General features: G+C 35.0%; 11 protein-coding genes across 19 annotated transcripts; 8 read left to right on the top strand and 3 right to left on the bottom strand.

Moving 5' to 3' along the window:
- The first annotated feature begins 12,651 nt into the window (after positions 1-12,651).
- LOC106655914 lies at positions 12,652-17,283 on the top strand. Its single transcript, XM_014376515.2, has 2 exons — positions 12,652-12,760; positions 15,861-17,283. Exons 1-2 carry the CDS (start codon positions 12,731-12,733, stop codon positions 17,271-17,273), a joined length of 1,443 nt encoding a protein of 480 aa, XP_014232001.1. The 5' UTR covers positions 12,652-12,730; the 3' UTR covers positions 17,274-17,283.
- A 2,592-nt stretch (positions 17,284-19,875) lies between these two features.
- On the top strand, positions 19,876-24,409 carry LOC111694627 (putative uncharacterized protein DDB_G0282133). The gene is made up of 4 exons (XM_023463466.1): positions 19,876-19,902; positions 20,543-23,095; positions 23,198-24,209; positions 24,270-24,409. Exons 1-4 carry the CDS (start codon positions 19,876-19,878, stop codon positions 24,407-24,409), a joined length of 3,732 nt encoding a protein of 1,243 aa, XP_023319234.1.
- An 899-nt stretch (positions 24,410-25,308) lies between these two features.
- On the top strand, positions 25,309-28,609 carry LOC106655892 (homeobox protein 12-like). Its single transcript, XM_023463465.1, has 6 exons — positions 25,309-25,314; positions 25,373-25,504; positions 26,408-26,522; positions 27,045-27,638; positions 27,744-28,006; positions 28,040-28,609. Exons 1-6 carry the CDS (start codon positions 25,309-25,311, stop codon positions 28,607-28,609), a joined length of 1,680 nt encoding a protein of 559 aa, XP_023319233.1.
- A 961-nt stretch (positions 28,610-29,570) lies between these two features.
- LOC106655891 lies at positions 29,571-30,865 on the top strand. The gene is made up of 5 exons (XM_014376489.1): positions 29,571-29,588; positions 29,789-30,013; positions 30,126-30,313; positions 30,387-30,624; positions 30,755-30,865. The coding sequence occupies exons 1-5, from the start codon at positions 29,571-29,573 to the stop codon at positions 30,863-30,865; spliced, it is 780 nt and encodes a 259-aa protein (XP_014231975.1).
- Positions 30,866-31,616: 751 nt separating this feature from the next.
- On the top strand, positions 31,617-32,590 carry LOC106655890 (non-classical arabinogalactan protein 31-like). The gene is made up of 4 exons (XM_014376487.1): positions 31,617-31,628; positions 31,917-31,926; positions 32,009-32,167; positions 32,256-32,590. The coding sequence occupies exons 1-4, from the start codon at positions 31,617-31,619 to the stop codon at positions 32,588-32,590; spliced, it is 516 nt and encodes a 171-aa protein (XP_014231973.1).
- Positions 32,591-33,044: 454 nt separating this feature from the next.
- LOC106655889 (MAGE-like protein 2) lies at positions 33,045-34,751 on the top strand. Its single transcript, XM_014376486.1, has 4 exons — positions 33,045-33,090; positions 33,496-33,533; positions 34,163-34,238; positions 34,456-34,751. The coding sequence occupies exons 1-4, from the start codon at positions 33,045-33,047 to the stop codon at positions 34,749-34,751; spliced, it is 456 nt and encodes a 151-aa protein (XP_014231972.1).
- A 14,121-nt stretch (positions 34,752-48,872) lies between these two features.
- LOC106655887 lies at positions 48,873-50,568 on the top strand. The gene is made up of 5 exons (XM_014376484.1): positions 48,873-49,083; positions 49,704-49,947; positions 50,165-50,245; positions 50,365-50,421; positions 50,489-50,568. Exons 1-5 carry the CDS (start codon positions 49,072-49,074, stop codon positions 50,566-50,568), a joined length of 474 nt encoding a protein of 157 aa, XP_014231970.1. The 5' UTR covers positions 48,873-49,071.
- A 245-nt stretch (positions 50,569-50,813) lies between these two features.
- Positions 50,814-68,756, bottom strand: LOC106655917 (1-phosphatidylinositol 4,5-bisphosphate phosphodiesterase-like). 7 transcript variants are annotated; one of them, XM_014376519.2, is made up of 19 exons: positions 68,340-68,756; positions 59,304-59,511; positions 58,218-58,277; positions 57,797-57,934; positions 57,640-57,719; positions 56,115-56,250; positions 55,943-56,043; positions 55,691-55,857; positions 55,396-55,606; positions 55,066-55,324; positions 54,797-54,997; positions 54,502-54,691; positions 54,264-54,421; positions 53,983-54,189; positions 53,480-53,852; positions 53,257-53,409; positions 52,984-53,161; positions 52,435-52,900; positions 50,814-52,347 (listed from the first exon to the last, which is right to left on the bottom strand). In XM_014376519.2, the coding sequence occupies exons 2-19, from the start codon at positions 59,472-59,474 to the stop codon at positions 52,279-52,281; spliced, it is 3,318 nt and encodes a 1,105-aa protein (XP_014232005.1). In that variant the 5' UTR covers positions 59,475-59,511; positions 68,340-68,756; the 3' UTR covers positions 50,814-52,278. The 7 variants fall into 7 exon arrangements, with proteins under 7 accessions (XP_014232005.1, XP_014232009.1, XP_014232008.1 ...); XM_014376523.2 differs by having other exon boundaries at positions 52,435-52,885; positions 68,340-68,755; XM_014376522.2 differs by having other exon boundaries at positions 54,803-54,997; positions 68,340-68,755.
- LOC106655886 (mucin-16-like) lies at positions 62,063-86,519 on the top strand. The gene is made up of 11 exons (XM_014376483.2): positions 62,063-62,168; positions 81,365-81,710; positions 82,325-82,516; positions 83,774-84,156; positions 84,696-84,853; positions 84,933-85,294; positions 85,368-85,448; positions 85,534-85,617; positions 85,684-85,752; positions 85,903-86,054; positions 86,237-86,519. The coding sequence occupies exons 2-11, from the start codon at positions 81,386-81,388 to the stop codon at positions 86,261-86,263; spliced, it is 1,833 nt and encodes a 610-aa protein (XP_014231969.1). The 5' UTR covers positions 62,063-62,168; positions 81,365-81,385; the 3' UTR covers positions 86,264-86,519.
- Positions 86,520-90,237: 3,718 nt separating this feature from the next.
- LOC106655885 (dopamine D2-like receptor) lies at positions 90,238-168,914 on the bottom strand. 2 transcript variants are annotated; one of them, XM_023463477.1, is made up of 9 exons: positions 167,368-168,914; positions 162,814-163,912; positions 97,835-97,944; positions 96,882-97,134; positions 96,282-96,385; positions 95,313-95,507; positions 92,815-93,135; positions 91,844-92,109; positions 90,238-91,192 (listed from the first exon to the last, which is right to left on the bottom strand). In XM_023463477.1, the coding sequence occupies exons 2-9, from the start codon at positions 163,462-163,464 to the stop codon at positions 90,984-90,986; spliced, it is 2,109 nt and encodes a 702-aa protein (XP_023319245.1). In that variant the 5' UTR covers positions 163,465-163,912; positions 167,368-168,914; the 3' UTR covers positions 90,238-90,983. The 2 variants fall into 2 exon arrangements, with proteins under 2 accessions (XP_023319245.1, XP_023319246.1); XM_023463478.1 differs by lacking the exon at positions 90,238-91,192 and adding an exon at positions 91,391-91,434.
- Positions 168,915-184,554: 15,640 nt separating this feature from the next.
- Positions 184,555-250,702, bottom strand: LOC106655915 (neural cell adhesion molecule 2-like). Of its 2 annotated transcripts, XM_014376516.2 has the most exons (6): positions 250,414-250,702; positions 203,882-203,988; positions 199,209-199,372; positions 187,296-187,451; positions 186,620-186,953; positions 184,555-185,810 (listed from the first exon to the last, which is right to left on the bottom strand). In XM_014376516.2, the coding sequence occupies exons 2-6, from the start codon at positions 203,937-203,939 to the stop codon at positions 185,671-185,673; spliced, it is 852 nt and encodes a 283-aa protein (XP_014232002.1). In that variant the 5' UTR covers positions 203,940-203,988; positions 250,414-250,702; the 3' UTR covers positions 184,555-185,670. The 2 variants fall into 2 exon arrangements, with proteins under 2 accessions (XP_014232002.1, XP_023319229.1); XM_023463461.1 differs by lacking the exons at positions 199,209-199,372; positions 203,882-203,988; positions 250,414-250,702 and adding an exon at positions 189,894-189,966.
- Between the last annotated feature and the right edge of the window lie 36,196 nt (positions 250,703-286,898).

Genomic DNA, 286,898 nt, shown 5'->3' with positions numbered 1-286,898 from the left:
TTTTTCGGAAGACAAGCGGGCAAGTTTATAAGCACTATTCAAATTTTATGGTTTTCCGCTTTCATCGTTTCTGCCACGCTCGTGCTCTCTATCCACGACGCCATCACCTTGGCCATTGCTTACCGACTCTTGAGCACTCCGCTGGGAGGGAGTAAAACCGTTCATCTTCCGGGGTAAATAGATATATAGTTACACGCGGAGAATGAAAGTCATCCGAGTCTCGAGCATCCATGCTTCATTTCAATCTCCCTCTTTAAAATGTATTATCCACGTGTTCGTACTCGCAGCTCCCTTTTTTTTTCTGCATGTACTTTATTCAGCGGAGATTCGAGTGACACGGCGGCTCGCGATTACCAAGCGAGATGACGTTAACGACCCGTGTTTCTGTTCAGTCAAATTTGCAAAGCATTTTATGGGGTTTCGAGCATTTCCGGACTGAGGCACGAATGAAATTTAGTGATGCAAACCATTTACGTAAGGAAAGACAAGCCATGCTCAAAGTGCGCGAATATTCAAAGCTAAGGCAGATGATACTCTTTGAGCTAATTGATATTAAGCATGCAAATGATTGACGTTTAAAAGATACTGCTTCTTCATTTTCGTGACATTGATGCTCCGAGATTTTCGATCAATTTATTATGAGCTCGGAATTTTAGGGGAACCTTTCTAAAGTATTCGCTTTGCGCTGGCAAGAGTGAGAAAAAAGTCTGCACATCTCTTAATAGCTTCTTCGATAGTTCAGAACGAAGCTTTATGAGCGATAACGAAATTAATTAATAATATAATAACACTTCAGAGCAAGTGAAACTATTTAATTATCGTCTAATCTCGTGATCGTAAACATTTATTCCCATACTTATATGGAAATTTTCTTAAGCATTATAAAATTCTGCAAGAAGCGGTCGATGTTGAACAGGATTTATCGTTTTAACCTAAAAACAATCGAAACATTTTTTCTATCAGTTTCCAGTAATCGCCCGGATAAGAAGAAAATAGCGCGTAACTATCACTTTTTATTTTTCGAGCATTGGCTTTGGCAAGCGAATCTTTGAAGGCAAGCGCAGCATTAAACACATATATTCACAGAACGAGTAAAGCAGAATATCGGCAAAAAGTGTTGACCATAAAGTGCAAATAAGATTACTAATCGAAGTTGTTAAACAGCTCATTAGCATGCTAATGAAGCAAGTAATAGTTTCGCACGTGGCAGACATGGATGATCGTTTTAGATTTTAAGCCCCTTATGTTTGGTTTATACGGCTCGATAATATGGCTCATGATAGACGAGTACGTTCAAGTGTAGATGTAATAAGATCTTCAGGTTCATTTATTTTAGCAGTTCATATTTATTTATATGGGGGCGTTGCCTTTTTATGGTTTGATCTCATACATAATTCTTGAGGAAGTTTCAACTGCTGGAGCAAGCGTAAAAATGAGCATTTTCAAAAGTGTTTTCCAAGATTTCTACAGAATATATTTCTTAAAATGCATGAAGGCTCGAAATGGATAATAGATTTTCATTAATAATTTCTTTACTTTCGAAGCACTGCACCAATCATTTTCAGAACTGCATTAATATTATCAACTAAAAATTTTTATACGTAAATATACAAACTACTTGAAAAAATTTATTGTAACAAAAAATTCCATCAAAAATTTTTCGATTGCTTCGATCATGGTCTGTATTCATCGTATCAAGACAAACTTTTTTGATTTCTTGGAAATTGTGTCCTCTTTAAATCCATATATATTATGTATGGGTTCAAGTCAATATCGAGTTACCAGTGGTGTTTCACACAACACTAAAAATTACTGAAAAAAAAATGATTGTTTAAACTTGTCCATGGACTACAGTAATTTGTTTAACAAAATGTAACATACACCATCGCAAAGGGCAAGGTATCATTTGTACACATAAAACTTGTACGCGGGCATTTCTGTTCACAAGTAAAATGTGTACAATATTAGTACACATAATCGAACTTGTTTTTAAATTCAAAAAATTACGATTACGATAATTTTTTTCAATTTTTTGAATTCAAAAAAAAGTTCGATTATGTGTACTAATATTGGACACATTTTACTTGTGGACAGAAATGCCCGTATACAACTTTCATGAGTACGAATGATACCTTGCCGTGTATATCATTTTTGAATTTATTCGTTCACTATTGCTGAAAGTTACTACAATTGGAATGAACAATGAAAATTCCTTTATCGAAAATCAATCTTAATACATAAATATCTAGTATAGTTTATGGAATATTTTAAGTATTTATAATAAGAGAAGAAGCGATTTAAAATCTGACATAAATCGATAATGTCTTTTTGAATCTTCCTATGCAGTAAAGTTCTCGAGTTTTCAAAAACCAAACATGTAAAACGTTTATATATAATTCCTGTAGATTCGCGCTCACTGAGAGCATTTTTTCTTCTACATAATCAAATGCCTACCAAAGCTCAAAGGAAATGCCACTTCAAGCGTAATAAATTGTGACTGAGAAAATCTTACTTTCAGCGCTAGCAAATTTGGATAATCGCGTACACGGTACCCATTAATACACGGCACGCGTGACTGTAAAGGCATACACTGACCAGCTGCGCATTCCCAATCCAGAGATTTAATTGAATTCGAAAAATTTTATAAATGCAAAAGAATTGTCTATGCGATCGTGTTCACGTGCAAGCGTGGATTCGCTTCTCGCATACCACTACAAATTATTTCGCAGGAAAGTAAAAGTAAAAGTGTTTTTCTTTAGAGTGTTTGAACTCGTCTGTGATTGATTTATCACGTTTCTGTGATTTATTTATAAAAATTAATTAGCCAAGGACCTCCACAAACATAGCCCATAACTGACTACAATTTTCGGGACCATTTACCAAAGTTATTTTTCACTTCAGGCATCGGAACAACGATTAGTTAAATCAGGAACTGTCGTGTTAAGAAGTGTGTCAGACAAGGTACGGATAGAACTTCTATTGGATTTCAGTTTGATTGATCGATAGTAACATAAGATGATTATCGCAAGGAGTTTATATCGTACAATGCAAAGTTCATCGTAATGACAAAGCTTTTTAATATCATTAGTGCATTAAACCCTTTATCGTTGATGCAAATAGATTGGCTAATTGGTTTATAGTTATAAAAAATGTTAATTCGGTTCCCATGGTCACGTATCATATAGCAATAAGACCATTACCCACGAAAGTACACAATTTATCTAAACAGTTTGGTAATTTTGTTGTTTCGTCATTAATTTTTGTTGAAGATTTTATTAAAATAATTATATACTACGTGAATGAAATTTAGTTTATATGACTGTTTGTAAAATCATAGTGAACATCGCTTGCAAGTACAGTAAACAAGCATAAATAAAAATAAAATTGGAAAGTATACCCTCAGCGAATCCAACAACTTAATCGTCCATTTAAAAAACATACCTATATACGACTTAATAAAGATAAATCGGAGGAAGCGGCAATATTTTTTCAGTGTAACGCTTTGCAGTTTATAAATCGAAGCTTCGTTTCTTTCAAGTGGTATACATTAGTATGTAAAGCGTTATGCATCTGGAAAAATGCCTCGTGCACGCACGGGGACGTTATCTGACAGTTTTGTAAACAAGGATCTTTCTTTGCATACAGCAGGATATCGGTAATCAGCATATTTTTCTTCGCAGTCGCTTTCTCCGCACTGATACTTAAATATCGATGTTGAGCGTCATACTCACACTCCGAAAGACGAATCCACACCCACTTAAGCGAGCAGTAAAAAAAAAAAAGAAAAAAAGGAAGAAAAGAGAATAAAGGAGCAGCAAACGAATACGCGCAAGAGTTCAACGTTGCAAGTAAAGTATACGTTAGCCGACCTTGTGCAAAGCGCAATGTAGGGCTTGATACGTCTGTTAGGCGCGAGTGAATGCGGCTGAGGCATTTGCGGACGCGGAGAGTGCATAAGAGGCAGCGGCAAAAGCGGCGCTAGCAGCCACCCGTAACGGGGATCATCTGAGTCAATGTGTTATGTCTGTATATGTGGATATTTGTACGCGTGCACGTAACACGCGCGGTGAGCGTACATAGAGCGGCTATATCGTGGAGTACGTACGGGCTCCATAATGGCATGCAGGGATGTAGCAGTGGCATTCTAAGAAGGGGTAAAGGCTATATAAGACTGCGGAAGAAAGACTTTCCGCTTAATAGTGTCGAAATATCGCCGAAGGTCGCTGTATGTGTCCCGCGGTGTAGCGCATAGACTGCACCAAGAGCGGCAGTCACGCCGCAATTTCTCAAATAAACGTTTTCGTCTATGCATGTGTACGCGTAAAACGACGAATCGAGACCAGTGTAGAATTTGGCTATACTGACTCAGCTATTAGTTCAAGTTAACTTTTTCGGTCGTTTATCAGCATGGTATGTTTTAGCAATTAGATTAATTCAATGTTATTTACACGGTTGAAAATCCAATTATGATCATATTGTCTTATCATTATGTCGATTCATTCATACGATTCGCGATTCATTAGGTATAACTTTCTGCAATAATCTCCGTTTTATAATAAATATTATCAACAATTACTTATGGGCATGAATATTTTTTCAATAAATATCTCAAATTTTTAAAATACCTTCATTTAATACTTGATTCGATATCTATTATTGGAAAATAATATTTCATTAAAATTTGATGACTGTAATCAGCTGAAAAATAGCTCAAGTGTAGCCGAAAATCCAAATAATTCAGTAATTTCATCATCAATGCATAAAACCAATAATTACAATTCAAATAAGGTGCACGCGTGATTGCGCCAAATCAAACCGGTTCTATGAAATTATTTTGTAAATAAAGAGCTTTATCAACAACGAAAAAGTATATTAATTTTTATATGAGCAATTCTTTAAATAAAACGCATTTTTGGAGGTAAAATCACGGCAAATTTTTTTTTCAACCAACGCGGACACGGCCCCCCGGGAAATGTTTTTGGGGGTCCTAGGAACGTGTAACAACGTAGGAAGCATTGAAATTTCAAAAGTGTTTATTTATATACCTACTTTTGTGATTTAGAGGGCGAAAAATCATGTTTCCTCGTAAAAACGGCTAATTACTCAACTTTTGAGTCGCTAAAAAAGTATCAAAACTCATTTCAAAAAAAATACTGACTACTGTGTTCGTTAGAAAATTTTCTCAGCTTTCTAATGGTGGTATCAGATTTTCCGATACGTCGCACATTCTCCGAGAAGATCGCCATGAAACACGAAGAGCTAAATATGATCGGTACGGAAAAAGGGATCTTTGAGTTTTATTTTTGATTTTTCCTTTCGAAAATGAAATTTATCGGAAAATTTGACTGCACCATGTAAAAGCTGAGAAAATTTCCTATCGAAATGATATAAGTCAGATTTTCCGAAAAATCTCATTTTCGAAAGGAAGAATAAAGAATAAGCCATAAAGTTCACTTTTTCCGTACCGAGATATTTAGCTGTCCGTGTTTGATGGCGATTTTCTTGGAGAATGTGCGATGTATCGGAAAATCTAATACCACCATTAGAAAGCTGAGAAAATTTTCTATCGAACACAGTAGTCAGTTATTTTTTTGAAATGAGTTTTGATACTTTTTTAGTGACTCAAAAGTTGAGTAATTAGCCGTTTTTACGAGAAAACATGATTTTTCGACCTCTAAATCACAAAAGTAGGTATAAAAATAAACACTATTGAAATTTCAATGCTTCCTATGTTGTTACACGTTCCTAGGACCCCCAAAAACATTTCCCGGGGGGGGGGGGCCGTGTCCACGTAGGTTGAAAAAAAAATTTACCGTGATTCTACCTCCAAAAATGCGTTTTTTTTAAAGAATTGCTCATATATTCTCGATTCGTAAGTATATAAATTGATGGTAGATATCGTTCAAAACTTTTAACCAAGTAATAATTGTTGTTATAATATTTTAATTAAAATGTTAGTATAAGTGATTTAAATTACAAAAAGTTTAAAAAGTAAAAAGAGATATTTTCACAAATATATGAACTTATTTTTTATAGTACTTTCAAAATTTTTTGAAACAACCAAATCATAAATGTACCTTGTGTAGTTAATGTTCTACGTGCCAAAGATGAAAGTTGATAACATGTACTATGCACATGTAAATTTAAGCGCTTGGTTTATCTCATTATATGTGAGAGTTGATTAAATCCTGGTGTGAAATTTGATACATTTTGGTATTATTTTTAAGCAGTTTTCAAAATTTAAAATTTTACCTTTAGTGTTTATTTGTAAAAATGCAAACTATAATAATGCATATAAAAGAATTTTTTTATGTAAATAATTTTTCGAATAGCAAAAGTTTCTTTTTTAGATTTAAGCAAATTTTTTTTCTATATTATCGTACACAGCCGTCATAACAGAAAAAAAAATTTTACATGCAAAAATTTTATAAAGGCAATCACAAAATCAATGTTAAAATCTAAATTTCTAGTGTTATCTTAGCTACCTTACCCCTATAATAAACAAAATGTATATATATTTATACGATTTAGCTCAAGATGCAAGTACAATTATTCTAATTTAAAAAATCAAAAGAAAGTACGATAAGAAAAATCCTTTTTACTTTTACAGAATATACTGTGTCTTATAACGTTGTTATTCGCTTCGATCGCCTATTGTGAAAAAAAAGTACAATTCGTAGACACGCACCATGATCGAACAATCAACTTGAACTCTCGTATTAGCAAAAAAGAAACCACAGCTACTCGTGAGATTCTGCAGACTGATGAGTCAAAATATTCGGCAAATACGGAAGTTGACCAGTTACAACATCAGCAGCAGTCATACTACGGTACAACGGCTTCGCCCCAGGAGCTCGACAATCAAGTTGGGGATTATGCGGAACTTAAGCCTTATGAAAGTTTCAAATTCGTGGTAATTACTCATAAGTTTTCACGCCACGTATACATTGCTAATTTATGGCATACAATGCTCTGGCTGATGACTGCTATTGCTGCTGGCCTACCATTGCAAGTCTTACCGTGCTATATGTGCACCTTTAGCGGTTGTTCGAATAATTGAATTGTAAATTGACTTGATAAACGTAGAAACTTAAGTGTTAATGAAACTTTTACGACATTTTAAATTCCTATTGAATTTTCTCTGATAACATGAAAGTTTGTTTCACGAACTTCGCGTACATCCACCTTTTCATTTTTAGCAACTCAGAATAGTATAGCTGCTACATAGCACGCGCGATATAATAATAAATATTTACCAACCTGCATCTGTTAACGTATGATAACTAACTGCCGAGATGAATTTCAGAATCAACAAGACGCTACACGAGCAGACTTCAATCAAGAAACTTATTTGGCTAATGACGCTACGCTGCCTTATGCAAAGCAAAACAATCAGCTGAAGAATACACTGTATCAACAAGATCAGTATTACATGCAAAATGAGCTTCCTTATTCCCAAAATGAATACGATTTACTGGAGCAGCAGCGATATCGTCAACAGCAAGCGGTGCTGGTGGGAAATCAATTGCAAAGTGATTTGCAAAAGGCAGCGCAACAAAAATATGTCAATGGGAATGAAGAAAAAGGTTGGTGTAATATTATCTCATCACAAATATAGTTTATTCAGCCTTGATCGAAGTAAATCATTTCCGGAGGATTTATAACCATTATAATTATGAAATGCCATTTTAATTTTTTTATATGATTAACATTCACTTCGAGTTCATCAACACAAAATGAAAATACGTGATTATTCAAAATGCAATTGTTGAATGGTCTAAAATTATCTGTTTTATTCTTTCACAGGCAATTATTATACACACGATTCAAATGGCCAATTATTAAAGTACTTAAAAACTTATCAAGTAAATCCGACCGAGGATCAAAACGAAGAGCATCAAAATACGGGACGCAAATATCTACCAGAATTGGGTTCGAAACAAGTCCATACAGCCATGAGTTCTACATATTTACTTGAACCGCAGCATTACATGAATTATCCAAAGCAAAAGGAAGGGCCCAATCAACCGGTAAGTATCGTTTCATCGATCATATGATTGAAAAGTTCATAATATAGTATACTCTGCACCTATAGGGAGTGAAAAACTGGAAAGTCTCAGAGCACGTGTAATTTATCAACCGAGGCGAAGCCGAGGCTGATAATCATGTGCTCTAAGACTTTTTTTTTCGCTACATAGGTGTAAATACAATTTCTTTTGTGCTACCCCAACCTAAAGTAACATTTTACTCCCGCTGAGCAAAACCAAAATGTTACTTTAGGCTGGGGGATTCACAAAAAATTGTATTTGCACCTATGTAGCGAAAAAAGAAAGTCTCAGAGCACATGATTATCAGCCTCGGTTTCGCCTCGGTTGATAAATTACACGTGCTCTGAGACTTTCTAGTTTTTCGCTCCCTAGGTGCCAAATATACTATGTATCGATTCCAATCTTTGACATTAAAAATGTTTCTTTCTCGTTTTCATTCCATTCCGGCAAATATTTCATTTTTATAGATGCATAATGGGGCACCAATGACAGCAACAGTAGTTCCTCCATTAAATTATGCTTATCGGCAACAACATTATGTGCCAGCATCTATGGAAATTGACGATTATCCGATTTATGAAACTTCTCATGGGTCGCAAAAAAACTCGCCTGCGGTGCCGCAATCGTCCCAGTATATTGATCTTCGACACCAGCAGCAAGAGCAGCAGCAGCAACAGCAGTTTGTTATTCGGAATTCACAGTCGAGTAATGCCGATTCTTACAACACACAGGCGGCAACTTATGCTCAAGATAATACACTAGATAAGCAACAACAACAGCATTACCAAATGCAACAACAATATTATGTTCCCATTGCCCTAGTTGAACAAATAATGACACAACTACTTGAGCAAGCCGGAATTAAGAGTGCTACTGGCGAGGGCGTACAAGTACGCGTTGAGGTAAAACCTTTGAATTTACAATCAAGCTTATTGTCTCTGATAATTTTGTGAAGAATTTCATGCATTAGTTTTGCTTCGCATAAACAAACTATTCAAGAATTATTTATAAGTATGGATAAAGGGATGTAGAAGGGATTCATGGTAAAAATGAACATTTTCGAGAGCTCATTTTGAGATTCGATGGAAAATTTGTCTAAAAAATTATGTTTAAATAAACAAAACAATTAAACGAAAGTATTTACATAAACTGAAAAAGAACTTCGATGAGGAAAACAAAGTTAAACATTTTAATTTTTCTTTGGATTCAAAATATCAGATAGTTTAGAGCTGACATTATATGAATGTTATAAAGGATATACCATTTTTTTAAAGTTCTCGGGTATACATTTAAATATTACTTTTATGACGAGTTTTTCATATTAAAACAAAGTGAGCATTACTGATTCTAATTCGTTTGCACCAACAGTCAAGTCGATCTGAAGAGCCATTGCATCACTTCACCCCTCCATATAACGAGGCGCAAAAGTTTCGCGATAGTCATGCTGGTAAAGATTTGGTTCCGGTTTCTGACAAATATGAAGGTTTCCCACAAAAGTCGGCTTATTCATCCATGTCACTATCGTCACGACCTAGAACTCTGCTTGATTCTTACGTACCAAGCCGTGTAATAGCTGCACAAGATGCTTATAGGTACGTCAAATATCAGTTGTATAAAACTTCTTTTATTATAATTTCCATTGCATTGCATATTAAGAAAAATACATTTATTAACTGCTGTTTTCATTTCAAGATTATTAATATCTTACTTTTTATTCCATTTTTCTCATAATACGATCAATGTGAATGTAGAACGTTTTTCATTTCAGATATAAAGAAAGACCAATAAAACTTGAAGGTGGTTTCTTGCCTTCCAATATGGATTTTAGATATTTTAAGAAACGAACAACCGAAGAGGCTACAAATAGCACTAATGGTTAAACCATTTTTTAAGCTTAATTAGACAAAATAATATCGTGATGATGGCGAACAATTTCAAAATATTTTAAAATATAAATTAAAAATCACTTTGTTATTGATCAATGAAAAAGTGCAAAAAGCTTGTATTTTGAATAAAGTCAAATGAGAATTGCACGAAGAAAGCTCGATTTAACAGAAATACCTTACTGTAAATTGAGAATCTAGTCGTTTTTATTTTTAAATGATACTCGAGAATCAGATTCATTTATATTTAATTTCATTAAAGAGTCACACCTGTTTTTTTTACTATATATGAACACAATGCTTATTCGATTATCATTTTTCAATATTTACTATTTAAAATAAAATCTTGTTTGTTATTTTACCTTAAAAAATATGTTCTAAATACTTCTAAATACTTCAATTATTTCATAGCTTTGCAATACTAGCTTACAATGCCTAGAAGGCATTGCCACTTGTTTTTGGCTATAATTAATGACCAGTGTTAATTGGGAATTTTAAAAATTTTGTAATTCAATCCTCATCCACTTGTAGCAATTTTTTTTCAAATTCCATTGTCTAAATTTGTGTTAAAAAAAGTCTACGATGCCATTTTTTTATTGCAGTAAAATTTGAGACATTGTTTTAGAAAGTTGCTGATTTTATTTGGAAAAAGATAATATTAAAAAGTATTTAAAACTTTTAACATCAATATTGGTCGAAAAATTGCCTAATACCTCGGACTAATTTAGGCATTCAGAGGTATTTGAGGCAAATTTTCTAAGGTAAAAATGCTAGATTAACATAATTGTATACTACATGGTAAAAATTGAAAACTACAATTTATTGGGCATTATTTTTAATTTTTTTCTTAAAAAAATACAGGTGTGGCCTTTCGAAAAAAATGTTATATCTTATGTAATTATAAAGCAAAACTATCTGAGTTTAGCTGCAAATAATAAAGTTTTTAAAATTATGATTCATATCGTATATAAGTATTATTTGTATTATTACGACTCCTTTGTGTAAAAATCAATACATGAAATAAGTCTCACTTTCAGCATTAGCAGACATTGTATACACAGGCTGTATTTGATATAAGAAATAAATATTTAAATTTTTTTATGAATTTTATTTATCAAATCTGTATTTAGATGATTACTGAATCTTTCCATCCCATCAATTTTCTGTAGTAATTTACTTAGTAATGAAAATTTAAATTTTTACTATGGTAAATAAATGGTTATATTTTAATTATTCTTGGCTAAAAATTAATGATAATTTTTTTATCCAATTAACTTCACTAAAATTATTTTTAGTTCTGTTTTAATCTAGAAATTAAAAGTTTTATGATGCATTTTGGGTTTTTTATAATAAATCGGTCAATATTATGTATCATCACAATGAATTAAAGTTTTTTAATGTGTGAATTCTGTAAATTTTAAAATATTTGGTTACAAAATCCTTGACCTTATTTTCCACTTATCCATCCATTCATATTTTCCACATTTTTTAAGTAATGTGCATAATCGCTATCACTTTCTCGTTTACACTATTAGTGATGCGTCGAAAATTCGAGTGTATAATTAATACGTGCCAAAAAATATTTATACTTTACGAGAAAAGTAAGAGTGCAGGAAAGTTTGAATCCGTTTCCATACGCATACGTACATAGAATAGAAAATCTTTATTAAATTTACTACTCCTTTAGCAAGCATATGAATGAAAGGTAATGTGTATCAATGTAGTAAAGAGTGCATTGCTAATGTAATAATGACTTCACGCTCCAAGCACTTGCTGTTTTTATAATGTATATTGAATTTTTTCTCACACAAAATCAGAAATCCGTAAAATCTATTTTTAACCAAGACAGTTGAGTAGCCATTACAATCCTATTACGTGAAATTCCTAAATATAAATTTTCAAGCAAAAGTAAACAACTTAACTAATAGCTATAGTATAATTCAGTTAATATGGACTTAAATATTAAACGATATCCATTTAAGAACTTGAATATTCCGGTAGTCTTATCTTTTAAGTTTAATATCATTTTATGTATTCAGTACATGGTAGAATGTATGAGTTTTTAGTTGAATAATATTATTTATATTTTCAGTATCAAATACTTATAATTAATAGAATTTCAATGTTGTAAATGATTAAAAAGTGAAATCGTCTCCTTTTAAAATTTCTGAATCAAAAATTTTGATAAATATATTTTAATCACCTTCTTCTATTTAATAAATTTTATTAATTGTAAATTATTAAAATTCTAAGTTCAGTCGCAAATTTGAGTCTTTTCTTATAACCTTTATCTCTTTTGATTACCCTATTGCGTGACTTCTAAAGATAGGTTTATTGTGTTAGCAAATCTATGGCTTTTTTATATACTTATAAACATGAAAAAATTGATCTAAAATGTCCATCCTCGCTATAAGTAACTTTCAAATCCTGTTGAGAAATTCGAAGATGCATAATGATTTACTTATTCTATCAAAGCATACAAGAACCATCCCACTTATTTGAGCGACGCATTAAAAAAGATGGTGAGTTGTTGTGACGTTAAACCTAACAAAACTTCATAACGCGCTTATACCCATTACAAGTACAGAGAAGAGTAAACAAAAAGTTCCAATGACAGAATAATTTGCGAAAGGTATATAAGGTGGGATGCTGCTTTTCCCATCTCATCATCGCCATCCCGGACGTATGATCAGACGGCACAACAAACGCAACTTGTCCTTCGAACCGGTAACATCATACGCGCTCACGCGTGTATAGGAAACGCTACCGACAAGCTGCTGTCAGCCGTGATCCACCAACATGAAGTTTCATCAAATAGTTGCCGTGCAGGTGAGTTGTTTATCTAGATACGCAAGTATATATGTAGACGTTACATTGCTTTAATTTAAAATAATAAACTTAATTTCCTGATCAGTTGGATTCTTTATATGGTTGGGCCTCTGGGTGATCTAACTTGATTTTTATACTAAAGTTTTCGGTGGGACTGATTTTTGATGATATGTAGAGATTGTAAATCAATCAGTCATTTAAATAAATTTTTTTATTTTTAAAAAAGTTTCCGTTTATGTTTAGTTACTTGAAAGTTTGAATTTTTCAAACGCGTTCTGGAAGTACGAAATTATTTGTGTTTGACTAGATATTTTGTTCAATGATGCAAAATATGATACAACGTAGATAATATTGGTTGTCATTAACGTAAACCAAAAATATACCAGCCGAATTCATTGAATTAAATAAGCATTTTTCTTCAAGAGAAAATTTTTATTTATGAGACATTTTATAATTTTGTCTCATGAACATAGTTTCAATGATCATTGCTATTATTTTGACGAAGAATCCGAGCAATTAAAGAATGAAAATACGAATTTAAAATGAACGGTCACGATTAATTTCACTATAATATCATGGGCTATATAAAAAAAGAGTTTTAAATTCAAACAATATAATTCAATCAATTATGTTACTCTTAAAAAACACGAAAATTAAAATTCGAAAATAAAAAAAACACATATATGAAACTAACAGTAAAAAATGTTTTGTTTCGGATGCCTAGACCAGACAGAAAAATAATTTTTATACCAAAAAATAATCCCTGGAAAATGTGAACCTGGAAAAGGTAAAAACCTTTGCTACTGGTTGAAAGTTACTGTAATCATTTTTTTCAAAAATTCTTTGAAAACTTCTGGATAAATTCAGACGTATTTTTACATTTACTTTCCAACTTTTTTTAGCATATTTTATAAAAGTTGTTCGTTTTATAAATGAAAATATGGGAAGAATTGATAATGTCTTTTTTAAGGCTATAATTTTTCTAGAAGTGGTTTTCATTATTTTTTGAATTTTTTGAATTTTTCTTTTCTAAAAAAAACGATTTTAGCGACAAAATGCGAAGAACGAAAACTTCGTAGAATCGAGGATAGAAAACGTGTGACTTTTTTTTCAAAGTATTTTTAGAAAAATGAGAATAAACATTTTTGCCAGCGGCACAAATCTCTTTCATTTTCAAGGGTTCAAATTTTATATTGTTTTTTTGTGTATAATTTTGTAGTTCAATATCTTTGAAATGACGGTTTAATATGCATATATCTGCAAAGTAATGCATCTTTTGCGGTGCAATGCACCTCAGTCAAGCACCTTTCACACATGGATCTCTCTATCTGCACGATTAATTATGCATTCATCGAGATCACTTCAGGTGCACTGGCTCTGCAGCTATTATTACGTAGAAACCGCTGCGATGTTTTGGTAGCTTATTGGATTACAAGCGCGCTCGATATTTGTGATGGCTTTAGATAAACGGTAAACCAGCTGTAATTGTGGACCAAATTTATATTAAAAAAGTTGTAATGATTTGAGTTATTTGAATCTTGATTCTTCCTTATCACGATCTTTGTGTAGTCTTTTCATGAAAAAATAAGGGATTTCATATGCTCAACACGGATATGTTTTCCAAATTATCGTACATATGATCCCCGTAACGACTGATTGCTTAAATTCTCTAATTACGATTGTTTTCTTTTAAAAGAATTTAATTTACATTTTACGTTATCAACGATGCTGCAAAATCATAAAATATCCGTATGCTGGGTTGTGATCGGGGACGCAATGATCCCATTAAAAATGCACAAAATGCTTTGATTATGGTCTCTCGATGCGTTTAATTAAGGCGAACCCAAAGTGTATATAAGCGTCCGAAACGTTTATGAAGGCACAATATATTTTATACTTCCTTAAATAAAGCTACGCGAGTAATTGTGTTTCTTTTTGTGCTCGAGAGAAAGTTCAGATAGCTCGCACACATTATACGTGTGTACTGTATACGTATTATACGGTAAATGCGTTTACTTATGCCTATATGAAAGTATATGTGTTGAGATATGTGTATAAAACAAATGGACATTTGCTTTGATTAAACGTGTGACAATAAGAACTTCTTCTGAGCACAAGTGAAAGTATTTTTATGTACTATCTTACTGCGGATGTAAAATAATATTTCAATAATTGGTATGAGTTTAAATATTGATAGCTTAAAGCTTTCGATGATTTCGATTGTTTTTGATAAAATTCATAATTCAGACTATTGAATAATTTTACGTATACTAGGCCATGTGGTCTGAACGTGTAGTTTTTTGTAAAATGTTATAAAAAGACTATAAAATGAGTTGTTAATTTTTATTGAAAAAATATTTCAAGCCTCACTCTGAAATTTAACGGTTCTTTTCATAAATTATAACTTAAACTTTTGGAAAGCGCAGCATTTTGGAGCTTATTTTATTGACGAACTTTCATGATACGGTTTCATTACAATCAAAACGATTATGAAATGTTACTTTTCTTCTAAAACTATATCGATTAATTGAACTTTTACGTTTGATCAAAATTATTTGAATTTTATTACTTCTTGCATCATAGTTTAAATTATAAATTAAATGATGCTGTTATTAATTGAGATTAAAAGATCAATTGTTAAATCGAACCCATGAATCATATTGTTTAAAAACGTAATATTTATTTGAAATAAATATGGGGTAAACTTGATGTTATCAAAATATTAAATTTGAATATTGACACAAAAGTAAAATGTTTGCATTGAAAATTTATAGAAAAAAATTTAATTTAAATGACCACAAAATTATTTTATCGTTGACAATGAGTTATAAAGCAAAATGAGAATAGTACAACGATCTTGAAAGTGGAGTGAAAGTCAGAATTCAATTAAACAGGCAGTCCAATCGACTCTAGATTGCTATATTCTTGAAGATTACAATGTGCATAAAGATCATTGAATTCTCAAGTATGCGGAAGTCACACCATTGCACTTACAAAAAATTGCACATTAAAATCAAAGTCTTTTGCTATAATTTTCATTTTCTTTGAGATTTTAATGCCTAATTTTTAATTGCAATAACGAAGACGTTTTACTTTACAGATTTTGATTGGTATCCTAATTTGCTGTTCAATAGCTGCACCGAATCGTGAATATAAAGAAGATACAACATTAAAAAAGAAAAATTCAGCTGCTGCAATATTTACTGATTTAAATCAAAAAAATGCACCAGATAAAATAGAAACGAATCTTGATTTTCCTCGGTTATCATTTAATATTTTCTCAGATTTTGTTAATGACCATGTTCCTTATACAACTGATGATAAAGTAAAAAGAGCTGTTGTAAATAATCTTGGTTACGGCTCTCAAAGTAACAACTTTTTTCCTCATAAAAAATATTATTTTTTACCTCCTGCGAAGATCAGTACTTCCACGCACTTTTCACCAACAATAACTAAGCTTGCATCTTTATCAGACCATTATCAAATAAATGATGTTGACGAATTACTCAAAGAGGTGGATAAGTTATATGATGTTTCTCAAAAATCAGGATATTTCTCATCAAATGTATCTTCACAAAACTACACACAAATTAAATTTCAATCTATTGAAACTCCCAAATCTAACACAGAGACACTGAGTACTTATAAGAGCCCAATAAGTAGTCAATACTTCTTTTCTATACATCCGATTGCAACAAATTTCAACCTAAAATCAACAGAGTTTTATGAAAAGGATCATAATGAAAACAATCAACAATATTATGCAAGGACTAAGAATGTTGGTTCTAGTTTAAAAAATCAAAGGGACTTGAATATTGAAAAGTATCCAAACACTAAATTTGAAAATGAAATTAGGTCAATTCAAAAGATGATACAGAAGTATAACGACGAAAAGTCAACGAGTATCCAACCAATATCTTATGTCCATTCTTATGCTGAATTTGTTGAATTTCCAAAAGTTAAACCATCTTTAAATAATATTCCTACAAAACAACATAATAAGCAAACAACTTTTTCCGAAGAAGATTTCTATAGCACACAAGAAAAATTATTATCAGTAAAGCCAGTTCAGTTCCCAATAGCTGAAGATAATGATTTTAATAAAAATGCGCGAGTCCAACTAGATATAGTTTCCCCAAAAATATTGATAAATTCCAGTAGAAATAAAATAATCGCATCAGATCTAATTAGAGATTCAAAAGAAAAAAAAATTAATGACAGCAATTTGATTAATATAGTGCGATCTTTTTTGAATCATCGTTATAATACTGATCAGTGGCTTAATTTAAAATCGTCTGCAACTCAATCTGTTCTTGACTATATAGGTAGCAAATCATTCACACAAAAAGAAAAAACATCATCTAAATTAACTCCAGAGTTGAATTATCAAATTTCTGAGGCTGACAATAATCCCCACACATTACTAATCTATAATAAGAATCCCTCATTAATTCCTGAAATTGAACCTATGTATGAAAGAATTACCAATGAAAATGTAAACATGCAACGATAAATTAGATATTGCCGTAATTTTTCTTGTTTATATTTTTTTTAATAAAAATAAATATTAATAACATGTGTGAATTTCTCGTATCCTAAAGAAATCTTCGAATTCCAAATCTCTTTTTTTCATAATACTGCATTACTATATTTAACTATATGATTTTACTTACTCATCAGTATGTTTTTGCTTCATTTTACAAATTTTTTTTAAAATCTTATCTGAAAACTATGAAGATGTATAAATACTTTCAGTTGATCCTTAGTAAACGCTGAATTTATAAAAATTATCTCATGTTCATTCTCCATAAAGTTATTTTACGGTCTGTTGAGCATTAATCTGTAAGCAATAAGAAAGTTGCAATTATGATTATAGGGTTTTTTGTGAACTAACAATATATTAAAAATCTTTCGAAAAGAAAAATGAACTTTAAATTTCATTATTAAATGAAGATCTTAACTCAATCGAAAATGAAAAAAGAACTGCATCGCTTGGTGAATTTGACGAGCAACTTCTAAACGATAGCAACTACAAACTGTACTCCAATTAGTGAGTGAAGGTGATATAAAGATAAGATGTCCATTATAAAATTGTTAATGCATGATAATACATCACGAAACCTATTACACTAAACTTTTACATTTTCTTTTGATAGTTAAAAGAAACCATGAGTTATTGAAGAAGATCTCGCGATTCAAGTCTTTTATATTTTAATATAAAACTTAAAATGAATAAAATAAATATTAATTGATACAATGTAAGATATAAATGATTGTCTCAAATTAGATAAAAGATTAAAATACAATTATTATACTGAGTTTTTATAATATTTTTTATAATACCTTCATTTGTCAACTAGGACTGGATCAGAATTAAAAGAGATTTTTGAAAGAAATTCTTTTCATGTTCTTGTACATCAGTAGACGAAGCTCATGAACATTGAGCATAATGTGTGTGTGTGTGTGTGTGTGTGTGTGTGTGTGTGTGTTTCAGAGCGCATAGAAACGGCAATCTCAAAAGCAATTTCTAGTTCTATGTTTGAACGGACGTGAATATCCTATGTACTTTATTAGTAGTGTACGTATTTGTTATGAATTCAATGGATATGAATAGAATTTATATTCGTTGTTTAAATTTTACAACATTTTTGGACGTTTTCAAATTATTATAATTCATAATTTATGCGAGCTCTTAAAGTCATTGACTTATTCTTACATTCAAGAATTCATTGAACTTGTATAACAAATTGATACTGTGCGAAATTATTGATTAGGTACCTGATTAACGACAAAAATGTATCTTTTTCTCAAAGAGAAATTAGATTATATATGAACATGTTTATACTTATGGCAACAAGAGCAATCAAAATGACTCATTGGTAGAAAAACTTTGAACTGAAGTCCAACAAATCGTCTATTTCCTTCAAGTAATTATTTTCCGTTTTTTCCAATAAATTTTTTCCAAGCAATTTACTTTTTCACTTTTACTCTGAGATTGCTTCGTAGCTTCTAGATAGAGAAACAAGAAAATCATAAAGTAGGTAATACAAATGAGAGCATTGGCTATAGGAAGGTGTATGTTTATCGTTTCTGGGTTGATAATGAGTAAGTAATATTCACATATGTGCTGATACACGACAAATGAAAATGGAAAGTCAAAATTGTCTATTTTCGATACATGCGAATATATGTATGTGTGTGCGTGTATGTGGACATAGGTGCATACACATACGGCGAAGGAAAATCAAACATCAACACTGGCTCCGCCGGTGGTAATCAAGTCTTCAGCGCGTGACATGAAAAGTAGGTGAATCAATGCAGCACCTGCTTCATAAATATATGTGCTGCTCGCGAACGAGCAAGGATCTTTATTTTTTCCCTTTTGTCTTTTCCTTTTTCTCCTTCTCCTACTCCGGAATTCCATACAAGCAGTTTTCATTTCGCTAGAAGCGTGCGTATGTGTGCGCCCGAGTGAGATATCTTATATACGCTATTGCTAATATGAATATACGTATATGTGCGCTTGCATCCTTTAACGGACAATAATTTTGCCACTAACCATTGCACTCGAGCCCGTACTCATAGCATGGCATGCGCCGTGCATCGTGAATGAAAGTATCCTGCATGCACGTATGTATATAGATATACGTACGTACGTGCGTCTATAATAAGCGTACACGCGTATGCACATGTGCATGTATACATGTAGTAGCGAGCTCTTTTCTTCGAGACTAGCAGGATAATATTTAGAACGATATTTTTCACTTGGTTACCAGAGTGTATAAAGAAAATCGTGCATCTACTATGTGGCTCAGTTATCGCGTAGAGCCTCGCCACGGAGCAAGCAAAGACTCCTCCTTGCCGAGCAAAGTGTGTTAGCTGCAGTTTTGTACCGCGACGCAAAGCGAACGAGCACGAGAGCATCCTCGCTTGTACGTATCGAGTGATTTAGTTGTTGCTGCAGTACGATACAGTGTGCCTTCGCCGTTACGCTTCGATTCTCTAAATTCAGCTAGAGTGACCAATGTCTCGTTTTATTGGCCTTCAGAGATAACTCTGAAAATCGGCGCAAAAATAAATCATTACCTGCAACACGAAGAGATTGTGTAATAAGGATGAGGGCCATAATGGGCCTCTATCCGGTGAGTGTGAAGTGATTTTTACAGCTGTAGTTATGTGATCAGTGACAGTTTTGATGCAATTAGCTTGATTTCTTGGTAAAAACAATTTAGAAAAAACGGGCTTTTAAATTGTTTCATATACATTATGTGAATCTAAACGAAAATTTATCTCTCGAGCTGAACTTTTTCAAGTGTGATCGTTACAATCAAATTTAAATTTCGTCTTAAAAAGCTTTAAATTACATTAAAAATTAAATATTTTCTAATTTATGCAGAGTTTTATAACATAATCAAGATAGTTTTATCCGGATATAGTTTTCAATTCCAATACAAAGTTTTTCAAGAATTTCCGTGATAATTTGTAACTGCATTTACTTAAAATGATCATGGGCAGTGAGAAAGTCTATAAAGTTTTGGTCTCATGCACATTCAGTGCTGATTTGTATAATGTGCGTGTTTGCTAACATTTTACTTTTCCAGTCTGCGCATGATTTTTAGGTCATCCTTCAACTTTCAATTGACCTACTATTAAAGAATTTTAAATATACATGATTTTTTTTTAATTGAAAACTGGAACTTTTGTATCATATTTAAAAATTACAAAATAACTATGAAACAAAACTTTGAAAGTAAAATCGCTAAATTGAGCTTTATTTTTTAGGTATTACTTATCATATTACTCTGGCATAATGCGAAAACTGAAGATATCGAAGATTTTTCTATTGAGTCAATATTAGATCAAGTAGCAGTCCCAAGTCAAATAATTAATGAATTCGTTAAAAAGACCGAAAAACAACCAACTATTGAAAAATATTCAAACGATGAGTTCGAAGATTCCACTGTTCATTATGAAAATTCAAATGGTTTCGTACCGTTAATAATATCAAATCAAAACAAACAGACTCAAAATAATAAAGATACGAGTCAGCTGGTGAATAATATTAAAAGAAAACGTAAATTTAATAACGTAGATCAAAATGTTTTTCGTAAAGTTGACCAAAATCATTCCCAGTCAGTGCACGATAAAGATAATCGTCGATCATTTCGCATCGATGAAAATCGCGATGATTTTGAGTTGCTCAAAGTTAGTAATGGAACTCCATCAATAGCGAATTATGATTCATTTTATGATCATTTGAAGGCAACATCTACTAATTCGGACAATCCACAAGCTAAGAAGAAAAATTCTCACAATAAAAATAGAGAAAGAGGTAAAAGAATTCAAAATTTTCACGGAAATTATGAAATAAATAGTGGAAATACTGATCATAATTCTAATAAAAATGATGAAAAAAAAATAACTCAACCAAAAAGAGCTCAAAATTATTATAAAACTGACATCTCAGATAATAATCGTGTGCAAAATGTGTCGATAGTCAAAGCTAATTCAGTTCCATCGACCACAACTGTGGTATCAATTGTAGAAGCTCAAGTGATAAAGAATGATAAAACTGACGTTATCAATGCATACAAACCAGCAAGCCCGGTTCAGCCTAATATTTATAAAAATGAATTTAAAGCTAATGAGCAAAAAGTAGCGCCCGTTTCTTTAAAATTGAAAAATAGTCCCAAGCATGCAGTCGTTACGGAGCAGTCATTCGACGCAAAAGGAAATAGTAGACATTATGAATCTGCTGACTCCGGTGATTTTTCTAATGAAAATACAGATTACGTGGATGTTACTGATAAACCTCGTCGCACTCATAAATTAAATAGAAAACGCCCGCAAAATTTTGAATCAACTAAAAAATTGCCCAAGGAGCATAGGCAAACTTACGAAGATTCTTACGATGATCAAGATAGAAGAAGGCCTTCGACGAAAACAAAATCAAGGTATCGTCAAAAACCCAAGCAAATAGTGAATGAGGAGTATGATAATTACGATAATTACGATGAAAATTCAAGCCGTTACTCAAATGCTAATAAATTTAATGAAGGTAATGGATGGAGTCAAATTACTCCCAATGTTGAAGTTTCGCAATCTAACGGATTTCAGCTGAACCAAATCGAAAAACCCAAACTCCATATCATTCCAATAAATATAATGACAAATTTTGATCATGCTACTGCTCTCGACAATAGCCAAGGCTTTGATATAAGTAACGCCATGATAACGGGCTATTCTGGAGAAAAATCGTCTGGAAGTACATCAAATCCGGTATACAGTTCTTCGTCATATGACGACGATGAGTTCGTAGCATCTTCAACGACGTCTAGACCGCAAATTAGTATGTCAACGTCGGTGCCTGATATTATTGTTGGACATAGCTCCGCTCATAATCCCGTTCGAGCGGTATTTTTCCCAAGTGACATGCAGAAGAACTTGCAAAATCAAGGAGGCGTTCAAAGTACAGTATCACCGGTTATTCTCGCAGTAACACCACAAACTAATTTTGAGGTATCATCTACTCTGTCTCCAAATATTCATCATATGCTGAACCAGGCCCAGTCATCCTACTTGAACAGTAGACCTCATTCAAATAAAAAACCGCACAAATATAAAGCTTCCGGTGAAAAACCGTATTCTAGCTATTTTCCGTATCCACACCCGACGAGCAGATCAAGCACCCCTTATAAAAAAAGATACAATAATGGCAATGATGCTGAATACATAGCTTCAGCAAGTCTAGCCGTAAGTCAAGGAAAGTATAGACAATCGCATAAGAATACTCGTAATTATAGAACAAAAAATAAAAATTTGAATGATCAAAATATAAAGTCATCGAGCAATCAAGGATCAATGGGATCAAGTTTCAATAGTCCTATTACCCAATCTACTGTAGTTCCAGCAATTTTACATACGGGTATAGGTTTTATTAATAATCAACCGATAGTGCCTAGCACATTATTATTCACAAATCCGCAACAAAATGCCCAAATGTTACAAGCAACAAAGGAAGCTTTGGAAAAGTCCATTCAACAATTGCAATTAAATCTCCAAAATAACCAGTACCAAATAAATAGTTTGAGCAATGCAGATAGCATCGGTGGAGCAAGTAATAATATTAATTCAGTAAACAGCTTGATCAATCCAGTACAAAAAGCTCAATTGCCAATTTTAGGTGCGAAAAATGTTGAAATAATAAATCCAAATCTGCATTCCAATACTTTTGCGATTCAGCAAATACCAACTGCATTGGTAACAACGCCCATCCCAATATTTACTACCACGGGCTTCATCTCAACAAAGCAACCTACGTCTCAAGATAGCGGGGTAAGCATACAAAATGTAATAAACTCATTAACAGAGTATGGTTCAAAAAATCCAAGAAAAAATAATACAAAACTCAATTTTAATTCTCTGATTAATCTTCAGGGCCCAGATAGACAGCAATACAATCCTATTCAATTCATTCCAAATTACGACCTTGTGAAGACTCAATCGATTTTGAATAATAATGTGCCACAAGATTCGCTTACTCAACAAAACCTGAATTTGGTATCCATAGTGCCTGGAGGTAACTTTTATAAACAATCTCCAGGAACTCAAGTTAATTTATCAAATAAGCCAAAGTTGAGCTCAGATCTGGAAAAATATGCCGAAGAAATGTTTAAGGAGTCTTTAAGAACTATTTATAATTCGCACAAGTGGAACAACGATATACGAACATCTATACCTAATACAAGTTCAGTTGACAATTTGGAATTAGCAAGATTAAGGAATGAGTTGCTACGAATTCAAAATAAATTGAAGAATTCCAAAGGAAATAAAGAAGAGTTAGAGGCCCATCATTCAGAGCATAAAATAAAAACATCTAAACCTGGTAAGCATTCGAAGCGACCAGATCTGTCAAATAATGGATCGCATAAAAAGCCCATTGGAATAGCTTCTAGTCCAAATCACCAATCGCATCATAACAAGCAGAAATCTGAAATTAATGACTATTTAACTCCTCCAAAAGTCAATTCATTTGTGTCTCACAGTCAATTCCAGAATACTAAGCCATCTAAAAAGAGGCCTAATAATGGAGTGAGGCCGCATTCAAATCACGATAGCAACAGACTTCGACCAAGGCAAGGAATTGTCATGAGTAAACCAAAAGGATCCGATTCTCAAGCGAGCTCATTGGTGCACTTCAGATATCCCATTCGAGTTCCTGAAAAAAATTATTTTAGTCATTCTGATCATTTTTATCCTCAAGTCAACAACTATCCTTCCTTCACAACACACTCACCTTCACCAAAAAATAATAACAATTTTAAAGCTTCAGTAGAATTAAAATCGGCAGAAGGTGATTATTATGATATGAATAATCAAAGAATGCACAATTTGATGGGTCTGCTAATGAAAAATAAAGCTTTACCAGCTGGCATTCAACAATTTAGTAGTAATAATAATAATAATAATAATAATAATAATAATAATAATGTTGGAGGATTTACAACAGGGCAAATTCAAAATGATGGACATAATCAATTTCAATTTTATCCCTACGTAGATATGAGAGGTTTCAAGAAGAAAGTAGATACGCAACAGCAACCAATTTTATTAAATGGAAATTTAAAAAATAATCGTACCAACGTTTGAAATGTAAAACTATTTAATTGAAGCAATAATTATTTTCAGTCACTAGTTTTTAAACTGAAAATATTGATGATGAATAATGACCAAATAATTTTGATATTACCCTACAATATGAGTGTACTCTTTTTAAATGAATGTTGTTGTATTTAATTATTTTTAATTACTTTTAAGATTAAGTAGCTTAATTGTTGATTATTGATGTTGTATTTTATGGATATGTAAAAAAAATTTTTATTTTTTAAGATATATTTAATACATATTATATTTACGTTTATCTCACTGTAAAGTCTGTACTTGACACATATTGCAAATATGAATAGCTTAAAGCATATTTTATATTATAAAAATATAAAAATAAACATAAACCTTAATTTAGTTGAGTCAGGAGGTGTATCTTAATTTCATCAAAAATGTTCCTCAATACTTGGATAAGTAAAAGTTAAAGATGGTAAGAAAACATTGTATTACCCCTTTATCTCGTTTTGACCCTAGAAATATATCAAATCGTTGCGTGAATGCTTAAACTTTATAATATGGCATTGATTTCATACCAAGTTGTTTTGACGTCAAGTTAATAGAAAAATGTTCGGAGTACAAATATTTTTTATCCTTTATTGAGTTTTTCTAGGAAATTTCAACAATGGGTAACAATTAATTATTCTTTGTTCGATAATTTGAAATATTTTATATATTCAGACTTAAAAAAAACAAAATTGAGTAATTAAAAACTTAAATAATCAACTATCATTTTCAGTCATTTTTTAAAATTCACAATTATTTCGTTAACAATATTAAAATATTTTGAGCATATAACTAAGACATTGTAATTGAAATATTGCAGTACTTTCATACTCACCAATAATGAGAAAGAAATAATCGTACTTTTCGTAAGCTCATTCACTATGACTGTATAGCTGCAGATATCAAGAGAATTGGCTACTCTTTAGTAGTTTTTGTTGCCTTTAGAAAAGAGGGAACCATTCTATGGTTTTGCATCACTTAACACAAGAATATAAAAGAAACAAATTCACCTGCTTGGCGACAGTTCAGCTAGAAATCTGGCCTTTGCCAGATGCAAGTCAGATGGACAACATGTTGGTACTGTATATTTCTTTAAAAGTTATTATAAAACTGATACAATCAGTGCATGTACTAGTGGAAAGTGAATCAGTGAAAATTAATATTAAATTATTAAATCATGAGTGCAGTTTGAGAAAATCCTTTTAAATTTATTAATTTGACTTGATTAGAATCGTGGTTATAAAAATGATATATATTTTTTTTAAATTGTGAAAGTTCATCGTTTTTATCACTTCAATTTACAAAATGAATATCATTACTAGAATGAATATATTTTTTACAAATCTTTGTTTTATCATGATCAAAGTTCAGATTAATTGCGTATTAAATAATAACCGTAATTTTGATAGATCTAAATTGAAGTTCCCTGGAAAAATTTCATTTTAATAAAATTTGATTTAATCCATTCGCCGAAGCAGATCTGCTGGATCATTCGAGAAAAAAGTTAATGTTGGTAGTTTTTAACAATCGTATCGAAACTTTATGAAATAAAATGTAAAATTGACTGTTTTTATAATGCTAATGTTTATTTTAAGGCAACAAGTCCTTCTAAGGGGGGAAAAGATGGTTATATTAAAAAAATTGTGAAAATATGATTTTTTTCTTGAGTGTCCCACATCAGCATCGGCGTTAATGAGTTCAATTATGTTTTGAGTTTTATTTATTATATAATATTCAAATGTGAAAAACATTAGTTTTTTTTAATCTCTTATCTTACAGTAATTTAATGACTTAGTGATTAATTTCGAGGATATTTTATTTACCCGAATGTTCGATTTGCAAATTTATTTTTTTTAGTATCATCATCCGAATCACACTTGTAGATTCTAATATTTTCTGTAACTGCCTAAACATTTTTATAAATTATTTTTGGAAAGTTACTTTGAAAATCTCTAATTTTTTACTCCCTTAATTTTTCAGATATTTTGGATTACCTTTTTCTGTGCTGGTAATCTAGGTCAGTCCGCCGTCTTTAGCGAAAATGTGTGGCCGCAAAACGATCAAATGTTTAATGCTCACATAAAAACATTTTCAAGTAATGGTGCTCGAGGAAATCTCGCAAATTTAAAACATAGCAGAGATATAGCAGATACGAATTTTGGAATTTCAAAATTTCATTTTAATATTAACGAACGCTACGGAGATACTAGTAATGGCCTAAATTTTCAAGACCATAAGAATATTTTCGATTCTGCAAGCTCTACCATTGAAAATCAAGCTATAAATCCAAATTATGATAGCTTTGTAGGGCAGCAAAATTACTTTGTCTCTCAATCTGATGCTGCACAAAATCGTAATAACTTTAGAGCTGCAGTAAAACCCTTATTCAATCCTTATTCCAAAACATCACGTAGTTCACCGTCAGTACCAGTGCATAAACCATTACAATATTATACTCATCAAACTTTACCTTCTAATAACCAACAAAATATTGCAAAACCATCGTATCGAAATTTACCGTATGCAAATTATTATGCCTCAAATTTAGATAACGTGAGAACTAACCCTAAATTTCATGGGTCGTTAAACAACTATAATAAACATTTTCGAAATTTAGATCACAACTCATATGATAATATACACATAACAACCAATTCTCCATTGGAATTGCCAAAAACTAAAGTGGCACCTGCAGTAACCAACTTATTGGGAACTGAAAATTTTCAGAACAATATGCAGTCCCTTGAAGTAAACCCATCAATTTTGAGTGCTGAATCAGGTCTTCAATACAGAACTGAACCTGGATTTAATAAAGCTCATGACTTTAGATATCATAAGCCAAATAATAATAATCAAAAAGTAAAATTTTCTTCGTATAATGATCCTCCGTACACAAATCCTATAAACGTCCTACCTCTGCAAACAAATAATGCTCCCCAGTTGCCAAAGTATAAAGGAGCTGTCGTTCAACCTTATGCAAATCGAGCATTTGCAAAGTTTCCAAATGACTATGAAGAATTCAAATCGCAGCCTCTGCTTCATTTCAATAATAAAGGGAATAATAGCCCTATTCCATTTAATGATCCACCAAAAAAAAATAAGTATAAAACAGGGAAGATAAAACCAGGTATAGAAATTGTTACACACTCGAGCCCTACTTCAACAATCAAAGAAGAAGATGATGAAAATTCTTATGAAGAAAGTAATAATGGTAAGATTTGAGTGCTGTTAAATTTAGAAATATAATATATAATGCATAAATTTAGATTATTTTATCTGCAATAAATAATGTTTACTTAATAATTTTTTGTCGTAGAAAATAAAAATATTGATAGCTATCTACCTAGAGATGAAGATGATACTGTAGATGAACCTGAAAAATATTTTGGTGAACCAGGGTTTGAAAGTAATTTTGAGCCATCTAAAACACATATTTTTAAACATTATGAAGAAGACTTTCAAAATAATAACAAGCCTCTAAGTGAAGCCTATCATGAGGACAATACCAAAGATGACAATTATCAAGTCAATTTAGCAGCTAAATATCGTTACAATATTTCAGAAAATGAAAATGATTATGATAATGAAGATGTAAATAAAAAATCTAAAAAGATAACTACAATCAAGCCAGAATCACAAGATGACTTTTCTGGTCCGTACAGTGAAGAGGAAGAAGATAACACGGAGGAAAGGAAAAAAGAAGAAAATAATTCCAATTCCAGTCTTGAAACAATTTCTCACGAAACTGAAAATAGTTCTAAATTCCCTGTGAAAACATATGCTGATAGTTTTTATAAAAATTATAAAGCAAAGACTAAACAAAATCAAGCTTTAAAAATTCCCAAATCCGGTGAAAGCAGATCATACAGTAGTTTCCACCGAGTAAATTCATCACCTAAAACTACAAGAAAAAATAGTAGGCCCAATAACCGAGAAAAATTAAGTGTTGCAACATCATCGTTTTCGTTAGAGTCACCATTCCAGTCAGCCGATTTTGATTTTCCGATTTTAAAAGACAATTCTTTCAATTCTCACAAAAACACATCGTACTCGCGTAAAACAAAATGGAATAATGAAGGTAACAAACGCCACAAAAATTCAAGACATACATCTGAAGATGTAGCCCGTGAAAAATCTGCTGAAAAATCAGTTTTAGAAAATCTTGAAACGTTCGATTATTGATACTTGAAGTTAAGAATGCTTTAATCTTCTTTTATGCATTACAATAATTTATATATATTTTTTTAATCACTTAAAGTAACTCAAGCTAAATGATTCACTTCACTTAATTTTTACTCAAAATATTACTGAATAATTGTAATATATTCATGAGACCGTAGTAGAAAGATATTAATTATTAAAAGTAACAATTTAAAATTAAATTATGAATGAGACGAGAAAAATAGTTCGAAGTATAGATTTGTCTTTGACAGGATTTCTTTTTTCCATGATAGTAAGTACTCACTAACAATAAGAACTTACGTAGAAACTGCATCTAATGATATTTTAAATTTTTATTGAAATCGTTAAAGACAGAACTGGAAAACAAATAAGTTTCAGTAAAAATATAAAATCTTGACCATCTGTAAAAAATTAGATCGCATTAACGTTAAAATATTTTGTAAATATGTAGTAGCTCATTTAATAGAGAGTAATCAAGTAATTTTATCTCCTAAACATGTATTAGGGTAAGAAAACATCATTTTTATAAATTGTATTTTGTAATTACATTATTTGTATAAAAAATAAAAACGTATCAACGTGCATTGGTAAGATTACTAAAAAATGAATATCGGGTAAAAGGATTTTTGACTCGCCAATAATCGACTGTAATGATAACAAAATATTACACCATACTTTTCTTATATGTTACATTACTACTTCCGTGATATTAATTTTGTTACGGCAGATAGAGTAGAAATAACGGAGTTGATCTGTAATAATAAGTTGCGTGAACATTTGATAGTTTTCTTTTATGAAGTAATCTAACGAAATCTCAAAGTTAAAAATCTTTATTACTTCAAACGAAGGGCTTGGCAATTATGTACACAGATATCCCTCCTTTTCATTCTTTAAAATAAATATATAAAATACAGTTATCGTATAGAGTCAGTTCAATAGATCGTGAAAAGTCTTAGTAACTATGAAGCTCTTTCTGCTTGTAAGTGTAAATACTTTGAACCATATAACAAAAAATATTTCCACTCTGCTGCGCATATTCAAAACCACGAAATTACATTCCTTGAATAAATACGATAAAAACAAATTTCTAAATATAATATTTGTATATAAAACCACTTTCACTATTATTAAAATGTATATTTTTCATCAATTCCTACATAAAAATCATCGTGCGTTAAGATTATTTCTGCGGTAACCGCCTTAACGGTTGACGGAGCAAAAGAAAAGAGAGGTATCGCAGTTTACGGACAATACGGCCTGAATCCATATCCTGTGAATAACTTGCCAGAGCTCGGCAGCACTCAGTTTTGGAATCAGGGACTATTGGCTTCTTCTACGTGGGATTCTTCATTTTCCACGCTTTTAGGTCAAGCACCAATTCCAGCTCACAATTTGGCACATCAGGTAAATAATTATATGCTTAATGGTAATAATAATGAGTAATAAATAGGTAATTATTTGAAAAAAATTGCTTTTTAAATTGACGTACAAAAATCCATGGATTATTATATTCTAGGGGCATTATTTCAATGCACCACCGACTAGTGCTTCGCAGGATGTTTGGAATGCTATTCAACAGGCTAAAGAAGCCAATCAATTTGTTCGATTAGCGCAACAAAGAGTCGATGAAGCAAAGCAAGCAGCCATTCTCCAACAAAAAATCACTTTAACTAAAGAATCTGCTGCTCAAGAAGCTTCACGTAGGTATGCTTGTTTCTTTTACATTATCATTCATTCTACTTTGAGAAATGTAAATAAACATCATATTTACATGTAGATTGCAAGAACTAACAGCTCAAGCTGATGCTGATGCCAGGACTTCAGCTAAACAATTAGTGGCGGCACAGCAGAAACTTGCAGCTTTAAAGGATGCGGTCGCCGCAGCTCAAAGACTCGCAGCTGCCCGAGAAAGTGCTGCTGCTGCGGCCATACAACGTAATGCCGCTATTACGGCGGCTGAAATACGAAAACAGGACGTGGACAAGCAAATAACGCTAACTGAACGAGAAGCGCAGGTAAAATTTTTTAACTTTTTTCATTTTGATTACGTTAAATAAAAAATTAGCTTTGAACGAATAAAAAATTTAATTTTTCATTAATCTTAAGCGCATTAAAAAAAAAATACTTATACTATTTACATTTCAGGCAAGAAATGTAGGAGCATCAAAAGAAAATTTACTAATTCCTCTAACAATTTATAATGGTAGGGAACAGAAGACTTTTCCTATTTCAACATCGCACAATCCATGGGGTTAAGTCTTTTTACTAGTGAACCTTTATTAAAGATTTTTCTAATATTTTCTTAAATAATTTTGCTGTTTAATATATAACCTTCATCGAGAATAGTAATGTATACTGCCTTTGTTTGTATTATGACATACTAAGACCACTTTGTGAAATAAATTTTTTTTACTAGTTAATAAAATCGACATTTAACGTGTATTGTAAAACAAATTCTTATTCATTTTAATGTAACTCTACGACTTCATTTTTTATACATATACATTTTTAAACATACTTTTACTTTTATCTTGGAATTTATCACTAGTTATTCACCTGTTTACTTCTTAAAATGCGAAAATTTTATTATGATTCATTATTATTAATAATCATATATAACTAGATTCAATTCACCCCTTAGATTTTTGTATACGTACTCTGTCGCAATAGCTTTATGTGACCAGAAACGAATGTACTTGAAAGATTTATTCTTTTGAGTGTTATATCTTTACTTTGCTATTTTTATGAAACTGATAATTAACAGTGACAAGCTTGTCTTTTGGTTCTTGTCGAACTAGTTCGACGCGTTATGGTCTTCCGGCTTTGTACGTTGCATCTATATCCATCTTAAAACGAACAAATCTCCTTTTGAGAAGGGGTAAAGAGAAAAAGTGGTTACATGCATATCCATTATCTCTGTATAAAACGTATATTGATCCACGACAAGGCTTAGTTTATACTTTATCGTTGATTCGAAATAATAGCGTAGGTTATTGACGGCAAAATTATGTTATCAAGGGTAAGTGAAAAGTTACATTGAAATGTATGAATTAATAATTAGAATAAACGATGCGATCATTGTATCAGATTTTTCAAAACTAGTTTGAGGGCTCAGCTCTTAAGCTTCGTATTAAATAGCTTACACCACAAACTTTTAAGCTAAATTGAGCTTCATTAAATTGATTACAAAAATGATTATTTTGATCTCATCTTCTAAAAAATTGAAATAAATAAATTTTTTAGAACACGATTTTGTTTCTGCTGCTGCAATTTTTTTCTTTCAATTACGTATTGAGCTCGGACTCAGAAAGTTGGAAGTAAGTTTTGAACGGCAATTCATACTTTGAATAGTTTTAAAGGAAAAAGTATGATTACTTATAAAATGAAAAAGTTCTATAGAGTCTTTTGGTAACATTGGTCTTGATCACGATGGCTGGCATGGTCAAAATCATCATCGGGGATGGCATGCACATCATCACTATCATGCTCATGCCATACCTATAGGGACTCATATTCAAATTTCTAGACCTATTGTAATTCCTGTAATCAAAAATATAGGTAAGTTTTCCACACTTTCTTTTCATTAACAAAAAATGACTTGGATTATTTTATATAATTTCATCAAAACATTTTTATTTATCTTCAGGAGTTCCGGTGCACCAACCTGTCGCAATTCCAGTTCAGCATATAACCGCTGTAGGTGTACCTCAACCTTATCCGGTACACATACCCATAGCACAACCAGTGGCAGTTCCAGTGATAAAAACAATTGCAACAATTGTTGAGAAAAAAATACCTGTGCCAATTGAAAAAATAGTCCCGGTGCCAATTGAAAAACACATACCAGTTCCTATCGAAAAACATGTGCCCGAAGTTATTAAAAAACATTATCCTGTACATGTGCCTGTTTACAAACACTCTTTTCACTATCACAAAAGTCTAGGTTGGGATGAACCTTCAGTATGGGATGATCGTCGTTAAAATTTGTGAATGTAACAGATTGAGAAATTGAACAAGGTTCAAACGATTATTGTCAAATATGATAATTTTAATCAAAATAACTGAAAAAATTTGTTTAGCTATAGTATTTAGCATGTTGTACAAATTTAGTTATTTTTTAGCGAATAATAAATGGAGCTAGTTCAACTAATTATTTGTACAATTTTAATGAAATAAAATTTTTTTTAAAAACAACGAGAATCGCTTCTGAAATCTTTACATTAATTCCTTTAAATAACAAAGTAAAGGTTAACTCCCTCTTTTGGAAGGAAAAAAACTCTTTACAACAGTAAAAAACCTAAGAACGAATTCAAAATTGACTTGATTTAAAATTTTCATATTTTTATATTATACATGGGCGTGAGATAATAAAAACATGACTTTCAGACTATCTATGTACACTTAAAGAGTACATTAAAAAATGAGAATCCTAAAAATGGCAACCCCGTCGGTCCATCCCTCATGGATGGACAGGGGATCAAGTTGAATTTTTATTTTCTTATGTTATTCTGCTTTTCTGAGGTAAATATAAAAAATTGTTAAATCATGTTTTGTTTGTAAAATTTTGGTTTTTTCATATAGTCCATGAAAGAAGGTTAAATATTTTAAAACTTTTTCAGGATTAATAACTATTAATATGTCAACTATATTTACAATCAATTTTTATAATAAAGTGGGAAGTAACATTTTTCGTAACTAGATTCATAGTAATATTTTCAAGCCAATTTTCTATCTGCAATTTCAATAGAAGTTTGACCTCAGCAGAGAAGACGAAAGAATGAAATTCTGTACCTTTAAACTTTAAAAATAAAAAAAACTTTCAGTCATTTCATTACCTGTTAGTCTTTAGCGAAAAATCCTCGTATAACATTAAATCGTTTATATAGTGAAAGGGGGCGTAAGTCTAGTAGTGGGATATCACTCAATTACTTTAACAACAGTTTATAACTAGTAACTCTTTGAAAAGTAGATAGGATAGTCAGAAGGTCTATGCAGTTTCACTCACTTTATTTTAAAGCTAGCTCTTTCACGGTCATGGGTACAAATGTAAGTTGTTGACATAGTTCAAGTTACCCTTAAAAACATTTTTCGTTTGAATTCATAAAATATTGCAAAAATTATTTTTTCAAACAGATGTGCTCTTTGGCTTGGTTAATTTTAATAACAACAAACCATATAATCGTGTCGCTGGCTCAAGAACAAACGTTTTTTTCAAGTTTTGACAATCTATTAACAAAAGGACAAACCCATTATTCATTTCAACCAAAAATAGATCGATCCGATCACGAAAGTCAAGCTCAGAATTACGTTTCTCACTACAGCTCGGACAACATTTATACTAGCTTCGATCAATTGAATGATAGCAATAATGATAACGGTAATGTCGGAGATTTTGGCCCAGAGAAAGAGGACCAAGACGACGATGCACAAACGTCAAACCATGATTTGAGCGATCAACAGCAGGTGTCTGACTACCCAAGCTTTGGAGAAACTGACTATAGGACAAGGGGTGTTAGGAATTACCCTGATTTCTACGATCACCAACGAGCGAACTACGTACAAAGCGTTCCGCTAACCGAACACGTCGAAGTGACAAGACCAGCCGCAGTTCCCGTTTACAAGGAGATCGGTAATACAAAGAGCATGTGTACATATTTAGTTCGTATTCACAATCGTAATATCAAATCAATGTAGGGCATGTTCGTATGAAGGAATTGTATAATAGAAAGGGGTATATTTTAATTTGATGTATGTGTACTATGAAATTTATTTGTTTAGCTTAAATTTTACTTTAATGATCATCATTTTTCTTCTTTTAATCAGTTATCATAAATGTCATGTTTTAGGAATTCCAGTAGTTCAACCTTTCAAAATTAGTTTACCTCATCCTGTCGCAGTGGGGATACCACAGCCGTATCCAATTCCAGTACCAGTTCCCCATGCTGTACCGGTACAAGTTGTACGAACTGTACCTGTACCAGTGGAAAGAAAAGTGCCATTTCCAATTGAAAAACATATTCCAGTACCCGTGGATAAGTATGTACCGTATGCAATTGAAAAGCATATACCGGTGCCTGTGTACGAACCTTATCCTATCAAAGTACCATTTTACAAAACTATTTATCACTACAGGAGGGGATGAATAACAATAGACTGTACTAGTGAAATGTATACAATATTATAAAAATGCCCCCATTATTTATTCAAATAAATTTAGTGTAAACGCTAATAAATGTATAATTTTATTTATTATTTGCTGAAATATTTATATCAAAAATAAAAATGAGACGTCTGATATGGAACCAATTTTTTGACTATTCGAATAATCCATCTAGTATATCAGAACAAAGAGGACTTTTAAAACTTATTTTTTGTTCTTATAACCTTTGAAGTGTTTCAAAATTCGTAGAAAATTTTCTTTTTTGATTACAAATTTATCTATTGTTCATTTAAGGGGACCTCCCTCCTCCAAATTGAAAAAAATGTTTTTTCAACGATTTTTTTTAATATAATAAAACGACGTATCTTAATGAAACTTTTTATACATACTTTATTGACCTTATACTACATAAAAAAAAATTTTACAATTTTTTGCCAGTCAGTGTCGTCTGCTAAAATAATTTCAAAAAAACACGAAAAAACCGCGGCGGGAACGATTAAGAAAAAACCATTAATTCTTTCATCCTGAAATTTTAACACAACAATCTGTCCATATTACTGTTCAGAATGAATAAGAATGAAATTAATGGTGAAAAAATAAAGAAATGGCAGCGTTTTTTCGAAAATTGTTTATATCTCTAAGAATATTATGCCGATTTTTCCATTCTAGTTCTTTCTGAGCAGTAATATGGGTAGATTATTGTGTTAAAATTTCAGGGTTATAAAATGAATGGTTTTTTCTTATTCGTTCACCCCCTCGGTTTTTTTTTGTATTCCTTTAAAGCAATTGTATCAGACGACACTGGATGGCAAAAAATTACAAAAAATTTTTTTTATGTAGTATGAGGTCAATAAAGTATGTATAACAAGTTTCATTAAGATATGTCGTTTTGTTCTATTCCAATTAAATCTTTGAAAAAACATTTTTTCATTTTAATTTGGAGGAGGGAGGTCCACTTAAAGCACATTTTTACATTTTTTTAAAGTTTGCAATGGTATCTTTCAGATATGAGAAAAGTAGAGAAAACATGGGTGCAACGTTTAAGTCACTTTTCTGCTCTCGTTAACAGTGAAAGTGTATGTATTTCTCATGTTATGCTAGAAATAATTTGTTTTAAATAAGTTGCATTACTATTTTTCCATTATTTATATATTTATTACTTACACGGTTAAAATGGATATAACTGACCTAGTAACAGTGTTAAACGAATGAAACTGAACCCGTACGTAAAAAAATTTCGTAATGAATCATTTTGATCTCTAACAGGTTAATTGATTCTTTGCAAGATAAACTATTATTTTATAATGAAACAGCAACTACAATACTCAAAAATACCACTCAATTTTTATATTGAAGTGACATTTTTAATCTTTTTTCTGAATTCATGACGCTAAATGAAATTGTTAAAAATTTTGTGAATAATTAATCATCTTTTTTCATAAATAGAGCAGAATTATTGATTTTGAAAAAATATGCGTTGAAATTTCATCAGAAATCCTACACAGCACTTCTTACTTTCTCTATTTTACAGTTGCAAAGAGATTTTGATGGTATCTTAAGCAATATAGTTATAAAGAAAGCTCTGTATGGTGTAAGTAGTTATCAGTTTTACTTTTTATAAAACTTCAATTGAATGGTTCTTTCATATGAAGAAGGCTTGGATTGATTTTCTTATTTATTGCGCTTCAATCAATTTTTTTTATATGTATGCTTTTGAGAAATGGCTTCCTATAACATAGCCATCTCATTGAAGTATCAAGTAATTCTAGTTTTTTCTTTTGGGAGCACAGGCTTCAAGTGAGAACATTTCCGTGATTATCTAATACAACCTTTAATCGAAGGAGGGGTTTCAAGCAGATTAGAGAAAGGAGGTACACTTGTGATAAGTATATAAAGAAACGTCGTTGAGAACACATGACACTATTTTAACCCTTTACAAGCCGTGACGCACTCCATCATGTCTAAAATTGTAAGAAAAAGTAAAAAAACGTTGAAAAGAGACCCCATGATATGCTTTTATCATTATTTTTAGAAATTTGTAAATTTATCAAAGATGTATTACTGTGTATGTTTTGTAGCTTTTGCTGTTAATTTTAAATATATTTGCAACTATTACATTCGCAAGTGATAATTTGGATCATACATACGAAGAAAAAACGCATCCTGTTCCTGTGCCAGTTTACAGAAAGTTTGGTAAATATCAATTTGAAAAAGATTTTTAACTTTCAATTTATGTATGTTTCAACATAAATTTAATTTTATAGAAATACCAATACCGTTGCCAGTACCTGTAAAAATAGATAAAGAAATTAAAATTCCAATACCTCAGCCTTATCATGTAGCACTTAAGGTACCGCATCCTCACCCAGTGGAAATCATTAAGCACATTGCAATACCAATTGAGAAGCTAGATCCGTACATTGTAGAAAAAAAGGTAATCAATAATATTTACTTCATTTGTTTTATATGTCTGAATATTTTATTGATATTGTAAAAGGTTTCACAGTTGTGGTTAAATTAAAAAATTGTAAATCTACATATATGATTGATTGAGATGAAAATTATATCTGAAATGTCTATGCAATTTTTCAGACAAATTATTTAGAGATAACATAACGTAATAATCAGTGATAATAATAGCTTTTTATACACTATTCAATATTCACTATAATTTAATTGAAATCGATGAAACGTTCCATTGGTATTTGAAAAAAAATTGTGAATAAAATATTTTCTGAAAGCCTCCAGTATGTAAATAAGCTTGCAGTGTTAATAATTTCTACGTGAGAGAGATGTTGAGGGAGAAAGAGAAACAAAGAGAAAGAAAGAAAAGAGAATAATAAAGAAAACTAACGCTCGTTCAATCCTTCAAATGAAAGTTCGCCTACACCGAAGGCAACCCGTTCCGCACTGGAGGCTGCTCTGACATTCGCACGAAAGCTTCGGAATCAGTGCAATTGCATACATGTATATATATACACTGTACAGACGGTTACACGCACATAGCTGTACATATGTATTTACGAACTAGGCCAATCGGGAAAAACAAAAAGTTTCGCGCGTGCAAGCAACGGCTGCGCAAAAGCAATCGGCATATTGTGTAAGTTTACTAATGTTTTATCCTTTTTTTTTCACTTTTTTCTGCCGTATGTCTGCAGGTACCCTTTTTTGTGGAAAAACCTTATCCCGTTTACATTGAGAAAAATTCCGGTTACCATCGCAAAGCCGTATCCGGTTCACGTACCAGTCTACAAACATGTCATCGTGCATACGAAAAAGATAAAGGGTTGGTGGTGAGACTTTCATCTGCCTTTAAGTTACTTGTTTGACATAGTTTTCTTTTTACTATCAATGTATCTATCATTATTTTAAAATGATTTTGTATTTATATTAGTCAATTTTAGAATATCAACTGTATAAATATACGTAAATTAAAATTTCATAGTGATTATAAATACCTGGTCTTTTAACCCGTACCTTAATTTATTAGATTCTGTTTCGAGATTATTTACTTTACTTCCAACGACTAAATAGTAATCAATTGCATTAAGTAAAAATGATTATTCACAATTGATTAAATATGTGAACCGTCGTTATTGACAAAATTAAAGTCATAAAATAAGAAAACAATTATAAGACATTATAATCCTTCATAGGGTACGGGTACTTATTTTAGTCGAATTTCGATATGTATTATTATTATTATTGTATGTAGCTTTTGTAATATTTTAAGAAATTGCATATAAAAATGCTGTATTCTTGACCAACACACGTAGTACTTCGAAATCCTGGAAAAATCATAATTTAATAAAATATTCTTAAAAAAAAAAAGAATAAATGTGCATCATACCGTGTTCTACCGAAAATATGTAATTATGTCTTATGTTATTTTTTCGAAAAATAACTAAATGCTTCATTTATGGAAAAAGGTTTACATTTTTATTTTTAACGTATAGTGAAATCATCAAGACATATTGGCTGTATCAGAAAATCGGACTGTAACTAGAAAATCGGATGTACGGTTCATTATATTTTCCAATAGAGGGTAACCACACCAGTGAATGACTGAGTTGTTGTTTATTAAGTTTTGAAGAACTGCAAAAATTTAATAATTGTGATTAAAAAAAAAACTAAATATATCATCGCATCAATTAAGTTTTCAATCAATTAAAAATATTGAAAAATCATTTTAGCATCATGAATATTATTAAAAATTGTGATTTAATGTGTCCCCTCGAAAACGCGAGTTTATGACCACTTGCAGAAAACATCTCCATTGAATAACCGGTCGACATCCAGTAAATGACCGATACAATATCGTACGACGTTTTTCCAAAATTAAACATTACAGTTCGTTTAGATAATCAATACTATTCGTAAATAATTGTTACTAGTTCAGTAGTGGTCGAATCAGTACTGATTGAAATGGTTTTATTTAAAAATTAATACAAATAGATTAATAACAAACTTAACCTGTATACTATTGTATTCTTAAAGAATCGGTCACTTATTGGTCGTATGCAAATCGACGCTTCGTACCAGTGAATGACCACAAAAAATTTTCAATATTTTTTTATGCGTAATTAATACAACTTATTTGTTGTATTTAACAACTATTATAAATTAGATTAACCCATTAACGCGCAAAAGTGCAATTTTGTGCATGAATTTTCCGTTGTAAAAAAATTATAGATAAACTTAAAATATTTTCTTGAAAATCCATACCCAGGGGTTTTTCAGTATGCTCTTTCAGTATCCGGTGTTATTTTTGCGATAAATAAACATTATCATCGTTTATTTTGCCATTAAAAACAAAAAACGTGATTTTTTGACTCAAAATTTTTTTTCAAAGTCGATTTTCTACCTTGCCTTGCCTTCGGAGGGTTCCCATAACACCAGAAATCGTGCACTTTTTCTCTGAACCTTCAAAAAATGCGCTGCCGCGATTTTCATCTTGCCCCTATATTTCTAAAATGGCGAATTTATACCGAGCAGCGGTATAAAAATTCACTCATTTTTTACTCAGAACCTATTTTACATGCGCTAAATATGAACTCAAAAGTACAATTTGGAGTGTAAAAACTTATTTGAATTTAGAGAATACGTGTGAATTTTTTCAGAATTTTTCAGACCACTTTGAAAATTTTGCAAAATACGACCATTTCCCGGACTGTCGAAAAAATCCAAAATGTTCCAAAAAAAATCTGAAAAATTTTGAAAAAATTATTAAAAAATTCACATGTATTCTTTAAACAAATTTGAACACTTTTCATTGAATGGCTTTCTTTTATAAAGTCAATAATTTACAAATAAAAAATAAGGCAATTTTCATATCGCTGCTCGGTATAAATTCGCCATTTTACAAATTATAGGGGCTAGATAAAAATCGTGGAAGCGCATTTTTTGAAGGTTCAGAGAAAAAGTGCACGATTTCTGGTGTTATGGGAACCCTCCGAAGGCAAGGCAAGGTAGAAAATCGACTTTGAAAAAAAATTTTGAGTCAAAAAATCACGTTTTTCGTTTTTAATAGCAAAATAAACGATGATAATGTTTATTTATCGTAAAAATAACACCGGATACTGAAAGAGCATAGTCAAAAACCCCTGGGTATGGATTTTCAAGAAAATATTTTAACTTTATCTATAATTTTTTTACAACGGAAAATTCATGCACAAAATTGCACTTTTGCGCGTTAATGGGTTAACATTCGTACATTCAATTTATAAGTGATAATTGATCATGTGGTCATTCACTGGTACCCGGTCATTGATTGGTCCGACTACCCAACCATATACACCAGCGGACTTCGATACTCGGACCTTAAAAATTTGCGATCTATCAGTCAGTTCCTTCACGTTTTTTAAACAACAGCGCGTGACTACAGTTTCACGACGTGCATTGCGCAGTGAAGAAAGACAATAAAATACGTATCAAATGATTTTTAAAAATCTTTATGTAGAAATGCGTATCTGCATCTTTTTATGATCACATATCGACACTTTTTAGGAACATAATATAGCTCCGCAGAGCAGCGCAATAAAGTGCTACTTCCAGCTTATAGCAGCAAGATGCCAATTCGGAGCTCAATTCTGCATAGTGCTGCTATAGCACCCGGTATAATAATAACCAATTAAGATACCGGTACAAATATCAAAGCACGACTAAATATCCCATCTTGCGAAAAAAATTTTTAACTGTACACTCTCATATCGAAGTCAGTGCATAAATCAAAATTTCAATCCAGTTTTCTGAATCCTCTACAAAACATTTATCTAAAAAGATTCTTATGGCAACCTTAAAAATATCAAAATAAAGGTCGTCATAGAGCCTTTTAGAGAAATATTTAGTAGAAGAAGAGTTGAATTCCTCATCAAATTTTACATAAAAAATCATGTTTCAACAATTTTTTCATATCCATCCCAAAAAAGCAGAAAACATTTTGAAAAATGAAAATCCAGCTTTCAGCCTTTATAGATCCCTGAGGGATGGACTTAAAGGGCTAAAATTTTCAGGATTTTCATTTTTCAATGTACTCTTCAAAAGTACATTCTGTTACATCTTATAAAATATCAACTCTTTTATGATATGACCCATATAAACTTTCAAAATACTTTAAATGTATGCTAATTTTAAAATAAATCTCAAGAATACATTATTAGTGAATTTGCTGCAGTAGATGAAGTTAACCAAAATAGTATATTTAAATGCCTCAAAAACTTTTTCTCGAAAAAAGCTATTTTATAATTAGTTTTAAAAAAAATGTTATCTTCGTCTTAAATTATTTCTTGATTACTTTGGGGACCTATTCATTATTCTGTAACGAATGTCAAATAATTTTGTACTCAAAAATCTTACCATTTAAGATATATTTTAAAAAAATGTGAATTTTCATTCCATTGGATTTTTTAATCTATATTAATAATGATTATAAATGATCATCGTAAATTCGTTTCACTTACATGGCCTTGAATAAATTTCAAAAAGAAAGAGCTATTTAACTAACCATGACTTTTTGCCAAGAGATGGAGAAAGTATACTCAGGTATAAAAAGGCTTGACCAACATTAGTGAACGTGATGACAAGTTCAACAAATTCTTAATGACGGAACAATAGTTCTATTCTTAAAATTCGCTGTTTTGTTTTTTCAATTAAAAGTCATGCAAACATTAGTGAGTACTTCTTTCATTAAAAAATAGCAAAGTGTTATATTAATTCTGAATGGTTGTTCTAAATTTTTAATAATTTTCCACAGATTTTGATACTTTTTGCAGTTTCAATTATGGCGCGTGATGAAATTGATGATAATCAAGTTGTCGAATCAAATCGTGAAATACATAAATCTGTTCAAATGCTAAATTATAATAAGTATGCTATTCCAGTACCTCAACCAATACCCGTATCAGATGATCATAAAATAAATGTACCAATACCTCAACCTTATCACATTGAAGTTCCTGTACCAATTCCAGTAACTGTAGAAATATTAAAACAAGTTGAAGTACCAGTGGATATACCTCAACCTTACTTCGTAGAAAGAAGGGTAAATATTAAGAAAAATTATATATTGACATTTTAGTATATATTTATATTATTTTAAAAGTATATTTGTACTGATTCTAAATGGTTTATTTGTATTTTAGATACCTTACATCGTAGAAAAGCCTTATCCAGTGACAGTGGAAAAATTTTTTCCCGTGCCTATCCCACAGCCATATCCAGTTCACTTTCCTGTTTATAAACATGTATTTCAAAATATATAAGCTTTTTAATCATAATGAACAAATGAGTTTATGTAATAAACAAAAATTATTATTCACAAAAAATAATAAACAATTGATTGTTTTTATTTAAAAGTAAATGATCGAAAACAAAACAAGTATAGCAAATATTTTTACAATTTACAGAGATTGCTTATTTAAAAAATCAAGGAGACAAAAATTATTAAATTACCAATTGCGTTTGAACGTAAAAAATGTATGATGGATCCATTAATCTATCGTGAATGGTATGCGCATTTTTTATAGAACATTTCATGGCAATTTCAAGTAACTAAAAATATTCTGTCAATATATTGATGATTAAATGAGATACTTCAAATAAAGCATACCATCAGAATGATCTAAGTTTTTATATCAGTATCATAATTTTCAACTATAAGGAACCCATCTTGTAAGGTGTAGTGACGACCTACCTATCCATTGTAATTAAGAAATTGCTTCAGCCTTTTGACATTTCAAAATCCTTTACTTTAAATTGCTCTAAATATTTTTTCTAATATGTTTGTTATAGTTAAATTAGTAGAGAACGCTATTATTGACAAAAATGTTGACACAATTCCGTAATCCGGTGGCATATCTATTCTAGCTGATCCTATACTTGGTTCATCTTACTATGGCATTGCTGTTAGGATAGGATGAGGTTAAATTTAATGTACTGTATGTTTTTAAAAATCACGACCTTGACAACATAAATGTTTTTAAATCTTGGAAAATTAAAATGATCACTGTGTCAAGTAATTTTTTTAGACCAATTATGACCAGGTTTCATTGATTCGACTGTATTATACACTGAAAAAAATAACCATACTGCGTCATGAAAAAGGCTTTACTTGTCCCAGCGGAAATTTTTTTTCAAATGAAGTGCATAATAATGTTGTGAACTGTAATAAAAAGTAAAAAAGTGTAAAAAAATATAAGATTACTAACGATTTCGGACATATGATACGTTTTCCTACACCTCTTTACTTTTTATTACAGCTTATTACATTTGTTTACCTACAATTAGAAAGATGCAAACCCTATGAATTCAAGATCTTTAAAGTTTCACGGAAAAAGTAACAAAGTGAAAAAAAAACATAAAATTCTGTAATAATAATTTTAAATGTTACAATTTTTACTTATGTGTTTAAAATTCTAATCAAGCCGAAAAATGCTCTTTCTTCCTTCACCGTTCGAGAAAATCAAAAATACCCACTTTTTTTAAGACTAATTCCGAAGTAAAATCGCTTCTTCTAAAATTTCGATCTAGCTACTCTAAAAGTTGATTGGAGTTGTACTTTAGAAGTTACAGCATAATTTACCTTTTTACCTGGAAAAAAGTAAATTTGCGATTTTAATCTTTACAAAAAGTAAATTCACCTGTTTCTCCTTTTAAAAGGAAGGATCTGACGAGATTCTCCTTTTAGGTTGTGTATAACCTGCAACCCAAGAGGAGAATTTCGTGCGATCCTACTTTTGAAAAGGAGAAACAAGTGACTTTACCTTTTGTAAAAATTGAAATCGCAAGTTTATTCTTTTCGATCATCGGCCCGCAACTTAAACGGAGAATCTTACTAATTTTTACTTTTGAAAAGAGTAAACTGATCTTTTTACTCTTTTTTGGGTCGAATATTACTCTTTAGTGCTGAGCGTGTTGCACTCCTAAATTTGTGACCACCGACGTTTTGCAATAATGGTTTTTCCCCGAGACGACCCCGATAACGAACTTCAACGCATTCGTGCTGACAATGAACGACTCTTGGCGCAAATCGTACTACTCGAAGTTGCTCACCAGGACGTTCAGCACAACCCTGCTGCTCCTGCTGCTCCTATAACCTATAGTAAACCAAATACTTAGCTTTAAATATAACCACAATAGGTCGGTTAGGTGTGAAAGATACGTAAATGATCCATTATAATGATACCATGTAAAAGCTCAAGCCTTAAAGATTATAACGAAGCGCATAAAAATCTGAGGAAATTCGCAATCTAATGTAAACCCTTTCTAAGTTGTAAAAATGAAAAAAATGAGAGCATGAGAAAAAAACAAATTTTATATTAAAAAAGCAGCAAACTGATCGAGAAAATTACAACTTCATGTGACCGTCGTGCTCTACCATGCGTGACACATGTGCACTACAAAGAGCTTATTTCATTTTCTTATTTATTTAATTGCAAATAACATGAAGACATTAAAAAAAATAATAATTTGATATTTTAGGCTGACGCTTTCACATGAATATATTAAAATCGATACAGCTTCCGTACCTTTTACTCGTAGCCGGGCAATTATAAATATTGATTGTGTGCTCATCAAAATTTAATTATTTGATCATTACATTTCTATTCAACTCATTCACTCATTTATCAAAAAACCTACTAGCTACTATATATTTAGTGTTCCCTTCTCCACTACTTTAGGTACGCCATTCCTCGTTCATGTGCAGAGACTAAAAGTTGAATTTTCATTTTTGGACTACGGAAAAGTATTTTAATAGAGATTTTTCACACAAATTTTTTTTTTTTGATAAACTTTTTATGTTGTTAAATTTCTTCGTATTAGTGGACGGATAAAGCCATTCGATAAAAATTGTATTTTGGTCTTCCAAATAAGGTATAATATTGTCTAATTCTAAGGATATGAACAATTTCATTTTGGACTTTTATATTTTTATACTTTTAAGAGTTTTTGAGGTTACAATATGATTTTTGAAAAAAAATTGAATTCCTTATCGAATTTCACCTAAAAAGTCATCATTTAATAGTATATTTTGCCCCAGAACGCAGAATAAAAGTTAAAAAATTAAAATTCAACTTCTAGCCGTTATTAGTCAATGAAGAGTGAATCATGGGTGACGACCACATTATCACTAAATTATCGTAATGAAATAGTATATTTTGTAACAAGTTGTTTTCACCCGAGCGTAGCGAGGATGCAAAGACTCCTGGATGAGTCAACTGCTTCGCGCACTTGTTACAAAATATACTAAAATTTTAGAAAATGAAATTAACAAATTATAACACATAAATCAATTGCAGCGGCACACGAAAAAAGTCAAATTAATCGATGATTTATTAAAAGAAACCTAAATTTGAAAGTTATGGGTAATATTAGTTTAATGCAAAATAATGTTGTTATAATTATGATTTTAAAACTCTGCCTTGAGTGGCATCGAGTGATCTTTAATTGCTGTAATTAGGTCAAATGAGTAATATATGGTTTTCGTCCAGAATCCGTTGAAAAGAGCGACTGAACGAGCGCATGCCCTTTCTATTTTTATGATATACTAACAAATTCTCCTTTTTCATACCCTCGAGGGTTTTTAAGACGAATAAATTTTTAAAATATAGTAGTGCGTGCGTTCACGAAATAGCAGAAAATTGCGACAGCATTTATGAGGCGCACCGTGCAATACTAATGATTACCGTATTGTGCACCGCTTACGGGAATCTAATATGTTCAGGCGTACGCCTTTGGAGTTTTTTCTTAATCTCCGATTAAGAAAAATTCGATCGTTAGAGCTGCGAAAGTTTATAAAAGCCTTCGATATATTTGTTTTCATGTCAGTTTCTATTTGCGCTGTTAAGACTGGTAATGAAACTATTGAATTGAAAAATTATCAGAAAGATGGCTAAAAATATTTTAATTGTAAATATATACTTTTTTATTGTTAGATTTTTAAGATTTTGAATTTTTAAAACTATAATGTTTTATTATAGGTGGTAAAATTACTTTGCTTCTTGTGCGTTTGCACCGATGCCATAAAAATTGATCACACAATAGAAAATAAAATTGGTGATATATCGAGGCACGAGACAGTTGTAGGAAAGTCAGTGAAACCTCCATGGTCTATTATAACAACACCAATTTTTCCATATGATCATCGTTATAGTTGGGAATCATTGGATCATAGTTCAAAGTCCATTCATGAACCGAAATATACATTAAGAAGAACGTGGATCAAACCAGAAGCTGTGCAACATCAATTTGTAAGCAATAAAACCTTTTTATGAATAATTTTTATGTTTTAAAATGGCTTTATATAAAACTAATAATACAAGCACACATAAAAGTGATCTTTCCTTGTGACGAAAGCAGGATATAATAGGTTTTTCAGAAACTGCAAGTTGAGGGTAAAACTAGTGTTTTTCGCGATTTTAAGGCCATCTTTCAGTCATGTATGTAAATAGAGAAAATGGGTATTTGTTAGACCTGAATTGAGGTGAGACTTGATTGGTTGAAGTTTTACATGAATTTTATTGTAAAAAAGTGTATAATTAAATGTAGTATAAAAAAACAGAGTAAATTAGGATTTCTAAAAGAAGTCCGTCAATCCCGATTGTTTACCACGTCTGCTGAAGTCTTTATACAATTCTCGGTGTGAAGCCATTGCTTGTCCACAGTCATATCGAAATCGTAAACTTCGCATGAAGATCGGTTTTTCGTTGAGAGCTTCATCGATGGCCGATTGCACGAAACCAAAAATACGTGCTATATTTTTTAATGTAAAAACATCTTCACTCACTTTCCTCCTCAACTTTTTAATCAAGCGAATAATAAATTCATTTACTTCCAAACGTTGTGACCCTTCTGCTACTTCAAGTCCACTTTTCAGACGATTTAAAATTTGTATTTTATCAGCGATAGAACTAACATTTTTATCTCTTTTTTATATATTTTTACGATTTGGGGAAACCATTTTTTCAAAATTAATAGCAAAATTTCCTTAAAAATTCGCGAGATGCGTAAAATGCTTAAAATAACCTATGGTTTGATAATGAACAATAAAAATAAACAAATAAACAAACAAAACAAATACATCGATTTTAAACGAAATTAAAATTGAAACCGTGAGTAAAAAATCGCGAACGGGTGAAACTACATACGCGATTACGGAGGGATAGCCGCATTTACATAATCGCAAATAAGCGAAATTCGCTAATACGGAAACCGCGAATACAGAGGGATGCCTGTAACCCTGAATTTGTCAGAATTTTGAAATCTTTTTCTGTTTTTGTTCTATGATCTGAAACAGAAATTTTCTAAACTTTTTTATGATTACAAATAATTAATTGATCAATTAAACCCAAAAAAAATCCTTGAAAAATGAATGCTAAAGACTATATTTTTCTATATTAAGCCTTGTTCATCATGTATTTAATCAAAATAATTATTTTTAATTTGTTTAAAAAAAAGTCTTCAATTTTTTCTCTTTTCCTATGCAGTATTCTTTTGTAAATAATATTCGGATAAGTATAGGAAAATGCCGTGTAGAAAAACGTTTATCATAGAATTTCTATCGTTCTTACCCGAATCTACAATGTTTCCAACCTTTTTTAATGCGGTTATTAAAACGGAAAAACACGATTATCGACAAATTTTTCAAAAAATAATATTATTTTTCAAAACAATTTTTGGTTCTCATCACGCTAAGACTTCAAAGCTGTTTGTCAGTATATGTTTATACTAAAAAGTCCCTTACTTAGTTCATTCAATTATAGTATCTTTGGTATGATTACAACATTTATTGTCATTTCTGAGACATAAAACTAAATATTCCATACATTATCTAAGATAAAATTTACTCACTACTACTCACGTAATTGAAAGACGGCCTCAAAATCGAAAAATAATGAGCCAAAGACTCGTAATCAGGGACCCAAGAAACATACGAACGGTGGTTCCCAGGACAGAATAATATTTTGTGTACCTGCGCGATTATATAGTTAAAAATTTTATTTAATAATTATAGGAATGGCATGATTCCTGGAAACACTATGTAGGCTTGAAAAAAAATACTTGGCCTGATATTTCTTGGTCTAAACCAATACATTGGAGTGTTTCAAAATGGAAGCCTATTGGGTGGCATCAGTCTGGATGGAGAGCTAACAATGGTTGGCAACCTAACTCATGGAAAAGTAAAAATTGGCAACCTTTGAGCTGGCAACATCAACAAATGTGGAAATCTGATATACCCCAGTTAGCTTGGCCAAAACTATCAAAATGGAAACCTCTGATTTGGTAAAAATTTTCAAAAAATAATCTCAAAAAATCATTAATTGTTAATGATGCAATTAAAGTGCATAATAATATTGTAAATTTATTATACAATTGTAGGATAATATTAGATTCAGTAGAAAATTAAATTTTTCAAAATAAAACTATTTATTGTACTATAATATGAATAAAATTCATTTGACGACTAATCACTCCATATTTATTGATATGTAATTATGAGTAGTAAAAACTAGCAGAATCAAGAGTGCACATTTTCTCACCCAAGTTCTGATATTACTTATTTAGTCTGCACTCTATTTTAATAAGGAAAACTAATGCAGGCAACACATTTGAGACGCGCGTAATACATGATTGTTGATGTTGGCTTTCATTTTTTTGTTGTGGTTCTCATAAGATGGTGAAACAAATATGAAAATTAGTGTATACATGCAACACCTCCTCGAAGCTATATATGCAGCTCATTATACGAGTTGAAACTCAGTCGAGTAATACATTTTCATGAGCGAATTTCGTCTACTTTAGTGTCATGAAACGACTAGTGAGTATTTTCGGTTAAATTACTGAAAATAGTGATCTGTACTTCATTTATAAGTGGATAAAATGTTTATACGTATTGGTGAAGAGACCTTTATATTTTTTTCTGGTCAATTAATTTATTATTAATTACGTACCCTCATTAATTTTAAGGCTGTCTTCTAAAGTGAAAAGAGATTTTATAATCAATATTTCATTTGAGTGTAATTTGCTGCTAAACTTGAAAAGACTATGTTTAAATTTTAATTGTACACCAAATTCAAGTAAACAGAATCTTACAGCTAAATTTTAATGTGGTAAACAGTCTTGCAGGAATTACTTTACTTTCAGTTAGATTCCATTGAAAATATGTCACTACAATTATTTTTCAAAATAGCGTATATAATAATTAAGTAATTCTTTGGCGAATTATGTAAAATAAAGGAAGAGTAAAAGTTGTTAATAACATGTATTCAGAGTCAATAAGATTCTCAAATCAGCTTCTCACGCATTGCTGCACAAGCATACTTACTAACTCTCTTTCTACGCTCACACGTGATTGACTTACATGCTAGTTCACAGCTAGTGTTACACAAAAGATTTAATAAAGCACATTCTCATTGCTCATTTTTACGATTGTTGAAGTTATATCTTACGATGATCTTAACGATTGGCCAAGCCGCGAGGCTACCAAGAGGTGTGTCTAATTCCTTTCCGAATTTTCACGCGATTCATCATGGACACGGAGCTACCAGTTACCAAAATGTGCAGATAGAAAGTTATGAGCCTGTGCCAGTTCCCACACTGGTTCATCAACGTGATTACCTTCATCATACTAAACAAGAGGAGGTGCTCTTGCTTGAGAAACCACAATATTTACTTCATGGAGGTATGATTAGCCAAACAAGACAGATTTCCATATTTTGAAAATTCTATTATTGTGATTGTTCCCTCACGATATAATTCCTAGAGACTTCAGTTTGATTAGAATTTTTCAAATAATCATTTGAATTTTCGTGTAAATTTTATGTACTTCAGATTTACTTTCTTATTTTCATAATAATACTTCTAATTCGAGTATTGTGCAATCATGTTATGCATTTTAGATCATGAAGCAGCAATCAACCCAGTTTTTAAGAACCATGGGCAATACAACCAATACCAACAGTCCGTTATTTTACAACCAAGTAAGTTTAGAAAATAAATCATGAAAAATTATTTATCAATTAAAAATAAACATAAAGTAATCTATATAAGTATTAAAATTAAGCTTGATCACTATCTTTACCATATCAATTTTCAATAGGCGATCAAAATGTTTTCCTCGAAGATGATCAGAAATTATACTACATTTTAGAAACAGGTAAAGTAGAACTATATTTATAAAACTATCGATAAGAAATGTTATTGTTTCATTTAAAATTTTATAGTTCCTGAAGATTACAACGAAATAGAACAAAACAATTATAACAGCGATTCACCATATCATTACTATGTGGTCCAAAATTGAGTATGAAGAAAAAATATTCCTTACAATTTTTAGGATTTTTATAAATGAAACTAAAAAAATCTAAATAAATTTTAATGTTGAAATTGATCTGAAAATAAGGTGTCAATAAATTTTTCTAGAAGAAATTTGTACTAATCAATTATACTGTAGTTTACAATTTTACATAATTGTACGATTTGGATAAAATTATTACATTTTCCCATTGATATTAAAATGAACTCTTTGAATAAAATAAAACAAAGATATTGTTTTTCATTTTTTTTATTTGATTACATCCAGGAAAAAGATTTGTACTGAAAATATCGTCATTTAACAATAATTTTTATAAGTCTATTCTTGTATTCGCGATGATTTGCTCAAGAATGAAGTTTTTAAGTTAGCTAAGCTATTTGTGTCAGACATTTGACATAAAAACTTAACGCCATTTTTAGAAATGATTTTCAAAATGTATATGAGTAATATTAAACAAATTTTTCAGACACAGTTTTTTCAGAGTACATTACGAATCTCATAATCACTATAACAAACTTTATTAACAACAGTTTCAGATTTATTCTAATGGAAATCATAAACTATCATTTTATAAAATATCATTCCTCAGATTACTCTATAACATTTAAATAAATTTTACATAGGTCAATGATTTTCCAATAATTTTTTCATTGTTCTACATAACAAATATTTGATAATTTATGACAATAAAAAAAGAATGTTTACAGCATAAAATGCTTCATAACAATAAACACAAACTTTCCACAAACATTGAAAGCATTTCGATTTTAATATAACTATCTCACAACCCTACAATAAAATATTGATAATATAGCCAAATTATGGAAACATTTTTTACATTAAAATTTAGCAAGTAATTCAATCCAGTGTCACACTATTATATGGAAGATAGTTATTAATAAATAAGTTTTTTCAGAATTTTTTCACGTCTATGATTTAATTTATCATCATGAATAAAATATTAGACTAAAAGACAAGGTTTCTCGTAATGCAATGAAGTTAAAGAACTTTTTCCTTTAAATTTGAGAAATTATTATGATACACGATGAGAAATATTACAGGCAATTCAAGTAATTCATTAAGACAACGTTTATTTATTTTGTAATTAAATTTTGAAAGTAGCCCAATAAAATATGAATTTAAACTTCAACTAATTTTCGATAAAATTATGTCATCTTAATATGTCACTTTAATCGACAGTAATTAAATCTTTGCACTTGGAATTATGTTTTTATTTTTGTTCATATATGACAGTTCACTTTGAAACACAGTTTCTCTAAATAGTATCTACATTTTTTTTCTACTTGAGACTACAATGTAGTTTGACTAGATCACTTTTTATAGCTATTCTTAGCTTCTCTCATTCGGCTTGCAAGTTTAGGTAAAATATTTAAGTTAATTTTTTTGTTTGATTTGTTTCAAGTCATCGACATACAGAATTGACGAAAAAATATTCGTTTATAAAAATAGTATACGACAAAATAAAAGTTGGATTATGTAGCTAATTTTGGTACTAGCACACAAATTCACATAGCGCATCTTAAGAAAGAGTGCACCACTACTTTTTTGTATATTTCTCTCATGAGATGACAATCTTGATCCCATTACAATATTATACAGAGTTTATTGAACAAAGCATAATAATCTACGTGAGGATTTACACTGATCCAGATGGTTTATTACAACACGATTATAATATTATGCGTAGGTTACTTTCTTTGGTCCTAATTGGTACTCCATTTCTTCATTTTTATACATGTCCATGATCTAAAAATTGATGAAAAAATATAACTTAATTTGGAAAAAAAAACTCAAGATTTTTCACTTGTGAATCATCAATTTGAATAATCTTACCCCATTCATTTCTTTTTGTACTTCCTCCATTTGCTTATCATGAGTAAGTTTTAATTTGTCCTTTTCTCGGTTCTGCACCATCTGAGCAACTTTTCTTTCCTCCATGAATTTTTTTGTATTGTTCTGCTGCTTTTCTCTCAACCGACCCTCTTTGATGCCTCTTGACTTGAGGGTCTTATCGTTCATAACTTCACGCATGCTTTCGACAGACAATTTTGCTTGGCGGGCGTTCAAGTCTTTGATTTCCTTCTCGTGTCTCGCGGCCAATTGTTTCTGCTGGGCAACCTGAGCGAGCGTGCACAGTTTGCGTAGTTGTGTTTTACGCTCCTCTAAATGCGATTGAATCAAGTCTCTTTCCTCCTTCCGCTGTCGTTCAGCTAATTGAGACCACTGAACTGTTTGCTCGGTCACAGCTTGCCGAATTATCGGATCTCGCGATAGTTCAGTTTGACTGTAATGACGAACACTTGATATATGTTATTTGTCAGTGATTAAACACAAATTCAAAAAGTTTTTTAAAGTAAAAAAAAATCAATTTGGTTAACTTACTTCTTACCCTTGATGAGTTTTTCAATCGAAGCACATTGTTGCTTTTGCACAGAAAATCTTTCTTTTTGGTGTTTTTTTTTCAAAGATTCCAGCTCTTTTTGTTGCTTTCGAATGATTTTTACATACCCTTTTTCATGTTGGAGAGTTTCCACAGTAATCGGTTCAAAATTTAATTCTTCTACAAATAGAGTCATATTAATTTTTTTTGAAACAACTTAGCCGTGATCAGCACATAAAAGAAATAAAAAGTGTACTATGAGTATTTTTACAAACCTCTAGGCTTTGCAGCCTCTGGAAATCTTGATGGCAGCGACTCTGAATTAGATTTAAGATCGCTCTCCTCGATACCTAAGCCTCGCATCTTTGTTTGCTGAGGTGGCTCGGCTTTCCTGGAAGCTCTGGGTGCTGACAGAGCATCCATAAGTTCTGCAATCAAGTTTTAAAGTAAGAAGATACAATTGGGAAAGAATACTCTTCCACCGGTATTGATCATCACCTTCAAAACCATCAGGCACATAAATTTTTATTTCGATGTTGCAAAAGAGCATAGGCAGCGACATGGGAAAATTGGCCTCAGTTCTCAGTGATATGTGTCGATAACCAGATTGCAAGCCATCCAGCGGAACGATCCTCTGCCCTAGTAGTCTGCCGTTGGACTCGTCGTAAACGGCAAAACGCAGAGCAGCTAGATCTGGTAAGACAACTTTACGGAACAAGAAGGGCTCCTCGTTGTACACTGGATTTAGACCATTGGCTGGTATTGTTCTCGTACGAAATTCTTTACGAATCGTGTCGGTGGGAAGTCCGTACATTTCGACCTCTACGTATGTGCCGACTTTTTTATCCGATAAAAACTGACCAGCTATAACCTGAAACCATTTTTATTTAAATAATATTTCATGTTTTCACTTTAAAAAAAGTTTGTACAATTATATTATTTATTAAAATTAAATCATTACCAGATTAGCTTATAGCTATTTAAATAATTAATTAACTTACTTGAACACTGCACTGAATTGCAATAACACCATCTACTGGACTTTCAGCAAAAGGATCAAAACTACGATCAGACCTTCTCATGAAGTCAGGCTTTAACAAATAACCTGAAGATCCATTATATTCAAATTTCCCTTGATTTAGTTGCATTGGTAAATCAGACGTTTGAAAGTTCAGAGAAACCATTTGACAACCAGCATTCCAGAAAACCTGTGGGAAGTACAGATGGAATGAGAATTATGCAACGTTAAAGTGGATAATTAAAAAATACTTCAATTAAAAACCTGTGGCATATAGTTCGATGAATCAGCTCGAGTACCTTTAGGATATATGCGGCTCATTTGGCGTTTGTTATAATTGACGAATTCGATTGCCGAAGTTTTAAGATGATTTAATCCCGTTGCTTCCGAAAATGAAGACATATTGTGATGAATATTTTTTTCTGCGAAAAAAGCATATATTAGTATATATTTGTTCAAAAAGTTCAATAACATTCAGTTAATTCTCATCAATTGAACTCACGTTCGGCAACATCAAAACCTTGAAATTTAATTGGTTGGGCATAATTCACCATGGACGAAAGCCAAGGATGCACATTCGTTGTACTTCCAGTGTAAGGTTGATTAGTTGTTAACTCTAAGCTTTCGCCTTGTTGCGATAGCTTGAGTTGTCCTGTCGCTACAGCTGCTACAGGATCATTAACTACATCATCCTGTCATAAAATATAATTCGTTACTTATAATTTATTAGTCTGGCTACGACTAAAGTCTACCAAAAATGTGAAGGGGTCATCATGCTAGGATGATACAAATGTTACCTTTACCGATTGTTGTTCGACGATTGGTGTTACAGTCGGCGGTGCACTAGCGTCTTCTTTGAAATCATCTTCGATCACAAATTGCCCTTGTTTGAATAACTCAAGCTCTTGTTTCTCGACCTCAAGTTTCAATCTTTTATTTTTAATAAGAATTTTCCGTTTTAAAGCACTCGGTGGAGGAAGAGGTGCACCAGGCTCGAGCTGTAAAATAATTATTTTATTCACAAATCAGCCTAAAAAATCATAGTAAATATATTGAAAGAACGTACTGGATATTCTTTCAATGGTTCTCTTAGTAATAAATCACCCAACACTTCATCGCAATATTTTGCCAATTTATATTGCTGTGCTTTGCTGCAATGATTTTCGAAACTTAGTATCAATGGGAATTCTGTGGTCACAAATGCCGTGTCCCTAATTGCATATATAACGTCTTTAAAAAGAATAACTGTACACATGGCTTTGCCGTGAGTTATTATAGGTTCTTCGTCTTCTCCTTTTCCATCCCAACAGTCGAGTTCTATGCATCTGAATATAAATACGCAACAAACTGAGTAAGGTATAACTAAAGATAAAAATGAATAGACAAATATGTTTACCTGCATCCGGCTAATAAAACTTGTCTATACATTTCTACGCTGCTTTTACCTCCAAATTGTCGTCCACTCAAATAAGTATTGTGACTGGAGTTAATATAATAATGTGCCAAAGGTTGATCCATGTCCATATAAACATCTAAACGGTCTAAAAATACTGGAGCATTCTCGTCTGACATCAAGTACCTTATGAAGCCATCTTTAGTCATGCGTTCTATAATATTAAAATACGTATAGTAATAGTTTTGAAAATTAAAATAAAAAAGTGAAAATTGATAATTTCATAGTAAAAACTTACTTTGCAATCTTACACCATCATTTTTTTCATAGTCATTAATAATTTCTGTAGTTCTTTTTTCATCATATAATGGATACAGAATTTCATTTAATGTAGGATCGCGTTGTTTTTCGTTCAGAAACGTGATCAGTTGATCCATATTAATAGTATCGGCTTTGCCTTGAGTGCTGCAAAATAAAAACAATGTTCATATTAATTAACTACAATTCATTCTCAGAGCGTAAATCATTCAAAATAATTAAAATATCTTACATCGATTGAAAAAGTTCTTCAATGTCATTTCTTGGACAGATTTTATGATAAAGTGCATAAAATGCATCAAAAGTAAAATCATCTGGTTCTATAACATCATTCTGAAAACGATCATGTTTGAAATAATAAGTAGACAGAATTTATTTGAAATTTTTATTTGTGGAAAACTTACCTTGCCACTTGGTAGGCCTAAATCAGAAAGGCACTGATAAACTAATTTTTCTGTTTTTCCAGAAGCAAATGTCCTTGCCACAACTTTTACAGGGACTTTGCCGTTTGGATCAACTAACATTCGTAATCTCATCCAACTTGAAAAAAAATTAGTTATTAGAATCGAAATGGCTATCCGGGGAAAATTCTTGCACGAAATTTTCCCTGAATAGCCAGACCCATTAAAAGACCCATAAAAAATTAGAATTGAAATTGACACTTTAAAATAGTAATTAATTCTTAATTAAAAGTTATCATTCATTGAATAAATGAACTAGTTGAATGCACATGAAACCTTATTTCGATTCTTTGATTTTATTATCATTCAAAATAAATCAGCTTTAATTATTTGGGTAACGTCCAGAATTACGAGATTTAGCTTCGCTCGAAAATGTGATTTTTTCCATGTTTTGGGACTTGAAAAGACTTTGCTTGTACATATTTTGACGTAAAATTTATTGGCTTTTCCGAATACGGGATTAGATTTAATATTTGATGCCTAGTTTAAAAGTTATGGTAGTTTAAACGAAAAAAGGAAAAATTTGTAAAGAAACATCGGCTTAGAGAGTTTTTTCAAAGTGTTGCGTAGAAAAATTCAAGATTTGAATATGATCAGAAGTGATCATGGGTGTATAAGTAGCTTAGGGAATTTTCACAGATTTTTTGAAACCCGTTTTATAACAAAATAGCGACCACGAAGTAAATTTTTTCAAAAAACCAAACTAATTTTTTTATATATAAATTAATATTATTCTCTGTGATTCTCAAAAATAGGCCCAAAATGCCTAAAATCAAAAACGGCCATTTTCAGACCTTTTTTGCACGTTGTTCGACACACATTGTTGTCTACATTGCGTTAAAATTGAAGACCCATTACAAAACTTTATCAGGCTATAGTTGACATCTATAGGAAGCTTTTTACATAGTTTAGGAAATGAAAGTCCGGTTCGAACTCGATTAGATTTCTTGTTTTATGTTTTTTTCAAGTCTTTTCCACTCTATACGTCTTTAGGTGGCTCCAATCACTTTTGAATGATTTTTTTCTGAAAATTTGGACAATTCCCAACGAAAAAGCTCATGGGCACTTTTCCTTTTGAGTCATTCTACTTTAATCTAGGAATTATTTGAATATTTGTGATTTTTCATGAATTTCAAAAAAACCCTAAAATGGCCAACTTTGGGCCTCTGAAAAAGTGTCATAGAAGGCCCCAATTTTTCTAAAAAATTTTTTAGACAAATCTGACATCAAATAAAACAAGATTTTCACATTTGCAGAAAAAAAATTTTTTTGGCCATTCGACTTCACAGAGAATCGGCCATATAGAAAACCATTGAGTTTATAAAAAAATCTTATGGAACAAAAAGGTCTTGGAACTAATCAAAGAACATTTTAGACGTTAATGGGCTAATGAAAACTAAATTCTAAATAACTATATAATTTGACACAAAAATTCAGATAATCGATTAATATTATATAATAAACTTACTGTTTCTTTAGGCACGTCAGCGGACAAACATTATTGGCTTTCACATTATGGGTAATTTTTCGTATACCATCGAGCCAAATCTAAAATTAACAATTTTTTAAAATAAATGATTGCATAAGTGGACTTTTCTCTTATAATTATTTTACTTTAAACCTACTTTTGCAATGGCAGCATCGGGACAAACTACATGTTGATAATTGATATTTGTGTAGTCAACTCCAGAACAAATTGTTAAACTTTTGTCCTCAAGCTGTTCTCCATGCTTTGCAGTTAATCTATCGTACAGTTTTGGATCCTGAAAGTATAATTAAACATTTTTACTAAACTTTTATCAATTATTTCATTTTAATTAAAAAATATAGTTTTTGGTTTGGTAAATTAGCTCATAAACATGGTCTATTTCGATTAATTCTGTCCCTGAAATAGGACTTAGAACATGACATATAAGTATACAGAATTCAATATTTTAGAGGAAAGAATTAATCACCAGTCTAGAGAATGGAACATAACAGAAAACCACAATTTATGATACTTTTTCATATTTTGATAAATAACAATATTGTTTAGATTATAATTACTTTGGGCACACCGCCGGCACGGATATCGCTCACTTGGCATAATTCAATGACATCGCCATCCTGTAAAAAAAAGTTTTTGGAAATTATTTTGTCGAAAATATGTAAGTATCTTATTGAATGATCTTTTATTTTATTGCATTATTATATTTTAATACGCTGCATGGAAAAAATTGTATTTATTCAAACAGTTTTATTTTTAATTGGATCATATAGCCTGTTAAATTCAAAATAGGTTACTAGGTCAGCTGAACTGAGGATGAATTCGTAAGAGGAATAAGAACTCCGAAGTTCATGATTACGCAATAAATATCAAATCGATTTTCTACAAACGTATAATTTCATTAATTAATTGGTTCAGTAGACTCCAGTGCAAAACACAATGCAAAAATGAATTAAAATAAATACAACTATTAAATTGGGATGAAAAAACCCCTGGCACACTCGAAAAAGTTATCGGTGTACTTAGGAAAATATTTTTTTGTCCTTCTATAAACTGCCCAAGTGTATCTATTAAAAATGAGTAGTTATGGAATAGTACGAATCAATCGAGCCTGCATGGAACAAGTTAAGCTTTTCAAAATTTTAAACACAAGACACAAAATAATAGTTTTTTAAATGAGAAGTAAATGATTTCAGAAATGAGGCACAAAAAAGTGTCCCGATATTTTAGAAAACTTTTAAAAACTGCGCATTTAATCAAAAAATCAGTCAAGTAGAGGTATTTAGAGTAGCTTATAATTTGAAAAATAAACTAGAGTTTCAGTTGTATAGAGAGCTTTGTATTTGTTTATCAAATACCGGTATTTGATTTTATTCATGCATTTAGCTCATAAAATCATTTTTTCGTATAAAATATTGAATTAATTTCAACTCCTTATCAGTATCAACCGGAAGGAACAATTGAACCATTTTTAAAAGCTTTGAATGCGATTATAGAACAAAATGAGTCACGAGCTCTGAACAATTAAGAAGCAGTATATTACATTTCAAAATACGAAAGCAAACTTGGTATCATCTATCGCGACCAAAGATCTACTCAATAACGAATTATAAAGCTCGAATTTATGTCGTACAACAATTAATTACCTTTCCCTCGCTCTGCCAATAGATGAAAAAACCATATTCGTCGACCTTGAACATACAGTTCAGCTCGATTTCTGTGTTGTCTTTCTCCTCGGTCCATCGATCGAAAAAGCATCCGACTCTAAGCGCCTCAGGCACTTCGATCTGCCAGTTGAACTCAAATCTCTTCGTCATCTTTTGCGTCGTCTGCCAGGGTCAACAGAAACACTGGCTGAAAATGAGATAGTAGTGATATAAGTAGATGCAGTTTTGATAATAAAATATCAAGTCTTAAATTATACATTAATAATTTTTTTAATTTATAATTTATAAATATAGAAAAGCGATAAACTGATCGAAATCTTCATTTCTATTTAGGAAGATATGGTATAGTGTGTTAACGAAATTATAGTTACGTAGCAAGAAAATTTACGCAGAATGAAAAGTAGATATCAGGAAATCATATTTTCTTGAAATAAATTTTCTGATATTTGTACAATTAGTAAAAGAGCAACAATTTTTCAATCAAATAATACATAACTATCAAATGAAATTATTGAGAACATTATAATTTCAAATAACTATTATGACTATAAAATATTGGAATTGATCATAATCACGAACTACAGCAATAAGCAAAATTTCACATTCTTCTGGTATAAACAACGTCGTACAAAATCCATCAACCTCGCAAACTTTATAAACAAGCTCGCACGTGAATGATTATTTAGATTTAAGAGTAAACATAGCATTACGATGCTACTCCGCAAGCTTTAAGTTTCATATGTTTTTATAGTTAGAAATAATTGCGAAAATAGTTTAATAGACAGTGCTCGTGTAACGGGAAAATGTCAATTCCTTCAGTTACATATATCAAAAGCTGAATCATTCAATTGGAGGCTAGGTTATCAAAGTTCGACAAAATTTTTGTACGCTTAAATTATTTTAATATCTTTTTTTGAACTCCAATAACTTCTTGTTCTAACTGAAGTTTAAAGTGTTAACGATAACCTACTTCTAAAAATGTTTATAACTCATTATTAATTCAGTTTCACACCATTTTTAATCACTTTTAGAGAGAGCTGTCAGTAGAATACAGTTTCAAAACAAAAATAACATGCCATTTTCACCAATGAACGAGAAGCGAGCTCAAGGCACACGTCATTTAGTTATCGTATGTTGTGTTTCCAAAAGTGAAGCAAAAATTCGAAGCAATAATTACTAATCATCCCACATGTAGATGCAATAAATTCGAGTAGGGTATATTAATGAAAATACAGCAAATAAGCAAACCGACAGGTGCTGACATAGTTCATTCTCGGGCGCAATCTTGAAGCCACAACCGCGATCGTGACCGTGATCTGCTTTCCTCAAACTGCATCGTTCAGATTGTCGTTCCCCAAACGACAGGTTGAAAGATCAAGCTACTGTGTATATTTATATGAACATCAAAGCACAAGATGAAGGCAAGTGCTATGACGCTTTCAAGACGTGGTAACATTCAAGTTAACCCAATACACAGTTCTTACATTGATCAAAAAATATTTAATACTCTATGCTAAGTAAAAATTTGAAGGTTTGCTTGAAATGCTTTGTGCAAAATGAAGGTTTACAAATAATTAATCTATTTTGTACTATGAACCGAATCATAGCGTCAAATTTTGAAGAAAAAATTAGGAGTGCCCCGTGTTTATATTACTAAAATAGCAACATTACATTCCCTATAGAAAAAGATTTTGCAATGTCGACTGTACCTTTACATCATTAAATTTAAATTGCTTATTTTCGTTTCACAAAAAGAGATGGGATTTTGTAGTTTCTTGAAAATAACACAAGTCTATTTTAAGTTTGAAAATAACTGCTGTATTTTGAAGTATGTATCCAATATCGTCTAACATCTCTTGCAGCTCAAACAATACGATTCGTGTGTAGAATATATAACCGTACCTATACAGAATGTCGAGCGAAAAATGTATATAAAATGGAGAAAGAGCCCGAAGATAGATCCTTACCTAGTTGTCCCGATGAAAAATGTATACGGTTATATAAGAGGGTGGCTTATCCGTGTATATGCGAGGGATGACTCGGAGTCGATCGGCCTAGATAACAAACGCATTCCCCTGGACATCAATAGGGCTCGATGCTGCTCGGAGTAGACTTTGATAGGCTTCTTTCGCTCGTCTAATCGGACGTCAACCTCGTATATAGGTGCGCACATATACGTATATAATATAACTGCTGGGTACCTTAGAAAGATGAGAAAGCGCGCATCGCGCCACAGCCCCTTTAGGCGCTGTCATTCCGTTTATAGAGCGTGAAATACCAACTGCGGGGGATTACGGCCGTCTATCGCTAATATGATAGAAAAAGTTCTGCACATCATGAATATATGCAATACACCCAGCATAAGGCATCTTTGCGTGTATATCTTCACTTTGCATTTACTTATGCGGTTAATACCTGCATAGAAGTGCACACACATGATGCATTTTCGCTTTCTATTTCTCTCTCTCTCTCTCTCTCTCTCTCTCTTTTTCTTTTTCTTTCTAAATGGGCGTGACACTAATTGACAGATTATATTACATTTTCTAGGCTTGCGTCATTGAGGATATTTTTTTTATCGAGCATTTATACGTTGATGACGGTGATGCGATCGCGGCATTGTTTTTGTTTACGTATGTCAAACACATCGTCGAGGATATACGACGTGCATGAATCTATAGCGTTACTACCACGAAAGGACGAAGTTGTTATTTGAATTTGAATCGTGCTGAAATCACGTCTAAGTGAAAATTATAGTAAGATTCAAGACTTAAACTTCTCTATGTTATTGATATTTTTATTTTTTAGAGGTCTCACTGTATTGAGAAAACGTATATAAAGAACAAGGTGAGTCACAAATCAAGTAAAATTTCATTCAGTTTTCCGTAATTATGCTTATGATATTTATCCACCTATTTACTACACGACAATAAATATCCTTTTATCGAATTATATTTTCATAAACCAATTCCATAGATGCGGGAAAAGTTTTCCTTTGTTTGTCTCACCATCGAATACGGTAAAAGCTTTTGAACTTTTTGTAAAGAAGGGAAACTTTTGTACTTGCTGAGACGATAAACATTCTTATTCGAGACAAATTAATAGCGAATTACTGAGATGTTCTATGGTTTACTGCTTTACTAAATTATGTATCACTTTTCAATGTTTTTAAATATAAAAAATATTAGTATACAAATATTCTCATTATATTCTTTAAAAACATTATATATTTCTAATGAATCATTCGTGAATCAAGTTTTACTGACCCAGATTTGATCAAAATGGATGTAATCAGTTTACTCGATTATTGATCTTTTCACACGTTCTAATTTATTTTAACCATAAACTTAGTTTAAAAAAGCTATTATATATTATTATTATTCGGGATTGAAAAATATATTATTTCTTAAGTAAGCATTTGTAAACGATAATGGTTTCAATTATTTCAAATCGATTTTTTTCAATTTTAAGTAAAAGATATTTTATTAAATTATTAAATTACTAAATAACATTTATTACATTACTAAATTTTAAACTTTATTATGTTTATTTATCAAAAAAAAGCGTATGAAATTAAATATACAATTCAATGGTTTATGTAAAAAATAGAGCTAATCAAACAAAAATCATTAATCATTAATCTAAAGTGGTAAGAGAAACAACGAAACTTCGATAGAGCAGCAATTTTAAATGAATAAAGAGCAAAAAATATTTTTATAGCCTCGACATTGCAGTCTGGCCAAGTATAATGGGAAAATAAGCCATTACTTGGTCATTCGATGTATCGGAAAGGAAAAAAAGTAAATTAACGCTTATTGCACTCGCACTTGCATCACACAGATGGCAGAGGTCTGCTACGACAGAGCTTACAAATTAAGGTGAAGCAAAGTCAAGGTCTCATGTAAGTGCGTGGCAATAACATGACGCGATTCAAAGTACACGCACATACTCAGCGATATAATTCATTTGAGTAAGTAGCTCTTTCATGTGCTAACTCGGCGACGTCGCGTGTGATTGAGATAGAAGATTTTCCCAACCCTTTTTGTTTTTAAATGAGCCATTTTCTGTATTAGCAATGTATAGGCATGCTTTCACATTAAGTCAGCTCTTACACGGAATGAATGGATCTAGTTCATCTTTTATTATCTCCTTTTTTCTACTCTTCAAACACCTTGATCAAAAAAGTTTCGAAATGCTTTTTTCTCCGTTTGAGCTTCAAAGGCTCCAGAATCATTTCAGAACTTACGACAGTGTGATTGTGAATTTTAGCTATTTTTCTATTTTTTGGATCATAAGAATGACAGCCAAAAATGTATCTAGAAAATGTATCGAACGAATCGAATGTTTGAAGTTGGAAAATATTCTTATGAAAAGCTTTTCTCTATCAGCTTCATAATCTAAAGACTAATTAAGTGTATTTTATAAAGAATATTCTATCTGATTAAGCATAGGATAATAAATATAAATGCATTGAAAACAAAGTCATTAGAACAATGAATATTAATTAGATCAAGTCTATTGACCAAATCACGTTGTTATGTTCCCAAATCAATTTGTATAGCACGTTATTTGAGTCTGCATTAAGTATACGAATAACAAGCAGCATTCAAAGTATGAAAAATACTATTATAAGACTAAAAATGCAGCATAAAATATTGCATCATAATCATTTCCGAAATATCCAGCTTTCATAGCCAAGAATTTACCGTATACAGAAAAAAACGCGAAAAAAATTATCAACTTCAAGCCAAGATATCATATCGAGGCTGGTCTGGCAATGCAAGCTTTCATAAATTCAAATATAAAGTGCAACGTTTACGCGTGAGCATTGTTAATTCTGTGGTTGCTTTAAAAATAAATACAATACATTACGCTCTGCTGGACCGATTGAAATTCGCAACTCAACTTTATACCATTTTGTTATACATGTCATTATTTTTAGTTTCAAGCGTGGGTATAATATTATAAGAGCAAATCTACTTGCTTTGTAATAACTTACAACCACTTTGCGATTCATTATAAACTATGTATTTTATATTGAATTCTTTTTGTAGTTTCCACAGCATAATATGGCAGAACGTATTGTTAGTTTCTTCTTCAGCAATTACTAAAGCCCGATTGAACAGTTTAAATAAACAAGAAGTTTTCATTAATGGATTTTACGCCTTGGCTGATGTAAATACTACTACAACTATTGCAAAAAATCATTATCTGCGAGATACTTCTATGATTTATACATAGTATCCCACGTAAAATAGCCACGTGACTAATTGAGATAAAATGCACATATATCGTTTAAATTTTTGAACTTAATGCACTAAAAGATTGTTTTAATAGTTAGATGAAAATAATTTCAAAGCTCATCAGAAACCTGTAAAAATTCTGCCCGTTTATTTTATACTTAGGATGCGAAGAAAAGTTTCATTCGTTGAAAGTAAGATATCGATTTTGTACGAGATAAAAATATAGAAATTGATTGAAATAATTTTTTTTATTTGATAATTGATTTATCATCAGTCATAAATCATTAGACTAAGCAAAATAAAAAAATTGTCTTTATCGTGGCGAAAAAGGGACGATATATAAATTGGTTTTTATTACTTTCTAGTTTAAATTGTTTTTTTATCAATACGAAACGTCACTTGAATCGTGACTCATGATTATCTAAACCATAAAACGGGGCATATGTCGTTTTTTTGTGTCACGAATGAGTGACAGATTTAAAACTGCTCTTTAATTGATATTCCATTTAAATCGATATTATTCGACAAAATAAACCGATTGAAATCGATTCGATATCATAATATTAAAGAAAAAATTAGTCAAGAAGGAAAGAAAGTATTTAATTATAAAAAAAAGGATCTTTGTACATGCATTTAAATCAATTTACTCCAAGAAAAGTTTGAAATTCTGAACAAATTATTTTTGAGGCAGAAAAGACATAATGCATATTATATGAAAAACTAAGTTCAAAAAAAGTTTTTTATGCAATTTATTTTTGTTGAAGTACGCAGAGCTTGATAGAATAAAGTGAAAAAATTTTTCAAGCTGCACCTGTATCGATAAATATTTTCACTCTCAACCCCTTTCCACGAAACCTTCTATGATTCACCGTGTACGTATATATAGATTTTGCCATCAGCCAAACCTATTTCAAAGAGTAAAGTCCACACTCGGACGATATGTGTACAAGTAAACATGTATACGATGAGCCAACGTACCGCCTTAATATGGACGTTCGTTGAAACTGTATACACCCACGCACACTCGGACAGAAGCACACACACAGAGCACAGAAGATAAAGCATTGTCGCGTGTTTTGATATTCTGATCGACCACCGTACAATATACGCCACTCTATATGTGCGATATGTCCAAGAGCGAGCGTGCGCAATCGACAGAATAAAATAAGCAAAGAATGAGAAAAGCCAAACGTGGTTTAAGAGCGAATTCGAGTTAAGTTTATTTTTTTCGTGTTATCATCTGAGTGTGGTATTTTTTAAAGTAGAATTTCTCAAATGCAATTTATATATAACGATTCTAATTTTCTGTAAATTAACTGGACAAATGCAGCGGTCGGGTAACTGATTATTACGGCAGAGTCAATTAACAACTCGAACAGTCCCGAATGTATGTGAGACTCAAAAGTAAAACTCATTGCAGTAGAATTTCAACAATAATACAGACGAAACGATCCTGTCCTTACAAATTTTTGCTTCTGGTTACACTTTAATTTTATTTCTAATAAATATAATGCTTAGTTTTGTCTAGTTATTTGATAGCGTATTTGTTTTTAATATATTTTTATATTTGTATTTAAATTTGTTTATGAAGTAATAATATGACAACAGAGTTAGCTTTAGTCAACAGACAGAAATACTTTTATAGAAATATAAATTTTTACGTCGATTGAAAAATATGTGCATTATGAAAACTGATAGTGAAAAATAGGCTGATTAACTATCATGCTTTTTTTATTTCCTGAAAAATATACCTTATCATTTTTATCTCATTAAAATTTTTCGTCTTTGTGTACTCACATCCTGAAAGATAATTAAATCAGTGAACCCAAACATGTTGATAAAATTATGAAAGGATGCAATAGCATTATTTACTTTATAATATAAAATATCGTTTACTACTATACATCATATCATAATGATAGAGTATCTTCCATAAACGTTTAATAATTAAATTTAGTGCTATGTGAATGCTAATTTAGCTTTTAGTGAAATTCACCGGAAATTTAATATGTCATTCTGTATTTTCATAAAATATATAATTTAAACAATAGCTTTTATCGGTTTTTTATCAGCTGAGAAACGAAAACAGCTACTTTTCAATTGTTATCATTTTATTAGAATAGACCGTCAATAATAATCTTATCATAGAAATATTTAAACAAGATGATACACTTTTTCATTGTTAAAATTTAATAATACGATGAGAAAGAAAATTTGTGAATCGAAACTTTTTTCATGACCTGATTTTTATACGAATACTCACCTTTTTTTAACTACTCTCTCGAAAGAAACCGAGTACATCTTTCATACTAGGGGGAAATACGATGTGACGATAGAAACCTAAAAATAAACTCCACTGAATTCAATGATAAGAAACACATTTAGAACCATCAATGGCTAGACGAGAAGTTTTCAAAAACGAAGAAGTTCATGAAAATGAGGAAGGTGCTTAGAGTGACGATCGTCTTATTATCTCGAAAGTTATTCATGTCTCGAGTGTTTGAAATCATCAAGCTTTTCAATTGAATAAAATTACACACTTGTTTCAATTAAAAGCTCGATCATATTCTTCAATCAGAATGACGACTGTTTTTTAGTCTTTTGCTTGTCGCAAATTAAAGATTAAACGTTATTCGAGCATAAATGTATTTAATTTGAGTATTTTATAAATCGTTCAAATGATTTACCCTTCAGTAACTGAGTGTTATGTTTATATGAAAAAAGAAAACAAATAAGCAAACAAAAATAATGAACGGTGACAAGCTCGTAGTAATCACGAAAATGAAAGGAAAAAAAATCATTGTCTGGAAACTCATAAAAAAAGTTACGCTGCAGAAATACACAGCAACAATTTAACGACTCAGTCTCGAAGCTTTTTTGTTTTGTTGATATTCACACACACGCTGAGCTACTGTATGCGTGTTCAAATAGCCACACAGTGCATGCGACACTCATGCAAAATATTCATTTATCAATATGCATACATAATCGACTGTTCACAAAGCTCAGATCTGCTGTTACGTTCGCTCGTGTGGCTATTCAACAATAGTAGCTCCGCGCGAGAATAATGCGAGCACGTGTTCGCGTCGACGAATGACATTTGGAAAAAAGCGTCGAAATAAAAAAGTACACGAGTGCGTTAAAAATGTTTCATTCTGTCTTGTTCGTGTCAAACAGTAGACGTGCAGCGAGAGAAGATAATTACTTATTGACGCGTCGCTCCGAAACACATATCGCGCTGCAAACGTTATAACTGCCCCTATATGCGCTTATTGTCCATTGAACTCGGCTGGTCTCGCTCTAGCCTAGGCGCTTCTGTGTGTACATTTATTCCTAATAGAAAAAAAGCACATCGACGGTATATGTGCAGCAGCTATCACGTCTCGCAGGCGCGCACGTTCCTGTGTATCTCTATACTCGTTGCAATTGCGCTCGAGTGCACGCACATATACCAATAAGCGTGCATGCACGGACACACGCACTCGTGCAAGAGACCCACGTATAATGCGCAACCTGCTGCGAATGTCTGCTTCCAAGTGTTTTTGTGTATGTATTTGTGTGCGCGTGTGTGTGTCTCTCTCTCTCTCTCCTTCATCCACAACGTGACATGCATCCTGTGTAACATCAAACGTTTGACCAATACTCGGATTGCCAAGGTTTTCGCTTAATTGACGTATTGATTTATCTCGCAGCAGAAAAAGACATACGACGTCGAGTGAGAGAGGGAGAGAGAGAGAGATAGAGAGACAAATAGATAATTAAAACAATAGCTTACCGGCCAGGCCGCGGTCTCTCGTTATCATTCCATTTCACGTTATCCTGTAAGGAATGGCGTTCTTCCTTGTTTGCTTTGCCTTGACTCGATACCTCGAACTTAACCTCCTGAATTACTCAATAACACTGTGCGAGCGAAAAAGGCCTGGAAAAATGACCAGACGCAGACTCTTTGCTTTGTTTTGCCTTTTGGTGCGTGTATATATGTATATAGGGAACGCAAGGCGAGAGCAAAAATTCAAGTTATCAGCTGAGAGACGACGGAGCGTGCGTGCGCGGCCAGGCGTGCAGCAGAGCGCTGTGTGCTATCGGCGAACCAGCGCTCGTTGGACTGATCCGCTCGTCGAACGACGCTCGACTAACGCGTGACGTCAGAGCAAAAACAGACGCAGCCGCGTGAGCCGTGTGTAATGCTGCGGCCGCCTCTCAACTCGCCTGTACTCTGCTCTCGACCAGCTGGCGTATTATATCCAAAGCTTCTCTCTCGTCGTCTTCTACTTTTCTCGCTCTCATCATGTTCATCTGGCTCGATAACCGCGCGCGCCTCGGCCAGTCGCTAAAAATTGCGCGAGCGCATGCGCTCCCACGCACGTACAGCACGCGCGCACACCACGAAGCCTCGGCGGGCTTGGAGAGGTCGCGGGGGAGGGAACCCAACGCGAGCAAAATAACAACATAACGCATACGAGAGTGGAGCGACGGGGGAGCTTAGGAAGCTCGCCGAGCGCACTCCCCCATCGATGCCGTCGAGGTAAGGCAGCATTTAGCGATCGCGACGAGACGCGATGTATTTTTCAGCAGTCGATGGGAGAGCTTGCGCTCGCGGATCTGTTTTATCAGCCGTCGCCGCGCGTGCCGAAAAGACTCGACCGCCGGTGAGTCGCGTTTTTGCCGTTCCCCAGTGCGAGAGAGCCGCGCGAATCGATTGGCCACTGCACGGGATGCGCCCTCGACAAATGCATCGCTATCTGTACTGACTGCACTGAGCAGTCCAGTGCTTCGTCCTTTCGGCACGTGTGCACGCGAGCGCGATATCCCGGAATGTAATTACGAAACTGGGACGAATAACCGCTTGTGGTGCACGAGTCTATACATGTACTCGAATCCTGCGACTCAATGTATATACAATGCGAGGCTATGTTCGAGCTCGTACGCACGCACGCATTCATTAACACGTTGTTATATTGCTATTGTTTTTATTATCGACGGCGAGTAGTTTTAAAGACGAAAACACGCGCGTGAACGAGAGCGCGTGGGCATTTTTCGGTCAGCGGTTCAGCGGGATTCGGGTAGTATGCGCGCTCACGCCCAGCATCCGACCGAGAAGCGAGGCAAAAAAGCGATGATGCAGCGTATAAATATATTCGCACGTGTTTTTAATCAGCGAGAAGAGCTTTGGGCCGGAGGAAAAACGAGAAATCCCTTACGTGATACGTGCCTCGACGTGAGCGACGATATATTTTTTCGGCTTTTTCGCAGCTGGCATTTTCAAACGAAATTTTATATGCGCGAGAGCGAGACGAGAGCGAGTGTCGGCCAATATCATTCGCTCGCTTGTGCGACGCATGTTTTAACATATTTTTTGCTCGTGTAATGCGTTAGCTAGCGCGTGCATATTTGCGTATATATAAGCATCAACTTGACAATGGTCAGGTTACAACAACGACAACAACAAAAAGGCTTTCTCTCTCTCTTTGCAAGCTCAAGCTGCTGAGATGTAAATTCGAAGCGCGTTGCAAAATTTGATTACGCACATCGACTGCGTGTAGGATTTAGTCAGATGTATGAACATCGTGGAATATTATTTACCCGAAGTTGAGGGTATGAAAAAGAGATGAGCTTCGAGTGCTTTGCATCGGAGCTAGCTTGCGCTTACAAGCTTATGGAAATTTCCGCGTATAACAACTAAATCTTTCCACTTTCAATAAAGTTTCGAGTGGGGGTAATAATAAAACTTGGTCAGTATACCAGATCTGATTGGAATAACTGAAATCTTAAAGGAGTTACATAAAGTAAAAAATTCTTTGCTCGAATGACTAATAACAGAAGTTTATAATAAAATAATAAAACCGTAGGGCGAAACAAGCGAGCGAACCCCTTCGGTCATATCCATCATCGGAAAATTATCAGGCTGGGTTATCTTTCGGTGAATGAATTGGGTTTGATGGCGCGAAAAATGCGAATGTCGTTATAGTTCCGAGCTCAAACGGGTAAATTTCATTGTACCAAATGGAAAATCAATTAATTGAATTAATAAGCGTTATCATAATAGCTTACGCACATCATAACGCATTAACGTGATTTCCAGGGCATAAAACCACAATAAAATCGATATTGTCGGAATTGATCGAAGCTTGAGCACGCGGGGGCGGGCGCGCGATAGCCCCCCATTCTCGAGTCGATATAGCGTCAAGATGTAGCTGTACATGCACATAACGCGAGCGCAGCGGTTGCCAACGCGAAATAAAAACTTTTCTGAAACTTAAATGTGATAGGAAAGGAAAAGTCTAGGAAAAAAAAAAAAGAAAAAATCCGTCCTTTAAAAAGTACATTGAAACGATTTCGCTCGACACAGGTATACATAGAAGGTATACACACGTATAGGACTTCTCGCCGCTGCAGATCGAGGCGATTCTGGCAAAGGTTGCTACGTTCCTATCGCTTGGTCAAGAGTGTCCAAGCTATCTACGTCTTGCAGAGCTCGCACGCGGCAGTGGCATGTATAGCAGTAGCAGCAACGACGATCTCTTACACCTTGACGCTTTTTCGTTGCTGGCTCTCGCTCGAGCTTTTCAAGCGTATCCGACAAAAGCTAATGCTATTTTCCCGGCTGCATGAGCGTCGTTCACCTCTGCAGCAGACGCAGTCGAGGCATTGGCTCCGAGCTCCTTTTTTATTCATTCTGTAATTTATATACAAGTCGGAGTTTCACAGGCGTTTTTCAGTCCTAATGTTTCGGCGATGTTTGAACAATTTTACACAAACGCGCGTTCATCAGTGTTCGACGTTTCAGTGCATCTTTTGCAGCTGGGCCAATAAATCTAATGATCCATTTTGAATGAATACTTTGTAAGCTTCGGGAGAATACAGTAATTTAACAAAGTTTCCTTCTACTTTTTTGTCGAAGAAAGAAAGGAAGGATGAGCAGTCGTGTAAACGCGCGTCTCGAGCCACAGAAATTCTTTAGTGTACTCGACCCTGACGAATGAGTGACTAATGATCTTCGGACTCGCAGGGACATCAGGGCGTAAAAGGGCAAACTATTGGCACTCGCAAGCGCTTGCCTATACGCATAAAGCGAGCAACTATAATCCTGAATATATTACTTGATGAATTTAAAGGCCATCGTTTTTGAATTCGCACCGGTTGGAACGAGCCAGCTAGCGAGTGAGCGAGAGCAAAGGCAGACGCTTGGCGCGCGTATGTGCCTAGGAATATTCTTTGGCGTATGAATTAATCTTGCAGCAGGAGCAGCAGTAGCATCAGCCTCCTTTAGCCGATCCTTTTGATCTCCCTTAAGCCAGAACCGCTGCCCCCGGCCTCTGCCCGCGCTTCGCCCATCAAGGCTTTTCCACTGAACTGATGGCTTTGCGTTCTTGCGCGCACACATGCATGCATACCACTGCTCTCTCTCTCTCTTTCTCTCAATCTCTCGCTATCTAGATGCCTCTTGTTGGTTAGTTCGCCCACAGTATATAGCATACTCGAGTGTATATTCTATTTTGATCGCGTCGAGAAGCGGCACCGGAGCACTAGCGTGTACAAATACCCACTGCAGATATAGAGATGCACGTATTCAGGTGAAATTTATATTCCCGTCGCATTGCCTTATGCCTCTCTCTCTCTCTCTCTCTTTGCAAGATTTCGATCCTGACGCACTTGTATCTCATGGATCGTTATCAATCTCCTTCGCTTACCCGTCGCGAGCGGCGATTCCAACGAAACTCGGATACGTGCGACATGCGTGCTTGGGCGTCTTTATATAATACGTTGTGCAGGCGTACGCGTGTGCACGAGCTACATGTACTATACGTACACGGTACGGCAGTCGCGCGACGAGCAGCAAGTTGCACGGATGCGTAGTCAAAGTATACCATAAGCTAATTTGGAGACGGATGACCAGAGCGCGAGCTAGATGCTATATATTGCCGCACTGAACTCGGAAAGCAGCGGCAGCGGTGACTAGCGCGCCTGCTCCCAACAGTAGTGGCTCATAACAAGATTATTGTTGAGCGTCAGCTATTTCCAGCCTTTCTCACTTCTGCACGGCCTGCTGCATCCATCCCCCCAGCCCCTCTTCTCGTACGGCACACATGCGTGTAGCGAGAACACGGCGCTCGCTGTGCCACGAGTGCAACGCGCACCGAGTGGCTGCGTATAAATTTCTTTCTCTGAGTAATTTCGACATTTTTTGCCCTTTTCCACTCCGTGTGCCCGTGGCCTCGGATACGTGTACGCGCCCGCTTGACTTGCCTTTTTTATTATTCATCCGAGCTTGCGAGCGCACCCAGCTACCTGTGTCGATGTATACGTAGTCGTGCCCTTGCTGCGCCGCCAACCAGAGCCAGATTCTTTTTTACTAGAAACAAATTATACGTGGACGATGCTCGAGCGAGCGACCTGGCTCAGAAATTGAAACATCCCTCTCTCACTGGCCGGCATAACGTTCGTTTTCGTGCAACTCTGCGCGTGCATCACGCGCTAGCGATAAAAATTTCCCTTTACATCCGCTTCAACCTGAATTTAACAAATTACGCCGACGAGTATCCGTTTTTATACTTGTAATATTATAACGCTGCGATTGTTCGGCTTGTTGAGTTGGAAATTATTATACTTATAATTACTTTCGATATTTTCGTCGATGCAAAATCATGTTTAAGATGCAGCTTGCAGATTGGACAATATTTATATGCTGTCTCTGTACTTCAATTCATATAACCCGTAGAAAACGAAAGTTTTGCGAATGTTATCTGCATAAGTGACTGACGAATTGCTTTAAATTCATCTTCAACTATCAAAACATCATTATAAGTACTTTTGCGCGCTTGAAATTATTTCTCTAAATGTCCTAGAGATTCACATTCATGAGTTCACGGAAATGGAAATCTCAAGAAATAAATCTTAACAACAACGCACAAATCAACGCAAACGTTTAAAAGAACTTTTGATCATATTCGCGATAAAAATTTTAATAAGAGTCGGTAAAATTTGCATACTTATTAATTTGCAAACCTTCATAATTCAAATGCTTGAGCTCCATGGTCCACCAATGGAAAAGAAATTATAAAAGCGTAAACGAAGAGTAGAAATTCAATTTACACTGAATTTTTTAAAATAAATATAAATAAATTGAGTTTTTTCTTGGTAAAAAAATTTAAAAAAATTCAATGATTCTATAAAACAAAATGAAATATTGGCGTGTAAAATTACATCGATAAAAAACTGATGCGTTACAGTAAACATTTCAATTACAATCACAACGATAAATTACATAAAATTCAAGATTTAATCGTACGATCAAAATAGGAATACCGAAAGCTTGTCAAATCTTTATCGAGACTACAATATCGTTCGAAAATTCTGTTTCGTTTTGCCGACCGTTGAGGTTGAAAAAAAAGAAACAGATATTTATGGTCGTGACAATTCACTTGCACAGCTTCCTCAAATGCTACTTGGGACGTTACGATTCGCCATGTACCACGCATATATATACGTATATACAGAAACACTCGAGCTTGACAAGGCGTATTTTTACCTCGCTACGCAATCGTATTTCAACTGCATAACTGCCGAGCTTAAAAAAAGTGATATACCCGACACGCCTTTAAAAGAGCATCGCCATAGAATATAATGTTCTTTAGGAACGCATCACAGCGATACTAATCGCATAAGCAACGCACGTACTACAACGTGTTCACTTCCTCTCGGCGCCGCTCTGTTATGTACGCGCCGAGTGATACATGTGTGCGCCTGTGCAAGTGCTGTGTATGTCGCGGAGATCGATCATCGCTCCCCCATCTCGCGCGTTACAGGTATATGCAACGGTGCCGCGCGACGCACCAGCCAAGTTTCATTTGCGAAAGTAACGCACCTATAGCACGCTCTGCTGATTCCGTGCGCTATATACACACACCTATTCGAGCGAGCCAGAACTATGTGTATGCCTTGTATAGCTCGTTAGCTTGATCTTGAACTTGTCGCCTTCACAGGAGAGGCGAGCGTGAAAAGTCGCCCGATACCCATACACTGCAGCGACGCCGCGAGCGCGTGCAGAAAAAATTTAACAGCCAGTCGGCAACTATACAGCTGTTTATTAGTCATATCGTACATGTATATCTTTATAACAAGAGAAAACGTTGCGTGCGCGAGAAAATACAAAAAAGTCACTCGCTCGCTATTTACGCAGCACTGGACTCATTGATGCCCGCGATATTGCGCTGCACTTGTTATTCTCGCAAAAACTGATCGCTCGCCTGGAACGTTTGAAAATTGTTTCGACTCGATTATATACGAAAATCGTAAGATATCTCCTCCTTGTTGTCGCTACTATTGCGAGCTTTGCACGTATCAATGCCAGTTTTTTGACTCGTTTTTCTTTTGTACGCGCGTACTTGTACGATATTCGTGCGTTTGTCAATGTTTAACGTGGAAAAAGATTTTATGATCAAATGTTTGAGTTTGCAAAAGAATTGATCGAGATTCTTGACGCGTCGAAATACTTCACATCGCGTAGTTTTATGAAGCTCAGAAATAAATATTTATCATTTTTGACTGGACTTATAATCCAAGTTTTACACTGGTGATACTCTACGAGCAAGCGACAAATCGATGTAGCAAAACAGTTTTAAAAAGAAAAATTCGCAAGTAAAAGACAATTATAAATCGTATACGAGGTTGCTGCGCGTGAAAACGTAAAATCAAGATAAAATCCGATAGCCAGCCACATACGGAAGAGTAGCCACCGGTGTGTAGCTGTTTATATATAGTGAGCTGGAAATTCAGCCAACTCCAATTCGTTAAACAAAAGGATTGAACGTCAATGCAGTGTAGTAACGTAGCGTAACAAGAGAGATCAGATTAGGATGCAGAGAAGGAAGAGAGAAATAGAGCGATTACCAAAAAAGCTCCAGCTCTGTCATGATTACCTCGAATATGTGAATTTTCTATGAAAATGAAAGCTCTGATATTATATACGTTCAACCATGATACACGTGATATTGTTACGAACATCCGAGGTTGATATTATCCATATATTCGTTCTTTTAAATAGTCGTGTACTACTTCATGCGTTTGTTCCACGGTAAAATAGAGTGAAAAAAAATGAAATTGAAATACCTAAAACTTAAGAAAATTCAAATATTTTTTGGCACTCTTGGATAAAACATTTTTTCACTAACATTCCAGGAGATGAAGAAACCACTGACTTTTTTCTAATAATATATGTATGAAAGGAATAGCGAGTACCAAAATGGTGAAGTCTACCTTCACTCGTTGAATCGTAAACAAATGAGCAAAATTTGGACTTGATTTAATATTTTTCATAATAAAGAAAATGAATAATAAAACGGAATTTCATTTTGCCCTCTTCTTTTTGCCCAAAAAGTTAGGCGAAAGTGTACGTTGAATTTATTTAAAAAAATGTAATTTCTTGCTGATACATCAATGTAAATATTCTTGACAATGTGGCGCATTTACTTTATTCTTTTTTGCAATCTGGTGAATAATATTAGAAAATAGTCATTAAAGTACATTGAAGATAATTTATTCGTAAATGGTTAGATGCAATTATAACAATTAAATCTATTTGGATTATTTCACAAATTTAGATAAATTGAATTAAAAATTGAATTAATTATATTTGATGCGGTTAAAGCTTAATCAAATATGATTTTAAATGAGCTTACTTAACATAATATAATTCATATTTTGGAGCAAATTCAGTCCATTACTTTGAAAAAGTGGAATTTTGGTTAACCTTGTACGTTATTAAATATCATTGAAGGAGCCTCTCGTAACTGTTCCTCGAGCTTGAATACTACTATTTTTAATGTCTACAATGTAAGAGAGAGATGGAGAGTGCATTAGAAATCTCCAGAATATTCATCTTTTCCATAGATGTACATACGTGCAATGTGCATACACGTATATAATCTGCGGTAAAAGCAGTTTCCGTGTGGTTCGCGTATATTTCATCGCCCTTTTTAGAGTACCTCAAGCGTGTAGTTTGCGCAATAAAAATAATTGTGTTGAACTCATCTTTCTCTTCCCCCTGTGCACTCTCTCTCTCTCTCTCTCTCTCTCTCTCTCTCTCGCTCTCTCTCGTTCTTTCTCTGTCTTCAAAGGCATCGTTTGTGTTGAAAGAAAAATATTTTCTAGTTGTGTGGTAAATGAATAAAAAATATAGGGTCTGTTTCTTATTACTCCGATGGAAATGAGAATACGAAGGATGAAATGGCCAAATGACGTACAAAAAAATTTCTTCATTAACTCAAATGGCTTGATGATTTTGTGATGGGAGCGCAATTTTATAATTGCAAAATAATTTTCTAGTTTGTGTGTAATTGTTCGTTTGAACAGGGAATGAAAAAAACTGGACATTGTTTCTTAGCTAAAGTCACGAGTCCAATGCGTTCCCACTTTACAAATGAAAAAAGCAAGAAATCGATACTGAAAAGCTAAAGACATTTAAAGGAAATAGCATAGGGAAGGGTAAAAATAAGAATACTTCAAATATTTGAGAATATATATAAGAATATATTATTCACATGTAATCCTCTTTTTACGTGTACGTTATGCGATTTCAAAGAAGAGAATACACAAGCTGGCTTTGTCTAAAACAGCCTGGAGGAAAGAGTGCAATGGAAAACGGTTCAAGGTAGACGTAGAAAGACATATCCCTGCAAGATATTCAGGAGTCCTTCAGGTATATACTACTGGTACGCAAGTATATAGAAAAATTTGCATGAAAGTTTGAATTCTTTCTCTCTCTGTCTCTCTGGCAACCGAACATACTCCCTGAAACGTATTTTTAAAACTTTATGTCTCTTATCAAGTCGCTGTCAATAACAGGGATTCTCACTCACTTGCTCCTTTCTCTAAGCTAAACTTTTAAAAGAATAAGCTATTATGCTTGGGCAAATACTTAATCTAGTATACATTAGAGATAACAGTAAAAAATACAAAAGTATTCGTAGTAAAGTATAAATTACATCTGTATGAAATTGAAATGGTTTCAGCTAATGGTACTTGCAAAAAGATAATTTGAAAATTTTTGTTCGTTTTTCTGAAAGTTCTAGCATAACATTAGATCTATATAGTTCAACTTCAAGTGATGAGAAGACTGCAAAGCATATTTAAAAAATGAAAGGCACTTCGTCAGATCTTAAAAATAACCAATGTTGTTATAATCAAAACTGGTTCATTAGCGCGTGATGAAACATTCAAGGCCGATTATGTATCATGATTTTCCATTTATAAGTCAGAGTTACTTCGATATATCGGGTACTGTCAGTCTCGAGTAAAATTTTTCTCGAGCAACACGTCTGCCTCGACCGCATCATGCAAATCATTTATTTTGTTGTTTTGATACTGTTAGTTTCTTCTAGTTGTGCTCGCAGTAAGTAATAACATAAAACATGTGTACGCAATCAGTTATACAATTTTTTAAAATAAATTACGTTGTAATTTTATAGGACAATGTAGCACACCAGTTGACTGTTTTCCACTATGTGGCGATAAAGATGCGTCGTGTGTAAACAATCGTTGCCAGTGTTCCAAACCACTTGGTTAGTAAAAGTTTATTATCAATTGTAAAACTTGAGTTTAAAAATTTATTTGTGTATGATTAATTTTTTAGCGATATGTTTCTCGGGTACCGACTGTTTTTCTTATTGCGAAGTGAATCCAGATCCGTCGGTGCATCGCGACAAGGAAGTTTTTTGTTCAGAGGATGGTTTCTGTGAATGTGTTACAATATAAATCATTGAAAAAGACCGATAGACAATACAAATACACGGTAATTTTGACTGGAGCAATCGAGTTTTTTTTATCTCTTGTATTAAAATTCGTTGAGAACACAATTTAATCATAAATGCATTTAACGAAAATAGATCATAATATATCTGGAAGTATTTTAAAATGGATTATAAATTCGAGTTCATATATCATTAAATAACGCGTTTATTAACAAGCCGATGAATCGTTAATTAATAAACAATGAAATTTTCGCAAAATGCTTGCTACGGATGTAACAAAGGATTTTGCTAAATGAGATACGAAAATCAATGCATCTCAAAAAGCCAGTCGAAATCAAACTCTACGCTATTTATTCAAGTAAGCATTGGAATTGGACCATAACTCTCCATAAATTTACAATATAAAAGTCTGTAAGCCCTTTTAGCATATAGAAAGGTTCGATTTTTCATTGATTTATCGCTTTAACCCGAAACTTTTAGCATATAGGCGGATAATTTAACGAAAACTTATAGATTATATTTATATCCAAGGGTGCATAACGTGTTATAGTTAAACTTCCGGCTTTGATACCGAGTTAGATTGAGTTTCTGCTACACCGCGATGTATATATATATATAATATACGTATACACATCCGAGGTTTTTGAATCCTTTAATAAAACTGCACCCAGGCACTGTGAGATGCTTACACGAAAACATGCTTCACACGGTATTATTATTATGCTAACATCAACAAAGAAACAAGAGAAGCTTATTAAAGCGAGCATGGCCTAATGAAATATGCCAATCTATGTAACTGGATTGTAATACACGTATACGTACTTACTAAATGAACTGAATCCGTACGAGTGGTCATTTAAAAATGACCGCGCAGAATTGTTAGCGAGCACAAACGAAGCAGAGGTATAAACTAAGTCTATTACGATAAATTGTTGAAAGTTGGAAAAATAAAATGAGAAATTTAGAATTAAAAGTGCAAATAAGTATTGGAAATAGCTTGGAGAGTACTCGAGAACGTGAAGATCAAGCAGGTTCATTTGTAATTCATTTATTGTAATCTACGTATTTTGAGACCGATTTGTACATCTATCTGTAATTTGATTAAAACCGTAAAATATTTCCTCAAAACAGTAAATTTAGCATAGTGTAAATCAGAAACTCGAAATTTGATTAAAAAATGTTTTCATATTTTACATTCGTGTCTAGCTCTATTTTATATGCAGTTGAGTGTGCTATTCGAACGGCTCGAGTTGCTTATACACGAGGTGGAATGTTATGCATTAGAAATAGACTTGCAAAGTACACTTGATTTTTAAGTTACCTCAGAGAATTAAATACAACTTGTACTGATGCTCTTTCGTGTTTGGAATACATAATCAGCGCATATAAAATATTACCTGTGCACACTGTAAGTGGTAAATGTAACTTTCGTCAATTAAAAATGAAATTAAAATACATTGTTTCGAGTGCACTTCTGAAAAGCGAGGTAATGTATATAGCATTTTGAAAAGAAAAAAAATGAAATGGTTTGTTAGAAAATAAATTTAAATCAAAATTATTGATATATTTTTGAAAATTAAAAAACATAAACACGTATAGGCACTGAAAACGAGTCTTGAAGCTTCCTAAATCAATAATTGCGTGTAAGTGTGTACAAGCAGTTTCATTTATTCCCATAATCTTGATGTAAGTTATTGTAAGTGCCATAAGAGAGACCTCACCTAACCTGAGAAACGCGAGATATCGACACTTCCTTGGGGAGTAGGAAGCTCCTTAATACTTGACTACATGTCAAACATGTTGTCTGTTGCTCGAATATGGTAAGCATTCAAGGACTTGTTTTTAATTTAGCGACAAAGCAATGACCGTCTAGTGTTGCGCGCCATTCGTTTGGTAGTGGATATGAAAACTTGTTCTTTCTATAATACAAAGTTGGCTAATTTAATAAGGAATAACTTAAATTTATAAATTATAAAGAGTAATGATTACATTTTTAAGTTTTTATAGATAAAATTGATAAAGTTTAAAAAGCTATTATCTTACGCTATATTCACAAAAAGAGTTAGCGGAAGCCATTGAAAATATTTAATTGAATATTATTTAAATAACTGCAAAGCAATAAATATTATTATACTAAAAAATCAATGAGGCATAATTTTTTCAAACGTTTACTCTTCGTTTGAAGCAATGATAAAATACCTAATGTCTTGATAGAAAAAAAGAGATGTGTAGGAATCAGTAAAGCAAAAAATAAAATCCAGTTAATAATAACCAAGTTTTTACACTCAACAATGCGAACAGCTTCCAAAAGATTTAGTTTCAGGTAAAGTTTGATTGAATTTTTTTTTCAACTTGTTACACTGGTAGCTTGTAGGAAGGTATAGCTTTGATGGGAGAAAGGCCCGCATGCTCCTTCCAATGCGCAATTAAATGTACAGTGGCGTAGTTCTAAAAGAGTGGAGGTAAATAAACCTCGATCAAAACCTCCGTCTATAAAACTAGGCGTTGCTGGTCTATCGAGTGACATTGCAGTGCAGGGTGATGCAGCCTCGAGATTCGAGGTCATTTTATCGAGCGATCAAGTGTCAGAAAATTAAAAATATCGAGGGAAAAAATTCATCAAAAAATGAAGATCCTGGTGAGTCAGGAGAGCAACAATATTTTTTTCTAAATTTCGTGTGACCAAGAAAATGTGCTTATAGTGATCGCAATGCTTTCAAATGTTCTCGTGACCAGTTATTTAAATAAGTGTGCATATTTAATTGTCATATATTCTGACCTATGCATTGTTTTATTAATTTAAAACTATAAATGCTTTTCAAAATTTTCATAATTTCTTGTGCTTACTGCATAATATTATGGCGTATAATTCATTCACGTAACTCAATTTGTAGACTTGCAAAAATAATTGATTTTTATCGTCAAAAAAATTTTCATAATATTAAGAAGGTATTAAAATAGTTAAATAAGTCTTTTACCTTGAACTTTTTTAACCACGTCTCTTGTTTTCTTGGACTATTTTTTGAAAGAGAATTGATTTTTTATTTTACAGACGATTTTCATTGCATTCGCAATGACTGTTGATGCTTTACGGCCACCACGACATTTCAACTATCGTGACTCGTCACCGCCACCCTTGTTCGACTCATCTCCCGGATCCTCTTCTCGACTGTCTTCCTATTTGAACTCCTACTCCAGGCACGAGTCTTTCAGTGACGGTGAGACGCCATTCTTTAACGAAGAGGCTCCTTCAAACTATCATCGTGGTGCTAGTCATTATTACGACTCGCCCTCATCCTCTTACTTTCCCTCCCATAAAAGTTCATATCGCTCATCGTCCTATCACAAACTGCCATTGAATTTTGGTGCGGTCAAGTCTTACTTTGAAGAGTACAGAGGTCAGTAAAAAAAATTTATTCTCGACTACTTATATTGTGCTCGTTAACTTACATTTTAGAGAATTGTATACATAAATAATTGAGCAATCGTGCGAACACTTTCATCTTTTAAAATTGCGCATTTTTCAATGGTAAAAGTTTGCACTTGCACTTGCACTTGCCGCCGCACAAACGTGTTTTTCAGGCTGCGCAATTTATATATGTTACCACGTGACAATTTGTGTCATGTATCATTTGATGGCATACTGCATTTCCATGAAACGGGTTATTCAAGGTGTTTTTAATTTGATGACGCATTGACGGGGCTTTACTCGAACATTTTTTATTAACTAAAGTTCATTTTGTTCCCTAGCTACCAGCATTTCCGTGCTGCTAAATACACAGAGCCTTTGTTTAAATGCACTTCAAATGCAGTCATTGAATTTCATTAACATCAAAAATATATGTTTATCACCCACGGCGAGAAATTTAAAAAAAGGAATTGAGTGCAAAAATAAAAATCTTATAAAATGACTAGGATACTAAAGTGAATTCCAAAATTTTTGGTTTAAATAGCTGGTTAATATTTGCGGTATTAATACTAACGCTAAAATCACGTAAATGAATTTTCCAAGGTCCACCACCGCCTGCATCGAGCGAGAATTCCAAGCATCAACTGGCCTTATCAGTAAGAGATGAACGACCGAATAATTTGGCAGGATTACGTTTGAGCTTACTTCAGGAGGAAAAAAATCACCCCGAACTGAACGTGGTGCAGCAAAAACAGTCGCTGTCCTACGGTGAACACGGGAATCATTTGAATTTTGGTAAGAAATAAACTTGTTAGTTCGATCTCTATGACGTGTTTTACTTTCATCGAGTAAAGCTTCTACGATAATACAGGGAGGAAATCATTCGAAAGCAAAAGGTCTTTAAATTAAATTTTCACGTGACATCAACTTTATAAAAACATATTAGATGTATGCACGAACTAATGAGTACTGTGCTTGCAAGGGAAGTTTCTCACCGAGCAAACGTCTATTCCAACTACTGTACTAATCACATTATATATTTTACACCCGAGCAATTCATTATTACTTAACAAAAATAGCAACTAGAGTAGCGTATGAAACAATCGGCTTCAGAGCTTGACGCGTATGCACACATCGCAACTTAGTATAGAATGCGTGTGATACGTCAGACGATGCGGTTAAACTTCAGCGGATATCTATAGTATTCAGAGCGTAGAAAGTAAGCTAATTAGCTAGATTCAATCACTATTGCACGAAGGACGCACCTCTCGAGGCAATAGGTGCTTTCCTGCGGTTTCAATGCAATGCTGTATCACATACACACTCGTATTATATATGTACGTGCGCGAGCAGCAGAGGCACGCTCGCACGCAGGGGTGACGTTTCCGCGCCGAGTGATATATAAGCGTTTGAATCATGACTTTACAGGGCTACAAACGCAGAGGCATATATGAGCGCCCCGCACAATCTATTACTAGGCATTTCTGGATGAATGTGCATGTGCAGCATCCGAGATGTCTAATCGTGATTAACGAAAACAACACTCCACGCGGGATTTGCAGTGTGGGATTAATAAGCAATCTATTCTGTACGAGCTAGTGCGAAGCGTGCGCTGCATGTTAATTAACAAACTTCTGAATGATCACTACGTTTGATTTTGTTTTCGCCTCAATGATTCAAATAAGTACATGCATTTAAAATGAATCTTACGCATATGTATGTAATTAAAAGTGTGGAACAAATCCATCAAATTTTATCATAATGAACTTTTTGATGTTCCGTACTTTGCTTCGTATGATGTTCTTCATCATAATTATCCTGCAGAAAGGACTCACTTAATTATTATTTTCTTGCATCAATCAATTAGGCAACTCAAGATTGATTACCCATCATATTTTTACCCCCCTTTTAAGATATTTTATTACCCCATTCATTTCCTTTATCAGGATTTCGCATTGTTTTCCTTCGCCGGAATTTCAGTATAATATTCGCGAGCTATAATCGATGCTATAACAATTGAGTAAAAAAAAGAGGGTTGATTGTTGATTACAGGTGAGCAGGGCCTCAGTTTTGCCTCGGAAAACGCCGTGACACCTTCGGATATTAACCCAGTTGGTGCAGCTGAGATAACGTCGACAACGAAATCGGCCACAACCGCAACGGCGACGCCGCCAATATCAGTACACTCGTCCTCGGCGTCTACGTCGACAAGCAACGCTGCCAGAGAAACCAGCCCTAGTGGCAATAGTGAAATTCAAATCTCGCTGCAGCAACAGCGACCAGCTACAAATTTTCCGAATACGGAAACGCCGACGTCAGCGTCAGCTGTAGCAGCAACGCCCGTGCCGAAAATCGCCTCTATTGCACCTATGCAGCTCAGTGAGTCCCCCTCGGCAAATACGGCGCCGGCCACTGCCAGCAATACTGGCACTGAGGTAAAGAAAATGTATAAGCTCGCACCCCCTTCGCACTCGCATTCGGACGTGATCGAATTACGCGTTGGAAAGTACAATCGTCTCATTACCGGTGTATTTTCGAGGATCTTCGTGGTAAGCAGCGAAAAACTGGGTCAAGAGGCCAATGGGGTGAACATTGAAACTTCCGTGAATCTTTTCCATTCACTGACGAACAAAATGGCTAGAATTCAACTAATTTCTTTTCGATATCGTCAATAAATGTTCGCGAGAATATAGATTTGAATCTTTTTCAACTTTTATAATTACTATACAAAATTCTATTTCTATCGATCCGAGCCTTCTTCGATCTATTGGTAGAAAGAAATTTGCAAAAACTTATGTTGCCAGATTTTAATTTCAGATAACATTTCACTCGAGTATCTAGAAACGTTTAAAACGAAAATTCAAATTTATGCGCGGAGCTTTTGATGTGAACGAAAATCCAGTTAAAACTGTAGAAACTTTTTGGTCGCTCGATAAGTGAGTAATATTCGTTTAAAACTTTGTAATTGTTTCAGATGGTCGATCAAGAATACTCCACTCCTTCAACAACTACAAATATAATGTCTGTCACGCCTAAATCCAATTTTAACGCAGCTCAGAATAATGTAAATAATAAAGCACCGATTGTTTCCATGATGTTTTACGAAACACCAAAAATGTCTTATGAATTTAGGTGATGTCAATTTATTCATTCATTATCGAATTTCCATTTTAATATCAATTTATTATTTTATAATTTTTTAAAAATGTAGGACAGTTAGTCAAGATGATTCGCCTAATTTACATAGACCCTTGTCGATGGATCAATCTAGGCTACAAGTTCAACCATTACAGCAAATGCAACAATTGCAATCAATGCATCAAATGAGTCCTAACTTAAAGCAAAACTTTGTCGTTTATGAAACGAAAAACCAGCTTGAGCCGTACTTTCAGTATAATCAAGTCCAGGCTCAAGTCCAGCATCAGCAAAATAGTAATAAAGACATTGCACCTTTGAGATTCAGTATACCAACGGAACCGCACGCAGCAACTTTGAGCTCAGCCACAAGTGCTCCAGTAAAGCTTGCATTTCCAAGTTTTGATTTTGCACGAACACCATTAATGGTCACTACTGGTAATAATTAAGCATTCTATGAATTTGAAAAGCTCATTTTACATTGATGTAATACCATCGTTTTAAATCTTAGTTCCTTTCACGAATAATTTAGGACAAAATCAAATATCCCTGGGAAACTTTGGGAATTTGCAAAAACCTGTCGTGCAAGCAGGTATAATGTGATAATGATTGATGCTTAGAGTTCATCTGTATGTTAAAATTAAAATACTTCATTTTTTTTCATGCAATCAAACTAGCGCCGACTATGCCAATAATATATTTGTTGGGAAATAATGAACAAACAAAACCTCTAGCGCAAATTAATTCGGGTATTCCTTTAGGTAAATTTTGAATTATGACACATTCAAGTCTCGGCTCCAGAGTCTAACCAGTATTTCTACTTTTAGGTTCATTTGTTATGTTAAATAATAATGCTGGAGTAAAGCAGACGTTTCCAGCACAATCCCTTAACTCTGGTAAGTCTTATTAGTAATATAAAATTAATTTTTCACCTATATTATAAATATCTAAGTTTAGAATGTATGCGTCACATGGAACGTAAATTAAAGTAAAAAATAAAGGAAGGATATTTTAACGCAGTTTTTCAAGTCTTATATAAATTTTAGGATTGCAGCTGCAACTCGGAGGGCTAGGTGGAATAGATTACCTCACGTCAACCAGTAATTCAGAGCCGATGAAGCCGGCGCTTTTGGAAACTGGAAAAGTTAGTTTAAGTCTTCAAGAACCGTTCCGATCACCTGAGCCCAATTACCAAAAAGTGAGATAGCTTTGTTTGTGATAGCGGATCTTATAGCTCTTGATACTAATCCTGAAATAATAGCCGTAAATATTAACAAAGTAGAAGCGATTACCGAGACGAAAATATGTAAATTCAATATCGATCAAAAACTAAAGGCGGTGCGATTAAATATTAAAAAATAACGCACTCTTTTATTTCAGCTTGGCTTTGGTCAGGGTATTTGGTAAGCTTCAAATGGAGAAATTGTCGCTTGATCTGCATAGTAAAACGACAATGAAAAGACCAGTTATTCATGGTTATCGATGAAGCTGAATTCATTTGCTACAACGGAGTCTTCTGCGTGTTGAATATAAAATTAAAAATTTTGTCGACACTTCTGTTGCTTATTTTTATGATGAATTCTGCGATGTATTTTGATGACCGAGCAAAAAGCTGTTAAAATGCTGATGCCAATAACAGTTTAGATTATTATGTATATGTTTAGGTCCGAATTTTTATATTATTAAAGTTCTATACTTTCAAGTTTACATTTTGTTTTACCTTATAGTTGTAGATACTTGATTTTTCAAATATTCATCGCTTTATAAATTTTTTTTACAACAGTGAAAAAATGCGTCCATGAATTTTTTTATAGGGCAATATTAAAACAATAAATAGAGGTCATCTTCTGCTAACACAAAAAATTTGCGCCTAGCAACTTTTGATATTTTACGACACTACCATAATGCAGTTGCAGCTTTGAACGATCGTATACAAAGTCGACATAAGAGAAATTCCTAGATAATGAATAAATTATGTATCATGAATTCAAGACTTCGTTGTTCGTTTTAGGTTTTATATATTTATTATGATGAAATGAGCCTAAAAGAAAAATAGTTCTAAATGAATTTGATGCTAGATTCATTTGTTTATAAATCAGGGATATAAAATAATTTCAAACAAATATTAACTTTTACTATGATATATTTCTTCTCTGATAATTTTATCATGATTTACGATATTCCTGATTTTGACACACTAATAACGACGTATCATTAAACGCTGCTTTTTTATATATTTTTCATACATTTTGTTTTAAATTCAGCAACATTCAATTATATTTTACATTATCACCGACTGCGTATACCAATGATACCTTTTCTATTTTTATAATAACTCTTGACTCCGTCCATGATTTCTTACTACTATACACATTGTTTACATTATATGACTCTTTTTTATTTTATTTATATATTATATTCCGAGTTTCTTATAAACTATGCCCTGTATAGACCACGATCACAATAATCAAAGGATCGAAAATTTTTTTCAAAAAAGCATATGTTTTATAAAGATCAGACTATTAATGAAATTCATATGATTTTCGAAACCTACAGTTATAAAGATGGCTGTTTTGGACAAATTAAACATTAAACAACTTTATATACATTTATTGAGATATAGCAATGACCAGCATGTGACATTTGAATATCGATACCCATATGAAACGCACGTAGAAAAAATTGTGCACATGGTTTTATTCTATTCATCAATTTCTTAATGCACATAAGAACGAATTATTTTTTATGTATAAGCTAAACATTTTTCATCTGTACAGTCTGAGACAAAATCTTGAGCAAAATTTTTTAATATATTTGTCGACTTTGCCTTACAATTTTTCTAAATAGCTTGAAGCTTTGAAGTTTAATTTTAGTTTATTTTTACAATGCACTCTATCTTCCAGTTATTCTGGACTCAGCTGGCAATTTCTGGAATAATGACTTTGAGTTAGAAGCATTTTTACATTAATACATTTTTTGATATTACAATATCTATGTACAAGAGTGAGAATCTGTTAATTGCTACAGAACATTCATAACTTATGTAGTACTCCTCGCACTGCGAAATATTGTTCATGTACCTTTAGATTGCACTTGAATATTTTATGTACACCATTGGATAGAAAAATACAATAGTTTTTATTCAGAGACACAGTAAGAAAATTCACATTTTCCTTTCTTAATAGTTAACTGATCATGTAGCAGTCAGATTTACATTTTAAATACGATTTTTCGAATTTCATACTCATAATCTTCTAACACGTCTTCCGTTACGGCAGTCAAGATATTTCTTTGAATAAATAAAATGCCGAAACTAAAATTAGATTGAAAATTTAAAACATACCTTCTCAATTTTTTCAGAATATTTTCGTACACAGCTGCTCATGAGTTAAAACGAGAAAATAAAATGACTTTGACATGGCTTTTTTGAATTTTTGCTAGAAATAACAAAAATCATCTTTCATAGTTCTTTTTTAGTCACAATTACTTCACAGCAATTCTATAAACATATTAGTAACTTTTAGAAATTACATAGTTTTTGTTGAAAGTATAGAAAAGTTATTTGAAAACTATCTAGGATTAACGAATCTAGTAAAAATATATTTACAAGACTTTGTACTGAAAGAAATGTGTTTATTGCTTAAAGAAAACTGTGTTTTATCTATCATAAAAACTGGTAATTTATGTTACGTGTAAACAGATTTCTTACCACACAAATTTTATTTGTGACCTGAATTTTTAATTTTTATTTTACATGAAACTCATAAGGAGACCATATGAACTTCGAGTCACGAATTTGCTCAAAATTGTTTTGAGGTCTCCTTGTATCTAATAACAAAGCTCCCAACACAAAAAAAATAAAAAAATGCAAACCTAAAAGATCAAATCCATGATCCGGAGTTCAGTGGGGTCTACTTATTATCAGTACTTTCCATGCAGTGAACGAATTTTTCTTAGTGTTCAAGTTACCAATGAAATTACTCAACAGCCAGATTTATTTATTTTCAAATAAATTAACAACATCTACGGCTATCACTAATCCCAAAAGTATTTAATTAGTTCTTAAAATCTATGGGGATATAATTGTAGACTCTAAAAGCTAAATACGAATTGGCAACAACAATTGGATGAAATATTTTTAGGTTACGTACAAAATCATAAGTTTAACGAGAATTATTCACTGCAGAATTTAAAACTATTTTAAAAATTTTTATAAGAATTTCTAACATAAAGTTGGCTCTTTCAAAGCTCAATCATTAAACATTAGAATACATAGATCTTTGATTTAGCCAAAGGTATGGAATTGAAATTTTTTCTGATACTATAATCTAAAAATTTTGTCCTCGCCCATTCAAGTTTGTTGTTTGATACAAAATTTAATATCCTTTTAGAATCTAAAATTAAAATACGATCGGATGCGTAAAAGATATCTAGATGATTAAGGAATGAAAAATTGAGCAAAAATGGATTTTTATAATTTCTTTTACTTTCCCCGTAAAAATGTATAATATAAATATAATCAGGGATAATCAAGATAAAAAAATATTTCGGGGAATTCCCGATCAATTTTTTTTATAAAAATGATTGAAAAAACTTGAAAAGTTCATCAACCAAACTAATTGCTTTTCTCGGAAACTGTTTATCTTAGAGAAAAAGTTGATGAAACAAAAAAGTCTCATGGATCAATCGAAATCACTACAATTTAAAACATTTGTTTTTGTGGAAGATTAACAATGAAAAGATTATTTTTTAATTGATAAAAACAAATTATTTTTTTCAATACTGTGCATACTTCTGGTTAAATAAACTTGGCTTACCTGCACTTATGATAAATAAAAGATTTAATAGCACCTGATTGTTCTGAAGGACGGACCTCTGGTATGAGAAATAAACATAGACAGACTCTCCACCAGGGGGAAAAAATTAATAAGATGACATATAAAAATTCAGTCAGTAACTGACTCACCTAACTTTTCAGTAACATCTAATCATGTATTATAGAAAAAAGAAAGTAATTATTCGAAAAAAAAACAATCATTTTTAGACTCATCACGAATTTTTCGTATGAATAAATAAGCTCGTCTAAGAACTCCATAAGTTTCAGGCAGTGTAAAATTTTTTTCATTTTGTATGATAAAGTACATCATTTTCTTTAAGGTATAAGTAATTCACTTTGATATGTTTGAAAATTCGGTGACCCTAATTTCAACATTTATAGTTGATTTTTATAATGCAGTTATAATTTTTACAATGATAACAAAATAATATGGATGAAATGAACACGATTTTCCTTTTTGATTATAAGTTGGATATTTTCGTTATAACTGTTTTTTAAATCTTAATTCAAGCTTTATTCTAAAAATAAAAGTATCTAGGACGGTTCAATAATTTTTTATTATGAGTTACACAGTAACGTAAATAAATGGTAAGCATCAATATCAATGATGAGGACTTATTTTTTCTGTGTACTTTGGCGCTTAATTCAATTCTGTAGTCTAACGTGGGAATCAAATTTTTTTAATAATACTTGTAATCTTTTTATCCGAAAAAACACCGAATGTAAAAAAAGTTATTCGGACTCTAAATTTAGACAATGTAGCTTAAAAAATACAAAAAAAAATTACACGTCACATTGGTTGAAATCATACTCTTTATAAGAATTAGGAATTTTTGAGTTCTAGAATAGAAATGTAAAACTTATTCGTCTAACTGATCGTTGCCAGAATTCATTGGCTCGTAGCTATATTATCACTCTCAATGTTAACTGAGTTCTGGATATTTATTTATAACAATATAGTTAACAGATAGTTAACAGATAATAGCTAAAGTAATTTCTAATGAGCACCTTTCCTAAATTATTCGTATCTGATATCATTGTCTATTAAAAAATCAGGAAATTCACAACCAAAACATACTTTGCTGTCCGGTCGTGCGCTGCTTAAAATTGTATAATTAGCAAGTTTTGAACGATTTAACGTGTTCAGAGGGTAAGCGATCAAAATTATCAGAATAATTTTATCTACTTACCCTATTGCAGTAGGCATTAAAGTTATTACTTAATTTCTAATAGACTTTAGTTTCAATTGTTTATCACACAAAAAAGTCATTGCAGTCAACAAATACTCATCTAAAAATTGATGATTTTACGAAAGGCCTTACGAAATTCCGGATTAAAAAGAGTATAGATGACAGGGTTGACAAAGCTGTTTATGTAGCCAAGCCAAGAGGTTGCGATGAAAGCTGCAACACCAGGCTGACAATCTTTTTTCATCTTGGAGCATAAGGCATCCATGGTGTTGCAAGTAAAGAACGGCACCCAGCATACCAGAAATACACCTGTACACAACAAATTTTATTTTTCAAGTTTGAATAAAGATTGCATTAAAAAAAATGACAGCACTTTTCCTTGTATTCCAAAATTTTTCCTCTAAGAATTGAAAATAATATTATAATATTCGTGAAGAGTTAATATACCAAGCGCCTCGTATTATGCTTCACTTTTATGTTTATTTTCATTGCTCGCGTTGGTTGGCTTATTAAAAATTACGAAGCTGATTCAAGTGGTCTCTCTCGGAAGTCTGTAAAAGAAAAGTCGTGCACACAATAGTAATCCTATGCAGAAGCATTTTTTACTTCTTCCTGCTGTTGCTGCTGCTACGCTTAATGTCATAGAGAGGCAGGAACGCAAAGGAGGAAAGAGAGGTTTGAACAACCAATTCTACACACATTATTTTACTGTACAAGTTCCTACTTAGATGTATAAAAAAGAAGAAAAGTATCCCTAAGTATCTGCAGGAAACTGACTAAACAAAAACAATAAAACGCACATGAAAAATTTAGACAGTGGGAGGGAAGTTTTATATTGGATAGGCTTCTAATAACAAAATACATACGCTTGCTGTTAACGCTATTTCTGATATTAAAAAAATTCTATGCCACTAAAAAAATAGTATAAAAATAAACGCTTTAGTGCTAAGCATAACTTACCTAAGACAATGGCGAGAGTTTTGGTAGCCTTGCGCTCTTTCTTGGCAGACATTTTGTCACCCTTTTTCTTGCTTGCTTTTGTAGTTTTACGAATATTAAATCTTGAGCCAGGTGTGGACGACGTTGATTCGGCTTTTCGCAGCTCCTTTTTGCCGACGCCAACAGCACCCATACTTGTATCGTATATACCTCCGCCAGTTGCTCCACCGCCACCGCTGACGTCTCCTCCACTGCTTCTTGGCTTCACTGCTGCCCTGTTACTCGACCTGCCGTGCAATTTCAATTGCTTTGCATTAGAGACAAGTGGGATAAATGTTTGTCGTTCGAGAGTAGCCCCCTACTTTGCATGTCAATAATGCGAATATGTTGTCCTGGTATACCAGCGAAAATCGATAATGTAGTCTCCCGTGAAATGAAAAATTATATCTATCTTTGAATTAAGTGCATCCTCTTTTCCGGAATTTAAAGTAATATGAAAAAATTCTTATGATGACATTCAATTACTTAAAATATATACGTAAAATTTATAAAAAAAAACTGGAATGAATCTACGAGAATATTTTTTATCTATTTGATTTTTTAAATTTTAACGACATGTATACTCATTAAGGCTTTTGGAATGTAGCGCAGTGTCATGTCGCAGTCTTACGAGTTTGTTGCAGAAGCAAAAATTTAACTAAAAAATTCGAGTTTTTAGCGTGAAAAACTTTTTAACAGTGATACTGACCATGATAAGAAGTTCTTTTGGCTCTAAGTTTGGTTAAAAGTTTGTAATACAAAGTAAAAGTTATTCATAAAGTAGCTCGGTACCAGCGCTAATCTTACGGCCCATGTACTTTTGAAAAACAAATTAAGTGTGAAACTATAATTTATCATCCCTCTAGCAATTACGAATTATTAAAGAAAAATAATCATAATATAAGTTGGTCAGCAATATGTACATGAAAATAAATAATTTCAATGATATGTACCTGCCAAACGGTAAGGGCAATAAAGAACCGAATCCTCTTATTTGCTGGAGCTCGTGTTTGTTACTAGGTCCACTGCCATTTTTCTTAGTTTTTGTCGTCGATGTGTGCGACGATGGTCCGCCCGACGGTGGTGGCGGAGACGAGGAGGTCGACGACGATGGCCCCGAAGCTGCTCTTAAGTACGGACTTTGACAAGACGTCTCGACGGTCAATTCAACCGCTTCTGCTAACACCATGCTACTTGCACCGGCTTCGTAACCCGAGTCCTTTCGGGTTTTTTCTTTGGTGTTAGCTTGTGCTTGGGAAGCAGCGAATCTTTTGCTGGAATACATGTTTTCATCATCAAATCATAAGCACTAAAGCTTTAGATATTTTTTATCTCTCTACTCAACTTTTATAAAGTCTTTGAGAGAAAATTTTAAAGGAAAAATGAACAAATTTAAATAAAATCATGTTATTCAAGAAAATCCACGAAAAGCATGATATAATAAAAGTATTATAACCGTCAGAAAAAAATGTTTTCTATTCAATTCGAGGAACAATAAAACGTCAATGAGGAAAAATTAAAAGATAGAACGACTCGCGGTTATTCGTACTTGACCCTAGATTAATCCCATTGTCGTAAAAAATTACTGCGAAATATTTGTCTTTTATATTATGAAAAACTATTTGTATTCCATTTTGTACGGATGATAAAGTTCTTTTTGCGTCAAAAAGCTCAACTTGTTAATCTTTTGTTTTTTAGGAATGAAAAGTTTTTCATCAATAGCTTTCAATAGCGAAGAAGCTCCTAACCGTAATTGGTGCACAAATCAATACTCTCGCCAGATATCATTAAGATCAGACAAGTTTCATCAATAGCCTTTGTAACGTTTGTAATTGTTCAGAAATGTTTTCAAAGTAAACCTAACTAAGATCATTAACAAATTCTATTTCTTGCTAAGAGCAACACTGAACGCTCTTCTTGCAAAAATTTCGACAAATTGTTTAATTAAATAACACTTTGGTGCCGATACTCTATGAAAATTTGAGTCAGATTGTTTAATTTGTTCGAGCCACGAGACGTTCGTAGTTTATTTCTTCGTTAAAATGGTCAATAGAAACTGCTGCTGTTCAGTGTTTTCCGTTAAGGAGTGTCGCGTCTGCTGTTGCAAGAGTGAACTTCAACAGAAAACTTTTAAAATTGCACGACTTTTAATTTCCGTCCACTGACAAAGAGCGAAATAAAAAAAAACTAGAAGAAAAGTCCTTGTAGTATGTTTTTCTAGATATTGTAGTATTATAGGGATAAAAAAGTATTGCTGCAGATTTCAAATAAAAAAACTTGAAGAAGCCCCCATGTACAAAAGAGTGTATGGATAACGATACAAGATTTTCGAATCTCTCTCTCCCTCTCTCTCTCTCTCTCTCTCTCTCGTTGTAATTATATCCTTATTTATTTTGAGGTCAAAAGAAACAAATTATCGCAGCAAAAAATTGTTTCAAAACACAATGAAGCTTATAATTTTCATTGTAAAAAAAGTCCTATGAAATTAGTTTTACCGAGATGAATTCCTCAACGGTGCCCTTAAAAAGTAAAAAAGGGTTAAAAAAAAATTAGATATTACCCCGTTGCAAAATACGAACTTTGCCTTATTATATATCTGTATACGGTACAAATTTATTTTCAAGTAGAGAAAGAAAAGTTAATTTCCTGCAGAGTGTGGTAGCATCGTTGGCTACGTATATCTATAAATAAACGAGGTCGGAAACGAGTTTATACATGTGTATATAGAACATAACATAGTACGCGGAAAGACTTTTTAGGCTAAAGAGAAAACAATAGCTACGACAGAAGCAATAATTCTTTATTTAGAAAATTTAGCTGATTAGGGCACATGGACCTCATTAGCTGCAAGAGTGTAAAACAAAAATAGTGTGTATAAAAATGCTAAACCCAGCCTTTTGTGCCATCAAGGGAACAATGGATCGTCAAGTTACTGATCAACGTTGGCAGCTGCTTTTTGATGCGCCCGAGTTACAATATAATTGTTTCAATGGATGCGGCACGTATGCAACCATCTATCAATTATCGGCACTAGATCTCTTTTCGAACCATTTTCATTTGGCCAAACTTTTGCAATTAATCCATAGGAAGTTTGTAATCATGAGGATAACGGTTGATTGAGGAAAGTTTGATTCTCTCATTATCTAGAGAAAGAGCGAGAGAGAAGAGGAGAAAATTTTCTACCGGAACTTTTTGTCTTGTTCTAATGTGATTCGCCCAGCTACAGTATAGATCTGTGTCTAATCTAGCGTCATTAGTAAGGTGTACTTTTTCTATGAACGTAACGTTATAATCGAGTTATTCGTTGAGACTTAATTTGTCAGATCTCTATTGAGGATTTATTAAATACCTAAAGATTACAAACGATCTTGTCCCTTCTTATACTTTGATATTTCGAAGGACTTCATTAAATTATTCCAAGATGAGAAATATATTTATGAAAAAAACTTACGCTGTCTCTTCATCGACGGTAGTAAGAAAAAACTCTTGGCTTTTGTCGTTGGAAATGACGACGACGGGATCCAGGGGCGTCTCGTCCTCATCTTCGTTGCTTCCCGAGGCCGTGTTCGTTGGCTCTTCGATACCCGGTGCCACCAAAGCTGCAGCTCCCAGCGCCGTTTCCGCAAACCTTGCCACAGAATACCCACTACGTGTGACCTTAGTTAAATGTCACTCTAAAAAGCACCTACTGCTTACGACATACGCTACCAGTTACAGATGAACTCGAATTTACCAAGCATTATCATAGCAGCAAAAACGACTCATTACAATGAACAACTACTTTGATTTTTAGTAAATTATTTATCAAAGATATGAAATTTAATTAGTTTTAAGTGTAAGCTTGTGTCTTACTTTTGCCAAGGTCCTCAAAAGCCGAGGCCGGCATTCTGATGAGCTACTTTTTTTATGATACTTGAAAAGGTTTTTCAACCTTCAAAATACTATTTAAAAATTTTTATTTTTATTCAAACTAAGTTTTAAATAATGAAAGATTTTAACATGCTTACAGAATATTTGTTTGAAGATAGAAAACAATCTCGTGTTGATTAGAAAATAAACACGATACCATTTTATTGTTTATTTGAATATTTAAGACTAGATATTATACGGAATAGTTACTGTTCTAACTAACTAGTCCATTAATAATAAAAAATTCGAATTTTATATCTTTCTAAGAAAATTTTTAGTTCATAATTTCAGATTATCTCATTAATATTAATTTTATAATTCAAGAAAAACTGATTTTAGAGCTTGCGAATCACAAATACGAAAAAGTTTAAAAGATAGAGTATAGTACATGAGAAAATAGTTATACAAGAAAAAGATAGTCAATAAATATTTTTGGTAAGTATTTAAATTCTAAGCTGTAATAAACTATGAAATATTCAAAATACAATACCTTTAGTATCATTTAACTTACCTACGTGTATGAGCTATATTTTCTATTATACATCCTTGTTTTACTTCAGCGGTTGTATTAGTTTTCCGATTTGCTCGTTTTTTTTTCTCCCTATCTCGCAATGCCTAAAAAAATAAATGAATATTATCTTAAAAATTGTTTCTTACAAGTGTTTATGAAATTAAAACGACTCAAAATAAATAATATTTTTTATACTGTGTATTTGTGGTAATTGATAACTTTGACTTTAATCATCATAATACATTATTAGTCTTATAATACTTTACATGATTCTTGTACTTTTTTAGGTAAGTTGGAAACACGTTTCGATTTTCAAATGTTATATTTGTTTGACTGAGGATGTGTTATATGGTGCAAAATGAAATATGTAAAGTTGTTCATACCATAAACTTGTTTATTCACTTACCTATACTTTGAAAGCTAAAAACTTGGTTTATTCATCGTAAGGGATATATAGTGTATGAGTACAGTGTATTAGATAAAAGCATTGAAATGATTGGTCTGCATCATCGGGCAGATGACTGCAATTCCAACAACAACGACAAATGAAGCCCGTGATTAAAATTAGCGACGGAGACAGAGAAAATCTGCGAGACTTACACTGAATATTCTGTAGTATAGAAAAACCATCGTAAGGCAGGGTATGTAAAAGCTGGATAGACTGGAGTAGATGATGAAATCTGTATGATAAAAAAGACAAAGATCCGGCACACGGTCGGGAGTATTGTTAAGGCCAAGAACAATCGGACTGCCAATCGCCACTGACACCGCCCAAACTAGCAGTATTGTAACCCACACTCTTCTTTTATTTTTGTGTTTTGCGTACTCTATTGGCCGCGTTACAGCGATGTACCTGAAACAGTTGACTCATCTATATTACTATTGCTTGAAATAAATTGAAACTAGGACTGCACTACACCTTCGGTCTTTTACTCATCGAACTTTGTGTTTACAACGTGTTTATAATTATGGCAGGAATAGAACATTATTATATAATTGATTTGACAGGAATTCCATACTAAACACCCGCATCTATTATCAACAGCGGTTCGTCACACCTGATAAATACTAAATTACTTAATTATATTATTAATATAATTATTCATTTCATATGCTATCACATTTTAGTTGTGAAAATGACTGATACGAATAATTGACCTAGCATAATAGCTTAAAATGAATATCAACCCAAAATGAAATTTGAACATCCGGAATATTTATTTAACATGTAATGTCTGAGCCACCGGGCACATAAATAAGTACATAAGTAAAAAATCCATTACAGTATGAATTGTTTACAAATGCACTTCAAAATATAGATTTTCTCGATTCACAATCGAAGCTTCTTCAATTTCCCACATTCTAATTTGCAAATCGAACGATTTCATCGAAAAGGAAAGATTTATTTAAGAGCTCATTTGTGAAATAGTTACAATTTATGAAATTACATATTAGCTTTAGCATAACCTTCAAGTGAGAGTACTCATCGCAGTAGCATCTATTCTAAAATTAATTTATTGTAAATTTTATATTTTTGATCCAAGCACCCTTACCTATCTATTGATATTGCTACCAAGTTTAAAATTGAGCTGGTGCTGCATGTTACATCCATTGCTATGTAAAAATCGCAAATAAATGCTGGTAAGGTCCATGAACCAAAAACCTGTAACAAAAAATGTACAATTTTTTATTTATAAAACAAATTCTTTTAATAAAAATTCATTTTTTATGGTAAGTACAATTAATGTTCAATGAATAAAACTATTTTTTTGGGAAAAATCTCTTTCAAGATTGATTTGAAATAAATAAAGCAGGTGCATTGACCTCAATCAGTTTCACGAATGCTTTCTCTTTATTGCTAAAACGAGTATAAGGGCGAACTTGACAAGGTAAAGCAATATAGACTTGACGCCGGGGTTCATGAATCAAACTATATGGTAGGACGTAGTGAGCCAGTGTATATACCAGTGTTCACTTTTACCGCTTCAGTCAGCAGTAGTGACTTCTTTTCAAAAAGATAATAGAAGAAATCTCAGATTTATTGCCGTAGAGCTGATTTATCTACATATTTTCTTACACAAATACTTATTTTTCAAAAATATGGTTTTGCGCTACTAAATATACTTTTGATAAATACGTTTCATGATGTATAGAGTTGAATTTCGAGGGGAAGCGATAAAGATGTAATTGTAACGAATACTTTTATTCAACTGTATAATTGTATAGAAAATGATGTACAATACGTAAATAATATATCATTTATTTGTAGAATATTAGTCACAAAGTAAGAATAAATGTCGTTAGATTTTTTTAAAACTTTGTTTTAGACTTTCATCTCCACTTTTAACATCTTACAAGTTATATATTTCTGTTTCACTTATACATTTTTTTTGTCTCTGTTTCTGAACTTGTATCATTGAAAAAGGAACTTTTCCAACTCGTGTGTTAACTCTAATACAAATTGGTTTTGTTTTCAAAAAAAATGTTGTATACGAACAGTTCTCACATCTTGCACTAAGAATAAATTCAGGAAAACTCTCTTCAAAAAAAAAGCTTCTGGTAAATAACAATCTGTTACACCATCTACATAATACTTTAGAACACATGGTACCTTGAGAGACGAGTTTGTATATACATAGAACTGCTTATCTACTTTTTTCGGAAAAGTTCGTATTTTCGCAGATTTCTCGTTCAGTTTGAATTTGCATCAGGAGCTTGACAGCACATTAGCAAATTTTCTCAGTTTGGCCCTTTTAGCAGCTCTTCTTCTGTCTACATACTTATGAAGTAGTAAAAATTGATAACGAGATGAAAACTTTTTTTTAACTTGAAATTGAAAAAGCAAGTGGACGACGAAAGGCCAGCAGTCATAGTTTCAAAAACATCATACACGCGCAAGCACGGTGCGAAGGCGAGAAAAAACTTCCGTAAGTCCAATGTAACTCATGTAACTTTTATATAAAATTCGGATTTGCACCTATTGTATAAAATATGCTCAGTCGAATGCATGTGAGATATGGTTGGCGAATAATGTTCTCCGTGTAATCCAGTCAGGAAACTTACGATGTTTGCAATACTTTTCATGCGAGTTGCAGCTCTTGCAGAATGTTCAAACATAGTACAAACTACCCATCAACTATGTCGAAGTATCCTACAGTAGCTTCGGTCTTGCTCGCAGGCTATATCGATGAAATATTCCCAAATATCGAGCCTCGGCCCTGTTTCCTCGCAAAGAAATTGTAAATATTTTGGATCTTTTCATTTCTAATACCGCAACGTTATCCACATTTTATTTCGTAAGTTCACGAGTATTTTGCTTCTTTTGACGATGACAAACTTCCAAGAGCTGCTGTTTTGACGATGAAAGAAATTTTGCCCGCGGGTCATTTCTTATATCATCGATGCCTTGTAGCCTTCACGAATCGTGTACGCAATCTCCGATGATATGATATCGCGCCGACGACGCTCTAGGTATTGCTCCCAAATCTGCAGCTAGTTTCAATAAACGTCAGCTGTACATAGGAATTTCGCCCGGGTTTGTGGGATTTTGATCAAAGCTTACCCGCACACACACACACACACACACACACACACACCCACACACGAGGCAGTAAACATGTAAAATCGAATACAAGTTTCGAACAATTATCAACAATTATTAAAGCTCTACTGTGTATAATCGGAGCAGCTAATAGTTGACCCCCGAAGCTATTCTCGTTGAGAGTCTCGGCATTTCTAGGTTTATAATCGCCGAACAAATCCTTCCTGCGGAAGTTGTAGTGATACATACCAGCTGACGTGTATATGTGTCTATATTTGTATACATAGGTAATATAGGTATACGCATTTACAATATCTCCATTCATATATATCTATGAGCAAACAGTTAGATTTGTTGGTAGCTCGGACCACATTAACGTTGAACTCCCTCCGGCTGTCTGATAGCTGGCCCGTTGTTGTCGCCATTGCATCAAGTCCAACGGTATATACGCATTGCTCTCGTGTGTGCATATATCGACACAGCCACACAAGGGAGACAAATACAACTGCTGCTCTGGTACTCGCATATGAGCGCTTCCATCATAAGCGAGCCACCTCGCGCAAATATGGCTCAAAAAGTTCCATGTTCAACTCACTCACAATCGCTCACCAGATACCAGCAAATAATCTAAATACATAAATCAATACCTTTTTTCTTCTTTTTTCTAGTGATGTTTCTAAAGAAATTCTCAAAAAAAAATTTTTTTCAGTCAAAATTTGACTTGAAAACTTGAGTAAGTTCTTCTCCAAGTACAATATATTCAATTTAGAATAATGAACATTACCAATGAAAATATGAGAAAAAAATCGATCTATTTATGCGCTTGAATCTTTTCCAGTGTTTTATTAGTAAGTTGAAAAGGCAATGATCCGCTGTCATACCGGATTTATAGCTCATCGCGCCCTGACTCGTACTCACTCATCTCGATATTTTCAATACTCTAACCACCTCTTCATCCAACAGGACTTGATTCTCTGTAGATTTTTTGCATCTTCTTTCGATAAGTAAGGTGTATTTTGAAATCGGAAGATGTACGATCGATACAACTACAAGAACAAGTAGAATTTTGCAATCAAAAACTCGAAACAGATGTTTTTCTTGGCATTGAGGAATTTTTGTGAGCAAGTTGAACACAGGATACTTTGAAGCGAAAAAATTGTATTTGCGTAGAATGATCCGCTTACGATGGATGCGCTCATATATGACTCAAATATCAACATCTCGAATTTTAACTTGCTGGGTCGACCGGTACTTTGCATAAACCGGATGGATAGTACAATCCACATAATATAGCATGGCTACGCAGTAAGCGCGCTTGTGTGTATGAAACGCCTATGGTACATAAAGTTACTTCGGTTTACAATGTTTTAGTTATGCACGCGCGTAGTAAAACAAAGAATAATCCATTTTAATTATATCCTGCAGTGATGCGCACACGCGTAGACGCCGCTAGGTCGCCAAGCGGCCATCAGGATGCACCCGATAAAACCATAACAAAACAGGGGTATTCATCGCTTGTTTATCGCCAATCGATTCCGTTCGTGCATTTGCTCGAACTCTTTTTTCTTTTTTTTCTTGTATTTTTATTTTTTCATTTTCAATCAAATGCGCGAACGAAATCGGACCGATTCGAGAGTGAGAGAGAGAGAGAGAGAGAGAGAGAGAGAGAGACAGAGAGACGATAATCCGTAGTGGTACGTATAAGAATCATTGAATAACGTTTTCTCTAATAGAGGGTTGTTTTACGCGCATGGGAGACGAGCGTTGAGCAAAGCTCGCTCGCGAGCTTTGCGCAGCTTACAGCAGGAATAACGAGTTAATCTCAAGGGTTTCGCACATGGGATGACATGTCGTTAATTACGCCGGCTATTCCACCCAAGTAAGTATTAAACGCGCGAGTTTGAAATGGGTACACATTTACACACTCGCGCATACACACGTACATGCATATATACTCACGCAACTGCATTCATACTCTACACGTTGCATACGCACACGAGCAAACGTGTATATAGATAGATATGCACGAACACAGCAGCGAGCAAACGCTGGGACATTTGCGAAATGATGCAGACTTGCTTTTGCTGCGACTTATGAGTGCCACAAGTGTAGTTATATATTTATTCTGGGTAAATAATCCATCCCTATGTCACTATAAGTAAATTTGATTCCAAGAAAAACTTTATGATTGCTTAAACTCACGCGCGCGGGCAGATGTTGAAATTATCTTTAGCATTGCTGCTGCTGCTCGTTGCTCTTGTGAAGCTTCTACGAGAGTCAGGCGAGCCATATATACATAGACGTATTATAATAATTTTGCGCTAGTCGCACCAGCTGTGCATGAAAAATGTTACGCGACAAATGAGATCTGGACAAACGTAAAAAAGTAATTCTAATAAATCAGTCTGGTGCGAGCTGCAAGAAATTACTCTAAGCAAAGCATCGAGCAAGAGTGTGATAAGGTTAAAATAAAAAGTATTAACTGCGTTGTCACTTTTATAATATTTCTTTGAAAAATTTATTATCTATGCAAACAACATTTCTCGTGCTAAATATATTTGATGGCAATTTTTTCCCTCTTTTTTCCAGGTGATCTTCATTATTTCCGGAGACTCGTTCCGTGAAAGTACGCAAATACCGATATTGTACAGTACCGAAGTATTATGAATATGGAAAAAAGTCGGATAAATGTTTATTAAAATCAGTCAGGAGCAGAAACATTGTTATGAACAACGAATACAAGTACATGTACGACGCGAATACCGAATTTACGAGTACCTGTATTTCTAAGAGACAGTGAATCAAAAAGTTTAGCCGATTCAAGGGTAGTTTCCTGAGGCCAATAAAGATGTCTCGATTACATCTTAACGAGCTGGCGCATATAATTGCATACGTAATTATCATCGCTTCAACAAGAATGTATAACGCAGTATATGGAACGAAGCTCTGCAATTCGCCTTGTTTACGGTGGGACATTCATAATACTCGCACTGAGCGCGCTGTGTTAATGCGCGCAGCTCATTGCTTTTAGCTTCTCGTTCATTCATATACATATTTACGAATATAATTCCGCAGGCTGCAAACTCATCGGTTTTTTATGTAAACACATGCTCTGCGTAACACGTGGTTCCTTTCGTACATAAAATAAGACTGCCGGATGCTCCACAGCAAAAGCAGTTCAATAAGTGGAAAATTATGGAACGAGTAAGAAATTAAATACGTTCTAAGTGAGCGTATAGTAGATCATATATCGTGCAACTGGAGAAAAAGAGTAGCGAAGCTGGATCTTGACGATCGTAAATAGGATCGCAGAGGGAGCGAGTCGTTGACTCATTCACGCACATGCACACACAGACGCGCGTATACTTGGCTGCGTATTTCACATTTGTGCTGTGAGGAATTCTCCTCTCAGTCTCTCTCTCTCTCTCTCTCTCCCTCGTCTCGGGGTATTCTTCTCTAAATACGCATTTAACCCAAGTAGCTATAGTGTAATAGTGGATGGTAGAGCTCGCAAAACCTGCAACTAATGACGAAAGCACCGAGCTATATGCATTTACACAGGCGTAAAGTGTTTGCTCGCGTGTGCGTCTGCCTGACTGTACGTGTGCATAATGCACATAGCCACGCCGTGAAAATCTGCCGTTCACAAAGATGAACTATTCCCAAGTAGGAGCATCTTATAAAGCTCTCTCTTTGTGCTCAGGTTATATGCACACGCGTATGCACGCACGTCTATATGCTTATATATACACACACTCACACCCACCCATGTAAGCTCGAACTATGCCGGCTTAGATGCTGTGTGGAAGCCTTTAAAGAAGAGATTTGTGTGTGCGTGCGCATGGAGCCGAGATTCACGCCCACGGAACTGTAAATTCAAGATAAAATTTCTATTGCCTTTACGAACGGAATGTAATTTTTATCCAAACGAGCCAAATTGCGCAGGTATGTGCGGTGGCATTTTATGGTCGGACACAGCAGATGAAAAGCTATGAACGCCATTCATTTCTCCTTTAAGCTCGATGAATAAGATTGGCCTCGTCGCATATTTACCTTTCGCGAGCGCATTCTTAAAGGGTCAGATAATTTTTGATTTATCTTTCATTTATTCCTGTACAGCTACGGTGTACACCGTATGCTGGAAAATTTATGATCTTTAATTTGTCAGCGCTGCATTCAACTTTTTTATAATGCATCCTAAATGAGAAAATTGCAAATTCATGTTTATTGTCAATCAAAAAACGTCAGTATGAAAGTCAAAATATTTTACTTAAATTTTTATCGAATATTTGAATGAAAATTGATAGGAAAATGATCTGAACGAGTTAAAAAATGTTGTAGTTGTTGCCGATCATAATTAGTATTTTAGTGAAAAATAATAAGATTCATCGTGCTTGGTTCCAGTAGAATAAATGAACAAAAATTTGACGTTGACACATAAATTTAAGTTCATCGATGCCAATTTTTAAAAGGCGTTCAACACATACCGAATAAAATAACAAATGAAATAAAATTTAAAAGTCCTATTTTGATGATAACAACATACTGGAACACCAAATGTGCGATCAAGATCTATTTAAATAAACTGATATTCAGTAGAAACGAGCAATTTAAGTCAGACATTGATTGCTATGGAATGCATCAAATGCTTTGCGTGCATAGCGAATTTGCCTCATAGATAATTCGTACATTGTTCTGTCACGGTAGAAAATATCAAATTTCACTAGAGCTAATTAAACTTTTGCGTCATAATATATATTTAATTGATGATATCGTTGAAACCGGATGGTCCCAAACACGACTCTACGTAATACGATGCATCTAATTTATGCAGAAAACCTCAAATGCGCTCGAGTCTCCAGTTACTATTCTGTTAATTACGTGGCAGTGCCATGTGCGAAATATCATAATAGTTATCCGAATTGCAATCCGCGCGACATAAAACAGTTTTCATCCTACAAATAATATACTACGGTAATGATCCTTTACACGATATTGTCAATCTTGCAGATTGAAGGGTCAGTTTTCGGTTAGAATATAGTGCTTTTAAACCGTATTCAAAGTAAAACCGATAGCAGTGAATAATATTTCAACAAATCAATATAGTGTCTGTGCGTACTCAAATATTAAAATTTTTTTATCTAATACTAACAGGAGTTCTCACAAATTTATATCAATGAAAAATAGCTATGCTATCGATGTATTATTTGTTAGCAATTCAGCTATCATTGCGATCATCGAGTTAATGAATATTCGCCAAATGGTGCATCTATTTCAGCTAAATTCAATTTTCATCATTATTGTACGTCATACCCCGAATCTCAATATGGATTTGGCAATAAAATTATGTTTTAGATGCGCGTGCGAGATTATTTCAGTTTATATAGCTATATACAAACAACACATCAGCATAGGTGAGCGATTACTCAGAAGCTTATACACGATTCGACTCGAATAATATGGTTGTAATGCAGTTGGAAGAGTCTCGGTTACTCACTTGATTTACTGCTGCAACATTAAATAACCCTAGCACATTGCATCGAAAGATTAATAGATTAATACATTAATAAATTTACATTTACTTACGTATTTGCACCCCTTCCCATTGAAATTTTCGGCTCTCGCGGCATTTGCATTTTTAAGTTCTAAACGTTTTGTGCTAATGAGAAAGTTTCGTTCGTTTATTCATTCGTTGATGCAAATTTACTTGAAAAATAGGCTCTGTTACTCGTAAAATGCGACTTTAAACGTATCTCAAATACACAGGGTCAATGCGGTGACTTCAGGGGCGATACCAAAATACAAATGATCGTTTTCCCGTCGACCGATAGATTGGATGAAAAATTTATACGCGCCATGCATGAATAAACACTGTGCACGAAAGAACTACACGTATGGATTTGAATAAGAAAAACCGAACATTAAACGGAGAGACGCGAGCAGAGTCGTTAGCTAGTTCCAGGACTCGGAGAAACGACAAAACAAAAGCAAGAGTGAGCTGACAGCCACAGTTCCCATTTGGTCGGAAGAGCAGATGCATGCGTACGCCTACGATATCGTCATCGAAGTCCACGGGCTTATCACGTTTGAAACAGATGATCCCAAAGCGCGCAAACGAGTAATTCTCCACACGGCTGGGCCTATATACGTGTGCGCGTCTCTCTTGGTCAGCCAGCGAGTTACTCCCTCGTTCGCTTTGGCCAATGATAAGCCGGCACACTCGCACACACACACACACAAACACATATACGTGCCAATCTGGTCGTGTGTCTTGAATTACGGCGTCAACGCGAGGCTAAATGGAGGGAGTCGCTACCACGCACCTACATATACATATTGCGAATGTAGTTTAGTCGCTCAGCCTTTATTGCTGATAGGCAAACCCCGATGCGAAGTAAACTGTTGGTTATCAATAGGAATAATATACGTTTTGGCTCCTGATGCAGAGTTCGCCATGATCTTTTTACTGCTAACTGTTAGACCAATGCAACGACAATTTCATTTTTCTCATCGATCCTTTTATACTTCCGAGGCTATTTGAACGGATACTCCCGTTTAAATTATAAGAATTAGATTGACAATAATACGTAAAACGATAGAACTAGATGTCAAATGAAACTGAGATAAGTATGTACTTATTTCAATTGGATTGGGGCAAAATTACGTTGCATATTCATGTTTATGTAAGGGTATGAAAAGGTGAACTTTTTTACAATTTCAGTTATTTTTTGATCCGATGAGCTACGTAAACATCAATTTCAAATTTATCTACAGCTCAATACTTTTTATCCTTTTTTTATAATTATTTAAGGGGGCACACCTGTGTTTATACCTATAAATGAAAAACATGAAAATTAAGGATTACTATTACAATTTTTTATTTCTGATGTAAAAATATGTTTTTATAGCTCCTTATACAACAAAAAATATTTCTGTAGTTTCTCGTATTATTAAAAATCATCCGTCAAACATGTATATTGACTTGTGATTTCTAAGTCATTGACCGCATGATTTTGAATGCAATTTTTCACCAATCCGGATCCTTGCTGTCTCAAAAGTTTTTTAATAAAATTCTTTTCCACTTAAGTGTAACAGAATTTAAATAAAAGGCTTGAAAAATTTTTTTCATTCTAAAGTACAAAAAAAATGACAAAAATAGCTATTTTAATAACGTTTATTGCTATATTTGGAGATTAGTAAATTTAAAAAATAACTAAATAAAAAATCTGCTACACTTAAGTGGAAAAGAATTTTATTACAAAACTTTTGAGACTGCAAGGATCCTGATTGGTGAAAAATTGCATTCAAAATCATGCGGTCAATGACTTAGAAATCACAAGTCAATATAAGTGTTTGATGGATGATTTTTAATAATAAGAGGAACTACAGATATATTTTTTGTTGTAAAAGGACCTATAAAAACATATTTTTACAACAGAAACAAAAAATTGTAATAGTAATCCTTAATTTTCACGTTTTTCATTTATAGGCATAAACACAGGTGTGTCCCCTTAAAATTTTCAATTAATTTCATCATATTCTTGAAATATTATCCGAATATACTGTACTATAAAAATTAAACTGCGTTATTTCCTTTTTTTGAGGCGAAAAAAGTGTTTATTTCAACCTGGTAATGTAATAAAAAGGTGATAAACAGCAAGTTCTACTGATCTTCGAAGACCAACTTTACTCCGGATAATAACTTTGCTAATATCTTCTCATAATTTTATATTTTAGCTATTGGGACTTTTTATTTTACCAATTTAAAAAATGAGGTTTTTATAACTAAAAAAAGGGCATAGTAAAACGCAGTTTATCCTCAACAAATTGTGACAGTTTGCATAGGGAAACCCAACAATACTATGATATAAGGTAGTATACATTATAGCCTTCAAATTCTTATTACCGTGCCGTCGTAAAGAAAAGTATCAATTTTAGTATCAAATGATGCAAGTTTAATCATTATCAACACTGATGCAATGTTTTCAAAGGAAAAAAAATTGAAAATTGAAAGATATAACTGTTTATTTTAAAATCCAGCGCTACTTTTTATTAGCAATAATAATAGACAATCGTAATTACAATTAAACAATCATCGAAACATTTTATGTATATAAATCCTAGTGAAAAGTTTTTTATTACACATATGATTGAAAAAAATTTCCACAACTCAACTTATTGCGTCATTACTTGTGTAAAGTTTAATTATCCACAATTGCACTAGAAACTCGAAGTTTAGAGCCAAGTTTAGTAGCCTAGTATTAATTGCAAATTGCTTTAAACTTTTGGTTTATAGAGAAACATTATACCATAAAAGTGTTCACATAAATACACGTGACCTACTATAAATGACCATCCTCCCGTAATTCTTAATACTCAATTGTTTCGGTATTTGACACTTGAACAATTATTGCCCGCACTGCCTAAAATTTATTTTATGCCTCAACATTTTTACTCTCAAAAAATAAAAGTGCTCGAAAAAAAAACATTCAAATGCCCCGTGACAATTTCTTCTTTATTCAGTCATTTACAAACAGTATTATTAATTTAAGTGTTAAACGTACATTTTTCCGGGTGCTTTTTCCAAACAAAACCCCTGATTTCAAATTCTGGCATGGCTCGACAGTTTTACATCTCGTACTTTTTTTAGGTAAAAAAACCCGCAAATGTTTTATATTTCTGTGAGGCTGCGCTCGCAGTTGCTTTTTGATTTTTGTATAACTCGTCTAGTAGGTCTGACATACGTATGTTCCATCACGTCATAACGAAATTATTATTCCTGACATTTTTAATGGGAAATTAAATTAAATCTTCGCCAAGAGAAAGAGAGAGAGAGAGAGAGAGAGAGAGAGGGAGAGAGAGAGAAACAGAGCGATAACGAAAAAACGCTGTTGAACCCTCGGCCATCCAAAAAATTATCTTAATTTCTTTTTAGCGAAGCGATCGATGCATATTTACATTTCAGCGCATGGAAAAGAATAAATAAATTGCACTGATTGAATAAAGAATGGTAATTTATGCAGTGTAAATTGCGCCCAGCCGAAAATTAAATCAGATTCATTTTTACACGTTTCGGATCGAAGATTATACTTGCATAAACTTTTTATTGCACAACATTATCGATTTGAAATAAAGCGTGTCATTTTAATTCTAGCATTGTCGCCGTCAGTTATATTTCAATATTCGCAACTTGTTGTACATTTTGCGGCGAATTATTTTTACATTCTCGAACGGTTCCATTCACACAGCTAACAATTCTTTTAAACTTTTCGATCGGGTACCACGAGTTGAAATGCATCTATTTGCTGGAAAAAAATATCACAATTCAATGTGTTTCGCAGAGCTAGAAAATCTTAAAAAAGCTCCATGGAGTCAGGAGCGATTGTAAGAACAGAGAAAGAGAGGCATGAAGCTTGAGAAGAAAAGAAATAAAATAGACCATATTGAAAAGAGATAGTGTGTACCAACGTGCAGGCGGGTCTTCTATCACAAATATTATGTTAAATCTATTCGCTGAATACATACAATAGCCCGCCTGCTTTTCTATTATCAAAGCATTAAATACGAATATAAGTACATTATATTAAAGTTGCATTGCTCACGTCGTTGCTGATGGGGAAGTGGAGAGAAGAAGAAGAGGGGTTGGGGATGAGGAGGACTGGGGGGAGGGTTGCAGCATAGTGGAATGGGACATTGTTGAAAGCACTAGTGCTGGCACAAGCTCACTCTGCGCGTGTGTGTATGCACGCCTCTCGAGGGAAATACCGCTCATATGCCGCCGCAGCAGCAGCTGCCATATAGCATCCTTCTGTCTCTTTATGCGCGAGCAGCGTATATAAGGATAAAGGATGTATACGTACATATATGTACTGTACTCGTCTTAGAAAAGCTCATGATGCTAACAGTCTTGAACGGTGTACCTGTATAAGCGATTATCATGAATATTCAAACTTCTCAGTTTTCCAGCACTCAAAAATTGTAGGGTTTCTGCTGGCTCTCTTTTACTTACGCTCACTGTTGCTTTTACTTTTTTCAATGCAATAGTTGACTTGAAACGCATTTTTGCTGTGCATTTTTGCTGTGCACAATACGCACTGCAATTACACTACTTATACACGCAATTAAATTGTATTTTTGCATTTTTTTCAGTCTCTCCTTACAAAGACGTGTTTGATGTTTAACGGTGTTTCGTTTTGTGAACACAAGCTCAAAACTTTTTCCGAGATTTACCTTTCTTTTTAGCGTATATCCTACATCGTAACGACCCTCATTCATTTTTCAGACAAGCTTAAAATTCGTGTCCCACGCACTACGCCTGGTACTTTTACGGGTGTAATTATACAATTTACATGTACACCTATATGGATAACACCTATGCATATTTTTTCGTGACTTATTGTTCGCTTGTTTTTTATTTAAAAAAAGCTAAAAATAGCCTTGTCCACACTTTTACATACTCTAGATTTTTTCATATATTATTAAACAAAGCTATTAATTAAATAATATACGTAAGAAAATTCGAAGAACTTTCAATGTAACATAGTACATATTTGAAGATAATTTCGTTTCATAAGATTAGACTGCACAAAAAGTTGGCTCACTGATAAGAATAAGAGAAATCGCTAACTTGGTGATTTGAGATCGAAGATTTATGAAACACTTTAAAAATTAATTTTATAAGATACCTCATATCGCATGAAGACCATTGGCTTTCAAGCTAACAGCAACGTGACGCGCATACTTTAAAGAGTCGAGTGAGATATTTTGCACGATCGTGAAATGGAGAGAACGACGAGAAAGAGAGAAAAGAAAAAAAAGGTGACTTGAATAATCGAAAATCTTGGTAAAGCCTCTCTGGGAAGATATCGCGCGAGCACCATTTCTTACTCGGGTGTTAGTTCCGATAAAATGTATGGTTTAAAAAAATCTCTCGTACATTGAGCGTGCACAGTGCAGCAAACTCTAAGCTTACCTCCTCCTGGCGGAGCTTCTCTCTCTTTCTCTCTCTCTCTCGTGTGCTTCATTTCTTTTTCGCCTCTCGACTTTTCTAAAACTTAGTACGTGCTAAGCGCAAATAGTTCTTCATAAATAATAAAATTTGAGGATTCGCGCAGATGTCGTTATAGAGCCATGCGCGGCTGCATACATATATCTATGTATATTCCTTATACAGCTCGTAAAATATTCCAGACGCGGAATGCCACTAGTGCGCCCGCGCGCTTGCCTTGCTTGCTTGCGCTGCGAGGGGGCGGAATTTTCCTTGGCCGTGATGAGAAAGGTGGAGAGGAAGAGCTATAGTCGCTAGACGAAGATGAAAAAGAAAATATAGAGCTAGTCAACATGCGCGGTGCTCCAGAAAGAAAGGGAAAGAGACCGACTGCACAGCACCGGCTTGAAACATGAATAAGAGAAACCGTAAAAAAAATAAATTAATCAAAGTAAACAACAGCATTCCAGGCAAATTTGTCAGCTATATTGTGTTTTCATTTCCGAATTGCTAATACGTCCGCGCATGAAAAGTCGCATTGTCTCTTTCGGCGCACAATTCAAGTTGTTTGCCATTATCATTTGCTCGAGGAGTTTCATGATTATATTCGACAAAATCACTCTTTGACTTGTCGATAGTCATACATCGTCAGGTGTACGTCCATCGACACTGCGTTTACGAAGAGTATCACGTTTAATTAGCTACAAAGAGAATAGGAAGGTGCTACTCTTCGTGAAGAGCGGCGCCATATAACTGAATTCAATTCATCGAAAAACTATAATATCTCATGGACTCGACAATCAATACAGAACATGATATATTATTGTTGAGACAAGCTATTCACAAGTCTTTCTACAAAGCAATAAACGGAAATATGCAATGTATACAGCCACACACTTCACTCAGTTATGCCTGGCATTCGATATGACATGGTTAAAGCGCGAAGATAAAAAAAGCAAAAAATAAAAAAGTAAAAAATGAAAGAAAGAAAGAAAGAAAGAAAGAAAGAAAGAAAGAAAGAAAGAGAGAGAGAGAGAGAGAGGAAGAGAAAGAGAAGAATCAGAAAAGACAAAAAAGGTAGCTGCGAGGATCCTTGCAATATTGTTAGACGTACACCCAGGCACATATACATATTGGCTTATTGCTCGTAGTTGCTGCTGCTGTATGAGAGGAAGCTCACCCATGTCGCATAGCAGTATACCCATGCTCGTAGCCGAGCAACGTTAGCGTCATCGTCGTCGTGGAAGCGCGTCGAGTGATTTACGTTGCCACGCGTCACACGTCGCCTCGCATGCGACTACATATAGCATAGGTATACATAAAGTAGGTATAGGTTCGTGTACGCACGACGGCTTCAAGACACCGATGACGTATTACTATATGCATAAATAAATATAAATACATATAAATACGAAAGTACGTGCGATTGTCTGGGCAAGACGAATACGTTGAAAGCTGACATTTTTTCTCTCGTGCGAAAGAAAAAGAATCGAGATTTCAGACCGTCTTTCAGCGCATTTTAAATGCAATTAATCGTAGAATTTTTTCTTGGCAGCTGAATATTCATGGGCGAATATGTGCTTGCAGGCCGAAGGAATTATGGGAATATTATAATATTCGATCAGAAGCCTCAAGTTTGGTCTGCGTGCAGTCTTTGAAGTGCACATATATACATATCCATAGAGAGATTCCAGAGTTCATAAACGTAGCGCTGTCACTTGTCTGTGCGCAGCTCGCGTTGGTGTATATCGTGTGCGCGTATTGCAGGCGCTTACGGTGTTACATGTGTGCGAGCGCGCGCGAGTAAACTAATTCGCTTATGGCATATACGCGCATTGTTGTCACCGTCGTCGCCGCCCCGTCGACTTGACATAAGCACGCGGCAGCTCGAAATTTCAAAAGACTATAATATAGAGAAATGAGATTCTCATCACGCGTTCGCGCATGCTGCATCGCCTTCTAAGATGTGACTTTGACTAACTTCATAAACATTAACTTTGCCCAAGCACAGCGCCAAAAGACTATATATTTTTAATTGAATACCTTGATACTTGCGATGAAAAGTTAATTCTTTTAGCTGCGAGCTCAACGTACCCTCGAATATATATTTGACGGATCATATAGCGAGCATGCCCGTCACTGCTGTTGCTTCTGCAATCCGTGTCTTTTGTTTGTGCCTATGTTTAAGCTCGTATCAGCCACAGTCTATTGATTTTGGGGAAAAAAAGGTTTTATCGAGTGCTCTTCGATAGTCGAGTGGGCAAAGAGAGAATGAATCGGGAGCTCCCAAAAAGTCGAGTAGATTATAACATTGCGTCTCTAAATATAAAAGCTTCCATCAAAGGCTTTCGTTGCTTATTACTCCACTATTAGCCCGGTATATAAATTGTTTAGCCGTTAATGCACTGCGTAGAATAAACTACGATACGGTCAATTTCCATTGATAAACTTGCTTCGTATAAATCAGCTATATTTTGCTCGGGTACGTGGCTATGCAAAAATTTTAATAATGCTTGCAAAATAATCGATCTCTGATGGATGTAGCACGTGTACCGAGTTCGACAGCTGCAAGCTTGCCACACGAGCCTTTTACAGACGTACACTATATTTACTACTGGTCAAATCACATCTCGTGACTACATGTATGCGTTTTTTTGTCAAATGCTTGAGCTTCGATGTTCGAAAAAAAATTGGCTCATAGAAAAATAGTACTTTTTTTTGTCAAAGTTCACACAGAGATGTTCCTTTACTTAGTTCAGAAAAGCCGATACTTTGGCCTTGTAGGGAAAAAATATCAATTTTCTGATACGTACATTGTACTCGGTGACGTCTACGGCTTGTCGAAACAGAAAAATCAATACTTGTTTTCAAAAAGTATATGGATTTCTGAAGAAACGATATTTACATTTTTGGCGTTTTACAGCGATGAGAATATTTTTTATTACTAAAGTTTTCATTGGAATCAATAACCCGCAATGCGAAGAGTCAAAGTCCAACAACGTCGCCTTCATTAAAAGATACAGTAAAATTGTCATTAATGCTTACAGGATATTGCGTAGCACCAGTAAAAAACTCGTTCTACCCGCGTTAAAGCTTAACAACGGGAGCGAAATGAAAGATCAAAATCGAGTGAAGTGGCCGTCGTGGCGAGTGGTCAGCGCTATATATGTACAATATACATATATAGTATTGAAATATTGATGCACGCTGATAAGGCTGGCTCATGTAATGCGATTATATACGCTACAAAGTTCATGGCCCTTTTTACGTGGTGCGAGCTAGGCTTTGTGCGCGAGTTTCCTTATTATGATATTCAACGTAAATCCTATTACAACTAGTCATCGTAAGGTTTACATTTAGCTGGACAGATGAAAAAAAAATTTTTAACTCAACACTCACGTATGCGATACGGATTATAAATAATCAAATTAAATAGCAAATCAGTGAGAAATAGTCCTTGTTAACATCGAGTGAATTCCGTGAAATCAAAATACAATTGAAGATCCAACAGCCTATTAATATTAAGAGGATTTATTCTCAAATTTCCGGCCAAAGCCACAAGCTATAATTTCCGTCATGACAGTAAACGCTGTGTAATACCACTTGGGCAAATATGTGTTTGCCTTAACGGCCACTTGATTGTCTTGGATTTTAACCGATTATAGATATCGTATAAATTATAATAATTGCTTCATATAAATTGTAAAAGTAAAATTGCAAGCTCAATGTGTAATTTAGAACTTCATTAAAGGCAACTTAATTACGAACGCGCGCAAGTAAATCAAAGTGTGCAGCTACATATAAAATCTAACTTCATTTGTTCACTGACTGTTTTTTGTAAGCTTGCATAGAAAATATAACAATTGCAGCACTTCCTGTGTCTTCGCCTTTTAATTAAAACACTTCGGCGGAATTCTTGAGCTATATATATTAAACCGGCTATATTACGTCACGCTCTTCCTGTTCTATTGCGTTCAATACCTAGTGAAAATGTAAGAGGGAAGAGCAATGAAATACATGAAAAAAAACTTACTGATTTGATGTAAAAGCAATTAGAAACGAAGTCTTTGACAGACAACGAATAAATGAAGTAGAAATGAAAGTGGTGAATAAACAATTTGATATACGTTGTATGAATAAGTAATAGAGCACTTTTTCCCTTAATGTTTATAAATGAGCATCGTAAATTTTATTAACCCCCCTTTGATTTCTTTTTTTTAGCTTCGATGAATTTTAATTATCGGAGCATTTCATTATTTCGTCGTTCAATGGCTCGCTTTGTGCGTTGCGCAATTTTTACCCGATCATTTAGAAAGTAATTACCTGACGAATATTAATTCTTTTTTTGTTTTTTGTTTGTTTTTGCTCATAGTAACACCTATGAATAAAGTAAGCGTACGTAGATGTCTATCAAGCAAGCGAGGACTGCAGCTTGGAAATATTAAATTATTTAGATGCATTAATGCGTGGAGCACGTCTTATGTTTTCCACGGATATTTACGTTCAATCCTCCTGCGTATTCTATTACTGTAAAATATGACTACCTTACCCAATGGACAGTTTAAGAACCCGTTGTGTCCTCGAAAAGCTTCCACTATGTTTTTACTACGGGCACGTGTTCTGTTTACCGAATGACCTGTACGTACGCGTTTATCGGACGATGAACAGTTAATCTAATGAAAAATACAGTATTTCCAAAAAACGAGAACCCTTCAAAATACATAAAAAATGGACATATACGATCGCATGTTATATTTTTCAAATCCATCGCACTTACTTTATCTCTGAAAATTTAATTAAGAAATTTCATTCTTTTCCACTCACACAAATAATCAATTGGGAATAAAGTAAACAACTTTTTCACAGTAATAGTTGCTAGGTGTGCTTCTTCAAAAAAGTTGAATTGCATTTAAACGAAAATAACTGGAGTATTAAATAAATACTTGAAATAGCTTAGTAATAGGTACCTTTCGAGCAAGTCTGTGTAATAAATTTTTATTAAAAAAATCTCCCTCGTGTAATAGGTACTCGAGATGATGACGACGTGCAGTACTCATTATTAAAATTATTCTCACGATATTGCGGTCTTTATCAAGTAAGTTTTTTGCAGGGTTGATGCAGAGTCCACCGTCTATGTTCAAGTGGCTTGTCGAAACATAAATTCAATACTAACAGTGATATCTCCAAGAGTTAATGAAAATAGAGTAAGATAAAATCGATACGAAGTAAGCACGTCGAAAGACCATCCTCGAGAAGTAGCTGCACAAAGCTTGACGTGATATTTTTTCGTCGAGCTTACGTAAAGAGCGCAAAAAAGCTCATGCTCTGCAAGCGCTACACATCTTGAGCGGGTTTATTTCATCAATTTCAAGCCCCAGGAGCGATCTCGTTGCCACGACGCGCTTGATACGTTTAGGGATGCTATTGCAAATGGCGTGAATAATTTAAAGCCGTTCGTGAAAAATGTAGCACTCTCGAAGCTGTTTGATCGTTGAATTTTATTCAAAATACTTTATGAATTCAGCCACGAACGTGTATGGTTATGTGTGTATAACATATGCGCTCAGCTCATACATTATATATGAAATCAGGATCTCGAAGCAGATAAGCTATCTGTACTGGAGCGCCAAGATTTCTTCGCGTGACGCGTGTGTACATAAGTGCGTGCGGTTAGAGTAGATAAGGCCGTGCAGAAGGTGTACCTTTGTCGTGGACTTGGTCGTACAATCGTCGTCTGGCGTTGGAGCATCAAACGAAAGCAAGAAAAAACAGGTAAAAAAAGAAGGGAAGGAAGAAGGAGAAGAAGAAGAAGAAGAGGAGGAGAAGAGTAAATTCTTGAACGCTGCGCAGCAAGCACTGACACACATATTGCATGTCACCGGGAGCTCATCCAACGTTTCTGGGGAGATTTTACGTCTTTACATACATTTTTGCTATGCAGCGCGCGCAGTGCTATACGTCCTCTATGTGGAGCAAAATCTCAGCTTGCACGTTACTTTTGGCCCGTGAGATTGTAGCGACGGAGAGAGAGAGAGAGAGAGAGAGAGAGAGAGAGAGAGAGAGGGTCGCTTAGGCTGAGAGCTTAGCGCCGAGTGCGCTCGCTTGGCCTGGGTCTTAGAGTTCGCTTCAAGCTCTCGGCTAGGACGCATAGTCTCGAGAAAGCATGCGTTCATATATACGGGTGAGGATTTTTCCACGTGAAAAAATCGTCGTACTGCACGACTGACCGTAAAGATATTTCCGGAGGAGTGGCCGATAGTCGTTCTGTCGTTTCTCTCTCTCTCTCTCTTTTTTTCCTCATCGAGCGGCGTTTCTTTGTCCGACGACCCTACCCCCAATTCAACTTTTTCTTTTACTTGTGTCTCTCCTTCTCTCTCTCTCGTTCTTTTAAGCATCGGTGCATTTTGTTCTGTTCACTCTTGTCGCAACCTTTACTCTAACTCGACTGACATGCCATGCGCGTATACCATCCGCCTTTTTCATTCTATGGTTTTATGAGCATGATTTGGTTTCGTCGCACTGGAATGCACTCGAGAAAGTAATGGAAAATGCGAAATTAACTGTATCTATTGCTGAGTTTCGATGCTGTAATTTTGGTAGTGTAAGGCAATATTTTAATCTGAGTATTTGTATACACTATCGTTAAACAGGAAAAAATTCTATCTTGGATAAACATTTGTATAAAATATAGTTCGTCGTAAAATCGAAGGGTTATTTTCTGGCGTAAATTTTGGTAAAATTTTTCTCATAATTTACGATCAATTTTTGAAGCTGATCATGCCCAAGGCTATTAGCGAAGGATTTTAAAAATTTTTAATAACGTTGTACCATTTATTATAATTACCAAAACAACTTCCATATTTCGTTCAATTAAGTAAAAACAATTTTCTTAATGCGCATCATAACTATGAAAATTTCAGTATTCCAAAGTTTGCATTTTAAAAAATGGCATCCTAGCTCTTCGCCTCGGAGTCAAAAGAAAAATTGCTTCTTTTTCATCCGCAAAAACAATCACCACTCTAATTTCTATTCCGAGCACATTCAAATTCATACGTATTTTGATGGAATATGCTAGTAGGTAATACGCAAGTCTTTTTTCAGATTTGAAAAAAAAGTTATCCACAATCTGACCGTAGCGTTAAAGTGCACTCACTTTAACTCCATGGCTTAGAGTTTCTCTGACGGGCGAGGCGCGCGCACACTGCACGGCCACGATCGCGAGTTTTAAAAAAAGTCACGATACCTCGTAAAACTTCATACTTTGGACCCTACAAACTTGCGACTGGGCGGCGTGATAAATGAAAGTGATAAATATTGCGATTAATATAAGACCGATATCGATGCGCAGAGCGTGACATTGTTCGATCGTAAATTGCGCAAAAGCTCGCTGAATGCGCTGCCTCGAACAACATTTCACGCTAGGTGGCTCAGCCTCTTTATATACATATATTGCATACGAGGCAGCGTACGCCGAGGCGCGGGCATCAGCTCTCTTCTTTCATTGGTTTATGAAAGTTTTTTAGCGGACGAAGAATTACCAAACTGTTACCATGATTTTACGAGCTTTGCTTCTTTATTATTTGCCATCCGAATACGGGCGCATTATACGGCGCGGCTTCGAAACGAAAATTTTGGAGCAACGGCAATTTTTCGCTTGGTCATATATTTCACACCATTTATAGCATTGACACCCGCGTCAAAAAGCTTCGCACGAAAAGTTCGATTTTTCACCATAAAAATCGCAATCGAGGAAAATATACATTGAAATTAAGAAAAAAAAGTAAAAAAAAAAAAGAAATCTAAACCACAGAATAATTTTTCAGCCCAACAAATCTCGGGCTGTGTATCTGTTCTTACCGTGAAATTTATTGCGGTCACTGCCGAGTGAGAGCGAAATGTTTCTTCTCGTCGCAAAGAAAAGTATCATGCGCAGGAGAATGTAGAATCATGCAATTCTTATTTCTTGAAAAAAGTTTCTGCCTCCGAGTATACACTCTACTATCTAACTCTGAATAAATGTCGAACTTTCGATTACTTCCAATGCATCTCAAAGAAGATTCTGCAAGCGTTTCGAGACTATTCTATGATCGTGACTTGCAGATCCTATTTGAATACAGTTCGATTCTGGAACACAGTTCTTTATGTTGCATAATATAATTTAGGCCATGGAATATTATTAACCTGCACTGATCTCTTTACACTCTGGATTAATTGAAAAATTGTTTAAAATACCCGTTTTTAATATCGATTTTTTTCCAAATTGAGGCAATCATTGAATGCTTATTAAAAAACAACTTACTTAAGTAACCTAACGAAAGATGTAATTATTCCGAACAAAGGCTCAGCTGTTTTTACTTTGATACACAGAAAGTGTATTATAGAATATTTAAAAGACCATAAAGAACTTTGCTACCTAACTAAAATGTGGCATTCTTGCGATAAGTAAAAAAATAATTCACTACGTACGTTGTTCCAAACCAAGAGAAAAACGTCCTAACATTTGAAACATTTATTGCAACTATGAACATAATGTTTGAATTATTTTCTTGTGTACTTATACTGCTTAACATAGGCTATACCGATAAAATGTTGTAAAAGAAACTATGTAAAAAAGTATGTTTTATTAGCAAAATAATCACTGTACTAATAGTAGAATATTTGGCTGTTATAATGATTTTTTAATGCAATAATTATGCAATTATCCATGATGAACAATGATGCACGAAGAGGGCTCATTAAAATTACTTTAATAAAAAGCGTAAAAAGGCTTTACATTTCTGCAGAGCTAGAGCAAAAAATTAATCTCGCATGACTTCGTATTCTTCCCAAGTACAATATGACAAGCAATTCAATTAAGCTTGCAGCTCAAGCAACAGTCAAAGGCCAGCACACCAAGAAAGTGTAAAAATGACATTGTCTGGTGAAAAAGGCAAAAAAAAACCAGTTGGAAATGAAATAAGAAAACGAAATTAATTTTTTTTCGTGGTTCTCGTGATTGCATTCTCAGTCAAATAATAACTCACCAGCGCGTCGCTGTAGGTGAACGTGTGATAATTATTTCAAATTTATATTATTTCTTTCTGATTTTACGCTTTTTACTTCAAAAAAGTATATGATACAAAAGATTCATTTTCAAAGCGCGAGCCGCGTACATACTAGCTGATTGCAAAGCAGCGATTGACGTGACGCATATGGCAAAAAACGCATCCCATTCGCCTTTATATAGAGAAAAGTTATTCATACTGCCTAAAAAAGAGGTAAAAATAAAACCGGTACCTTTTCGCGCACAATCTATTCTAATTGTAATTGCTCAATTTCTCAGAACTCTACGAGCGTATGTACGTCAAAGCTGGCCAACGCAAAAAATAAAAAATCGGTCCGTCTGGGTTTATGTATACGGAAAAATAATACAGAATATTTTCACCGACTCGAACGAGTTGGCCAAAAACTCGCCGCTGCCCCACGATTTTTTTCTTTTTTCATAAAAAAAACTCTCGTGGGTCTGAAAGACGCGTGATTTTTATCCTATAAATGGGTTACGCAAAAATGTTTACGATGGATTGGTATGTTACAATTCAATTTTGAAATTTTGATCGAATATTTAGCGTATTCGATTTCAATACGTTGTGATAGGTCAAGCAAACTGAAATATCAATTCTTGTAACGGGTTTCATAAATAATATCATATCGCTCTCATTTGATGTATCTGGATGAGTTGCAATAAATTAATTTTGCCGGCAAGGAGCTTTTACAAATTTTCCATCGAAACTTTTAATTTTACTTTACAAGCATAAAATTACTTACAGTAAGACTTAGATCAATTAACAAAAACACTTGTTATGTAGGTACAAAGGAGGACTTTGCTAAAAAAAGCATTAGACTTTAGTCATGGAATGAATTAAGATTTAAAGACCCACTAATCTTTTCACATAAAGTACATCGTTGTAATTTACTCGGAAGACATCAGAATGTTATCTACCGTGTTTCATAGGGCCATTGAGACAAATAAAGGGTGAATTTGGCAAATCTCACGAGATTTTCAAAAGTTTGAATTTGCTTTTTCAAATAGGAAATTCGGGCATTTTCACAAGGTTGATCTTGTTGAGCTATCACGAAGAAACTAGGAGTGAGCCAGGCGTTATAGCCTTGATCCAGCTCTCGAGGGCGGAAACTATCTATATGGAACTTTTTGGAAATATTTCACTGAGCTTGCGCGCGTGTGCGAGAAGAAAATTCTCGGCGAAAAATAATAAGCTGCTTTATGGATGATTAACGTCGTGGAAGTTGTAAGATTTATCGAATTAAAATTTCAGTCAAAGAATGTATTACGAGCAGCTTTCGTACTGATAAGCTACGTATCAGGAAGATAACGGTATGATAAATCAGGAGTGCAGCAATAAACGTTCTACAGTCAATGTTCTATTTTGAACAAAAATCAAAGTCTCACATTTCTTGCTCAAATTAAAAAGTTAGTATTTCAATTTTTTTTCTTCGCTCTTCATTGGAGCTTATTCATACTCACCCCTGTCGGTATACGCGGATCTTCCGTTCGACTCTCTCCGTTCTCTCTTGACTATTCTCCGAAAACTTTAAAGCTAAGCCAGAGTCCGCAGAAAGTTTTGGCAACGTCTCATTGAACGCGTGCGTGCTATTTTCGCTTCTCGCTGTCTCTCTCTCCCTCTCTCTCTTTCTGTAGTGTGCAGCATAGCTGTATGTACTATAAGGAGCTCTCTGGTTACAGTGGGTGGCAACGCTTTTACGTGTATACACTCACTCACTCGCACTCGCGCACACTCACACACATAAGGTACCCGCGTCGCGCGCGAGAAACTCCTTCGTCGTTAAGTTCTTGTTATCTTCGCTTTACAGAGCAAGAGAGAGAGAGAGAGAGAAAAGGGCTTTGCGTGAGAGAGACCTTAGCCTGCGCACGTGTGGGTGTGTGTGCTCGACATTGAAGCCCTTTCCTTGCGTTTGCTCACTCTCTTCTTGCTTTCTATGCAGGAGTACACGCGTGTGTGCGTGTGCCGATCATCCATTATGTAAAATTAATTACGTTTTCGAGCCCAAACGATATAAAGTTCAACGTGTAGGCGTTTAACACTCAAAGTGAAGTTACAACGCAGCCTCTTCAGTGTGCAGGTCTCTTATATATTACCCGTTTCATTGCGCAACTCCTCTGCATACTTGCACTCTACGTGTGTATGAGCCACTATGGGTATTAATGTCTGAGCAACCACAATATTTTACATTCTCGGATCTTTTTTCGCTCTTAATAGCTTTTATACGTATACGTCGAATGATATCTTTGTTTGAATATCTTTTTAAATAATTCTCGGATGAGCGATTGAATCACTATTGCTGCTTTCGTACATGCAGGACAGGTTAAAATTGACAAAGTTGAAAAGTTCATTTGCTTTATGATACAATGATCATATTTTGCCTAATGCATTATGAAAAGCTCTGTGTGTGGTCCGCCACAGTTTTGGAAGTTTTTACGGGTTATAAATCTATGATGTCTGCGCGAAATAGCATCATTATGAGATATAACGTCACTTTGCATCGTTAGAGGAGTCTAAAACTATTTTGTTAGACCGCGCCGCCCTGTTGCCCCTCATCTCACTCCTCGAGCATGTTCGCCTCGCTGTGTACATGGCTTTTCTGCGGCTATCCATTAATTTAACTATATTACACGAAAATCCTCAGGGACACATTTGGACGCGTGATGCAGGCAAGTTTTGAAAAAAAATTAGGAGTACTTATAGAGAGCTGAATTATGAAGAAATCGAGTGATAATTTAGTAAGCCGAAACTTTGCTCGTAATTTTGAGGAAATTTCATCGAGCAAAGCAGAGCTCTCGGATAGTCGTAAAATTGTTCGTGGCATTCCGTGCGTCTTGTTGACGGAAGGATACCGAGATTTCAACTAGAAAATTGACATACGAAACCCCGCTGCGAGGCCGGAGCTGCGAGCGTGGCGCGCATCGTTACCGCTAAGAAGAAGAGAAATTGAGTCGCATAGCTGTGTGAGGCGAGGATCGCTGGCACAAGTTGCCGCCGTCGAGCGTGCCTCTATCTCTGGCACACGCTCACTCGCACGCACGTCGGAAATAAGGCGGCTGGCCGACTACTGCAGCGAGTCGTTATACGCACCTTCGTGATTCTCTCGCACACGTAGACGCGCCTACCTATATATGTATAAACACATACGCACGTACTCGCAGACGACTGGAAAATGTGAGCGCGCGTAATTTCCTCGGAAACTTTATTACTTAGCCAGTTCGCTATATATAAGTACGCTTCGGCAGCAAGTGCGAACATACCTAAAATGAACTTTATTGCCATGAGTCGCACATAAAATTATGAGCTTCGTAAAACGCCTGCTGAATTATCCTGCTCATATATACAATATATTGCCGAGCGAGTAGACGAGCAGAAGAGGCTAGTTGCAGCAATACACCGAGCGCATATAAGCCACCGTATACTCACTGGCTTCGTATAAGAACTTGCGCTGCAGCCTCGACTCTTGGCCCACATTTCCTTCTCGAACTGCGCAATTTCGCAATTTTCATTCTAAATTGTACATACGAATGTTCACGGCTTATCCAAAAGAAAAACTAAGCCCGGCTGCAGACTGCGCACTCGCACGCTCCAGGAACTGCAACCAATTGCCTTGGCGCTGCCAAAAGCGATGTCCATGAAATAAATCCAGAAAAAACTTGCTTAATCGACAAGATGCTCAGCGCTTGATAAAAAAAATAATCTCTGGCCTGGGGCTGCAGTCGGAGCCTGCGGGTCGGCATCGTGTAAGTAAGTGCTTGCATTTGACAATGAGCCCGAGTCTCTTAACAATGCTGAGAATTATAAGACTTTTCAACGAGTTGCTGATTACGAATTTGCGAGCTTAGAGCCTTCCGCGCGCTATATAGACCTGGAAGCGAGCGCGCGCGACATAAAGAGATAAAGAGACGTCTGAAAAGAGTAATTGACAAAGAAAAGGTGTACGAATGATAATCATACCGCACGGGAGGTTTCAAGAGAATGAGATTCGCATTTTGAATGGGCAAGTTTCTCTTTGGGCTTTTTTTTGGTGCACGTTTTACCCAAGAGAGTCGAGATTTATTTTCTGAAATTTCACGAAATCCTTTCGGAAATGCAGAACTTGCATACGCAAAGTTTTACTTTGGTAATAAAATTTTGATCTCTAATAAAGTCTTTGTAGTGGCCGCTCGCTGGCGCAATACGAAACAATACCTTGAACAGTACTCGATTCTCCACAAAGCGTAAACGCGTTCCTTACTTGGCTTTTCAATGCTCTTCCTTCGCGAGTATCATTGTTTTTTCGTGCAAAGAAATCTATACGGATATATTATATATATATATATCGTATGCAAAGAGTTGCTCGCTTTTCTGAACGAATCTTTGCATTATGATGTGTGCAGACTGATCAAGTATGCAGGGGGTTTGCATGTTGCGTGTGTAGACTGTATATAAAAAATACGCATCGAAAAGATTCAGTTATAGTACATTGGGCGCGATCTACAATAAGTACACGTATACACATGTACGTGTGCACTCACATACACACAAAGTAGCGTACGGTACAATATAGCAGTACAACTATTACGCTCGGCTAAATCGCTCACGTGGAAAATCAAAACCCCGCGAAATTCACTTCCTCTTTTTTCTTTGGGTACTTGGCATCGGCGAAGCGGCGTGTACGAATTTCTCCTGTGATTCCGCACAGAACTCGGAAGAAATGTATTCTCCAGCAGTAAAAGTCAGACAGAGTGGAGTGTGTGTATGGATGTGAAGCTACACGCCAAAGCTAACTTGTGTATACATAATTGTGAGCAGCGAAGCGACGCGGATATTTTATTCATGCGAAAACTTTGCCTAATCGAGAGAAAACAAGAAAATGGCATCGAATTTGGTGCAAGCAGCATATTTGTCCCAAGAGAGGATTGTAATCTTGACGCTCCTCAAGACCGAACTGACGCGCAATTCGAGCCCAAATGTCTATATAATCATCGAAAATAGTCAAGACAGCAGTGTCAGGAGGCTGCATCGCAATACACACGATGCTCATTGTTTTGATTTGCCTCGAATTCAGTGCTCATCGACGTCAAATATTATTAAATGTGTATTCACATTGCTATGTCTGCGTGCTCATCTGAGAATTTCTTGACGTATACTCGAGCGCTCTCAACTTGGCGTGAACAGCTCAGCGACTAACATTACCCCCAAAGAAAGTCACTTTTTCAAAAAGCCCAGCTAAACTTTTTCCATCTTTCTTATTAGCTCTCTCTCTCTCTCTCTCTCTCTCTTTCTTTCTTTTTACCGTATATCCGTATATTCCCATACAACGAAGCCATAGCAAGTGATTGCAGCTGTATATATGCCTTTACTTGAGAGTCACTAAAAAGCTTGTTAAAAAGAAAGCGCGCGTGCTCGGGTCACCGCTTGAAACATCCAGTTACGCTGGAGAAACGGCCTCTTTTATAAGAGAGAAAAAGTGTCCTTCGAGATTTAAGATAATGTTGGACTACGAGTTTTCTCTCGGCCAGTATAGTTATATACAGGCCGCTATCAAGATATCAAGATATCAAGCCTCCAGCGGTGATAATTTACGCCGGAGAAAAAGATAGATTTCCACGTGCATCGCGCGCGTACCGCACAATGCTTGCGAGCTTTCGCAATGCGACGACGCTGCGAGATGTTGCTACTACTACCGCATCACGAAGAAATCGCAGCTGAACGAGCTAGAAATCTTTGCAGCATTCAAGCTCAGTCATGGTAAAAGAAAACGGCTAACGCGAGAAAACCTTCGGGAAGCGAACTTTTTTATAACGCTTTGCCGCCGTCGTGATCGTCGCCGAGTGCGATTGATCTCACGAATGCAGCCCCTGACGACTATTTTCGTTCGCTACGAAAGCTCAAGCTTTCTAGTTTGACCGAGTAAACATTTAAGTTGCGATGAATGGAAGCTTCATTCGTTTGCAAATCGCTTTTTCATAATGCTACAAACTTTGAATGTCGACATGAAAATTCATCGCAATATGCTAAAATACATTAATTGAGTCGAAAAAAAATTCAAAGATAAATTGGATTACTCAAAAACCGTTTGTACTACTTGTTTTTGGCATAGCTTCCTTACGATGAATTTCAAATGTAAATACGAAGCTTGTCTGAGAGAAAAATTCGATCTTAAAAGTTAATTTTCTTAAGCTTAGCTAGTTGCAGTCATTCTAAAAAAGTCACTCTCAAAATCTTCAATGACTTGGTTATAGGAACGAAGAATTATTTACCATGTATGTAAGGGTGAAACAACTTCGGAAATGGTTCATATAGTTTGTGGTTTCAATAATACGCTCCGCCACACGTACAGGCCGGTGAGTGAAGCCCGTGAGAAGAAGGGGTGTGAGGCAAGTGGTGGCTCGTATATATAATACGAGCGCCCAGAGAGTTAACGTCACTACCTATAAAGGCAGCAGCGGTAGCAGTAGCACCTATGCCGCTTGGCTATCTGCCTCTGACGCCTGATTGATTGAGAATGTGTCAACTTTACATTACAGCCCCCAAAGCGCGATGGTATACGTTGTCGTCTATATCCGTGTGCATATATACGTATAAATTTCTATATGTGTGAATATACACGTGTGCGTGTGTACCCACCACTCAAGTATGTATACATCTGTGCTGCAAGCGCAACAGCAGTGGTCAGAGAGAAAGAGAGTGAGAGAGAGAGAGAGAGAGAGAGAGGGATCGCTCACACATCCTATAAACGTGTAGGGTGACCACGCGCGAATGTACGCGTTCAATATCGTGCCAAACCATCATCTCAGCTAAGTTTACCTGCGGTGTCTGATTGCTGATAAGCCATGCCAATACCCACAGCTCCGTATACTTGCCGACTTGGCCTTGGCTTTCGCTTGTTTAGCCGGATAGCCAGTTATTTCGTCGACTAATAACGTATCCGACAACACCTCTATTTTTATGAATATGCATAGCTAAACATAGACCGATGCAACGAGTTTCGATTTGGCAAATGAGACAAAAACTGAATCTAATACGTCGTGTTTTATTAAATTAATCACTAATCAAAGGCTCTTAATTGAAATCAATGGACTTCAAAGCCAACAACTTTAGCTTGGACTAAGCGGAGATTATGGAGGTAAGAAAAAACTCGATATCATATCGAATATTTTTATTATTGCTCTTTTTCCGGGCTTTCCAGTCTAAGTAGCGCTAATTAATCAGGCTCTAATCTGAATGAGTATCTGCGTCAGAAAATACAATTTCCCGGAGTACAACATTAAAGCTCAGTTATCGATTTTGCGCGTAATCTTCAGCTTTTCAAGTAGATTTCGCAAAGCAGAGAGAAAGAGAGAGAGAGAGAGAGAGAGAGAGAGAGAGAGAGACAGAGAGCAGCCGCCGCCGCTGTGCAGTGCCTTTGATTTAGCAGAAGCGATTACTAGTTGCGGTCGCAGTGCTATGCTCGGGGGTTATATATGCATGATCATTTGAGAGCCGCGCAAGTAGTCGTCGCACTTTTGCACGCACCCGCTATAACGTACAGCACGTACAGATATACGTACATACATGCTCGGCTCGTGCGTGTGTACGTACATGTGTAATATGCGTCCACAAACCGCAGTATGCGCAATTTGCACTGCCACTATTACCCTTTTAGTCACCCGTAGTGGTAGTCGTAGCAGCTTCTGCATATGTGGCAGTGAAGCACCTTGATATACGACTATTACGATTATATGCGCGCAGGAGTTCATTACGGCCGAGTTTCATTGTTAAGTATACGTCGTAATAGTGCGAGCTCCCGAGGCCTCCCGATCGCTGCGCGCAGCCAACTGCACGATAAGGCGCGCAGCTCTGCAGCTCCCCGTGCTCGATGCTGAGTTATTTACCAGAGAAGAGGAGGAGGAGGAGGGGAAAAAAGCTTGTCCCGAGAATTCGGGACGTAAGTTATGCGCGGCATTTGTGGCCATCAGATATGTTGGAAATGGCCGTAAAGAAGAATAACTCATCACGCATTCGGTGAATGGAACGAATTTATGCAACTCGAGCTTCAGAAATTGAAGAGTAAGCACGCATTGATGCACCAGATGTGAAACATCGATGCTTGTGTTGGGATTTTCTGACTTTTCTTTTTCTTGATTTTCTCGTTTTTTTGATTCATGTTTTTTGTTTTTTTGTTTTCTTACTTTTTACTTTTTTGATTTTAGATTTTTGTATTAAATTGATTTTTTCTTGATTTTTCGAGTTTTAATTCGTTTTTAATTTTTTACTTTTTTTGTTTCGACTTTTACTTGTTCGATTACTTTTAAATTCTCCAATTTTCTTTAATTAATTGATAAAGATGTTTCCCATCTTGCAGCTGTTCATGAACAGCTGATTTTTTTTAATTTTTTCAATTTTCAATTTGTTTTATTAATCAAATTAGTGCATTGAGCTATTATCGTTCGTTGTATCTTAATATAACATGATAAAAATTTCGACTTCCCTTAAGAAGACACACACTCATAGACACGTATACATACATGCAGTAATAAGTATCAGATTTGACAACGTGCATGATAGTGCATAGTCTCGCGACGTACATGCATAGCCAACACATACGTATTATATGTATTAGCGATACGCATAAGCAAGAGAGAGAAAGATATCTCAACGCAGTCAATCCCGTGAGCTGAGCCGACTGCTGTTGCTTATGCTGTTACGTTGCCTCGTGCGTATACGTAAACACCGGCATACGCGCGTCGAGTCTCGGCAGCGGGCAGCAGCAGAAAGCAGTTCTGTAGCTGGCGCGGCAGCCAATCACAGCGCGTAGCGCAAACCGACGCTGTATAGGCAGTTCTACTACCAAAGTTGCGCTCGCTCGGACGGACGGACGGACGGACGCTCGGTTTTTACGGGTTTACCCCTGACACCAAACGCGAATATAGATGTTTCACATCAAAAAATGAGCGGGAACAGAGCTAACGCTGAAATTGAGCGAAAACACGAGACGATCTAAATTACATTAATGGTCTTCAGTTCTGGTTATAACGAAAAAAAAAGAGAGGTCGCCCAGAATAAAGTATTAAAGAGACAGCTTGGGAAGAGGATAAGAGCGAGGGCAGCATATACCTGATTTCAATAATGCGCGCGGGAGCTGATATTCTCTCCCTTCTTGTGCACTCGAGTCAATTCATTGAGTCAGTACAGAGCTTCGGCCCCGCCACAGTTTGATTATCGATGCATACACTACCACCCAGAGCCAGTAGCCGGTCTGTAATCGACGTACTATTACTATTCTGTACCACTCACGTGCAGTTTAGGATAGTCCGTGGTATTCGCTTTTGGCTCAATCACTCGCAGAGACCCAGAGGCCGAGGAGTAGTGAGAAATACACAGAGAGAAAGTACGTACTTGATAATTTCACAAGATGGCTTGCTCCAGACAGCCATCTAATGGGTCATACATATAGATATTATAAGTGCTTTTACATGCGAAAATAGAGAAAATTCAATAACAGCTGAATTAACGGAAGATAAAAGCATATTGATTGCCCGAGAGGATTGATAAAAACGTGAAAATATTCGAATTGGAACATTACAATTGATCGTTGAAAAAATGCCCTTATCCAAAGCGTGTACCTAAAAGCTTACAGTAAGGAGTTCAAATTTTGAATTTTTTTCTTCTTTACGAATATTAAATTGATTTAATACATTTCTTTATTAACAATGTTAATGGATACGAGATATCGCTTCGGATGAATAAGGAGTGAGAACAATTTTTCAAGCAGTTCAGTGAAATGTCTTAAATCGCATCAGAAAGTTTAATATAGAAATTTCGCTTTAATGCACACATACTTATAGTTGAAGTGGAAAATCGAAAGCTCACGACAGTGTACTTTAATACAACGTCTGATCCGTTTACACTTCTCCTGAAGAAATGATCCTCTAGCTCTCGCTCAAGCTTTTGACACCTCTCCTCCTGCGTGCGCGTCCGTCCAAAGTCTCTCTGTCTCGCTGCATTTTATATAACTCCGTTATAGAATTGTGTCGAATCGTCAAACTCGCATAGAACAAACTTCCTCAAAATGACAAGGACTCCCGCGAGCTCTCTATAGCCCGGCTCTATAGGTATATAAATACGTGTGTGTGTGCGCAGTTGAACAAACAGAAAGTCAACCGCGTGTCTGTGCGGTGGTGGCGCGGCCAGTTTCGTGTCTCCTTCCATCGACGAGATAAAGATCAGCCGAGCGACAGACTGTGCGAGTGCGAGAATATGCAGCTCGAATAACACAGTGTTGAGAAACTAAATATACATATGCATGCCGGTGCGCAGCCCGACTCGCTGACGCAGTAAATCACAATTAGCTTAATGTGCCTAGTGGTATATTTCAGCACGCGTGCGCGAGCACGAATGAAAGGGTAAGCGAGCGTCTCTCCTCTATTATGTATAATACACGTATACACAACGCCGGAAGAAAAAGAGAAATATTGCCATGTCCGAACTACGGGCTAATTTATTTTTTACGATTATTTGCGACGTGCAAGCGCTTGATTTTAGATTCTATTTGCCGATGTGTTTGTAGCAAGTGATTCTAGTATGTGAGCTGTTCGACCAGTACGTAAATTTCGCCGAATTCGAGCTTCGTCGCTTCCACGCTTTTCCCTCTAGTAAAAAATCGTTTATCTGTTTCAATGGCCAACTTCTCCTCTTGCCTCATACTTATTTTTCACATAAATTATATTTCACACTAAAAAGCGAATTTTATTTCATAAGCCTCTCAGCTCATCATACCTTCGCGATCTTCTTGACTTGGCAAGAAAAATTAATTAGGATTGAAAATATTAACTCTTCGAGGGAAAGGAATGCATCAAATGTAGTCCATCAATTAGTCTCTAGAACCTACTTCCGCTTAACAGCTCTTTTCTGAGCGAACAATAGGAAAGGAGCGCACGAAGAAAAAGATGAAAATGAAAGGAAAAGTCAATATAGAAAAAGTTTCTCTCCATTGTGAGAGCAACCAATCTGAATTGTTTAATTATCGTTTTTTTTTAATAATTTTTTTTTAAATAAAATCTTTCATATGATGAAAATCAATAGTAAAATAAATCAAAAAAAATTAAAAAAGGACAATTTTATTATTTCAAATTATTATGATTTAAAAGTTTTACGACAAATCTTTTTTTATTTACAATTTTTTAGTTATACTAAAAGAAGAACAGTATCAAAACGATCAATGTGTTTACTACAGTTCGTCATAAATTTTTTAAATACCTTGATCGAATTCAATTTATTATCACGTAAATGAAAACGCTATGTACCTCATTTCGATTGTAATAATACTAGAAGTTCAGATGATCTAATGCTCTTGTTGTTCTATGAATGTTGGCTGGAGGTTGTATCAATATTAGCAATGAGAAATAGCCGAACAATACAAATATTATCAGCTGCATGAGACAAATCGATGATAACTGCCCAAAAGAGTCGCATTCAATGTAACAGCTAAAGAGAGCTCAAATCGATACAATGACTGATAGGAGCTTTGGGAATATTTACATGTGCAAGAACTTCGTTACTATGTACAATGAATGTGTTAACCGCAGAATAAGTCCGTACGTAATTGCAAAAGCGGATGAAAATTTTATACTTATTCTTTAAATTTTTTAATTTTAATAATGTAGAATGTTAATGAGGTGTTATTTTATATTGTTATTTATTAAAATAATAAATTATGGCAATGGAAACGATTATAAGTATGTACGTAATGACAAATTTTAATAGGTAACATGAAAAACATTATTTATCACTCGACATTATAACCATAGCTAAAATATTTGTGCCTTTTGATATAATAAACATATTTTAGTTAAAAAATGTGTCTCAGTTTCTAAATCACGAGAAAAAGCAACAACAAAAGAATTTAAAAAGTTCATCTGTCGAGACACGTATTTTTTCAGCGCTCAAGCAGTAGCATTTGATCCAACTGCAGATTCGCGCACTACACTATTCGTTGTATTTTCATTGCTGTTAAAATGGATTTTCGATCATACAAGTTCAGACTAAAACTCGTTAGTTAGAAAGTAAATAAAAGCGATTCTATGTCAGCATCATTACGATAATTAACTTCGTTATAGAGTATATTTCACGTTGTCATACTTGGTCGATACATCGCCTGCGAGGTCTCGTTCTTTTTTTTTTCAAACGTCCACTGCAGCGAGAGATACGGAAAGAACGCTTCACTGCGGACATAAATGTGAATCAAAAGCAGTCGATGTCGTTACAGCATATCGATAATAAAAAGGCAGCCCGCTCGCACATAAGCCAGTATCTCGGCTATATGATGCACTGCTCTCGCGCGACGCCGCCTCGTGCGTGTAGCTATATTATACATTTCATACGAGGGCGTGTGCTGTTGCCGTTGCTGCTGCTGTGGTACTCTTATAACCGAGTTGCGCCGCGCACACGTATATCATATATTGCGCAAGTACATTTGAAGACATAGTCGTGTCACGTTTTTTTCTTAAAATTTACCGTTCAATATCGATGTGTCGGTGCTGCTGGGCGGCTCCGCGGCGAACAGCCAGGCTCATAATCGCAATATTGCTACACCCTCGTATATATACGAGCGCTCGTTCGCGCCGATCGCGCGCCGCTCGACTGCTCGATCGACCTTTCCTCTCTGCGACGATAGCTGCTGTTGCTGTTACCGCATGGGCTCGCGCGTTTGACAAAAATCGAACAAAAGCTTTTAAAATAAACTCTCCAAGCCAACAATCGGAAAAAAGTTTTCTGCTCGTGTGACTCAAACTAAATGCGAGTTGGGGATTTCGCCTACTGAAATAACAATTCGATAACAACTATGTGCAATAATTCATATGCTTTCGAAGCTTTCTTCTTTTTATTTTTTTATTTTTCTTATCACCGATATGCCGATGTATGCGCGCATCCGCATTATGATGCCTACTGGCATAGAAAACAATGAAAAAAAGGTTTAATGATCGTGAAATTTCAGGATGCACGGCCGAGCGTTCGCATAACGCGTGAAGCTTGCGAGTATAAATTTGTTGTCTTGATAATTAATCTGATCTCCTCCGTTGATGATAATTTGGTCGGCAAATCAATTTTACCAACGCTGATTATAGACAGTCACAACAGCTCTGCCGAGCTGTGACATATACCAAACAATAATTTTCATTGTTTTCCTATAATATGTCCATTGAAAAGCCATCGAACGAATCGGACGCTGCCGTCAGTGTGTCAGGTGCTATTGCATAGAGCTCGGCGTAGACGCGATGCATAATTCAACAGCTTCAAAACAATAACGATTCTTTTAAAATAAATTCGAGCTCAGCTGCGCGGGGCTTTTCATCACTTGCGGAGCATTGCACGCGCGCGTGACATTATCAAGCGACGTTTTTTTAACCCTTTTTTATTGTCAATATTCGTACGGGACGAAGCAGGCAGAATGTATGACAATCGTTGGGTGACTTTTTACGATGCCTCGCGCTGGCGGGGCAGGCATAATATACACTCGCTTTATACATTCAATGCTCGGGAACAGTCAACCCCTGTATATATAATGTTGCCGAAGGAAAGAAGCAAGCTAGATGCAGCGCGAGTGTCATCTCGAGAAGAAGAAAAGGCGGCTCAGAGAAGCTGCAGCGGTGCAGGCGCTGGCATTTTATGCTATGTCAGGCAATTCTGCACACTGCGCGCGGGAATCGTCTAATGGCCCGTGATGCAGGCCATTCGCCAGACCTATGCGCGGCGAACCTATATTCCAATAGAGCGTATTACCTCGGCTGCTGCGCCGCTACCGCCGCGCGACGATGACGACCGACTACGATCCCAGATAGGATAGCCTTTGACGCCTGCACATCTTCCTTTTATACGTGTATATGCACGTATATGCGGCTCGTCGTCTGCCTATGTAGCCGAGCTCTGTGCTGCGTTGCTCTGCCCCGGCTTAGTTTCGCACGAATAACATCGATACGACAGTCAGTCCAGCGTGTAGCGCGTTTATATATACAACAATACTTACTTACGCGGACGTACGTACATGTATAGCTCTGTGGTACGTTTTTTTTTTTTTTTTTACCTGTGACCGTACCAGACGCTTCAAGTATGCTTCTCTGACTTTGCCCTTTGGTTGATTTTTATTCTCGAAGCTTTTACGCTTCGTGGGGGTTATTTTTCACGCAATCGCTCGAGAATCTAGCCCAAGCAGCGCTTTTTTTTCACCAAAGTTTACATGCGAGACGAGAAACGAAAGATCTGAAATATTTTTTTTTGTTCCATTTTTTAAATATTTATAACTCTATTTCATGCATAAATCGCGATGAAAAGTATTTTTCGCAACACAACACGTGTTACGAATAGTATCTTCCATTTTATCCAAAAACCATTCGAATTTTTTTTGCACTAAAAATTTGTTATGTAAACGTTTGGTTGAAATTTTAAATAAAAGTCGATATAGGTGTATCGGTGCGGCCCCTAATAAAAATTTTGCATTTACGATATGAATATTTATTGGGCCATAAAAAGTTGACTAAAATTACTTTCTAAAAACTTTTATTTCTTATCAATAAGTTTTTCCAAGTGAAAACAGAAATTATTTCATTGGCATTGAAGTAAATACCTCGGGTAATCAATTTTTCACGGAACATCCAGATTCATTGCCAGCTCTACAACAATTAATCATGGTAAAAAGCAAAAGTCACTTTATTTGAAAACTTAATCGCATGAGAGAAATCTCTTGATGCCAAAGATTTACGCCACTCAAGACACAAGCAATTATTTTCCCTCTTAATTATTTACTCACTATTAATCATTGCAATTTCAAAGTCTAGTAAGAAATAACATTATGAATGCAATCCAATATTATGCACGTTCATTTATCAGAGGACATTTTTGAAACACATAAAATCTAACACGAAATTACAAAATTTCGTTGACTACGAGAAAATTATAAATACTCATGAGCAAGATTTTTCATAAAAGGTAATACGAAGCCGAAGGTTTCATTTCGATGATGTTGTACAAATTTCGCTAAGCGCGTCGGTTTAACAATGTTCTTCTCTTAGATAAAATAAGAGCACTTGAAATCTTTGAAGGAAGAAGTTACATTAGAAGGAGACGAAGGAAAGGACCGGTGCATCTTAAAGTGTTCCACTGAATACATAAAGTAAGTAGCCAAGTAGGACAATAAGTTCGAGGTGAAGTATCTTATGTAATTTTGTCGAGTTTACTAACGGTATCTCTGAAGAGAAATAACAAAGTGCCTTCATTTATATGACAAACCTTTTTTCATTCATGAGACATGATATTTCAAGTTATCTGAATTGGTATCTTCTTCTTATATATTACGCAGTGAAGCTGAAAAAAGTGCTTGGATCCTCAAAATTTCTGATTTTGATTCCTAAAAGAAAGTACTATAATAGTTCTATAACAGAACTATAGTATAAATAATATATAGAACTATTACAGTACTTTTTTTTCTTTTAACTCGAAATCGGAAATTTCTCAAAAAAATTCTAAAATACCAAACAAGCGTAGCGAGTGCGGTTAAACCGCTAGTTTAAAACTAAATTTGGATTTATGTAAATTTTAAAACTTACTGAATCAGGCATATTCAAAAGCAAAACGTCGATAACGACTCACCTGCAAAACGAACAATTCAAATATGTTAGTAAATTAAAATTCATTGCTATATCATAGTATTTATACATAGAAAAAAAAGAGCTCGGAAAAAATTACTTGTTAACATCGAAATTTCTCAGTCTGAAAGGATCGAAAAATACTCAATAACCTTTGGGGTAATAAATTTGACGCCAAGAAAAATCCGTCGAGTTACGTACAACCGTACACCATCGCCCTCGTGATATTCGAAGGTAGTAAAAAAAGTGAATTTTATGTAAGAGATTTGAAAAAAAATGTTGTTTACCAATGTCAATTTTTTGATCGTTTAATGAGCTGAATTCTTATAGGGTCTCGGAAAGATGGAACCAAATTCATCAATTTTACTTAAATTTTTATGTAGGTTTAATTTATTTTCCATCTTTTTAATTGAAGTTTGGCTTTGGTTGATAGGAATATTGATTTTCAATGAAATTGAGAACTAATTGTTATTCTACGGATGGAAATGACTATGATTTGCCGTCTGCATACCTAATTCAATAATTACCGCACATCTCGTTACATGATATGGCTCAAACCGCACACATTCAGAAACGTCATAACGCGCTTACCCACGAGCGAAAAACTGTTGCGGCTGTATCGTATACGCGTGTAATCGCATACACATACGCACTAAAATCATCACAGATATCCAGAATGACATAACGTCCCTGTGCAGCTGCATTTAAATTATGCGCGTCAATTTTATACATCATAGGTGCTTTTAAAAGTAACTGAAGCAAGCTCCTTTTGATTCTAACGCTTGATTGAAATATTGGCCCTATCAATCGAAAGCTTTGAACTCACTGAAAGTCGTCCGATGGCGAAGCTCTTATGGACATTCTAAAATCGATTTGATATTAAAAATCGCACTACGCGCTCATTTTAATTCGATTGATTTCAACGTATAAATCTCCAGGGTGCTGCTGCATTCGGAACTAAAAATTCACGCGAGTATACCGACGATTGGCAAAAAAAGTGTACATATATAACCTAGGCAATGCATACATAGTATACACTTCCGCCTATAGGTGACTGTGAAAGAAAAATAGTTGAATGAAATAGAACCCGCAGCAGCAGCGGTCGAAGCGGCGTACAGCAGTAGTGGAATTTATAACCCAAGATAAAAGAATGTGAGAAAAATGAAAATGTAATTTTACGCGGCCTGATGGTTCGCTTTGATAACGCTTTTTTTCCGGTCATCTTAAACGAGATTGCGTTTTTTGTGTAAATATTCACTTTCATTCAATACGCACTGCCTCGTGTATGCGAACCTTCGTAAAAAAACTATAGGCGAATGTTTTAATTTTATTGCCAATAAGCTTGACTTCATCAGAGCGAGCTTCTCTGTTGTATGAACGTTAATGACGGTGTGCTCGTATGATTAAAGGAAAATAATTGGATAAATTGTTATAATCTAAAAGATTAATTATTTTTCCTTCGTTCCTTTAGTGAGGCTTACGCCGAGCTATCGTTACATAAACACAGGATTTTATATAACAAGTAAGGCTCGTATAATAAAAAATCGTTACACAAGGTAGCCTCGCTAAAAGCTATAGTCAAGAAAAGGGACGTAAAAATTAGCTCATCGGAACAGGTAATGCGTTGGCAATCGAAAAATAAGTTTTATGCAGCTGGGTTATAATTGAGCGATCGAAAGATCGATTGGCCTACCGTATAGAATATTCATTACTCATAGACGTGTAGGAGATCGAGAATGTATCGTCCAATCTATCAAAAATTCGCATCCAAGCTCGGAAGCGCTCGGGCGGGAGCTTTGCTCGCTCGGTTGCACCATGCACGGGCTCGCTCCATTCTCAAGTACAGTGGAAATAAATGATTGGAAAATTCTATTGTCTGACGTACGTACTGAACTAGTGAAAGGCGAGAACACGTGTGTACGTAGATGGAAAAGTGAAGGAGCCGAAGAATGGATCGACCAGTGGCTCGTCCGCTCAGCGCCAGAGTGAAAATGCGAGAGAGCCAGTGTCTCTCCATGCTCTTTCTCTCTCTCTTTGAATTTTCTTCCTTTCTCGAGGTAGCTGCTGCGTGCGCGCGAACGTGATACAACGAGCGGAGCGTGTCTTCGATACGTCGAAGCGTGTATCTCGCATCGGGGCTCGCGATCAGCCAGCAGCCGAGAATCGTGAGAGCCACAGGAACGAAAGGTTTTTGTGTGTCGAGCACGGGGCGCGGGACACGAACAGGACTGAAACTCGCGAGGCAGGGCTACGTGTAACTGCAGCGCGCAACAGTATGACCAAAGAGACAACGCGACGATATATATACATTAACGAGCCCGGAGATTGCCCTAGTCTTTCCCTCGCGCTCTCGCTCATTGTTCCGAAGTGCAAACTTCTAAAGAGGAAAGTTGGCGGGCGAGCAAGCACGCGTCTTCTCTCGCTCTCCGCGTACAAGATCCTTTGCTACACAGTCGTCGAAGTGAATGTCTAGCGCCAGGCGAAAGCTTCACGTACTGTATCACCGAGTCGCAGCAAGAGTGAGAGAGAAAGACAACCTTACGGGATGTAACAGGCCGGCGACACACGAGCTTCGAAGCAAGCGATCTTTCCGCTTCTGCTGCGCGACTAAAATAAATAAAGAGAGCACGAAAAGTTAACGCGCGACCACAAGCGAATATCGAACTTCTCTTTACTCTCCCGGATCGCTTGCTCTCCTGCCCTTACCCTTGCCGTCCCCGTCCCCGTCCCTCACCCAGCTCGACCCCTCACTCTGCACGCTTTCTCTCTTTGTGGCTTTTCAGAGTTGTTTGCGGCTGATGGGAACTTCCCTTTGCCTTTAAAGTATACACACTCCCTCACACGTACCTATGTGAACACATACGGGAATACATTTGCTTGCTCTTATACTCGCTGCGGATATATATTGCGCTCTATCTGTGATCCAAAGACTATTACATGTATCGTTGAACATAGCGCCGAGTGCTGCCCATCGAACTTGTACACATTTATCGTATTATCCAACTTGCTTAGCTTCCTCCAGCATATACTATGGAATTCAAGTTTCATTTGTTCAATCCTTTCGGAATTTGATCCAAAAGATACCACTTTCGAGGATATTTTTTAATAAAAATGTCAAGCTACCAAGTCATGTCGATTTAGAAATTGAAAATTCGCACTGTGTTATCGACTTTCCTTGCTTGTACTTTTTTCCTACATCTGGTATAAATAACGAAAAATCCAATACTGCAAAGGACTCGCCGAGACAAATCTACTTTGCTAATGAAAATATCAAAATATCCATGTCAAATGCTTTCTTAAATAAATGACCAAAATATCTTTAGAAACTAGCTAATTTAATTTCCACGTTCTGAGACTATATATATTATTTTCTAATTAATTGAGCAAATTAATCAAATGATATGAATTTCTCGTTGATAAAGCGAAAATTCCGAGTTCCAAATGAATTGTCTTTATCTCTGTAGCAAAATAACAAGATTGCAACGATTTCAACCGTTGTTGTGCGTATTTTTCATTTTGATTTATTATAGAACACGTCGGTAGCTTACCTAAATTTCTTCGAAACTTGAAATATCCTGGGCATCAATGAATTTATCGGTATTTTCGGAAGAGTATTAAATAAATAGGATTACTTTTTCGAAAAGTTATTTCAATCGAATTTCACGTATTTGTGGTTGTTTTATTTTTCGAACAAACAAAAATGCGCTTTACACCGAAAATATCCCATTTCCTTTAGGTCGGGCCTCGTGGGTGAAAGTCGAGAAAACTTTCGTTCGTCATTGTGCGAGGAGTGCGAATTTTCTCATTGATCCACGAGCTACGTTTATATTTTTCTCCATGCACTTCTTTTGGTAAATTTTTTACCAGCACCTGCAAAAAGCAGCGACTAAGCGACTACTTTATTTAGCTTTGCCTTTTATTCAACACTTTGAGCTCAGTTTTTTGTGCTTTTTTGCTTTTGATTACTGTTTTTATAGAGCTACTTACTAAAATTTATCTCAACAGAAGGATTATTCATTGCTTTTTTCGAGCTCACTTAGAGAATTCAATAATTCATTATTAAACTCTTCAAAGACTTAAAGTAATAAATCTTAATAGAAAAAGGATGAAAAAATGTATCAAAAAGTGGTGCGGAATATATATTAGCTACGAATTATTTCTTTGAAGATATATAACATACCCATTTTACAAACGACTTGAATGCTCAAATAAAAATTGAAAATAAAAAGTATTCAATAAAAAAGTATGATTGTAAAATTTGGTTGATTCAGTCGATAAATAAAAAATACTCTTTATTCACTGTATAATGTTTTTATGTTCGCATGGCAATTAGTAAATATTAAGTGGTACAACTCGAAAATGATCAGGCATGTTTTCAGTAAATTTTTGATACATCTTTCTCGTTTAATTAATCTCTTTAATCAATGAACTAAAATCTAAATGTAGAGAGAAATTTTTAAAAGCTTATATAGGCAAAATAATAAGCAACTCAATTAGAAAATAGCGATGAATCAGTGAAAATTATACCGTACTGTATTACATCGTGCCAATCACAATTAATGAGGCAGCAATTGCAAACATTCACTTGCCTATGAAACATAACTATCATTCCAACATTTACGAAGGCTTCGTCAGCGCATGAAAATTAATTGTAATAAAAGTAATAAGCTTAGCATTTCAAAGTAATAAGTAATTTTGGCTGGCATGGATGCGCCAAAGGCGCAAATACATTTCGAAGGCAATAATTCCGACCGAATAATTTTATATGCTAACTAATTTGATTTGAGGATAATTAGAAATCTGTCTGCGTCGTCGGTGCATTAGTAACGCGCGCTGCGTCCTTTATGATTATATCCTTGTGCAGTAGCAGGCGCACCACGGCTCAGCTCTCGACTCCCGTGGCCCCCTGCTGCCTGATATAGCAAAATGACATACACCCAAATAAGAGAACTTATCGACATAGCGTCGACGTTGGGTCGCTGTTACTCCTCCGCTAGGCGGTTTACCTTGCCGAGAGTAGCATTCATAATACATGTTAGACTGAAAGTAAAGGGAATACCAGTGAAATATTGAGTGATTCTGTACGTTTTGACAGCTGTTATGTGCTCAGTTACATGTACGCTTGTACGCGCGCACGATTAAGCTCGCTCGCAATCGCTCATTTATTATAGATGCCCTGTACCTAGGTATTACATGACAAGTTACAAATGATGGAATTAAACATTATTTCAGCGATATAATTGACGATAATTCTACATTTTGAGCTCGCAAGAGTGAAAATAATTTCGTACTCGCAGCAGCGCACGACTACTTTGCACCGAGCACGCTTACTATGCTGGCACGATCGAGGCGTGTTGAACTTTCGCTTCTTTTACGTGGCAAATAGACGCTTAATTTAGATTTAATCCTTATAAAAGCTTCGGCGTAACTTTCTCGGGCTCTTCAATGATAAATGTGACTTTTAGTTTGACTTTTACTTTTACCACGCGCTGGTGTGGTATTGACACTCATGGTAGCGATGCGCAACGCTGCCAAGTTTGGCATCGCGCTAAACCGCTGTTTACAACTTCTTTTATACAGTACGAGAGTAGCATTTATACACATAAACACACGGACGCACACGAGCGAACTCGCGCACACATGCAACTTACATTAACTTTCGGTAATAGCTATGCATTTGGCACGCACTGGTAAAACGTGTAAGCGCGCATTTAAAGCTTTAGAGGAGGGCAGTTCGACGATTCAAAGTATGAAATAATGTATAAAATGCAAAAAGCACGAGTGCCAATCTTGTTGTTTCCTCTTGAATGCCTGGCACCAGAGTACGAAATTAAGTATTTAAATTTAATCATTTAATTGTTCCCCTATTTAAAAAGATGACAGAGTAAAGGTTGAAAATACTATTTAATTCGATTTCAAGTACTGTTGGGCAAATTGCGTTTGTGAATTTATGAAAGAAAATCTCTTGAGTCAATGAGGTGGAATCCTGTTACTGACGCGCTCTTTGCTTTTAGATTCTCTTAATTCCCTTTTTAGCCGGTATTTTTACACCCCGTATAACAGTCATGTTTCCATTTTTCACTATCTTTTTATTTTACTTTCGATTGTGTTGGCGGCAACCACACTTTTCCTACGCAGCAGTTCGACTTTTTTTTCGCACTAGACTACTACCAACACCACGACTAGTACCACTTCACTGTTTCAATGAAAGCACCGAGAAATAATACAGGAAGAAAAAAGGAATAGTGCATTACATGAATGCTTTGTACGAGGGGTAAGGACATAGTTAGGTCGGTATGGAATGAGCTGAATTTAATATCGATTATTAGTTTCATAAAAATTTAAAAAAGATTTGCTGAAAAAATTTTTTTTTCAAGTTCTTAATAATCTGGATGAGACTCTGTAGTAATTCAAGTATAATTTTAAAAAAGAATCAATAAAGTTTTTGTATATTGTAATTGTTTACCATCTACATTGTTTACCATCTTCATTGATCATTAAATGAACAAAAGCTCGAGTTCGTTACAGAAAATGCGAAAATCTAGTTATACTTCGGTATACTTTATATTAGTCGAAACAGTAAGTTGCACGTGACTTGGTAAGCAGGATCGTGACTAAACTCTTTAAGTATTAACTTCTAGTAATTTATCAAAAATTTACAGAAACACAATCATTAAAAGTCTTTTTCAAAATTAATTTACTTCTTGTGATGCATAAATGCTAATAAAACACGACTTCATCCTATTTATAATGATGAATTTTAATACAAAAATTACCCTTTTTCATTTCTAACATCAAAAAGTATAAGTTGAATCAAAAGAAAAATTGCTCATTAAATCAAAAAAATAATATTTAATCGGAGATAAATATCGGTGCGCTTGACCATGAAAGTGTATAAAATATGAAACTCCTTATTTATTTAAAAAATTCTCTATAATAAAAATATAACCATAAATCAAAAATACTCTCTAATATGAAGTAATCAGTGATAGTTCTAAATCACGTTACTGCAATTTATTAAATTTAAAAATTAAAAATCGCGTATAGTTTGTGTCTTTCATGGGTTATGAATAGTAAAAAAATGCAAAAAAAAAAGAATATTATTTTAATCTAAATGAGGAGAGGTATACATCATGAATGAGAAAACGATGGTAAATTGCTCATCGTTTTTCTCTAATTATTAAATTTATAAAACAATTGGCGTTAGTCTTCTCGCAACCATAGGACACCTACTGGGTAGCGATGTGGGAAGCTATAATTTATCACGCAATTCTCACTAGCAGAGCACCGAACTGCATGTACGCGAACATCATATGTATACATAGGAGCTTATTTGAACAAATGAAAAAGTAATTTTTTGATTACGAAGTTATCTTGGCAATTTTCTGGAATGCGAATTTGATTTAATCAAATTCGAATGTAAACTTTAATGGCATGTTTCGAATGCAAGTCAAATGAAGGTTAAAAAATAATTGCCCTGATAGCTTGAAACGGGAGACGTAATAATAATAAAAAAAAGATTCAGTACTCAAAAAAACCTGAAGCCTGAAACTCTGTAGAGGAACACTGCAACGGCAAACAAGTGTCGTTGAGAGTAGGAGCTAATGAGTGGTAAAAAAAATCATATTAATAAAGCTCGAGCTCTTTTTCAACTACAAATTGACTCGATAACCACTCTTGCAGACGAGCGGTCTTATCCCTGCAGTTTTTGTGGCGTGTTGGAAGGAGCCGTATTTCCCAGTTTTATTATCCGAAACTGTAGAAGTAAAGCAGTGCAAGTCTCTGTCTGTACTTTCACCTGCTTTAGGAAAATGTAGAAGCAGGTTGGATAGCGCTATAAAGCTCTTTGCGATCATAAGAGCCCTGTAGGCAGGTCTGAGCTCATATTTATGAAAAAGCATATGATAAAACTTTTTTTATCAAAACAATGAAGAAAAAAGGTTTCAGGAAGTCATTAGATTTGCGACAATTTGATGCAACTTCCGCGCCAAATGAAAACTACTTTATGTTCGCACAGTAATTGTCTTTTTCAATTGAATAATTTTATTTTATCCTTAATGTTATTTACCAGAATCTTATACTAATGTTTCAAAAAATACACCGTGAACGATGCAACTTTGCATAAGTTAAATAGGCTTTGCAAATTCAGTTTTGTATAAATGTAAATAAATTCAATCTACACAATTCATTTTATTATTACTTTGCAACTTGCATTAAATTTAAGAAGATTTCGAAATATTGTGCATGAGTGCGCAACTTCCATTGAAGGATAAAATAGTTTTAGAAATTATTAAAGTCATTATGTAAATGTTTTGATTTTTGTACGGGTGAAAACTTTTTGTTGTGTAAAATAACTTAAGAAAAGCCTTTTCAATATTTAGCTTTTAATGGTAGAGTTCTAGAACCACGTCTATTTGTTAATAGCAGATCAAAATTTTACAGTGAATCGGGACCTACACATGCATGCAGACTCACAAACTGAAGCAATAACGAAAATCCAAATGAAAAACGAGCCAGTTTTATAAATTTGCCAGCGACACGTGCTGTGCGTGTGTCTGTATAGTAAGCTCTCGATGGAAATTCAATACAAAACACGACTTTCAACGCTCTCTGCCCATCCACTCTTTTTCAAATTTTCTACGTGTATAAATATGCGTATCAGCATATACGCGCGTTTGCTCTCCGAGAGCGATTTTTAGCTTTTCAGTTGCGCGCTCGCTCTCCCACCGCGCGTTAGAAGTGCATAGCAGAGGTGTGCAATCAAAGTATCGCGAGTGCGCACAACCACTCATCAGCCATACATCCAAGAGTTAGATTGGCGCGTGTGAACTTTGCTACACGAGTCAGAAACTGTGTTTTCTATTTCTCTTCTCTCTCACTGGCTGATCCATTCCAATGTAGTACGTGCATTGCTGCTCGATTTTGAGGCGAGCCTTTTTTCCTTTTATATAATATGTATGTGTGTATGTGTTTGTGTACCTAACAAAAAGCGTATCAAAGCTACTTTTTTCTCCCTCTCACCTTCTTGTTAACCCTCTCTCTTCCTCTTCGACGTGCAAGCTGATGACGATGTCGTAACCGTACTTGTTATTGTATACCTGTACCTGTTATTATAAATTCTGGAATGATCCGTTCGTGAAGCATTTTCGAATATAATTACGAGGATTTCACGACGTTTTTGACATATATCCAAATTAATATTTCTCTCTCTTTGTCTGCGAGATGCATTTTTTACATCTACATATACGTGTCCATATAATTTTTATCAACCATGTAGCTGTTTAATCATATACAAACACACATTTATTCATTTCTTTGCATTGTACCGTTAAATATAAAATTTACAATTATCGTAATTAAATGCATATCATAAAACTCAATGGTATACAATCAAAATTCAATTGATGTTAGTTCCTTCATAACTGCTGTGGGCGTATGTGCATGAATTATCCGCAAATATTTGATTTGAATTCCGTACCGATTTACGCGAATATGAAAAACTCCTTGACAAAATATACATATACGCGCTTTGCCTTTCAATATGTATTTGGCTAGTAACATTTTCAGATGGAAAGAGAAAGTTGCCGACTTGTAGATTTCAGGAAAATTATCAAACGGAGAAATATACGATAAAAGTTTAGATATTTGCCCGAGATAAAGTTGAGTCAATCTCATGAAGGTGCAGATGGTTGGTGACGAAAACATTTTCTCTTCCACAATTTTGTGCACGTGTCATATCATATAAAATGTTTTGCCAAATACATGAATAGAATATACGGAGAATATATTATTTAGAAAATGTTGTAATCCTTACATATACACAGAATATTAAAAATGCATTTTATGCATTTTATTTAATTTATCTTTTCTTTTATTTTAATCAAAATTTAATTTATTCATTTTATAGTTTACTCGGTATTGAAATAATGCCGAGTAAAATAAATATGATACTAAAAATATATGTATTGAAGCGTTATGATAAGCAACTCTTAGCAGCGAATCAATGAAATCATTCAAAATTATTAAATACCGACTATTTATAACAATAACAACAATAATTTTAGAAAGGCGTCAATGCGTATTAATAGGTTAATCAAACGCTGCACAAAACGGTATTTATTTGTTTTCTCCAGGTCAGATTTGGGATACTTAATTAAGCAATTTTTGAAACCGCTTTGAATAATAGATAATCGTGTCGCTACTTTTTCACGAATAAACGTTATAGCATTTGAGCTTGTTTTAATATTATACCTACAAAGACACATTGCTGCGAGTACGTCTAACATGAGAGGGGGGCCATGAGCCTATTGTTTCGCTCACATATCAAACATTGTTTGCTCTGTTATACTGTGTTGTACAAGTGTTTGGAAAATAATTCCAATGACAAAGGCAGATACTTTACCACATATAAATTATTGTCCGTGTTTAATGGTTTCAAACGTAGAGCACATTTGGTCGCAAACAAATCCACAAATTTTCCTAGTGATTAATCACCAAAAGGTTGTTTATTTTTAGAATGAAATTATCCTCGCCTACGAGTAACATCGAACCCATAATTCTTGAATAGATCAATATTTCTATTTGCCCATTATTATAACATCAGGCGCTTATCACAGGGATAATTGTTCATAATGAGCAAAATGTAAAAAATCGCTCACCGGTTATAATTCAGAATTTGAAGTAAAACACGCTTGAAAACCATAGACAGATACAAAGCTGCGTTTACAGGCTTTTGCAAATTGATTTTCATGCGTACAGTAACATCAGCAGAAGCGACAGTTGTTTTGCTTCGTTACGAACGCTTTTACGTCGAGTATTGCGCACTAGCTCGAGCTGCTCCCATATATGGGAAATTCTCTAGAAATGGGCAAATTTTTTGAGTTTTGAAAAATATATTAATTTGCAAATATAGTTATTAATAATTGGAAAAATCACTTTTATTAATGCAATATCGCAAAACTACAGAAATTTTTTTACAACTATTAACATTCTAAATGCTTATAAAATACGTGAAGTTAGACAGGGAGCTTATAAAGCTATTATATCGAAACACAATATTTGCAGAAAGAATTTTAATATTTTATTTCCTTTGCTCTGATTTTGAAAATTGAAAAATTTGATGAATTATTTAGAGGTGTTCATTCGAGGTCAATTGTGAGGCAATCGAGCCAAACTGTTTACTTAAAAAAATAATACCCATTATGAATCAAATTATAACTTTGCTTAAGATTGCTGTAAAAGATTGTAAAAATATCTTTTTGTAAACATTCAAGTGGTAATACATTCCTATAACAAATCAAATTTATGGGACTGCGTTATGAATCAAACTTTAAAGTCAATGAATTAATGTGAGAGAACTTTTGAATTATTGTACCAAAAGAAAAAGATGCTATGTTTAAATATTTTTAATGTCTTTAAAATTAAATACATTTATGAATTTAAAATTCTTTAATTCTTGTAAATCTCTTTAATTTTGTGGGATAAACAAGAAGTTTACAATATCAATTTAAAACCTAAGATATTATAGATTTTAGTATATTGATGTAAAAATTCGAGCTCTACTTTGTGTGACCTAGCCATTAAAATGAAAAGTTTTTCTTACAAGACGTGAATTATCCTTTATTCAAAGAATGACCCATATAGATTTGCCAGCCCTAGGCTCCATGTATGTGGCGAGGCGAGCGTGTGTATGTGTGAGTGTGCGAGGAAGAGACCGGAGAAGAGGCAGAAGCCAGCTGGGGTCGCGAAGCGTAATACGAATTAAGCGAAAAGCTTTCGCGCACTGCAGCAACAGCCTCCGCAGCAGCAGTTTAACTCGCCATCCATTTCTCCGATAATGTCCAGACGGAGCAAGAGCGTTGCATGCAATAAGTGTTGTGTGTGAATCCCGTTGTGTACGTATATGCACACGTATATATAAATATGTGTTGACTATGCGCCTGTACTCGCATGTGTACATAGTACAGTTCACGCATGGCAGCCACGCTACTCCATGTAACTGCAAGCTCGCTTGCTTATATTCTTACCATTGCAGTAATTTTGTGCAAATTAAATGCACCTTATACGTTCCAAGTATACTTTTGTAAATGAAAACGCTTTGTCTGAATCGCGCGAAAAACTGCAAGTGTGAATCGCGTATTTATTATTTTGAATCATAATCCAACCATGCTTATGTTGCTAATAAATGTACAGTTCATTTGCCACGAGAAATAATAAGTTCTGCATTTGTCGTTGTCAAAAGATGGTTGAATTATCTCTAAACTTAGCTAAGTTTCGAAATATATTAATAAGCTGTATCAAAAATGTAGCTCTAACAAAAGTGAGATGATATTTTAGTGTAACAAATAATTTAGAAAGCATTTTTTACACTGTTCCTAGTCAATGTATTTCGGTCAGTAACATGTACAGTGTATACGATTAAATTATTTTCAAAATTTACTGAGTAACTCTATTTTTATGAATTACATTTTCGCACAAGAGTACTTGTTCGTATGAAGTGTATAAAGTACAACGATTTTTAATTAAGAAAGAGTAGAAAACTCGCGACTTATTACGTTGAACGGAAATTCCACATGCCAATTTGAATTTCATTTACATAAATCAGGCTCGTACGGTAGAGACCAATATGCATGTATGATGTTAATTGGTATTACACATCAACGTTTAGGAAAGTATTCAAGGAAATATGCAGAGTGAATGCGAGAAACTTTTAAAATTGGAGAGGGTATTTAACAACAATGTAAGTGATGAACTATTTCGTAAAATCTTTTTAAAATATAGATCATCGACTGTTAATTTTCTGGATTTCTTTAAAATAACACATAACTTGTCACATTACATTTTTCTCGTTGATCGACGTTCTTTTTACACGAATATAAAGCTATTTGGCATTTCATTCAGATGTGTGAGCATTTAAGATACTAAAAGACATTCTTTTGTTGAATTCTAGTGTAGCCACCTCGGCTATGCATAGCGTGACGAATTCCACGGGTGTAATATAGCAGGAAAGATAAAAACTTTCAAAAATGTCTTTGAGTTAAAAATTATTTTGGCACGACGCAGGGCAATTCTTAAAATTTTTCATAGCGATTCAGTAACGATAAAAAATATCCTTTACTCTTTATATTTTAATTGTTAAGTTTGTAAAATTTATACTTTTAGAGAGTAATTGAAATCGAAGCAAGTTGTACCAAGTTTGAAACTTAAAAATATTAAAGTACTAGCTGGGTAAATTTTTTAATTAAGAAAACATAGATCATCTCATTATTTGGAGTGGCGATTTCTAAGGATAAAAATTGTTCCTAGTATAAATTTACGAGCTGATAATAGATCTCGGCTCAAAGTATATATCGATAAGTATAAGAGCTAAACTTTTTTCTTTTATACAAAATCCGAGTAACTGAAACTTACCTGTACTTTAATGGAAAATATATTGGTTACGAGTACAAGCATTATTGACTCGTCTTTGAAACTTTAGCAAAGTTGAAGTTTTCTTAGCTCCGAATTTATTTTCAACACATTAGAGTTTTTTAATGTATAATGGTTACCTGGATACGATTTTCATATTCAATTTCATTAATATAAAACTTGAAGGAAAGTGACCCTGGCGTGCGATCACCACGAATTTTACACGTAAAATTCGAGTTACAAATATAAATCTACTGCAACTTTTAATTCATAAAATAAAAAAACTTAATGCATTTTTTAAATTTTAGTCTCGTCGAAAATCATTGCAACAATTTACATACTCTGCATACCGATTACCAATAATTTAAGCTTTCAGCTTATAGTGAATCATAAACAGAGAAATAAAAAAAGCTTGGTTGCCGTTCAAATTACTCGGTATCCGGATATATAAGTATAGTTGCCGCAAGACATAAGAAAGTCAAGTAATAAAAAGTTCTATTCAAGCGTCTGCGTAGTCGTCGTCGTCGTCGATCGTTGCTCCTACTAAAGTCAGCTCGCGCTCGTGCTAAACTTTTCCTTTTCTTCACCTTTTATCATGCCGATAAAAAAAAACCCAATTTTGAGCTTCCATCGCGACTGCGAGAAAAGCTAGCCTTGCTCGCGCGCGTACATGTATAGATATATTATCGAGCGTGGCCTACGAGGTATGGATACTGCCGCCGAGTCGCTGAACTCAACTCTCTCTCTCTCGCTTACTTTACGACAAGACGCACTGTTACAGCGATAAATGCAAGATATTGTCTTTGTTCACCAAATTTATATGTTATACATCCCTATAGGAGAAATAATATTCCAAAGTTAGAAATCATGCTTGGCTAGAATTTTTTTATTGCCGTTAGTCTTGTATATCATTATGACGTAGAGCATTCAAGTGAAATAAGTGTTTGTAGGGGTTTTAAGAGACACTTGTTAGTTCTTGTGAAGGGGTCATACATATTGCAGAAATACATTTTGGTGCTCCGACAAAGAGCATTTCAAGAAGAAACGTAAGCTTTCGACATTGTAGCTCAAGCTGCACGATACATTAACCATTATATTATACCGGAGCTATTTCGGCTTTCCAAACAACATTGTTAAAGCAACACAGTTAGTTGGGCAGAATAAACCAGTAGGTCTTGGTCTTTTATCTTTTTTCTGTTCCCTTCTGCTTTCTTCCCCTTTTACCCTTTGCCGAGTTTGCATCGTGCAAGTTGCACTCAAATTTTGTAATATTACACGCAAACATGTATGCCTGTACAGGAGGCAAAAATCGAAGCTCGGTTCGCTGCTGATTCGGAGTAGGCTAATAAAAATAGTTAAAGTAAACACTCGGACTCATCGAGAAAGCAAACAGAGAAAGTGTGGAGGCCGCGCTGTAACGGAAGCGTATCGTACAAAGAGGTTATAAAGGAAGGAAGGAAGAAATAGCAAGTGAGCGAGCAAGCGAAACAGGAGTATTCAAATCAAGAGAATTAGGCAACGTTTGAAGCAGCTGCTGCTCTGATAGAATAGACGCTTAGAACTGCTTCTACTGCTGCTGCTGGAAGGCTATAGTCCGGGCCGACGTACCCGCGTTACCATACTGCCGCATGGTTACGAGCATATAGTATGTATATAGTTTTACCCAGTTGTACAGGGAAAACAGAATTTTCCCTTCAGTCTTTAGCCTTTCATATCACGTCTCGTTGCTACTACTGCACCATGTGCGGGAGTGCACACACGCACGCACATACACACATGTAACTTGTCTTTTTGCGCTAGTCTATTGGTTTTTTTTACCCCACTATTAAGTTACAATGCAGTCGATGCTTCAACCTTTTACGTCAAATACGTCAAATTTTTTTCTATAAATTTTCAACAAAAAGATCTTTGTCGTTTTCAGTATTTTTTTTGTGCATTTAGTGGATCGAGTCAACGTTTTAATACCCGTCGTTACAAAGTGTTTTCATATATAAAAGGTGCAGAGTCCAAGAGGGATAATTATAGATTAATTAATAATTTGCCAGTACAGTACGTGCTATTTGTATCTATATTGACGAGTTCGACAAAGCATGCAAATTATGTTTTGATTCCAAGTTCATCGGCATTCATCATATCTCCGACCAATAAGATGTCAAGAAAAGGTCGAGCCCGGAAAAAGATCATTGAGCCAGTGGTTTCAAAATTTTCTCTTTACTCTGAGCCAGACTTCCGTTAAGTCAAATATCAACCTCACTCGACTAGTTCAGATGGGTATTATCAAAGCGTACCTATGTGTGAGAGACAATCGACTGAGCCTTGATGTTAACCATCGTGAAGCAGGACCTAAAGTTGCTACCTAAAGTACGTTAGTTGGATAGCGCTTTTGCATCATCGTCAGTCCGATCTCTGTATTGCTACTCTATAGAGGATAGTAAGTCAACCGCGCTCTGTACACCTACCGCAACGATATCAGATCTGTCTTTATCTTGAACTCTCTCTTGTGATCTGAATCTTTGCCTGAATCTTGACTGTGTGGGTGAGTTAGTCATATTTATTAATAATTTTAATTAGCCAATAATATCATTATTGATTATTTTTTTGAAGGATTTCAACTTATGTTTATTTATATTTTTAGTACGATCTTGGTGTCTGTATCCAAACGAAGTCTTACTATTATTTATTAATTATTTGCTGACCGAAGCTATTTTTTTGCACTTCATTACATCAAGTGACTAACGATTATATTTTATTCAACGTATTGCAACTTCCCTGAAGCAATATTATTATACGATCCACGTGCTACGAGATTGCAAGAAATAATGTAAAAAAACTCAATTTTGTAAATTAGTAAGCCAAAATTTTCGATTTAGATCGATGGCAATTTATTTGGCCAAGGCAATTTTCTGTTAAAGCAAACAATGATCGCGATGACAATCATAATCCCTTGTGCTCGAATGAATACCCATCACGACCTAATACTATCATTTTCTAAATTATTTTGATTGATACCTACCTTTTGTATTCACGAAGTTGATTTATTTCAATTAATTTTTCTCGTTCACTCGGTTCATAATACACCACGAGATGCAATGCTTCCATCGGTTAACGAAAAGCTCCCTAGAAATAATGGGAACGGTTGCTTTTGTTCACTCGGTACAAAGGAGAAACGTTTCACAATATTTGATGGATCTATTGAGTGATCAATCTTAACCTTAATACATTTTATTTAATACGTTAGTATGTTTACATGAGTATGCAAAAGTTGGGAAATTAACAGCGATTTGTAATATCGTGTTCACACAGACAGGCTAAACTGACGTGATCAAATTGTTGTAAGAGATGTTATACCTTTCAAGTGAATCAAATTTTTCCTAGTTAATCAATCGTAACTCTTCGGTAACCAGCGTAAATATACACAAAGCTGCTCTTTATGTGCGTGTATGTGTATAAATAAATGCTCCCCTACGAGCTTAAGCACTCGAAACATAGAAGCTTTTGTGTATGCGTGTGTGCGTAAGCACACACGTGTTCACATACTACAGTCTAGTGTGCCGCATCAGCCACAGAAGTGTGCACTTGTGGCTCTGTACATATTACATACGCATTACAGCTTGCTGCTTGTTGATGCTTGTATGGCAAAGCCTATGCGCTTCTATGGTAATTAGAACAGATTTGGAATTTTTTTTACATTACCCCTTATACCCGTGAGAGATTATTTGATTCAATTATTGTTGGGAATATTATGACTGACTGATTCTTAAGTACTTAAAATTGTGTTGATTATAAATCGTAAGTGATCTGGATCGATACAGACTGTGTTGACACAAAATGATGTGATTCAAAAGTTCGACATTAATTTGAGGTTACTGCATAAATTTTATCAACGCTTATTTACGCAATTTTTTCATTGACTACCATATTTCTTTATGAGAATATTTCTTTTGAGAAAGAAATTTGGGCTGAAATTGGTGAATTTTATTTAGAAACTAACTTGTCGAGCCAATCTTATTTTCTACAAGATCGTCAAGCTAAATTGACAAAATCTAATTTAAGATTGTGAAAAGCATACTCTTGATTTTTATCGGATGCCCTTGAGAAAAGGTATTAATCATTTTAAAGCGTTTAATACTGGGGGTTTTGCTCAAAAAATCGTTAATATTCAGTTATCAGAGCAACCTTTGCGAGTAATTAGCTTTAGAGCTTCTTGGTTGATAACCCGATACGTACGGATTGGGAATTATAGAATTTGAATCTATGTTCCGACAATAATGGGATAGAAATTTCCTTGAAAACAATTTAATCAAGATTCGATTGCTTTCTGCTTTTACAAGAATTTTTCATATTTTTTCAAATTACTGAAAAGGATTCCTCACTTGCAAATAAAGAATTTAAAAAGGAAAAATTGAAAGTAGAGAATATTGTAAAATTTTTTCAAAATTTTTCTATGAAAGTCAGCATTAACATCGAGTCATCGTTCCTAAAAATATTGCCAATGCAACTTTTATAATCAGAAAATTGAAGCGAAATTAATTTTTATGTAGCTGAACGAATCGTACATTTTTTATTACTTTTTATGTCATAAATATTCCATTTTTAATGTTTATTCTCTATTCTTTTTTGTTTCGTTCGCAAACTAGTTATATCAAGCGCTGTATATTTTTATACTAAATGTTGTCAGTACCATATAGAGTATGGAATTCTTAGAATATCTAATGGACTTTCACGCGAAACTGCACTTAGCAACAACTTTGAAAATGTTAAAATTCAACCGCTACAACGCCACAGATGTTCGCTCGTGGAATAAAAAGCGCCGTTCAATTTATGTATAACCGAAACAAGCTTTTCAAATGAAAAAGTAAGACTGAAAAGTAGAATGTGTTAACGCTGAGTTTTATTTTGTTGTTGCATAAAAACGGATTACGCACGTTCTGAAATGGAAATTTGAATTAGAATGTCGAGAATTGACTGGCTGAAAATGCATCGACTTTGCTGAACAGATAATCTTGAAAAATTTTCAAGTTGCTTTTGTCGAGGGTCGTGCAGCAGCTGGACCAGCATGATGTATCATCATGCAGTGACGATTTCTAGTCTCGATAAGCTAAATTCACAAATCGCGCGTTTTGCATAGAGAGCAGTCCCGCATTGAGCTGCCCTGCAATTCGAATGCGGCGTAATGACGCGAAATCGATCACTCGACAGCAGCATGAGTGGCAGCCGCGAGCAACGGCGCTAGCAGCAACCCCCGCCGCCTCCGCCGCCGCTGCCACGCCGTGTCCATAGTCGAAACGATACTTGCTATGCATAATTCGCAAAGTTCTCTAGTACTGCTTGAATAATACGTGTTCGCATATAAAGCACACATATTCCGACATGGTTAATGAAATTTCATCCTGGTCAATACTTAATTTGCCAACATTACAGCGTGTACCGAGTATGGCGTGCAAATGTGCCAAGTTGTTAAAGAAAGCCCGAGTATCTAGAATGTCGAAAGTTCTGTCTAAAGTAAAGTGTAAAAAAAAGGATTTAATTGCAGTCACAATCGAACGCTCATATAAATTTTGAGCGAAGCATTGAAGTCTCATAAAAATTTCAACGTATACTGACGTGCTCGTTTTCGTCGAGCGATAAAAATATCATAACAGACTTCGTCAACATTGGATGAACATAACATCGATAATATTTCATGAGTTCGCGCGAGGCACATTATACACACGCTTTGAAAGTTGAAAAAGCGCTTGCCACGTGGGCTCGCGCTCCTGGAGCGTAGAAAGATGAGTATGAGCTACAGCACTTTGAACATTGAATTTTAGCGCAGCTGCCTCCCACGCGCATACGTATATATACGCGTACAAAGTGACTCGGCCGTATTATCTACTACTCTCATAAAAGGATATATACTTGACCCATCCGATGAAATTGATATAAAGTCTTAGCTGAACCCGGAGCTTCCGTACAGGAATTATGTAAATCATTTTTCGAATTGGCCCTTTTTCTTTGATTAGATACGATTTCGTAAACGAGCTTTTAATTGAATTGAAAGCTCGATTTTTCATGGCTAATATTTCGATAACAATTATTTTGAAACTAAATCGGTACGTGCCTTTGTTATGACTGGATCGGAAATGCAAGATCTAAAAAATTGAATAAAAAAAAACGCGTATGTATATACAAAATCTTGAAAAATGTATCGCTCGTATGGGATGATACATATTTTTTAAATTAATGATTTATATGGTGAAATTGATGCACTGCAGCAACCTTATAGTAGTTTAAAGGCAAAGCTAGTTCTAGCGACTGACTAGTTGATAGTGGCACAGCAGTCGAGTGCAGTGTTGCTGGGAGACGTGAATTTAATTTGCCTGCAGCGGTTTCGTGTCCGATAAAATGATTTTCATAAATCTCACTATAGGATACGTTTATTTTCGAGAGACATATGCGTTCGTGATAACGAGAAACGAGCAAAATACACAGGTTTTTGAAAAAGATGCTGCACTGTTAAGTTGAAAAAAAATTTTGTATACAAATATAAATAATTAAGAAAAATAAATTACTTGATTCGAGATGCTGTAAAAACGTTGCTAGATAGTTCATTTTAATTATGTTGAAGACTATACTGATTCAATGTCCGTGTTTAAATACGATATAGTCATGTCGGTAGATCATAGAAAAGCATGGTAACCGGCACATTTAACATCATAAGTCTTATGCCTTTATACTTATTAAAAAATGTAATGACTTTTACGAAAAATACTTAAAAATCGTCATTGGAGGCAATTTTTTTAAGTGAAAAAAAAGGTATAAAAAGTCCAAGTGGCATTTTGAAATCCTTTAAGATTCCCTATACCGTTCGTAACATTGAAAAGTAATGATATTTCGATTCTACCCTTCACGATTTTTGCTTTTGATCCTTATGAAGACGAAAACTATACAGCAATAAAGCCTTTTTAGAAACAGCAATTCCTGTTTTTTTGTTCAAGATAAAGAGGCCATTTCTAGAAAAGAGAAAGAGAGATTTCAACAGCAGCAGTAAAGAAAATAAGGGAAAGAGAGAGAACTGAAAAAAGTCAATAGTCGATAGAGACCTGAAACTGGCGCATCCTCGTGTACCCACACTCTTGCACAGTCATTCATATATATTCACACAAATGCAACGAATAGAAAGGTTTGACGCGATAGGAAATAATGTAATTTAGCGTAAAAGAATATTGAGAGAGTTATTTCAATTATTTCTAAATTCTGTTTACCGAAAAAGTAGTTTCACGCTTCTTGTTTTTTTTCTTCCCACGTATTTTGATAAATGTGACAAACGGAAGAAAATATTTCAGCGGAATTGCTAGCCAGGCGCAATCGTTTGTCCAAAATAATTTATTGCACCTAATCGAGTGAGTGTAAAGAAAACAAGTAATTCAGATGCATTAGGAAAATTGTTGAAAAATACAACATCGTCACAATTCAATAAGAGGATTGAGCATGTTGGAGCGAAATTATTGAAGGCAAGGACCTCGTGAGTATAGTGGACAGGAGTAACCGCATTTTCATCAACAACAACAGCATCACTACCATGCACTTAAATACGTCGATGAAAAAATCCTACAACTAGTTGTCAGCTATGATTCTCTTGCATGACGCTTCGTGGCTCGACGCCAAAACTTGATGTACGTGTCACATGTAATATACACACATTTTGGGGTTTCGGTAGCCATTCCTGCGTATTTATATCCTCGCATAGCCGTGCGATCATAAAGCGTAACGTACCGGACTGCAAATTTCGATATTTGGTTAAAGAAAAATCGATAAACGGGTCACATACGAGTGTCGAGTTGATCAAATTAAAATTTCACGGTGCTATGATTAAAAATGTTGAAGATGTGTTGTAAGTTTTCTTCAGGTTAAATAATAACTGGACTGTAAAGAAAATCAATACTATTTTTACAAAGAAAAGCTTTAATAAAAGACTATTTTTTAGCTCATGTTTTTCTTTGTCCATTACAAATGTAACTTCGACAAACAGACAACGTAAATGATTTCACATCCAAAAAATGATATGAAATTCAACACATGCATAGCACAGTTATAGCGAAGAAAAGAAGTATCTAATTTTGTGAAAAAATATAAGCTTATAAGATTTTATAAAGAACTTCACTTTACCAGGAAAAATCTTCCAAAAATATTTGTCTAAAATCTATTCGTGCTTTTGATGATGCTAGTTCAAGAGAACAAAAAAATATATTTGCTGTTTCTCATTCTCTCAAAAAATATATTTTTTTACACTCGGTATCCTCATTACATAAACATGTTCCAAATATCTTATCAGTATTTTATTTTTGGTAACTTTTATAATTTATCCTGCTTTTAATTACGATCAAAATTTGATTAATAATTGGAATTTCGTTGTGTATTTTTGATTAAACATTTTGGTAGACACTTTTTTCAGAAAACTTTATCTATTATTGAACGTTTGTTCTTACGCGTGTTGAGTTGGCACAATCAACTCTTGATGGTCTGTTTTTTCACAGCACTTGTTAAAACATTAACCACCTTGCCGTTAAAAATATACTTTCAAACAAATTGTTTTTGAAAATTCTAATTCGAATGTTTTTTTTATGTACGTAGGTGTAACCGTATTTCTTTACAAGCAATTAAGTACATAAAATAGTCATATTTCCAAGGTCAATATTCAGCAATTTTACTGTAATTTTCGCCGATACAGTGCGTTGGAAGTATCAAAACAGCATCGAATGTGTTTTTCATTCACTAGCATTGGTAACATGGCCACGGGCAACTATTTCAGGACTGCGTGTTTTGTAATACATGGTCAAAGCTAGCGATTCGTAATAGATGCGTGGCTTTTTGATTCAACGATTATTTACACATGGAAATAAGGGTAAATATATTATGAATGCTGCTAATAATTCGATGGTAACGAAGGTCAGTAATCAATCATTAAGAAAGTAAAAGCGTAAACAGGTAAATTTGAAAGCGAAAGATATTTTTTCCAATTGAATTTGTTCGTTCAATTTTAATATACAACGCATGCTGGGAGCGCATGGAACTAAGCAAGAGCTATGCGCAGGAGGAAAAAAAAGCACGAGGTAACTATAATAGCTCACTCATACGCTAGCTCGCGGCAGAGAAACGAAGGGAGGAGGAGTATAGAGAGAAAGAGAAGGGAGAGAGGGCGAAAGAGTAGATGTAAAAGTAAGCAGGCCATGAGTTATACACACGCAGTACATATAGCGGTGGCGGCGTCGAGGGCGCGAGGACGCTTACTGCGAGCTATGGAGCGGGCGCTGCGCTACTATTGCGAGAGCGAACGAGCGAGGAAGGCTCCATCAGGCCGAGATATTGAATTGCGCTAGCGTGAGCGAGTACACATAGTCGGGGCGCAATTTAAGGCTCGGATAAAGTTACGCGAGCGCGCGTAAACTCGAATACGGGATTGCGACGCGCTGATGTGCACTCTGCGAGCGAGCGAGCGAGCGAACGAGCGCCAGGGCTAATACTGCCTTTACCCTATGTACTGCCACTGTATAGCTGCGTTCGAGCAGCGCGACAATTGTTACGTACGCGCGCCAAGCCATACTTTGCAATTGAAGGCAGCTACGATGCGCACTGCCGGATGCTAGCTTTACGAGGACGCGTGCGCCTATAATTCGAATTATACCAGCCAGATAACGATGCCAATTTCCGATCTTTCGTGAAAAAACGAGCCAAGGCGTGTCGACGGGAAAAATGTTTTTGTGTGTAACAAGCGAGCAGCTCGAGTCGGGCAGAAGGCCGTTTATTGGCTTGCCTTTACATCCAAGCCTTCGACCGAGCAGCTCTGACACCTACGTCCATCCTTCTCTCTTTTGCTCACGATCCAGTATCCTCTTTGGTCCAATAGATATATTAAATAAGCTGTTAAAGCATGCCACCATTATTTGCAGTTTTATGTATAAGTATCAACGTGTACGTGCGTCTCTCTTTGCAGGTGTTTTTAAATCCCATCGCATGTATTTAACTATACTTTATGCTCAACCGATTAACGCTTACACCCTTTCTAGACCTTGCTATTTTTACGAGGCCGCTCGCGGCTTCTTTTTTTCCGTATACATGTGCTGCTCTGCTGCTGCTGCTGCTGCCCTACACTGACACGAGTTGCACCGCGTAAATTCAAACATGCACTCGAAAACCGGTGTGCGCGTGGCAAGTACCTGTGCGACTGACTTACACGTGTGTGTGTCTGTGTGCGTCGAACAATCTCAAAGACAAGATCGCAATTGCCAGGAGTCACGCCAACCCGCTAATGCCACTTGAGAGAGAGAGAAAGAGAGAGAGAGAGAGAGAAAGAGAGAAAACTCACCTCTTTGAACCACATAAGGGCTTCTTTATACAACGTAATCGCTGTATTATAGAGCCTATATATGGCTATCGTACGGCTACTAACAATTTCTGATTTTAGCATTTGATAAGGAAGAATGAGAAGCCCTCAAATATCATATCTTCGAGTGAGCGGCTATATACTCATTATTTTCGTCAATTTTATATGTTAACTTTGAACGCCCTTAGCACAATTGTTTCGATATGAGTGATGTTGATTAGCGAGTAGTCAAAAAATTTTCTACCTGCGTTTAAAGGGTTGAGTCCAATTTTCATCATTTGGCGGCTATATATCGGCGGAAAAAAATAGACATTCGATCGAATTCGGCTTGGAACGAATATCGGCAAAAAACATGAATAGAGCCCCATTTCAAAGCTGAAAAGCAAGCATAAAAGCGAAGTTGGTGAAATTGGGAAATTTCGAGTCTAAATACCCGAAACAATGGTCATGAGCAAAAATCTCGAATTCGTTGTTTACTTTTCGATATTCTTTTGAAGTGAACAATTTTTTTCATTTTACATCCAACTGTTACTAACACTACGAAAGTTTATAATTTATTTGAGTTGGTAAATTTTTACTTGTCTACTGTCACTATGGTCATAAGACTATATATAGCCTTTTTTAATTCGCAAATGTTATAGATTCATTAATAAACGGTGGAAATTCGGCTAGTGCACTCAGGAGCCGCTTCAAACGCATAAAGTAGCATTTAATGTACAAATACACAACGAGTCAGAATTAGTGTAAACAAGGCGCACGGCAAAAGTGTCTTATCTTGACTTGATTGGTTGATCATAATGCGTGCATTTCTCGTGTGCAGACATATATTAAGTACCTGCGGCAGCGCGTATTTCTCCTCGCTTTGTGTTATTCATCCTCGCGCACACGAAAGTAACAAAGTCTCTTTATCATGTTTCTCTCGGCACGTCTATCTCTCTTTCTAGTCCTGACATACATCCCACATGCGCATGCCCCTACAGCGGCGCGTTTTCCTAGTTGAATAGTAAATTAGATTTGTGGCGAATACGCACACATCTTCGCTTTCTCTCTCTATCTCTCCCTCTCTCTCCTTTTATATATGTGCACTTGAAACATACGATACGATATAAAGCTTAAGTGAGCTCTTTGACGTGAATAAATACAGGTATATGATCAGAGGCCAGCAACGCGGCACTGGACTTTATAAGCGGCCTAACAAAAGTTGCAATTAAGCAATTCAAATGCGTTACAGTGAGTGCAGTTGAAGTATGGCTTATCCGACTGTTAAATTTCCGCCGCCACTGGGCGCGTACGCCTGTGCGAATCAAGCTTATGTGTGACACGCTATTTTTGAAGAGTCACGCGCATGCATGAACACACACGGACACGTAACGCAGCCCGCGTCGTCACACACTCTCGGCAATCCTCTCGTGGGCATGGAAAAGTACTGCGAATGATCTAATTTCCCCATATGTGTATATGCGAGCCTCATTGCCAACGAGCTTGTTTGTACTCGACTGCATTCACACGTAAGAGTCAAAGCTGCGAAGAGAGAGAGAAGGAGAAACAGAGAAACAGAGTTCGAGCTAGCGAGCTCGCAAAGTCAGTTGTTGTTGTTGTTGCTCTGCAGTTGTTATTCTTAACAATAACTCGTGTTCGTTGTCCACGATCATTAGTAGCTTCAGAAATTATTCTTTGTTTGCGACGTCAAACTTTAGAGTGCACGTTAAAAAAACGTGACTGATTATATCTTAGATTATGTATGTGTGCAAGTGGTCATCATAAAAAGAGTAACGATTAATTCTACGAATGGAAAAAATGTAATTTTCACAACTTGTATTTAAATGAAACGGCTTGAGCAATTAAAAATCTTATTTTTCGCTAATTTTTTTTATTTTTTGATACGAGAGCGTGGTTGTTTTATATGTTAATAAATTTCAGAATTTATTATTAAAAAATGGTCACTCAAAAATGTATTCAAAAAAATTTTTCAACAAAGAATACCAATCATAGAGTGAAACTTTAAATATTTCATTACGTTTTATAAATAAATTTTTATAATATTTTTGAAAACTATATAAAACAGAAAGAAAATAATCTAAGCGCTATGTAATTTTATGTTTCGGCTTTAAAAATGTTTATATGCTTTTTTATTGATTACTTTTAATAATTACGTAAACACACGTAAACTAAGAATGATTGACCATATAATAAGAAACCAAATTGTTCAAAATTACATATTTTGAATAGTAGTCAGATTGAAACTATAACATTTTTTATATAGAAAGAGATATTTCATGAAATTTTACTTCTTTATCATCCGATTAGGTACAATTGTTAGGCCGCGTTTGCGTCTTATTACGCAGTATTTATTACATCTTATCAATATATACTGTTCAAAGTGCTGGAGTTCTGCATGCAGCGCTGCACTCAAGTATGTTTCAACTCTCTCCCTTTCTATATAGACCGTGTAGATTATGCGATACGTGTAGAATATTGAGAGGATCTGCTGGATAACGGAAACGAGCGAGCGGATTGACCGATATTGCTCGGATAGACAAGAAACGAGAAGCAGCTTCCCATATACGTACGCTAGAAGCTCTTCCCGCTTTACCATGTATCTTTTTGTCTTCTTATCTCATACTACTTCTAGCACTTGACCGTAAAACTTCAAATTATCGCCAGTATATGTTAATGGGAACTTAAAAAAGCGTCTACGTTTATTATCGTGACACAGTAAAAGTTGGACTCAAACAAGGATTTTCATTTATTAGCAGCTCAGATGAAACTTTTAATAGTGCTCATAAATTCTAAGTTCAATAATAAAATTCACTTTCCAAAAAAATGTATTGAATACTAAAATCCTTTGCATTGCACCTGTTTACTACTTATATACCTTTATACTATATACGTGAGATTGAACTACGCAAACCTCTTTGAAAATAATATCATTTTTTCATATTCTCTTGCTTAAGGAATATCTGTTTTCATTGCTAGTTGTGAATGAATGGAAACATGTGGAAGTATTTATTTTTCCTCTTTAGCGTGCTCAACGTTCTACTTTGTATATCCATATATATACTCAAAGCCGATACTAAAATGAACGCGAGTGCTTCCAAGTCATTATTGATTTCACCTCGTTTAAAGAGTCACGGGGATTTAATATCATATACTTTAAAAGTTTTCTAAACACGTGTATTCCTCACTAGTTTGGTAAATATTTTACTCTCATCTTGTAATTCTGCATAATGTGTGGACATTTAACTTAATATGAGCATAGCTATTCAATCAAAACAATATTTAAAGCGTCCACAAGGTTTCCCTAAGGGATTAAACGCAGGAAGAGTATGAACACAATAAAAACTTTGAGTAAGCAACTATTTAACTAGACGTTATATTACAATTTCTATTAACTTTTGTTCAAAAATTAATGAAATTGATTAAATAAAATATAGGGTTTTTCGTCCATTTTTTTTCGAAGATTCAACGAAAAAAAATGAAGCAGCTTATAATAACGCGTCTGGATGAATGAGAGAAACTCGTTAAAAAATGATAATGAATAAGTATAAATAGTGAAAAAAAAGTACTCACCAGAACGTAAACTGCAAAGGGCATTACGACCGTTGCGACGAACAGGTCGGCCACAGCAAGACTGACAATGAAATAATTGGTAACGGTCTGCAAAGTTCTCTCTCTCTTGACCGCGAGTATCACAAGCACATTACCGAAAACAGTAAGGAAAGGCACGACGAGAAATATCAGCGCCCACAAGTTTTTAGCCTCGTCGGCCTTCGGACTAGCTGCGGTTTCGCACTCGACGCTGTAGTTGCCGTTGAGAGTGTCGTTGATGGCCACGACGCAGCTGAAGTTACCGTAACTCGAGTTGAAGTTGGTCGCATCGTAGCTGAAGTTCGTCAGCGCACTGTAGTTCAACTTGTTGATGTAGTCGTTGACGTCGTGAAAGACGAACCTCGCGAGATCGGAGCCTGCGGACTCGTCGCTGCCGTTGCCGAGTTGACCGTCCGCAGCCTCGTCGCTCAGCCAAGCTTTCTCGATGCCGGCCCAGCTGCTATTGCCGCTCTCCGGTGACGAGGTCGACGAGCCGAGCGAGTAGTCATCGAAAGTGTCCGAGCCGTTTCCGATTGTACTGACGAATGCGGCACTCTTTGCAGCCAACGTTGCGTTTCGCAAGAGGGTCTTAGGCGTGGTCGACGTGTTACCGACACTCAGGCCACTCTCCATTATAGCTGATACGAGACCTACCGCGCGCGGCAAATTCCAGTCTAGCGTATGTGTGCCAGGAGCAGTGCTTATTAGACGAGCGGATCGATCGATGGCATCTCCTTTGCATCGCGTCCTTTCTCCCGAGCCATTTCAAAAGTGCAGCGATTTTTTCTTATCGACATGTCTCCCAGTTGATTGTGTGGGCCTTTTAACATTTTTTCCATTTCCTGGCTAAAAAGCCGCAATTCTTTTTTTCACTAATTTTACAGCATCCAAGTCTGCAGTATCGTCTTTTTCGCAGCTTTCTAGACTAGACTGATGCTTATCGCGTTCCTTACGTCCCTCGTCGTCTCTCTCATGATCAGAAGTGCCGCTACACTCGGAACTCGCTGCCTCGAATCCGATGGATTAATGCCTTGTCGACAGGGTACGTGTCTAGAGCCATCCACGGCTCTTATTGATCTCCCTGCAATACAATGTGAGAAATGAGATTGACGAGTTCTAAATTCAGGCAACTGCTAATACGATTTTATTATTTTGATTTGACGAGATCCGTAGTTTTTTGCCTCGTTGCAATCGGCGTCGATTCAAAATTTTATCTCGTAAAAAATACATAAATTCAAAATCAACCCGATAGTAGCGAGTTGTGCATATAAGATCTTTACTTTGATATAGTGAAACTTGAGTCAACAAAACTCTAAAACGTTTATTCTTTGAACTTTTTACATTAGAATTTATGGCAAAAACTTTGCATGATTTCAGCGTCGAAAAAATATTAAATTTTAAATACTACTTTTTTTGTTGTATATGGTAGAAACCGAAACTTGTTTAAAGTTCATTTGTGCATACAACTTTCTATTTGCGGATAACGCTTAATAAACTTTTATCAATTTTTTTGAATAATTTTTTTAAATCAATTTAAAATACTATTTTTTCTTATTAATAAGGATAATTGAATCTATTAGTTAATCTTATTTAAAAACACAATCAATCTTTTATCTAAAAAGTTTATCCACTCAAAATTTATATTATTTTTAGCAGTGGTTAAATACCTTATTAACCTAAAATAAAATGATATAATGGAATAATCGAATCACATTCATTTCTGACAAAAATTGATGATTATCAGCTGATTGATCATCGTAATATGAATAAAGTATAATCGATTGATTCAATTCACAACCGACGACTGGAATGCACTGCAAGTAGAATTGATTTTCTCGAGTAATTCATAAAATTCGACAGTGCAACTTTCGTAAAACATTAATATCTCTTTGCCTTACCTTAGGCATCAGTTCTAGATTAGGAACTCTCAAACTACAGAAAAGCAACTTTTTTATAAGCTTTATTCACAGCTCACGACGCACATGATTAAATCTGACTTACCAGTACAATATAGACACACCTAAAACTTGGAAGATAAGGAAAAAACTAAGGCAAGTAAAAAAAAATAGAAAAAAAAATTTATTACACTGTATAAATAAAAGAAGATTGCTTCCCAACCATCAAGCCTTTTGCATGCTACATATTCACGTATACATGGCTTACATTTAACGGCTAAGGTAAAAAAAAAAACTAGAATAATATTTTCATTTTGATCATATTTCACTATAAAAATTGTAATAAATGATTATGAGATTTGTTTGTCTGTTCACTTTTCTTCAAACTCAAACTTAATAGAAATATTTAAGGAATCTTAAAGCATGTAAAAATTATTAATTATTTTTATAACAATTTTTATATAATAGTCAATTTTAATTGTTGAGTACTAGATGTTCAAATATTTTTTAATGCCTCCACCATAACGTTTTATATGTTAACCTAGATTTACATGATCTTTTTTATGATTTATAGATTTTATCGACAAAACGATAACTTATCTTTTACAACTGAAATTACCATATAATACATTAATCGACTTTGGAAATTTATGAAGCTATGTAAAATAACACCCAAAAATTTGTAATATTTATAATTTTTATAATTTGAACAATCGTTTCAATTAATCGAAACTAAAAAATTCAACACGACCAACAATATTATTTGATTATTAAATGGATTTTCCTCACTATGCATTGAATTCTAACATATGTATAGTTCTTTTTTTGCCCAATCGTACTCAAGAAATTGCCAATGAAGTAATTCTAACAGTAATTTTTACGATAAAAGATTGATTGTCTTTTTAATTATCATTTTAAATTAATTGTTCGATTTTTAACCGATAGCATGCAGTTAAAAATTAATAGTTACGTTAGCTTGACATAGTTAATGAGGTTTAAGGAAAGAATTTATTAAAACGCAGAGTGCCAATTGGTATTTTGCCCTTTAAATTGAATATGATATCGATTTTGAATCCTGTCAACTGGTTTTTGTAGTTCTTTTTTTAGTGCTCCAAAAAAATGAATGATACATTTTGAGATGATTGACGTAATTTTTACTTTATTAAATGATTTTTCATTTTAAATTAATTTACGTTTACCTGCAGAACTCTTTTAACTCAAATTGAAAACCAAACCAACGGGAAAAAAATATTAACTCCTTTAGTGTTTGCAAGATTCTCTATTTTGTAGTATATGCGCTGAGAGTGTATATAAGAATGATATGCTTAATGCCGGCAAATTCTCCCCGTATGTAAAAATATGCGTTAGTGGATCTTCAAGTAGTTCGCACTCGAAATAATTATACTGAAATTCCAAATATTCGGAAACTTTACAACTTTCATATTGGTAGCCTCATAAAAATAAGCGTAAAAATGTTAGTGAACAAAACATTATGTAGAGAAATGTTGAAATATGAAAGTGAATACAGTAAGCGATGAGAAAGGATTTTCTTCTACGTAGGTGTTAAAGTCTACATTTACTGATCGTCTTATGTAGATGTATAAAATTATACGAATACGTAATTATATGAATCGTTCAAATTCAGTTGACTAAACATGAAATAACTACTCGTATAAAACCTCTTACTCTGTCTGTGTAAAAATAAATTTGAAAATTTCATCGTTTCAAAATATAATATTCAGTGTTCATGAAAATATTCCAAAATATTCAGAAATAATTAAATTGATTTTTTTCAACATAACTTAACTTCTTGATTAATTAATTTTTTAAACATTTTCATTGTTTTTAAACATACTTTATTTTGAAATTTTAACATTGTTCGGACTATTTTAAAATTTATTTTGTTGAAAATGATTTCATACTGTAGATTTCATTTCGGTCATTTGATCTAGTCTTCTATGAAATTATCAAGTTAACATGAATTATGAATGAAAAAATTCATTTTTAATAAAGTCTATTTCACTATTTTAAATATTGCAAAATTATTGAATAAATGATGAAGATGAAAAATTGTTTCCTCTATATAAAAGTTCAAAGTGTGTAAGAAGCCACGAAATTTACATGTACTTACACGATCTTAAAATTTTCGATTAAAAATTTGTGAAATTTTTACTTGTATAATTTTGCTTTCATTTAATAGCATTTTTAACTGTTAGGGCTGTGCGAGTACCCGAAAAGACTCGAGTACTCGACTCTAACTCGACGAGTCGAGCTTTTTCGAGTACTCGCACAGCCCTATTAACGATTCGATTTACAACTAGTACATCTCACAACAATTTCTATCGTTGAAACGAAATAATTTTTTTTCAACTTAAATGGTGAAAGATAAGTAAAAAAAGGCGTTATTGAGAAGAAAAAAGTACATATGCTTCAATAACTAACGAAGCAAACGTAAAATTTTTATTTTCTTTGTAGCGAAGCGAAAACTTATTAGTTATCATAGCGTAGACAGTAGGTACAGACCATGCGCGCGCGAGTCAGTGCAGCTACGTAGCAGCGTTGTGCAGCATCGGCGACAAAGACCCGATAATGCGACACTTAATTGAAACGCAGGGCGCTGGAAAAATAGCATTATACTCACTCTCTATGGGCAAGAAGGATCAAAGCGCAGGCGGCCGTTGGTGTAGCTGCGCTTCGCTATCTTGAAAGCGGCGCGCTTCCTCGCACTCGAGCCGAGCAGGAGAGTGAGAGAGTCGAAACGAGAGTATAGAGAGTTGAAGAGAAGAAGAGAGAGAGAGAGAGAGAGAGAGAGAGAGAGTGAAAGAGGGCTACATGCACACACCCACCCACGCACACATAATGCGCGTGTCGTCGCCCTCGTAGTCGTCTTTTCTTCTCTCTTAATCGAAGCGTTTCGCACTAATTTTACACTCTCTTGACGCTCTTCGATCGATCCATCACCGGCACTATGAAAGATATGGAGTTAAAGGCCCCGTTTCACCTGAAAAACTCGTGCCGCTATGGCCGTTGCAGTCATTACATCTGCATTCGCCACATTCAGCACTCTCTCTTTCACTGGCACTGTATATTCGTTCGTGAGCATCAATGGCACATAATCAGTTACAATCGCACACTGATAGGAAAATTACTCCTGTCCGTAACAGCAATTGATTTGAGCGCTTTTTTCTTTCCTACAGCATTCTTCATTACATACGTCATTGTACATATCATCGGCGCACTTCCGCTAAGCGCACTATCTTACTTATGCAGTTCGTTCATGAATTCACCAGTTGAGTGCTTGAGTACTGTTAAGCGTTACAGTTTTTGTTTACAGTGATTGCGTTTCAGATTTCACTATAAAGCTCGTAGATGAGATGCTACAACCAGAACATTTTTTCTTTGTCCTCAAGCACGAAGATGTCTTAGATCTTACCATGTTTACAGTGGAAACTTGTTCGATCAGTAACTGACACTTTTGTAAATATTTTCTTTCACCTAGATTGATCGAATTAATTTCGAGATACTCTTCATAAACACTCTTAACTTGTTTAATCAGTTAAATTTTAATTAATTTGATCCTTAATTATACATTTCCAATTATTTCTTTTTCAAATCTCACTCAATTTCCAATTTCCTAATCAACTTCATTAAAATTTAACTTTTTCATTCACAGTGTCTAGTCATGTTTATTAAATATTATCTTGGTATTGACTAGCTAATTTTTTTGACCAGAAAGTCATTTCAAAATGATTCATTACGGTATTATTGAAAAATGTTTATCCTTCAAAACTAATACTTTGCATTTCTTTGATATGTGAATTTACTCCTCAAATTTCATTCAACACTAGTTAATTTAAACTCTTGAATTTCGAAGTCAAGCACGTGTCTAGTAAGAAACTTCGTAAACAAGAGATTGGACTATCACGGACTTTGAGATTAGCATAGTTAACTTCAAGATACACGAGTCCTCGTCAAAAAAACTTCATTTTTATAATTTGAGCAATTACAATTATTTTTAAACTAAATAATAATTGCTTGATCAATTAAAAATAAAAATGTATAGGATTAGAGACTTGCTTATAAAATAATCGTAAAAAGTTAACCTTGTTTCAATTGGTTTTTAAAAGAGTTTGACGCTAATCGTATAAATTGACCGGCAATAATACACGAAGGGACTGAATGTATCAATCAGTCAGCGTAACTCGCTCGTCGGTGAACGAACGACGACTGAAAGACTGAAACTTCCGTATACACTCTGTGCTTACTCCGATCCTCACACGCAGCCGAGAGAGGGAGCGCGAGGATGGAAAGAGAGAGAGAGAGAGAGAGAGAGAGAGAGAGAGAGAAGAGGGGTTGCTACCACTGCTGCTATAAAACCCATACGTGAAGAGGTCTTCTAAAGCCTATGCCCTGTTCAGCGATATTCTCCTGATACTCTGTAGCTGCTCACAGCATCTCACCTTTATTTCTGTCAATCAACGTGCTTATACCGACTTAGTGGGTTACGGGGTTAGTGAAACACTTTAGTTATGAGGAAAACGAATACAAATTAGCTATTTTCACAGGAAAAATCAGTCAATGCAAGATAAGTGAGAAGTACATTGTTGCAAACAAATTGTTTAAATTCATATAAATGATAAAATTGTAAATTATAGACAACAGGTAAACAAAAATACGTCGGTGTTTGGAATGAATAAATGTATGAGAAACTAGCTAACTCATTTTCATGTCCGACTGAAATTTGACATATACTACTTGGTTTTGAAACATTAACACTTTGATGCAAATATTTTTACTTACACAAGATTTATGCCGTGAATATTGCGCTAAATAAATTATGTTTTAATACTTTTCTCACCAAAAGATGTACACTCGTACCAGTGGCATACTTTTTTATGGCAAGAAGTGGTGAAATGCATTACATGAGGAATACGTATATAAGGCTAGTGATAGACGACTTAAGAAGCGTAAAAACAGAGAATGCCGACGAAGAGGAGCCAATTACAAGAACCAAAGAGGAAGACGTTAAAGGAGTAAAAGGGTGAAGAGATGAGAGAGTGTAAGAATGAGGGAGGGAGAGAGAGAGAGAGAGAGAAAGAGGAAGTGGGCTCGCGCCAGCGCTCGAGATGAGCTCAGACGGTAAAAGGCCGCAAGTATAAGAAGGATATAGAGGGAGAAGAATAGTAGGCAGTACTGCAGCTTTTACGTATAGGCTCGGTGGCATACAAACTCATAACCGTTAAATAACCCAGCTAGGTGCTTCCATTGAATTACCCGCACCAGGGGTTGCTACTGCGCTATTGACCCATCCACTTTATGCTATCATTGCATGGAGCTGTGTAGGGTCACCGACGCCTGAAGATGAGACTTGTTGATTTTCGATAATATCGACAGACGCTAGTGCATGCGCCTGTTGTAAAATAAAATCACTATTTATCGAGCTACCAGTTTCAGCAATTGCCGGAGTGCCGATGCTAGGCTCTACCAGCCGAATAGAATAGGCTTACCAGCTACTTTATACTTCCGCTGTTCTCTTTATTCCTGATCAATGAAAAACCTTCTCTATTATTCATTTCGTGTTTATTTACGTTGCGCGCTCGCGCAGAGTTGCGATGCTAAAGCTTGCATGAATATTTAATGAGAACAAGGAAAATATTTTTTATTGGATTTTTCCACTCGTCTGATTTGATCAGCTAATTAAAAAATTATAACAAATAAGCCAACATCAATAATGCCCACGTAAAATAAGTATATTCTATACAGTATTCCAATGCATAATTAAAACGATTAATACATGCGGGTTTTGAATTTTTCTGGAAACTCATTGACATCGCCATAGCTCTTATCGTAAAATTTTCAGGGCATTTCATGCATAAACTTAACAATATTTCATATTCAATAGCCTGCTAAAGTCGATTTGTTTTTGATTGAAACAAAAAAATTTACTGTGCTTGCCTAATATACCTACTTCGTGTATCATCCGGAAAAGTCTATACACTTTTTAATTAATTTGCATCGATGACGTGAACAGACCGAACGTTAAAGTTTCTCTGGCAGACTTGGCACGAAGCCGAATAGGACATCGATGGTGCTAAATATTTCTGCTTCATGGAACAACAATTTTGTCGCTATCGATTAATTCTTACATTAAATTAGAAATGATATAATATACTCATTATTATAATATGGCGACTATTTATACGCACAGGGTTGATAAATATAATTGTGCTTATTAGAAAGTTTCTATAAGTTAAGGAGATATCGAAGTCATACTAAAATGAATAGTTAAATAGATGTTATATAAAAAAATAATAATAAATGAATTGAAAAAATCCATATTTGAAATAGTATATTTTGCACTTAAGGAGTGAAAAACTGGAAAGTCTCAGAGCACGTGTGATTTATCAGCCGAAGCGAAGCCGAGGCTGATAATCAGGTGCTCTGAGACTTTTTTTTTCATACCAACAGCCCGAAAGTGACTACTTCCCTGCCGCTGCGCAAAGCGGGAAAAGCGATTTTCGGGCCACTGTGTATGAAAAATAGTATACAGGCCTATGCCGTGGAAAACAGAAAAGTCCCAGAGTACGTGTAATTAGTGGCCGAGGCGAAGCCGTGCTCTGGGGCTTTCTTTTTTTGCCTAGGGCTGTAATATACTATTTTTCGCTACATAGGTGCAAATACAATTTTTTGTGAATCCCCCAGCCTAAAGTAACATATTGGTTTTACTCAGCCAGAGTAAAATGTTACTTTAGGTTGGAGTAGCACAAAAAAAAATGTTCAGTAAAGCCACAAAAAACTTATTACAAAATATTCATAATAGTCAGATATTTCTTTAAGGGGACCGACCTGTGTTAAAAGCTTAAATTCAGCTTCAGCTAAAAATAGCTATATGAATCGAAATAGTGTAAATTTTTTTTTGTGATAGTAAAATATGTTCATTCTACACCAGATTGACAAAAAAAAAATTCTACCCAAACTCTGAAATACCAATTACATCACTTTTTTCATAAGACGAAATTTTGTGTTATGAATCACTTGCCACATGATCTTGAAAAGAGTTTTTCATCAATATTGATCTATAGGGTCTCAAAATCTTCAGAAAAGTACCCTTATCCACCAAAGTGGAGCAAAATTTTGAAAAATTGCGTACAACTTAATATACAAGTCAAAATGTGCCAATTTTTAAGAAAATTAGTATTTTATCAATACTAGAAGCCATATTTAAGCTCTTGGAAGAGAAACAAACTTTTTTTTTTCAAATTTTGCTCCGCTTAAGTGGATGAGGGTACTTTTCTGAAGATTTTGAGACCCCATACATAGATCAATATTGATGAAGAGCTCACGTCAGAATCGCGTGGCAAGTGAATCCTATTATAATATTTAGTATCATGAAAAAATAGGCGTAATTGGCATTTCAGAGCTTGGGAAGAAGTTTTTTTTGGTCAATCAGGTCTCTAATGAACATATTTTACTTTCACAAAAAAAAATTCCACTATTTCGATTTATATGGCCATTTTCATACATCTGGTCGAAACACCATCTTGTTTTCTTAAGAAATTTGGTTCATTTTTTGATGAATGTAACAACTAACATAATATTGCATAGATTGGAATCTATCCTCAACCTCGGTATTGATAAATGAAAATTCGGGTTTGTACTCTTCATTCATGACTTTAACATGATAATTTACTAGAAGGGTTGCGAGTAATTGTACTCAGCAAGCAAATTCTTGTATATAATTCATTTAAATCTACAATTTCAACTTCACCTTGTAAAATTTTGTGAATAATTACATAAAATATCGATTTCTTAACAAGATCATTAAAATATTTATATGGTTATCAACTTTACTAACAAATTATGAAATGAGTATTATTACATGGATAAGTCGAACAGTGATTAATATTTACAAAAATAATGAAATTGGAGCAAAAATTTTATTATGCATAACGAAACTATCGGAAGCTATATGGTATAAGCGTTAGGGTATAAATGTTTCCGTTACACGATTTATCATAAAAAATAAGCAACTTATTTTATAATTTACATTTTCTTCATTTTTACAGTACTAACTTTTGGTGTAATTAAAATAAATCTATGAATTTTAACTTTTCAATATGATTAATAAAATCTTTTATTTTTAGATGGAACTTTGTTTTGCTAATATTTTAATTAATTTAAGTACTAACGTTAATTTTATTTTTTCATAAAAACTGTTTTATGCACTTAAATTTAGTAGCTTCATAAGAATGTACTATAACAGTTTTTTTATATGATTGTCTAAATATTTATACTATGTTCTTTCCTCTTAAGTAAAAGTCTTTACTTCTAGAAGAAATCTTCACTAGCCCGGGGGAACATTAATTCGTTGCCTTAATGTGCACACTTAAGTCTACACGCGCAGACAATCGCTAATCTCGACTTGAAATATACACCACCTTCTTAATCCAAAAGCCTTATTTAAACTGCAAACCGCAAACCTCTTTTATTATACATCTCGCGACGCACGCAAGATTAGCTTAGATACAATGCCACGACGTTTAAAAACGGTTCAAAAAATATTTTTGAAGGACTTATAATTTCTCTGGTACTTTTAGCTGGCAAAAATTTTAAAATTTCATTTTAATAGAAAATTATTCTGGTATTAAAATGCATTCGAATTGAAATTGCCTTACAATCAAATTCATGTGTGCACATTTATTCTTTAGAAGTAAAGTAAAGTAAAGTAAAGAAATACTATTGAGTTTATTTTAATTCATTTATTTAAATCTTTATTATAATTTTAATTATTGGGACCAGTAAGCAACATTAACCGATAAGGTACTTCAAAAGAGGTACGTGCATCTTTCAGAATTATGGCAGTGTACAAATTGGTTAAGTTTCAGCTTCCCATCAAGAGCTTTTATTATACTCACGAATGAATGAGCTTATAACGAACACTGAATTTTAATCCCATACTTTCTTTTTTACTTATTTCCATATTTAGTCTAAGCTCTGTGAGGAAGTGTCAGTAAAAGATTACGTTTTATCAATGGAATAGAAATAAAAATGCAAATGTAATCAACTCTACTTTCGACGAATGAATGCACACCTGGCACTATCGTAAGGCTTCCTTAATCTCGAGTCAAACCTTAACAAAGATGGAAATGAAGGGGCTAATGCTTCCAGATTCTTTCTCTCTCTCTTTTTTCAATTATAGATTTTTTTATCATATTTTACTGATCATCTTTATTACTTTACTTTCGTAACAATAGCAAAAAATAATCTATTTCAGTTTACTGTTTGTTTTAATTAATTTAAACTGAGTATTATGTATTTTATATCATTATTAACTACTGTAAATCATAATTTATCTATTAATTTGCTAGTTTTTTAAAAGTGAAATTACTATTTTTTAAATAAATAATTTCAGTAAATTTTTGTTTTCATATTAATAATCCGATAATCTTAACATGGCAAGAAATTCAGATCAACAATAAGCATTCCAATATCATCTATACGCTCCTTAAATGTGCTCAAATGGGTTTACTATTATATTAAAAAAGTTTTAACAATATAGTAAATGCTTCTTCACATTTTCATAAAATCTAGATTATCAATGATTCTCTACTGTAACAGATGCAGCACTACGCAGTTAGTCGATTTCTTATATGTAGGTAAAATAGAAAATTTTAACGATCGTCGGTATTATGCGCTACCATCACTTGATTACTGGTGATAAAAAACAACGTTGGTAAATAATTGATAGTAGTGACACATGCTATTGTAAAAACGTTCTTGTACATTCATTTTCATTGAAAAAAAGAATGGTAATTTTTAATGGAAAGAATTCAATCATAAATAGTAGTCTAATCATATATAATTAACTTATTTATTGCATACAGGAATTTTATACTATCATATAATCCATTTAAATTCTAAGTTCAACAATGAATTTTGTAATTCAATGAATCATGGTTATACTTGAAGTATAAATATTAAAGGTTAATATCTATATATTTTTCAAAACGTAGTTGCAACATTTATCTTCTATAATTAAAACGGTAGATACACTAAAATTGAAAATTAATATTAATCAACGATATTATAATTTACTGCGAAAAAAGCAGATATTTGAGATATTTATGAAAATTATATTGTAGTTGCAGAGTATAAGATCAAATTAAACTTCAAATAAAGTTCATTGAGTAAAAAATGATAGCATTTCAGAAACAGCACCCCCGTTGCGAAACGTGCAGCATATAATACGAGCTCATAAAATGCAGTTAGTCCCCCTACGTTGAAAACCAAAAGCAGCAGCAGTGCTGCGAACAAACTTCCTTTCCACGCCTGAGGAACGAAAAAAAAACAAGTTTGCAAAAAGCGGCTCGCTGCGTGTGCGAAAAGAATAAGTGGCACGCATAAATTACCTAATCTGCAAGCATGCGACATAGCGTTGCCCGAGGAAAATCTCAAGCTTTTGCGGTCGTGCCTTAACTCGGTAAAAGAACTATTGTTTCTCATTAAGAGGCTCCTGTAAGCCAAACACAGCTTGGCGGTAGTAGTGTGGCGACGGTATCTCAAAGCGAACGCAGGTTAGGCAGTTTATCTTCGAAAATGCCACCAGCTGTTTTCCCCAAAGGTCGTATAATTTGAGCATGTATGAATAGAAACGTATATGGCAAGAGTTGGTGTACACTCGCGTCTACGCTCGTGCCAATCTCCTTCAATGAGACGTAAGAGGCAACGTCGTCTTAACCGCTTTGTGTTACAGGCTCATCTGCGTTACTGTTATGCATTTGTTATAGACCAACCGTGTCTTTGAACACAGTGAGAAATCAACAATAGTATGTTACAATAGCAGAATCCTACGACAATCTCGAGATTCGTCTCTTTCTCTCTATCTCCAGGCTACTGCGAACAAATAATGAACTTTATTACTTGATAAATAATGCAACAGGGACGGTGTTTTTTTATACTTTTTTATTGCGCTTCTCTAGCTCTTGTAGTATTAAATAACACACAAAGGTGACTCTGGATACATAAACATTTTTGAGAACAAAGAATAATTCAATTTTAATCATTGAAATGGCATTCACATCAATTTATCGAAGAATAAGATTACATACCTATACGATCTTAATAATATCTTTTTAAATGAGGTACTTACACATGTATCCAGGTCGTCAAGTGGAGACGTATTAGAATTGCAGTATTTTTCGAAGCTCATTGCATCGTTGTCAACAAAAAGGTTCTGCAAACTCCTTGAAAGTTCGAAAAAAAGGAGGTAAAGAGAAAAAAGTAGCTTACGCAAAGGAGCAAGAGATGAAGTCGTAAAGGATATCTATCTTAGTCTTCTTCGAAAGCCCTGCAGCATTACGTCATTTTATAAATCGCAAGGTTAGTTACAACTTCAAAGTCCGAGTGTATATGTAATATCCCACCCCATACTTCCAGAAATTTAATAGAATTTAGAATATTTCTTATTCCAAATCTATACTACAACAAAAGAAGTATTGATAATTTCAGAGTAACGATCTTTATCTTTCTTTTCAAAGATACTGAACAGAATAGATGAACAACTTTGTAAACTTTATCCGGTATTGATAAACTCAGGAGTAAAGAACACTTTTGAATTTTAACTTTAGTCTATTTGGATTCTTATTTTGACTTTCGTGAAATCGCTTTAAGTTAGAAAAATTAGTATAGTTTTAGTTCTATCTATGCTATAACGTTATTTTAGACTAGAACAGCTAGAAAAGTTGTAAATTCATTATTCATAAAATAAATAGAGGAATCTTTCAGAGAATTTTATTTTGCTCAATGATATATGTTTATGTGCACGTGTGTACGTGCGCTAAATTATTCATAGAAATTAAAATGAATCTGTGATTACGATCACACTCGATGAAACCAGCGGACAAGCAAGTAATGAGAAGTATGTCCTAGCCAAATACGTATAACATTATAATGTTTATCTCATTCCATAATCATTATGGTTGCACGAAAATACTGTGCTGAAAAATTGACCCGAGCGTAAAGGAAGGATTACTCACGGGAAAGCCGAAACAAATGATATTCACGCACGAAGTAAATAACTTCATTAGTAGTACAATGTTAGCAATATGTAGAATTAATCCTATACAGAAGCGGCGGGGTCATAGCTGAGCACTTAGTAACAGCCTGGCGCATTCATGCCGGGCACGTGTATAAGGCTTGCTTTGCGCGAGTCTCGCGCGCGAGCTCCGAAGTCTGAGCGAGTGTTGTTGTGGACAGCAAAGACCAGAGAGAAGTCAGCGCATGCTAGAACAATCACGGGGGCTAATTCGTCGGCTCATATTATAACCACAAATACTGCCTACGTTTAGCATACTTGTGTATCCCACAGCTGCATATATATTCTCCATTGTTGTTCTGTCATAGTTGACCCCTCGCTCTTTCCATTACAGTCGTGTTACGATCCTCGCAATTTTATTTTTTTAAAAATACTTATGTCTACTATTGTTTTAATGTTTTACTGTACAAAAATTAATCTGAAAAATTGCGTTTTATTATATCGTGTGCCCTCTGAGGCTTGCATTTTTTATTCCACACAATAAGTTAAAGAACAAAACTCGATCAATATTTAATTTTTTTAATTCCTTTCTTCCGAAAATACATTTTATTTTAAACATTTTCAGTTTATCATAAAGCTCGATACATTTGTTGTTTATAATTTACCATGTACAAAGAAAATGTATGAAATTGGTTTTTAAAGTCATGTTAGCAGTAGTAGGTCAGAGTAGAATCTTTCGCTTTTCTTTCTTATATTCACAATTAGCCATGAGTCGTTAGACAATGATTGCGCGATTAAATAAGAAGTCACGTTCGTGGAAAAATATTTCAATCAAGCTAGCTTCATTTTCGTTTTTTGACCAGCAGTTTTAACGATATCCAGAGAGTTGTGTACGTTTTATCTTGTTTCGTTTTTTTTCTAGATAGCTGGTCGCTCAGCGCAAAAGTTCTTCTTTCTCCTCCATTCACTTGCTCTCATAGCCTAAAGGTCAATAGTTGCTCGAGTTTTTTGCATTGTTTTTTCCCGTAACTCTCCTGCACGCTCGCAACGGAATAGGATAGCACGAGCCGCAGGCCATTAGGATTTTCACCTGCGAGTTACGGAAGGTACAAGCTTTTCTCACGCGCTCGCTTCATTTTATTTCGCTTTTTACACCCAGCTATCCTTTTCATCGCGCGTCAGCAAGAAACGTACCGAAGTCTGTACCGTCAGTACAACTCTTACTTTGCCTTTGTATAACTGCCTGGCTAATTTAGTAATATAATTATTTCCTTACCTTCTTGGAACTTTTGAACTTACTTGAAATACGCAACAAAGCATTGTTTATTCTTTACGGAAAATTCAAGACTCCTTTTAAAGAATAAACTGTATTTTACCATATAAATTAATTTTTAAAATTAAATACTTTTGAGAAACGGGTTTTAAATTGCGAGGCAAAACTTGTTTTGATTTAACTCAAGTTTGGATAAAGGCAGAACAAAGTAAAATTGTTTATATATGGCCGATTCTCTGTGAAATCGAATGGCCAAAAAATTTTTTTTTCTGCAAATATGAAAAACTTGTTGTATTTGATGTCAGAAATGTCCCCAAATTTTATTAGAATTTTTGGGGCCTTCTATGACACTTTTTCAGAGGCCCAAAGTTGGCCATTTTAGGGTTTTTTTGAAATTCATGAAAAATCACAAATATTAAAATAATTCCTGGATTAAAGTAGAATGATTCAAAAGTAAAAGTGCCCAGCAACTTTTTTGTTGGAAATTGTCCAAATTTTCAGAAAAAAAATATGCCAAAGTGATTGGAGCCACCCAAAGAGAGCATAGTGGGAAAACATAAAAAAAAAACATAAAACAAGAAATCTACTCGAGTTCGAACCGGACTTTCATTTCCTAAACTATGTAAAAAGCTTCCCAAAGATGTCAACTAATGCCTGATAAAGTTTTGTAATGGGTCTTAAAGTTTAACGCAATGTAGACAACAATGTGTGGCGAAAAACATGCAAAAAAGGCCTGAAAATGGCTGTTTTTGGTGATTTTAGGCATTTTGGGCCTATTTTTGACCTTTTTTGCATGTTTTTCGCCACACATTGTTGTCTACATTGCGTTAAACTTTAAGACCCATTACAAAACTTTATCAGGCAGTAGTTGACATCTTTGGGAAGCTTTTTACATAGTTTAGGAAATGAAAGTCCGGTTCGAACTCGATTAGATTTCATCATTTATGTCCCTTTGGCAGTTTTTTTGCTTTACACTTACCTAGATTGTTCCAATCACTTTGGCATATTTTTTTTCTGAAAATTTGGACAATTTCCAACAAAAAAGTTGCTGGGCACTTTTACTTTTGAATCATTCTACTTTAATCCAGGAATTATTTTAATATTTGTGATTTTTCATGAATTTCAAAAAAACCCTAAAATGGCCAACTTTGGGCCTCTGAAAAAGTGTCATAGAAGGCCCCAAAAATTCTAATAAAATTTGGGGACATTTCTGACATCAAATACAACAAGTTTTTCATATTTGCAGAAAAAAAAATTTTTTGGCCATTCGATTTCACAGAGAATCGGCCATATATAATTATACTAATTAGAATGAAAAAAAATTAAAATCATTCAGAATTGAGTTCAAAAAATATCATTTTTGAATGTTATAAAAATCATATTTTTAAGTAAAAGGCCGTTAAAAAAAATATTGTATATATATAACTAAAGAAGTTTTACTTCAAATTAATAAAAACAATTGTTAAAAAATTTTAATAATTAAGAAAATATACATCTCAGCTCATCAATACAAGTGTGCGATGCTTTGAAATACGTCTTATTCACTGTGCTTTGAACCATTCTCCGCAAAATGAAAGAAAAATAAGTAGCGCTAGTAGTAAGTTATAGTAATCTGAAATATGAGCGTGACGTGCTATTTCTTTGATTCTTTGGTATCAATCGTTAGGATGAAAGTCTTGCCTGATGAATGGATAGAAAGCTTTTTAATTTGCATGAATAGCCTAGACTGTTTATGTCCTTGTACAAACTCGAAGATTCAAATATTTCTCCTTAAAAGTTTCTGTAAAGTATATAATTCTTGATTCATATTTCAAACGTTTTTTTTTTATTTCATTTCCTTTTTCAGTATTCATTACAATGAATTCAATAATGTTTTTTGATCTAAGATGAAAAATTATAAGATAATTTCCTGTTGGCAGAGAAATAATTAAAAACTGAAAAGTTTGGAAATAATCAGACATATTGTAATATTAGAACCATTTATTGAATGCTTTTTGTTATAATTTTTCATTAAATTATTGGTATCGTGATACTTTGTAATATTTTTTTTAAATACGTATTTCGTATAGCACCAGGCAAATACCCATTTGACATATACAAATCTCATGTTACACGAAACGAAAATGTATCACGCTATTCCTATGTTCATGATAATACCGAAGTATAACAAAACTTTCGATTATCATTTACAACAAATTAATTCTCAGAAATCATTTCAATTCACTAAACATATTTATAATAAACAAAATTGATAAACAACATTTTTTCTCCAGGAATCAATAATCAATCAGAAAAATTTTTGCAAGCCATTGACTAAAATAAGTATACTAATAGGTCAAAATAATCCTTTTATAAATTTTCGTCCGCACGTATGTTACCGATCTTGACGCTCTTATGTTATAGTACATGATGTTATAGAATATGATAAAAAAGTGCCAATACCGAAATTTTGGACCCCCTCCCTCCTCCTTTCCCGCTCCTCCCCTATAACTGTCCATTTTCTATCGATATTTTTTTTGAAACCCTGAAGCAATTGAAAAGTCTGAAAAAATTCATGAAGGTGCTTTTCAACAATCCAACCAACCTTGAATTTTTCAGATTTTTTGAGTGCTTCAGGCCTTGAGAAAAAAATATTGAAAATTTTAAAAATCCAGATACGGCGATAGGATGCAATAACCTTTTCGAAAATTTTTTCACTTTTTATTTCATTAAAAAAAAGTAACCTCAAATTTTTTTTAAATTTTGTCAAAGAAGTGAACGCACTTTTTGAAGCCAAAAACCCTTTTTTTTTACGAAAATAATTTTTTTAGGACGATACGAAGCCTTGAAAAATCTGAAAAAATTTGTTTCTTTCATTTCTAACAAAATACATAACCTCAAATTTTTTCAGACTTTTCAATTGGAGGTGATACCATCTAGAGCCGAAAAATGCTATTTTTAACAAAAAAGGTTCCTACAACCCGATGGTTTCGGTAAAAAAAATTAAAAATATTTTTTAATTCCTTGTCAAATTTTAATAAATGTTGACCGTTTCAAGTTTTCGATTGAAGCCTTCTAGCTCAATCTAGAACATCGAAATAGTTTTATCATTCCTTAATGTCTTCAGAAATATCTTCAAAATTTTGCATTAATCTTTGTGATGCTCTAGATTGAGCTAGAAGGCTTCAATTGAAAACTTGAAAGGGTCAAAATTTATTAAAATTTGACGAGGAATTAGAAAAAAAAAATATTTTCAAATGTTTTTACCGAAACCATCGGCTGAAATTTTCAATCATTTTTTCTGAAGGCCTGAAAGCACTCAAAAAAGCTGAAAAAATTCAAGGTTGTATGGATTGTTAGAAAGTATTTTTGTGAATTTTTTCAGATTTTTTAATTGCTTCAGGCCTTCAGAAAAAATATAGATAGAAAATGGACGTTTATAGGGGAGGAGCGAGAGAGGAGGGGGAAGGGGGTCCAAAATGTTGGTTTTGGCACTTTTTTATTATGTACTACAACAAACCAAAAGCGCGTCAAGATCGGTTACATACGTGCGGACGAAAATTTAAAAAAGTATTATTTTGACCCTAATACATTCGAAATATAAAGATAAAAAAGATGATATTGCTTAGGATATTATTCACAAATATTTCAGCATAACGTAACTCATTAATGGCTTATAGAGTAAATTAAATTTATTCGATTTTTAGAAATCATTTTGTTTCATCTTTTCATTGCATTTTTTTCAGTGGTTACTAGGGGAACTGCTCGCGCACAAATCTCTAGAGATTTGGATTTTTTTAAATTTTGATTTTTCGCTAAGATGCAGCAGTTGTTGTAACCATTTTCTGTATACTTTATGAATTCACTATCTTTCTTCTTTGTCATTTCGTCATAGTTACATATTTTTTAAAAATGCCTTTATCGGTCGTTATATTCAGAGTGAACTAATTAGGCTCGGCGTCCAGGTGGTGTAGACTTGTTCGAAACATCAATGGTTACAGTCGTAATTTTGAACTAAGAGATCCGGCTTATGGGTCGTCTTGCTCAAAAACTTATACACACTTTTTTCCGATTGACGTTTTTTTATTCATCTCATTTATAAATATATGCCTCGAAGCTGGCATATTCATTCGACCACCTCACCCAAGGTGGCAGCCATAACCATTAAGGTTTCAGTGAAGTGTACACCACCTAACCACTGTTGCTGAAATAGTTCTCTCGGGTATAATAAGATATTCAAAGACATTTTTTTACACTTTTACCTAAAATTCGCAACTTTATCGCTGATTATAGGCTTCCGTGGGAAAAAATAGTATCATCAACTGGCGAGTTATGGTTTTTCAACGAAACTTGTTAGAATCCCTTCTTTTGCTAAAAAAAACCATCTCTGCACCCATTGAGAAATATACTATTTTTAACACATTAAACGCTAGAAATTGGAAAAACAGAAACTATTTAACGTTCAAAAAAATCAAAATTTTGAAATTTTAAAAATGCAATAGGAAGAAGAAAAAAGTCCTATCCAAAAATTGAATAAATTTTTTTAAATTTGAAGCTCTCTACACTGAAAGAAATTTGAGACTCTTATCTTACCGCTTGGTAACTAAATGTGCCGCGGTCTGGTGGTGCTATCGTCCGACACGGTGGTATAGGTTTAATCTCAACTGGGGCGATTTCGCGCCCAAAACATAAACAAAAATCGCCCAAAAAAGATAAACAAATACGGTGTGCGCGATCGGCCTTATTAAGCCAAACTGCTCAATTTGTAACTCGTCAGAAAAGCATCTAAATGAACCTAAAAAAAATATGAGCCACATGATTTCGATGGGAAATTACCTCAGCTTTCCGATGGTGATGTTGGATTTCCAAAAATTTTCCAAATTCCCCGAAAAAATTGCCGTAAAACCTTCAAAGTCGAATATCTCAAAAAGGGCATTTTTAAGATTTTTCAAACTAGTCTCAATCGAAAGCTGAGGAAATTTCCTATCGATATGCAAGTTTTCAAAGAGTGGTATTGATTATTACTTAGTGAAATACAGCGACGAACGAGTAAAAACGTGAGATTAGACACCGCGCGGGGTACTGCGCGCCGAAACAACAGCCGCGCGGGCCGAAAAGTCGCGTTTTTACATGTTTTTTTACGAGACATAACGTGAAATCTTTGACGATCATTACCATGCATATTTAATCGATCGAAATTCTGAAAAAGATAGAATCGTCGATATTTGTGCCATGGCATCAAGTTCGCTTGGTCTAAAAATTATTATAGATGACAATGTTTATGCTTTTTTTAGAAAGGCTTTGTTATTAATAATTTTTCTTTGTTTTATAATAATAATGATAAGCTTTTTGTAAATATTTTAATAAAAGTATAAACTCATAATTATTTTTATCCCATTAATAATATCTTTCCTATTCACAGTTTAATTTGAATTGGGGTCTATTGCGCTCCAGATGTTTGGGAGCGAATCCTACCCAAAATTGAGCTATATTAGCCCCAATTCAGTGATTAATGCTCCCCACACAAGGCAGGGGCACTATACTACTAGAGTGGAAATTAAACACACCCAAATTTCTTTCAGTGTATATTCCCTTAACGAACCGAATCTATTCAGAATTATTACATTATTGTTTATTTGTTTATTTATAACATTATTCGAACCTTCTCTGAACTCGGATCGTGATGGAATGAATGAATTTTGTACATGTGTGCATGTTACTGCATGAAATCGATGAAAATGAATAATATTGTAATAACGTTGAGTTAGTATAACACAAACTAGTGAGTAAAATCAACTTTATAGCAATGTGTGGCATAAGTTCACATTTATGGCACGCTTTTCTGTGGCATAAGTCGCACATTCTGGCACCGCTGCGTTCGCATCACACTCGCATACGCTCGTGCGTTAACCTCATGACTCTTATATGACTCATGACTCGGAAAAGTGGGCATAAATGTCAACTTAGCACAGTGCTATAAAATAATGTACGATACTCGTGCAATGGGGAAACTTTTCGGCCCAGCTATTAGGACCCTCACTGCTCTCGGGCCCTAAACTACGCGTGTCAAAAAGTGTTACTTATGGCACTTGTATCGTAAAGTTCTATTTCGACATACTTATTGCCCAGTTTGAAAAATTAAAAAATTTAAAATACATGTCAAACAAAAGGTCCATGAAGTTAATATGTGTTATCTCCAAAATGATTTCTACAGCCAAAACTTTGCATCGTTTGCAATTTGCGTGAGACGATTTTGGCACATATAATAAAATATACACATTTTTTAAATTTTTTGTTCGTTTTGTCTTATGATTCATAAATTTTATAATTAAGTTTCAATTTACAATATCATGTACATTACAATAATTAAAAATATTATCTGTGAAATTTGAATATAGTCAAAATAAAATTAATGGTTATGATAAGACCTAAATAATTTGTAAAAAAAGATGACTCTGGGTAAAATTAAACAATATTTTTTATTTTCTTATTTTGACAACAACCAAAAAAATACCTTATAATAAGTAACTTAAGTACCATAATGTGTTAAAGCAGGCGTGTCTTTAAATGAATGTCATCAATCGATTCGAGTCAGTATTTTTTCTCAAAAATATTTTGATTTAGTTAGGAAAACTTTTTTTTACATTACATTGAATTGAGTAATACATTATTGAGGCCTCCATTTAATACTAAAATGAAAAAATAATTTGAATTTACTTGATGCATTTAACTAGTACCTACAATGTATTTGTAAGAAATTTAGTTCTGAAATATTCATATCGAAACAATATTGAACTGTTATCATGAACTTTACGTTCGATCAAGTTTCCTATGCAATGAGGGATTAAATTATTTAATTATGCTAAGACTCTTAGATAAACTCTTATTCAAAATTTTCTCATTTTATCCGCTGATTTTTATATCAACATATGTACAATTTACAAAATATAATTCACTTTTAATTTAAAAGTTTGAATGAAAATGAAAATATACACATAATATACTTAAAAAAGGAACATATGACACGACATTTTTCAAGATAGTTACTTAGTGAACTTTCTTTGTGAAAAAACTAATTACTTTCTAAATTTTACGTAAGTATTTTACAAAATGAATTTTTATAATCCACTTTAAAAAATTAAAGTGTCACTGATTATTTAGAATATATACATCGATTACTTGTGAACATATTTTATACTTATACAATCATATAAGTCCCATTAAGTTATTACTTAAGATTTACCACATTATCATTTGTCACATTAATACATGAATATCTTTGCTTAGGTCCATATATTTGGGCTAGCAAAACATATGGTATGCATTTGGCCGTTTCGCAAACGAATCAGGCAAAATTTTGCTTCAAATATATCTTGAAACGCACTCGGAAAAAAGCGTGTCCTCAGTTTGTCCTTAATTTGAATTTTCTTCTTCGCAATTTCTGTTATTTTCACGATTTCGATTATCACAAACTCACTTGTATACACAATTATAAATTGCACTTTTATGCATCGGAATGAAGATCTTGAGTTTTTAGGCAGTTTGGTATAGACGATAAACAGAGGTAAGCATATGATATTGTATATTCTCACGGAGAATGGTGATGAAGATCAGCCTGCTGCTTTAGTGTCGCTTGCAAAGCCGAAAATTCGGACTGTTCACGTGGGGTAGAGGCTTGAAAAACTCGGTATCCTCCAGCTGACAGCGGCCAGAAGCGACACGAGAAAGTTACTTGCTAAAATTGCCGGGCTCAGATTGCGTCGATCGCCACCATGCATGGCAGCTGGTTTTTCCTCTTCTGCAAATCGAGAACAGAAAATTCAATCAGTAGGATTTTTTTCGAAATGTTTTATCGTAAAGCGTTAGACAGTATTGAAAGCTTTTGAGTAAAATATTAAAAATCAATCCATTCATAATATTTCAATACTAGTATCAACTCATTGTAGTTGTAATAAATAGCATAAGAATCATCTCATTTTGATTAGCTAAGTACACGACTATTGTATATGAATAAAGTCATTTTTCATAATTGATACTTTAGAAAAATATGTACGCTCCCGATGGTTTTTCAAAGTTTTTCCTCAATCAAAAAAGCTAACAGAAGTCGAGCCGAAAATCATACAACCAAAAATTGTCAGTGTTATCAAAGAGACATAAATTTTTTTTTATTTCTTGTTTCTCATTTGAACTAGTTTTTCGCTGCTGTAGTGTAGTCAGCAAATCGATAGACCAATCCATAGTAATAAAATGTCTTTCTTATCTGTTGGGAATTTATGTAAAAGAAGGAAAAAAATGCATAGCGTAGAGATATACGATGAGGAATCGGAGCCTTTCACGATAAAAATGCAAAAATAGACTCTAGAACTGATCGCAGTATGATTTCAAAGCGAGTCTGGTATAAGCATACATAAATCAGAATTTCGAACGTCAATAATTAAAATATTGAAGGTATTTTCACATTTCGCAACGGCAAGCACGTTTCTTTATGAAGCTCAGAAATTCATCGGCAGACGATAGAAAAATTCAAAATGAAAATAGGTCCTTGGATATGAATGCGCGATCATGACGCAGACGTGATATGTGCACATAAGTAATTGTTATACGAACCTTCTAGTACGTGAACCATGACGTATGCTTCTTTGGCATTACTGGGCGCGCAAGTATAATTGCCGCCGTGACTGAGCTGGGTCTTTTCGACCTCGAGCACCGAGCCAGCCGTGGTGAGCTCGACGTTGACACCGGGCTCCGAGTCGTAGTTGATCATGCGCGAGTTGCGGTACCAGAACACGTAGACGGGCGCCTCTGTTGCCAGCATCAGCTGGCACTCGAGTCGCAGATTCGAGCCCTGCTTAACGTGAAGATCCGGGGCGCCAGGAATCACCGAGTAAGCCTCGGTTACGCGCAGCCTCACAAAGTACTGTTGAACCGGATGAGATGCCACCTGTCACGACATTACATCGTAGCGTGTATATACGTATACAAATTGTATAATAAGGCAGTTACTACATGCTACCGGCTGCGTTTCTATTGCCGAGTACCAGGACGTTCAATTAGAGATTGGCAAAGTAGATATAATTTAATTAGTTTGCGCTACGGATACACGATTAAATCAAGAATACTCCTCACTTATATACGCAAGTTACATAGCTTAAGAAAATAAAAGAAAATGTATGAAAAAAGAGTTATACAGGAAAATAAGTATTACTCTTAAGTATAGAGGTTTTCTTTGTCGCGTAATCACAGCATGCTAATAAATATGTACTGATTTTGTCGAATAACTTACTTGACATTCATAGAGACCTGCATCCTCGTGAGTGACTTTTTGTATAAGCAGTGACCATTCCGAATTTACATGTTTCACCATGAATCTTTTATCCACTGAGTGAGTATTCTGTCCAACTGTCAGCAATTGCCTGTCTTTACGTCTTACCCATGTAACCTATAAAAAGAAATAATTTTTAACATTAACAATACGGTTCGTAACAATTGAACATGGTTTTTTAAATGTACTTAATTATAAACTGAGTATTTCAAAAATTTTAATATTCTTTTATTGCTCATCCCCATGTAACTTAAATTATAAAAATTTGAAAGTTCGATTTGGTTGAAGAAAAATTGGTAAGTATCGCCACAAAGACCCGTACTGTAAATTGGTTATTATATTAAGAATATTTCCTTTGGAAACGAAGAGAAAATAAAAGGAACGTTTTTGGAAAAGTTTGCTAGTTATTAATTCTGCTAGTCTCTTTTGACTTTAACACAACCCTGCAGCGTATCGGAATTCATAAAATATCGTTCCGATGAAATTGATTGGAGTAAACAAGCAATCCAACTAAAGCATTCCAAAGTTTTTTTATTGTCCAAGGATGTTTGCGAAAATTATGGCATGTACATGATTGTATCATTGTTAACGAGCAGTACAATCATATCACGATAACAACCGATATAGGAATGCCCTATTATTTTCTGAAAGTATGAACTTTATTGGTAATTCAAGACATTTACAATGTAGCTTGAAAAGTTCTTATTTTAGTTTTATAGAATGATCAAGAACAATTTTAATTGTTTTAGAAATGTAAGAGTTAATAATATTAACTTTAAGTTTATTATACATTGATACAATAAATCGATGAATTAAGTACCCGTTCCAACTTGTCCGTGTTCGGTATAACTTCTGACTGCTCCCACGAAAAGTAGTTGATGAACTATTTATAGAATAAAAGTTGGAAGTCAAAGATGAAAATTGACATTCACGATGAAAATTTTTTCGAATAAATGTTTAACGCGCCAAGCCTTTTTATTTCGAATTTATAAAACTGTGTAACGCTGCTCGCACTCAGCCGATTCAATTTGGCGAGCCAGTAAAAAAAAGAAGCGATACGTACATAGTGTTAGCAGCTGAGCTCTCTGAGCAGCTTCTAGATCCAAAAAGCATAAAACCTGACAGATCTTGGCAGAAGTTACATTATGAGGCCAGTTCACATCGATGCATGGCTTACGCGCGCATATAAGAAAAGTACCACGAGATTCGTGGATGCGTGCAGAGATCACTTATAAATAAGAAACGTACAGATATACAGGCAGCTATAAGAGCGAGTAGTATAAACTTGGAAAGCGGTGCAGCTATACATACAGAGAAAGAGAGAGAGAGAGAGAGAGAGAGAGAGACGATGCGGAATCCAATATGGTAGGACACGTGAGTGTACTTCGTCCATAGGATTTTGCCGGGTTGAAAGTTACCTTCCACCAGCTGCGTATAAAGTCGGGGCTATGTATAGACAAGTCTAACTGTGAGTAGTTTACCTTAATCAGCAGAAAGTTACGTTCCCGCGTCAGAATCCTGCATCTCTCCATTGCTATCCCTCTGGCGTATAGAACGGCTTATACCTTAGCCTCTGACTCGACAAGACGCGCAAGTCCTCGCTCTTTTGCTTTCTCTGCACACGCGAGCAAGACAGAGAAGTTTTCCACACTTCCTCACTGGGTATACGTATGTACAGCAAGTGACACGTGAAAAGCTTTAAGAAGAGGTGGTGCGTACAACTATCCAAGGCGCATCTGTATCTACATACGTGTATTTACATGAGATAAAGAAAGGAAGGAAAATGAATTCTTCGGAGCAAGTGTAGCCTTGTCACCTTCTCCCTTCGCGCGTGCTCTCGTATGTTTTTCGGATAATGACGAGCACAAGCTGTGCTAAATTAAGATGACAAACTCAAAAACATGTACACAATACTAAGCGTCGGGCCGGAAGCGCACCAATATCGAGGAAGCACCAACGCATGGACGTAGTGTTAGCTTTACCTTCGACATGGAGCAGAAGACGAGTAAACAATTACCACTGATTCTGCCGCCGCCGCCGGAGCTTCTGTTGTCGTTGCTACTGCTGAGCGGGGGTGTCACGCGTACAATTATATCTAAGTTTCCTTCTTCTACATTTCGAATATTCCGACATCTGCTATTATACGTGGGAGCTTTTCAACTACAGGTCTAATTATGAATTCAAGATATATAGCCTCGGAGCTTGGCTAATGTTACTCGTGCTTCGTAATCGCGCAAAATGAGCACCCTCTCGTTCTCCTACTGCACTGCAGCCTCTCTCTCTCTCTTTTGCACTTCGTGCTCAGCCTAATTAATACGTCGGCCGAGGATAAGTGAGTTTTTAAGGCTGCTTGGTTTCCATTTATTCGCTTGTAACTTTTTGCACAACTAGTACAAGCCTTGCACTGGCTGTGTCAAGTGTGTACAAAACTCGTACTTACTGGCTTCTTTTATAATTTTGACATGTAGCGCGCAGCTAGCTACACAGTTTTGCCACTGGCACAGTTTCATTAAAAATAAGTAGCACCTTTTCTGCTCCCATCCCCTTTTCCCCCCTTACCTTAGTCAGAACCGCATGCAATGCACTAAAACTGATGTATTTTCTGCGCGACATTAACTACATCTACTACTCGTTGTTATACAGTAGAGCTTAAAGAAGTGTTTTGCAGACTACAAGTTGCGTGCAGAGTTCGTGAAATAGCATGTAAATATAGATGAGCGACACTTTAACTAGTCACAGCTCTTAGAATGATAATTGTAGCACTTGTCGAGAGTTATTTACATAGAGATCAACAACAAAAAGTGAGCATAACATTCAAACGTTCAATCAGGATGAAGAATAATTTATTCGAGAGCTGCTATCGTTTCTTTATTGAAATGTATGAACGAGTTAATTATTAAATTATACGACTACGAATCAAAACAAACATCATTTACTCTTCTCGTTCATTGTAACTTGCGATTGGGATAAAACTGTAACAATCTTAAGATGGAATAAGTTTGGTACTACATTGATAGGGTGTATTTGGATAAGTATAAAATCAGAGCGATACAATAGTTATCATGGAGATTCGTCAATGTAATAGACTAGAATTTATCTTTCGGTCGACTAAGCTCGGTTAAATTAAGCCTCAGCTAATATTCAGTCACAAAAGACCTCTATTGATTTAGTTGAAGTTACTTGGTTGACACAACGAAAGTTCTGGTCACAAATTGCTTTTGTCGAAGTGTACAGTAGCGAGGACGAGAATCAAGATTGTATAAATGAATATTCAATACGTCGCCACAACGTTACTTTTGTCAAGAAAGATTTTGCCGATGAAGGTGATACCTCGTTACTGGCATCAACGTAAATAAAGATGAATATTTAACGTATAATAGGCAACATTTTTAATGCATAATTTATTTATATCGTCATGTGTAAGCAATCAAAATAGTTAGTATCAAAAATGTGTCGATAAGAATATTGCTCTGATTTTGTTTTTCATTGACATTTTGTGAGCTTAGCTCAAAATTTAACTCATTATTGATCGTCTAAGCACTAACTGATTTTATAATTTCCAAAGGAAAATTAAAGCGTCGGGATGTAGCTGGTTGACTAGGTATCAAATGTCTTCAGCTGCTGCAAAGTTTCATAACATAGTAAGCGACTATCTAGTAGCTCGTGTTATACGCAAGTTCTTCTATATCTGATTGTGAAATCTTAACAAACTACCGCAGGGTAAGGGCAGATTCTTTTTCGATTCACATGAGGTGAAAAATGAAGAATAAAGTCACAACAGCAGATTTACTCCTTCTCGGTAATGGTTAATTTATCTTTTTTTAACCGACAGTTCGTGCCTTCCGCTGCTTTTTAATAAAGGTATCTTGTGGAAATGACGACAAAGAGCTTTCTTCTCTCTCCCTTTTATACGCTAGACAGCTCGAACACCCACTTCTTTGTAATCGAGCTCGAGATACCAAGTCCTTAATTGAATTATCGGCTTTAATCCACCCGTTTAAGCAACTCTGACGAAAGAAAGTGTCGTATGATCAAATGTACGACGCGAACGACAAGGATAAGAGACTATATATACGTACGAAAGAAGATAGGCTTACCATCTCTTTCTCTCTCTAGTTTTAACTTGACGACGCTACGATATGCCTGGCTGGAGAGATAATTTTCTCCTTCGCTAAAAAAGAGTATGTAATACGTATGTAATACCTACGTTATCCGAAGGTAAGGTATCCTAGTTTTAAACTCAAATTTACTGTAATTTGAAACTATTATACTCTTTATAAACCTTTCGCAAAAATAAGGCTTGCTGCTTCGGCTGTACAAAATTAGTATCAATTTTTTTTGTACTTGCTGATTTGCAGTTAAACGAGATCATATCATAAAATAATGGAGAATGCTTTTTTCATTAAATTTTTGTTCACTTTAAAATTCATAAGTCAATCAATGACCAAAATATCTTTTTTCCCACTCTAACTTAAAATACGCAACTTTGCCGCTAATTTTAGGCTCTCGTAGGAAAAAATAGTATCATTAACTGGTGCAGATATGGTTTTACCCGTTAAGAAATAAACTATTTATCGCCGATCAAAATTTTAATATCAATTTATTGTTCGTTTTACAAAAATGTCTTGAATAGATATTTTTAAAAACTTCCAATAAAATTTATTTTATACAATAGATTATAATAAAGAAATTTTTGTAACATCTTTGTTGAACGATTTTTAATCCAATATGTACATACAATTGTAGTAAAATTGAACGCTGAACCTATAGAACGTATATTTATTTATAATTTCCTAAGTTATCATAAGTAATTTAAAAGTCACCCATTCAAATTGTTTTATTGTGTTTATATTTTATTCTCTTTTAGTTTTGGCTAAAGCTTAATTGAAAATTTTATTTTTCATAAATCTCAGCATAGTCTTTGATTTATTTGCGCGTAGTTTTCAGCGAAGAGGGTTTATATCGTAGGAAAAAAACTTTTTTGTTTAATAATTCAATATTCAGCACAAGAGCATTTTCCCAGCGCGTTTATTAACGCTTTCTTTGCCCATAGACTGTTGTCTTTTTATTCCAGAATGCCAAGATCTTTTCAGTTCTTCTTCTTCAAATACATGCACACACGCAGTTGCGCTCGCGTATATGAACGCTACTTCTGCATACGTACACAAAGAAGTGCACGGGGCCGCAGAGCTTCAACTTGGACGAAAATCATCTTTTATTCATGAACGAGCAACGCCATGTCGAGGCACACCGAGCGCGAGACACTGTCAGGTCGGTAGGGGTATGTGCTTCTTGATATACACACGGATTTTAAAGTCTTTGCCGGCATACCGGTGCTGCTGCGGCTTCTATACACTAACTTATATCGCGCGCGCACTAGCGCTTGTATTTTGTGCTTGTGCGAAAAGCGAGACGTCGTAAAAAGAAAAGTTTGCCAGGCAAGCAAAAATTTTTTACTCGTCGAGACATGCGCTAACCACATAGGAAACGGCGTGCAGGGTGCCTGCTAATACCGCGGCATTTGACATGTGCAATTTTTTTGAACTATAACTCGAATGCTAATGGATTGGATTTCCCAATGCTTGCGGATACATAAACGAATAAGGGATTTCAACTTTCGTTGTGACAATACAAATTTTAAAGCCAATATAAAGTTGCTTGGAATTTTTAAGGAGAATTAGTACGCCCAGCGATAGAATCGGACAATATTCTCCATGATTCGCCTTGTGATTCATTAAGAATGGGAGAAAGTAAAAAGTTTGAAATTTTCGACAACCATATTTCATGATTGCCCTACACTTAAGAAACAAATTTTTAGAACAGAATGGAATGATTATCCAGAGTAAGAACTCTAGTCTGCTGCTTAATAATTTAACTTCAACTTTTTGCTTGTGTCTATGAAGATTTTGCCTAGCAAATATTTTCAATAATTATACTGTACCGATCTGTTATAAAAAGGAAACGGGAAGCACAAGAACCGCTTTTAAAGAATTTATGCTACAGAATTGCAAATTAAATTTCCTGCGAGTGAATTGAATTTTTTTCCCGTTGAACTTATCCTTATCTTGAACAACTGTCATTGAACAAAAAAATATTTAGTCTTGTTACTACTTATTCATAACAATATTAAGCCTTTCTTGAAAAAATAAATGCTCATATCATAGATTATTTACATATTTTGTTCAACACTCCCACCCTCCCTAAAAAACAAAATTTCGACAAAGTTTGTTCACTTCTGCATCGAAGAAACAAAGAACGCGACAATGTAGCGGTGATAAAAGTGCAAAAAGAATGTACAACCTCCGTTACGGATGGAGCCAACAGTAGTAGAACTCCGGAACACAGGGGGTTTGTACCATGGGAGTAAATAACAATGGATAGCAATGACGCAACACAAAAAAATATCAAGCCTACTGAAAAATTCGGATTAAAATAGATAGACTGAGACTAAGATGGATTATGAGCATGATGATATTGTAACAGCTGGAGCTTTGCATAAATTATGAGGTAAAATTACAATTGAATCAATAAAACTAATCCTAAGGTGGTTTTTATAATAGAATTTAAATGAATAAAAAAAGTTAATTTTCAGGTCCACAAAGTTTGCGATTTACTCATATATAAGAAGTGTGTATATATTTGGCTAGCTCTTCTATTATGCATTAAACCCACTGCGCCTATTCCTACGAACCTCTAATTATCAAATATTCTTAAAATTTATTATTTAAAATCTCAAAAAGTAGATAGCGAAACATTTTTTCAAAATTGTTCATTTATGATACTGTAAGACTGACTATTTTGTAACTGCTACAGTTTTATGGGCTATTTGGTGGCTTTAATTCAATTCTCGTAGATACGCTGAAGCTCAAAGATGGTTTTTTTTTTAATTTTATTCTGCTTTTGGGTAAGTATGAAAAAATAATTGAATAGTGATTCTTCATGTAAAACTTGATAAAGGATTCAACATGGAAAAACCAATGCCAATTGGAGAAGAGTTGTATTTTAGTTTTCGGAAGAACATATGACAATATTGGCTCATTCAAAAAATACAAGGAAGATTTTTGGTTACACATTTGTATAGCCAAATAACATCCAGGAAAAGTCTGATTCGATTTTTTCTTCAATTTCTTGGGACCTGCAAACCCCGGATATACCAAAACGACTTGAAGAAATTAACTTAACCGGGTGTGGCAAAGTATGGATACACCTAGAAATTTCACGAAATAAGCTTAGAAAAAAAATCAAAAACCTCATATCCGACATGTTTTTCGACGAGGAATCCAATGGTGACCTTAAATTTGACTTTGAACATGACCTTCAAGATCCAGCGACCCTAAAATCGATTTTTCAAATGTAACCACCATTTTTTTATTGCAGATTTGGAAAGAGCGAAAAATTTTACCTTGAAACATGTATTTTGTTTTTTTTTTCAAGGTCATTTTGGAGGCGGTACAGTTAGAGAAAAAACCCTTACTCGAACTTAATTTTAGGTCAAATGGAGGTCTAATTTGGTCTGTAACGCCCTTAAAATGACCTTGAAAAAAAAAACAAAATACGTGTTTCAATGTAAAATTTTTCGTTCTTTCCAAATCTGAAATGAAAAATGGAGGTTACGTTTGAAAAATCAATTTTAGGGTCACTGGAACTTGAAGGTTATGTTCAAGGTCAAATTCAAGGTCACCATTCGATTTCTCGTCAAAACATATGTTGGGTATGAGGTTTTTGATTTTTTTTCTACGCTTAGTCCGCGAAATTTTCAGGTGATTATAGAAGATTCACGTAGATTATAGTTTTTTGGGTCCTACAGAGCCCAAAAGAATTATAATGTACTCGAGAAATACACTCTGGCTATTTTTACTAACTGGAACATGAACAACTCATAGAAACTGGAGACATGAAGTTTTATTTAAATCATGAAAGATTTAAATCAAGTTAAATTCACGAATCAAAATTAATTCGTAAATGAAAATCATTTAAATCCAAAATCAAAATTGATTCATGAATTAAGCTGGATTTACATTAAAAGTTGATTTAAACTTTTACAACCCTGAGTTTAGACCATATTTGTTGGCAAATATACAACTAAAATATATTTATGGAATGTTTGAATTTTTGAAATCCTCCAAATTTGATAAATATTCTATTATGATTCATTTTTAAATAATATTTCATAAGTGTAATAAATATAACATGCTTATGCAATTTATAAGTAAAATCCTGAAGTTATTCTTAACAAAGTGTATTCAAAGTCTAGATTTTGTATATAGCATAAGAGTCTTGATTATTATGCTGTATCCATTCTTATACATATTCTCTCTAGTTCATAAATATTGATAAAAAGCTGAACGTTTGTTCACAAAAAATAAAAAAAGTAATATATATATAACGTTATATTCATATGCTCAAAAATATTCACAGCAAAGAGTAAATATTGCAATAAAATACAATCAGGCAGCAGAGTTTAATGAACTTGATCGAGTCACCAAGAAATATGAACGACTGCAAACTTGTAAAAAAGTACCTCTTATGCAGAACATGTCGGTAAAAATGAAAAGAAACATTCATATACGTACTCGTACTGAACTCAAATTCAAGCAAGACCGGAGCTCTTTCGCACCCTCGAGCTAGTTACAATAGTTTTATTCACAACTATTTATGAGTGGTATAAGATACAAACTAGTCAAACGTACATTTGTAGCGTGAATTACCGATGCTACACGTCAAAGAATCAGTGTGACAATTTTTACATGTATTCATGACAACAAAATGCACGGAAATTTATAAGAAACATATTTGAAATTTGAATACGCTATGATGCAGGGACTTCTTGAGAAATCAGCAAGAATATCATGTTTGACTGTACATACATTGAATTCAATTTGTAATCATAGAACTGATATTGTCCATTAGAATACTTCATTCATAGATACGCGCATGAGCATATGCTTGTGATAGCGAACAATTGAAAAATTGTGTAAATTATGAATTTTTAATTTTCATTACGGTCAAAGATCAAGAAATACAATAAAAATAAGTACAAAACAACATTTTATGCTAACAAAATGAGTATACATAACTCATTTTGTAAAACTCATGGTGAAAATTGAAACACAACATTGAAACATAATAATAAAATAATTCATGATTACATTAGTAAAAAAATTTAATTCTGCAAGCTTATATACATAACTAACTCAAATGTTTATGTATAATTATAAATACAATGACTTTTATTATGCATTTAGTACAAAATAATCAACTTGTTAATAATAAAAAAATATTCTTAGTTGAGATAAAATGAAAAAAGTATATCTGTAGTAAAACAGTTGTAATCGATGAGGAAATTGAACTATAGTAATAGTAAAATAGAAAAGAAAGAAATAAATAAAAGCCTGAGAACATAGCAGGAAATGAGGCTATAAAGAAAATTAATGACAGTCAAAGATCGAAAAAAAGTAATTGTTAGGGTCGAGTAACATAGTGCATAGAAGAAGGATGCAAAGTTGGATAAAAAAATGTGAAAAATAACAGAGAAACTCTATGAGGCCGTGAACGAGATAAATAAAAAGAAGTAGCATGCAAAAGCGAGCGAAAAATAGCATACGATACTCCCAAGAAAAACAACAAATGAGACAGACAAAGAGAAACGATGACACCAAAGAGAGGAAGAGAAAGAGAGAAGAGAGAGAGAGAGAGAGAGAGAGTTGACGCATTAGCAACAACAGCCACAGTAGAAAAGAGGAAGCGGAAATTAAATCAGAAACACGTACGAATGCGTGCGAATCGTCCGGAAATGAAAATTGGATGGCAGTGACACCTTTCAAAGTACAAGAAATGGCGTCACACAGTACGCATTGCAGGAAAAATCAGTATTTCGAATCACCGCAAAGGTTAGTTCCAGAGGGAGAAAAGAGAAAAATTTGGTAGAGTTCTTAAAAAGTAAAAGTAATAGCTTTGATGCGAAATTTATATGATAATCAAACAATAATTATTTGAAATATCTTATAGTTCTTTTTAGCATTTTAAATCATTTATTTTAGAGAGTTTATTTTATCTTCTAAACTATAATCATATACTTAATCATTATTTAATCATAATAAACTCATAACTCTTTCTACTACTTTTAATCTAATGAATTCATAAATTTTAAGAAAAATTACTCCTATTGTTACCCAATTGTTTTTTCAAAGCACTTGCATAAATTTTGATTTTAAACACGACCCTTAATTTCGAGTTTTTAGGTCAGCAAGAAAAATAACTAGCATAGCATTGAGATATCTCGCAAAATGATTGAGAAAACAATATTACTACTATAAATTAGCCACGTGTAATGTTGAAAACTTTCTAAACTATTAGAAAATAATGTTATGAACGACACTCAATACAAGATAAATAGAGTAGGCAGATTCAAAAATAGACGACTAAAGTCCCATATGATGCAATTGAATACGTGATTCGTTCATACATGCCCAGGGAAAGTCTTAAAAATGATATACTTTGCTCAGACGCGTGATTTTATCCGATTTTTTTCTGTCACGCAGTTATGAATACAAATGCTCATTTTTTTCCAGCTATACTCATGATGCTTTTTATTTTGGACAGATGTTTTTTTATATATAATATATTATTGCATATATATTCTCAGTTCGTGTGAATATTATAGAGGCAAAGACTTGACTGTCGCTGACGCGCTCACGATTATTTCGTTTTTTTTTGTTCCAATTTTTTATAAAAAGCCGAGGCGACAAACATCACGCCTTGGGCGGCTGCCTTGTGCTAACAAGAAACATCCTTTACTTTCTACTGTATATATGTATGTATGTCTCACTCTTTCTCTCTCTTACTCTCTATCGTCGCACGCGCCATTTACGGCACATGATTGGATCCGTTTTCTGTAGTATTTCTTCTACAATTTTCAAGCTTTTTCGTTTAGCTCTGCAATTCTTAAAACTTGTTCAAATAGTATCGTGTGAAAAAAATCTAACTTTACAATGATACAGTTATTACTTTCCATTTTTAAGTGTAAAAAATATTATCAATAACTGTATGATAAAAATCATTTTTATTTCATTGTGAAACTTGTCATTAGTAATTGAAAAAATGTTTAAAGACTTTTTTCCACTAGATATTTTATCATATTGAAATTTTTAATATGCTCATCAGCTGAAGTGCATGACACAGTACGAGTTTTACTACATCTCTCAAAGAACTTCTTGCAGAATTATATAATTCATGGACTTGATTTATAATATTTCCATAAAATATTGTAGAAAAACTAGTTGAAAACTTTGAAGATGATAAACATACACCACTGGGGTTTAGGTACTTTGATACACAATATGCGAGTGGTTCATGTAAACAGCATCCACTTTGATATGTTATCGTAAAATAAAATATAAATGTTAAATTTAATTATCTTGAATTTAATGTAATTATTTTCATCAATATTGTACCCTTCGACATAAAATAGCAATGCTGCATCATTCCCTTCTGTTACATAAATACTCGGTAGATTGTCTATAACAAGATTTTCGATACGTAAGTAAGTAACTCGTTACTACAAGAATAGATAGATATTCATAGAACATTATGTAGTTATTTATTTTTTAATTCTTTTAATAAATTGAGCAGCAAACAACACCAATGAATGAAATAAGTACAATAGTGAACTTCAATTTAACTTTCAAACAAATATAAAAATGGAATATCGAATATTGATTTTTATAAAATGTACGTATCGTTATAAATATGAATTAACATCGTGCAAAATGAAAAATTTAGAGCGGTTAGTATTAGTTTCAGTTCATCTGATAAATTTAAAGCTCCTAAGTCAATTTTTTTTCAATTTAACCAAGTATGCAAGTATGCACTTACGATTCCAGCGCCGGGATCAGTTACTTTACACGGCAGCATTGCAGTTCCACCTTTCTGGGCCAAAGCATCTTTAGCCATGCCCGTGAATGCTGGCTCCAATTTTAATCCTTTTTCTTCTATATTGTCTATTGAATTGGCTAGGTTATCTTGTTTTGCTTGACTTTCTGCAATTTCAAACAAAAATGAACATTTTACTAAATTATTAATAAGTTATCATTGTTATTAATTTAATTTTTTGATAATTAAACGAAATGCCTAACTTTCCATTTTGTTTAAAACTAAAAGACTTGATAAAAAATAAAAAAAAAACGCAAAAGAAAAAAAAACACACGGCGTTTTTAAAGAAAAGCAAGTGATAGTGCGGGCATGAAATTGTGCTTGCTCTTTTTTGCTGAACGTTCGGAGGAAACCATATCGCAGTACGTGTATATTTTACCGATATTTTATTTCGGACCAGCAAAACTGCAAGAGTTAGCCTAGCGTATCGTGCTGGGGATGTATAGTTGCAGACACGTCGCTTCCACATTCCAACGTCGGCCTGGTAACTACACATCGATATAAAAAAATAAATAGGTGAACCAAACAGAAAAAAATAGTATACACAAAAGAATATTCAAAACTATCTCGAAAGTACTTTCAGTCTTCTCCTTGTACTCCTTGACTATCGGCGTTTTTCAATAATATATTTCACGTGGATTTTCCTCGTGACAATTTAACTTCTAGCCTAACGCGCAAGCCCTCCTTCAATCAAACTCCCCTGTACTCAAGATAAAATACAATTTTTGTAGCAGTTCTTGCATTTGACTTTGGATACACCTGGACACCTCTTGAGCTAATTAAAAATTGTTCAAGCCAATTAAAGCGAGAAAATACTCTGATGATCTCGTCCAAGCAAGCATTGATCCTTTATTTACGTATGTACGTGGGTGCACGGAGGTTCAAAGGTAATCGCTTATTTTGCCGCAAGACGTAGGTCAGTGTACAAATAAGCCCGTGACACAGCTCAAAGCGAGAAACGTAACTTGAACGTCGAATATGTTCAAAGCAACAGTCTCGTCATCTTACATTTCAATCAGCCAAAGTCGAAATAATTTTGCCGTGCGGCTGCATGAAAATCGACTTGGATCATATTTGTTCTGCTACAGCATCGTAAGGTATATAACGAGGAAATCACTCAAGGCACTTTGTATGATTCGGATGACTGCGGCATAAAACTGAGTTTAGTTACATAGTACGCCGAGGCATACAGCAGCTTGCACGTCATGAAGTACGTCGAGAGGCTCATTTCAACGTGATATCTCCATCTACTTGGCTCTCTCCCTCCCTTTACTGTCGTTCAGCCCTCAAAGTCGCAGAGCAGTTACACATGCAAGCTCTGACGAAGTTATTCACTTAACCACTTAAAGAGTGCGAGCTAGCTGTGTCGGCGACCGCTCGAACGTATTATCGCTGAGGGATGCAGAGACAGCTACATTAATTACAGCGCCAGGGTCATAGGGAGAGCTTGAAAATTGTCATTAACCTCAGAGCTGCCGCTCCTCTTTCCCGCATTTTCCCGCACCAGCTCTAGCCTCCTTGTACACGTCCGCGTCTTTATCTCTCTAATGACATAATAATAGTTACAGCTCCCCCAACGCGCACGCCATCTTTAACTATGCAACCCGAGTACAATGCTCAATGTACACACTACCATATGAGTTATTCCGACCAAGTCACTGACTTTGCGAAACGATCGCACATACGCGCGGAAGCTAGCAAGTTTCGAGCTAGTGTGCGAGTATGCGCTAAGTGTGAGTACTCGCGAACCGAGGCCCCTGTTTCGTGAGCATTTACGCGGCAATCCCACAACTATGCACTATATTTATATGCTTGCCCGCCCATGTATACCTGTGTATGAGCACGAAATATATTTGACTAATTACCGCGTCGCGCTATCGAATTTCCGTTCAACGATCATATTTTCCATTTCCTGCAATTAGCTGGCATTCGACTAATTGTCGAGCGATCTACAAACTATATTTTATTTGCCAACAAGTTTGAGAAAAGCTTCTTCATAGACTGGAAAAATAATCTGATGAACCCGATTCGAAGTTTAATAAAATGTTGATTACATTGGAAAAGACCAACGTCGAGTCGAGAAGAGTGGATACTTTTTTTTGCTACACTTTGCACCTCATTAGAAGCAAAGCAACTTTTTAATTACAAAATAAAATTCATGAAATTTACGTAAAGGTAAAAACTTTGAACTTGAAGTTTAACGAATATAATAATAATCAGTACAGAGTAATCCTTGGATTTTAAAGCGGAAAAAAACTGAGAGTAAGACGGTGGTCTTATATATATGAATGATTCATTATTTTAACAAGTTAGATGTTCCTTTTCTAAAATGCTGCAAAAGTCGAAGATATAAATCATCCATCCGACGGGAGACCTGAAAAGCTCCGTATACGCTGTGGTTTGATTCGCAAAGCTCCAAACGTGAATTTTGAACGCATATCAGAGTTTATGCTCCCGAGAAATCCCGAGCTCGCGATGCACGGGTATCTGCACTATATACAATAACTCGTAAGTTTTCCAAAAACATGTGCTCGTATATACATGGGCAGCCGTCGATTGGATTCGCAGATTAACCGCGTAGCTATTGAATTTCCCCTGTTATTTTAGGCAAAGCTTATACATTATGCTACGATGGACTTACCATAATTCACGAAAATCTCAATCACCGACAACGCTGCATGTTGCACTATAGTTAAAATGAGGACTCAGCTCGACGCAAGCGAACGTCTGCCTACTGTTCAACTAGGGGCAATAGAACTGTCGACCGGCCCAAATCTGATTACAATATACCTTATACCATATAAATCTATTTGAATGCCCACACCTACTTACCATCACGATGCAGTTCACGGTGTAGTTCATTGCACGCTGTTTTCGCGAAGAATGACCTCTATGCACCATGCAAGGCCATCTGAATATAAAACTACAGTTTTCAAGCACTGTTCTCGATCGCGAGTGCTAAGCAGTTATGAGGGATGTAACATTTTTGCTCCTAGTCTGGCCATGTTTGTTTTTTAAAGATACTTTACTAAGAAAAAAATATTTTAAGAAATATTTTGAAGTCAAAACCTTAAATGAGAGAAAAATGAACTGGAAATTTTTTTCCACAGTTAGAATACGCAATTTTCGTAACTAATGAAAAAAGATTAAACTTTATACTTTGACGCATTAATAAGCGCCAGCAAGCTTTAACTATCGAAATTTTCAGACCTCAATCAGCGATAGAGACAATAGAACGCATTGATTTTAAAGGAACCGACGCCTTTCACTTCTCCCAGTCTGTCGTTCTTTGAAAAAAAACTTTCTTCAGCGACTTTGTTGCCGCCATGCCATTCCAATAAACCACCAAACTCCGAAATTTTTGTCTTAGTGATGGATAGCGGCTGCTACTTTCACTCAAATATAAAATTTGACCTGGATAATTTTCTGCAAAGTGGACGAAAAATCCTAGAGCTTATCTGTATATGTATTTTAACCGCGCTATCGCAGGGAACTATCAAAAAGATACAAAACTTTCTCGACTGAAAAGTTTCTTAAATATTAACATTTTCTTTCTTCAAGTTTATTTCGGAGTCATTTAATTGATGCATGCAGGGTTAAATATAGCTAAATCATAAATGAAATTAGCAACTTAGTTATTGATTGAATATTTGATTTTTTAAAAAACATTTTCCAATATGTGTCGATAATTATTTTTTAATCATCGTTATTCGTAAATTTACAAATATCATTCGTTCGAAGAAACACCATTTTTTGTTTGAAATGAAAAAAAATGAAAGATTTCCAGTCCAAACAATAGTGTAATTTTTTTCTAAAGTTAAACTACAACTTACATTCAACTGTATATTGAATTTGAAAGATAAGTGTTGTGTAGTCTCAACGAATGCGGAAAGTTTGGGAAAAAATATAAGCTGAAAAAAAGTTTTCCGAGAGATCGGATGTATAAAGCCGATGATACCTAAAAAGTACTGAGACTAACAATTAAGCTTCTGTGTGTCGGAAGGTTGCCAGGAATTCCGGCTGTTCAACTAACAAGATGCGAAAGTTGCCCCGCGATATATACCGTGGCATGAAGCGTAGGCCAAGTATAAGCGAACGGTACCTGCAACGCGATAACCCTCACGATAACCGGAAATTACTTGTCGGACATCAGCGCTCACTGAATTAAGTGTTTTCTGTTCCGACGCGAAAATGCTTCGCTGCAAAACTTGTATTATGTATGCCATACCTGAGCTTGAGCTTTATAAGACCGGTAAGCTACACAGCGGTACGAGCTTTCAGCGAAGCTAAGAAGATGATAAAAGTCAAACAAGTTCTAAACGAGATAAATTAGTTAGATTAATGAGTATGTTTTTTCATTATGACTGCAAGTTTCTGCCAAGCTTAACTTGATCAATATTTTACCTTCAATGGGTTTGGGCGTCAAACTTTTTCATATAAAATCGGATAGAATCTTACGTGATTACATATCACAACTTATTTATTTGCATTATTTTTAACTCAATCAACATTTTTTGCAGCAAAACGGATTATGTTGAAACAGAAATTATAAATACGATGACAAGCTAGCATATCAAGATGTCAAATTTATGACAAAATACTCAAATGAAACTTACCTCGAAAGTAGAGTTGAACCTCTAGAATGAGGATCACCAACATTAAGAAGATTCTCATGGTGGAGTTTTGAAATCAAGGATTCAGATTGTCACCTTTTCTGATGAATCTAAAACATTCAACAAATTTCATTGTTAAAAATAAGTTTTTTCACATTATTTTTATTTAAAATTAAAAAATTTTAGCCGCATCCCATCACATTCACCTATTAACTTTTTTACCTTATAAGGTTTGTTTTATGCACGCAATACTTTACTTTACTTAAAGCTAGGGTCCTTAAATTATTATTACTGCAAATTTTTAAAGATTGCATTGAAAATTAGCCACAAAAATAAAATTACCGAAGAATGAGCGGTCGGATTAGTTACTTTTTTTCTAGAAATTTTATGAAAGTTAATATATTTTGAAATATTTCAAAGTAAAATGAACTGAATGCATAAATATGTACGACAACTGGAAGTAAAGTATGTAAAAAATGAGAATACAAAGCTCATTCGGAAGATCTAGGGGCAGCAAAACAAAAGAAAACAAAAACAGAGAATAAAGAAAAGTACAGAGATTACTGTGCTATAAGGGGAAAAGGTAAAAAAAACATGCGCAAAATCGTATGAAAGAGCAAAAGGGATTTACAGAAGCGGAATGAAAAAAAAACCAAGGACTCGTCTGCTTACCTTGGTATATGATATATAAGCAAGAGCGGAAGGTGCGGGATGGCGAGTGCACTAGAGAGAACTGAGTGGAAGACGAAAAATAATTGGGTAGTCGTTTTTATAAATGTACATATTTCTGAAAATTACTCGCACTATCCCATAAACATGTATTGCTCTGACCAAAAGGAATATTGCAATCTAGCCATATAAAGTAAAAAATAGCTGGAAACGCACACTCTAGCATTGAAAATGAATGTGCAATTGCTTAAAAAAATCCTACAAATTTAAATACGTTTGATATGAAATGTTTTACCGACTTTTTAAATAAAAATCGAAAAATTATATTTAACAAAATAAGCGTAAATCAATTTCACATAGTAGCCACAACTTCATTCAAACCAAACCGACAGTTGGATAGTTGACCGAAAATAGAAATTAGCGTTTCCGAACTAATGTCTCTGAAACTTGGTTTTTGCATTAGCCATTCAATGACTCCCACTACCTCTCTCTCGTTCTCGTTTTCGCAATAGTGACGATCGTGTCGGGTTCGCTCTCTCTCTCTCTCTCTCTCTCTCTCTCTCTCTCTCTCTCTCTCTTTATCTCGCATGTAGTAGCTATCAACCGCAATGGCTAACATTGAGCCCTCAAAATAGTTTCATTATACCGTATCGACGGTGAGGCAACGCGTGGCTTGCAACATCAACTACATCATGCATTACGCGAATATTCTTTTTCTTGGTCATGCCATGCATCCTTCGTGCAACCTACATGACTGAGTGTATGTGAGCTTCATATATGTGAATGTGCGAGTGTACTATATGCTACCACACGGTCAGTACCATACTCCCTGGCTCGTACGCCACAATCAATTAGCGCTGCACAACGACGGCCACCGTCGTTCCGACGACGCGCATTTCGACTCACTATCTCTCTAATTAATTCGACGCTAGAATATTTCGCTTCTCTCGTGCTCTCTCTCTCTCCCTCTCAACCCGTACGCTGCAACTCCAGCAATTCTCGTGTGACAGAATAGTTTTTCTCTGACTTTGCTGGAATAGCTTGAATTCAACTTCTCTCAACCATATCGTTGGAAATATCACTGACGTTTTAATCAAACGTGTTAAAGCATGTGCCATTTTTGCAAAAAAGATTAGATTCCTCTTCTTGAACTTTATAATGTATAATTATGTTTTTTATTTTTAGTATAAAAATCAAATCATAATACGGACTATATACAGCACAGATGTAGAATATTATTATAGCCCAATTTACCTAGATATTAAAAATTAGTCCCTTCTAGTATAGTGATTAAAAAACATCAATGGAAACAAATTTGATTCTATTCTGACTCTAAGGAAACTTCATTTAAGTAATATTATTTATTGATTATGGCATTGTAATACTAGATTCCATTTAACAGAGAAGATGCCATGGATTTTCTATTCAAGCAATTCCTAGTTTTGAAGGTATGGTATAAGCTTTAACAACATGGAAGTTCGCTAGCTACTAATGACAAAAGCAATTTCTCTCTAACCCATCCTGTCTTTATATTTGATTTATTGTTTATTGATTAGTGCGCATATTGGAACGCTACATCAGTATATAATTTCAGAGAGTAATGTAAGTGATGACGTTTATCGTGTGTGTTAACAGTGCAATCATGTCACTTTGCAAACGCTGCAATGGGATAATATAGCTCAAGTAATTTTGTGACGTTACGATATCAGGGAATTAATTGAATTTTTTCAATAATATATATTCCTTCCAGTTCTAAAAATTACTCAACCTTGCACAAACTCATCCCTAGTACATTACCTATTTAGTCTAAACTAGAAAAGTGGGAAAAATGTCTATAAAAATGAAATCAAGCTTGATAAAAATATCTTATTTGAGTTAACTTACATATATTCACTCGACTATAATTATATTTTTTTTTAGATAGAAAGTATTATTACCTGATTAAAATATTTTGAAACTATTTTGACACATTAAAAAAATCAATATCTTTGAAACAGAGCTTTAGGCATGCATTGCATGAAATCCAATGAATGCATAAAAAAGCGTTATTTGCCTTGGTCTCCTACGAACGATTGATTCTGTTACACACGTGTACTAACGGTATTTTAAAATTTCGAACAAATTCTGAACTAAAAAATTTGTTCAGTGAAGCGAAAAAATGAATTTGTAACTGCAATGCACAAAGTGCCAAGGAAATTATTTGGACTGTAATTAAAATCATCCATACTCTTTGGCTCAGTAAAGTATTTTCAAAGATTTTTCCACGAAGTTATTCCACAAAAGTTTGTGAATAGTTTAGAGTATTCCAAAGAATGTCGTGTAACAGATTTTTTAACATTTTTTATAACGAAAAAGTATGTTCAAGAAATCTTGAAAAAGTTCGTACATAAATGCTTCCATGATATTAAAAAAAATCTAGCTTAAAAAAAAGAGCAAAAATTTTTCTGTCAATCTTTTTTTCAACGGAACCGTAGATACATAATTCATTTCTCTGTGTATGATTTTGAAAAAAGATGTGGAAATTGTAAATTATTTCAATGGAAAATAAAGATTTTACAATTATCGACTCTCTCATGCAACTAAAATGAATGGAAAGCATAGATGACAAATTCAGCTTACCAGGATATATTTGTCACTTTGTACTACCAATCCACGCTCGACAGGTGTCCAATGTTTCTGTCGTGTTATTCCGGGATTATTATCAGAGCCATAGATATAGAAAAAAAAGATAACGACATCAACTCAGAAGACGATGCACACGTCAGTGGAGTAATAGCCGTGCCAAACTGAAATGCGAAAAGACACGCTCATGTGGCGATCGGACTTAATAACAGCTCGGCAGCAGCAGTGGGCAACCGTTCCTCATTGATTCGCCGAGATGGAAAAAATTTTTACTTTTTAAATGAACGGTGAGCCAGTGTGGGAAAATCCTATTTTGTCATAACGTGTATTTACATATAAATGCGTTTTGAAGTCAAGCTGTGTCACCCATATATGTGTATTAAGCACACGTATACCTAACTGCGTACGCAATATTCTCCCAGCCTAAATTGAATTACTCGTTAACTGTTCATCGTCACTGTTGCTGCAGCAGCAATACCAGCAATGGCGGTGACCGCAACAAAAGCATCAGCAACATGAATGATTTTATGCCAATATACGCGAAGAAGGCTTACAAAAATTCTTAGGCTTTGTTACAGCCTGAGAGAATGCACAGGTGCATCTTTTGGCGTTGTAGAACGATATTATGATTGTTACAGAGCCATGAAAATTTAATACGGCATTTAAAAGTAGATTATGTTTTCTCGCGCTTTCACCAATTTCTAACTATAAACAGTTTATAATTATACTCTATAACGGATTGGCTCCGGAGTGCAGGGATAATTTGAAATTACTACATTCATAGCTCAAAAGGTCTCCATTTATCTACAGCAACATTTACATCGTGCTTCTATTGAAAATAAATAAATAATGACAATGAGAATGTCGCACGTTCAATTTTACTTGATCGCAAAGTTATTAGCAACTATTAGCAAGTGAAAAAGGAGTAAAAAATAATCATGAAAAGCTTAAAGCTGAATACGTGACACTCAGTTTGATTGCAAGAGAGAGAGAGAGAGAGAGAGAGAGAGAAGAAAGCTTCTTGAGTATATGCGACGCGCGAGCATCGTGCGCTTGATCAATCAAGCAACATTTAATCCGAAGAAACCTTCAAGTGCGTACACGAGCGGGTCGACGGAAGGCATCATCATTTATAGATATAGGATTAGTTCAATCCATATTAGGTCTTTTTTCGCTCGTCTATCATTTCATCATTTCTGCCGAGCTCACCCCCTCTCGCCGCTTTTTTCCGTACACTTTTCGCTCATCACCTCTCATGTAAAGAACATATACAAGCGTAAGCATATAGTTTTTGTGCGGTTTCTTCATCCGCATTATATAATAGACATATATATATATACGTGTGTTGCTCAGCAGACGATTTTCCCATATATCTCTATATATACGATTCCATCGTTCTCGATTGACAATTTCATTGTACGTGCGTGTGAGCAGGTCGTAACCACGATGCTGGGTTACATTATTCTATCTACGGCAACGTTGATGTCAGCGTTGGCGCCGAGTACCAAACGGTGTAATGCACTACGATACCTCTGCACGCAATTTTGAGTAAATTAATGTGAAACAATTTCTCTACGTTAGAGTTGCACGCAATGACATTTGACGAGCCGCTGCGCAATTATGAGAAGCCGGTAGAGGCTTCATATTTTTCTGTTAGTCCAGGGGCTCAGAGGGTTGTCGTAGTCGATGGACTGATAGGGTTCCACTCATAATTAAAAATATCCAAAGTGAATTTATTGAATGTGGTACGACAATTTTTTATTATCAAATAATTGTTATAGAAAAAAAGTATTTTTAGATTCTTTCAGCTATTTTAAATTTTCGATTTTTGAGTTTGAAAAAAAGAAATTTTTATTTCATCAATAGTTACAGACCTTTCAATATAATTTTTTTATTGGACTTCAATTTCAGAAATTTGCAAATTACCTTTCTGGTAGAATGTACTACTTAGGATTGAAAAGTGTTGTACAAAGCAAGCTTTCGTTAAGAAAAAAAATCGAATCAAATTCTCAATCGAATGACAGATATTTTTTTCATCATTGAAATTTCAATTTCAGCATTTTTGTAAAATTTCGCAAATATTTTATCCCTTTGGGTGACGAGCGATGAGAAACACGAGTTGGCTCATTGGTCGTATAAAAGTACATCACGTTCTCGTTATTATCGATAGAATTTCCAACCAATTTGTTTACGGCTTGGTATTACATACCAGGATGCAAATACGAATACTTTGGATAAATCAAAATTCATGCACGCTCGAGACCGTTTATTAGCGTAAAATCCCGTCGCACGAATTTCATTGAAGGAAATGAATTTTCGCAATTGGAAAGATCAACTTATGCAGGCGTTGCACATGCAAATTCCTTGATAATTTTGTATAATGCAAGGCACAAATTAAAAACAGCCTAAAAATTACTCGTGTATCCAATGGCAGAGAAAGAGAGAGAGAGTGAGAGAGAGAGAGATAGCATTGGCGAGAGGTATCGCTGCATGTTTACGTGACGTGCATACGTAGACACGCGCAAAGCGTCAACCTGTGGCAGTGAGGCGAAAACTCATGGAGAATGCACAAAGTACCAGAGTAAAAGCGAGCTGCCTAACCGCAAGAAGAGTAAAAATAGAGAAGAAAAGCGTCAAACCACGATTCTGGTAGGTTGAAACGCCGTGTAGTTACTAGCTCGTGGTACAGTACTGATGCTGTATAGCAGCTTGTACGTATGTGTGTAGTCGAAATTGTGTGCGCACGATGTGCAGGCGTTGCATAGACGACAAGACTCACGGATATAATATGAAAAGTACACGAAAGCGTGTGTGTATAACTTATATGACCTTGTCAAGCTGGTGCAAGCACGCGTGTGTCAAATAAGAGTTCAAATGTTTATGTGTGCGCGAGCGTAAAGGGTATTTTTACTCCGAAACTGCCAGAGGTTTGCCTTCATATTATAATGTATATTCACACCTATACATACGCGCGAGCATATTCAAACGCGCAAAGTATAGCTTTTGCAGCAGCTTCTATCACGCCACAGTCGAGCAAATCGAATTTTCAAGCTTTATGCTTAATACGTATGAATGTGAGTGTGTGCCTGCTCGTAAGCAAATGTCATGTGTATATGTATACGTGAGTATAAATAAACATGTGCAAGCACGAGTGACGCGGAGAGTAACGAGCCTCCATGTGAGATTTGAAGCGTAATGCACACATCGATACATAAGTGCATGTATACGAGTGTGCATATGAATGCAAAAAGAGATCTCTAGAGAAAGAGAGAGAGAGAGACGAATACGTAATTGTGGGTGGCTTGTGAATCCTGCGAGTCCGTCTACAAGTTTTACGAGAATCTAATTACAATGGAGCCTCGGAGCTGTACGCATATTACGTGTGACATACATTTCAAGCATATATCCATCGCAACGTACACAATGGAATCTCTGCCTGGCTGCCGTCGTCGCGTTGCGTAAACTCCATATGACATATCGTCACTCGAGCCTAGCTTTTTTATTTACATCGAAGAACGATATTAAATCCACGACTGTTTGCACTATTCCCAACTTATATTATTCCACTTTCCAGTCTGTTTGCATACAATATATGGTAAGATTATCTGCTGCATTACTCTAAATTTTTGTACGCCATGCACGCTGGAACTTCATCGACAATCATAGAGTATGTACAAAATCGCCGATATATACGCGCAGTACAAGATTGAAATATGTATCACGGCCGTGTACATAGATTTCTGATTTCTTCGGAACTTTTAATGACCACACAGATGAAAAGTTGAACTTGTCGAGTATCAGCTTTATTCTAACTTGCTATATGCATATGGTGTGCCTGCCTAAGTGTACAGTAGGTAATTCTTAAGCGTTCAATATTCACAGTCGTTTCGCTTTTTGGCCCAACGTGATCTCGTCACGAATGCACCGGGATATCGTTACTCAATATGTATCAGGGCCAACTCTTGGATATTTACACAAAGGCTACAACCAGACGGGTTCGGAGAGCTCAAGCTTTCGTCTCTCTCTCTCTCTCTCTCTTTATCTCTGTGCACGCGCGTAAAAGAGAATTGAGGGAATGAAAAAGGATCCAAGCGAGTTCCTCCTTTTGATGTACACAGACTCAGGCGCTCGCACCGGCTTCGACGGTGCAGCATCAGCTATATATCGGCTCGAGCTTGCAAATAGATTCATTGGAAAACACATAAAAGGCCAATCGATCGACCAATGGCTATTCAGGGTATAGAAATCCTAGAGTACAACTTATATAGAGGCGATCTGCACGCGCTGGCCTAAACTGATCGATATAAATACACATACTGCACATATGTAATGCAAAAATGGCGCAGGTTGCTCTCTCGATAAAAAAGATTTTTTTCAACGTCTGTATCACTTCGATTTGCTTATCGTGGACTTGATCAGCATTCCGATAGCGCAGAAAAAATACACACTCACGTCTCTAAGGTATATCAGACGAAAGAGAGGAAAAGTTCGCTTAATGTATGGAATACTCTTTAAAATGCTCGCACTTTTTAAAGCGCGTCGGAACAAGAAACGAGGTGATGCAGTAAGATACGATAGGCAAAGAGAGAAGCCGGGGGTAAGGTAGTCAGCGGGATATTTGGAATTGAGAACACGCGCGCGCGAATTTCAATGCACGTCGTCGTCGTCGTCGTCGACGCTCGTCGTCTTCACTAGGCTAAGCTCGATCGACCGGATGGCTTTTGTCAATGCGCCGATTAAACAGATGGAGACATGCAGTTCCAAATGAAGAGCATCAGCAGTAGCGGCAGCAGCAGCAGCAGCAGCAGCAGCAGCAGCAGCAACAGCAGTGATAGCAATAGTAGCTTCGATCGGCGCACGACCTATTTGATCCTTCGAATCGAGCTAGCTGGCATATAGTAAGTATCTTGCACAAAAGACGAGTTTTAGCGTTGACGAGCCACTGATATCTTTCACTAGCGTAGTTTGTACATACGAAAGAGAGAGCTAGAGAGAGAGAGAGAAAGAGAAATTGTTTGCCACACGTGGAAGAGTCCAAGAGAGCCGATCGGTATAATACAGCTGCGCACCGCAACCACGCGTACAGGCCGAGACTCGATTATATATTATACGTTTTACGATTGAAAACGTTCGGACGAAGGAGGAAGAAGAAAGGAAGAGGAGGAGAAAGACGAAAGTTAGCCCGCTAGAGGCGAATATAGAGAGAGGGAGAAATAGAGAACGTGCTCGGGACGTGTGGGTATAGCTTGATAAACGGCCAACCACGCCGTACACGTATACGCTTCTGCGGTAAACCCAATCCATTTTACTTGGGCCAAGGAAACTAGGCTTGATTCGACGATTGCCGCCTGTCGCTTGGCCTGACCTAAGTGAATTGACAACGACGACGACAAGCAACGTATATATATCCGATAGCGTACACAAACGCACAAACGTTGACCAGCCTTCGATGATGCATCGATGCAACTCTAGTCATCTCTCTCTGCACGCATCTGCATTGGCCACTGGATTTATGCCCTCAATATTTTCTCTCCAATAGCTAATCATCAAAATGTACCGCACGTTTGATGGTGACGCATCTGTACATCGCACGAAAAATGTTTTTTTTTTATCCGAGCCCTGCACTTTAATTAAGACTGTTGACATGGCTATTGCAAATGATAACGCGAATATAAATACATGTGTTTAAGAAATTAAATAAAGAATTGAAAAACAATGTTTGTATGTCGACTAGTAGTTAAATAAGTGTTTCCATAGAAATTGTTTTGATTTGAATTTTATACTATTATGTAAAAAATAGTAGATGTTGATTCATTTTGTACGAGGAACATTATTCGTATGATTCTGAACACTATTTTTATTGAAGTTTAGGTCTTTGCAATCATAATACAATATTTTTCTTCTCAAAAGTTCACTGAAAATTGTCTAAAATTTATCCTTTTTTTTGAGAATTAGCTAATGAAACACTGAATTCATTGAAATAAAAGAGAACAGTTTTCTTTTTCAATATTTCAGGTAAATTTAGTGCACTATTGAAGTTTAATTAATTTCAAGATAACGATCACTTTATGTTATAAAAATAGTGTTCATCGCAAATATAAATTCAATAAAAAGTACGGAAATATACAATATCCAAAGTATTGTGTAGGCAATGAATCTTTAAACGATAATTTAATCATCGGGCGTAATAAAAACTAATATATAATATAAGCTGATCGATCGTCAACAATTTTTGTAGTTTCAAGAAAATATAGTAAAAAGTTGTGAATATTTAAATATTCACTAGCAAGTTGTATCTGGTTTATTCAAAATTTACCTGAACGCATCGTTAAAAAAAGCCCGTGACAAAAGAGGCGCGAAAAATTTCACCACAGCCCATTAACATCAGAACGAGAAATAGCAAACTCTGCCACTGCTGCTGCCAGTGTGAAACAACGAGAAGAAGTAAAATAAAAGTAAATTGTTAAACTCTCATGCAGCGGTGCAACGCGTATATAAGCGCCAGTTCTACGCGAGCGGCATAATTTATATAAATCCACAATGATTAATCGGTACCGCTCCGGCGCGTGGTATTAGCGTCCACGCGTACCCGGGGGGAGCGAAGGGGGGGGGGGCCGTGTCTGTGTGAAATATTCTTACGTACACATCCGTGACTCGGGCGCGCGGACAATGGAATGTCGTTAATGCGGTGTGTTTCACTTGCGCAGGAGGAGGAAGGGGGCTATTTGTGCGAGAGCGTGTATATTGTACATCGAGTGGCCGTTCGAGCGGCGTGCTCAACTGTATTTCGCGTAATTAATCTTCGACAGTCTCGCATTAAAACTGCGGGGGGTAGGGAGGCTGCAAAGTACTAAGCTTCTTTTTTCGCGCACATTAAATGAGAAGGCGCGCGAGTGTAGCCATGGTATAGCGTTGGACCGATTACATTTAATGAGTCGTAAATTTATCACTTTTTTTATTCACACTTTGTGCACTAGTTAATTGTCGAAATAATGACTATCATTCTCTTTGGAACCTACAAGCTCGCGAGAAATGGATAATAGACGTGACGTCTGACTATTCTCTGACTGTCACTACTGCAACTTGTAAATGTGTACAGAAGCGTAACCATACATGTTTTATAAATTACAATTAGCTGTATTATATTTTGGATTACTGTGATCTGTATGTTCCGTTAAGCTAACCCATAAATAACCCCAGAAATAAGTAAATCTCTAGAAAATAGTGTTTTTCGCTGAATCGGAAAACATAATATAAAAAAGCAGCCTCAGGATATCGGGTATTTTTCAGAAATCAATTGAAATTTTCCGCATAAAAAATTGTAATATTAAGAGATTATAAATGTGACTAAGCTCTACTGTAACTTAGTTTTAAATAGACAAGTGGCAGGACCTATTCAGATTTAACGGAGAATAAAAATGTAAATACTGTCATTATTTCTAGATTTTCATATCGAAATGTGGGCAAAAAATATTTCAAAAAAGAATACTTTGGCTAAGCCTTGAAAAAATCACCGTCGCGTGTGCTATTTTCCGGGGCGCTGGGTGATGCGAGCAAACCGTTATAAACCCTGGTATTAAATGTAAAAGAACGCTTCTGCATCGCTACAGCTGCTTTGTTTATGTATTTAAAATGTGCAAACTGTGTGCTTTTTCAGGCGACTTGCGGAGCCGTGAAACATTCACTAAAAAATATGTATTTTCGTGCTACTACCTGGACAAAGGATCGCGTCATAAGTATACAATCGATTGTTATTTCGGGAAGGTCGTATTTTTTTTGTCGTTCGGTTTTCTATGGAGCCTGGAGTCCACTTAAATATACACCATCAGGGATACTCATGAGTGATTCGTGAAATTCGCTTCGACGCCCTCGCTAAAAAGCAAAAAAAAGTTAAAGTAAACTTAGTAACGAGTGCTTGACGTCACTTTGTTTTCTTGTCACGTGCGACTATTTCTACGTGATTGGAACTCATTGATCGGTCCTTTGAGGATCACCAATTTCTATCGTATTTTTATACTGCCACCCCAACTCCGGTGTTTATGACGTCGTAAACTTCATATTGTACGGGTAAGGGTGGTCTTTTTTACAATGTGAATTTGAATTTTTTTATCAGGAGTGTATATTTTTTTCTCCGTGGCTTGCAGTTTCCTTATTCTCAAATAGCTTTCGACATTAAGCTTGCTTTTATGAAGCCACGTGTACAAGAGCCATTTGCCAATGAAGTCTGAGGATATACCAAAATTAAAATAAGCCGAGTGTTGTATTAACGCACGCAGTGAAATTAAATTTTACATTAATATTTAGTTAGCGCAGGTACAGAGCGAAAAAGTAAAAAGACAATTCTGAAGGTTAGCAACAACTGACTGCGTGGAGATCGTTGGAAATTAGGTTAAAAGATATCCTTTTATTGAACTATACTGTTTGTTTAGCGGTGTTTACTAGGTTTAGCGATTAGAGAAGTATAAAAGTGAAATAACAGGGCAAAAAATGTATCATAAACAATGGTATTATTCTTCAGTAAAACAAATACACAAAAAGTGTGGAAAGGAAAGTTTGCTTTTGAAATATTTGATGTGCGAATTTTCGACAGTTTTCAAATTTTGTGAAACGAAAAATAAACAAGAAAAAACGATGAGCGAGTATTTTATGTTTTTCTCAAATAACACAGTATTGATTTTTTCAGAACTCATCGAACCCTTAATGATCGCAAGCTCAATATAATTGGTTAAAATATTAGAAAAAAGTTATCTATCAGAGTTAATCCAAATCCAAATTGAGTCTATATTGAATAGATTATACAGATCAAATCAAAATATCTCATTCATCAAGCATACGCGCGCCCCGGAGTTAACTTGCAAGACTTGACGTGGGCGCATAAATCTCTAGAAATGCTCTTGATCACAGGCATTAAGTTGGTGAAATAATACCGCCTTAAACTCGCGCTGCAATCGGAAATTTGTCATTTCAGTATGGGTAGAATGCAAATATTCCACAGCTCGCGTTCGGGGCGCGCGCAGTATTGCGCTGTGAGCTTAAATGTTATTGCTAACGAGGCGAACAAGGCTCCTTCATCAATTAATTAAATCTGCCCGCGCGTGTATATATTCAAAGAGCTCGTACCCACGTACAGTTTCATCAACAAACGTTTCAACTACTCTGGGCCGGGGCTTGCGTGCCCGCGTGAATACTACGCTATATAATACATTTTTCTCTCTTTTGCCTAGGTAACACGCGCGCTGCAGCCTCAAGTTATTTCTGCCGTGACTAACCAATAACAATTATGGAGCTCGAGAGGGGGCAAAAAAAAAAAGAAAGTGTAGGCAGAAATTAGTGAACGGAATATTGTTGCAAGTCTGTGCGCGCTGAGAGGAAAAAAAGTGCGCGACCCCGAGTTCGGTTTCCCAGAATAATTGCACTCGCGCAGTGTTGAAATGTAAATTAGTAATAACGAGTAGCGCACACAATTGAAACTGCAACGAGCAGGTTGAATGAAAAACGGCCAACTGCGAGGGCTGGTGTACGCATTGAATAGGTCATCGTAACCACGTCATGTTTAAACAATATTCTATATGCGACAACGTCGGTTAACCAGTTGAAACGAAATTCTCGAAAAGGAAACATCTATTCAGAATTAGCGCAGAAAATAAAGTGTAGGAAATGTTCAAGAACGTAAGGTATAAGTCGATTCGTTAAATCGTTCAACTCTCTCTTTTTCTCTCTTTTCCTTACACTCGTACGTTCGTAGCGGTATTAGTAAAAGTGGGTCGTACGCACCAACGATTTATTTGGCCGCTTCTACCCTGCAATGTACCTGGCGTATTTCACATTTACTCGTTATGCCCAGCTCTTTTTTGTACAGTTCATCCTTTTACACATATCCCAACTTTGTATTGGACTTTTATTTCTTTTTGCCGCATGTGTGCGTGTGCACGGACTTTTACTTCTACTCCGCTGCGATACTTTTACCGCACTCGAATTAGACGAACATTTTTACGCCGAGGACGCTTTTTATGTATAATAGGATCAATAGGCTGACTGATGCACTCCCTAAGCACAGATTAGAACACTTGAGGTAGAGAAAAAAATTTTCTAATCAAGTAGAATTTACGGTGCGCTGCTGCTTGATGAGTTTTTTTAAAAGGGCGCGCGCGCGTTCATAGCAGTTTAAAAAAGAGGGTTAATGAGATACAAATGATATACAGCATCTGATTACGAAAAGCGAGCTATAACACTTTGATGTTCATTACGCTTTTTTCGCGAGGTTTTCCTAAAATTTATTTTTCTTCTTACTTGTATTTTATCACATGACTCTTTTTCTGCTTCTGTTTCTTTTTTATTTTACGAAAACAGCTTGTAAATCATAATTCGATGTTGAGAGTCTCATTAAGCATGCTCATAATTCTTAACGTATCAACAATTTTTCTTACTCTTTACTATTTCGATTTCACGTACATTATCGTGATAACAATAATGAAAGAAAAAAGTACGCTCTCTATGACTTAAAAGAGTTTTTAACGATATTAAGCTTGTAACGTCACACCATGTAGTTTTCAAACTACAAAAAATCTTTTCTTTCACCGAAGCCACAATATTTCTGAACAGAGTTCGGCAATCTAAATTTCGATACTATCCCGAACCGCAAGGTTCACCACAAAAAAAGAAGATGGAGAAAAAAATGAATGAATGAAATACCCGATGAAATTACGTACTCTTGGTTTACGATTGAAGCACTGCATAGAAGTACGTATAGCTTAAAAACGATTGAATTGCAGCGTGCGCACTAGGCAAGAGTACGGATGTACATAGGAAGGCAACAAAAGTCTCTCGATGCACGCGTCGAGAGGAATCCATCGAGCTGTAGTCGCGCTCGAATACAGCGAAATTACGAGGTGTATTTGAGCATTCATCGATGATGCATTGCTCATTCGTCCTTGATGCGCATATAGCGAGTACGTGTATACAGAGACGCTCGCGCGGGTCTCGCGTAAAGCATCCATAGAGCTAGATGGGCATCGAGCCTCGCCTCGAGTGAAAGTCCATGCATGCGTGCGATGCACCCGCACAAACGGCCGCGCGCTATCGGATGAGAAGCTCGACCATGTATTGCACGATCTGACATTCGTTAGGTCACATACGTTAGGTGGAAAATACGGGTGTAGAGACTCGAGTAGAGATTGCCCAGGGACACTTTTCAGTAAAGTCTGGAGCGTCGCGTAATCAGGTGCGCGTATCGATTCTAATTCTTTATAGCGTATACGAACTCGGGAGCATTTTCATCTGAAAAGACAGGCCATTCGCGTTTGCGGCCGTAGCGGAGCAGGCGGTGGCAGTCTCGACTCGCATACAATGCCCGATATACGTGCTCGGCGTATTATACACCAGCGAACGCATTGTGCGGACGCTTTACAACGTATATATATCTGCGTGGAGCGATGTATATCACGCGGCTCTTGTTCGCGCGTGTTGCGAGCTCCAGAGAGTCGCGCAACAATTTGTTCCTTATCCGAGGGCGATAAATCGTTTTGAAGCCGCAGTCATGCAGCCACACCTCGTCCATTTTTATCGCAGCCCTGTCTTATTTTTCCGATTACGCGCGACAACTCGTATAATTTGAATGGTTCGTAGTTCGAGGGCCGATGGCAGATCGTGCGTACAGTCGCTACTACGACGATATCCGTGGAAAGTTGAACAGTATAGGGAGACGGGGTGTGCGCTCGCTCTCGAAATGAGACTCTGCGTGGACGACGACGACGACTATTCCCGCAGTGTCTTTGCAAAGGCCCAAATGGGTTTCTACATGCTCGCCGAGCTGGGTAAAGGACGAGGGAATATTGCTCGGAACATCTCGAGCGTGCAGGGATTCGGAATGTATTTTATTGCCTTCTCCATACCATCATCCATATAGGAGCTCGCTCGTGCCACATGACGACGGCGAACATGCCTGCGCGCCTGTATATAGAGAGTGTCTCCTACTCCAGGGCTGCACACCTATTATAACTCGCTCTCGCAAGCTCTTTCACACGCGGCAGCTCGCTATATAAGCACATCCCTTGGAGCAGCTATGCACACACATCGACGCTGGATGCACTACATGTATACCTACATATAATATACGCTATATAGAGGGAAAATAGCCGAGAGCCGTCGACTCCGACGACGACGACGACGACGACGGCAGCGGTGCACAATAGAGCCCCAATGGTCTGTCTGCGTGCGTGTGACTGTACGTTGGCCTGGCTACGTGTGTGCGCGAGAGAGGCGTGCGCTACCGCCGCCGTTATTAATCATCGCACGTAGTTCAGCGACGTTATGTACTATACTCTATACAGCAGTCTTCAAGTTATACTAGCACTGCCGCCAGGCAGTATTGTAGAAGACCAAAAGCTTGCCACTGACACATGGTTCAAAGGTGTAATGTCGCTGATATACTTATATTATATCCATATGTACATAGCTGCTCGTGCAGTGGCGTGCGCTTACACGTGCATTCCTGTCGTGCCAGTGTCTCCGTGATAATCGCCTCGTACCGCGAGCTTTTGAGCGCAAAAGCTCCGCTGCGCGATCTATGTTTGATCAAAAAAAAAAGTACGGAGAAATTGCCGTGCTACCGAGCAATACAAACGGTTTCGACGTTATTTATAGTATTTCAATATGAACGGTATTTTCGACGCGTAATTTCTTCAGATATTTCATCCAGCGCGGCAAAAATGAGAAACGCCACAAACGCTTGAGCAGCTCACCAGCTGTAAACTTATATGCTATTCACTTTGAGTATTTATTAGCTGCCAAATGAACATTCGCTTTTCAATCGGCACACATACGGGAAACGCGAGAAGGAAAATTGCCATTGATTCGCAGCGTTCCAGAAATGAATTGGAATGTACATAGTCAGCTAGCGCACACGGGCGCGTGTGAGCTTTTCGCCATATTCACAGTACGGCGCTGTATGTAGTAGCGCTTCGGAGCCGAGCTCGTCCACGTTAACGATAGTTGCGCGTGGAACAGGAAACTAGTATTATTTAAATTGTATTCCGATTGCGGCTATCGTGCGGCAATACATGTCTTGATTAATCAGTCTTTTATGACGATCTCATTCATACACCTTGAAAAAGTAAACGAGCTGCCTGAGCACACAAAGCGTCAAATGTGTTAAGCTGAAGGGGGTTAATCATAAATACGAATTTATGCGAATTTTGCAATGATCTCAGAAAAGCACGAACGATTTTCTATCGGATTAGTCTTTTCAATATTACTGATAAATCCTAGCTAGCCCGACATTGTAGTCGTTTCAACGTGTTAAATTACTTACTACTTACTCGTCGGATCCTATTTATCAAGTATCAAAAAGTATAGCTATCGGCGGGGTAAATTTCGGTGCTACAATATGAAACAAGATTAATAGGTTTCCGCAACAACTTTAATCAATCAAACATGATTCCCGAGAACAAAACGGGAAGCAATTAAAGGCGATACAAAAATATGAGAATTTGTTTTCCTTTAAACTGAACATTATAATAAAATGTCACAGAAAAAAACTGATTGGCAGCTTATTACATATTCCGTAATGAAATTAATTTCAGAAAAATAGCATCGCTGTGAAATCAATTTATAAAAAAGTTCCAATACATAATGTGAAAAAATGAAAATGGGGTAAAATATTTCATAAGTAAAACGTCAATCACAGCGAAATGTAGAAAATTTATAAAAAATAAAAGTTAAAAAAATTGTATGTGTGTCAAAGCACGCTGCACGCTTGTTTGCACATTATCAAAGTAATAAATGATACAAAATGATCGGTCGATGATTTCCAACGACGACGCTGGTCGATGGTTTCCGTCTCTCCCAGTGTATATACATATATAATATATACGAGTGCGTCGTATAATCGAATAGCAAAGCCCCGACCACGTCGACTTCCGGCGGGGAGCGTAGCGAAAGAGTGTGATTTATCTTTCAGGTACACGACCAGAGGATATGACGTTCTAATGTCCTCGCAATGATGGAAAACGAGGTGTTGAAAAGTGAAAAAAAGTGAGGAGGAAAAATAGTGGTAACGATGGTAAAAAAGAGATATAAAACATTTACCAAGTCTGGTTTACTTTGCTTTTCCCTCCCAAGAGAAAAGACTAGAAACCCCTCGAGGAAACATATCTTTGAGTACGGTTCATCAAAAGTACTTTACATCAACCAAGTATATACGTAGATATTATTTTGTTGCGATGCATTTTTCCTACGATGAAATTCCCATCTCACGTCTTAAAGTTGAGCAGCAATGGGAACGACAAGTACACGATATTCATTTCTTGTGCTGCATCACATATTAAGTAAAAAGTGAGCTGCTCGTTGAACCTAAACCATTCACGTTTGCATGAATTTGTCGGATTTTCCTAAAGCTCCATATTCCTTTTTTTACGTTTTTAAAAATGTATTGAATGTTACATAAAACTTCGGGAAAATTTTAAATGTAGTTTCAATATTTTAATTGAAAATTTGTCAACTTATTAATAATGGCCAATTTATTCAAGGAATCAGGTTTTATTTTTAATACAAGATAATCGTTGAACGTCTTTTTTATTATCCGCCACTTTTTTAGAACAGTCAATTTTAAAACTTTGAAATAAAAAGCATTAAATTTTTATATCAGAGCGGATTTGCCACATACAACTATAAGTTACAGTCACGCAGTCGGAATCCAATTTCGCATTTCGCGAACTTCTATGCTGAATATCTAAGCTTTAAATTTATGTGACACTTTAACAAATTTTACGAAAATGTAGAATTCTCCTGTTAATCTTGAATCGCAATTAACGTTTAATTAGAAAAATATTACTTTAGCTCTGGCGTTAAGATGCCTATCTGGGAAACGAAACGACCCTCGTGTATACAGTGTCCAGTGTGGCATTTTGAGAAACGCAATCACGTTTTTCAACGAGCGCTCGATACGATACCCTATCGTATGAGTTTGAACTTTGATTTGTATTGCATTCCAGACTCAAGAGTACAAAGAGTAGTCGTCGTACTTGCCAACTTGGTCCGCAGAGCGAACGTTCACGAGCGTGGCTTCGGTCGTAATACGACCATTGAACTAACCGCGGCTGTGATGGATTTTTCGATGTAAACGCCGACAGTCTCGGAGACATATTTACAATGGGAATCACGAAATACTTGAATTGTAAAATACAAATACACAAGTTTAGGGAAAGTGAAATGGAGTATAGACGCGTGCGCTCGGGGCCCAAACGTGTTCGAGTATCGGTTTTTAAGTTCACGTGAAATAGTATCTACACTTAGAGCCCGGGGGCTAGGTATCCAATTAAAATACACGCACGCGTGCACACATTCGTGTTACGCTTGCAAAGTTCCGCGTACACACATCCGTATATGCACACATCTCGTACGTGCGACGGACGTTTGCATGTCTTTTTGAGCACACGGTTTGCACACACACACACACACACGCGCGCGCACACACACGTACGTACAAATACGTCACGAGTGCCGTTACTGCATATAAGCGCTCGCACGTATTCTCGCACAGCTAGCCAAATATATTTGCCCGTTGTTTCATACATATATACGCGTATATAACACGTTGCCTGCGTAAACGCAGCGTTTTATATACGTACACGTACGCGGGCATTCCACGTGTAGCTAAAGAGAAGTTGGGCTGGATTCATCGCTGTGTGTGCATGCCTTTGCCACTTACGCGCGTGAATTTCTCGTGAAAAAAACGGGCCGTCAACGGTCTTCCACTATCGTATATACTGCTTCGAGAGTCCAGAGTCTTTTTCTTTTTTATTACGATTTTCATCCAATTTAGTGCAGCGCCAGTGTGCGTCGGGCGTGTACTGCGTGCGCAAAGGAGACTTTCAATTGATATTGCCTCGGCCCGTGTACGCTGCCGCGCGAATAGGGCAGAAATTCATTCGGATCAGACAAGTGTACCTTCAGTTATCGAGTATATAGAACAATCGAGCCGATGAAGAATGCATTTATACGAACGTTCAGTAGTGCGTAGCTTTTTTACTTTCTATCTAGTAATTTATTTTTAGCGATTCGTTGATTCCCTTCATTTATTACACTGACACACGATCGAGTAAGTCAATAAAAATTGAAATCATGGTTTATTATCATAACATGAGAATCAAACTCGGAAAATTCGTTCAAAACGACTTGCGATCGAGTTATAATAAATTTCAAAGTATCCACCGCGAGAAAATCGATGTAAAGCTGTGATTACATAAACATAACATCGACTCCTTGTAATAATCATACCAACTGTGTAAAATAACGATACGAAATTCCACTTTTATATAAGTTTTTTATGTACTAAGTAAAGCCATAATTTACGTGGAGGCTTCGAGATGATTGATAACGTATTTCGATTGATCAATAAGCGATAAATGCTCAAATTAATATTGGCGAGTAATTAAATTGTCAGACGACAGAGGATAGTAAATTGCGCGTAGCCTCACAAATGATCAGGGTTATAATATATACGTATATAGGACGCGAGTGTATTATAAAAATTACGTCGAGCAGTGACCGCACTTGTGCGTGTATTATACCACCGCAGGTATTATGCAGGCCTACACGTGCATAGCATAGTGGCCGCGCAACAATAGGCTCGAAAAGATGCAAATCACATAAGCTCGACGGTCCATTCGCATACACAGCGCTGCAGGAGCAGTCCAGCCGAGCCGGACTCCGGAGGAAAGCGTTTTATTAATAACTGATATTGACGGCTAAAGCGTCCCCGTAGAGCCATTTTATATCTATAATATATTACAGGTATATCCTCATATTTATGAACATCCGCCCTTCTATATAGCCCGTAACATTTTCCTTTTGTCGGGTGATTATCACTCGCTTATCCCTGGGCGCGACCGACGAGAAATATTTTAGCGCCGATAGCAGCGACTCTCTGGGTGTACTGGTGAATGTGTACATATGCGCGCAATATAACGCGCTTGGCTCGTGTCACAGGCGCCAATAGCTTTGTACTATGAAAGCTATAACCTGCTGTGCGTACATGTATATATAACGCGCTATTTGCGCCCGAGTGTGAGCACATCGTACTTACGCAAGCTCTCTCTCTCTCTCTCTCTCTCTCTCTCTCTCTACGTGGCTGTGCATATCGTATACGTATAGGTGTGCGCGTTGTTGTTCCGCGCGTGGGCAATCTATAATATAAGCTGCTTGCTTGAGGCGCTACGCCGCGCTTGCCACATGAAGTCCGATATCATCTAAAGCATGCCGAACTCATACATATAAATACACGCATCATGCGATGAGCCTTCAGTACTTTACTACTTACTCTTCGTATTTTAGCATATGAATTAAACCAGCTGTAGCTATTCAATATTTATCTTAAGAGTTAAAGAAAATTGCATCATACACTTAATCTTGATTATTTTGACATCTAATAGTACCGAAATGATGTATTATCTAGTAGTAAGTCATTTTAACTATGAGCAATTTTTACGAACCCTTTTCAAAGTAATGACATATTTCATTTTTCATTCGAGTTCAAGGAAATCACCAACGCATGTATACATTTTACGTAAATTTACACGAAAATCAATATTTATTGTAAGAAGCGTTACTCTATTTGTGTAGAAAAAAGAAAATATAACTTTTAAGCGTTAATAATATATAAATAATAAACATACATAATTAATATAAAAGATACATTCAACAGATTCAAGCTACGTTCCTTTGTGTAACGAACAAATTTAATTATTTACGAATGTATAATTAAACATAAATTTAATTTTGCATTACCAGTATGGATACGTTATTTTGAAGGAATGTGGCACAAACAAAGGTTACCGTTGTAATCTAAGTTTTGATAGAAAAAATTTGCACTCAAGTCTCATTGCAATGTTTTTACAGTATTCTGATTCTAATTTGAAAAACTTCACCGAGAAATTAAAGTTTTTTTTGTAAAAAATTGTATGCGATTCTAGCAAATATGCTTTTTATAACACTCATATTTTACACCAACTATCTTTGTTTCGTGAAGTGATATTTTCATTTTACTATAACATAAAAACTGTTTATCATAACCTTATTTTCTGAAGAATGATAATTGAAAAAAAATGTAAATAAACTATTCAATACATTTACATTGTAAGTGTGATTGCAATTGTAATGATATCATGAATCAACTACCAATTATTGCAAAAAACATATTTTTTCTATATCGTTAGCAGCATGACGAATTTAATTGAATAAACCATAACAAACGAATCGGAATAAGTTGTTACACGCAAGGTTGAATCAAATTTTACTTCGTCTTCCTCGAAGTACGCAGAGAGTTAAACTTTTCCCGGAGCAGCAAAGAACGATGGGAATCGTAGGTATTAGCAGTTATAACGTGCGTGAAGAAAACGAGGCGACGCACACGGGTGTCTCGTGCACGTGGTGCGCATATATGCGGCGGAAACCGCGCTTATATACATCGAAAAAGCTTCATCTGTTGAAATTTATGAAAATTGGTTTTCTCGACAAAATCTGCATTGCTGTCGGCGCACTGCACTGTAAGAGATAGCGGCAAGTGTAACAACTATCATTAATAACCATGGCTCAGCTATATACATAGATACCGAAACAGGATGATGACGTAGTTTGCTCGTAGTTTGATGAATTACACCGACAATGGCTTTATAGCTCTCTTGCGAACTCACTCTACGAACCTTATTTAGGACATTCAGGTCGTCGACTGCAATATCATCCGAAAATTGTATTATGAAAAAGTCAAAATTGAATTTTTGTCTCGCATATGAAAAGCTCTTATTTTAAAGATCGCTAGCCGAAAATACAAAATGCTTAAAATTAGATATGAGTCAGCGTTCATGTTGAATTTCCAATGCAATCATATTTATCGAAAATTATCAAATATACAAGTTTTTACAATAATAAATGACGAAAAGTCGTGAATAGAAAAATATATTTTTCACTACTCACAGTTTATTTTGCCGTTTGTTAATAAATCGATATTGCAAAAGTATCATTTCCGATATGCTAACGCTTCAATAACCAGTTTCCTGTCGATCTCATTTTTAGCAATAAAAATCGAAACTAATCTCGCGTCGAGATACGGTGGAAGCTCATGCAGTTTATAACGTATATTACGCGCAACGTAGACATGTGCGGAAAATCTCGAGCGTGGGCTATTTTAAGAGTGCAATGTAGAGCATTGGCTTTTAAGTTTGGCGACGAGAGATCAAAAAGGTGCTGTGCTGCTGCTGGTAGAGTACATACTCGCATCGGATTGCAGCAGCAGATCTTTTTTAGATGAACGGCTTTGGTCTATCGATCCCGCTCGTTTCGAAATGGTCACGAAGTAAGATAAAGAGCTTGGCACGCTGCTCCAGAGCCCTGTATATGCTAGCCGGGATTATAAAGGAAAAAGAAGCGGTGCGACATATACACACGTACACAGGTGAGAGAGCTGGCCATTATCGCAGCAAACTTTTCATTTGTCAACGGCGCGGCCTAGGTGGACGTCGCTAGCAGTAACAGAGTAAGCACGTGCACCAACGGGGACGCAAAAAAGAGTAACGTCAGAGTTGGCCAGCATCGCTTCTGGAAGTCCAGCAGAAAAGAGAGGCAGGAAAAAGGTGAAGTAGCAACTGAGGCAAAAAGATACTAGCGCTGCCGCTTGCTCTACACTCTGAACTAACGAGAATCTCGGAAAGGATCTATTCTCTAAATTACGCTGGACGCCCTGATAGAGAGAGAGAGAGAGAGAGGGGGATAGAGCATGAAAGCAGAGAGAGAGCCGAGAAAGCGAGGACGGGCAGTAGCAGAAGTCGAATGCCGGAGAATGATTAAATTTTGCGAGATGCTGCTCGTTTAATCAAGTGACTCTCTTCTCTTTACTTGCTACAGCATCCTGCCCTTATCCGACTGAACGACAACGACTCTAAATTAACACTCGCAAACGCAACCCGTACGCCTGATTCTCAACTTTCATCCGTCGATAAGTTTTCCAGGCAAAAAGTATTATTGAAGGCTGCACATCATTATCCTAAACTGTTTGTACTGCATACAACTTGAAAAGAAAGATACATATAGCCTAGCAGCGCCGAAATTATAAAAGCATGAAAACATAACGTAAAAGCTGAAAAAATTGCTTCGTAACTTAAATGCCGGACGGACGAGTGCGCGACCCGTAGCCGTGTTTCGTAGCTTGAATAAATTCCACTTAACGTTGCAGTACGTTGGACACGAGTGACGAGCGAATAACTAAAGCACATTGTTTCGCATATTTTTTTCGGCCAGAGCGAGGTGATTCGGCTTTAACAAAGAGAAGGGCTTTCCATTTTTTGCCCGTTGGCAATCAGAGCGAATACAGAAAGAGCGTATGTAGGCGCGCGATACATACCCGGAGTATTCGAGCCCGGACTCTCCTGCAGAGCTACGCAGCTACACCGTACAGAACTCTAACAGATAGGATTAGCCTAATCCCAATTTCTGATCAGCGAGAGACTTACATAGGTATACACATATAAAGTGAGAGCTCGCAACGACGCAATTGTTTGGCCTCTTATCCGCTTGTGTATCGGTTTCGCACTTTTTTTCTTGTTTTGCGCTCGCGTACAAGCTCCAGCTGGCAGCTACGCCGGGGCCAAAGCGCGCATTTCGATTGTCGCGATGGTCTACGGACGACAATGCGTTTCTCGCGAAAAGCGTAAAACTGAGTAATAACTAGTTTTTATTTTGACCAATGAAAGATTTACTTTTTTTGCCATGCACTCGGGGCCAAGCCCGATGAAACTCAATCGGAGCCAATCGAAGGATGCGGGTTATAAAGAAACAATGGATTTTCCCAGCGATAAAAGATGACGAGCAGAAGGGAGGGAAGGGCGCGACCGCACACAATCCCGCTCAAGCTGGTCGATATAAGAACCGACCTCGATTCCAATATTTCATCTATTGTATGCTTTAAACCGCAACAGGGCATCGATGCATTCACTTTAGTGTATAACCTATAGATATAGCTAGTTTCGGCTCTTTATCACACTTTGAAATGTTTTTTTGAGAGCCGCTGTCTTCATTAACGCGCATCAAACGTCGTCAATTAAACAAGCAACCACCAATTGAAGTACCAGATCGAATTTCTTTGCTTAGTTTTCCGATGTATAAGTGTTCTGATAAAAGTCGCGGTCCATGAGCCGAGCTTTGCCATGTATGGCTCAAACGTCAAACGATTAGGACAATGTCGCTTAGATGTGGTCAATGAACCTTAATATTGATAATGATTCCCTTGGCTTATAATCCACTGACTAGTATTTCCCTACATTAACTCATTCAGGGCGTCTTATCGAATTTACGATTCATTAGATTCATCCTCTTATTGATCACGTCATTGCGCGTGCGATTGAACTCATTAGTCGAGTAAGCCTGAAGTGCTGCAATCGATTTTACCTTTTACGTAAAAAAATACAGAATGCCTAAGATAATTTGATTTATTGGTTAATAGAAATCATGACCTCTTTGACGTATGCGCGTTTTAAATTCGAAATGCACTCTTTCAATAATTACAAACAGTATAACAGATTTATATTGAAACGGGTCAAATAAAAAAACCATCTGTCGCAAGTAAACAAATCGTCTCTTTTTTACAGAGATGTGTTAGAATTGCTTTTTATATAAAATGCAAAAAAGTGATTCTTCACGAACACTCAAGTTTGAAGACCTTTTGTGATCTTGAAAGAAAAAATTTTAAATGGACTGAAAAAACAGAATAATTGATGAAATGTGTCTTTCGCAGAGAGAGTGAGAAAAAAGAAAAAAGTTTTCATTCTTTCTTTGTTTGAAGCTTTTAAAGACACCTTACTACGATACATCTTGGAATATTTTATAAATATTCTTCTTTCTGTTGGGAAACCTCGTATTACACAAGACGTACCCTTGTAATATTATATTTTTGCTTCGCACCAAACATCTTTCGTTGGTAATATTTTACAAATTTATTTAAAATTTGTTAATTGTTAGAAGTATGAAAAATAAAAATTATATTATTATTGCTTTTACTATTAAAAAATATCTCAAAAATGTTGCCTTTGTAATTTAATGTGAAATTGGAATCATCCAATTCTTTGCCAACTGTTCTGTAACCTCACGTATTATCCCAAACCCTTTAAAAACCACAATTTTCTCTTGCTCTTTCTCGCTTGCCTTGCGTGACTCGGCTAGACTTATTGTAAGAGAATTAGATCAAGTCCGTAGCGCATAAGATAGCATATGTTTAGACAGCTATATGGACGCTTCTGGTGAGAGTTGACAAACGATAAAACAAGCATAAAGGCAATGAGATAAAATGTTTTGGCTTTTTTGAATATTTGAAAAAAGGATCAACATTAATCTTAGTTATATGTTTTGACAGCGCTAATATAAACTTTCAGATAAGTCGCTTATATTCAAAGGGTATTCTTTTTTTAAAATATCCGTAAAAGTGCTACAATGATTGGTAAAAAAATAAATTTTACGTTCGGGTAAAAAATATTTTTCCCATTCACACGCTATATTTTATAATAGCCTCCATCGAAAATTAGATTGCTCAGCAAACTTGACTCGAGCAGCAAAAAACGTGTACAACGTGGCAATTTCGTATGTAATAATCAGCAGAGTATTTGCTGACACGCTCTGATGCAGGTCCCGAACATCATTCGATGGTCACGAAAAAATGCTTGCCGCGTAATGCAAGCACGAGGACATCACCGGCTTTATGAATGTTCTTGTAAATGTGCGTTCGCATATAGGCGCGCATGTGTTCATACGCTATCTCTGCGTATACGCATGTTTATTTATACACGCACGGGAGCGTAAAAGAGAGAATAATTAAGGGAAATAACACATCACTCAGCGGAGCGTGCACTCTGCAGGGTTCAGATTTTCCAAAGGCAATAAAAATTCCGTTGCGTCAAACTTAGTTATCATAGCACTCTAACGCTGAAATACGCTCACATCGTTATAGATAGACGATGGGCGGAGGTGGAGGAGAAGGAGGAGAGTTGCGAGGTGGAGATCGGTCGGTAGCAAAGTCTATCACTTGGTAGATTCGCGCTCCAGCACGTGTACAGGCTTCATTGGCATTCAAAACACACTTTTCGATAATGGACTCGCCAAAGTAAACAGATTAGTAAACTATCCTTGGGAAAGCATCGTTAAAAGCAATTTGCCGAAGTGGCTCGATTGCATTAAAGGCACAAGATGGAGAAAAGGGCGTAAAAATCTCTATTTTAGAAGAATAAATAAAATCAAAGCGGTGGGAAGCACTCGCGTATATTTCTCGATGCAGCAAGCTGCACAATTCAATTACATACAGAGAGAGAGAGAGAGAGAGAGAGAGAGAGCCATAGTTCTTGGATGCGTGGTGCAGTACGTGCAGAGAGCTCGAGTAGATCAGTATAACTTTTATATTTCCTTAGCCAGGCGTGTGCGCCTCGCCGAGAAGGGCTTTTATGAAAAACTGTATACTCACTTCTAACTGCCTCGTGAGCTTGGATGTGCCTTATGAATCAGGCCAAGTAATGAAAGCTGCTAGCTCGCGCGAGCCGGGCGAGGCGAGGAGCAGAGAAAGAAACGTTTGCAAACTGTGCACGGGGCCTGACTATATATATATACTTAATACCGAAGGTAAAAAAGCATTCGTCGCCTCGAGCTTTTATCTCGTTTACCTCATCGCGTTGTCACTTGGCTATCTGCAGGCAGCACATATACAGGCGTAATTGTAGTGGTGCCAGTGACAGTGGAGCAGCTCCGCCACTGCTTGCTCCAACACTGCACTGTGTTGATGCTGGTAAGTGGCGTGGTGAGTCTAGGAAACGAGAGAGTACGGCACAGCAGCAGCCGTCCGCCCACTCGGAGGCTCCGTATATAAAAGCTCCAAATACTCGTGACGTTCCTGCCGCTGCTGTCTTGGTACAATATCCCACCGGCGCGTACATAGCTATAAGCTACACGAGCGATAGCTATATATACAACGAAGCCGAGACTATTCATCTAACTTGTCCTGCGCTGCACGTGCACATGCGTCAAAGCTTAGAATGCGCACCCAGCGGTGCCGATGAGACTCGGAGATTCGGAGATTCGGGCTAGTCGCGCGCGCCAACCCAGCAAACATAATGGAGAGAAAGGAACGCAGGCGGGCTACATATAGAGCAAGTTCGTGATTTAACGCTACATGTGTAAGGCGTTGTACGCGTTGACATGCCTCGTCTGTGCCGGCGATACATCTAAGCTCGGGCGTTCGATACGCTCTTTTACACTAGTGCTCGTAGGAGTAATTTTTGACACGACTCGCTTTATCAATTTCGCTGTCTAACCTGTGCGTAACACGACAAATTGCCGTGGCTTACTCGCGCTGTGTAGAAAGCGTCATTTTCTTCCTCAGCCTTTTTTTTTGTTATCGTTCAACTGCACGAGCATTAGATTGATAAATGAACGGAGTCTCTAGAGTGCATTACCGTTAAATTGTGTATAATGACGTTTGCCTAACATTTAATTGCTAGAATGAGCGTTGACTTGTGTATTCAAATCTACTAAAATTCTATGAAAGTAGCGAGGCTTTCACGGTGTTTCGTAAAAATAAAAAGAAGCTGACAGCGGAGAATTCGTTAGCAGTTTACGCTACATTTAATTTTCTCTGAATTTTAGAACCTCTTTTTCTATTTTAAAATGTATTTTTTGATGGTAGAACCTCCACAAAAGTTAAGTTATCTCGAAACGTTAGTTTAGATATGATATAATGAAAAAAATTCAGAAAAAATTGTATTGGTTATTTAAAAATAGCTCCGTATCAGTTTTATAGCAAGTAAACTTTAATGGTTCTTTTAGTTTGAAAGAAAATTAGATAGGGTTTTCAAATTACATCACTTTTACCCTTCCATAACTTTATACTATATCCTCTTGCCATTCATCACATAAAAAAAGTAAAATTTACACATTAAATTAGAAGTAAATATCAACATATGCGTATAATTTTTTCATATTCATATTTGGTTCAACTATTCCAAATTTCAATTTGTGTTCTTAAATTTTTCAACTAATTTCATACATTTTTCATTCATCAATAGCTTCTGTAGAAATACAACATTTGTTCATCATTTTTATAATGATGAATAGTATCCTTAAAGGGCCATTAGTGTTCAGAAACCGTTACGCAAATGACGAACAAATTTTGCATTTCTAACAGAGAGATAATTGAATAATTTGAAAGTAGACAATTAAAAGATTTGAAGGAATTTATAAACTCTTTAAGTAGTTTTTTTTATTGTCTTTCGGGAAGCGTAGCTGAAAATAAATAAATTATAAATTACTTTGATCATCGCAATTTTTGAAGTGAAAACTTCTTAATTTTTTATTCACCGTGAGCGGTTCGCTCGCTTTGTAAACTAGCTGTTAAGTTTCCCAAAAAAATCCCTCATGGGGAAATATCTTTTATAAGCAATACCCTAGCTTCTTATCAAAAGCCAAGGATCAAAGTTAAAAAGGAGAGAAGTAGTTTGCCACGAGCTGGTGACTACTATTACCATACTCGATATGCACCCCTCGGCGTAGCCTTAACAAAAAAAGAAGTACAGACTTTTACGCTAGGCACGGGCACAGATGAAAAGCACACATCAAGGGCTGGATAAATTCCGAGCTATATCAGGAAGGAGTCAAAATAATGTGCGCAGGGCACACAGAGATAGAGAATTCTCAAAGTAACAAAGAAGAATAAAAAAGGGTTGCTTTATTCGAGAGCATATATTACGTCGTTTAACATAACAAGGAATCAGTTTCACTTGGGGTGCGAATAACAGCGAAGCAGCTCGTGTAACTGTGCCTAATCGTTATTACACGCACCCAGATATAAACTTACTATCGTAGGCGTAGAATAGTACAGACGAACAAAAAAAGAAAGAGAGGAAACGAACAAATCCAAAAGGCAAACCGTCTTAGCCTTGCAGACGTCTTTTCAGCACAACGTCATTTTGGAGGGCTGAGTTTCAAGGACGCCTCTATCTGCACTTCGCGATCTAGCTTTTTCGCTGCTGGCTAGCTCGCATTCTTTACTACTGGAATCAGCTCCACTATATCTTCCAACTTTTGCATGCTTAATTTTTCTCTCTCTTCCTTTTTTTTTGCTAGCTCCATACATCTTCCCTTGCTCTTTCAGCTTGGCTAATAGCGAGACTCTGAGCCACTCGAGCTTGAGTTTGCCGATAAGAGATCCTTTGCTTTGCGAATCTCTGTTTCACTGCTGTTGCTGCTACAACCGCTGGCAGCACTACATCTACAACTACTACTGAACCTACTGGTACTAGTAGTACTACAACCAGTACCAGCAGTGCTTCTACTAATACCAATGAAAGCAGTGCGCATTGGATTAATTATAATCGAGTCGCTTATCTCGAGAGAGTAAGAGTGCGAGTGCTATGTGACTTTTAGAAATTTCGAGGACCCCATTAATCGTGCTATCAGAGATTTAATTAGATTATAGCTTTCTGAGTATCCTCGGAGCATACCTACCCGTTATATAGTGTAGCTGCTACTACTACACCCAGCGCCTCGGAGTGATTCGGGATTTCATGATTTCGTGTGTAAGGTGCACACAATTCTCTTTTACGCCGCTCCTATATAGAGCCAGTTCGGATAATTTGATACTGCTCGAGATATAGACCGAACGATCAACGATTATACTTATCACTGCTTCCTTTCTCTCTGTTAAGCTCTCCCTTTCTATCAATGGAACTCGTGTTGAATGTATAGAAATGGCAGAATAAGAAGCAAGTCTGCGCGAGATATAAGTGCTCAAGGGACCTTCGAAACTTTTCTCATACATAGTGATTATCTCCTTATTCTTTCGATATTGATTGAAAGCTTTACTGACAAATACAGATTAATAGATTTGTTTAGATGGTAGGTGTTCCTCATCCTCTTCTCAGACAACGGAGATGCGAAAATCAACACAATTAATTCACTGGAGTGCAATATTGTTGCAGTTTATCATTGTAATCAGGTACAATAAATATCATACATAAATGAAAGGAAGAAAATTACGACAAGCTGTGAACGAGAAATTTTCAATGTATAACGCATGAATATATATTAAACAAGTTATAAAATAAGAGTTCGGATAATGTTTCTGACAACATTTCGTATTTGATAAGAAATTACCAAAGCAGAACACTAATAATTTTGACTTGCAGTTTCCGACTTTATGATATGATTCCGTTGAATGTAGCGTAGCGAATATCCTTTGCAACTTTGCAACTACCAAAGCCGCATTAACGTGAAAAAATAATAAAGTATACTACCGTGTAAATAGACTGGACATTTTTTGATCCCTTTTCTTTCCTTTTTTTTATGTGTGTGTATAATCTTAAATATATGTTAAACAAAGAGTACAAGACCTTATTTTTCTTTTTAATTATCACCCGAGCAAACTGCACATGTGATGTTTAATTTTTCAATCTATACCTCCCTCCATAGTGCGTTGAAAATTATACTGCGAAAATACTCTGGGGTGGATTGCAATGAGTTGGTATATACATATAAGTGGGAGAGTCGAGAAAAAGAAAGAGAGAGAGAGAGAGAGAGAGAGAGAGAAAAGAAGGTATGAAAAGCAAGGTGGCAAAGTGGTCGTAGTTTTGCCCTTCTGGAATTTGCGACGTTCCCCCGAGACAGCCATTAAACGCATACCTCGCCGCTTACTTCATGCCTCAGTAAAGAAAAATATATAGGGCGAAAGGGAGTGAGCAAAAGAACATAACGTAGGTGGCGAGGAAAGAATAGAAGCGCGGGAGATCACGAGAGATGCAAAAGTGGAGTGGGCGCAGAGAAAAAGGAAATTTGGTTGGCACATCTGTCGCACTTTGCGCGTGTAGGCCGCTCGATTTCTATATGCTAGAAAAGGGAGAGAATGGCCCTGTGTGCACGCGTGCGCCCGAGTGTCTGACTCTATATCTGTGTGTGCTTGCGATGTGTTCGTGTATATGTGTGAGAGCGTATGGCTGTGTGTCGGTAGCGCGTATGAGCGAAAAGAAGCGTAGAAAGAGAACAAAATAAAAATAACGCATGCACTGCGAACTCGTCGATGCCGTCGTCATCGCCGCCACTACCACTCGCGCTTTGTCGAAAAATATAAAGCGAGAGGGAGAAAAAAATGCGATGCCATGAAAATTTTTATTTAGACTCGAATTTTCTCTTTCTCTCCAATTTTTCGCCACGTTATTCGACGCTCCTTTATTGTATTAACAATTTGCCTTTTTCATTCGAAAATGAAATTAATTTTCTACTCAAAATCAATATTCTACGCCAATATAAGCACGATAAGCAATTTCGTCGAATCAAGTTCAGTCGAGAGGGATATGGGATGTGAGAACAGAAAGGATATTAATAAGAATACTATTGAAAGTGTAACAATAACTTTTTATCTCTTGATCGACAAATAATTGTTTTACCTTAATTTTCTGTAAGAGAAGGTACATCATTAATTCAAAGTACATTATGTAACAGCATGGGCATACTCTTTGAATGAAACAAGAGATTGCGTAACGAGTTTGATGAAAAAATGTACTGTTTGCACAAATTACCAAGGACTTCATAGCGTAAGAGTAATACAATAACGAAATTGGATTTTTTGGTCAAATTTCCATAAAATCGAGTTAATAATCTTTTGTTAGTTTTTGTCAATATATTTGCAATAATTAATATTCAGTTAATCATATTGCATTATTTTGAATTTGATTGGCTGCTCAGTTTTTATACAATTACACTAAATATGTTGTCTGATTTGAATTGCGTTTCCTTATCATAAACATAGTGATATTATTTAATTAAATTTAGTGTAATTATTTTATCATTTTCTAAAATATAATTCGGAACGTAATTGACTTATCTTTCGAAATAAAAAAAAACATTTTACAGATAAAACCAAAATATTTTTACTCATAAATTGAGGTTTTCACTTGAAATTTAATAGTCGAAGTAAATAAGAAAATACATGCTTTACAAGTAAAGAAGTAATTTATATAATCCGATTAAAGTATTGTCTCCTATCCACTATGTACACATCTGGACTTAGTACGGACGTTTTTTGTACTGAAATCATTAATAGTTTTTTTTATTTTCTGCAAAAGGAATAAAGAAATAACCGGCAGAAAAGAAACTGGAAAAAAGCCATTCGAGAGGGAAAAAGCGTAAGAGTACGAGGATAATGAACAGATACATTAAAAGTATAGGAAGAATAGAGAGAATACTACGGCGTACAGCGAGTGCAAAAGAAATTGGATAAAACAAGAAGGTGTGCGGGCGTGCGGCCGTCTGGTGTACATATATTGAGAGGGTCGCATAGAATAAATACGAAAGGGTCGAAACACCGAACCGAATCGTACGAGCGTGTTGGCATATAGGGGAGTCACAGACTAGCATCGCTTTCTTGTCTCTTGCCTTTTTTCTGTGTGCGTTATATACATATACCCACTACAGACACGCATATATATATATACGCGAATCGAGCCCGTGGCAGCTACCCCCCCGACATTGGCCAATCAGCGTGTAATCTGTTTAGGCTTCCTATTTGACACACATGACTAACCGCACATCGTCGCGGTCGCCATTCGTCGTCAACATCGTCGTCGTTGTCTGAGGGAAACGAACGAAATTGCCACGAGGAATATTTTATAAGGTCGACAGATGCACGGCCAACACTCCGGGGGACTATAGGATTATCTCTGGGCTCTGCTTGTGCTGCTGCTTGTGAGCTATTGTGCGCCTCTTTCCACCGCAATCCCATCCCACCTCGTCGTGCGCATACAGAAAGACAACAGCAGCAACAACAGCAGCAGTAACAGCAAACGAAAAGAAACGGAGACGGCTATGCGCACGAGCATACGTGTATAAGGCCAAGCCAGGCAGTCCGACTCATACCACTGCATACTTTATTTTGTGTCGGGGCGGCGGCGGTTGAACAGCACTTGCACCTTACATCTCTTCGTGACTCGTCGTCCGCTCGTCTTTTGTCTATTCGTGACCTGATAAAATCTTATGTCTCTTTCATACAAGCCAAGCGCGCGGCTTTCTTATATTACAGTAAATACACGTATACCTTGCGAGCAAGCTCGGAGTCGAGCGAGAGCGCGGCCAGAGCCTAATTTTCTCATCCTTTTTGTACGCTGGCGCTCATTGCTACTCTCCCTTATTCTTTTCCGTGTTTTTCTCTTTATTTTCTTCTCTGCGCTATCGCAATTCCGCTGCATGAATCTAGTTATAAACTTTGACTTATGGATTAAGAGAGACCATACCTCTCTTCTTCCCTTTATTTTGCTTTATTGCTCGTTCTATATACGCTACCGGTATTATGGATGAAAATCAGATAGAAATTATTCTGCCTACTCATTTCGCTAACGTATGCGCGCGATACGACTTTTTTCCGACTGCCCTATACGTGCAATTGAAAGCATTTCAAACGCTTTCCGAGCGTAACGAATTTTTTACTAAAATTATCAAAAAACATCCAATCTATTGTGTCTGTTTTTTATAATTTTAGATTCAAATTTTTAGCTTTGTGTTTACAGAATCCGAAAAAATACTTTTAAAATTTCGTTGAAAATGTGCATTTTTTAAAAATTCAAATCGAAAATTATAGAGAACCAAAAGTGCTTTGGTAATCTTGCACGCTTTTCAAATCTCCCGATTGCCTAAGGGCACCGTTTTAAATATGTTAAATTTCAAATTGAGTCAAACCTTGCACACATGTGTCAAAGATACGTTATACAAATCGCATAGGGAATAAAATGATTCATTGGGCTTGTATCGAGCAAGGGGGTGCTAGATATCAAAATAATAGTTACAACTCTGCCGATCGGTCGTCAAAGCTAAACAATAGTTTAGTACGTATATGTTAATTTGTAATTTTTAAACAAAAACTTTGTAACATAGGAATTCTGTCAAAATACTGAATTTTTATAAAATGTAGTTTAAAATTTTTGATTCTTAATATTTTAATATTATTTTATCTAAATAATAACAAGCAGTTTAATAAAAATGTAGCAGTATGTATTCAATTGATGAATAAAGTAAAAAAACACCAAATCTACGTTTATTAACAATAAAAATTTCTAAGACAGATGCTATCAGCATATAAACATTTTCATAGTTAATTGAGTGTAATTATCGCTTATGGCATTGATTTACATACTTTATTATTCTTGATATTCAACGAAAAGTGATGTTTCTACCCTATACGGCCTAAATAGAAGAAGAAGGTAATCTGACTTCCTGCTGTTATGGAAATTTTAAGACGTTAAGGCAGAAGTTATTGAGTTAACGAGGCTCAATCCATTCAGTCAGTACAAAACATAAACTACCTTACTTGGCCGCGTTAAAAGTATTTACAGAATACAAAATAAATGATCAGACATTAGGAAAAATTTTAACATTTTTACAGTTGCTAAAAAAGTATCAAAAATTGACCTATGTAAAAAAAACACGTGATTTTTGAACGAGCACAACGTGAAAATAATGTTTATTATCATGTAAATTTTTTTCATTAAAACCAAATCGTGTGAGAGTAATGTAACATTACGATAGCCATACTTTTTTATCCAAACGATTAACTAGCACGTTAAATTTTTCTGGCGGCTTCTCACAGTGAAGCCTCCCAATTTTTGTCTCGTATAAAATCTTTCAATCGATATCTATTTTTAAATTAGTACTTTACGATACAAGTGCCATAAGTAACACTTTTTGGCACGGCGTAGTTTAGGGGCCGAACGCAGCGATTTTTAATATAGTATCTGAATTATGTACAGAATATGTTTTCCTGCTTTTAAAAATTTCTTCCAATATTAGTTGAAAGGAGAGGAAGAATGAGTATAATTTTTTCTATCGTATATTAAAAAATTGAATGAATATTCAAGTGCACAAGCTCAATTACAAGTAATGTATGAATTCTTAATAAAGTTAGACTATCGCTGACAATGACTGAAAGCGCTGCCAGTGATTGAATTTCATTGCACTGACTCAATAGTATGTTGTAACATTTCCAATGACACCATTTACTATAAGTTATTGAAAAGCTTCATTCGCACTACTTCATAGACGCTTTATAAAGCATAATATAGTACCACAAATAGTCTGCAAGACATTCTTTAAATAAAAATACTTTTGCTTTTATTATTGTGCAAAGTAAAATAATACAATTCACATTTGCTTCAAAATTTACATAAGTATCCTCTCTTGAACAAAATCGAGATGTTGGACGACATTGTCATTTCAAAACAATATTTACTTTTTTTGAAGCATGCATTAACACAATGACAGAAAATATCAACGACGTAGAGTTTTATTATTATTGAAAAAGAAAATATGACATACAAGATCTGAATGTTTGGATGCATGCACGTATATATTTGCATGCACGTGTGCATGTGTACGTGCATGCATCTTCCAAACTATGCGATATAAAATCGAATATCCATCGTCTTATGAAACTTTAAACGCGCGTTTTGTTCTACTTTTTTAGTCTCTCGTTTCCTGCCGAACCGAGTTTATATGTGTATGTGCGCCGATATCGTATCGTTTAAGTCGAACGAGTATATACACAAACACGCAGCCTCTGCGGCAACTACCCTCGACACTTATTTTGCGGCAGTGGATGAGAAGTGAAAGAGAGAAAGAGAAATCGATAGTTAAATTTCCCGAGGAAAAAACTGTTTTGAAGCTGCGAGTATACACACAAACAATACTCGTTCTTGCTTCGGTATTTTTTCCGTGTATGCACAAAGAATTATACATAATTTACCGAATTTTAACTAGAGTATTATTATATCAGAGCGAGCTGTTATGGAAAATAAAATATCGTCAAGTAGCACTGTTTTGCTTCTTTTTCTTTTTTACATTAACCTCGACCGTGTTGAATTGAAATCATCCGACAGTAGACTAAACATACACCCCAAAGTAAATTAAGTAGTTAAAAATAATAATTCAACCAAGGCATGAGGAAGCGAATAAATACATAAATATAATGAACTTCCATTTGAATAAATCTACATGCATGGCAAGGAAACCTATAATCAGGCATAATAGCCCATCCCCCCGCGAAAGGAAAAATTTACATTGAAGCCGGGAAATTTTTACGCAACTGATGTTTCCGCACTCTATCTTTTATTGATCTTAGAAAAAGAGAAATGAATATTTATTCGCTTACATTAGATCCACCGCGACCCTCGGTAAACCATAAGCGTAAAAGTGTATATAACTGTATACGTATAAATGTACTGAATGCATTTATAAAAGTTTTACCTGTCATCCGCGAACGTACCTCAATAATAACTCGAATATAATAATAATAGAAGCCTTCCCAGAAATCAGAAAATTAGCCAGTAATTGCGTTTTTAATTTATGGTGAGTCATTAAGCCGTAGAAAACATGATTTTCTCATGAGCTGCACTTTGATGCGAAGGTAAAAAGGCGTTCACGGCAAATCCAGACACGAATCAATCTATATAATATATCGAAATGAAATCATCAAATTGACTCATCGAAATTTCCAAAGAGCCGATAAACGAGCGTAATGGCTGCTGCCACTACTATGGGAAATTCGAAAGAACGAGGCTGGTATATTATTCAATATACATGCAGAATCATGAATCTCAATTGTCATACTATTTCAAGAGAAGTGAGATACACTTGATGCATAATGTCGATCAGAGAAGCGAAGTGACTAAGCTTTTCATCCGCTTTAGATCGCTCGGATTACCATCACCCTAGTCTTTCGCTTCTCTTTTTCTTCTCAGCGATTTTAACATGACGTCAAATCCATAAACGAGTGAGCGGCTGTGTGTGTGCGTGCGATTGGTATTGAATCATATACATATACACTAAAAATCTTATTAAAAATGTGATGTTGTTGCACTTTAAAAAAATCGACTGTGCACTCACAGAGAGAAATTTGCAACGAAATATAAATCCAAGAATTATATTTTCGCAGATTGAAATTGAAAATAAGTTATTATAACTTAAATCGGTTAAAAATCTTTTTCCGTCAAAAGTTTAAGAAAGATGATTATAACAAATACTATCGATTTATAAAAGCAAACTTGTACTGTGCCTCAAACAGCAAAGACAAATCAAAGAAGTTTACGAGCCACAATACACGTATCTACGATGGTGCTAGCTTGTCACCATGCCCTTGGATATTTCCTCCAGCTGCTTTCGAACTTAGCCGTGAATCTTTGATATTCGATGTTTTCGGGAAAATTTTTTTCACGGCTTTTCAAGTCGATATATCATTGTTACGTTGATACAAACATGAAACACGTTGACAGCGATCTCCCTAGCTACATTATTCGTTAACCAATAAAAAACGCATTTGACTTTACTTTTACATGTATGCGTACTTTGACTGGGAAATGGCGCTTATATTCTCTTTTTCCTAGTACTTGTTACAAAATATACTAAATGCACGATTTGGCTTTATTGAAAGTAGTTCAAAGCAAAATTGACTAAATTATTAGGATAACATTGGTTTTGCTTTCAAAATGTATAAGAGCGAATTATATGACTTCCTGAAAAAAAGTTAAAGCACAGTTGTTATCGAAATTTGAGATGAATACTGAAAGATTTTAAATTATAATTATCATAACATCTTTCATTTCAGTCGGAAAAAAGCTTTTTAAATGACAATTCGGACAAGTTTTAAATGCTTGTAATGTCTCTGATATAATGCATAATTAAGTAAATTGCGATCGTCATCAGCTTCAAAAGACTCATTTAGTATGTATCAAGCGACTCGATTCGTGAGCGCACAGGGAACAATTATCCAGCAGTAGACCCAGTGTGCTTCTGCGCTGCACCGTGCTGAAACCCACATTGCGACTGTATATCCGGTTAGCCGCGAAAAAAAAATTACTCGCTTATAGCATCGTGGCGCCGCGCGTGCCCAATGTGAACGACCTAGCGTCGGATAAAATTGTTAATATTTAGTGGGCTATTACTAATGCAGATCTAGGATGAATCTATGGAAATTTCGAGTACAAAAAGATGAACAAGCGGCGAGCTTTAGTTATAACAAAGAAAAAAGAGGTCGAAAAATTAAGTGAGCGTGTAAAAAGGTGAACCAGATGACAAAATAGAAAGAATAGGAAGCCAGCGGTATAGGCACGATAGAAACGAGAGAAAGAGATTGCAAAGAGAACGAAAACGCAAAATAGAAAGAAAAATGATGAGAGTGAAAAGCGTAAGAGCGACGCTCTGTACAGCCTGGGAGGCTCACGCTTTGCACTGAATAGTGTGCATGTATGTGTGCAGTGCAGTGCAGTACACAGCAACATATAGCACCGCACATAGACACGCGCGCACAACGCTGGATGGAGGGTGGTAGAGCGCAATTTTCAGACAATTTCAGGTAATAACGTTTGCATGTGAAATTGCAGTAATACGTTTTCCACCAGGTCTCTAAGTTATACTTGTGTAAATACGTATGTATGTGTTATATACGTGTGCGTGCATGTGTATCTAAATGTGCTCGCGCGTGTGTGTGTGCGTGTATATGTAACGCACATAAACGCCTAATCGAGCAACAGTCCATGTCCATACAGGCCCGCTTATATATGCGCTATGTGGAGTACACACGAAAGGGCCATGTAACACATACATATATGCATTTGCAGTGGTTACCTTGTAAAGGTCATAGACTATACTGTGTCCATTTTGGCTGAGAACCATTTTACGCGTACTCCTTATCTTCTCGGCAACCCATCAAATTTGCGCCCGTCAAAGCATTTTCAACCCCCTATTTCGAACAGCGCCTGCTCCTTGCCCCCTGCCCCCTGCCCACTTTCCCTCTTCTTCACCTCTGCATCTTTTCAAATATCTCGCACGGTACATTTGGGGAAAAGATGAATACCTAAAACTTGACGTCACGTCGTCCTCGATTAAGCGACAACAAAATAAAAGATTCACTAATGTCACTGCTTGCTTTACTGCTATACTATCTACATACTTTCTCTGCTCTGCTGCTACTACTACGACTACTACTTTCGTCCGTCGTCGTCATGCATTCGTGATGCGTCGTTAACCTTTTCACGAAAATGACGTTGGTCCGCGCTGCTGATTAAAAAAAATATACTCCCTCAAAAAAGCTGCGCTGCTGCTGCCTCTACTACTTTTTTTATATCCATCCGAGAGTTGATTGCGCTCTCATCTTCTCTGGAGCTGCTTTTTTACCTCGAAAAACGTTTAGGCCATTCTGCATTCTACGCTCGACATGTAATTTTCTCGATAAGGCTAACTCACATTATACTACTCGTATAATTCTTTACTTGTTTCAAGTTTCTTTTGTCGACGGATAGATGAAAAAAAAAGGAAAAAAAGTGAGCATTTACGACAGCAATCTAAATGGCTTGCGATCATCCTCCGTTTAAGGGAAATTCCTCTGATAATCGGGGCATGTCGATTCATTTTTTCATTTCGCTATGTGCCAGTCGAAAGACGTATAAAAGCACGTTTGGCTGGCCTCGACACACGTACGTGCAACACACATAGCATTACACACGTATGCAGTGTGCGCCCACACAGACTCCCGATCGTAATTCAACACGCGATCATTGGCGCGAGAGACGGAAAAATTCAAACGACGCAAAGGAATAACACCAGGCACGCGTTCGCCTGCTCGCTGCTACGAACATATCTGGCTGCACGCTACCGCCCGAGCCAGCCCGAGCGAGCGAGAGAAAGAGAGAGAGAGAGAGAGAGAGAATCGTTAGAAGCACGCATGCGACTCCGTGAGGCAGCCCTATCTGCACGTAGGTATATATACGACGAGCGGCCGTGCTCGCGCTGCCGCGATTTATCTCCATCTCTCTATGGTCTGACCCGTACAAGCGACCGGTATTCTTCCTGGCGTGTCCGGCAATTTCGCATTTATCTATGCTTACTATGTATAGCAACGCGGGCTGCACCTGCATACCTGCGCTACATTGCATGTATATGCGTGCCAATACATAATCTATTGGCCTTAGTCTGTCACACAGTTTCCACTCTCTAAATATGTATATTTTGCAACCGATATACAGCCTATATCCTTCATGACATTCTCTGCGCAGCGCGCCTAGTTCGATAACGTACTAATAGGTAAACACGCCAGACGACTCTGTGTTTATCTTGCCGAAAATGTTAATAACATCTGCTTATCGAGCATAAATGAATATCGATTTATCTAGCTTGTTTACTTGTTCCTTTTTTTTTACTAGAATTGCAAAATAAATATCTATTTTTTACGAGGCATTTGGTAAATAATCAATGAATAATTTACTACTCCAAGATGTAGCAAGTAGTACGAGAGACGATTTCATCAGACGGCTAAGAGCCGTAATTATTTTTCCAATGTTTAATAAACTACATATTTGATGGTTTTAATTTCGACGCGACCTATTAATACGCATTTCATGAGCCGAAAAAGGTCAAATCGTAAAGCGTTAAAGTGTATTTTTCCTCGATTGTCTGTTTTATATTCACTTTTTTCACAAAGACCCCGAATAAAGAGTTTTCGTCATATTTGAAAGCGTCACGCAATTTTTTTATCTTTTTTATCTGAAATCAATTAGTTACATTGTATGCAAGCATTGATATTCTTGTGAATATATAAATATTTATAGAAAGAGATAAAATGTGTTATTTGAACTTTTTCGTGACTTCTCAGACTTTTGCATATTTATATAGCTTGAATAAAGGATAAATAGCACTTTTTTAATAATGCTCAAATATATATGCGTTAACATTTAAGCTTCAACTTTGGTCGTTAAAAGGTAATTGCTTAAAAATTTCCTCGAAAATATATTACACGATCATACGCCAACTCGAAAATCCCTCCATATCCATTACAACATAATAACATTCGCGATTGTTTCAAATAAATATTGAACAATTTTTTTCCAACGCGCTGAACATTGTTATTATGATTTTATATAAAGCTATACAAAAAAATCAAATGCTTATCGGATACAAAAATTATTTTACATTTCTTTCATTGGATTTCAAATAAGTTGACTGTGCGTATATTCTTTTCTGTCAAAAAATTACTTGCTTCCTCATAATCCTCATGTTATATCTGAATATAATAGATTATTCTGGAATTTTTAAAAAATATTGCCATGACTAAAATAATGAAAAGTTCAAAGTATATAATTTCAACAATATGCACAACCTGAGGCTTAAAATGGATGATTTTTTTAATGAAAAAATATGGTTTAACTGTCGTGAGTACATTGACGCATTGCCAATTTTGATTGCCAATAAGTATAGAATGCTACAGGATCGCAACAAATTGCAACAGCCGCTGATGAAACTTAGGATACAAAGCTAACACTTTTAGCGTTAATGAGGTACATTGTCCAGGGTAGACCTGAGCTAGCCCTATTTCGATTCGATATTTGGAGTCATAAAGAAGAGAAATTACAGTCGAGAACTAGATGGATGAGTTCAGGGGGCTGCTCGGCGGTTTGATACGTATCCATCATGGTATTAGATTATGCGAGCCAATCAGTTATCATACAAATGCGAGCAACCACGAGAAAAAGAGAAATTATCAATAGCGTTAGCGCGTAGCCCATTTTGCCTGAGTCTATTCCTCTGGATTCAATTAGACAGTTAAATGCTTTGATACCAAACTGTGTGAAACACCATTCCAGCGACTGGCTAGCCTAGCTCGAGAGCTCTCTACCAGGACTAGGCACTGCATACGTGTATAATCTCTCGAGCAAAGCCCTGGTCTAGTCATTACTGTGCGGTGTTTGCGCGCGCACTCGCTAAGCAGTTCATCCACCGAAATTCGATGAGCCGACACGGCTCGCGCTACTACTGCTGCTGGTGCTGCTACTATACTGCCATTAGCACCGTCGCTCCAAAGCAGCCATACCAGCTATTGCTGCGCTATTCACTTTTCTCTTTATCGGATACTATCCGTTACCCCGAATGATTGCCTGTACTTTCAAAAGATTTCCGGGCGTTTGGATTAATTGTGCCTTCTAAGCTCTGCATTGACTTTCCAACTGCCAAGCAGATCTATTAATACATTTTCATTTGCGCGACTTAGGTATTTGATATTTGATTGTTTTGTTTCATGCACATTCATTGCTTATACTAAAGTATTCATAGGCTCGGTTCAATGCCTCGAGTTTATAATCGAAATTCATGATTTTCGAGAATGAATGACGATAAAAGCTGCAATTGCTAAATCTACTAAATAATAATTTTCAAGTTTGAATTGATTCCTACTCAATATCGCCAAACGGATCAGAAGTAAAGATACATATTATTATTAAACTGTTTTCGATTGAAAATCATTAAATTAATAATTTAAATTTACTTCATTAAGTATAATAATATGGTGTTTGTATATTTTGTTTATTTATTTTTATGAATTAATTTTTTAAATTTTGTTTTGAGACCTTATTGGTTAAATTTATTATTTGTAATCATCAAAACTAATTACTAATTCTGCACTAATAGCGAGAAATCCTGTCGTAATATTATCGTTCAATCTGGGTTCTATATCAACATTTCAATCTTGCTTCTATATGCCAAAGGTCAGTTTCAATACGTGGTAAAACGATGTGAGAATTCGGCAGAGTGCTCAAAGTACGAGTTTTGGATTACTAGAGTAACAAATATTTCAAATAATTATCATGCAAGTTTTTATTTAAAAAATCTATTTTAAAACTTTATGAAATGCCAAATTTCAACCAAAAATGTATAAAATTTTAATACTGCTTAATTATCCTGCACATTGCTTCCACTTACATGCAGTGCCTCAGTAGACTTTAAAGTGCTCATAGTGCCATGCAGCAACCTAGTTTATATATCGAGAATATATAGGGTTGCGTGATTAGTCTTATATACCTGTTAAACAAACTTGCAAAGTGAGATAAGTTGGAGCTAGCGATGCAACCGTATCGAAGGAGTTCACTCGATTTCCACGTGTACCAAAATCGAGTGGTAAATTTTGACAGAAAACTGCCGATAACTAGACATGCATAATCTTTCTCCAAAAAAATTATTACGAATAGTTAGTCCGTCCATCCAAAAACTGTAAATAATAATGTAAATAATAATTGAATCAGTTTTCTGAGTTTGTAAGTTAAGCAACGCGTATTTTATACAAGGTACGATATAAGAGATGTTCCGTTGAGTTTATCTGCACATTTATGTATGCACTTACGAAATATCGGAAAGAGCATTTGCTTCAATTTTGCGCTAAGAAGCAGAGCAGCCTAGTTTGGCAGCACCGAACGTATTTTGTACTTGCAAATAGTCTGAATCGAGACAGAGTGTTGTTCCAAACATCTCTCTTATTATGCTGAGCAAAGCGAAGTCATTCTTGCATGAACTCCCGTGATTTTGCAAGGGTTTTTTGTAGACACGGTACCATGAGTACTGCTGGATCGATCTTTTTGAAAATTTAGGAAGTTGATAAGGGAAGCTAGACAAAGATCTGATGACATTCATAATCTCGATTGCTCAACCCTTTATGCACTTTTATGCATTTTAAATGCATTTTTTCAAAATTATGGGAATTTGATCAAATTTGATGGGATTTTTTCGATTAATCTGTCGGGGACCTTAAATATGATTGTCGTTGCCTTTTTCATTTGTTTTTGCATTAAATGCACTTTTATGCACGTTATATGCATTTTTTTGAAATTATAAGAATTTGATTAAATTTGACGGAATTTTTTTTGATAATCTGTCGAGGACCTTAAATATGATTGTCGTTGCATTGTTTTTTTCTTTTATGCATTAAAATACAATTTTATGCAGTTTTAATGCAATAATTTGTCAGAATTAGATTAAATCTAATAGGAATTTTTTAATGATCCGTTTGAAAGCTTAACTATGATTCTTGTCGCAAATAAATGCACTTTTATGCAGTTTCAATGAATTTTTTCCTACAATGGCGAGAACTCTGTCAAATTCGACAGGAATTCTTTTATGATCCATTTGGTAGATGAAACATAATTTTCATCGTAATATTTTTTTATGTTTTGCATTAAAATGCAATTTTATGTAATTCGTATGAATTTATTATTATTATTATTATTATTATTATTATTATTATTATTTTTTATTAATTTTAATCGGTGTTACTTGTGTATCGGTAAGAGCGTTTGTTTATAATTATATCGTGTTTTAGTGAACATTGTACTGATGACAATTATATTATAAATCGTGTTTCAGTTAACGTTGTACTAATGATAATTATACAAGTGGCAACTCGAGTTGTAGAATGCTGAGCAATTTCAATAAACTGAACATTCGTGATGAAACATCACGAAATAATATCATCACTGATGATACAAAAACATTAAATTTTTACAATTACTTTACAAAAACCCTTATCTTTATCGATTTAATCACGCGAAGGCGAATNGACAATTATATTATAAATCGTGTTTCAGTTAACGTTGTACTAATGATAATTATACAAGTGGCAACTCGAGTTGTAGAATGCTGAGCAATTTCAATAAACTGAACATTCGTGATGAAACATCACGAAATAATATCATCACTGATGATACAAAAACATTAAATTTTTACAATTACTTTACAAAACCCTTATTTAATCGCGCGAAGGCGAATCTCAGTTCGTGCAAATTTTAAATAATTAAAAATGCAAATCCAAGTAACCCTAAGTAACTCAATCGAACCCGCTCGTAGTTATGAAATAATTATGCAAGCAAACCAAGTAGCCTTAGTAATCCAGCTTATGCCATATTTAAGAAATCAATGTCGCCAATAAAAGTAACCCCAAGTTACCGAATCAACTCCACACCATGAGCAGTTTGCAAATAGTAATATGCAAACTTTTATTACTCAAGTAACTCAGCTCATGCGGTTTCTACAGTAACTGGTAATTCTAAAGTAACTGGTAATAAATAGTTATTTATTACATAAAATTTTACCGCACGCCAGTGTCCAAAAACGCTTAATGCGCACTAAAAAGTGTGCGCAAACTGACACTTTTCGCCATTTATTACATAAAAATTTGCGCTCAGCATACTGCAACCAGAGTTGCCGCTAGTATATCATGATACTATGATTCTCCATGTTTAGTAACGATGAACTTTTTCGAAATTATTGTCGACAATGTCATCACACGTTTGTTTTTGAATTACATACTATTCAATTTCGATGTAGTCCTTTATATTATAAATTATATAAATATGAAGGATTCATTCACTTCCAAATATGATAAATAAGTTTTAAAAACAATCACTCCGATGCTTTGGATGGATTTGAATGCAAATATCGATGAAGCTTCAATAAAACATTTTATGATATAATATTTCAAATCGAATGTCATGCACACACCTACAGAAATTCATCTCGTTTATTTAAACTTTACAATTTCGTTACTTCTAATATATTCATCGATATTAGATATTTTAATTAATAGTAATAATACCAACTAATGAGATACATGAAATTAATTTTTTGTGCAAACACATTGATTTTTGTAGCTTTGTATGGCGTAATTCGCACTTTCTAGCACTGCGTCGTTCGCATCGCACGCACTGCACTCGTGCTGTAACTTATAAATCGGGAAAAGGGGCATAAATATAAACTTAGCACAGTGCTATAAAATTGAGTACAATAATTTGTCCATAGATGACACTTCCTGGTTATATTAAGATCCTTGCCGTGCTTAGATCCTAAACTATTCCACGCTATAAAGTGTTACGTATGGTATACCGGCAAAGTTGCGATTTTCAGGTTAGAATTTTACAAATTATTGTGTACAACATTATCCCGGCTCTTAAAGATATTTATGACGTATATTACACTAAGTTTACTAATACAACAACATGCATTTTCATAACTCATGGGTCTTTCAATATTGCAGTAGTTTATCAGATATTTGAATGAACTTTAAATAATATTCAGTTGTATGCTCAAGCAAAATATAAATTTGAACAGAGCATACACGAATCAAAAATTTTTTATAGCACTCTAACCTAAAAATCGCAACTTTGCCGCTAGTTTTAGGCTCTTATAAAATATTGTACGCAACTAATGTGAATAAGCTTTTCCAGCAAACCTCGTTACAGCACTCGCCTTTAGCTCGTGTTGCAACCCCTCGTTTTGAGGAAAAAGCATATCCACACCCGTTGCATAATATACTATTAAAGCAAATAAGCCAAAGCAAATAAATCGTTATATTGTACGATCTAGAACTGCTCTCTTACCTTTGTTACCATATCCCTCACAGGAAAAAACTTATGTCGATGCAGTTTTAAATCACAGTCTGTGAATCAAATCAATAGGTGACAATTTAGACATCATTTTTTTAACGTCACAAGATGATTTGCAGATAATTTATGCAACACAAGCAAATAGCAACTTATTGTCAATAAATTGTCAATGTGAAACTCTAGGTTGCATTTAAAGAAAAGTTTAAAAATGCACTTGAAAAAATGTGTTCACAATTAATTCATTGCACAATAACTTTATAGTTGAAATAGCTGCGAGGCTATTTTTGCGAAGATCAGTCGTATTTGATGAACAGACGATCGAGATCGATGAGGATAGACGTAACTCCTTTATTACGAACTGGAAGATATCTGCAGATCTCTATCTAGTCGTCAACCGTCGGCAAACGACAGATGAAACTTTGAGAGTGCTGAACAAATGTTCACATTGCAAAGTAGTGAAAGTTGGATATTCCTCGCGCTAGAAACAAGTTGGACCAGAAAGTTCGTGTCGGCTAGTCAACGTTTCAGCATGAGACACTTGGTTGCAGCGACCACATTCACGCAGACACTTGAAGACACACGAGAAAGCACACACTTACACACTCAGGAGAGAAAAAGAGAGAAGGATATAGAGACCATTCGTAGAGTCGTGAGTGATCTTTCAGCTGATATACTATTTGCAAGAGAAAAATCGCTCGCGCCACTGCACATCAGTTATAGAGAGTTGCAAGAACTGCCACTTGGGAAATCATAGAATACATCGTTGCTATATCGAACTGCATGACTCGTTACTCATTCATCAGAAAACTTGTACAGTTCGACAAAGCTACACTAATCGCAGGAACGTCCAAGCCACAACACCACCACCTTTTCAAAAAGTCGCGCGCGCCCCTGTCTGTTTACACGTATACTGGCGCTAAGAGCACGCGACCTGCTGGCTGCGACACGGGTCACGTAAGATGCGTTGGCAACACGGTGCGTTCTATAGACCGAACGACATGCGGCGCGGCTTGGGGTTGCCGTAATACTGAAGCCTGAGAGTCGTCCGTAAGCAGCCCTAGACGACGCACATGCAAACTCTCGCCCGTGTCGGTGATGCGCGCGCTCCTCCCACTTCAGCCCCGTGCGCGTCGGCTACATGCCTAGCCTGCACTACCCCCGCCGCCTCGCGAGCGCGACTTTACCCTTTTCGCAGAGCTGCATGTGCCCGCGCGCGCTTATATACACGAGTGTTACAAGTGACCTTATACCTTTGCTCTCTATCGATATCCCCAAGAGAGATCTGCTGCGGCTAGCCTCTTTTTCCCCCTCTCTGGTTTTGTAGCACTAGCCTCGTCCTCTCCAGGCATAATTATTTGGATTAACAATTGCTCTTCACATATATATACTGTTAAAAATATTTACTTTAAAATTAATGTAAAAGTAGAGGAAGATATTTTCTCTCGCACAGGTGAATTTATAATTTTATATTAAAGCATGATTTAAATTTAATTCAATTTAAAAATTCTATAATTATCTCAACTCATGAAACAGTTTTGTATTGCTTTTTTGCAAATTGACAGGTTATAATAGTTCATCAAAAACGTTTTTAAGCTTTCAAACAGTCTAAACTAAGGTTTCCACCACGGTTACGGTTGGCCTAAAGCCGAGACGGGTTGCATTAAAATGTCAATGCGAGATCTGAGCGTACCAATATTTTAGGGGTTGATCGTAGATGTGAAATCAGTTTGAATTTAAATATTAACTGATCCTATTCAGAAAATATAAGTATTTTTCTTTTTTTAAGTACATGAAGTATTTCTACTCTATAAAGCTGTACAAACAATAAATTTTCTTGTTTTTTCGTTATATCTTCAGTTCTTTTGGTCTTCAAATATTTTGAAACCCAAAGTCAAGTTGATGATTTTTAAATTTCCAGACTATAAGGAGAATGAAAAAAGTATGGAACGCTCAGGTAATTCTGCAGAGTAAGTTTAAAACAAAAATTAAAAACCCTATACCCAAGGTATCGATTAATAAAATTATATTCGTTGAAGAGACGAATTCAATAATTTTTCATGCTACCCCAGCCAAAACTAACCTTTTTCGTTCTGGTGGCCGAAACGAAAAAGTTAATTTCTGCCGGGGGATTCATGAAAAATAGTATACGCGCCTGCGAAAAAAAGAAAGCCTCAGAGCACATGTTTATCAACCTCGGCTTCACCTCGGACGATAATTACTAGGGCTGTGCGAGTACCCGAGTTCGAGTCGAGTTCGAGTTCGAGTCGGGAAAATTCAAATACTCGAGTTTTTTCGAGTACTCGCACAGCCCTAATAATTACACGTGCTCTGAGGCTTTCCAGTATTTCGCTCCCTAGGCACGTAATATACTATTCATGTATAAAACCGTAAAATTTAGCTTATCTCCTTGAGTCGTCTATGCCGAGTATTAAAGAATGTTTTTTTCTTTTGTTTTTATAAAGCTCGATCTTCTGATATCAAATCGCCACAAATAACGCACCCTATTGAATGTAAACCCTAATTAGAGTGCCTTAATTAGGAAGTACCGTAATTAGAGAAGAACCTTCACGAATGACTTTGATTTTGGAAATAAATTTGAAATTAATGCTTTTATTTTTCCATACAAAATAATTTTAATTTTAATGTTTCAAAGTATAATATCAAAGATAAAATCAAGAGAAGAAACTTTTTCTCAAAATGAAAATATAATAATGAGAGTTTTAATAAATTTATTACGAATTTCATTTCTAGTGTTTTTTTTTTTTTTTTTTTTTCATAATTCTTTTGTTAGTTAAATTTATATTAACCCGTTAACGCCCAGACGGACAGAATTTTTTTCTCTATTGTAGTCTGCAATTAAATCATCTTATCGGAGCAAGAAAAATTCTTGAGTACACATTTTTGATGTAAAATTTAATGTACTTCTTGAATATGGATTTATAATTAACCTATGATAAATATTAAAAAAATTATAAATAATTTGAATCGATTCAAGATTAAAAATCGTGTTTTTTCGCAGTACATTATTTATACCTTTTTTAATATTTATCAGAGGTTAACTATAAACCCATATTCAAAAAGTACATTAAAATTTACACAGGAAATGTGTACTCAAGAATTTTTCTCGCTCCGATAAGATGATTTAAATGCAGACTACAATAGAGAAAAAAATTCTGTCCGTCTGGGCGTTAACGGATTAAAAAAATGTTCATTTCATTATCTTGAATAATGATTAATGAAAATTCAATGAATCACTTTAAATGTACATGACACCAGTTAAAGTGTAGATGGCGAGGGGATAGGATAGAGAGTTACAAAGCTACAAGTATGAGTAGTATAGCAGCAAAATTTTAGTGTCAGTAGTGAATGGTATTAAGTAGCACCCTAGACCCCCGGAGATGTAAGAAACTCAAGCCTCGTGCGTGCCTCTCTTCCTGTATAGTTTCATAGACTTCGTTAGAGAGAGAAAGAGAGAGAGAGAGAGAGTGTGTGTGTATGTATGTGTGTGAGTGTGTGCGCGTGTGTGTGTTTGTGTATATGTGTGTATGTGTATGCAAATTAACTAGTTAATGGGAAAGTTCAGAGGTCTGAAGAGCAGCCAGAGAGTTTGGTAGAAGGTATTCTGCTATAGTAAGCATCTCGGTAGATTTGAAAATGTTGGTGTGTTCGTAATCTAACACGTGAGAGATGAAGCAAAAGCTAAAGAAGCAAACGAGAGAGAGAGAAATTTCTCCTTCACAGTTTAATAGCCAAGGAGAGTTTCTCAGACCACGCTAATGGCCAATTCGGCACCCTCTCACCCAAGTTCAACGCCAATGTATAAGGAGCTTCTACGATCCTCTTGCCATCGAATAGTATACAAGCGCTTTCGAGCCGCATTTCTAGTCATTGATACCTGTCTCGAGTGTCCAAAGGTAACAAACGAGATCACTAACTTAGTTTATGTACATTGTATGCTTTATGCTCGAGGCCAGCAAAAGCGATCCAAACCATCTATTTCGGTAACAATAACAGAGCTCGGTAATTCGTTTTTATAAATATTTTTAAAACACTAAAAATTTAATAATTTTTTTTTTCTTCACAATTACCCTGACAATGAAAAAATAATGTTTAAGTATTATAAGTAAAAATACCATAATAAACATATAATTGAAAATGTTCTTTGAATTTATCAATCAATTCACAATTCTGCAGTTGTATGGAGGAATTATTTCATATTAATTGAAAAAAAGTTTGATAAAATATAATTTTCCTCAAACATGTAGACCTGGGAAATATAAAAATGCAAAAATAATCTAATCCCACAATGAAAATTATTTTTTTTGAACGGCGTCGTTGTAAGGTTATTTTAAGGACGTTGGGGACGCAACCGAGTTCCAATCAGCAACTATCAAGAAAAAACGGAAGATAGATACTTGATTTGATAGGTGGGTCGGTAGTATCATAGACTCAAAGCCAATAAACATGCTATCAAGCGTATTTTCGTCTGCTGCTAACCTCTCGAATTAAATCAAATGTATAGAGCAAACACGAAATTTTTTTATTTTTATAAAATTACTTTGAAATATGCTCGTTAATATACAATATAAACGATACCATTTGAAAGGTAATAACTTTATCTTTAATTACATGAGATTTGGTCACGATCTTCCATTTTTATCACAAGTTATACTTAAAATCGTGTGAAATATCTTGCGCGTTTCTATGATAGCCATGTTAAAAAGTGTACTTTACTTTTGAAATTAAAATACATAAAATTTAACTCGACAAACGAAGCTGAAATTTCGGGAAAAAATTATAAGGGTTTTTAATTATCAATTCCCGAAGTTTCAACTTCGTAGCCCATCTTGGCTCAATGGTCTTCAACGTCCTTAAAGATTCTTATCTAAAAAGTGTTCAAATTTACGAATGCTCTTTTATCAGTTCTTTGGTTGTTCCTAAAATACAAGCCAACACATCTGTATTATTGTATTCGAAAAAAATCCAATTTTATATAGTTTTTACTGAAAACAAAAATTTTATGTTACTCAACGTAAAAATAGTACAAAAATAAGATTACTAAAAATTAAAAAGTACACAGCAAATTTGAAAGAAATAATTATTCAAAATGTCTTGATTTTGTTCAAGAACTTTACATCCGACTTTTCATTTTAAAAATATGTTAACCTATACAATGACAATCGTTTGCAAAAGTCAACTAATATTGTATACATTCATTTCACTAAAGAAGTAAAATATTAAAAGTTTTTGAGATTTGCCTATATAAGTAAACCTCCTTAACAGGATGTTGTATATTATTTTATCAAAATTAAACTTCTATTTTAAAATAATTATTATTTATACGATCCAACTTCTGCTTGAAATTGAACTAAAATTGTATATTTTATTACATCTTTTCAACCTTAGACGTTAAAGTACATGCTGCATATAGTGCGCATCGTCATTATATCAAACAGAATGATAAATTAGACTCAGTTACTGTAATAAAAGTTTTCAGTCAAATAAGCAAGTATGTTATTTAAAATTCAATACATTTAATACAATATAGAAGTATACTTAACAGGTTTAAAAATTAAATAATTTTGAGAAAGAAAATTAGTATTTCCTCTTAAACGGAAACTTGATAAAACTTAATAATAATTTTTTTTTCAAATTAAATGGAACTTAGTTGAAATTATCATCAATTAATTTTCAAAAAGATGATTAGCTATACATTATGCTAGGTGGGGAGCCAAAAAGCCCAAAGTCTAAGTACAAAAAAGTCCAAAATCGAAATGATCCAACGCAGTTACTGTCCTACGTGAAAAATATACAAGGTTAATTTGTTTACATGAAATTATGTACTCGTACATAAACTAGTAGCATATGAACATATACACTGCCGTTCAATCACTTTTGCCATACCTAAGTAAAAAATGAGTAAACTTCAAAACGTCATAACTCAGTCAATAGAAGTCGTATCAAGATTTTGAACCGACCATTTGAAAGGTCGTTTCAAACCCTTTCTAATCAAATAAATTAGTATAAGGATTATTCATTTATTCACTTATTGTCGTTAACAATTAATAAGTCGAAAAAAAAAGTTTTTCTGGTCTTTGCTATTTCTGCTGTCAGTTTAGTAAGAAGACTCGTAGAAACATTCTGAGCCCATCAATTTGTAGGTTTTGTCAAGACCCTAAATCCTTTCTTTAAAAAGGGTCCTACGTGCATTCCTCGCAAAGATACGATGGTTTAACTATAGAGCAATAATTGTTATCAATTTTCAAATTATTATTCATTTATATGTACACGGCTTTGTAAATGAGATGGGAAAACACTTTAGTTCCAAAAAATATTTGTTTTCTTATGTTGAATAAGAATTAGTTGTTATGGATCAGATTCTTAGAATATTCATGGTTTTGGCTCATCTAAATTTTAGAATTTATAAAAATATTGGGGTCCAGTAAACGGCCTTTGCGAATAAGGCCCGTAGGACCCTTTTTAAAAAAGGATTTAAAGGTCTTCACAAAACCTACAAATTGATGGGCTCAGAATGTTGTTGATGATAATTTTAAGGTAATTCTGAGCGGTACCATGAAAACTAACAACGTGTCAGAGAGTTGGCGCAATCAGCTCTAGGTGATTCAAGCAAAAAACACCCTCTATACTTTCTTCACGGAACTACAACACAAACAAGGTGATACTGAAACTCTACTGCGTCGAATTCAGTTGGGCCAAACCGTTCGCAAGAAGCCTGGCTCCTTCATCGCAGCACAAGATCGAATTACGAATACCATGATGCAATATTATTACTACGAGACAAATAACAACTAAAATATATTAAAAACTTTGGCCATCATCGGCACCTATAATATCTTTGTTTTATTATGATTAGTATTCCTGTACTTATTTGGATTACTACAATTTCTTGGGTATATTGCACGGTGGATGTTTTTTTTTTCCTTTGGACCTTTTGGTTTGAACCTAAAAATAAAATTTTAAATAAAATATTTAACAAACAATAAATGAAGAATTAATCTTTAACTTTTCAACTTCAAACTCTTACCTCATAATCTATATAAATAATACGGAACGTGTCTAAGGAAGCTTCAATTTAATTATAATAAAAATTTGATATGTAATGGATATAAGTTCAATTCATTGATGAAGTTAAAAACCTTTTTTTTCGTCTGAACTTCAGCAGTGAGTCCGAAAATAACGTATGGTTTCATGATGGACAAGGACATACTGCGTGTTTGCATATTGCAACATGAGAACGGATATGACAATAAACATTTTCGAGTATAAAAAGAGCAATTTTTTATTCAAAAATATTGGCTAAGTTTTCAATAAATAAATTTAATACATTCATTAATCATTACACATTTTTCAATTATTATGTTTATTATAATCAAAAAAATAATACTTTACATAAAATATTTTCCTGCTGAAGTAGCAGATCATCATTATATTTTATCTTTTCGTACCAAAAACTTCAAAAATGATTTTTGATTTCCAAATGACTTTTCACGTGGCCGAATATAATAACTTAAACGCAATCGAACGTTTCGTTCTTATTTTTTGATTTAAATTTCAGGTTTCAGCTCTATATAAGTCGTCGTTATCGTATGCATGTATCAAGTATAGAATTTAACTCTAGGGGGACAGAATTTATAAGCGAGTCGCACTCCAGTGGATGCATGTGCAGCATAGAGCTATTGCTCAATTTTATGTGTATTGTCATTTCATAGACCAATTTATAATCCGACCCTCGGTTCAATGATACAAACGTTCGAAAATACTCTGTTTCACTTGTAGTAAAATCTCTCTTGTCGAAGTTGAAAAATCTTTCCCTTCGAAGTAATAAACTATGCTACTTTGATAGTGCCGAAAAAAAAAAACAAAATAACATCATAAAGTCTTCTTGAATGAGCGGTTAACACAGCGTGTGATAAAACCAAGTATAAATTTAGAATCGACAAAGTTCTTTTATTCATTAATATAGCTCAATATTTCGAATCCCATATGAAGCAAATAAGCATTGGTCATTTGAAAGCAGTGCAAGACTTGCAAATCGCATATAAACTTTAGTATGGACTCTAGCTCGGTCATGGCTCAACAATGGGTATTATTATAACTCACGAGCATTGTGGAGCTGATTTCGCTACCAATGCGAGATGCATTGCTGACTACCGTACACATATAAGAAGATTAATAGTATGTACTCAGATTCATTTAAGCGAATGCGCATACTTCTGAGCAGATGCAAACATGCCTCAATGTGTCCAGAAAGCGATCACTATACGTATGCACACACGAATACAGGTAAGTTCGATAATGCCATAGCCTCATTCCGTTGAGTTTTTGTTGTGCAACTTTTATAGAGATTTGAAGTTAGGTAATTGTTCAAGTTTTATAATTTCAACAACAAAAAATTATACAATTGCCAAAACTATATTGTTGATACTTCAAATTTTTAGCTTAATCCTATAAGCAACTTAAAGAAAAAAATGTTTTTTTATGATATAAACTAACGCCTCTTTTAAGAGGACACGATTCTCGATTCTACTTCTCTAAAACTCATCATGTGGTAATAGTTTATGATTGAACCTTTTCGGATAATAGACGTTTGTAAAAGAATTGATGAAATACTAAAAATCTAGTTGAATTTTTTTTGAGAATGTAAGAAGGCTTGGGTAAGGAGCCAGATTTAGTACACCATACCGGGAGAAAAATAATGTTGGACCTTCGATTTCACAAAGAATCGGATGAATACAAAATTATAGAGCCAGATTACTTTTATGCGGTTTACGCATTATTACAACTTTACTAACCGGGTATATGTCAGCTTGATCTGATATTATGCATTGAAGAGCAAATTTCAATAAATGAAGTTATGGGTTAATAGTAGAATGTTTAATTTACCAATCCTTTATATGTATTACATAATAAAATAAATAGATTATTATTTCTGATCATAACGATTAAAATGATTATTCAATTCAACAACTGCTTTTTTTGAATATTAATTTTTGTGAATTGATAAGCTTTCAAACATGAGAAAATCTTTACGATGACTATTTTATTTAATCTTACTGTTTCTCGAAGGTATCAAATTAATTTTTATTAGTGATGAGTAATTTTTTTTATGGTTTTCATTTTATATGAAAATGGCCGTGTATTTTGAAATTAAATTAATCTTTATAGCTATTAATTTTGGTGAACAATAATAATAGTCGTGACAAACTAAGACAAATAACATTTTTCTGTGTTTTTTCGAACATTAAACGTTGACATTCTTTATAAATAAATCTCCTTAATTCTAATAAAGCTTATGCTCAAGTTCTTTTAATTAAAAGGCGCGATGAGTTTTCTTCTACATTTATCCTGAGATTTAAATCTCAGTTATTTCAAAAGACATTTTATCTTAAGCTTATGATTTCTTATCTTCATTTAATAGCGATCTAAAAAAATGAATAAAGAGTCTTATGACGTTATGAGCTTGAATATCAAACCGAACAAATTAATCATGTAAAAAATTTTTTATGTTAAGTATAACAAGCTTTTTGTTGTAGTAAATTGTTCAGACTGCTTTTTACACATCAATGCTATGAATGAGTTCCTTACTAACTGGAGCCACTATGACGTTATCATACTTTTGTGCAAGCTTTCCAGTGATTTTAAGAAATCCATTCAATACCTTCAGAGTATCTCATCAAGTTTACAACAAAACAGACGGTAATAGCCACACAAACAGCCGAAGTGTAAAAGGAGTCAAGAGAGTGTCTATAAATATGATGAAGTACAAGGGTCTTGTAGAATTTCTTTTATCCTTTAAATTAAAGAACTTCTATTGTATGTACAGTTAAATATAAATGTTTAAATTAAGAATCACTATTAACTTTCACGTTGCATACTCTAAAGAGAGAAAGAAAGAGAGCGAGTGAGAGAGAGAATATAAGTTAACCTACATTTTTACTAAAATAATCATAAAAAGAAGAATTCATTTAATTATTTTTAACGCATAATCATCTGAAATAAATATTACTCTCTTAATCTCAAATCTTGAACAGTTAAAGAAGGAAGGTGACAGGCAAAGGACAAAGAAGCTTACAGGCTGATCATAATGTAGCAGCAATCATGATACGCAGATTGTCTTGGCTCGCAGCAGCAGTAGAACATACAGTTAAGTACGAGTAGCTCTGCTAAATTCAAACATGCATTAGTGTACGGAGAAGTTTGCTACCCACCCTATTTCTCCGCCTTTCTCCGTGGCCAAGCTGTATGCAGTATCTTACAGCCTAGAACGGGCACAGATCTTTAAAGGATCTCTTCTTCCCTGAGGGCAGTAAACGGTCTATATAAATCGAAGTAGGATATACCTATTACTCTGCAAGTAATAGTTGCAGCTACTGTTCAGCCATTTCTATATGAGGCAAAAGGCAGCAAGGGCCAAAAAGGTATCTATATTAACTACGAACTACAACCAGTGGCAGGCAGTATGGGGGCTCTCTGATATATGCAGCGGCACACACACGTGGAATTAGTTGAAATCCCAGGCGTGCTTCGGCATATACTACCAACCCAACGTAATCGCTACTTTATTGCGCTTGTACCTCTCGAACGAGCAAGTGAGAGAAACGATTGTGTGTAAATTGCAGTAATGAGCAAAAATAAGCTCACATTACATATTTTGAGTCCTACGTATTACGTATAATCTGAAATTCGTCGCAATAGTTTAATTGTCACCCCTGCATCAGTTATCAAATATTACCCTTTATATATTTTGGCCCAGTTAATATTCTACCATTAACTTTTTGGTAACGTCGAAGAGTTGTAAAAATTGAAATTCCTCTAACCAATCTCCTCGCATATTAAAAATAAATTAGTACACTATAAATATTTAATTAGTTCCGGGTAGAGATCTTGTTTATTTTTGTGCACCTTAAGCTTCCGTAATGATTTACCTAATTTTGTAAGATTATTTATTTTTGACGATAAATAATTACCACTTTCGAATTTTTATATTGTTATAATTGTGTAACAAAAAAAGCTTCAAATACATCTTGCTTCATATTTTTACATTCGATATAAATGCGTCAGAAATAAAAATGAAAATGATTTCTCTGAAACTTCAGCTGTAAATTTTTGTGCAACCATGCTAAAATATACTCATCTTCACTATTGAGGAATAATATATGTTCCAGCATTTAAAAATGAAATGAGCCCATTCACGTAGTAATATATAGAAGGAAGAATAATGCATCAAAATATGCAGCCCGTATACCATGCATAGATGGCTGGCCAACATTGTAAATTCAAAAACTAATAGCTACGAACCTTATAAAGCATAGCTGAAGGTTATATATTGCAAAAACAAAATATTTTAGCTCAATGAAATATCTTTCAAGTATATCTCGTAGCCAAATGTGTAATGGCTCTTTTATTCATATACAATTGTCTATATTTGGCACATGGAGGAAAAGATTCACGTGTGGCGCCGATGTTCATGATAACAAAGATTTAAGTCAGGCAAACCAGAAAAAGTAGAAGAGAAAAAGAGAAAAATATATAGGATATCTCCTACGTTCTTTTCTGCACGTGGCCATATAATGCAAGAGGTAAATCCTGCGAAAAAGTATTCGTATATGTGGTGGAGCCCTGAAATAGCATGGGTAAAGTCGTTCTATAAATATTCTGCCTTTTCCAAATCTCACAAGAAAATTATACGCATCAAGCGTTAAGCGCAAGTATTTGAATATGTACCGTAATCGGCCCTGTTTATCTTTTCAGCAAAACGTTATTAAGATTTGGAGATAAATGTTTTGTAAATATTTCTATCAAAAGCAAATAAAATTTAACTTTAAAAAATATTGAATAAAGGATGGAAAAAATTGTATATGAAATTTTCAATACGTTGTGAAAATAGGTTACGACTCATCTTGAAACAGAAAAAATACACCTGAATTTTGTTTCTCGGAAGTTGAACAGTTTCAGCAGTACGATTTTCTTCTTTTCTATCCTCACTTGTCTAAAACAAAAATGATGCACGTGCTTGGCATTCGGCAAGTACAGTTATCAGAAATTTTTTTAGTTCTCTATATGCGGATAGTTCCTCGGGGGATCATTCGACAGCGCAATGAGCTGTAAAATAAAAATATTTGAAATGTAATACTCTTCAGAATGTTGTGTTAGCATTAAATTATACCATTGTGATAATATAGTGTCGTAAATATATTGTTATTCTACTCGCTATCTCTTTACACCATAATTTTGTATAGAATACGTATCAATAGAGCATGACTAGAATACTAGTTGAAGAGAATTTTATGATACAAAAATTAAGTATGCACATAGTGCTGAGTCTAAAATAAACGAATCCATTGTTTGCACAATATGATCAAAAAGATAAAATAGTACACAGAACATAATGCAGCTTCATTTTCTTGTCCCTCTTGTTTTTTTTTTTACTGAAACGTGACTCCTAAGAAAGTTATCACGTACACTTCATGAAACAAATTAGATGTCTGAAAACTGTAAACATAAAATTTCAACTCTAAAAAAGTCTATTCCAAACAAACTCGTGAGAGATGCACAGAAATAAATAAAATCTATTATTATTAATTCATTTTATTTTAAAAATAAAACAAGTACCATGAATCTAAACAAAAAGTTCGACTCTTATTACATTTCTATATTTTTTTATTTATCCCTATTTTGGTATAGGTTTTAAGATATTATGCATAAGAGGTTTAGGTTACTTGAAAATTAAACCTTGAATTCTAAGCTCGCGTCAGCATGAAAGTTAGAAATCTTACGTAAACTAATGGACTTCTACGATAGAACTTATAGTACCATGGACAAATCATGCATCCATTGAAACTAGCTCGCTTCTTTGCCCATCAATATCATTAAACTAATTGCTACAGCAATGTTAGGTAATTCATTCTCATCTTATTATTGTATTTGTAAAGTAATATTATAATGTGAAACAAGCCTATAATCTTGAATATTTTCAACTTAGATAATTTGCTATAGAAAGAGGATAACTCACATTCTAGTTCAATAAGTAATATTTCTTACACATACAACAACACTTTCAAGAGAAATGATGAACGGATCAAGTTTTCAAATCGTAACTTAAAAAAATAACTAGAGATAAAAATCAAAAAATTATGAAGAGAAGTCAGAATCACACGAAAAAAAGTTAAGGACAAAAGCAAAATGGAATAAAAAAGATAAAAATCTGAAAGTGAAAAAGAGCACAGAAGACATTGCAGAGAGATAGGCGGAAGTAGAGTTGAATAGCGTTGAGCAGCTCGAAAGAAAAGCGAGGCAAAGAGTACGCGGTCTGGAGAGCGCGAAGACTAGTTGGGAGGGTGAGGGGAGACAAAGGGTCACGGATGGGCACTGCTTGACATTCTGGCCCTTGGCCAATGTTTGTTGACTGGAAATTTAGTGGCTAGCGATTGTTTTGGCCTAGCGCCATTATCTCTTCGCGCATGCATCCTTTATCGTGCGCGCAAGAGAGAGCTACCCCAGCCTCGATGGCAGTGGCAGCGGTGCGGTGCCATGAGTGGCCAAAAGCCGAAGAGTAGAACGAGAAAGCGTATAGGTGCGTAATGTGGCTAACCCGCGCGCGATAGTTTATAATCGCTCTTGAGCGTTACATGTTACTGCAAAAGGCTGGCACTTGCTTATTTTTCAAGATTTCAAATTAAACTCCGGTCCGTGGGCAGAGCGTGGCTCGCATAACTACAAGTGCAGAGACTATATATATGAGTGTGCGATCATCGAGACGCAATCACCTCATCAACTTCGGATTTCTCGTTCAACCTAGATACCCGTGCTCACAATATATACCTTCATAATTTCTCCTACAATTTAACTGATAATTATTCATATTCATCTCTCTCACGATTCATCATATTTAAGTGTAGTTTGAAGCAGTTTTATTGATGCTTCTGAACGCGCCATTGCCTGACCCGCCATGAAACATCCATGTGCTCAATAACTGTGTTTTAAAGTGCAATTTTTTTGGCAAACTTTACGGCTATATTTCGTTTAGTATGAAATTCAGATTTCCGTTTGAATTCATCTTAACAAATTATTTTTATTGTGCACGAATCATTGAAACTGAAATATATCGTTCAGATAACTGACTTCAGTCAATAATCATACTTATTATGTGATTAATGCACTGGTAAAATTTAAATATATAGTTAGATGCATTTTATATAAATATTAACGTCAAATAAAAATAATAAATGTTTATTTATAAAAAACATGAAAATTAAGAATTTATTTAAATTAATTGAAGATGATTAGTACTTCAAGCCTCGGCTTCGCGTCGGATAATAAATTACTCGTGCTCTCAGACTTTCCAGTTTTTCACTCCCTAGGTGCAAAATATACTAATTATAGCACAAGAGCCTAAAACTAGCGAAAAAGTTGCGATTTTTAGTTTAGAGTGCTATGAAAAATATAATGATTTTCATATTCAATAATTACCCTCATAACATCGAAAATTCAGAATAATATTTTTAATTTTCAAATACTACTTTGTGTATATTGCTATATAATTGGATATTTAATGAGTTATTGCATCGCATACAATAATATAGGAAAATATAATATTGAAACCAATGAGCACTAACAGCTTAAAGGTATCAGCGTTAATGTAATAATCTCATAATATGTACTTATGCACTCGATGCATAATGATTAAATGATTAAATTTTTTGATGGCACATTTATTTTCAAGCGCTTTAAATGTCATAAACTCTTTGCATTTAATTCAAAATATGCATGATATACATACCAGTGTGATTTCATTTATCCAGACACTTCTTGCGTCAGGAAATTTTTACCTAACGATAATTACTAAATCATACTCCGATGATATTAAAATAGCTACATATTTAGGTACAGCTATTTATTTGAATATGTGGAAGATTGGACAAGGAAGGAGACCAGATACGTATAAAATTATTATTATTGCACCACCACCAGCACTATGTGAGCAAAAAAAAATGACCCAATCGCTAAATGTCGAATATAGTCCAGAAATTTAAACTAAAAAACTTTTTTACGCGATTTTCGATAAGCTTTCTGAAGCTTCATATGCTCAAAAATGAGCGGTAAGGATCAAGCACAGTTTTACTTCTGTAGTTTAGCTCAAATCGACTTTATGAGTAACTAAATCGAAAGATTTCCCAATTTTATTTTACAAAAAGGTAAGGGCCCATGAAGATGACCATTTTCGAATGTCACTCAGCAAAATGCAACTCTGATCGCTTTGTTAATCAGTAAAATTTCATAAAAAAAATTAAGTAAAAACGTGATTCTCATGCATTTTTTTCTTAGCCTCCCACTGGTGTTATGTAATACCGATAAAAGATCATTTTTCACTAATTGATTTACGGAGATGCACATGCGTTAAATCTTAAAAATTAAAAAACATGGAAATAAAATGTTAAAATTGAATTTTTGGTTTTTTATGTAAAATAGCTTTTTAGCAAATCCGCACTAATAAACTGGAGAGACAAAAACGTGTCTTAGCCCTATCCTTTTAATGTGGTTAAAACTAACTTTTAGTGCAGTTCTTGTTCTGGTGGGACGACACATACAAAATTACAAAGAGAACTGATTTTATCAATTTTCATTTTTGAGCAAAACTTGGTTTATTGTAATTATTGGGGACCCAACTTTTTTTAAATATCAAGTAAATTATTGTGGTATATTTTTAATCGTGAATATAAAAAGTTTCTCTTATTTCTATTGGGCTTAAGAAGTTTTCGTCTTTCAAGACTTTTCTTTTCTTATATTGCCTAAAACAATACTGTCCTTACTGTAAGAGGCTCAAGGTTTGTCTACCAAACTTTAGTAATATGTAACAGGAAAGCTTGTTTAATTGTTCTCTTGATTAGTTGTACCGATGGAAAAATTTTGCTATTTATGATTTTGCGTAGTTTCAAGGCTTTACTAAAAAATAATTATTTGACAGTGTATTAAGCGAGTGAAGCTTAGAAAGTGACTAATGCGTTATTCTTAAAAAAATTATATTTCTGACCAAATAGATATTACCACTACTGAAAAATTGTTCATGAACCATTAATGAGTAAAATATGAACTTGCTTATACAGGAATGTAAGATATATTCAACGATGAAAACATAAAATGTCAGTTAGTGAAAGATTTTTGCAACCAAATTTTTACAGTCTGACAAAGGTAAGGGACATACTTGTAGCTATAAACAGCAAAAAATGCACTAATTAAAATTTATTATTCATTAATGCACATTCAAATGATAAAATTAGTTTGTAAAAAAAGACAGCTTCTTTAAATAAATTTTTATAGTCTGCCTTTGTATTGGAATGAAAGCTATAAGAGTATGTCTTTTACCATTGGCAGACTGTAAAAAATTGGTCGCAAAAATCTGTCACTAGTTGTCGGTCTAACAGCAAAATTACAATTGCGCTAGACAAAAACAATTTGTAAAAAATTAATATTTTTAATACAAAATAAATAAAATCTGTGTATATTTTTGTCAGTTATTTCGTCGTGCAACCAGATTTTCTAAATATTTTTGATTTTGAAAACTTAATGAATTTAAATGAAAACTTTAATTTTAAAGTTGAATATTTTAAGAACCGGATTTTTTTAAATTAGATCCGAACAAGATGTTTCATCAGATGTGCGAAGGCAACAACGACCTGATCTGTTCAGATGTTCAAAGCTCTATTTCTCAAATAATTATGTAAATAAGAGATTTAAAACAAAACGTATCTATTATAGAACTTGAATTTTTTTCTCAGTATTTTTATAACAAGGCTTATTTTAAATTAGTCCCATAGTCTTTCTTTTAAAAAATCATTCGATTACCATTTTCAGACCTAATCAGGTTTTATCTAATTATAATAGAGCAAGAAAGTTGATATTTGTGTCTATCTACGAAACAAATTTTTAATTACGATGTTACGACTGTGTGTCAGAACCTTAGAGATATAATTGCATTTATTAACACATAAATTAGCATAGAAAGATGAGTAAATGCATCGTTGTGCATTGTAAATCTGCGAATCTCCCCATTCCAAATTCGAATATTTTAGGGCAGTTAGCAGTTCTGAGTAGTGGCTTGAATTGGCTAACCGACCAACCTCTTACGCTGGATATAAGCGATGCAGTGAAATACAACTCTCTCTCTCTCTCTCTCTCTCTCTCTCTCTTAGCCGCTTGTTCTCGCTTGTCCTTACGATGAGGTGCGAATATATAATACCTATACATACATATATGTAACTAGTGATAACAAATGCGAAGGAAGGTGCGAATCCACCGAAGAGAGCTGAGAAGAGAGAAGCATTAGAACCGAATGCAGAGGAGAAGGAGGTGGTGGTGGGGGCTAGAAGTGAGCGAGAAACCTATTACTACTTTACGCGTCACAACTCATACGTTATACTCTTGCGGATTTCCATGAGTGAGAAGGGCCTTGGCCTCGGTGTCAAAATGTATGAGTACGAGGGTGTAGTATATATTAATGCACGCTACATCACTTGCGTATGGATATTCGTATAAGACTTGGATGCAAAATAACTGTACGTAAATGCAAATTTGCACGCGCGCATTCCTCTGTATACTATCCAAATCCGCCAGCTGCCCGGTTCGCCACACAGCCTCGGCAGAAAGCGATGCTAGTATTGTAGTACATCTCGCGTGATACGAGATGGAAGTCACTAGACCGAATAGACTTTCAGCAATATTATGCTAAATACGTCGGTATAGCTGAGCTTGTATCAATGTGCGCTCACCTTGGCAAATGTGTATAATGTTAACAATGATTTGGATTCATTAGAAAACATTACATTTACCATGGAATCAAATCATGTACTTCACATTATCGCTGTAGTCTCTCAAACTTTTCAACGAATTCATAGTGCACGAGCATGCGTTCCTCTATTTTGTTTTCTTTTTTTTTTGCTAAGTAATTAATCAAGGCTTATTATAAAGTGATCCGCAGTTATGAAATTTTTTTTTCAACTAAGGATCTAATAGAGTTACTAATAGAGCTCAATTTATGCCTTATTTGGTATTCTTTTTACTTTGATCTTTAACGTAAGAACATTACATAGATCGGAGATACAAGCTTTTAGCATGCAAGAGTAGATAATAAATGACTCAACAATATTTAAAAAGTCAAATTATTTTTTAAATTATTCAATTGTACAATCATTTTATTATTTACGAACATAAATAATTTACTAACTGAAGTAAATTAACGCACGTAGTGCACATTGACATTATCATTATGATTTTTAAAAGAAGTTAAATCATGAAGGTTGTTATTTTGAAAAAAAGTATAAAAACTTTTACTTCTAAGTAGATGATTAAAATATTGAAAAGCCTCTTGTGCTAATATGAAAATAATGAACTACCGCAAGCGCAGGAGTTTTCCAAGTTCGTAATCAAACTCAAAGTAACGAAATATTCATACGTTAACACCGGATCACGAAGTCAAGGATAGAGAAGTACGATCGCGAGTTTGCGCATTGCCTGACTCACCCTTCCAAAGTGTTCCTCTAAATACGTAGCTCTACAATTATAATTGAATTTTTTATTTTCCACGATCATGTTTCTTGAGCGTGAAATTTTGTAGCTGCTTTGTTTGATACGTATTATTTGTTATATTAGTCAATTGAAGTTAATTTCTTATTTTCATCATCTAAAATAAATTAACTATAAAATAATAAAAACGGCTACCAAAAAAACGTATTATTGAAAGCTGAGTGTAATTATTTTGCAAATACTTAATGCTCTTGTTATTTTTTTATTATTCCCAACCCCTCTCTCCTTAAATCAAATTTTCTTGGATAAAAATTTTTTGAATGGAATAGTCAAGTTTTCTTGTATCAATACGAATAAATATGCAAATCATTGAAATTCAGATCTTATCAGTTTTAATTTTTTGTTTTGTAATTACGTTACGAAACTAATTAGGGGGGGTATTAACATAATAATTTAATCAAATCTTTTAACAATGTTTTTATTAAAGACATAAATTCTAAAATTACACATTACTTGATTACACAAAGGTTTTTCCGCGTAACCACAATTTTCGACAACTGTTTATTTTTAGCGTCTTAGAATGTTTAGGATGCAATTGCAATAGACCTCAAGTTTGGCAAAATTGAAAATAATTTTTCGGAACTCGTTACAGTTATAACCTCTCGTTTTGCTAAAAAACTAAAACTACATCCGTTGGAAAATATAATATTTTGTCACTGCGTACGGAAAGTGATATAATCCGCACGACGTTATGCACTGAATCGACTAATTCGCTGCGCTTTATGTGTATACTTGTTATCAGAAGTATGAGACAAAACCTCCTTGCAATTATTAACTATTATTGTAAGGTTCTAGAATACATGAAGTATTTAAATCTATTTCAGGCACATTTTTTAGGATAAAATGATTAAGTGATAAAAGGTATACTTATAAGTAGTAAACAATTATAATAAAAAATTATAGTTTATTTTGCAATTTTATTGAACTATAGGAAAAATCACCTGAATATCGACGTATAGTCAATTCAACGCATGCTTCGGTTCTAATCCTAAAGCAGGTATTTTTTTAAGCCACGTATTTTAATATCCTTCGAATTTGATAAATATTGTTGAATTTTCAAAATTAAAGAAAAAAAATATTTGAAACATAGTTTTTCTATCTCTCAGAGACTAGTTCATTAATTTTTGAAATTTTTTCTAAAGCTTTTCAATTCGATAATAAATTTACAAGCATGTAGTTTTCATTAAATTGTAATTAGTTTGCTTTCATAGAAAATTTTGAAGTGACGATCATGCTTTCAATCAAAATGTTGACGTCCAACGGCAACAACGGAAACAAATATAAATACGGCTCCGTATTAATTTACTTTTTACCAATTCATTTGAGTTCACTTTTTTTCCATTTCCGACTTCGGCATGATCATCAAGGTTTCTTCCGAGCTCTGCCGAACCCAACAGTTACTCTTCTGCTAGTGTCGATCGTGCTTGAATGGCGTAACGAACGAAGAAGTTCGATGTATTTTCAATCGTTCTTAATGATGGTGTTGGTGAGCTCCGGGAATGCGGCAGTAGAGCGCTATAGTCCCGGACAAGGAAACGCAGCATGAAGAACGTTAATGATGCACAAAGTTGAGGTCTGCTGCCACTGTAGCTAAAGCATAGAATGCCGGGATTTTAAAGTAAAAGAATTTCCAATATACTCTTTTTCAATCGCCGAGGTGAACGAATCTTACGCCAATGAGTTTAATTGTTATTTTTTGTAAATTGTCGCGCAATCATTAATCGCATCAAGATGTTCGATATTATCGATCCGATACTATTTGCGAATGAAAGCTCGAAATCCAAAATGACTATTTTTACGACGAATTGCAACTTGAACTTGTAACTTGTGTATGCCCTATATAGCACTCGAATCGAAAGCTCTCGTAATTCGTATTGGTAACGTATCATGGATTCTTATTAGTTACATATAGGTACATGAGCCAAGTGCTGCTAAGTATACGTATATCGTTATTAAAGTGGGTATCGATTTTCATTAAATTTAATATTCATCGATGAACGATGTTGGTTAATTTCAAATATCGCACATTCCTATACCTGCGCGTTAATTTAAACTTTTAAAAAAGTAAAATCGGACCAAACAGAATAAAACGACGCGTGATCAATCCTTTATTTCTTGCTGATGATAATTGCACGAAAACAGCGCGGGTAACTGAATATCGAAGCTCTGGACAGGAAACAGCTTGCGAAGCTATTTTTGCTGAGGCACGTAGTATTCATTTCTAGCCGAAACTCGAATTGAGAGCTGAGAACAATCGACGAGAGCGCAAAGATCCAAAGAGTCTAGATACTTATATCTTGCGTGCACACAGATCCTGAACGGTAGCAGGCGCAAACCGTGTGCGCGCACGCGATGCACATTGGAGGCGCAGCAGCGCAGCGTGACATTTCTCTTTTGGGATTATTTTTCTCACGGGAAATAAGCCGAGATGGAAGCGAGAAGAGGAAAGCGGTGAGCAAAAAAGTACGAGAGAGAAAAGCATATTTATGAAGCTCGTACATGTTTCCGGCTGCACCTCCTCTCTCTCTCTCTCTCTCTCTCTCTCATCTCTCCCTCTCACTCTCTCTCAAGGGAGAAAACCAACTCTCAGAGCTGCACTATATTTTCTAGCTTGTATCGATTATGAAAATTGCCTTTGGTTCTCACGACTTTCTCCTCTGCACTGTCGTATTCAATTGATTTTCGAGTCAAATGCATAGCTTTTACTCTGGCTGTTCTTGATCCCCTCTTTTATATCAACGAATTTCACAAAGAAATATATGGTTAATTAAAAAAGGAATAACGAGCTTTTATCTCGGACACTCCGTCGGTGAGTAACGTTTTATACGCCCGAACGCGCTCAAAAGACTTGTCGAAAATTTTTTCGAAAATTCAAAGCTTATTCGAGTTCGACTTTATACGGACGAAAAGGAATCACACAAAAATTGGTGAAACTTGTAACGAATACTGATACAAAATTCTTTTTTTCTTTTTTTTAGCGGGTAGCAAGGAAAATAGTTTGGAAATCTATACATGCGCTCAAGTGAGTGAAAAAATAACGTTGACAAAAGCAACGCTCTTTCGGGCGAACGCACTCAAGTGCGTCAAAAGGCAATGCGCAGTGCTTGCAAAAACTTTGCAAAGATCGTATGCGCGTGGATGGATGAAAAATATGTATCTGCAGCTATATACATGAGTTCGAATGGAAAGTCGCACAAACAGCAAGTTGTAGCATGCGCGACGATGTACACGGACACATGCACACGCACAGAAACCCACATTTATATATATACATGCATTCATTCCTTCGTTACCTGTCTCGTCCCGTACTCTCGTGCAAGTGATAGGTGAATTTTAGAGTTCGATGAATCCAACGTCCGTCGGGCGATCAGATTACGACCCCTAGCCGCTGATGTGCAATAGCGTAACAGTCATCGTGACTAGATACAAAGTTAACGCGTGATAGATTTACCGACTTGATCGACAAATTTTATTACCCTATTTCACGGTTCATAGCTGAGCAAAATCAATCAAAAATCTGTCTGCTGAATATCCTGACATATGTTTCCCTCCGAGAGGCGCTGCAAGCAAAGGGACGCCGAATTAAAAAATCCAATTGAATCTTATGTTGCCATTCGAAAACGATCGTACAAGTAACAGGAAAGTCAATTGGACCTCCTGCGTATCTCAAACTCTTTATTCATCGATTATATTACAATGTTTTATGTTTGAGTCCCATCTCCCTCTCTCTTCTTCTTTCTCAATTCTTGATGGTATGGTGTCTCAAAAGCAGTGAGAAACAGTTCTCGTATTTCAATGGATTGAAAGTCGAATCATCGATCGCGCCGACTCAGCTGCGCAAAAGCGGCATTGCACAGTCAATGCCATCGTTTTTTACTCTGAATTACCTTTTTGCATTCTTTCCGTTACACAAAACTTTATCATACTCGCTCGTGTTCATTGTACTTTAGAATTCAAAATCTGAACAATTATACTCGCTTTACAGTCCGTGGTCACCGCTTTACTATTTGCGGCTGTACTCAATTTCGATACTTGAAGCTTAACGTACTATTAAATAACTGAGGTAAAAATTTGATATGTTTACTACTTTTTATCATATATTGATGCAACATTTTAAGGCGATCTGTATCCCAACCCATAATACATATTCTCAAACAACCCCAAATGTGTCAGATTATTGATCACTAAAGAATGATCCTAAGGCAAAAAAAAAATAGAAAAAAAAAAATATTAGCGAGCGAATTCGTAGCAGTTGAAAGACTTTGTCTCTAAAGAGTTAATTCTTCGATTTTTATCGCATTCGCTTGTTCATTTTTTATAGACTGATTTTCTATACCTGACGCATCAAAAGAAGTTTCACTTCAACAAATGTTACGAGGTATAACCTAAAAAAATTTTGCTACAATCATTCAACTATCAAATTCACAAGTCAAATAAGTGTATGGAAGCTATCATTGGCGCAAATTTATTTATGCTACTCATGTTTAAGGTATAATTGGATACGAGCGCTAATATTCACTACTGGCATGAAAATTCGAAAAGCCCAAAAAACAACGAACTTTCCGCTTCTGCAAGGAAGGATATCCGAACCTCTCAAGACCCAAGAAGATTTAAGGTCTGTCCTCCAGCTCTTCCTTTTACCAACTGCTGTCTCTCTCTAGCTCTCTTTCCCTTTCGTAGCTTCTTCCAAAGCTTCTTCTATGTCTCCGGAACGTAAATCACGCGACAGACGTTGCGTAGGTTAAAGAGAGTGGCGAAGACAATATCACAAAGAAAAAAAGAGAAAGTGAATGAAATCTAGTACATACTATCTAGCAAAATAAAAAGGATTAGGTTACTTTCAAGTGTGTGTATAACTATTTTATGTTATCTCATATAGGTGAAATAAATTGGCATAAGCTAAAAAGAGTGAAAGAAAAAATCGATTTGCATAACTCTGAAATAGCATAATCGATTTCTTTTTTAAATTCCATCTTAAAATTCCTGATTCTCTTTCTTTCGACTATTTCAACCCTATTCACAGCTTGATGCAGATAATCACTTTCTTCTTATCGTAATTGAAGAATATATAATGTTTTCCATTGACACTGATTCAATAGCATACAAATTTTAGGTACAAGTCGATGGCATAATTATTATTACACAAATTAAAAACGAAAATTTAATATTATTTTAAACATTTCAGTAAGAAAATTGATAATGAATTATTAACGGAAATACTAACGCAAGATTTGCATTTTTTCAGTAAAAGTATACAGGGCCAAGCCTTACTTCGACAGTATACCAAGAACGTTAACAGCAATAATACATAGTAGTACTACAGCGAACCAAAGTGTTCACAAGTTACAGTTATCTCGTTGAAACTTCATACTTTAAACTTGTAATATATTATGGAGAACATAAGTTCAGCCACAAAGTAATTGTCATTATATCGTCATTTAATTTAAGCGTGTCTAATAATGAACACATAATGTGTCGCGCTTGCGCTCTTTGCAATTACTCATAATACATAAGTGCCCATCTTTTCCAAAGTTGTTTTTGAACATATCTCAGTCAAAAATAAATTCAATTTTATAATTTTTTCAATGGCATTGTTTTTAAATTTGTATAAAAATATTATTTCAAAAAACTTTTCATTGCAAAACCATAGAATGATTTATGATTCTTATGGCCTTTTTTTGCAGAAATTTAACTTTTAAAAAATTTAATGAAAAATCAGATTTAAAGAATCAAAACGAATGATAAACATAATTAATTGTTACCTTCATAAAATGGCTCTGTAATAAGCTCGAATAAGAGTTTTCGAACCAGTTGTCGTATGAAAAAATGAGCTTTATACTTTTATGAACTAGATTGAATTTCCGAGAAAGATCTGCATGTGTAAGTAAACATTATCTAAAAAATGGAAGTTAAATCCTATCGAAATAAATTGCGTTTATATTTTTTATGCTTGATGTATAGTTTCAAAATGTCTACGAAATGATTAGGAAAGAAAAGCTGTTAAGCTCTTGCTAATCAAAAGCATAATTATTTAAGATTATTTTAAAATTTAGTTCCTAAAAATGAAAACTTTTTTTAAATCTTTTTTAATGCTTTTTATAAGGAAATTTTTTAAGGAAGGATAGCATTAAGATTTTGTAGGGTATTGTAAAAGTTATATCATGAAAATGAAAATGAGGTTTTATTCTAATTTCGTTTTTTCTATAAGGTTCAAGTTATTTCTTCAGAAAATGTGTCTAATTATTATATTCATATGATAATATATTGAGTAGAAATTGAGAGTTTCGCACATAAGTTATTATTTTCAAGGAGGAAGCTAATTTCCAATTAATTGGGAGCAGTTTGTGATTTTTAACTAATGAGATCGATTTTTATTTTTTTTTCATCAGTGGATTTTCTGTTCCAATTATATATTATACTTTCTATTAAACATGTTAATAATATTAATATTTTAGTAAGAATTATAAATCCAAACATCCAAAAAAGTCTTGAAAACACTTTCAATGAATACATGATTAGGCGGTGAAATGTGGATTTAATTTTCGGAGAAAATATTGGCTATACGTGCCTGAGAAGTTTAATCCACGCTTAACTACTGCCTTTCATAATATTCATATAAGATTCTCTGTTTCTTTTCTGTAATTTTAATTTCAGTAAATAGTTTCAAGTTAAATTATTTATACAAATAAATAAAAATTGACAAATATTCAGTATTATACTGATTACTGTCATCTAAATATTATTGTGACAATCAAATATTGGATATATAATTGAGTTATTTGGTGAATTGAAAACCTCAGTTTGATGTTACCAATGAAAATATAATATGTATTTGACATAGTTTTCATCAATTTGTTTACAATTCACGAATAAATCACAAGATATATTTAACGTTTTCCGAATAATTGAGATAACCAATTTTTTTTTGTCCTTCTAATCTTTGAAATAATTTTAATTATAAAAATGTTCAAAATCCCATTCAGCAGTATATTGTATTGTCGTTAAACTAAGCGTGAATTTTGCTTTCGGAATCTAATGCACAGAAACAGCAGCATTATAGGTATGAAGTTTTTACACAAGTCGGTTCATGTAAACGATGTAAAATGATTTGAAATTATATTAAAGAGTAAGGGGCTGCTAGTTGCAAAGATAAAAAAACGTTGTGTTGCTCGTACGTAATTGCACGATGAATAAATCTATAGGCATAATAAATAATTTCCACCTGTCCCATTCAAAGCCTACAACTCGTAAATCAAGAAGCAAACAAGAACAGAAGTCAAGACAATATGTACATCCGAAGTTCAAAATAAAAATATGCGTATATTATACGTGTATATAGACACGCTCGGGCGTACAGGTATACAGGTATATGGCGCACATTAATGCGAGGCCTTGAGCTGAAGCTATACAGGCGAGTTGAAAATTTCGAGAGGTTGCTCGCACCACGCAGACGTTGTGCATTGAGGGCTGCCTTGCCTCAGCCCGCAAACTGGTACGCTCTTGCGACTGAGCTCAGACGGATAGAGAAACAAAGTTTTACCGAGCCCAAATATACATACATGGTTTTCTTATTATATACGTACACATATATATGTATTGTGGCTATACATGTATAATATGTATACATATACGAGCGTGCACACATACAAGATGCGCATATTTTACCGTTTCTATATAAGCTCAAACGCTGTGGTATTCCATACGCATCGAACACTCATACACGTACGCGTGTACGTATACTTTGGTGTCTGCATGTGCATATAGATGCGTGTGTATATTCAAAAGCACACACGAGTTATATGGAAGCTGTGCGCTCGCGTGCCGTACCGAGTTGTGACAGTTTTGACGAGTATTTGATAAATGGCTGAGGGGTTATATATACACGAGCTTTCCCAGCGAGCTTCGCTGATATAACCTTCATTGACGAGCAAAATGACGGTGGTACGGCGGTATATGCAGCGGAACGTGCACAGGGAGACAAGGGCCCGCGACTAAAACTGCGCTACGAGTAAAAAAGAGGCGAAAGCACATGCGCACCAGCAAAATGAAATTAAAAAATGCTCGTGGTGAAAAAATGTCAGCACTCGCTCGCAGAGCAGAGGCTACGCGATGGGAAAAGAATTTATTTGCTTTGCTTGTCGCATCCAGTGATATCCTCACGATGACATACCAGGGTAATGTATTGGATTATGCCGGTATTTTCAACCGCTATTTTTGAAAGATTTCATTCCCTAATGATTCTGATGTACGTATTGATCAGGGCAACATTTTTCAACTTCAAAAAAAAGGAAAGTATACATTTTGAACCTCTAGGTAGGTTTGGAGGGTCAAATATGTTCAATCAATGATCAAACTTCAGAAATATATTTATTAAACTTTTTATACGGAATTCTCAGTAATTCTGATAAAAAATGAACTATTCATCATTAAAATCGAGGTGAATAGTTTTTTTGGCCTGGATCTCAAAAACATAATAAAATTGCAAATATAATATAAGTAACTACGTAAGTACTAAGATTTTGAACAAAAGGTTATATTTCAAAAATGTTTCAGGTCGGAAAGATTCAAATCTGGGCTCTATTATATGGTGGACCTTTATATGGGGTCTATTAAGAATATTCTTGTAATATATATAGTCAAAATATCAATTGTGGCTCGAAATTTGCTGAAAAAATAAGCAAGGTCTACAACTTTCTTATCTTCATAACTTTTTGTAAAGATTATTCTTATTTAAAAAGTTACTAATATTCATTGTTCGAAACTGTTTAAATTTCAATTATTTATATCTCGTGAACAATCGATTTTTGAGGAAAATTACAAGAGCATTAAGCTTGTCCATAAAAATCCAAAAATAATACATCTTCTATTTAGTTTTTTTTATCAAAGCCATAGATGTCAAATTTTTACTACGGTTCCGAAATCGGCTATCGAAGGTTTTTTTGGGCAGAATGTATTTCATAACTTTCTTAAATTCGAGCCTCCTTGAGGATGATATTCGGCAAAAAAAGGTAATATATTTTGATAAACTACTCAATTTCCAAGTGCTAAAAAACTCAAATTAGTGAGAAGAAAAAGTTGACTAATAAATTGCAGGGCACAGATGCTCAGAAAAGTAAATAATTACTTTATACCGCGCGAAGTATAGAGATATCGGTGGCATAAGATAGTCAAAGGTGCAAATTTATAGAGACAAGTATTATTTGTCAATAGGATGCAGCACGTCCCTATCCGCAAGCTCATAACGATGCGCGGGTCGGTGTAACCGCATAAGCCTCCTTGGCCATTCGCTATATCTCTCTTCTCCTCACCCTATATCTGGCGCAGGGCTGTCGAGTAGTGCGCCGGGTTGCCGTCGACGACGACGACGACGACGACGCGCCCGTAGCCGCGAGTGGCTAAATAAACGCATTAGCGGGCGTTTCTCAAGAGCTTCACGCGCGCGCTCGCCTAGCATGAATATGCATCATCGCACCAGTTCTCTCTCTCTCTCTCTCACTCAGTGGTGCGATCGGGCGCGAATATTATTCCGAGGCGCGCTCGGCGCTCGCTACCTCGCTCACGGAGCTTTCTTGTGCGCGAACGAAAGGGTCTCTCGCACGTAAATGAACGGTATGCCGCGTGCAACCGCAGCTCGCTGAGATTTTACGGCTGATCCCCGACTATTATTACTGAAATCGACTTAACTGCTCGGCAAAAGCGACCCTACACACGCTCGATGATATGAGCGATGGGCTGTTTTAACTTTATCTACCCACCTGCATTCGCCTACAGCTCTCTATTTCTCTCCGAGTGCGCCTTCGGTATATGTAGAAATTCAACGAATCCACAGACAGACATAGATGTGTCTACGCGTGCAAGCTGCATTATACATACATGCCACGAGCGTTGCTATACAAATGTTATTTTCGTTGAGAGATGAAAGTTGAAAAAAAGTTTCTAGTTAACTACTGATGTAGACTCGAATATGTAGAAAAAAGCGAGCGAGCGAGCGAGCACGAGCATGGCGCAGCGCCGCATTCGGCGCGCAAACGGCAAAGAATGACTAACCAATTTCAGCCTGAAAAGCCTGTAGTAGTTGATGTGCTCGAGAAAAAGTCCATTAGCTGAAAAACTCGTGTACCTCTACCTACCCTCCCGCTCGCGGGAATTATTTAACCCGCTCAAAGTTATATGTGAGAATTTTTAGTTACACTTGAGCTAGGCAGAAAAAATGAAAATTTACATCTTCAAAATTACTTTCTTTTCTATGCGGCAGTTGCTATCGCTCTAAAATGTTTAATGCATGATAGCCTATGCGTGCACGATTGCATTTTTTCTTTATATTCATCAAAATATCAACTTGCCTAAAGAAAACTAATAAAGTCGAGCTTTAATTAGTCATTGGCAGGAATCGAGGCATACATACGCATAAGAGAGTAGATTATTTTCGGTAAAAAAAATTTCAAAGCCGAATAATTGTGCTATACGCTTAGCTGGTCGAATTATCAAAACTACTGCACGAGCTTTTTCGAAACCGAACTTTATCCGATTACCTTACTTGTAACTACATTTATGCGCGTGCTTGAATAAATACATTTGTGTAATAACTGCATAACAGTCCATACAGAACGTTATTTTATGTAACTCGCTACAGCGAGAAAATCAAAAAGATAACGTTCGTAAATTTGGCTTTGTCGTATTTCCAATGATAAATCGTTCGTTATATTGAATCTCCGCAGCTGCATGTATTTACAAACAAAAACAACAATATTCACCTATACATGGCGTATGCAAATATTACACAAGCGACCACCAGAGAGGGAGAGAGAGAGAGAGAAAGAGAGGTATTATAGGCGTGTCAGGGCAAGAACAATGCGGGAAAGATATAACGTCACTTTGATGATATCATACCCCTCAGTCCTCGTTTAACCTCCCAGTAGGTTTTTTTTCAATACCTATCGATACTCCAATTGTTTCGGTGTTTTCCACGGACATGTATTTTTTTTCTCTGCGTCAAAGCTATTTGTACACACAGTTGAGTCACGCATACGTACTGCAGTCACAAACACACACAAATCTATATATATCCATACACGTGCGCCACACTGTACAGGTTGAAAATCGCTGTGTTGGGAGCCTAACATAGATTAACATTTCTAGTAGTACACGGACTCGTTCGGTCCGCGCGTTCATTTGCATCAAGCCTGCATGTGTCTATACTACTATACTAGTTACGTTTCCAGTGCGCTGAGCCCATGCTGTTGCTGCTATTGCTGTTTTGCAGATGTGAAATTTATGGTATTAGTATTCGACGTTAATATTAATAGTGGCGATGTTTAGGAGCCCCATTCCAGCCACACGCACATGTACAGAGAGAGAGAGAGAGAGAGAGAGAGAGAGAGAGGCAAGTTACCTGCACTCGTCCCTTTGTTACCGCAGTCTCGATGTTCGCAGTTAGAAGCGAGCTATTACGCCTGCTGCAATATTGACCAGCCATGCGCTCGTACAAGCAGTGGATACTTGCATTTAGCGCTATAAGGCCTGTGTGCACTTATACATAACCCATACATATATGGGCACGCTCTATGGGTCAAATTGGTGCGCAATATCGAGAAAAAGAATCATTCGTCGGGCGTCGCTGCACGCTCGACGCCTACTTTCTACGCTTTTGACGCGGCGCGTTTCGCGGATGGTTAAATAAATGGCTTCGGCACGCCAATGTGCGAAGCTCCCCGATTCAACGCCAACAGCCATGTAATATATTATTCATAAACTTTTCAACTATCTTTCTCTGATTTTCCATTGTCGAGCCTCGAGTTAGAAACATGCACTATGTATATGTGCACGGACAAACACGTTCGTGGCCAGGGCGCACATTCACACACGCGATGATTAATCACTCGCATTGACATGGGTCGCTTATTATTTTCTTTCTTTCGCATGTGTGCAACGCAAATTGCACATGAATGCAATAATAACGACTGCCTTTCGTGAACGAATATTTTCCTTGAGATGAATATTTAATCAAGCAACGCATTTAATTGAATAGAGGCTCAGACTTCTTATACCAAAGTTGCTCCTGTCACGTAGAGAAAATTTAAATCGTCTCGACCAGTCAGCTTCCAAGCAAGGTCACAGCGAAAGAGGAAAAGCACCGAAACGAATTCTGCTGCCAGCTCGCGATAAGAGGAAAATAAGTTATGGTATATGTGAAAACTGCATACGTATTCCAAGTAATGTAGAGGTATGCGTGCTCTGTAATAAGAAAATAACGAATGAAAAACTTGAGGCAAGTGAGCTAGATATATAAATATAACCCGTATACTTTCACGGAAAGAAAAAACGAAATAAAACGAGCCACAAATGACTGAAGCAAATAAAAGTATCGCGAGTAACAAAAATAAATACGATACAAAATGCCAAGTAAATTCTGTAAAACTTCTCTTGTACGCATTATATCTTCGAACGGCTGAAAACATTAATAAACTTTTTCATTGTTTTTCGTCTATTCATCTTTAACCACACAATTTCTTTCCGAAAAAAACAATTACTGCAATACCGAAAAAATAGCCATTAAACGAATGCGACCCTACAAACGATAAATTACACAAATTGGAAAAAAATGAAAACCAATGTCGGGCATTGCAGCTTCGTTCATGGAGTATGAAATTATTTCGTTTTATTATTTTTATTAATTAAGCAAGCGATGCAAATTAAAACGTAGAAGGCCATTTACACCGCCGAGCTTACCATAATGTGAAAAACTACATAATTTATAACTCATTGATTAATGAAGTGAAATTAATTAAATGTTGATCGGAAGTACGTGCATGAAATATTATAAAATTCGCGAATTGGGGTAAATGAGCACTGCGAAACAATATGAAGGCAATCATGCACTAGTTTTACTCTTGCAACCTACTATGCTTCAACAAATCTCAAATTATTCTAAAAAGTCATTGCAACTTTCAAAAACTGCTAAAAAGTAAGTGAAACTGACAAGTCGCCTACTAAGCAAACATAACTCTAAAACTAACCGAAACTCATTTGACTCATGTTGTATTATCTCAAACTACCATTGAAACAAATATATAAGCTCGCTTTTAAAAACTTTTCTTCGGAAGCTTAATCTTTTATTGTCAAAGAATTAATTTGAAATGTTTGCTTGTAATTTTACTTTTACTATCTTACAAAGTTCTAAGCTCAAAAAAATTTCTGAAAACGCACATCGACAATAAAAGTGCTCCGACAAAAATCGAAATATTTTTCCAAGAAGCACAACTACTCAATACTCCATATTTTTGAGTCAATCGAATTTGTAATTTAAAAAATATTGATTATTCTTCAAATCCATCAAATCATAATTTTCAAAAAGCATTAGTAGAGAAAATCAGAAATAAACTGTTAGAAAATTAAAGTAAAAGTTGGATTTAGGAATTCAAAAATGTTCTGAAAGCCTTTTCGTCAGGGTATTTAGCAGCGTGATGTTCGATGGACCTCGAGTAGTTAAGTACTAGATGGCTCATGGAGAAAGTTATGATTCAATAGTTTAATTTGTATAGTTTAATAACCGATAGTTTAATTTGGTATATTTTATAAATAATTTTCCTACCCTAATTTTTAAAAATATTCTGATGCTAGTGCAGATTTTTATGTTTTATTTAATAAAAAATAGAAATATACTTCTCTTTTTAAGCGAACTCTATGGGCCGAGTGCTGTCTGACAGTCAGCAGGAGCTCACGCGGTGCTTCGCGTAAATAACAAAGTCGGCCAGCAGCATACTTCCTCTAAGTGTCCTCAGTGCATGACTTAGATTATTTTAAATGAGATGTAAATACATTTTTGATGGAATTATGTGATGCATGATTATAATACTCGTTATAAACAATTTCAATTTTGACTTGAAGATTTGTGTTATAAAATTATAGCTATATAATTTTGTTTAAAATAACTATGAATGAAATGATTAGACTCGCAATTGAAATTATTCCCACAAATATGCTTAAAAATTATATTTTGTATGATACCATTAACAGATAATAATACAACCGTTAGTCGTCGAGCTAACAACTTCTATTTGATGTAACTGCTAACACGATTAGATGCAAAACAAAACGTTAATTCAGTTCGTAATAAACAATAAAATTATGCGACTGCGTTAGTCAGCAAAACAAATAAAAGCTCAGCTATACACTGAGCTAACGAAGATATTTTATAAACAGAAAAAAATTTACAAATCGTAACCTGAAAATTCCTTTTTGTTATGCTGTAAAACTTGGTTCTTGCTTCGCACACGCTCCGGACTTCCCGCAAAATATGCCCTGTACTTTCCTCCCAAATGCTAACTATTTTACATTCATAAAGCACAAAATAAAGTTAAATGCGTAGTTTACATTATTATCTTGAGATTAAAAATAATGAATCTGACGTTTTGCGCATCGAATAAATATTTCTAATTAATTGAAAATTCCTTGCCTACCAAGTAGTAGCATTAGAATTGATGTATTGTTCTTTTTACCCCCCTCTCTCTCTCTCTCTCTCTCTCTCTCTCTCTATTTCTTCCAACCGGTTAGAAGCGATGTAAATCGTGCACACCGAAAATTTTCCGCAAAATTCCAGCAAGAATCCAAGAAGCTGTCGACGTCCTGGGCAAAATCCTATCGTACGAAAATTGCGGCTGTTTATCTACAGCGACCGAACAGAAATTCCATTTTATCCGGTGGTTACACGATGACTGCGTTTATATAGTCGTACATACGAGCGTGGGCTCCAGAAGATCGTGTGCATTTTCCAACCTGAATTCCATGCAGCGTGGCCGAATGCTCCTTGTGTTCTTCATTCGTTTCTTATATTCTCTCTCGCTCTCCTACTATCGGTTGGCAGCAAAGCTTGCGGTGAATTGTATATTTTGTTGAGCTTGTTTTGTAGCAAAATCAGTGTGACTTCTCACATGTTCACCACTTATGTGTCACTGGCTCGTGAACATAGATGTAACGTAAAAAGCTAACTCGCGCGCTTGTGCAAACTACTATATCAACTTTCTTTTGTTTCAATGGAGTGCGGATAAATTTATAGCATTCGGTTATTACAACGTTGAAGGTTATATTTCAACTAAATTATTATCATATTTTCAACAATTTTGAGAAATTCATCAAATGCGGAGTTGCAGTAAAATTTTCGTTTTCATTATAATTTCTAAAACAAACATTTGAAGGTTTTTTAAAAAATTTTATTTACATAACTTCAGAAATATAATACAAAACTTAAAAGTCAAATCTCTATTAGAAATTATCTCTTTTATCAAAGAAATTTTAGTTTATTTTAAATATCGATTTGCTTAGTTCTTCTTCTGGATTAAGATTCTCTAATACTGATACATTTACATCCTCTGAGAAAAAGAGTTCATTTTTAAATTTGTGAAATATTCGATAGTGTCATCGATCTGATCATACCCCATTAATTTCATTCAAGCCTGATAAAGCATTTGACCTACTTTTCAGTGCACGTAACCTCAGCTTCGTGAAGCCGCCGTCTCTATAGCCTCTCAACACCGTAATATTTTTGAATTTCATTTCGTTCGATACATTTTTCAAGTTGATATGTAAGATTTTGTTTTTTCTGATCACAATCTTTGCTCATAGCTTTGACCCCATTCAACAGCTCCCGTATTTTAAGTATACTAAAATATTAAAATTTTGGAATTGTATCATATGTATGCATCGCGTCAAAATAGGTTAATTACAAAACTCGTGAATATCGCACTGCAAAAGTATTTTCTTCTCATTCGACTGATTGAAACATTAATTATATGATCAAGAGTATTTTGAATTCGTAATATCGCAATTAAAAAATGTTTCAGCTCTTAAATAAAGCAACGCTAGAGTCATTACGAATTGAAAGATATATAATTATAATTCGACAAATCACGTTGGCTGCGAGCATCGCTCGTTGTGCATTAGATAGCAATATGTAGATCAGCGAGTAGAGTAACTCTTGACTGAGGCCGGTTTGACGTATTCAACGTAAACAAGTGCAATCAGAAATGCGAATATTGACAAAGAACAGTATACAGCTCAACTTTTTATTAAAAGGAAAACGATGCGTGTACTCGGAAAATGGCAACAAAAACGGCGAGTTTGCGACGACAATACGCGCGTGGATTGGAAAAGCCGTTCTAATCTGAAACGCATCGAACGAGCAATAGAAAGAAAGCAAAAAACTTCGTTAAAAACTATATTCCCTGCAGCTTCTTTTCTCGTATTCGTATACAGCGGGCTCGCACCCCTCCCTCATTTTTCTCTCGCCTCTGCTTCTCTCCTTTTCTCTCTCATCCAGAGGGGACCTTTCTTTCTTCGCTATAGGTTTTTTTTCTTTCCCTCTCTTATTTCTATTCACTCATTCCTATTCTCTTTATCTCATCTTTCCATTTCGGTGGCGTTTCTTTGCTCTACTGCGCTACAAGGAAGACTACGAGCTCCACCTACTTGTGATATAGCTACTACGACTACTACTGCTACTACGACTACTGCTGCAGCTACGAACTTGCGAAGCGATCCTCGCAAAGGATATTGCGAAGAATCCAATTTGGTCGGGGAGGTGCGCAGAAGGAGAGAGCGGAGCAACGGTGGCGGTGGCAGCAGCCGAACAACTAGGAAGAAAGTGTGTAAGTCTAAAAAAAGAAACCAGAAAGCTGTGTTGTGAGTGCGTGAGTACTGAGTATGTATGTGTCAGGCATTGCTTAAGAGGGGCGACAGAGAAACAGCTCGTGAGACTTATTTTGGCCTCGCGTCCGAGACACTGGTGCGAACGTGACTCGGCTGGATCGCGCTCTCGCTCTGTATAAGGCATACCGTTTGCCGAAGCAACCTTTTCTACTGTCTCAGCTCCGCGTTCGGTCTCACTCTCCTTGCTCTCTTTCGCTTCCTCGAGCTTACGGTTACTCCCTTTCTCTCTCTCTCTCTCTCTCTTTCTCCCTTTCTTTCTCTAGCTCTCGGCGCACTTTGCTGGATTTTCTGCGCGTACTACATTTGGCTTTGGGCGATTTTCCGATCGCTCCGCGACAATTTCCGTACTCTCGCTCTCTCTCTTTCTCAAGCTGCATAGTTCGCCCTCGAGCGCCGGCAGGCCAACAGCAGCGGCGGGCGGTGGTATTATGAATCTGCTGTACATGAATTCGAAAGTTGCAAATGCGATAAGGAAAGCTCGAGCAGTGCTTCTATTTCTTTTCGGGAAACTTCTTGCTATTTGCTCTCGTTCACTGCAGCGAGAAATTGCCTTTTCGGTCCAAAAGCAAGACTTTGTCGAAGCACGACGAAGATGCCTGAATACACAAGTACTTATATTCCGTGCGGCCACGGTTGCGGCGGCGGCTGTAATTGTTTCGCGCACGCCGCTTGCATATATTTCCTCCTATTATATGAGCTTTCAACATTTTTACCTCCCCATGCCAAGGTGGTTGGCTGCGCTGTGAGTGCCATGTATTCGCCCCGAGCGTTCGATGATTTACTTATGAATGCGATATGGTGATTTGCTTTTATTATATACTCTACACACGAAAAGGAACTTTGCTACGATGAAATAATGCTGCTTCAAAGCCCAAAAATCTATCCATAATCAAGGATGTGCACGTGAAAAAAACGCAAAGAGCAAGTGAACGAAAAAATCAATGGTCCTTGTGCTGGATATTCATTTTTAAAATTCAACTCTAACTTTTTTTATTTTTATTTTCTCAAATTTCATTGACACTTGAGGCTTTGTGAAAAATAAATGTCATTTTTTGTGATTTCTTCATATTTACTCAAAGGGCTGGTGGCATGGTTTTGATTTGTAATCATTTTTTGCAACGTTCATTTAAATATTGCCGCAAAAAACGAATTTCACATGATGAATTTAAGTATTC

Source organism: Trichogramma pretiosum, unplaced genomic scaffold, assembly GCF_000599845.2.
Source record: "Trichogramma pretiosum strain Unisexual culture from Peru unplaced genomic scaffold, Tpre_2.0 scaffold63, whole genome shotgun sequence".
NCBI classification, from domain to species: Eukaryota; Metazoa; Arthropoda; class Insecta; order Hymenoptera; family Trichogrammatidae; genus Trichogramma; species Trichogramma pretiosum.
This window is presented reverse-complemented; position numbering and strand designations above follow the sequence as displayed.

Excerpts from the sequence above, each read along its gene's own strand:
- LOC106655892 (XM_023463465.1), top strand. Across the intron at positions 26,523-27,044 it reads TCACATAAAAACATTTTCAA|ATCACAACTCATATGATAAT; the intron begins GTAATGGTGCTC and ends TTCGAAATTTAG. Across the intron at positions 27,639-27,743 it reads TTATGAAGAAAGTAATAATG|AAAATAAAAATATTGATAGC; the intron begins GTAAGATTTGAG and ends TTTTTGTCGTAG.
- LOC106655887 (XM_014376484.1), top strand. Across the intron at positions 49,948-50,164 it reads ACAATATTTACTTCATGGAG|ATCATGAAGCAGCAATCAAC; the intron begins GTATGATTAGCC and ends TATGCATTTTAG. Across the intron at positions 50,422-50,488 it reads ATACTACATTTTAGAAACAG|TTCCTGAAGATTACAACGAA; the intron begins GTAAAGTAGAAC and ends AAAATTTTATAG.
- LOC106655891 (XM_014376489.1), top strand. Across the intron at positions 30,014-30,125 it reads CTCACAATTTGGCACATCAG|GGGCATTATTTCAATGCACC; the intron begins GTAAATAATTAT and ends ATTATATTCTAG. Across the intron at positions 30,314-30,386 it reads GCTCAAGAAGCTTCACGTAG|ATTGCAAGAACTAACAGCTC; the intron begins GTATGCTTGTTT and ends ATTTACATGTAG.
- LOC106655890 (XM_014376487.1), top strand. Across the intron at positions 32,168-32,255 it reads TCCTGTAATCAAAAATATAG|GAGTTCCGGTGCACCAACCT; the intron begins GTAAGTTTTCCA and ends ATTTATCTTCAG.
- LOC106655915 (XM_014376516.2), bottom strand. The coding sequence starts at position 203,939 with ATGAGAATCTTCTTAATGTTGGTGATCCTCATTCTAGAGGTTCAACTC. Across the intron at positions 187,452-199,208 it reads CTGATCCCGGCGCTGGAATC|GTTACATGGGTAAGACGTAA; the intron begins GTAAGTGCATAC and ends TTCTTTTTATAG. Across the intron at positions 185,811-186,619 it reads CATGGTTCACGTACTAGAAG|AAGAGGAAAAACCAGCTGCC; the intron begins GTTCGTATAACA and ends CTCGATTTGCAG.
- LOC111694627 (XM_023463466.1), top strand. The coding sequence starts at position 19,876 with ATGAGGGCCATAATGGGCCTCTATCCG. Across the intron at positions 19,903-20,542 it reads CCATAATGGGCCTCTATCCG|GTATTACTTATCATATTACT; the intron begins GTGAGTGTGAAG and ends TTTATTTTTTAG. Across the intron at positions 23,096-23,197 it reads CTACGTCTCAAGATAGCGGG|GGCCCAGATAGACAGCAATA; the intron begins GTAAGCATACAA and ends ATTAATCTTCAG.
- LOC106655914 (XM_014376515.2), top strand. The coding sequence starts at position 12,731 with ATGAAGTTTCATCAAATAGTTGCCGTGCAG. Across the intron at positions 12,761-15,860 it reads ATCAAATAGTTGCCGTGCAG|ATTTTGATTGGTATCCTAAT; the intron begins GTGAGTTGTTTA and ends TTTACTTTACAG.
- LOC106655886 (XM_014376483.2), top strand. The coding sequence starts at position 81,386 with ATGACTGTTGATGCTTTACGGCCACCACGACATTTCAACTATCGTGAC. Across the intron at positions 81,711-82,324 it reads TTACTTTGAAGAGTACAGAG|GTCCACCACCGCCTGCATCG; the intron begins GTCAGTAAAAAA and ends GAATTTTCCAAG. Across the intron at positions 85,618-85,683 it reads TAATTCGGGTATTCCTTTAG|GTTCATTTGTTATGTTAAAT; the intron begins GTAAATTTTGAA and ends TTCTACTTTTAG.
- LOC106655889 (XM_014376486.1), top strand. The coding sequence starts at position 33,045 with ATGGCAACCCCGTCGGTCCATCCCTCATGGATGGACAGGGGATCAA. Across the intron at positions 33,091-33,495 it reads ATGGATGGACAGGGGATCAA|TGAAAGGGGGCGTAAGTCTA; the intron begins GTTGAATTTTTA and ends TCGTTTATATAG. Across the intron at positions 34,239-34,455 it reads TCCCGTTTACAAGGAGATCG|GAATTCCAGTAGTTCAACCT; the intron begins GTAATACAAAGA and ends GTCATGTTTTAG.
- LOC106655917 (XM_014376519.2), bottom strand. The coding sequence starts at position 59,474 with ATGACGAAGAGATTTGAGTTCAACTGGCAGATCGAAGTGCCTGAGGCG. Across the intron at positions 54,422-54,501 it reads AGGTTTTGATGTTGCCGAAC|AAAAAAATATTCATCACAAT; the intron begins GTGAGTTCAATT and ends CTTTTTTCGCAG. Across the intron at positions 52,901-52,983 it reads AAACTCATCAAGGGTAAGAA|TGTTCGTCATTACAGTCAAA; the intron begins GTAAGTTAACCA and ends ACATATATCAAG.
- LOC106655885 (XM_023463477.1), bottom strand. The coding sequence starts at position 163,464 with ATGGAGAGTGGCCTGAGTGTCGGTAACACGTCGACCACGCCTAAGACC. Across the intron at positions 97,135-97,834 it reads GTAGCAATATCAATAGATAG|GTACATCGCTGTAACGCGGC; the intron begins GTAAGGGTGCTT and ends CAACTGTTTCAG. Across the intron at positions 92,110-92,814 it reads TTGCCCTTACCGTTTGGCAG|GTCGAGTAACAGGGCAGCAG; the intron begins GTACATATCATT and ends ATTGCACGGCAG.